General features: G+C 37.8%; 1 protein-coding gene and 2 non-coding genes across 11 annotated transcripts; 2 read left to right on the forward strand and 1 right to left on the reverse strand.

Moving 5' to 3' along the window:
• The first annotated feature begins 3,858 nt into the window (after positions 1–3,858).
• JAK2 (Janus kinase 2) lies at positions 3,859–200,111 on the forward strand. 9 transcript variants are annotated; one of them, XM_037143581.2, is made up of 26 exons: positions 3,859–4,243; positions 66,375–66,428; positions 84,555–84,637; positions 126,575–126,825; positions 140,723–140,846; positions 142,025–142,142; positions 148,767–148,912; positions 165,222–165,543; positions 166,343–166,462; positions 168,783–168,940; positions 169,732–169,843; positions 174,668–174,854; positions 175,514–175,641; positions 177,863–177,997; positions 179,053–179,140; positions 182,399–182,526; positions 183,329–183,467; positions 186,731–186,882; positions 186,995–187,145; positions 187,888–188,024; positions 190,102–190,291; positions 190,899–191,023; positions 191,192–191,364; positions 197,317–197,434; positions 198,889–199,002; positions 199,260–200,111. In XM_037143581.2, exons 4-26 carry the CDS (start codon positions 126,600–126,602, stop codon positions 199,365–199,367), a joined length of 3,399 nt encoding a protein of 1,132 aa, XP_036999476.2. In that variant the 5' UTR covers positions 3,859–4,243; positions 66,375–66,428; positions 84,555–84,637; positions 126,575–126,599; the 3' UTR covers positions 199,368–200,111. The 9 variants fall into 9 exon arrangements, with proteins under 9 accessions (XP_036999476.2, XP_036999474.2, XP_053512138.1 ...); XM_037143577.2 differs by lacking the exons at positions 3,859–4,243; positions 66,375–66,428 and adding exons at positions 83,701–84,183; positions 90,284–90,340; XM_037143579.2 differs by lacking the exon at positions 66,375–66,428.
• Positions 71,354–71,501, forward strand: LOC119048054 (small nucleolar RNA U89). Its single transcript, XR_005082249.1, has one exon. It is a non-coding gene; the product is annotated as a small nucleolar RNA U89 (small nucleolar RNA).
• Positions 110,933–111,038, reverse strand: LOC119048055 (U6 spliceosomal RNA). The gene has a single exon (XR_005082250.2). It is a non-coding gene; the product is annotated as a U6 spliceosomal RNA (small nuclear RNA).
• Positions 200,112–220,123: the final 20,012 nt, after the last annotated feature.

The raw sequence follows: 220,123 nt of genomic DNA on the forward strand, positions 1-220,123 counted from the left end.
ACAGAAAACTTCCCTAGCTTGATCAGAAAAAAAAAAGCCACACAAATCCAGGAGGCACAGAGGGTCCCAAACAAGATGAGTCCAAAGAGGCCCACACCAAGACACTTCATAATAAAAATGGCAAAATTTAAAGACAAAGACAGAATAATAAAGGCAGCAAAGGAGAAGCAGCTAGTAACATACAAGGGAGCCCTGATAAGGCTATCAACTGATTACTCAACAGAAACACTACAAGCCAGAAAGGAATGGTAAGAAACATTCCAAGTAGTGAAAAGCAAAGACCTGCAACCAAGACTACTCTACCCAGCAAGGCTCTCAATTAAAATTGAAAGTGGAATAAGGAGCTTCCCAGACAAAAAAAAGGGGGGGGGCGCTAAAAGAACACATCTCCACCATACCAGCATTCCAAGAGATGTTAAAGAGACTGCTTTAAGAAGATGAAGTGAAAGAAGAGGAGAGGAACACAAGAAAAAAAAGGAAAACTGGCAATGAATAACTACCTATGAATAATAACCTTAAATGTAAATGGATTAGATGCTCCAATCAAATCAAAAGACATAGCATAGTTGAATGGATAAGAAAACATGATCCGCATATAAGCTGCCTACAAGAGAACACCTCAGAACAAATAATTTACACAGACCGAAAGTGAAGGGTTGGGAAAAAAATACTCTAAGCAAACAGACCTGATAAAAAAGCTGTGGTAGCAATACTCTATCAGACAAAATAAATTTCAAAACAAAAGCCATAAAAAGAGACAAAGGAGGACACTATATAATAATCAAAGGAATAATTCATCAAGAAGACATAACCCTTGTAAACATATATGCACCCAAAATAGGAGCACCCAAATATATAAGGGAAATCTTGGAGGGCTTCAAGAAAGATATTGAAGAAAGTCCTCCAAGAAAGATACACTATGAGTGCAGGGGATGTAAAATCCCCTGCACTCATAGTAGGTGATTTTAACACCCCATTGTCAACAATGGATAGATTCTCCAAACAAAGAATCAACAAAAATATTCTGGCAATGAACACACTCTAGATCAAATGGTCTTAATGATACATACAGAATCTTTCATCCCAAAGAAGCAAAATATACATTATTTTCAAATGCACATGGAACATTTTCAAAAATAGACCACATAGTAGGTCACCAAACAAGCCTCAATAAACTCAAGAAAATTGAAGTCATATTAAGCATCTTTTTGGTGACAATGGCTTGAAACCAACCTCAAGGAAAAAAACTCAATAACATCCAAATTCATGGAGACTTAATAACATGCTGTTAAATAATTAATGGATTGACAATGAGATCAAAGAGTAAATAAAAAGGTTTCTGAAAACAAATGAAAATGAACACACCACAGCCCAAAACCTACAGGACACAGTGAAAACAGTCCTGAGAGGGAAGTTCATAAGAATATAGGCCTATCTAAAAAAGAGAAAAAAATTCCAAATAAACAACTTAACCCTACATCTACAGCACCTGGAAGAACAACAACAAACAAAAGTCCAGAGTGAGTAGAAGGAAGAAAACTACAGCCCCAAATCACTGATGACCCTGGATGCAAAAATCCTCAACAAAATATTGGTAAACCAGATACCAACACATTAAAAAGATTATACACCATTATCAAGTGGAATTCATCTATTTTTGTTGAAAATGCTATTTTAATGGAGTAAAAATAGCATTTTGAACAAATGGTGCTGAGAGATCTAAACTGGTCCTTGCGAAAAAATGAAACTAGACTACCAACTTATATCATACACCAGAATACACTCAAAATGAATAAAAGACTTAAACATAAGCCACGGCACCATAAAAGTCCTAGAGGAAAACATAGGCAGTAAAATTTCAGTTATCCTATGCAGCATATGTTCACTGATACACCCTCTAGGGCAAGGGAAATAAATGGAACTACATGAAATTAAAAAGCTTCTATAGAGCTAAGAAAATCATCAAAATGAAAAGTAACCAACTGTACAGGAAAATATATTTGCCAACAATACCTCAGAAAAGGGTTTGATCTCCAAAATATATAAAGAACTCATATGTCTCAGTGCCAGGAAGACAAACAATCTAATTAAAAGATGGTCAAAGGACCTGAACAGACACTTTTTTCCAAGGAGGGCATACAGAGGGCTTAGAGACATATGAAAGGATGTTCAACATCACTAGCCATCAGAGAGATGCAAATTAAAACCACAATGAGATACCACCTCACACTAATCAGAATGGCCATTACTAACAAGTCAACAAACAACAAGTGCTGGCAAGGATGTGGAGAAAGGGAACCCTAGTGCACTGTTGGTGGGAATGCAGACTGGTGCAGCCACTGCACCAGTAGAAAACAGTATGGAATTTCTTCAAAAAACTAAAATGGAACTCCCTTTTGACCGAGCAATTGCACTGCTGGGATTATACCCTAAGTATTCTGAATCACCAATTCAAAAGAACTTATGCACCCCTATATTCATAGCAGCATTTTTACAATAGCTAAGTGTTGGAAACAGCCTAAGTGCCCATCAGTAAATGAGTAGATCAAAAAGCTGTGGTGCATTTACACAATGAAATACTACGCAGCAGAAAGAAAGGACTCCTACCTTTCACGACAGCATGGATGAAACTGCAGAGCGTTATGCTAGGTGTAATAAGCCAGGTGGTGAAAGAAAAATACCATATAATCTCACCTGTAAGTGGAACCTAAATAAATAAGACAAATAAGCAAAATAGAACCAGAGGCATGGAAACAAGGAACAAAGTGACAGGCACCAGAGTAAATTGGGGAAGGGGATAAGGGAGGAAAGAAGGGGAAAGGCCTAGTTAAAGAACAAAGTATAAATGACTCATGGACATGAAAACAGGGTGGGGACTGACTGTGGGAGGGGGGCCTGGGTGGGCCTAGGGAGCAATGAGAAAAAATTGGCACAACTGTAATAAAATATTAATTTTAAAAAAGTACTTGAAATAAAAAAAAGACTTGAAGCCCAAACTCTAAAACCTGAAACCTTAGTGGGAAATGATTTCTTCAACTTAAGGGTGTTGAGAAAGCCAGATGAGGTCTGCATGTACAAAGGCTGGGTGAGCTGTAAAGGACTGCCTCAAGTTGCTTCTGCCCTGCTTACCAAGGTCAACAAGGAAGAGCAGCCAACATCCAGTCCCTGACTGTCCAGCTACCTCCTCCTTTCTCCCTCTGTCTTCTTTCAGCTCCTCTCATTTAACCTGTGCCCATGTGGAACCCCCTCCTAAGATAACCTAGCAGTACAAGATTCCTCCCCAGTGCTGCCTAAAGAGCCTGCTTCTTATTTCCTGGAGACAAAATAGCATAGATTCTACACCTGAAAGATGAAAGAGAATTGAACCCAAACACACATATTAGCTCTCAATTACTTAGCAGTTGGCCATTTCATCTTTCTCTCCCATTCTTTTTTCTGCAGGTAGACAAACATGTTTAGCCTTTATAGCTTGAATAGAGTTAGGTGTAGAGACAGATGTTCAGATAATTGCTAATGTAAGCCAACTTTGGAAATATTTGTAAATACAATATTGCCGTTGCCAAAGAATTTGTGGAACATCACGTTCGGTGGTGTAACACTGGAAGCTGTCACTCTTCTGTCATCATGCACCCATAGGCATTCTTGAGTGTTTGGTTGGACTGACTGCCCTAAAAATGTGAAGGAAAAAGGAAACCCCACCCACTTCTAAAGCACTTGTAAATGTGAACTACTATGATGAAGAAATGGATCCCTGACAAGAATGGAGGTTGGGAATTTCCAAACTTGCTACATTCCAGGGGCTGAACAAATAGAAGTTCTGACTTGTTCCCCAATGGGAATAAAACTGTTGGTTTACTGACCACGAGAAGAACATTTTCAAAATTTCCAGTTATGTTACTTTAGGTTGCTTTCTATCTCTGGGAAATCCATGCTCTGGGAAAACACTAAGGGCAGTTTCTAGGAAAAAAAGGAGGAAAAAAAAAAAAGAAGATACCACTTTGGAAGACGTCATCGCTCCATCTTTCAAATAGCCACATGGGGGATATGAAGCAATTTTCTTGTTAGGAAATTCTGTTCAAAGCATCCTGGATTTCTGTACATGCAGACTGGAACTCCCAAGAGCCAGACTGACAAACCTGACTGTAGTTCACTCTCTCGGGCTCTGGGGAAAAGATGCTGAACTCAGAAGTCAGCAAATTGCATGGGTATTTCTGACTGAGCTTTAAATGCTAAGGCAAAACAGGTATGTATTGGAGTCACAAGCTTTTTGTTTTCTTATTCTTTACATTTCTCTGCAGGTGATTTTATAGCATGATGAAATTATTTAGTTAATGACTATGCTATACCTCTCTTGGGAAAAAGTCTGTTAATATATAGTACATTATTACTGCGTGTTTTGGTTTAAGGCTCATTACTTAATGAAATTTAGTAAATTAAGAAAAAGTGTGCAATTCATACCATAGGCATAATGTAATAGTCATTTGAAAAATCTGTGATTTGAATAATTGTTTGAGAAGATGACTAATTTAAAACTAGATTTATTTTATTACTATAACCTGGAAAATTGGGAGTATGTGTGCCATTTTTCATGACCTAAGAATCTCTGCAATATGATGCATTTTCAATAGCCTATTGTAAGTAAAATGTCATTGTAGATAATTAGGAATCATTAGCTAGTTCTAAAGGTAGATACTTTCTCTGAGTCTATCTAATTTCCAGGTTTTTTATAAGAAAGGTATTGGGTTTCCTTTTATTAAAAAACAATATTTTTCTGGTTCCTAAGTAAAAAGTAATGCACAGGTTGCAAACACAAGGCCCGTGGGCGCCCTCCACATTGTTTTATCCAGCCGGCACCTTGTTTCTACCAGTGGTAGCACCGAGCTCCTTGCCCCTTGTTAAGGAGAAGTTACATTTACACAGTCCTAAAACTACATTCGGCAACCTCAAGGCTGATGCGGCCCCAGTGAAGATGAGTTTGACACCCCTGAAGTAATGCATAGTTATTGAAGAGCATTAGAAGGAAATGTTAAAAAACACAGGGCGGGCTGCAGGGGAAAGGTCATCTATAGTCCTTTACAGATAACTATTGATATTTAGCTGTAAACATTAGTCTTCTAGATGATTTTTTCATATCTTTTTAATTGTTTTCAAAATTAGAAAACAAACATATGATCATTATAAAAATTGAGGCAATATAGACAAAATGTGGAAGTCACCCTATTTTGGCTGAATTGTGCCCCCCCCCCCAAATTCATATGCTGAGTCATAATCTCAGTACCTCAGAATATGACTCTTTGGAGGTAAGACCTTTAAAATGTGATTAAACTAAAAATGAGGCCATTGGGGTGGACCCTGATTTAATCTGACTAGTGTCCTTATAAGAAGATGGCATTTGGATCCTTATAGAGACACCCAGGATATATACACACAGAGAAAAAGCCATGTGAGGACACAGCTAGAAGATGGCTGTCAGAAAGCCAAGGGGCGAAGCCCAGAAGAAATCTGTGGATACCTTGATCTCAGATTCTAGCCTCCAAAACTGAAAAAATAAGTTTCTGTTGCTTGAGCCACTCAGTCTGTGGTGTTTGGTTATGGCAGCCCTAGCAAACTAATACATAGCCTTTACCCTTTCTCCCACTGATATCCCCGGGGTAACCTTGACCAGCACTATTCCAGATTTATTTCCTAAGCATTTGTATAAAGAATCATATATAAGGAAATTGTTTATACTGATGGGATCATTCTGTAAATATTGCTCTGTGACTTGCTTTTTCATTTAACCATATGCCAGAGACTTTCTGTAGCAATACATAGAGAGAACTCCCTACCACATTCTTCTTAAGGTTGCACAGTTTCCCGTTGTATGGCTGATTTATTTTTACTACTCCATTCTTGATGAGCATTTGGGTTGTTTTCATTCTTCTATATTACCGGCAATGCTGCAGTAAACATCTTTTATATTTGCAGTTGGACTCATATGCTAATATGTCTGTAAGAATAATCCCAGAGTTAGAATTACTGTGTAAAGAGCACATTCATTTAAAATTTGAAAGCTATTTGTCAAATTACTTTCCATAAAGTCCTAACCAATTTCCATACTAACCAAATTACTTTCCATACTAACCAATTTCCAGTCTTACTGATATATATAAGACTCTCTGTTTCCCCATTTAAGCTCCTATTCTCTTTTCCCATTTGAGTAGGAGTGTATAGATATACATAGATATCAATAGAATTTTAAAAACTAACACTGAGATTGTAAAAATTGTTTCAAAATCTCCCTTTTCTATTTTAGTTATAAGCATGTTTAGTCTTTAATTTCAGTCTTTCTGTATAGAATCAATCTTTTGGGGGAGCTTTTGCTCCCCAAACATCAACCACCATTATTGCCAGTTCAGGGTAATGGAACTTGTGGATTTGAACTAATTTAAACGTACCTCTGAAGGGTTTGTCTCCTAGATGGAGGCATAAATGAGAATGCTCTTTCCCTGAAAATCAGTGAAAAATGCTTTGAAATAGTTTGCTAAGGTGTCCCTCTGAAAGTTGACTTCCAGTTTTCTTTTGGAAGCTTGTTAAATTATTGAAATGTCATTCAAATTCAGCAGGCTCAATAAATGCTTGTCAAACTGTATTAGAGCGTGTATTAGTCTGCTCGGGCTGCCATAAAATAGTAACACAAACTGGGTGGCTTAAATTACAGAAATTTGTTTTCTCGCAGTTCCAGAGGACAGAAGTCTGAGGTCAGGGTGTCAGCATGGTGGCTGTCTGGTGAGAGTTCCCCCAACCCTCCCAACCACCGGGTTGCAGACCGCCCAGTCTTGCTGACACCTCACAGGATCCCTTTGTGATTGTGAGTGTGTGAGAGGGTGGGGCAGCGAAGAGGGAGCACTTGGTGTCTCTTCTTATAAGGACACAAATCCTATTAGATCAGAGTCCTGCCATCATGACTTCATTTAACCCTAATTATTTCTTCAGAGCAGGGTTCCCCAACCTCCCCCTGCAGACTGGTCTGTTAGGAACCAGGCTGCACAGCGGTAGGTGAGCTTGAGTGTAATGCGCTTGAATCATTCCCAAACCATCCTCCTGCTCTGATCCCCCAACCACACACACACACACACACCCATCCCCGTCCCTATCCAATGGAAAAATTGTCTTCCACAAAACCTGCCCCTGGTGTCAAAAAGGTTTGGGACCGCTGTCTTAGAGTACCTTTCTCCAAAAACAGCCACACAAGGGGTTACAGCTTCAACATATGAAGTTCAGGGGTACACATTCAGTTCATACAGAACATGTCTGTAGTGAAGTCAGTATTAGGCCTAAAGATTTTTTTCTGGATGGATCTGAGAGAGATTGACCAAATGGGGGTGTGGGCTCTGTGAAGTGAGAACAGATGACTAATTCAGTTGGGTTAGGGTTTCCTTTTTTATCATCTCATTAGGAATATTGTTCTATAAAGTTGTCAGAAAAATGATCAAAAAATAAAGTGAAAATAAAATGATCATTGTTCTTCATTTATTAATATTTGTAGAAAACTTAACCCAAATATATTTACTGATGTCTCACCATGCATAAAACACTGTCCAGTACATTGGGAGCAGAGCATAGTGGCTGCCTTCAAATGCTCATGCTTTTTCTTTCACATGGCATCAAATCAACTGGGAAATAGTTTAAAATATTCATATTTGGCACAATCATATTGAAAACCTGTTTGGTAGTATCTGACAAAACTAACTATATGACTGTCCTTTGACCCAGCAGTTTCAGTCCTACATAGGTACCCAACAGGAATGCATGTATATGTGCATCAGAAGACATGTGTAAGAATGTTCATCACAGTGCTACCTGTAAAAGTCCTTAATTTGAAAGAACTTAAATGTACATCAACAGAACAGCAATGAGAAAGAACAAACCACAAATATATGGATGACATCAATTTCAGAAATATGATGCTGAGCAAAGAAAGCCAAACACAGAAAAATATATATTGTATAGTTCCATTTATGTGAAGTTATAAAAGACAAAACCAATCTGTGCTATCCAAAGTCAAGAGATGGGCTAACTTTGGGGGAAAGAGGTGGAGTCTGGAAAGGGACGTGGAAGGGACTCTGGTACTCCACCAGGCTGTATTCTCGATGTGATCAGTCACCTGGGGCATAGAGCATAGTTGGTCACAATGTAAAAGTTCTTCGAGCCATAGACTTATGGTTTTTTACATTTTTCTGTATTTATGCTTCCCATCAGCATAAATTTCTGTTAAAATATACAGATTTCTAAGCCCTATCTCAGACCTACCAAATTAGAATATCCACCTAATTTAACCATCTATATAAGAGGTTCAGGAAGCTATGTTTGAAAATCTCCCCAGGGTTTCTGATGCATTTAGGATTGTGTTTTTGGGAACTGCTTCTCACGTGAAGACAGCATTTTAGTTCTCTTTCCCAAGAATTTAGCTCTTCTTTGTACTGTGCAGGGATCTTTATGGGCCATTAATATCCTAAGGGTTCATTATGGAGATGCTCATGGAAAACCATTGGCAGCCTACTACATTGACTGCCACTGTCTGATCTGGTACCTGCTCAAAAAGAAATGGACTCGCCCTGGCTGGTGTAGCTCAGTGGATTGAGCGCGGGCCTGCGAGCCACACGATCGCGGTTCGATTCCCAGTCAGGGCACATGCCTGGGTTGCGGGCCGGTTCCCTGCAGGCCAGTTCCCAGCGGGGGACGCACGAAGGGCAGCCATACATTGATGTTTCTCTCCCTCTCTCCTTCCCCTACTTCCCCTCTAAAGATAAATAAATAATAAAATATTAAAAAAAAAAAAAAAAAGAAATGGACTCTTTGTTAGAACGAACACAAAGAGAAGGATGGGTGCAGGATGGATGTGGCAGAGCTTAATGAGGGCTGTCATGTCTGTCCTCACAGACTGTCACGTTTTTACACTAATTATCATATTGGAGCAAACAAGAAAAATGCAAATGGGATGAGAGGAATATACCAAGTTTTTCAGGAGGATTTTGCCTAAATACTGGCAAATTATGACATGCAATAGTGATATTGTAAGCTTAGTTGTGTTTATTTGGTTCCTTATCATTAATGGGATCATGTTAAGTGAAGAAAGGAACAGAGGTCACTTTTGTCAAAGAAGAGAAAAAATATGGTAACAGTCATGATAAAGCAGAAAAAGTATTTGACAATCATAGCATGTTTAGCTTCTTAGATATCAGGAAAGAACCTTGGTATTAAGGAAACACTGAACATTATTAGATTCTATTTGACTCTCTCTTTTTCTATTCTTTCTTTATGATGGAGTTTGCCAATAAGATGGTTACTGACAAATTATAGAGACTTATGGTCTGTAAATTTGAGTATGACTGAACTATTTTGAATATCACAACTATTGGATAGAATCCTTCCATTTGAGGTAGAGAGAATCATAGCCAAGTGTTATTCAAATGTTTTTTAGTATGACCCTCCATAGGAAATACATTTTATGTTGTGACCTAATACATGTGACATAATACAGCAATTCCCAATCTTTTGTTTCAGGCCCCACACCTGAAACGAAAGATTGGTAAGAAGTACCTATCTTACTATTCAGTACATGTGAGTAACTCTATTTTTATTCTCTACTATTCTAATATAAATAGCATAGCACTGATACTATAAATATATTTATGCTCTACTGTTCTATTTAATTTCTTGAAGTGAAATGGTTGTTGTTCACTAAATTGATTTCACAACCCACTAACCTGTATCCAGTCCAACTCCAGGACTTGAGGCAAAGAGAAGCAGAGTAACTTGCCCAATAACACATAGAAAAGAATAAGAAAAGGAAAGACCTTTCACACCCACTGCTTTCCCTCAAAGCAGCTCAGTTATTCCTGAAACCGATTAATTTAGACAATCTTGTGGACTCTACACATTCAAGTAGCTGTCATCCACTTTGGATCGATTTCATGTTTTCATAATTTGGCAAATAGTCTGTAACTGGCCCCCAGAGAGAACCATTTTTTGGGCCACAGTTTTAGTGGAATTGGTAGAAACTAGGCTTGTTTCCAGGCTTCAGTCAGGGAGGAGTGCATGTTGTGGGGCTGTCGTGGGCTCAGGACTTAGAGTCATGCAGATGTGTGTGGAGTCCCAGCTCCAACCCCCTCTAGTTCTGTGATCTGTGGTCAAGAAGCTTCTCTTTTACTCAACTTCCTCAACTGGAAAATGCATGATGATAAAATGCAGTTAATAATCATAATGATAGTAACAACAACAACCTTAGAGAGTTGTAAGGATTGGGTGAGGTTGTTCATGGGAAGTATTTGTGTATTAGTTACACAACATGTCAAACATGATAAGTACTCAGCATCTGTTGATACTATGATGACGGCCATCAGGTAAGTCTAGTCCAAGGGAAAATGAGGCAATCCTGAGGATAGAACCCTAAAAACTCAGGAGAGATCTATGGAAACTACCTACGATCAAATCTACAAACAGGAAACTCTACTTGGTTCCCATCAATTTCTAGGTCCATGGGGCATACATAAGATAGTTATAAACTTATGTTGATTTATAATAGAAATGATCATTGCAATCAGTTAATAAATGATAGATTTAAATATGAGTTGGAATACAAGGACTCGGTAAAAATTCAGTACCAGTGCTTATCCTAGAAAGGACCAGATCTGGGGAGAGATTTGGCTTTCTTAAACTGGCAAATTGTAACAGACAGCTGGCTTCTGTCAGTCACCTTTCAGGGCAATTGATACCAGGACATCAGCTGGCTGGAAGGCACAGTCCTCTTGTTAAGTGCTCAACTCCTTCCCCTCTTCTCACTTTATTACATGTCATCATAAGCACAAAGCTCCAGAAGTGGCTACCTATGGTGGGTCTGTGTCCAATTGCCTGTATAGATGGAGAACTTAATAACAAACCTTCTGTAGCTGCAGAATTTCAAACTTAGGATAGAATAGGTACTTCATAACCCAGTGATTCCACTTCTGGGAATATATCTGAAGGAACCCAAAACACGAATTCTAAAAGAATATATGTGCCCCTCTGTTAATTGCAGTTTTATTCACAATAACCAAGATTTGGAGCCCAAGTGCTCATTAGTAGATGAGTGGATAAAAAAGATGTGGAACATTTACACAATGGAATACTACTCAGCTGTAAAAAAGAAGGAAATCTTATCTTTTGTGACGGCATAGATGGACCTGGGGAGTATTATGCTGCATGAAATAAGCCAGTCAGAGAAAGACAAATACCATATGATTTCACTTAAAGTGGAATCTAATGAACAACATAAACTAAAAAAAATAGAAACAGACTCATAGGTATAGAGAACAGACTGACAGCTGTGAGAGAGGAGGGGCTTGAGGGGCTGGGTAAAAAAGGTGAAGGGATTAAGTAACACACACACACACACACACACCCCACCCTCATAGACAGATAACAGTATGGTGATTAGCAGTAGGAGAGAGTGAAGGAGGGATAAATGATGATGGAAGGAGACTTGATTTGGGGTGGTGAACACACAATACAATATATAGCTGATGTATTATAGAATTATACATCAGAAACCTATGTAATTTTATTAACCAATGTCACCTCAATAAATTCAACTTAAAAATAATAGGTGTTTCACAGACTAGCTATATCTTTATCATTTAAAGGAGAATGCAAGCCTTAGAAAAGAGATTCCCATATAGGTCCCAAAGGCTCTGAGCTTTTGTGCTCTGACTTGGTGTGGTAGGAAACATGAGCGCATCTGTAGAACATATTCAGCTTTGGCCATATGGACGAACTTCATGCCAATGAAAGAAACATAATCCCAGTGTGCCCAGTTTTGGACAAAAATTAAGAGTCTGGATAGGAATTAAAATCAGTCCACTATGTATAAACGTCTTTTTTGGAAGTCAGTGGGGATCCAGGTCAGCACTGTGACTGGTGTGCCCACATTCTGATGGTGGATCCTTCAGCAGGAGGGTCCTCTGCTCCCCTCATGCTTCTCAGGAGGGATGGACTCCACCCCCTCTTGTGATGACAACACTCCCTTGGGTCTTTGCAAATGCTACCTCAGAAAATCCTCACCGCTTCCTGGGAAGGAGGCTTCCCTCCCACATTTCACAGACAAGATAGTGAGGTTCAGTGACCATGTAGGAACAAAAATGGGGTTAGAAGCTAAACTTAATAGACTCCAAACCCCATGATAAAACCCAGTAGGAGGTAGTGAGCACAGAGGTGTCAGGGTCAGACGCCCTGTGTTTTTAACTCAGTGCCATCTCTTATTAGCTCAGGATCTTGGGATAGTTTCTTAATTTCAGCTTTCCTATGTGTAGTATGAAGATCATAGCAGCTATCTGAAACATGTGAGTCCATACATGTAAATCACTTAGCACAGTGTTTGACACACAAAAACTGCTCCACGAACTTTACTTATCATTCTCCTCCATCTTTCTGGAGCTTTGCAAACTGAATTATGTCCGAATTGCCATCCTCAGTCTCTAAGAACTCTCAATCAGATCATTTCAGATGTATTGCTGCTTGCTTTATGGTTCTGGGCAACTATTACTTCTGAAATAAAATATTTTAATATGTTTTGATTACAAAAGAAAAGCTGCATGTAAAATATCAATTATTGCAGACATAATATGAATTTCTGTTGGTCACTTTAAATAGCCTTCTAATTACATACAACCTCCACTGCCTCCTTGAACTCGGTAATGGATAGGTGAAAATATCAATTTGCACTGAGAAGGCTTTATACATTTTCAGCATGCTTACCACGACTTTAGGCCATCATTTATCATCACTCACCTGGTAGTGATAATCCCAATGTTGGGGTAACAGAGCATCCTAGCTGGGCCAGAGCTGGGGCTCAGGCAACTCTGATGAGAGATCCAGGCACTGACTTGCAAGTGAGCCTCCTGGAACAGAAAACTTGCATCCTGACACTGTGGGCTTCAGAGAGCATGCCTGATGGACTGGGGTAGCTCCCCTAGAGGCCACACAACAGGGAGAAACACTGCAAGGGAAAAAGGGTGCTGCCGCAGCAAGCCAATCCAGCAGCAAAGCCACAATGTTTTATGGCATGGTTCCTCCTGGTGCGCCATGCAGACTGCTACCAAAATCTGTCCTGGCCTTACTAGCCTTGTGCCCCAAGGGAAATGGCTGTGAGTAAGCTGTCCAGAACCATTTGGGGACTAACTTTGCTACGGAACATTCCTACCTCCCTATCACTTTTCAAGGTCATTTTTAGGTGACTAGATGTCCAGCATCGGCTGGTTGGTGTGACCCCTGTGTGAACTGCTAATGACTTGGCAAATAAAAGAGTATGCTGGCCTAACCACTTACCATTTCGAGACTCAAGCAACTTGGCTACAGTCTGTTTTCCCCTTGTGTTCGCAGCTCAGTGTTTGTGGATGTTTGTAAGTCCTTTTGCAGGCTCCAAGAACTAACTGAAAGATTGGCATTTCTGTGATTAAGCAAGTGAGAGGCTTGATGCTGGTGAAATTTTGGTATTAGTGTTCTTATTCTTGTGAAGGCTGGGATTTTTAGACTGATTTTTTTCAGTCTCAACATCAGAGCACTCATAAAAGGAGTGCTGATTTTCTTAATTGTATTTTATTTTTTATGCTATTACAGTTGTCCTCAATTTTTTTCCCTTTGCCCACCTTCCCCCAGCACCCCCTCCCATTCCTCAGGCAATCCCCATTTCATTGTCCATGTCCACGGGTCGTGCATATATGTTCTGTGGCTAATCCCTTCACCTTCTTACATCTAGTTTTTCTCCTCCCTCCCACAGCTGTCAGTCTGTTGCATGTATCTATGCTCCTGTTTCTATTTTATTTTTTTAAGATTTTATTTATTTTTAGAGAGAAGGGAAGGGCGGGAGAAAGAAAGGGAAAGAAACATAGGTATGTGAGAGAAACATCAATCAGTTGCCTCTCCCACATGCCCCAATAGGGACCAGACCTGCAACCCAGTATTATGCCCTGACCAGGAATTGAACTTGCAACATTTCACCTTGCAGAATGATGCTCAACCAACTGAGCCACACTGCTCAGGGCTTGTTAGTTTAGTTTATTCATTAGATTCCACATATAACTGAGATCATATGGTATTTGTCTATCACTGACTGGCTTATTTCACTTAGCAGTAATAGTTTCCAGGTGAACTCATGCTACTGAAAAAGGTAAGAGTTCTTTCTTTTCTACTGCTGTGGAGTATTCCTTTGTGTAAAAGTACTACAGCTTTTTTTATCCACTTGTCCACTGATGGGCACTTAAGCTGTTTTCATATCTTGGCTATTGTAAATAATTCTGCTATGAATATAGGGATGCATATATTTTTTTGTATCGGTGTTTCAAGATTCTTAGGATATTTTCCCAGAAGTGGAATCATTGGGTCAAAAGGAAGTTCCATTAAATTTTTGTGGAAACTCCATACTACTTTCCACAGTGGCTGCACCAGTCCGTGTTCCCACCAACAGTGCACTAGGATTTCCTTTTCTCCACATCCTCACAGGCACTTGTTGATTTATTGATGATAGCCATTCTGACAGGTTTGAGGCAATACACCATTGTGGTTCTAATTTTCATCTCTCTGATGATTAGTGATGTTGAGCATTTTTTCATGTGTCTATGGGCCATCTGTATGTCCTCTTCAGAGAAGTGTCTATCCGGGTTCTTTGCCCTTTTAAAAAATTGTATTGTTTGTCTTCCTGGTGTTGAGTTTTATGAGTTCTTTATATATTTTGGAAATTAAACCCTTATCAGATGTATCATTGACAATATGTTCTCCCATACAGTGGGTTTCCTTTTCATCTTGCTGATGGTTTCTTCAGCTTTGCAGAACCTTTTAAATTTGATCTAGTCCTATTTGTTTTTTTTTCTTTGTTTCCCTTGCCTTAGGAGTTATATCAGCAAAAGTATTGCTATATTTGATATCTGAGATTTTACTGCCTATGTTTTCTTCGAGGATTTTTATGGTTTTGCAGCTTACATTTAAGTTTTTTACACATTTTTAGTTTATTCTTGTGTGTGGTATAAGTTGGTGGTCTAGTCTCATTTTTTGAGTGCTGATTTCTTATAAAGAAAATTTCAGGTTAAACACTCCTTAATGTCAGAGAGTATATCCTGTATTTTTTTAATGTACTCAGAAATCATGGAACAATGCTTCTACACAGTAGACACTCAAGGGAAAATTTAGAATGAAATTTGTTGCTAATTTTATTATCTTCCTTATTAGTGGACTTATGATTTCTTCTTGTAAATCATCAAATTCTTCTCAGTTATGACTCATACTAAGAGGAAGACTGATGAAATATCTAGTCAGCAGTAACTGAAATGTGTTCTTTTCTTTTTTACTTAAAAGTGCAGTAGATTCACTAACAATGAAATCAGATATAACCATGGCTGAATGATGACAGGGAAATGAAACATTTTCTTTTTCTTTCTTTCTTTCTTTCTTTCTTTCTTTCTTTCTTTCTTTCTTTCTTTCTTTCTTCCTTCCTTCCTTCCTTCCTTCCTTCCTTCCTTCCTTCCTTCCTTCCTTCCTTCCTTCCTTCCTTCCTTCCTTCCTTCCTTCCTTCCTTCCTTCCTTCCTCTCTTTCTTTCCCTTCTTCTCTCCCTTTCTCCCCTCCTTCCTTCTTTCTTCTTTCTTTCTGTATTTATTTTTGTTTTTTGAAAACTATGACTGTCTTTTTAATATCCCCCTTAGGTTCCTTTGTAAAATAATATATTTTATTGATTATGCTATTATGGTTGTCCCAATTTTCCCCCTATGTTCCCCTCTACCCAGTTCCCCCTTCCCTCCAACAATTATGCCCCACTCAGTTAATATCCATGGGTTGTGCGTATAAGTTCTTAGGTTTCTCTATTGCCTATATTGTTCTTAACACACCCCTGTCTATTCTGCACCTGCTGAATTATGCTTCTTATTCCCTGTACCTTTTCCTCCATCCTCCACCTTCCCCCTCCTGGTTGATAACCCTCCAAATGGCCTCCATGTCTATGATTCTATTCCTGTTCTAGTTGTTTGCTTGGTTTGTTTTTGTTTATTAGATTCAGCTGTTGATAGTTGGGAGTTTATTGTCATTTTAATGTTCATAGTTTTTATCTTTTTCTTAAATACATCCCTTTAACATTTTCTATAATAAGGGCTTGGTGATGAACTGCTTTAGCTTACTCTTGTCTGTGAAGCACTTTATCTGTCCTTCGATTCTAAATGATAGCTTTGTTGGATAGAGTAATCTTGGTTGTAGGTCCTTGCTTTTCAGCACTTTGAATATTTCTTGCTATTCCCTTGTAGCCTGCAAAGTTGTTTTTTTTTTTTTTTTTTTGAGAAATTAGCTGATATTCTTATGGGAACTCCTTGGTAAGTAATTCTTTGCTTTTCTCTTGCCACTTTTCTGATTCTCTTTATCTTTAATCTTTTTCCTTTTAATTATGATGTGTCTTGGTGTGGACCTCTTTGGATCCAACTTGTTTGGAACTCTCTGTACTTTCTGGACTTGGATGTCTATTTCCCTTGCCAAATTGGACATGTTTTCTTTCCATTATTTTTTCAAATAAGTTTTCAATTTCTTGCTCTCCCTCTTCTCCTTATGGTACTGATATGATTCAGATGTTGGCTTGTTTGGAGATGTCCTGGAGTCTTCTTAAACTCTCCTCACTTTTTGAATTCTTTCTTCATTTTGTTCTGGTTGAATGTTTATTTCTTCCTTATTTTCCAAATCATTGATTTGAACCCCAGCTTCCTTCCCTTTACTGTTGGTTTCCTGTGGATATTTCTTTATGTCTTAGTAGAACCTTCATGTCTCACCTTATGCTTTTGCTGTATTCAGTGAGATCCTTCAACATTCTGACCACCTGTGTTTTGATAGATAGCTAACCTATCAAATTCTGCACCTGATAGTTTGGCTATCTCTGCATTGTTTAGTTCATTTTCTGGAGTTCTGTGCTCTTCTTTCATTTGGGCCATGTTTCTTTGTCTCCTGATATTGGCAACCTCCCTGTGTTTGTATATTAGGTAGAGCTGCGTTGATTCCATTTTAGTGCACCAGTTGTGTGGGGTGGAGCCTTGGTTGTCTGCCAGGGCAGGGCAACTGTGTGGGGGAGGGGTTGAAGAGGGGACAGTGAAGCTGCTGGCTGACTTCTGGGAGCTTGCCTGGCCCTCACTTCATTTTTAATTACTTCACCCACTTCCTGTATGCTACTTGCACCCCTCTACCTGCTGTCCTGGTTGTGGTTCCCAGGGTGAGTAAGTTTGCCAGCATTCTCAGCTCTCCCGAGAAAATGGCAGTTTCTACCAGACCCTAACTCACAGTAGGTTTTATAGCTGGAAGTTATGAGGCTTTCTCTTCTACTCCCCAAGCCCATGCTGTGCACTCTGGCCTGGAGCTGGGCACACTTGCTCTCAGGTGTCTCCCTGATTTTTATTCACCGTATGTGAACATGGAGCTGCCCCTTCTGCTGGCCCTCACTCCAGCTTTCCCCAGCCACACCAAGTCCTCTCTGCCCCAGCTCTCCATCTCAGCCCCTCTCTTACCTGTCTGGATGAATGTACCTTCTTTAAATCATTGGTGGTTGGACTTCCACACAGTTCTGGGTGTTTTTTGTCTTTAAGTTAGGTGTTCCTTCCTACGGTTGTACAATGTGTTGAGGCATGTCTACCTATGTTCCCATCTTGACCAGCTACTTTGTAAGTGAAGCATTTTCTTAGGGGACTATCCTGAAACTTGCTCCTTCCTTTTGTATTCATCAGAGTAGCAATAATTGTAGGGTGAACTGGTATTTTATCTTCCTGCTTTGAAAACACTTCTCAAGTGAGTTACAATTACTTACCACTAGCCATAAATGACTACAACAGGCATTCATATTTTAATTTTATTTTTTAATATATTTTATTGATTATGCTATTACAGTTGTCCCATTTCTCCCCTTCACTCCCCTCCACCCTGCACACCCCCTCCCACCCACATTCCCCCCCTTTAGTTCATGTCCATGGGTCATACTTATAAGTTCTTTGGCTTCTACATTTCCCATACTATTACTGCCCTCCCCCTGTCTATTTTCTACCTACTATCTACGCTACTTATTCTCTGTTCCTTTTCCCCTCTTTCCTCCTCCCACTCCCCTGTTGCTAACCCTCCATGTGATCTCCATTTCTGTGGTTCTGTGCCTGTTCTAGTTGTTTTCTTAGTTTGTTTTTCTTTTTGTTTTAGGTTTGGTTGTTGATAGTTGTAAGTTTGTTGTCATTTTACTGTTCATAGTTTTGATCTTCTTCTTTTTCCTAGATAAGTCCCTTTAACATTTCATATAAGAAGAGCTTGGTAATGCTGAACTCCTTTAACTTGACCTTATCTGACAAGCACTTTATCTGTTCTTCCATTCTAAATGAAAGCTTTGCTGGAAGAGCAATCTTGAATGTAAGTCTTTGGATTTCATGACTTGAAATATGTCTTTCCAGCCCCTTCTTGCCTGTAAGGTCTCTTTTGAGAAATCAGCTGACAGTCTGATGGGAGCTCTTTTGTAGGTGACTGTCCCCTTATCTCTTGCTGCTTCTAGGATTCTCTCCTTGATTTTAATCTTGGCTAATATAATTATGATGTGCCTTAGTGTGTTCCTTCTTAGGTCCAACCTTCTCTGGGACTCTCTGAGCTTCCTGGATTTCCTGGAAGTTTATTGCCTTTGCCAGATTGGGGAAGTTCTCCTTTATTATTTGTTCAAATAAGTTTTCCACTTGTTGCTCTTCCTCTTCCCCCTCTGGTACCCCTATAATTTGGATGTTGGAACGTTTAAAGATGTCCTGAAGGTTCCTAAGCCTCTCCTCATTTTTTTGAATTCTTATTTCTTCATCCTTTTCTGTTTGGTCGTTTTTTTCTTCCTTCTGGTCCACTTGATTGATTTTAGTCCCAGTTTCTTTTCCATCACTATTGGTTTCCTGTGCATTTCCCTTCATTTCAATTAGTTTCGCCTTTATATGTTCCTCTAATTTGTGACTAAAATCAACCAGTTCTGTGAGGATCCTGATCACCAGTGTTTTGAACTGTGCATCTGATAGGTTGGCTATTTCTTGGTTGCTTAGAGTTATTGGCTCTGGGGCTTTGAGTTCTTCTCGAGCCATAATGTTTTGGTCTGTTCGCACCTGTTACGTATGAGGGGCGGAGCCCTAGGTGTTCACCAGGGCAGGGCAACTCAGTTGCTGGGTTGTGATGCTATATGTGGGGGCGAGATCAAAGAGGGACAATGGCTGCTTCCTGCCGTCGGGGCCAGCGCAGTCTGTCTCACTGCTCGCTCCTTTGCCTGGTTTATCTGCTCGCAAATGTGTGACTGTAGTCAGCCTGCCACCTTGAGTCCTCACTGGGTCTGTCCGTCACAACCACATGCCTGGGATCTGCCACCCGCTGCCTACGCACCTGGATCAGTCTGGCCCAGTTTTTCTGTGCAACCCTGCTCCACCAGTCGCTGGCTCTGCCCCTCTTACCAGTCTGGCTGAAGGGTTTGTTGTTGTCGGACTTCCGTATAGTTCAATTTTCTGTGTTTTGGTTGAGTTTTTATTACTAAAACTCTGTTGTCTTTAAACTTGGTTGTGCAAGGAGGCATGGTGTTTCCACCTATGCCTCCATCTTGGCTGAAAGTCAGCTGAATTCTTGTTTCTTCATTCTTTTCTGATTGTATGTTTCTTTCCTCCTTCTGGTCCACTTCACTAATTCGAGTTCCAGTTTCCTTCCCATCACTGTTGGTTCCCTGTACATTTTCCTTTATTTCACTTGCATAGCCTTAATTTTTTCATCTAATTTGTGACCAAATCCAACCAATTCTGTGAGCATTCTGATCACCAATGTTTTGAACAGTACGTCTGATAGGTTGGCTACTTCTTCATCGCTTAGTTGTATTTTTTCTGGAGCTTTGATCTGTTCTTTCATTGGGCCATTTATTTTTGTCATGATGCACCTGTTACATAGTGAGGGGCGGAGCCTTAGATATTCACCTGGGTGGGGTAATCACGTCACTGCGTTGTGACGCTGTATGTGGGACAGGGGTCCCAGTGGGAACAATGGCAATTGCTCTGCTCCCTGCTGGATTTCAGTCAATTCCCACTACCCACAAGTATAGTGGACCCTTTTGGTGCTGATTCCTGGTGGGTGGGTTTGGTGTATATTCTAGGAGCCTGTGAGTCTCTCCAATGAACTCTCCTGTTAGGCTGGGAGTTTCTCCTGGCACCTCAACTCCCACAGGTGTTTTTAGTTAGTGGTTTGAGGCTTTATTTCCCCTGCACTGGGACCCTGGGTTGCACAGTCTGTCTTGCTCCCCAGTTTTACCTGGTTTATCTGTGTTCAAATGTGGGACCACCCAGTCTGACAGCCGCCTAGCATACAGTGCTTCTTCACAATCTGCCACCTCGCTGGATCCATCAGTTGCCTGCCACCTTGTGCGTCCAGGTCTGCCAGCTGCTGCTTTGCTTTAAGCCCTCTCCGCTCTGGCTGTCTGACTCCACACCTCCCACCAGTCTGGATGAATGTGTCTTCTTCAACTCTTTGGTTGTTGGACTTTCATACAGTTCAATTTCCTGTCAGTTCTGGTTGTTTTTTGTTTTTAAATTGTTGTTGTCCTGCTTTTGGTTGTGTGAGGAAGCACAGTGTGTCTATCTATGCCTCCATCTTGGCCAGAAGTGCATTCATATTTTAATGCAAAACAAATATAAAAATGTCTAGAAAATTCACTAACTAAACTGGCCCCCTCTTTCTCAGCTATGGTAACTTTATGAGTTGGGGGGGGGTACTTTGCTTACTTATTGTGTTAAAAACAATAACTTTTATTACTTTCTGAGAATTTGAAGTGGTATTGATACTGGAATGGGCAAGTTATCTTGGTGTGTTATTTTTGCTGGGGTTTTGATCTAAGAGAATATGTCTCTTTGAGATTTTTATTTCAATTACAAGTTATTGCTTAGATAATTTCTCTGAAATAAACTATAAAATCAGCCCTGGCTGGTGTTGCTCAGTGTGTTGAGTGCCACCCTGTGAACCTAAAAGTCACTGGTTCAATTTTGGTCAGGGCACATGCCTGGGATGTGGGCCAGGTCCCCAGTTGGGGGTGTGTGAGGGGCAACAGATTGAAGTTTCCTCACACATCAACGATGTTCCTTTCCTCTCTTTCTCTTTCCTTTCTTCTCTCTCTAGTAAATAGATAAAATCTCTTTTAAAAACTATAAAATCAGATAAAATAAAACTTGTCATATAAAAAAAGTATTTGATTTTGATCCAGCTGTAAACTGGAAATTAAGATTTAAGATTTAGTATTGCTTTACCTACACGTTCACCTTCTGCCTTCTTTCCTCTCCCCACTCCTATGATTTTAGCCTAGAGCAAAGGAAGGTGGGAGAAAAAATTGGAGTATGGCCTTTCTACTCCCTCCCTTGTTTCTCAACATAGTTCCTAATAGCTGTTATTTGCTGAGTGCCTACTTTGAACTAGGCATTGGGCAAACCATGTGTTATTTAATCCATACAACTCTCCATGGGAGCTGCTATTATTGTCCTTATTTTCCTGATGAGAATGCTGAGGCACAAAATTGTAAGTGTGATTAGAGCCTGATTTCCACTCTGTTCTATTTAATTCTCAAATGTTCACTCTTTCCAAACATACAATGCACTGTGTAAATATTTAATCACTTCTGATTCCTTCATTCCCACACCATGGGAGATATGGCTGAGTTAGACAGAAAACCCAGGGCCCCCTCAACCCCTTCTGAAACCAGGCTTAACAGAGGAGAAGGGAGTACCTAGTTTTAGGAGAGAAGAAAGGTTAGAAGTGTAGAAAACAGAAAAGTACAAAAGTAAAATAAAGATCAGCCCAAGAAATAAAAAAGGGATTTTTGGGAGAATTTCTGGTGAATGGAAAACAGAAATTTAAATTCTAGTCCTGCAAAAAAATCAGCAATGTTCCTCTCACTTGGACTATTTTATATGGAATATTTCCTAATCTTTTCACTGGCAGTTCCCCAAATACTGAACATTTTGCTCTAGAAGTTTTATCATTTTGAAATTTAAGAAATTCAGATAATGATAATTTAGCCATGGAAAGGAGTGACTAAAAGAGCCTCAAGTTATTTATATCCACCAGTCTTTTTTGACTCAATATTATTTTCCTCCTTTTCAATTTTTCTCCATTTTTCTCTTTTATGCATACCCTCTGTATTCAAGTAAATAATCATTGTGTACCTACTATACCCAAGATATTGTGGAGTGCAGTATAAGAAGAAAGTCATTGATCATCTAATAGAGGAAATAAGAAACACACACAAATGATTTTTAAAATTTTTTTAATTTATTTTTTATTGATTATGCTGTTACAGTTGTTCTATTCCCCCCTTCATTCCCCTCCACCCTACCCCCCAGTCCCCACCATTACCCCCCCTTTAGTCTATGACCATGTGTCTCAAGTTCTTTAGATTCTATATTTCCCATACTATTCTTGCCCCCCCCATCTATTTTCTATCTCCTGTCTGTGCTACTTATTTTCTGTACCTTCTCCCCCTTCTCCTTTTCCCACTCCCCTGTTGCTAACCCTTCATGTGATCTTCATTTCTATGGTTCTGCTCCTGATCTAGCTGTCCTCTTAGTTTGCTTTTGTTTTAGGTGTGGTTGTTAATAACTGTGAGTTTGTTGTCCTTTCACTGTTCATTTTTTTAAACTTCCTTTTCTTAGGTAAGTCCCTTTAACATTTCATATAATAAGGGCTTGGTGATGATGAGCTCCTTGAATTTGATCTTATCTGAGAAGCAATTTATCTGTCCTTCCATTCTAAATGAAAGTTTTGCTGGATAGAGCAATCTTGGTTGTAGGTCTTTGGATTTCATGACTTGGAATACCTCTTTCCAGCCCCTTCTTGCCTGTAAGGTCTCTTTGGAGAAATCCGCTGACAGTCTGATGGGGACTCCTTTATAGGTGACTGTCCCCTTAGCTCTTGCTGCTTCTAGGATTCTCTCCTTCATTTTAATCTTGGCTAATGTAATGATGATGTGCCTTGGTGTGTTTCTTCTTGGGTCCAACTTCTTTGGGACTCTCTGAGCTTTCTGGATTTCCTGGAAGTCTATTTCCTTTGTCAGATTGGGGAAATTCTCCTTTATTATTTGTTCAAATAAGTTTTCCACCCATGGCTGTTCCTTTCCCCCTTCTGGTACCCCTATAATTCGGATGTTGGAGCATTTAAAGATGTCCTGGAGGTTCCTAAGACTCTCCTCATTTTTTTGAATTCTTGCTTCTTCACTCTTTTCTGTTTGGCCATTATTTGCTTTTTTCTGGTCCACTCCTTTGATTTGAGTCCCAGTTTCCTTTTCATCACTATTGGTTTCCTGTGCAATTCCATTCATTTCAATTAGTTTTGCCTTCATATGTGTGTCTAATTTGTGGCTATAATCAACCAGGTCTTTGAGGATCCTGATCACCAGTGTTTTAAACTGTGCGTCTGAGAGTTTTGCTATTTCTTCATCACTTAGATCTATAGGCTCTGGGGCTTTGAGATCTTCTTGAGCCATTTTTGGTCTGTTCGCGTGCCCGTTAAGTCAGAGGAGCGGAGCCTTGGACTCCCAGTTCGCTGGGTTGTGACTCTGTATGTGGAGGCGGGGTCACAGCGGGGAAATGGCGGTCCCCTCTGCTGTTTCACACAGCTGGGTGAAGAGCAGAGCCTTAGGTTGTTCACCGGGGCAGGGCCACTTAGGTCGCTGGATTATGACGCTGTATGTGGAGGCGGGGTTAAAGCAGGGAAATGGCAGCGCCCTCCGCCAGCGCTTGCTGCTGGGGCTGCTGGCTCTCATCCAATCGCCCACTCCCTCGCTTGTCTATCCACACACGAATGCGTGACCACAGTCAAACCGCAGCCCTGCTTCCTCGCTGTTTCCCCGCAATTGCTTGCTGAGTTGCCCACCAGGTCCAACCCTGCACCTGGATTCTGTGCGCCTGAGTCTGTCTGACCGAGTTTTCCTGTGCTACCCTGCTCTGCCAGCTGCTGGTTTTGCCCCTCTTACCGGTTAGGCTGAAGAATTTGTTGTTATCAGACTTCTGAAAAGTTCAATTTTCTGTGTTCTGTCTGTGTTTTCTGTTGCTATTATTTAGCTGTCTCTAAACTTGGTTGTGTGAGGAAGCATGGTGTCTCCACCTATGCCTCCATCTTCCACAAATGATTTTGATACAAAGAATAATGGTACAACTGAATAGAGGTAGAACCTATTGAGTATTGTTAGGGGTCCCTCTCTATCAAAGAGGATAAGGACCTGATAACTTAATTCATAATGAATTCCTGGTGACAAGTTAAAGTGGGAAGAGATATTAGTGGTGGTGATGATGTAAGTGAAGGCTTTCATACCTTCATTTTGAATTTTAATTCTCATAAAACATATATTTATGTATTATTTGTTCTGGTGGCCAATTGCAAGTCCTGGAAATTGACTGTATTTTGTATTCTTATTATTGCTAGTGTAGAAAACCTAATCATCTTGAATCCTTCTATATTATTTAATTATTTTATCAGGGCAAATTATTTTTCAGTTCATTCTTTTAGATTTTTAAAGTTATATTTGCAGTTAATGTTCTCTTCCCCAAGATACTTACCTTTTCTTTTCTTGTCTTACTTCATTGACTATGAACTCTAGTACGATGGTCAAAGATAGTGATAAGAGATTATCCTCTTGTTTCTCTAACAGAAATGCTTCTAATGCTTCACCATTAAATATGATGTTTAGTTTTCTGATTATCTTCACCAAATTAAGGAGGCACCATTCTCTTTCCAGCTTGCTAAGAACATTTAAAAAAAATCATGTGAGTGTTGAATTAATAAGAGTGTTTTGGAAACTTGAAATGTTCAAATGGTTTTGCTCCCTTAAGCTGTTAATATAGTAAATTATATTAAAATACACTAATAAGAGAATTATTATGATGAATGTTATGATGTTACTTGGTTTCGTGGTATTATTCTGTATTATTTTTTAATACTTTGCTGAATCAATTTGCTAATACCTTATTAATAATTTTTATGTCTATACAAATAAGTGAAATTTGTCTATAATTTTATCCTCCCCCATGTTATTTCTGTCTGATTTTTGCAATAGGGAAATGCTAATCTTATTGACTAATGTGCTCTTTCTTTTTTTTTCTATTATTTGAAGTGATTTAAATAATTTGGGAGTGATCTATTCTTTGTGAGTTTGATAGAACAGTCTGGGACTGGTGCCTTGTAGGGGTAATAGATAACTGCTAACTTTTTCAATTTAGATTGTAGTTAGTGGACTATTCAGATTTTCTAAGCTCTTCTTGAATCTGTTTTGATCCATTATATTTCTGTTGTAGTAAATCTCAGTAAGTTTTGCTTGTTTAATACATTATTTCCTTTAGAAAACTGCTCTTCCATTTATAGTGGTCCCAGAGGAATTGTCAATCTAGTGATGGGTGCCCTACCCATCACTTCATCACATGGATGGACAGAAGTTTCAAACAGGCCCAATCAGAATCTTCCCCGGAATTGATATATAGGCATCAGAGGAGGCCTATATATTAATTTCTTTTTTTTTTCCACTTTGGTTCTTAAACCAAAGATGAGATTTTGTGTCCGCAGTTGGCCATTTTCTCTGACACACGAATAGAAACTTCCTGACTGGACAGCAGCTGAGCTGAGGGATGTAGTGGGGGTTTTATTTATTTATTTTTCAGATTTTTTAAGTTTTTGTCTTTTACCGTTCCAGTATCCTACCCAGAACATAACATTACACTTAGTCTTTTTGTCTCCATAGGCTCCACTTTGCTGTGACAGAGTCTCAGACTTACCTTGTTTTTGATGACCTTGACTATTTTGAGAAGTACTGGTCAAGTACTTTGTAAAATGTTGCTCTGCTGGGCTTGGTCTAATGTTTTTTGCTTTCTTTTTTCATGATTTACCTAGGGTTATAGGTTTTGGGGAGGAGGACCACGAAGGTAACATGACATCCCCATGACATCATATCAAGGGTACATTATCAACAGGGTACACTAATAAGGATGCTAACCTTGACCACTGGCTGAGGCAATTAGTGTATGTCACATTTCTCAACTATAAAGTTATTTTTCCCCCTTTCCATCCTATACTCTTTGGAAGGAGGTCACTGTGTGCAGGCTGCTTTTAAAGAGAGGGGAGTTATACTTTACCTCCTTGAGGGTAGAAAACTTACACAATTTATTTTGAATTCTTCTGTAAGGGAGATTTTTTTTTATTAATTCAATAATATACTTATTGAATTATGTCATTATGTATAGGCTTATGGATATTTACTTTATACTATAAATTATAATTCAATCCTGCTTTACTTCTTTTGTTACTTAAATTGTTCCAGTTTTGGCCATTCAGAGATCTTTTCCTTGGCTCCAGTGTCCCTTCAACACACACCCGTTTTGTCAGTGTGTGTGTGTCTGTGTGTCTGTGTGTCAGGGGACCAATAGCACTTCCTTATTTTCTGCCACTCTAAGATTCCCCAAGCTCGTCTTGTAGATTTCTTGTTTCAGTTCTAGTTTTCGGTGCTCTGTTAATGGTAAGTCCTAGAATGAGTCACTTCTCTAAGGAGCCCTGCTTCATTTGATTAAAGAATAATGTTAGAAACTGACATCTGAGTGCTACTAAAGTGTCATTGTTTCTAGGCCCTCTTAGCTGACAGAACAAGGACATATTAATATATGTGGATAATCTGTGTATACACATATAGGAATAAATATTTATATTTGTAACCATTTACATTTATATCAAGCTACACATGAGCTCATATTAATCTCTCCACTCTATTACCACATGGATCATTCTAGCTTGCTCCCCTTGCTTATTTGTCTGGACTCCCACCGCTTGCCATCCATTCCCTTGATTGTTCAGTCTCAGTACACAGGTCTAACAGTATCAGAATTGTTAACCTATACCCCTGTGGAATACAATTTTAACAACTACATTCAAGTGCTTATATATAGTTTCTTTTCTTTTTATGTTTACAAACTCCACTTATTTTTTAAATAATTTAGGTCACTACCTTTTCCCCCATCTGCTTCCATGAAGTTGTTTCACAGATTTTTTTAATACAGCAGATGGTTTTGTCACATTCTGCATAGTACCCTGGGACTCCCTTGACCTCCTAAATGATTTTTTTGCAATTTGCATACATTAAGATTCACTCTTTGTGCTATATAATTGAATGGGCTTTGATAAATGCAAAATGTCATAAAACCACAGTTACAATGTCCTAACAGAATCCCCACCAAAGTCCCTTGTGCTTCATCTTTTGAAATATCTGTCTGCTCTTCCGGAACACTTGTGAACCACTTATAATTTTTATTTTGCTTTTTCCAGAATGTCATAAAAGGAGTCAAAAAGCCCTGGCTGGTGTGGCTCAGTGGATTGTTGGCCTACAAACCAAAGGGTCACTGGTTTGATTCCCAGTCAGGGCATGTTGCCTGGGTTGCAGGCCAGGTCCCCAGTAAGGGGGCGCACAAGAGGCAAACACGCATTGATGTTTCCCTCTCTTTCTTCCTCCCTTCCCCTTTTTCTAAAAATAAATACATAAAATCTTTTTTAAAGAAGGAGCCATACAGTATGTAGCCTTTGCACACTGGCTTCTTTACTTAACAATATGTGTTTAAGATTCACCTGTATCTTTTCATGTTTGAGAGCTCACTTCATTTTAGTGCTGAATAATTTTCCATTGTATAGGTGCACCACAATCTGTTTATCTATTCATCTCTTGAAGGACATCTTTACTCTTTCCAGTTTTTTGGCTATAATGAATAAAGCTGCTATAAATATTCATGCTCACATTTTGTGTAGACAAATTTTCACATCAGTTGTGAAAATTTGTGTACATAACTAGGAACATAATTGCTGGGTTTATAATTAGACTATGTTTACCTTTGTAAGACACTGCCCAATTGTCTTCCAAAGTACCACTTTGCGTTCCCACCATTAGTTAATGTATTTCTGTTGCCTTTCAATCTCATCAGCATTTTGTATCATCAGAGTTTTGGGTTTCAACCATTTCAGTAGGTGTGTGATATACGTCATTATTGTTTTAATTTGCAATTCCCCAAGGACAAGTAATGCTAAGTATCTCTTTATATGCAGTGTTTCCATCTGAATATCTTCACTGGTGAGGTGCCCGTGCATATCATTTGCCCATTTTTAAATGGGTTGTTGTTTTCTTACTGTTGACTTTTAAGGGCTCTTTGTATGTTTTGAATAGCTGTCCTTGATCAAATATGTCTTTTGCAAATATTTTCTTCCAGTGCAGTTTGTGTTCTCATTCCTTAGTGACTTTTACACAGCAGAAGTTTTTAATTTAATCAAGTTTAGTTTATAATTATTTCTTTAATGGATCGTAGATTTAGTTCTGTATCTAAACCAAATTCATCTGGACTTTCTTCTATGTTATCTTTTAAGAATTATGTAATTTTGTATTTTATATTTAAATCTGTGAAATATTTTGAATTAATTTTAATGAAGGGTATAAAGTCTAAATTCCTTTTTCGCATGTGGATGTCAAGTTGTTCCAGCACCATTTGTTGAAATGACTGTCTTTTCTTGATTCTATGAGGATAGTGTAAGAAGCCTACAGGACAACTTTAAGCTATCCAGCATTCACTCCATAAGGGTGCCAGAAGAAGAGGAAGTGCAAGAAATTGGAAATCTATCTGAAAAAATAATGAAATTAAACTTGGAGTTGAGCCTTGATTGCTGTTGGCAGGTCAATGGGAGGATTTATACAGGACAGTCAGCTGCAAGGATTGGTTCTGACCACTTACCACCACTTGATTCTATTACCTTTTTTCTATTGTCAAAGATTAATTGACTGTATTTTTATGGGTTTACTCCTTGGCTCTCTATTCTATTCCATTAATATATTTGTTTATTCTTTTGCCCACCACATTGTTTTAATTACTATGGCTTTATACTAAGTCTTGACATCAGATAGGATCAGTCCTCTGACTGTTGTTTTTCTTCAACACTGTGTTGGTTATTCTGGGCCTTTTGCCCCCTCCATATCTTCTAGAATCAGTTTGTTGATAGCTACACAATAACTTGAAGGGATTTTGATTGGGACTGCACTGAATCTATAGATTAAGTTAGGAAGAACTGACATCTTGACAACAACTATCCATTAACATGCAATATCTTTCTCTTATTTAGTTTCTTAATTTTATTAATCAGAGTTTTGTGGTTTTCCTCATACAGACCTTATATATATTTTGTTAGATTTATACTTAAGTATTTTATTTTTGGATGCTACTGTTAATGATATTGTGTTTTTTAATTTCAAATTCTATTTGTTCACTGATAAATATAGAAAGCAATTGAATTTTATGTACTAACTCTGTATCCTACAACCTTGCTGTAACTGCTTATTAGTTACAGACTTTTGTCTTTTATTTTTAAATTATATTTTATTGATTATAGTATTATAGTTGTCCTGATTTTTCTGCCTTTGCTTCCCCTTCACCCAGCCTGCCACGCACTCCCTCAAGCAATTCCCCGCACCCTTGTTCATGTCCACAGGTCATGCATCTAAGGTCTTTGGCTACTCCCTTTCTTATACTGTACTTTACATCCCCATGGCTATTCTGTACTCTTATTTATACTTCTTAATCCCCTCACCTCTCACCCATTAACAGCCCCCTCCCTTCTCTTTATCTTTAATCTTTGGCATTTTAATTATGATGTGTCTTGGGGTGGGCCTCTTCATGTCCATCTTGTATGGGACTCTCTGTGTTTCCTGGACTTGCATGTCTATTTCCTTCACCAAAATTAGGGAAGTTTAATTTCATTATTTTTTCAGATAGATTTCCAATTTCTTGCACTTCCTCTTCTTCTGGCACCCTTATGGAGTGACTGCTAGATAGCTTAAAGTTGTCCTGTAGGCTTCTTACACTATCCTCATTTTTTTGGATTCTCTTTTCTTCTTGTTCTGCTTGGTTGTTTTTTGCTTTCTTATGTTCCAAATCATTGATTTGATTCGTGGCTTCATCCACTCTACTGTTGTTTCTCTGTAAATTGTTCTTTATTTCGATTAGTGTATCCTTCATTTCTGAATGGATCTTTTTTTATGCTGTTAAGGTCCTCTCTAAGTTCCTTGAGCATCCTTATAAACACTGTTTTGAAGTCTGCATCTGATAGATTGCTTATCTCCATTTTGTTCAGTTCTTTTCTGTAGTTTTGATCTGTTCTTTCATTTGGGCCATGTTTCTTTGTCTTCTCATTTTGGCAGCCTCCCTGTGTTTATTTCTAGGTATTAGGTAGAGCTAGTTTGACACCATGTCTTGGTAGTGTTGCCTAATGTAGTAGGTGTCCCATAGGGTCCAGTGGCATAGACTCACCTGTCACCCAAGTTGTGTACTCAAGGTGCCCCCTTAATGTTAGCTGAGTACACTCTCCTCTTGGAGTTGAGCCTTGATTGCTGTTGGCAGGTCAATGGGAGGATTTATTGCAGCTGACAGGCCAGTCAGCTGCAAGGATTGGTTCTGACCACTTACCACCAACCTCTAGAAACAGACTGGAGGTGCTCTAATATGGTCTGTAGCTGTCCACTGGGTGTGCTGGCCCTGGGATTTCCCAGGTGGTACAGGCCAAGATTAGCTTGCTCTTGTGTTTTGCCTTGGGCCACCCTGCCTTAGCTGTAAAGCAATCTGAGATGGCTGCTACTTGTGCTGGGCTTGGAGATTTCCAGGCAAATCCAAGCTGTGAATCTAGGCTGCCAGCCTGGGGCTCACTGAGGCCAGCTGCTGCTTGTTTGAAAGGATATAGGATGTTGTGAAGCAGGAGCCTGAACAGCTATTCATATGAAGAAGCCACTGTTTACAGCTTCGGTGGGCTGGTAAGTTGGGTGGGGCAGAGTCTCTGGGGATCTCCAAGGCAGGTTAAACAGTGTTAGCTAGGTTGATGGAATCTTACTTATGGCACCAGTCTGCTGGCTCTGTGAGGGGAGAGCCCAGAGAAGGGACAGTAGTCTCTGCTGGCCTTGATGCCAGACACCTTAGCCTCTTCCCCCTGCACTGGTGCCCTTCAGGCCACCACCCCAGTGCTGGAGCCCAGGTGAAGTGAGTCTGAGTAGGTGAGTCTGTGTGTGGGTTCTTTAAGAGGAACTGCTTGGGGCTCTAGCAGTTTCTCCCACCAACTCAATCCCTGCTGGTTTTTGCAGCCATAAGTTGTGAGGACTTTCTTCCTTGCACTGGAACCCTGGACTGGGGACCTGGTTGGGGCCTGGGACTCCTCACTACTGGGATATCCCTCCCAAATTTTCATTTATCACACATGGATGTGGAACCAGTTCATTCCATGTCTGTGCCCCTCCTACCAGTTTGGATGGATGTGGTTTCTTTAATTCTATAGTTGTCAGACTTACATTCAACTTGATTTCTGTTGGTTCTGAGTGATGGTTGTTCTATATTTTAGTTGTAATTTTGTTGTGGTTGTGCAAAGAGGTGAGCCATGTCTGTCTATGCTACCGTTTTGAGAAAAAGTTGAAGTTACAGACTTTTTGTTGTTGTTACTTCTGATTTTTTACACAATCATGTTGTCTACAAAGATAGTTTTTCCCCCCTTGCTAGTATGTATACCTTTTTTTCCTTTTCTTGTCTTATTTTGTTTGGTTTTATTTTTTAAAATTATTTTTTTGTATTGTCTTATTTTAGTACCTAGGACTTCTAGTGCTGTGTAAAATAGTACCAATGAGAGAAGATATCATTGCCTTGCTCTAAATCTTTGGGAAAAAGCATCTAGTTCTTCACCATTAAGTATGATGTTAGATGTAGCTTTAAAAAAATATTTTATTTATTTATTTATTTATTTATTTATTTATTTAGTTAGTTAGTTAGTTAGTTAGTTAGTTAGTTAGTTATTTTTAGAGAGAGGAGAAGGGATGGAAAAAGAGAGGAAGAGAAACACCAGTGTGGTTGCCTGTATGTGCCCCCAACTGGGGATCTGGCCTGCAACCCAGGCATGTGCCCTGACTGGGGATTGAACCAGTGTCTTTGTGTAAGAAAGGCACACATATATTTGTTTATATTTTCAAAGTGATGGAAGAAGAACTCAAAATCTAATAAAATTATTGTCTCTGTGGGGGAACAAGATGGGGGGGGAGGGAGAAAGAAGTAAAACTTTTGTCAGGTTACTTTATTATAAAGTTTTTACTTTGGAACCATGTAAATGTTTTCTTATGTAGGAAGTTGAATTAAAAAAGAATAAAAACAAATACCTACAAACTTCAAACGAATGGAAACAAATAACCACAATTTTATATCAAGTTGATGCCAAATTGCATAAAGAAAATTATTACTAGAAGCAACTATGATGGGCAGTATTTTGAGTTTACATCCCTAGTGAGATATATCCTAAGAACAAAAACTCATGAAAATATTAAATTGCATTCAGTAGTCCTGTTGTTTTAAATAATACTGGTATTTTTATTTTTAAAACATTACAGGTCTATCATATTATGTTAATGTTAAAAAACAAGATTTTTAGTTTAAGGAAAAAGGACAATATAAAACCAGAAAAATTAAGTAAACACTCTATATTCTTAACCTTGAAATGCATATACCAGTATAATTTATGGTTTTTTTTCTTTTAAAAACCAGTACATACTTCCTAATTCTGACCTAAACTTTCTAACTCTGAAAGGCCTAAGAGCAATGACAATACAGCAGCAATAGTAGCATTCATAGTATCCAGAATGTGGCTTCACTACTGAAGGTTAGGGGACTCACTTATCTGCAAACTGATGAATGAAAAGAAAAAATGAAGCATCCATCCTGCCTTTCAGGGTAACCAAGCAATTGGTGAAAGTTTTTAAAGAAAGAAGGCCAACTAGTAAGTGCAGAAGGAATGATAGAAATAGAAGGTCACTAGTTTGCAACCCTGGTGGGCCTTAAGCAACATGTTTGTAAGTCTGTCTGGGTTTGAGTCTACCTATCTAAAAGTGTTCAAATTCTGCCTCTGACACTTACGTTAAAGCTGAAAAGTTAATAGGAAATTTTATACTAGAGGAACCAGAATGACAGCACCTAATAAACTTTCTGATCATTTTGGCATCCATAAAAGAAATGACCAGGTATTACATGTCATATGATATGAAATGATATGAGAAGAAATACATGCATTACCTGAAGTATTCTTTTCTATGATAGTAACATTTAATCTAATCAAGCCCTTTTTCCCAGCTTACCCCTCACCCCTACCACTGACATAAATACGTACATGTTAACTGAGACCAAGAGGAAGCAGTCTGCCAAGTCCCAAATGTCAGTCAAATCTAAAGGACAAATCTACAGGAAAATGACTGAGTTTCTTCAAAACCCAATGATATAAAGTGTAATATATCCATACAACCAAATATTACTCAACAATAAAAAGGAATGACTGCTATAGCATCGACAAGCTAATGGGAATGAAGCTAATCCCAAAGGAGTAAATACTGGATGATTCCATTTAGATGAACTGTCTAAAACAGGCAAATTTACAGAGACAAAATAATTAGAGGTTGCTTATAGCTGGGGCACGTGGCAGGATCTGGGAGATGATGATTAAAGGTTGCAAAATCTAGCCCTTCATCATAGAAAGTTTGAAAAGCCTCATCTATACAATGTAAATGTCTTCAGTTTGGTAAGTAACTTGATTTACCCTATTCTTATATACTATAGTTATATTTTTCTCTTTTCTCATCTGTTGTGTAAACTCAGGACATCTAATCCTTTATCCATTAATTATTTTTTTTTCTAAATGTTTTCTAACCCACTTATGGCACTTCAATGAAATGAAATGCCTTCATGTAAAAGTTGTTAGGGCCTTACATCTACCGGAGTTTGGCGCTTTCAATAGCAGTAAGTTGAACTACCTCAGAGGTACAATTTTCCTTCAGAGAACATGTTATAGAACCTTCCCTGAGAGTTCTGAGTTTGACTCCTACCACCTAACATGCTATTATCTTACTATCCACCTTTGGTTCCTGCTTTCAGCTTCCAACATGAAACTCCAACTCTTTAGCTCATATCTTTCTGCAATAACTTTTTCCCTTCTGCCCTCTTATTTCTCTTCCAAGGATACTTGGAACCCACCCAGAATTTTCAACTTGCTTCAACCTCTTCCCTTGGAATCTTCAACTAAGCCCTTTCCCCTCTTGGGAACACTGTTTCGTTGTCCTTTTCTGAACCAAAAGTATAGCACCTTGTCCTTTCACCTTGTTCCAGGAAGCTTTAAAGTAACACTTGTTAATATTTATTGCAAAATTCCTATGTGCATAGCTGTATGCTATTTGCTTGACACATATCTCACTAAGAGATAGATTTGCTATTATCTTCATTGGGTTGCAGGGGGTCATACAGCTGATAAGTGTCAGAGGCAGAATTTGAACATTTGTAGATAGGTAGACTCAAACCCAGACAGACTTACAGTGTAGCTATGAAGTCCTTTCCATTCAGGTTGGCAAATACATCATGTTTTTATGAAAAAGTAAGGTTATACTCTCTGTTTTGTTTTCCATACCTGTGTGAAAACATCTAACAATAGTCTTTTGGGGGCAGGGTAGGGGAATGATTCAGTTTCTTTGGCTTCAGAAGCAAAATGGCTGCAAAGTTTCAGGTGAATTTTTAAGAATTCATTTAGAATATGCCTCTTAAGAATAGAGGCATATTCTATTTCTATGAGGTTATGATTTATACCTTTCAGGCTCTCATCTGAAACATTCTTTAATTCATAGCTTTTGAATTTCTGAACTACAATTTCTGTAGTTTATTCCCATCCAGTTAACACTTCATCAGATGGAAGTTATACATAACTAATATATAAAATGTTAAGTAATCAGTCTTGGGACCAATCCCAAGGATACAGCCAGTATTAACAACTTCGTCATTTTCTACAATAAAATAACCATTTAACTTATTTATTTCATGTTTAATATCATTTTTTATCCTTGATGTAACTTGCTTGAGAATTCTAAGTGCTTTTTTTTAAAAAAAAACAGCTTTTAATAAGGAATCTTATTAAAGATTTATTAAAACATAGATAAACATTCATTTGTTCTCTTTATATATTTTTAATTAGATGACTTGTGTTGATTTGGAAGAAAATTGATGACATCAGATTTCTGTCCCTGTTTAGCATTTATTTCTGTGAATTGTCAGAGGCTTTAAAACTTTAAAATTCTTTCACCTTGGAGAAGTGGATATTGAGTTTTTTATAATTGAGCCACCTTCTCCAACATGACACACAATCCTCTACAAATCTATTGTATAGCAAAAAGGTAGAAATTTGAGGAAGGAAAATAGCAAGAGAAACCCAAAAGATATTCTTGATTAATTTTCCACTAAATTATCAAAGACTCTGTCTATTCCTTGGCATTATGTAACTAACACCATGTGGCTTCCCTGTTGCAGAGGGAAAAGCCAAGGTACTTTTTTATCCAGTTAACCAAATAAATTAGTTCAATCCTAAAACATACATGACCCAGATTGTTGAACTCCTTTCTTATACAATATTAATGTGGTAATTCAAAGAGAAAAGTCTCTTGAATGAAGCTTATAGGGAAAAACAAACCTTGAAGGATTATTGAGGTATTGGGAGATACTTCAATCTGGGGAAAGCATTTAGTTCATAATGAATTTGAATTTGAGAAATTGAACTAGGAGAAATAGAATGATCTTCAAATATGTCATCTTAAAAAGACTAGCCATTTAGATTTTTTTTACTAAAACTCTCCTTTTTTCAAATAAAAATACAAAGGAGGTGGATATCTAACTTAGATTCAGAAAAAAATTGGCATGGAATATATACATTTAAAAGATATATTAAAAAAGTCAAAAGATATTTAATAATTGAGAGGAAATAGGAAAACATCAAACTGTTGACTATCTATAATGGAACCAAACTGACTTGGTTATGGGATGAAGTCAGGGAAAGACTTACAGTCCAATGAAATATCATTGTTGAGCATGGCTCTCAAAGAGCTGGTTCAAAAATTTTAGGCCAGAGGACAGATTTAACAGGTAATCTGAAAACAGTTCTATTCTCTACAATTAATGTGGTCAGCTCATTCTCTGAGTACGTGTAGCAATATTTGTTTTTAAGGAAAAAAATAAAAATACCTAGGACAGTGCGTGGCCCAGAATCAGTACCCACTACCGGCCAAAATGGAGGCACAGGTAGATACACTTTGCTTCCTCACGCAACCAGAAGAAGGACAACAAATTTAAAAACAAAATAACTAGAACTGCCAGAAAAATTGAACGGTATGAAAGTCTGACAACAAAGGAGTTAAAGAAGAAACATTCATCTAAATGGGAAGAAGGGGTGGAGACAGGCAGGTGGGGCAGAGAGGACTAGAAGCAAGGTGATGGACTGGGCAGCTGAGGCAGGAGCTGGTGGACATTGTGGTCCCACATTCACATGGGGATGAACCGAGAGGAACACCCGGGGAGTGAAACAGACAGTGCAAACCAGCGTTCCAGCACAGGGAAATAAAGCCTTAAAACCTCTTGCTATAAGATCCTATGGGGGTTGTGGCAGTGGGAGAAACTCCCAGCCTCACAGGAGAGTTTGTTCGAAAGACCCACAGAGTCCTAGAATGTGCACAAATCTACCCATTGAGGAATCAGCACCAGAAGAGCCCAATTTGTTTGTGGGTAGCAGGAGAAGTGATTGAAAGTGGAATGAGAGCTGCAAGCAGCATTGTTCCCTCTCTGACCCCTCCTTTCACATACAGTGCCACAATACAGTGAAGTGGGTTGCTCCATCCCGGTAAATATCTAAGGCTCTGCCCCTTGCAACATAGCGGGTGCGCCAAGACAAAGGAAATACGACCCAAATGAAAGAACAGATCAAAAATCCAGGAAAAGAACTAAGTGAGGAGATAGCCAACCTATCAGATGCAGACTTCAAAACACTGGTAATCAGGATGCTCAGAGAAATGACTGAGTGTGGCTGCAAAATAGAGGAAGAAGTGAAGGCTATGCAACGTGAAATGAAAAATATACAGGGAAACAACCATGAAGGGAAGGAAACCAGGACTCAAATTAGTGATTTAGAACAGAAGAAAAATAAACATTCATCCAGAACAGAATGAAGAAACGAGAATTCAAAAAAATGAGGAGAGGCCTCAGGGACAACTGAGGCCTCAGGGACAACCTCTGGGACAACTTTAAATGTTCCAACATCCAAATCATAAGGATGCCAGAAGGAGAAGAGAAAAAGCAAGAAATTGAAAACTTATTTGCAAACATAATAAAGGAGCACTTCCTCAACCTGGCAAAAGAAATAGACTTCCAGGAAGTTCAGGGAGCTCAGAGAGTCCCAAAGAACTTGGACCCAAAGAAGCACATCATAATTAAAGATTAAACCCAAGATTAAAGATAAGGAAAGATCTTAAAAGCAGCCAGAGGAAAGGAGACAGTTACCTACAAAGGAGTTCCCATAAGACAGCTGATTTCTCAAAAGAAACCTTGCAGGCAAGAAGGGGCTGAAAAGAAGTATTCCAAGTCATGAAAGGCAAGGACCTATGTCCAAGATTACTCAATCCAGCAAAGTTATCATTTAGAATGGAAGGGTAGATAAAGTACTTTCCAAATAAGGTCAAGTTAAAGGAGTTCATCATCACCAAAGCTGCCTTATATGAAATGATAAAGGGGCTTATCTAAGAAAAAGAAGAAGATCAAAACTATGAGGAATAAAATGATAATAAACTCACATATCAACAACTAAACCTAAAAATTAAAAAAAACTAAGCAAACAACTAGAACAGGAACAGAATCACAGAAATGGAGATCACGTGGAGGGTTATCAGCGGGAAGCAGGTGTGTGGAGAATGGGAAAAAAGGTGCAGGGAATAAGAAGCATAAATGGTATGTACAAAATAGACAAGGGGAGGCTAAGGATAGTATGGGAAATGGAGAAGCCAAAGAACTTATATGTACAACCCATGGACAGGAACTAAGGGAGGAGTTGGGAGAATGCTGGTAGGAGGGGAGGTGCCAGGTAGAAGGGATTAAGGAGAAAAATGGGACAACTGTAATAGCATAATAAATAAAATACACTTAAAAATAAAAAAAACACAGTACCTAAATTCCTTTCTCCTTTCAGTGGCAATGGACAGTTAGACCACTTTTAATCTTATTAAAAGCTATTAAATTGTGATGGAAGGAGACTTGACTTGGGATGGTGAACACATAATACAATGTACAGACAATGTATTATAGAACTGTACCCCTGAAACCTATATAATTTTATTTATCAATGTCACCCCAGTAAATTCAATTAAAAAAAAAGCTATGACCCTAGCTGGGTAGCACAGTTGGTTAGAGCATTGTCCTGACATGCCAAGTTTGCAGGTTTGATCCTCTGGTCAGAGCACATGCAAGAGTCAACCAATGAATACATAAGTAAATGGAATGACAAGTTGATGTTTCTCTCTCTCTTTCCTATCTTCTCTCTCTCTCTCTCAAGTCAATAAATGAAGAAAAAAAGCTATTAAACATATAAAGTTTGGTAAAAGGGGTCTCTCCAGATTATGTCATGTCCCTCTTTTTTGGGGGGGGAATACAAGTGATGACCAGGATATCTAGAAAGAGTCCCTGATAGAGTCTAAATATCAGACCAAGAGGTTATACTTGGTCCTTCATGGATTTTGTGGATGTGTGTGTGTGTTTGTGCTGGAGACCTAATAGTTCTCCACCTCATCTCTTTCCTTTTCAGCAAACCAGTTCAGCATCAGTAGTGCACATACTTTATACCAGGTTATGTGCCCAGCATTGGGATTAGAAAGATAAATAAGACATAATCCAGGTCCTTTAGGAATTTAGAGTCTAGGAAGGACAGTTAGACATAGAAAGACATCACCCAGGTTTTACAGTGTGATAAGTGTGATAAGTGTAAAACCCAGGTTTTACAGTGTGATAATCAAGACAAAAAAGCAACCACAGGAATTCAAAGGTACCACCAAACTCAAATTGGAGATCAAGGATGGCTTCCTAGTAGAAGTAATGCCTTAGAATGCCTGCTTCAAAGGACTTTTGCAAGGATTAATTAAGATACTTATGTATAATACTTAGCAGAATCCTGTTATATACTAAAATTAAACACTTAGAAAAATTTTGTGATAAAGATGATGATGATGATGCTTCATTAAGTTAGAGGCAACAGCTGGAACAAAGAAGTTCTTTTAATACTTTGAACTTCACATTATTTCCAGGTTATTTCTTTTATATGTTTTACTGAAAACATAGCCTTGAAATTGTTAATAGCATCCATAATAAAATGTTGTCCATGACAATGGTATGCTTAAAAGCCAAAACCTACATCCTATTCTAATACATATCTCAAAATAGAATTAAGTCCAGCTCAAAATATCAGAAAAGCTGATGGAAAACACTTGTTATAAAATTGTTCAAACCACCCTGGCTGGCATATCTGGATTGAGTGTGGGCTGCGAACCAAAGGGTCGCCTGTTCAATACCCAGTCAGGGCACATGCCTGGGTTGCATGCCAGGTCCCCAGTAGGGGCCACATAAGAGGCAACTACACATGGATGTTTCTCTCCCTCTCTTTCCCCCTCCCTTCCCCTCTCTCTAAAAGTAAATAAATAAAAAATTTTAAAAATTTTTTTAACATTGTTCAAACCTTTATAGCCTTCAACACACATAACTTTATCACATAAACTATCATAAATAAGTCTTTTCCTGAGAACTGAGAAGTGATAAGAAGGGAAGTTAAAAAATAAGTGACTATATATTTGATTTTATTTTTTAAATATATTTTATTAATTATGCATTGCAGTTGTTCTATTTCCCCCTTCATTCCCCTCCACCCTGCATACCCCTCCTCCACCATTCCCCCCCTTTAGTTCATGAGCACGTGTCTCAAGTTCTTTAGATTCTATATTTCCCATACTGTTCTTGCCCTACCCCCTATTTTCTACCTACCATCTATGCTACTTATTTTCTGTACCTTCTCCCCCTTCTCCTTTTCCCACTCCCCTGTTGCTAACCCTCCATGTGATCTTCATTTCTATGGTTCTGCTCCTGATCTAGCTGTCCTCTTAGTTTGCTTTTGTTTTAGGTGTGGTTGTTAATAACTGTGAGTTTGCTGTCCATTCACTGTTCATCTTTTTTCTCTTCTTTTTCTTAGGTGAGTCCCTTTAACATTTCATATAATAAGGGCTTGGTGATGATGAACTCCTTGAATTTGATCTTATCTGAGAAGCACTTTATCTGCCCTTACATTCTAAATGAAAGCTTTGCCGGGTAGATCAATCTTGGATGTAGGTCTTTGGATTTCATGACTTGGAATACTTCTTTCCAGCCCCTTCTTGCCTGTAAGGTCTCTTTTGAGAAATCCACTGACAGTGTGATGGCAACTCTTTTGTAGGTGACTGTCCCCTTATCTCTTGCTGCTTCTAGGATTCTCTCCTTCATTTTAATCTTGGCTAATGTAATGATGATGTGGCTTGCTGTATTCCTTCTTGGGTCCAACTTCTTTGAGACTCTGAGCTTCCTAGATTTCCTGGAAGTCTATTTCCTTTGCCAGATTGGGGAAGTTCTCCTTTATTATTTGTTCAAATAAGTTTTCCACTCATGGCTGTTCCTCTTCCCCTTCTGGTACCCCTATAATTCGGATGTTGGAATGTTTAAAGATGTCCTGAAGGTTCCTAAGCCTCTCCTCATTTTTTTGAATTCTTGTTTCTTCATCCTTTTCTGTTTGGTCACTTTTTTTCCTCCTTCTGGTCCACTCCTTTGATTTGAGTCCCAGTTTCCTTTCCATTACTATTGGTTTCCTGTGTATTTCCCTTCATTTCAATTAGTTTAGCTTCCGTATGTTCCTCTAATTTGTGACTAAAATCAACCAGTTCTCTGAGCATCCTGATCACCAGTGTTTTGAACTGTGCATCTGAAAGTTTGGCTATTTCTTCATCACTTAGATTTATTGGCTCTGGGGCTCCGAGTTGTTCTTGAGCCATGTTTTGATCTGTTTGTGCCTGTTAGGTATGAGGAGCAGAGCCTTAGTTGTTCACCAGGGTGGGACCACCCAGGTCTCTGGTTTGTGATGCTGTATGTGGGGGCGGGGTCAGAGAGGGACAATGGCGGTTCCCTCTGCTGCTTCCTGCCACTGGGGTCTGCACAGTCTGTCTCACTGCTCGCTCCTTCACTGGTTTATCTGCACGCAAATGTGTTACTGCGATCAGCTCTCAGTGGGTCCACCACCTTGCGTCCTCAGTGGGTCCGCCCGCTTCTCCACACCTGGGATCCACCCATGGCTGCTGGCATACCTGGGTCTCACTCCCCGGTCAGTGCAGTGGATCTTTCCTGCCTGACCCCGCTCTGCTGCTGGCTCTGCCCCTCTTACCGGTTTGGCTGAAGGGTTCATTGTTGTCAAACTTTTGTGTAGTTCAATTTTCTGTGGTTTGGCTGTGTTTTTGTTGCTAAAACTTTGTTGTTTTTAAACTTGGTTGTGCAAGAAGGCGAAGTGTTTCCACCTACACCTCCATCTTGGTGGAAGTCCCTATATATTTGATTTTAGAAAGTTAGAAGTTACTCCAGAATCTTTCTATAAGGAATCTGTATCAGTTATCTATTGCCACAATAATGCTGCATAAAAAACAATCACGAAACTTTAGTAGGTTAACACAACAATAAGTCTTTGCTCAGAAGCCTGTGAGATTCAGCTGACTTGAACTGGGTTCATGTAACCTTTCCTGAACTTGCTTGTATATATCTGTGGTCAACTCTAAGTTGCCTAGGTGGCTCTGATGATCTTAGCTGGGTGTGTTCACATTTCTAGGTGTTGGTTGGCTGTCAGCTGATCTAGGGCGGCCTCAGCTGAGGTTAACAGAATAGTAGGGTGACTCAAGCTAACTAAAGTACAAAGAAGGAGCAAACCTGAACATGTAAATTCTTTTCAAGCCTTTGCTCATATCCTATTTGCTAAATCTCATTGCCAAATCGAGTCACTTGACTGATTTGGGAGCCAGACTGGGAGAGCATCACAAAGTTACAGGACAAATGGTGTGGCCCAGGGAGGGGTTAAGAATTGTGGTCATTTTTTTTTCTTACGAGATTACAGTTTTCCCTTTGGCCAAAATTATTAGAATATTTCCACATGCAGAATATGTACAAGTATATCCTAGGACCCCCAAAAGTCTCATACAATCATGGAAGCAAGCTTGAAATCCAGGTTCTCATGATCTACTCCAGGCCCAGATGTAACTTCTTTTTGAGCAGAGACTTATAAACAAAAAATACAGATTGCCTGCTTCTGCATCCCCCATATACAGTGGAGCATCATATTGTTTGTTGGTTATCCTTTAATAAAAATGCAAAAGAATAAAAGAGCTACACAAATGCTTTTTAAGGTCCTGTGGTATCACTTTTGCTAGCATCCTATTGGCCAAAGCAAGTCATATGATCAAACCCAGGGTAAGAGTGGAGGTCACTAAAACAGACATGGTGGAAAGTGTTGATACAGCAAGGATAAAGAACTGTGGCCAAATTTTTCCACAGTACCACAGAATACATGCCAGAAGGACCAACGGTACACCTATAATTAAAATCTTATAGTTTTCATTACACTCTCTTTGATATTTCTTTTCAGAGTCATTACACTGGAGGCCTCTAGAATAAAACTGAAAAAGCTAATTCACCTTCCATTAAGCTTGATCTCCAAAAGAATTTTTACTTAGTTTGTGATTTTTCTTTGAGGATGCTTTTGGGTTGGGATGACCAGCATCTGTCTTAGACAGGTAGTTGTATCTCTGCATGGTTACTCTTCTTTGTACAATGCAGCTCACAACCTAAATGGGAAGCTAGATGCCTCAAGACCAGGAGAATTCCCACTGCCCTCTCACCTTTAATTTATTTTTAATTACAAAAGTAACATTTACTATTAAAGATCGAAATAATACAAAAGTATACAAAGTTAAAATGGCAAGTCTCCTTTTTTTCCCTTAACTGTCCCAGAGGTAACCACTGTTACAGTGTGCTGTGATTACCTCTATACATTTTTTTAAAGATTTTATTTATTTATCTTTAGAGGGGAAGGGGGAAGGAGAGAGGGAGAGAAACATCAATGTATGGTTGCCTTTTGTGCGTCCCCTGCTAGGAACTGGCCTGCAGGGAACCTGCCTGCAACCCAGGCATGTGCCCTGACTGGGAATCGAACTGCGCTCATGTGGTTCGCAGGCCCGTGCTCAATCCACTGAGCTAACCAGCCAGGACCTACCTCTATACATTTTATTTCTAGCGTATATAAACATATATACACATCACTTATAATTTTGTTTTGTTGTGGTGTTTTGTTTTGTTTCTGCACAAAAGGGAACTACCAGGAATCCAATTATGCAATTTGATTCTCACCCCCTTCCAATGTATATTAATGATCTTAGTTTGGGTTTGCCCCAAAGCAGAGTTTGAGTAAAGGACTTGGGACCAGGTAGTTTTTTTCTATTCTTTCTTTTCCTTCCTTCCTTCTTCTTCCTGCCTTCCTTCCAGGTACTCCTGTTATGCTGTAATGAACTATTAAAGAGAGTAATACAGAGAAGGAGGGAAAACCTATAGAAGCAGGATCTGCTAGTGCAGCGAGTGTCAGGATCAATACTAGGGAGCCATGTCTGAGGACTCTAACCACGTAGAATGTATCTCAGAATTGTCCCATTGAAGGACGGGAGACATCCCCCATTTGCTGAGGGCTGCTTCAAGAGGTTAATTTCCCTACACTTCCAGTCTACTCTGGGATGTTGAGAAAGCTCTGGGGTAGAAAAGCTGAGAGCCTGCAGCTGGCACCAGAGTGGGGAGGCTTTCAGCATGCATGGGAACTCTCCATCAGAGCTGCAGCTCGGGTTAGGGCTGAGTGGGTGGCAGGGGCCCCATTAACATCTATTACTGATGTCTTCCATGTCAGCACACATAGAGCGCTGTTCTTCTTTTTAAGGGCTGCATAGCATTGTCTGGGCGTACCATGAGTAAATTAACCAGAACTCAATGACAGACAGTGAGCATATTTTCTCTTTTTGGTGTGAAAACTGATGATGTCCTCTCCCATTCTAATCAACCAGGTCATCTGAAAGTCTGAACTGAAGTACCACGAAGTGGCTGAAAAGGGTGTGTTGAAATAAATATTTGGTGTTCTTCCCAAAGGAAGAATAAAATATGCTCTTTGGCCAACCCAAGTCTCTGCAAGTCCAGTTGAAAAACATACTGGAACTTAGACTAAATTATCCCAATAATTATACAAATCACTCCACTATGGTAATGTTTACACCAACAAAGTTTCCCATTTGATCTGTCCACACCTTTGTGCTTTCTTGGCTAACTCTGGCCCAGCTCCTGTGACTGCAGCTTCTGGTAAGGCTGCTCCACAATGAGAGGCCTGCCTCCTCAACCTTGCTGGTGCCCCAGTTATACCCACACCCATATCCAATCCAGCCTTGCAGTGTCATGACCCAGCTGTGTCCCTGCTTGGGCGGTCTGGTCCGAGAAGGCCCTAATGCCTTTCTTCTGACAATGAACTGCAAGAACCTGAGCTCACATCTTGCCCAAGTTCCAGGTAAATTAAGCCTATGTGGCCCTGAAGAGGCCTGCAGATCAAAACTTCAGGTGCCAAGTTCCAAAAGCCAAATGAGGTCAGTTTTTCTATTGTTCATATTTCTAAAGGACTAAAATAATCTAAAGATTATTAGTATGGAAAACTAAAACAAACATTTTTAAAAGCCCCCCTTTTCCTGACTTTTATTATAATACATTTTACTATAGAAAATGTAGAAATGTATCAAAAAGAAAAAAATCTCATAATTACACAACCCAGAGTGTTTGTATTTCCTTATATACTTGATAGACTTGAATTTTTTAGACATGGTTTTGAACTTTCTAAGCACTCATTTACTGACCTGATATTTTTAGGAGACATAATTGCTTTGACTTAGCAAGGTTTCCCTAAGCATTGGACTATAATATAGAGTGGAAATAGTATTTCCTGGTTGCCACTTCCATTTCTCAATCAAAGTCCACAATGCCAAGCCACCTTTATCCGTAGAATCACCTGTATTGTTACTAAGTACTGGTGGCAGACTGTGTGTGAAGGTAGGGAGGTGTGTCAGTGATATCCCAGATGAAGGCATGATTAACCCAACTATTGGTTCTTCCTTTGTGGTCTCTATCCTTGAGACACAGTTGACTCTCATTATTCACAGTAGTTGTACTTTGAAATGTTGCTGTGAACACTGAATTAGCAAACACTGAACTATTGCCCCTAGGGGAAATACAAGGTTAGGTTTCTGCAAGCCACCGGTCACATTTTCATCAACTGATCAATACATACCTAGTTTTATGTGTGTTACTGTTTAAAGACACCTTGTTCAATATAAACTGTTGATCCATTAATATGAATTCACAGCCAACAACACTGTAACTTACACATGAATGAAGCTTATCTAACATATGTGATTTCTCCATAAGGCACACCGCAGCCTTCTTGCACTTAGGAACACTAGACAGCACTTCCACACCACATTTGGGGGTCATTTAAACAGGAAAATCATCAAGAACAAGCACAAAAATGCGAAAACATGGCACTAAGACCACGAAAAGGACCCATTTCCAGCAGGAGAACTGAAAGGAGGAGGCAGAGTGTTGCCCTTGGGCCAAGGACTGTGTGCTGTCGGATGATTCAAATCTTTTTGCCACTCTGCACGTGTTAGCAAATGACTCCAAAAGCTCCGTCAGTGTTGATTTTAGGGCTACAAATAAATTTAATAAGTAGATGTGTGGTAAATTCAGAATTGTCTTAAAATGAGGAGGAACTGTATGTTAGACAGAATGGCAAGGCATGACCTTCCCTTTAAGTACAGTCTTACCTGTAAGAGCCAGGATGGGCTCAGGCCATCCTAACACCAAAAAAGTGAACTTAGGTTGGGAAGTTGGGACAAGAGGCAAGGCTTAACTTAACATGAAGGGAGGGACTCTCCAGCTCCATATATATGTGCAGTTGTATTAAATTTGAATTTTCTGAAATGCAGCAGAAATTAGAGTTATTAGTATTCTCAGTGTTAGTCATTCTATTGTTCTCTACTGGTCTCTGCTCAATTTGTGCAATATAAAAACTCTTTACATTTCTGTTCTGGGTAAATTCCAATCTGAATGAATTCCAATCCTGCAGAGATACTTATCTCATTTAGCATAGTTCTCAGAATGTCATACAACCTTGTGATAAATTATAATCTACACCTCTCCTGTTCGGGTGGTTGGTGACATGGGCTGTGAAAGAGTTGACAAAGAGAAGAAAGTGCAGAGAATAAAGTTTTCACTCGCCCTCCAAGAAAGGAGAGGGGCATGGTGTGGAGAGATACACCAGCCTGGAGGGGTGGGGGCTTTGAGCTTTTATTGGATTATAATTGGATTTAAAAGGGTGGGCGGGCGGGGTACAGTTTCTTCCAGTGTTATCTTCTGCCTGTGGCTGTAGGGCGAAGTTAGTGCTGTTCTTGCTTCCAGTAGTTTCTAGTCCTGGGGACAAGCTCAGAAGAGGAAAATGGCGTGTTTAACAAGGTCACAGGCCTGCTAGGCCGATGGTGCCACAGCAGCAAATGGGGCTGGCTTTGTCCTTTCGTCTCCAAATTACAGTCATTCATTTGCACTATTCTTTAATGTCTATCTCCAGCTTTTTTTGTCTCAAAGTACTAATATTTTGTCTCCAGTGCCTTTTAGCTTTTATGCATGCTGTCATAAGAATGTCCAAACCTGTAAAAAAAAATTTTTTTTTTTAATTTATTTGAGCCAATGGCTGGGAAGCATACTCCCAACATACTGAGAAAATGCTTTGAAAAATGACAGTTTTACCACTTATTTTATATATCAAAATCAAAGGGGAAGACCTAAGGGGTTACATGAAATCCACTGGTGGTAGATTAGGGAGGAGGAAGAAATCAAAGCAGGGAAATCTAGGGGATTGGGTAAAACATAAGATGGATAGACATACTTCTTTTCCATTGGTGTGTACAGAATAGTTAACCATTACCATTTATAGCACATAGAGATGGTATGACAAGTAAGTAATAATGAGGGTTTCCTTGGTCTGGAGTTCTGGTGAGAGATGGTGCCCTGAGGGGTCTGCAAAAGGGGAATTATTCCAACATACCAAAGGTATATTATTGAAGATGCAGAAAAAGACAATAGGTTCACTTAAGGTAAAGACTGACCTTTGTTAAGGAAGCTGTGGGCCTAGGTCATGACTATCTTCCATGACTCACCTTCAGTTTGGAAGTTTTAAAAAGGCAAATGATTTATACGATCTGAAGAGAAACCAGAGTATAGTTTGGAAATTTTAATATCAGGCCCTCCTAATGTGGTTACTTCAAGTCTCTGACTTTGCAAGGCCGCCACACAGGCTTCATCTGAGCTTGTCAGGTGTGGTGTGTGCCCCCTTTCTGGTTCACACTAGTATCATACCAGATAATTTCACTGCCCTAAAAAATCTCTGTGCTCCACCTATTCATCCCTCCCTCCCCTCTGAGTGCAGGCGACCACTCATTTTTTATTGCCTTTTCTAGAATGTCATATTGCTGGAATCACACAAGTATGCACTCTTCAGATTGGCTTTTTTTTTCATCTAGCAATGTACATTCGTGTTTCCTCCATGTATGTATTATTTTAAATGGGAAAATATATGATAACTTAAAAAAAAAAACAAAAAAGACTACCTTAGGTGGCTATTCTTCTCCCTGTTACATGGGCACTGCTCTGATTTTGCCAAAGAAGAAGGGTGCTGCTGAGCTAGAACTGTTTGAACCTTCAGGTCAAGCCCCTCTGACATGAATTTTTAGTATGTTGTGGTCAGAAAAAAAGCACTATAAGCCAGAGGAAAAATCAAGCCTGTTGGAAAGTGAGAAGTAGTAATGTGTAACCAAAGCTGACTTTAAAAGACTTATTTTTAGAAGAGTTCACGGCTCTCAAGAAGACTGAGAAAATGGAGATATTTTACTGAGAATAATAGCAAAGGCAGCATGACAGGTGCCTGGAGAGAAGATTTACAGAACTTTTAGACCCTCCAGAAAACTAGACAGAATACCTGAGCAAAACACATTACAGCAGTTTTAAATTGCTGTCCACTGTGGTGGCTGCAACATGTGGTCTTGGGCTTCCTCACAAGGTCACAAGTGGGGAGAGGCTGCTAATGCCCTCCTCAGGGCTCCTTTGGGGGGGCAGTTGAGTTAAGCCAGGCAAAAAGAAGTCTAGGTATTCCTCCATACCCCTGCAGTTCCTTGCAGGAAACTAGAAGTGACCTCAGCTCTCCCCATAAGTGGAATCCTTTTTAGTTTTGGGAACTAATGTCCAGTTCAGTTTTTAGAACTAGTTTCCAGTCCAGTGGCTCACAACTCTGACCACTTGGCCTCCCTGCTAGTTCACTGGCCCTTGCGTGTTATCTTTTCTCTCCTCAGATCTTTCTTCAGCCTACAGTTCTGTCTTCCTCCCTACTCTCCCCTTGACCCACACACGGGTGTTATAGGGCTAAGATGCAAGCGTGTTTCTTATCACCATCCTACAGGAGCTCAGAAGAAATTAGGATTGGTCGATATTTAGATGTGCCCTCTGCTGGTTGTCGACAACACAACATCAAAATTAAAGTCTGTTTAATAAGTATCTGGAGTGCAGACACTAGTAGGTAGGATAAAGCACACAAAAAATACCGTATATTATAAAAGCTTCTAGTAGTTTTAAAATTCTGAGCCGCTGCCTCCCGCAAACCAGCCAGTGCGCTCCGGCCCTGCTCACCTGGCCACACGCCGCCGGCACAGCTCCGTAACAGGTTAAAAGAAGACTGGAAGCGTGCTGGAGTTTTGGTTAATTTCTGCCCCTGGCGATAAGGAAAATTTACAAGCCCTGGAGAGGATGAACATGGTAAACTCCAAGTCCAACCTCTCTTATAAAACCGAATTTGCCATTCCTGACTTCAAGGTGGGGACCTTGGATTCTCTCGTTGGCCTCTCTGATGAGTGGGGGAAACTTGGTACCTTTGCTGGAAGGTAATCCATTCACACACACCAAAGAGAGGAACAATACAACAGGCTGTGTAATGAGAAGTCTCCCTTATACCGGTTCCCCACCCTACCCTCCTGACCACCACTTAGTAAACCACTTTTATGAGTCCCTTAGATACATTTCTGGTGTTCCTTTATGCAAACACAGAAAATTCCAGGATATATTTTCATGTTTCCCCCTTTTTAAACACAAAGTAGTAACTCACATGTACCACTGGGCATCATGCTTCTTTTTCACTTAATGGTGTATCCTGGGAGTTTTTTCCCATAGATACATAGTGAGCTTTCCAGCTGCCTGCCTTTCCACGTGGGGGGAGCACCTAGTGTATTAAGCAGCCCCAGGGATGGACACTGGCTTAGTGACTTTTATGGGGCGGGGTCCCCATACCAACCAGGCTGCAGAGTGTAACCCTGCACTTGCATCAGGTGTATCTGCAGGATGAATTCTCAAAATGAGATTGCTGGGCCCAGGGGTCAAATCCCTTTGTAATTTTGATAGATGATGCCAGATTTCTCTGGGCTGACCATTTTGCTTTTCTGCCAGCAATGAAGGAGAGTCCCCATTTCTCTATAATTTCTCTAATGATGTCTGTTGTTAAATTTGGTGGGTTTTATGAACCTATCAGGTAAGAAATGCTACCTCAGTGTAGTATAGGCTTTTTTAAGCCTGTACTTAAATATAAATATCATGCAATAAATAGCAAATCTTAAAGGGCACACATTTTGATGAGTTTTGACACACATGGTGGGGAAAAGTAGGTTTACAGCTGTTCTTATGGACTATAGTATACCAATTAATGATATAAGAGTAAACTCTTGTACTCACAACTGTAAACCTACTTTTGCCCTACCCTGTATATACATGAAGCTATCAAATATAAGATGAGACAACTATCACAGTCAAGATAATCAACATATCCATTACCCTTAAAAGTTTACTTGTGCCCCTTTGTAATTAGTTTCTTCCTGCACCTTATTCAGCAATGAGTGGCTTTCTGTGACTACAAAATTGTGTGCATTTTTATCCTGGCTAGAGTGGCTCAGTGGATTGAGCATTAGTCTGAGAACTGAAAGGTCACTGGTTCAATTCCTGGTCAGGGTACATGCCTGGGTTGCAGGTTAGGTCCCCAGTTAGGAGCATGTGAAAGGCAACCAGTTTCTCTCAAACATTGATGTTTTTCTCCCTCTCTTTCCCCCTCCTTCCCTTCTCCCTCAAAAATAAATAAATAAATAAAATCTTTTACAAAAAGGATTGTTTACATTTTCAGAACTTTTATATAAATGGATAGAATGACATAGTATGTATGCCTCTTCTTTTTTGGTCTGGTTTTTTTTCTATTCCATATTATTATTTGAGGTTTATCCATATTGTACAGTCATTTTTACTGCTGTATAGTATTCCATTTTATGGGTTAGTCCAAGTTCGTTTATCTATTCACTTTTTAGGTGATATTTAATTGGTTTCTAGTTTTGGGCTATGAAAAATAAAGCCATCATAAACATTTATATAAAATAAAATAAAAGTTTTAGGACTTCCAGCCAAGATGGAGGCATAGGTGGAAATACTGTGCCTCCTCACACAACCAAAATTAAGAACAACAAAGATTTAGAAACTAAAACACAACCAGAACAGACAGAAAATTGAACTGTACAGAAGTCCGACAACCATTTAACCAGACCAGTAAGAGGGGCAGAGTTGGTGGCCGGTGGAGAGGGATCACAGCAGGAAAAGGCAGCGGCTGCCAGACCCGGGAGTGAAAGCGACCTGGGACTGACCGTGGTCACACATTCCTGCATAGATGAACCAGTCAGAAATGGGCAGCAAGACAGACCACACAACCCAGAGTCTCAGAGATGGGAAATAAGGCCTAAAAGCACCAATTGATGGGGTGCCAGCTTGTGGCAGGCAGTGGAGGGGACTGAGATCTGAGAGAGTGAGGATCAGGCACCATTGTTCCCTCTCTGACCTCGCCCCCACATACAGCGTCAAAACCCAGCCACTGGGTTGCCCCGCCCTGGTGAACACCTAAGGCTCTGCTACTCATTCATAATAGGTGCAACCTGACCAAAAATGGCTCAATCAGAAGAGCAAATCAAAGTCCTAGAGCCAATACTTTTAAGTGACCAAGAGATAGTCAACCTATCAGATGCGCAATTCAAAACACTGGTGATCAGGATGCTCACAAAACTGGTTGATTTTGGTTGCAAATTAGGTGAAAAAATGAAGGCTACATTAAGTAAAATGAAGGGAAATGCACAGGGAACCAATAGTGATTGAAAGAAAACTGGGACTCAAATCAATGGATTGTACCAGAAGGAAGAAAGAAACAACCAAACAGAAAAGAAGGAAGAAACAAGAATTCAAAAAAATGAGGAGAGGCTTAGGAACCTCCAAGACATCTTTAAATGTTCCAACATCCGAATTATAGGGGTACCAGAAGGGGAAGTGGAAGAACAATAAGTGGAAAAGTTATCTGAACAAATAATAATGGAGAACTTCCCCAATCTGGCAAAGGAAATAGACTTCCAGGAAATCCAAGAAGCTCAGAGTCCCAAAGAAGGTGGGTCCAAAGGCATATCATAATTACATGATTAAAATGAAGGAGATAATTCTAGAAACAGCAAGAGATAAAGGGACAGTCACCTACAAAGGACTTCCCATCAGACTGTCAGCTGATTTCTCAAAAGAGACCTTATAGGCAAGAAGAGGCTGGACAGAAGTATTCCAAGTCTTGAAATGCAAGGACCTACATCCAAGGTGTAGGATGTAGGGAGTGGCGAGGGGTAAACACAGACAACTGTGTTTATTAATGAAAGCTTATTCAGCAAAGCTTTTATTTAGAATGGAAGGCAGATAAAGTGTTTCTCAGATAAGGTCAAGTTGAAGGAGTTCATCATCACCAAGCCCTTACTATATGAAATGTTAAAGGGTCTTATGTAAGAAAAAGAAGATAAAAAATATGAACAGTGAAAGGACAGCAAACTCACAGTTATTAACAACCACACCTAAAACAAAAGCAAACTAAGTGGACACCTAAAACAGGAGCAGAAACACAGAAATGGAGATCACATGGAAGGTTAGCAACAGGGGAGTGGGAGGAGGAGAGGCAGGGAGAAGGTAAGGAGAATAAATAGAATAGATGGTGGGGAGAAAATAGGGGGAGGGCAAGAATAGTGTGGAAGCTAAATGGAGAAGCTAAAGAACTTATGACACATGGACATGAACTAAAGCGGGGGAAGGTGGGTGGGAGGGGGTGTGCAGGGTGGAGGGGAATGAAGGGGGGAATGGGACAACTGTAATGGCATAATCAATAAAATATATATAAAAAATAAAATGAAAGTTTTAAAATTCTACTGAATTGTTTTCAGTTTACTGTGACTTGCAGTAGTGCAGTGGTCTCAACTGGGGGTCATTTTACCCTCAAGGAAACATTTGGCAATATCTGGAGACATTTTTGGGTGTCACAAGTTGGGGTGAAGGGTGAGTTGCTGGCACAGAGTGGGTAGAATCAAAGGATGCTAGTCAATATCTTACATTGCACAAGAGAGTCCTCTTCCCCAACCACAAAAAAGGATTATCTGGCTGCAGTAGAGTGAACCTAAAAAATAGGCTTGAGAAAGCTGAAATTAGGCTAATTTCCAAAATTTAACAGAACTTTGGAGTTTGAAGCAATTTAGATATGAGTTGAGTAGTTCTCAACTTCGGCTGCCTGTGAAAACACCTGGGAAGCTTTAAAATAGTGACACTTGGGTCTCATCCCTGGAGATTTTGATTTAATTTAATTGTAGCCAAAACCCTCATTTTTGTGGCATGAAGAATAAGGACCTGGGGATAAGTTCTCAATGTTACAAAGTGAAAAAGCTGAGACTAATAATTTCTTGGAAAAAAGAAAAAGAAGATAAGGTAGAACTAGCCACTACACACCACACTTTGGAAAGCAAACTATGAAACTATCTTATTACTTTTTAAAAAACTCAAAATCTGTTTTTGTGTTCTAGTCTTTAAGTAATAGCTTCAAAGGTTTTTAAAATTATTTTATTGTTTTTCAATTACAGTTGTCTGTGTTTACCCCTCACCACTCCCTTCAAACATTTTTTTCCTAAAAAAAGTGACCCCTTTTTTATTTTTCATTAAAGCTTAGGGAATTGAATAAGATACCTACCAATGCACACTTATTAGTATAGCTAATTAAGCAAAATTTTAAATACACTCAAATAAATAACAATATTAAAGGATGATGATGAGAAAACAGCGACTGGAACTCTCATACAATACTAGTGGGAATGCAAAATGGTACAGCCACTTTGGGAAGCGGTTTGGCAGTTTCTTATAAAATTAAACCTGTACTTAACATCCCACTGTCAGGTATTTACTCAAGAGAAATGAAATCATAGTCACACAAAAACCTGTACACAAATGTTAACAGCGTCTTAACTCATAATCACAAAATAGCGACAGCCTAATGTCCTTGAATTGGTGAATGGATTAGCACACTGAGAACATTCACACAATGGAATACTACTAAGCATTAAAAGTGAATAAACTACTATATACAACAACATGGATGAATTTCAAATGCATGACGCTAAGTGAAAGAAGCCAAACTCAAAAGACTACATAATGTGTTATTCCATTTATGTGAAATTCTGGAAAAAGCAAAATTATAGGAAGAGTAAATGGATTAGGAGTTTGAGGCTGGAAGTGAAAAGAGGTATTGACTTCAAAGGAATAAGTAACAGGAGGGAAGTTTGTTGGGGGATGAATTTGTTCCATGACTTGATTTTGGTAATAGTTTTGTGACAATGCATTTGTTTGAACTCAAAGAACTATATACCTAAAAGAATGTTTCAGTGTGTGTAAATTTAAAAGTGACTAAAACAATACATAAAAACTAAAAATATATAGAAAAATAATAAGAAAAAGGCAACAAATTACCCAAAGCCCTGTATCCCAAAATGAGTGTAACATTTGGTCAACATATTTCCAGGTATCTCTCTCTGCATATGGATTGGGGGGAAAAAGATAGAAATAAATAAATATTTTACTATAAGTTTTAACAATACAAAGAATTGTGTTGTAAATAATACTATGTTTAATTTTACTTGTTTTTATATATACAATCACACTATAAATAATACTTAAAATTTAATTTTACCTGAATTTAACAGAAGAAATAGAAACGGAAGGGTTGATGAATTTCAGATAATGGTGCTTTTTTTTTTCACCACAAGAGATGTTTTCTACAATATCCCTCCAGGGTTAAGAAAAGAAATTATGAAACTCATTAAGAGTTGGTAACTTTTAAAAGAAAATATGCTTCACTTTAGGCAAAAAAGCTTGTTTGGAAACAGGAGGTAGTATGAACTCTCGCATTAGCTCCCATCCCTTGGCACTTGCCATTGATTTTTGTTGATCATATATTTTAACTTTGTCAGAAATGATAACTTTTGCATCCTGGATTACAGTGATAATTCTCCTAGCTGTTTAGTCTCAGTTTAACATTTAAAAGACTTTTGTAATCACCATTAGAACTTCTACCGTGACTTTTTCATTCCTAAATTTAATTTGATTCAAGTTTGGTTAGTCAGATTAGATAGTTCAATAGTTTTTCTGCAAAGAATTTTATAGGTTCTATGTGACCTCGGTTTTCTAAAATGTAGAAAAATAATATCTGTTTAAACAACAACTTTGCCATCTGTGATATTTCTGGGTTACTCTTTTCCTCAGAACTTTGTAGATATTGTTCTTTTATTTTGTGGCATCGGATGTTGCTAGAGTTTTTTTGAGACCAACTTCATTATTTTCCTTTGTAGGTGTCCTGCCTTTTCTTCTTGTATGCCTAAAATATTCTTTATTTTTACTTGAATCTTGCTAATCGAATTGAAATATGAATCAAGTGTTGATTTTGTTGAAGTTAAATTTTATTTAAAAAAGCACCGTGGGTACTTTCAATCAAGTCTGCCACCATTTCAGGGAAAATCTTATATGTTATATTTCTGAATACTTATGTCTATATATATCATCATCTTTTGCTGATGGTACCAATTATCCTTATATAAGATTATCTTTATTCTTCTCTTTATCATCTTTCACCTTTTTTAAGTCATTTTCCATCTTAACTTCCTTAATTTCTTTATTTTCTTCTGTATTTATTCAGATTATCTCCTATGTTTTCTCCATGACATCCACTCAAATTGTCATTGTTTCCTCCTTCACTGGGAATAAATTACCTAGTTCATTCTACCCCTTTTTAGAGCAGTGTGCTGCTTGCTATCCACTTTGGTTTTCTTCAAACCAAGATTATGGGAATGGGTACAAGGGAGCAAAGAGATAGTCTGGGCTAAGTGCACTCTTTAGCTGGGTTCTGTGGAATCTCAGAAGGAGGAGATGACAGAGCTCACTCCATCCAGCCGGTGCTATATCCCACTTCTTATTCATTCCTGTGACTCAGCACAAAGCCCTGAAAAAATGACAGGCTCCAGCAGCCCTACCTGTCTCTGTAAATCCCTACTTTGACTTTTCCCAGGGATGTTTACTTATTTCTCACTTCATTTATATTTGAAAATAATTAATGAGAGTTCTTATTATATCGTTAACTTACTTTTCATCAATGCTTTGCTTCTGGCTTTCCTGCTTACTAACTGAGTTTTGTTCATTTTTTTAACATTTTATTTATTTAATTTTTAGAGAGAGGGGAAAGTGGAAAGAAAGAGAGGGAGAGAAACATTAATCAGTTGCCTTTCACATGCCCCCAACCAGAACAATGGACTGCATCCCTGGCATGTGCCCTGACCAGGAATCAAACCTGTAAACTTTCAGTTTGCAGGATGATGCCCAACCCATTGAGGCACATCAGTGAGGGCACCAACTACATTTTGAAGTCTATGGCAGATCATCATCAATAAGATTGAAAGTATGCATAGTGCTTTCTCATGTTTGGTTACATATTTGGTAAACGTTTTTATTTTCTTCTATTTTTTGTTTTATTTAATAATCTTGTTAGTGAATGTTCTACATTCTTGCTTTGTTGTAACATCTTCACCTGGAAGCCTGTTTGCGCCACTGCTCAATATCTTAGGTCTGTTTTCTCATCTATACAAATAGGAAGAAAGCCTACCACTAAACAGTAAAAGATTGCATGAGACTTCCTGAAGAAAATTCTGGCTTTCTCTCAAAATTATTTTGAGCCTAGTAGTTCAACAGTGGTTTCTACTAGAGTATCCCATAATTCACTGGTCCGATTTTAAGAACTTAGAGGTCTGTCATCAATCAGTAGTATACTCCAGCTATTGGCAATTTTCCTCTCTGAAGGACCAAATAGTAAATATTTTAGAGTTTGCAGGCTGTACAGTCTCTGTTGCAACCATTTCACTCTGCTGTTATAGCACAAAAGCATTCATAGACAAAATGTAAATGAATGTGTGGATGTTTCAATATAATTTATTGATAGACACTGAAGTTTGCATTTCATATTTTCTCACATGTCACAAAATATTATTATTTTGTTTTCTCTAACCATTTAAAAAAATGTTAAAAACCATTCTTTGCTCATGGTCCATATTAAAACAGATGGTGGGCCAGATCTGGCCCATAGGCTATCGTTTGCTCATCCCTGTATATACCATCAGCACTCCAAGAACTTGTTAGAATAGTCTGGACATTTATAGCTCCTATTAAAATACCCTTTGAGAGAAATGAATATAAGAAATATAACCCAAAAGGACATCCTATCTGTACACTCTTCTATTAATTTTAGGTTCTATCTTTGAGTCAAGTTCACCTACTGGAAGACTATTAACTTGGACCAGCTTAGGTCAGCTCTAAACAGAATCTTCTTCACTGAATTAAATTTTAACATTATGCTTTTTTGTTTTTATAAGTGGTGACTACAAAATAAAACTATTTTATTTCAGCTCTGTACTTGCAAAAAAACTGTTGTCAAAAACATTCTCCAACAAATCGCTTGGTGTTCCTATGCGTGGTCTCCTGTAAAGACTTTCAGAATTCAGCATTAGGAACTTGTGTCCTTTCAGACATTTTCACAGTTCTTTTCTGTCAGCTAAGTACAATTCTTATGAAACTTCCTTCTTTACACTGGCTTCTGGGAAGCTTACAATCATATTTAAAAATATATATTTTATTGATTATGCTATTTCAGTTGTCCCAATTTTTCCCCCTTTGCCACCCTCCACCAAGCACCAACCTTCCCTCCAGCAATTCCCCCTTTAGTTCATGTCCATGATGCCTGCATATAAGTTCTTTGGCTACTACATTTCCTATACTGTTCTTAATATACCCCCTGTCTATTTTGTACCTATTAATTTGTACTTCTTATTCCCCAATTCCCCCCTTTCCTCTCCCAACTGATAACCCTCCAAATGAACTCCATGTCTATGATTCTGTTTCTGTTCATCTTGATTGCTTAGTTTGTTTTTTAGATTCAGTTGTTGATAGTTGTGAATTTATTGCCATTTTAATGTTTATGGTTTTGATCTTCTTCTTAAATAAGTCCCTTTAACATGTCATATAATAATGGCTTGGTGATGATGAACTCCTTTAGTTTTATCTTGTCTGGGAAGCACTTTATCTGCCCTTTGATTCTAAATTATATCTTTGCTGGGTAGAATAATCTAGGTTGTGGGTCCTTGCTTTTCATTACTTTGAATACTTCTTGCCATTCCCTTCTAGCTTGCAAAGTTTTTGTTGGGCAATCAGCTGATAGTCTTATGGGAACTCCTTTGTAGGTAACTGTTTACATTTCTCTTGCCGTTTCTAAGATTCTCCCTTTATGTTTAACATCTAGCATTTTAATCATGATGTATCTTGGCGTGGACCTGTTTGCATCAATCTTATTTGGGACTCTGCACTTCTAGGACTTGCATGTTTATGTCTTTCACCAAATTAAGGAAGTTTTCTTTCATTATTTTTTTCAAATAAGTTTTCAGTTTCTTGCTCTTCCTCTTCTCCTTCTGGCATTCCTATTATTTGGATGTTGCTAGGTTTGAAGATGTCCCAGAGGCTCTTTAGCCTACCCTAGTTTCTTCGAGTACTTTTTTCTTCTTGCTGTTCTGATTGAATGCTTTTTTCCTCTTTATGTTCCAAATCGTTGATTTGATTCTTGGCTTCATTCCCTGCACTGTTGGTTTCCTATAGATTTTCCTTTACTTTACTTAATGTAACCTTCATTTCTGTCTGGGTCCTTTTTATGCTATTGAAGTACCCAATAAGTTCCTGGAGCATCCTGATAACCAGTGTTTGAACTCTGCATCTGATAGGTTCCTTATCTCCATTTCATTTGGTTCTTTTTTTTTAGTTTTGTTCTGTTCTTTCATTTAGGCCATATTTCTTTGTCTCCTCAGATTGGCAGCCTCCCCATATTTGTGTCTGTGTATTAGGTCCCAGCCTCACACCATGCCCCCAACCAGGGTCCTAGTGCCAGGAAGATGAGCCCCCATAACTTCTGGCTATAAAACCCCAGACGGGATGAAGTTGGTGAAAGGAACTACTGTATTCCCAAGGAGTATCTTTTAAGGGACACTCACATGGACTTACTCAGACTCACTCCTTCTGAGCTCCAGCACTGGGGTAGCAACTTGAAAGTCACCTGTGGCATACAGGGAAGAAATGAAGTGTCTGGCATCAGGGAAAGAGCTGGGGTACAGCTTTCTCACATACAGAAAGGTGGGCAAAGGCCACTGTTCCTTTTCTGAGCCCTCCCTTCAAGAGCCACAGAACTGGCAGGTGGGAACCATATGTAAACTCCATCAACCTAGCTCACATAGTTTGCTCTGCTCTGGGTAATCCCTGAGGCTCCACCCCATCCAATTTATGGCCTGCCCAGGCTGTTAACAGTGGCTTTCTCATATAAATGGCTGGTCTCAGCTCAGGCTTCACATTTTCCTAAATCCTCTCAAGCAGGCAACAGCCAGCCTCACCGAGTCTCCAGCCTCTATACCTATAGCTAAGTGGCCCTAGGCCTACCACTTCCAGTAGCCCACTTTGGATCACAGTTTGGTTTTGCCTGGGAATCTCCAAGCCCAGCACAAGTGGAAGCCATCTGCAGATTACTTTATAGCTCATGCTGGGTGGCCCTGGGTGGAACACAGGTAGTGACTGTTCTGGCCTGTACCACCCAGGAAACCCCAGAGCCTGAGAATCCAGTGGATTGCTACAGACAACATTGGGAACAACTACCCTGGACCTGCGCATATGGTCCTCCACGGAGGATGCGGATAGGTTGTCAGTGTTCACAGCCATCTCTTTTGAAGCTGACTAGCCAGGTTAAATCCCTTCCATTGACCTGCCAACAGCAATCAAGGCTTAACTACAACAGGAGGGTGTACTCAGCCCACAAAAAAGGTGCACCTCGAGTACCCAGCTTGGGTCATAGGGGAATCTGCACCACTGGACCCTATGGGACATCTACTATATCAGGCCACACTACCAACACATGAAGTCAAAGTAACTCTACCTAATACATAGAAGCAAACATAGGGAAGCTATCAAAATGAGAAGAAAAGAAACATGGCCAAAATGAAGGAATAGATCAAAACTCCAGAAAAAGAACTAAACAAAATGGAGATAAGCAACCCATCAGATGCAGAGTTCAAAACACTGATTAGAAGGATGCTCAAGGAACTTAGTGAGTACCTCACTAAGACCTATGTAGAAATGAAGGATACACTAATGGAAATAAAGAACAATTTATAGGGAATCAACAGTAGAATGGTTGAAGTCAAGAATCAAAGAAATGATATGGAATATAAGGAAATAAACAGCAACCAATCACAGCAAGAAAATAAAGGAATCCAAAAAATTGAGGATAGCACCAGCAGTTTCTGGGATAACTTCAAGCATGCAAATATTTGCTTCATTGGGGTTCCAGCAGGAAAAGAGAAAGTGCAAGAAATTGGAACTTTATTTGAAAAAATAATGCAAAAAAACTTCCTTAATTTGTTGACAGAAATAGACATGCAAGCCCTGGAAGCACAGAGAGTCCCAAACAAGATGGACACAAATCGGCCCACTCCAAGATACATAATATATAAAAGCCCCCCCCCCAAAAAAAAAGATGAAGAGAGAATCTTAAAAGCAGCAAGAGAAAAGAAGTTAGTTACCTACAAAGGAATTCCCATAAGAATGTCAGCTGATTTCTCAAAAGAAACTTTGCAGGCAAGAAGGGATTGACGAGAATTATTTGGTCATGAAAAACTGGGACTTGCAGTCAAGATTGTTTTACCGAGCAAAGCTATCATTTAGAATCAAAGGGCAGGTAAGGAGCTTCCCAGACAAGATAAAACTAAAGGAGTTCATCATCACCAAGTCATTATTATATGAAATGTTAAAGGAACTTATTTAAGAAAAAGATCAAAACTATGAACAATAAAATTGCAAACACATATCTATCAACAATTGAATCTAAAAAGCAAACTAAGCAAACAAGAACAGAGACAGAATCATGGATACAGGGTGCATTTTGATGGTTTCCAGATGGGAGGGGGGTGTGGGCAAATAAGTGAAGAGGTGAGGAGATTAAGGAATATAAATAGGTAGTCACAGAATACTGGATATAAAGTACTGTTTAGGAAGTGGAGTAGCCAAAGAACGTATACATATGAACATGGACATGAACAAAGGGATGGGGGTTGCCTGAGAAAATGGGGGGATACTGGATAAGGGGCAGAAAAAGGGAAAAATTGCAACGACTGTAACATCATAATCAATAAAATATAATTTACAAGGAAAAAAGAGAACAGATACACAACTCGCCAGGATGAGCCTTAGGGCTTTCCTATTCAAAATTGGTCCACAGACCTGCAACTTCAGTATCTCCTGGGAACTTGTTAGAACTGCTTGGACTACACCACAGATTTACCCATCAGAATCTGAATTTTAACAAGGTGCACAGGTTATTTGTATGTACATTAAAGTTTCAGAAGCAAAATGGTCTTGGAGCACTGTTCTCAAACTTAGTTACGTATCAGAATATACTGGGGGACCTTAAACATTAATGATGCATATTTCCAGAGATTCTTATTGAGTTAGGTCTGAGATATGGTCCTGCCATCAGACATTTTAAGTTTCTCAGGTACAGTGGTACCTTGGTACTCAGCATTAATTCATTGTGGAATTTGTGATAAGTGCTGAAACTGACAAGTACCGAGCAGGCAACAAGTGACGAAAGCATTTTCTCTTGTGGGGTAGTGTCGTGATTCCTTAAGTTCTAGCAAAAGTGTGATGACTCCCAAGAAAAGTCCAATGCTGAAACACTTTTTTCTCCTCACTGCAATGCGTACAGGGTTTGACGAGTTCTGAAGCTGACGAGTACCCAGGTATAACTGTAATTGTCATGTGCCGCAGTACACACTATCTTAGAACTGGCTCAGTGGCTTATAGAAATCCAATGAAACCCTGACCTCAGACATCCTGATTTTTTTAAATGATAGTAAAAACATAATATAAAATTTACTATTTAACTAATGGTTAAATACACGAGACTTCCGATATTAACTACTTTCACAAAGTAGTTACTTCCATAACTATCACAACTATCCACTTCTAGAACTTTTTTTTATCATTCCAAACAGAAACTCCATAACCATATTCAGTTATTCCCATTTTCCCTCCCATCCCCATTAGTCTGCTTTCTGTCTCTGTGTGTTTACTTATTCTGGAATATTTTTATAATGGGATCATTATTTTTATAATGATTTGAGCTGTGAAAGGCAGAATGAGTATTGGTGGCAATCAGTACTTGATGCCAGTTGTTTTGGCTGTTGTTTTTTATTTTCTATGAACCTTTTTTGAAAATTGGTCTAGAAAAAATTAAGACATTTTACAATAAAACTCCCATTAATTAAGAAAAAACAGGAAAGAAATGAAACAATGAATCAAAGTGTCCAAATCTTCCCATAGCATGTATGGTTGCCAAATAAAACACAGGATGTCCAGTTAAATTTGAATTTTGGATAAACAATGAATAAACTTCTGGTAAGCAGAAGTTATGTTTATAAAGTACTTACGCTAAAAAATTATTCATTTTTTCTGTTTTTTCCTAAATCAGGCAACCCTAATGACAGGAGATCCTTCGAAGGGAAAGCTGTTCCTCGGGTGTGTTGTGAAAAGGTCTGAGAAGTAGGGGATGGTCTGTGTCTGAGCTATTCTAGCTGCCTTCTGAAGGTGGAGGAATTTTTTGTGTTACAGGACATATTTTGCAGTGTCTGTATAATTAATTCGCTTGGTACTTCACCGCACACTCCAAATAGTCACAATCACTAGGGCTGCTGCTGGAATCGCTGCACTGGTTAGTTTATCACGTGGTGCACCAGTTGGGTGATTCAAGGAGAGTGTGACTAAGGGACTAGTTACAATGCTGTGGGAAGTGTGTAGGAAACCATGGGGGGAGTATAATAACACAATGCAGGCTCAGTTACCTCATTTAAACCTAAAAGCTGTGTGGACAGGTCACTTCATAGGCCTTTTGGCCACCTGTCAAGGAACCTCAACAGTGACCCTGTAGAGAGAGAGCTGGAGGATATATTCCTCACCTTCACTGTCCTTCCTCCTTCTGTTCTATAGGAGATCTCAGGTGACCAAATCCAAGCAGAAGTCACACAGGCCAGCCTCCCAGTCACGGGGAGGGCGGAGAAGAGCAGAGAGTCTATGGAGGGGCAAATGGAAGACTCAAGTTCAAATACTCCTCTGTGCCTTTTAGTAATTTTACATAATCACCTCTCTTGATCCTCACAGCAGTTTTACATATAAGGAGAATGCTATCCCTGTTTCCTTTTACTGAGGTAGTAAAGGGTTAGTGATATTGAATAACTTGCTCAGGGTCACACAGCTAATAAGCAGTGCTAGAATCCAAAAGTATCTATGCACCTCCATTTCACTATAAAAGACTTCCTGGTGACATTTTTTCATTGTTTTAAAAAAATTTTATAAGAGTTTATTTGAACTAAATTGATGGCGTATGCTAGGGAGCATGATCTCCAATGCTTTTTATTGTCATTTTTTTAACTTTCACGGAAGGGACCTTCCAGGCCTCCCAACACCTCTATCTGAAGCATGATTCCTCTTTGCCGTTCAGTTCATCTTGTACCTGGGGCTGTCCGAGTCTAGGTAAACACGCCAAGAGTGTGTCCAACCAAGATATTTAGGGCAGGGTCCGCAGCTTCCTTGAGTCCTTCTTTTGACTATCTAAGAATTACATTTCACTGCTGAACTTTGGTGAGCCTTGGTTTGTCCAATGATAACACAGAAGTGGGTAATGTAAAATATATTAATCTCTATAGTCTCCCTTAAAATTTGTAGTATTTTCTGAAGAAGGTACCAAGTTGTCCTGTTAAAATCAGGTAAAGCAAACTTAGACCCCCTAAGTTAAATTAGTTTAATTTCTGATGTATATAAGTCAGGAGATGGAATGTGGGTTTAAAGGTCTCATTATGGTCGGAACACGGAAGATGGTTCAGTTAGTGCAGTAATTTTCAACTGGTACACCGCAAGAACTTTTGAAACATGTAATACCTGACTGTTTTAGTAAGGGGTGCTGACCTCTTTTCCCTTAGATTGTCAAAATAAATAAATAAATAAATAAAAAAGACAACAGCCAACACAATAATAGCTGCCTGGTACAAATGAATCAAACTTATACCTATTTTTTGGTCAGATCAGAAATGAATTTGTGTGTACCGTGAGATGATAAAGGTTGAAAATTGCTGAGTTAGTGTGTAACGAATTTTGGAAAGTGGAAATAATGGAATGGAAACAGTTCCATATTATTGACTGTTTTTGGAAAATAATACAAAGAGATAAAAGCTAAACAACAACAACAAAAATGTCAATCCCATTACCCACAAAAGCTGGGGTCTTTCCTTTAACTTGGGTTTTTGAATCATTATTTTTCCAGTAAAGAAATTTTTAATTGAGTTTATAGTTCTCTTAGAGTTGCATATGTTATTTGCACTATTACATTTACTTATCTTTATATATTTTATTTAGTTATATATATATTTTTGTTCTACTTTTGTGTTTAGGGTTCCTTTTTTAGTAGCAAGGAAAATATTTTGAGTTCAAAACTCAGTTTCAGAGGGAAATTAGTAAAGTGGGGAGAATTTTGTGTTTTGAACTCAGCTTTCTCTCTCAGCCTTTTCTTTTCTTTTTTTTTTTGAGCACCGGTGTTTTGTGGGCCTAAATTCTGTGTTCACCATGCCTGTTCTGTAAGCCCTGATTCCCCTCAGCTAGCCCCATGTAGGTATCTCTCTTCTTGCTTCCATGAGGCGTGCTTCTATGCAGTACTTACCACACACGTCTCTCCGCCACCTGGACCAGAGGGTCCTGTGGGCAGAAAGGACGTCTCAATTCTCTCAGTAGCTCAAATGTACCTTGCACGTAATAAATTCTTTCAACAAGTGTTTGTTAAAAAAATGATGGATTCTCTCACCCCTTTGCTGAAATATTTCTGCTTGTAGGAGCTCCACAGTAGAGGGTGCAGGAGAGAGGCAGCTGGGCACAGAGGGAAAGGTCTCATTAATTTTATGTCACCCTCACCAGAGTCGCCTTTACTGCTTGTCAAAGGGTCCTTTGGGTTGCCATGGAGCTTGGACTAAAAGGGGCTTCCTTTCCAGTTTTGAGCTTTGTAACAAAGGTATTCTAAAGATATTATCTGGGTCTTTGATGTCTAATTCTAGCTCAAAAGAAAAATAACTTAAGGAATGACTCAAGGGTAGAAACTACAAGTCAGGAAAGCAGATAGTGCTGTTAGAGTCTGGGTAATCTGGAACACAGAATGGTCATTCCGGGGGCCCTAAATCATACAAAGTCAATGAATTAGCTTAGTCTGCCTGCTTAGAATATCAGCCCTGGCTAATGCTGTGACTTACTGTTGGGAAGTAGGTAAGGTGACCAACTGTCTTGGTGTGTCCAGGACTATCTCCGATTTAAGCACGGAAATTTCCGTATTTCAGAGAATCCCCAGTCCAGGGCATTTGGTCACCCTATAAGACCCAAATGTAAGGGTGGACTATAGTCTCTTAATTTTAACACTAATACAGCTGTTAACTTGGTCTGCAGTACTTGTGAGAAATAGATAATTTATTAAATAAGTAAACAACTAGCTCAGTTTGGGAGGATGTTAGCTTTGCTATCTCATTGTGATAAGGCAATATTACAACTAGAAAATAGCTCCCAGATATGGCTATAAAAGTAACAACAGTTACATAATTAAACTTTCCTGGCTTGAGTCACTAAGACATTGCTAAATTTTAGCTTCACATGTGAAAATAACGTCTTATATCTGCAAAGATATTGCATTACACCCATTTGAAAAAAGGTTTTTATTTTTCTCACTTAGTTTACTTTTTTTTAATCAGAGGTTCTATCGATATTCACCATATTCACTGAACACAGTTGGTTTGTTTTTCCAGAGTATCATTTGGATGAATACCCATTGCTATTGTTTACTGAAAGCACTATACTGTGTTATTTATTTTTAAAGCATATTTTTAAAACAGTTCTTTCATTTGTAGCTCACCTGCACTTAATAAATTTTGGAGAGTTAGCTTCACCTATAGAGATAAAAATAGAGAGGAGAAATAGAGTGGAGGGTCACCAAACAGCTCTAGTCTTCCGATGCCTACAGTGCTACATTTATTTATCATGAGAACATAGAGAAAGCAGTACTATTTATGAATCACAAATGAATAATAATACCAACCAAAGTCATACAGTTAAAACAATTAAAAGCACATTACTAAATAATGTGGGTTAAGGAGAAAGCAAAAGGAAATTATAAAACATGTAAAGATGAGTGGACACAGAAGCATTACTTAACAAAATGTGTGGTTTGCAGACAACATGCTGCTTAGAAGAGCACCTGAATATGTATTATAAAATAGGCAATGTTAAAAATTAACTAAACAAAGTTTCAAATAAAAATGTAACATCCTAGTCCAAGAATCAAGCAAGAAGAATAAAATGAACACAAAGAAAAGGGAAAAATGTAAAAAATGTAATGACAGAAAATATGCAACAGAAAAGCATAGTAAAGTCAGCTGAACTTGAGGAAGTTCTCCTTTCACATAGAGTTCTCAGGTACTCAGACACTGACTTGGATTCTCACCTCCCAGCCCAAGCAATATGGGTCACGGTCATTGAAATGGAGAAAGGAAGAGAGCAGGAAATCCATGATTGTACCTCTGCATGGAGGACTGTATCTCTGCATGGAGAATAGTAACTAACATTTACTAAGGTCTATGTGTCAAGCATTATGCTAGGCAGGTTATATACATTTTTTGGTTTAATGATATCTTTCTCATTTACAGATAAGAGTACTGAAGCAAAGCATAGCTTAGTAATTTCCTCAAGTTCACCAAACAGTAAGTAATGGAGCTTGGACTTGAACTCTCGAAGGGGAATTGGAGTTTAATTTACCACATGTCGGTTGCCTTTAGTTTTAGAAGCATCTTGTTTTGAAAACTCCTATCTGTCTGGAAAGGTCATGGGGTTATTAGTCATTTACATTTTAGAGTAAAATGATTTAAATAGATTGCTTTCCTCTTATACCTAGCTGAGGTTACCTGTATTAAAAGAATGGGGCATTTGAAATGGTGGGAGAGGGAGAAGTAATGCAGTAGGAGTGTCTGTTTGGAGACGGAAGCCCTCCTCGGAATAGAGACAGCTGCGGCCTGGATGAGATAGTAAACAAAAGTACAAAAAGAGAAGTGGGAAGATGCCAAAGATAAATCTGAAGGTTTCAAAATTCTGGCTAGGGTTAGCTCCACCCCCCAAAACAGAAAGACAAGTTCTTCCTCTTTCTCTGCCCTCACAAATCAGTCTTCTGTTCCCAGGACCAACAGGTCCAGATCCAGGGGCTGTGCTAGGGAAAATAGAGTTGGAAGGGCCTTTAGAGTCCATCCACCCTACTCACCACCAGCGCCGGCCCCCGTACATCACCCCAGACTACCCCTGACCATCTTTGCCGAGCAGAGTGTTAAGAAACTAGCTTTTTTATAGGACAGTCCATGTCCATTCTGAGCTTGAGCTAATTGTTAGAACGTCTTTCCTATCATTAGAAAAAATTCTGTCTCCCTTCAACGTCCCCTCTTTGGTCCTACTTCTGCCCTCTGGAATTTTTAGTCAGTGTGGTGTTTGTTCCAGTGGAATTTGACCCATCATGTATTGTTGTTTTTGGCTGATTTGTTAAAGTTGATTAGGTCCCTCTATAAACTCAGTGCTTTTGGATCAAGGTAAAATGTGGTAAAATGTTCCATCAACTATCAAAATCAAGAAAGATTTTGATACTGCTCTATTTCAAAAAGAAAAAAACAGGCACTGGCTGGGTAGCTCAGTTGGTTAGAGTGTCATCCTACTATACACCAGGTTGTGGGTTTGATCCCTGATCAGGGCACATACAAGAAGCAACGAATGAATGCATAAATACGTGGAACAACAAATCTTGTTCCTCTCTCTCCCCCCACCCTTACCCTCTCTCTCTCTCTGAAGTAAATAAAAAGAAAATGCTCTCAACTTACAGATTCAATTTTTTGAGAATAGCTTTATATAAGAATACATTGAGTAATCTACGTTTTAAAAAACCTCAGTAAGTATGTTTTCTTAATGATAGGCACTGCTTGAAAGCTACTTTTGTTCTTTTGTGGTGTAATAAAGTAAATACACATTCAGAAGAGGAGATAATCTAGTTAACCAACTTGGGCAAATTTCAACTTCATTTTTATTTTTAAATTTTATTTTTTAATTATAGTTTATATTCAATATTATGTTGTATTAGTTTCAGGTGTATAGCATAGTGGTTAGCAAATCATACACTTACAGTGTTCTGATATTTCCAGCGCCCACCTGGCATGATACATTTATGACAAAATTATTGACTATATTCCCTATGGTGAACTTTATATCCCAGTGACTGTTCTGTAACTGTCAATTTGTACTTCTTAATCCCTTCACCTTGTGCACACAGCCTCCCAATCCCTGTCTTCTCTCACCTGTCAGCCGTCACTTTGTTCTCTCTGAGTTTGTTTCAGTTTGGTTTGTTCGTTTATTCTGTTCTTTAGATTTCACACGTAGGTGAAATCACGTGGTATTTGTCTTTCTCTGATTAGCTTATTTTACTTCCACTTCACTTACATTTTTTAAAATTTATTGATTTGAGAGAGAATGACAGAAAGAGGGAAAGAATCATCGATTTGTTATTCTACTTAGTTATGCCTTCATTGGTTGACTCTTGCCCCTACCAGGGATCGAACCCACCGCCGTGGGGTATAGGGATGATGCTCTAACCGAGTGAGCTACCCAGCCACGGCCCCACTTCACTTTTAATTTAAAATGTAACAATTAAAATGATACTGAGGTACCTTTTTATTTCTATCATTTAGTTGTAAAATAAAGCAACACACATAATAATATTTAATATTTGTTAGGAAAGGGTAAAACTACTACTCTCATACATTACTATTGGTATTACAAAAGTCTTTTAGAAGTCATTTTAGCAATATCTATCAAGAGATTTAAAAATATACACATCCTTTGGCCCGGTAGAACCTTCTGGAAATTTGTGCTAAGGAAATAATGAAAACATTAAAAAATATCTGATGAAAATTTGCAATCTGTTATAGGAAAGTTATTTGTAATAGTGAAAATTGCTCACAGCCTAAACATCCAAATATAGGAAGTGGTTAATAAGATTGCATGACACCCACTCAATATGAGATGAGGCTGCCATTACAGATAATCATTATGAAAAAAAACCATTTTGTGTAATCTAGATGGTCCTGGTGGAAAAATCTTAGGTAAGTCATTAGTATGCAAGCACAAAAATGTTGAGAATCACTAGTTTGTAGCCACATGAAAAATATTACAGCATATTAAAAAATCATGTATACAAAAAACACACTGAAATTACTCTTATGATAGAAAGATGGAGAATTTTATAATTAATATAGTAACACAATGCCTCATTTTTAGCCAAAAAGTGCTTCATAATTTTCCCCTGGACTATTGCCAAGAACTGCATCACTAACCTTAACTAGAGAAATATAGAACTTTACTATACTCTTGTTGGGAATGTAACAAGAATGTCCATGTGAAAAAGCCTTCTTTAAAAAATAAACGTTCCAGGGATTTATCCAACCTCTTACTCCTTCCTGTGTGGCTCCTCTAACACAACTGAAGAGACACAGAGAAGAAAGGGGTTTTTCTAGATGCAGATTTTTGAAGTATCGACAAGAATGCTAACAGATAATACTATACTCTGCTCACTGTACCCTGTGCTTTGGGAGGAAAACCTACTTATGTGGCTGGTTGTGAGGAAAAGGGAACAGATGCTGGCAGAGTGGATTCGGAAGCTGGGCTGTATGACCCTTTGGCCAGCGGAGTAGAAGGTAGATGGCTTGGTTAAATACAAACCTCTTCTTCGGTCTTTCTATTTCTACTTATCTCTTAGAGAAACTAAAGACGTTTTACACATTTTGGTTGATTCCTTTACTCCATTTTTTCCCCTACTGCATTATGGAAGATTATCTACTGTTTCCAATTTGTCTGGCCCTGACTGATAATAGCAAGAAACACTAGCTGTTGGAATGTGCTTCATTATTTGAGTCTCCAAACCCCTTGTGCATTGCAGACTGTGAGCTCCAGAGTCGATGTAAGGACATGACACTGACAGTCAGTTTTCACACGTGTATGCCACTGAACACACAAAAATGTGGCCCATATCAGTCAGTTGCTGTTGCCCTGAATCTGAATAACAGCCCCAACGCTCAGTGGCTCATAAAAACAAGTATTTAGTATTTTGTTCATGGGTCTGCTGATGAGCTACAATTGCTGTGCTTCAGTTGCAGGCCAGCTAGGCTGGTCTCAGAGTTTCCGGCTGGGATCATGTCTGCTCCACGTGTTCTCACAACCTCAGTAGCTACACGAGGCACACTTTTTTTCTGGTGGATCCACAGCCCAAGGGACCAAGTCAAACCACTTATTTAAGGCCTGGACTCATGTCTGCTATTATTCAATAGACCAAAGCAGATCACCTACGTGACTGTACCCAACATCAGTGCAATGGGGGAAATACCTCCCATGAGATGTTAACGTGGCAGAGGGAGGTTTGAGGACAATGATCTAAATTGCCAGCGGGGACAATGTGTAAACAGATTAATTTAAATAATTCAAAAGGAATACCTACTGACTTGCAGAATAAGTAGGATTATTTCCATGTATGAAAAAATCCCACTTTTATAAATAGACTAGTGAAAAATTTAAAAAATAGCTCAGTTGTCCTGTCTTTATTTTCAAGAACATATAATATTACTCTGTTATAATGATAGTTACTGGTTATGACTATAATGGGTGTCTAGCCAAGTGGGAATTGTAGGTGAGTTTCTGATTTTGTGTTACATACACACACCCACCCTTGTTTTTAGGAGTTTGTAACCAGCAAGTACAATGTGCCCTTACAGAAAAATGCTTGTTAAGAACCACTGTTTGATAAGAAAAGGTAACTCAAGAAAAGACGTTCCTGCGGTTTTAAACACCATGTCACAGGTCTCTGGGAAAATAACCCATCTATTTAAAAGGAAGCTGATTTAAGGCAAAGTTTTAAACTATAGGTTTATGTTTTAATTTTCCTTCCAGGAAAATTTTGTTTAATATAAGAGCCAAGGGCAAAAAAATAAATAAAATCTTAGTTCAAGCTAGATAGGTTTCTTTATATTGGAACAACAATTTTAAACTCTAGGAAAGAAGAGCTGGTAGCTCAGGAAAAAAGGCTAGGAATGGATTCAAGGAAAACTGGTTTGTTTGTTCCATTTTTAAGTTAGTAGGGGTCTTTCTCCAAAAATCTTCTGTTTTTTAGATTCAGGTTAAAATTTGGATAGATACAAGGTATCAGGGAATTTAGTCAGTAACCGAGAAAGATGGAGTAATTTCAGTTGCCGAAAATTAATCTGGCTTTGCCTAGATGGATAAATGGGGACATTGAAGCCAGAAGAGGTTGTCATTTTGTGTCCCAGCGTAGAAGACTTCTTCCTGAAATGGAACTGTCACTTTGAAGCACAGCATCTTGCTGCCTTTTTTCAAAGAAAAACAAATTGTATATTCTGATTAACCAGCAATTACCTCTAATTAATAGAGAAAGCACAATTTTTTTTTTGTCACTCTCACAACCTACAGTTAACGGCATATACCATTTACCAGAACAAATTACATGCCATCTGGAGCTTGTAAAAAGTGGGGGGGAAGTAGGAACAGTAAGATTGGCAACATGTCAATAGTTCTGAAGTTGAGTGATGAGCTTAGAAGAGAGTAAAGAAATCTATGTGCATTCCTGAGCTTGGCTCCTCATTGTAAGACAGGTCAATGGCACTACTGGCCTTGCAGCTGTTCCTGCTGCTACCTCCAGTTCCTGGCAGCTGCCTGCAGGGGGGGCCCATAGGTGAAGGAGAGGAGAGGAGGAGAGAGGCGGGGAGGGAGAATGAGAGAGAGACATCACTTTGTTGTTCCACTAGTTTATGCATTCATTCGTTGCTCCTTGTATGGGTTCTGGTGGCGGACTGAACCTGCATTGGGACAATGCTCTAACCAACTGAGCTGCCCAGCCAGGCTCTGAATCTCCTTTATTGTAGGACCAAGAATGAAGTAAATGTGGAGATTATAGCTACAGAATAGAACACAAATTTTTAAAGAAATGATGTAAGTTACAAGAGTCCCAATACTACTCCCCCCTTTTCTAAGTAGAAATGACATCTACTTTAAGAGAACATCCTTTGTGGGGAGGCAGAGATAGCTTCAAATAGCAACTTTAATACTTAGTGGTTATATTATTTTGGGCCAGCTAACTTAGCTGAATTTCATTTGTTGTCTGTGAAATAGAGATAATAACACTTACCTAATAGAATGTACAGCCAAATAATGAAAAGTTTGTTCACTCAATAGGTATTTATTAGCTCCTACTACATACTTGACCCTGTCCTAGATGCTAGGTATACAATAGCAAATATAATAGACATGGAGCTCCCCTTCTACTTGAGGGTAGACAGATAAATAAAGCATGAAATACATTATACGTGAAATGGTAATAAGTGCTATGGAGAAAAACAAAACAGGGCACTGGTGTAGAGACTGCTGGGGGCTGGGAGACATGGCAATTTCAATTGCATCACACCTGAAGGAGGTAATGGAGCAAGCCATGTTGGTGTAGGACACTGGGGAAAGGGCCCAGGGAAGGTCACTGCTCTTAATTCCTGTCTGTGACAGTGGTTGCTCTTCTATCTCTTGTAATGACCCATGTTGGCTTCCTGAAGCAGCAACACGGACCTTGACAACTTCAGAATAAGGCCTTCCAGTGGGGAACATTCCTGGTTGCACTCTAATGGAGACACAAATAGCCCTGACTTGGACTCTGTTTCCTACAGAGGCCCTGGACATATAGGTATGTATTGGGTATGCCCTTAATAACAGCCCTTTCTCTCCATTTCCTTCCTGACTGACACAGGTGTTGAATGGCTGGCTGGGCACGAGGGAAATCTTGAACAAAACCATTCTGTCTTGAGCTAAGTTATCACTCATCACACCTCCTGATACTTATTTCCTCTAGGCTAAATTTCTGCAGCTCGAATTCTTCCCTTAAGGTACATTACCTCCATATCCAGGCCTCTCTGCCCAAGGGGTTAAGTGGTAACTTATTTCTTCAGAGGTATTATTAGTATAGAGGATTTGGTCACTACCCTTCATCTTGTTCTGCCATTGCTCTTTTCCATTAATTCACTTGTACAACATTTGTTTTAGCGCTCTGTGTCAAACTCTGATTAGTACTGGTGTGCAGCAGAGAATGAAACAGATATGTTTCTTGCCTTCACTGTCTAAAAGAGTGTCCTGGGGTTCTTGTGCAGTAGACTTTTCCTATACCTACCCTACGAGGCAAGAAGTAAGTATGTTGCTTGAGCTGCATCATCTTTACAAACTCTGTAATGTATAGAAAATGCTATTTAGAGTTGACGGTTTCACCTAATCAATGATCTTCAGCATCATCATTTTGTGATTTCAGAATTTGTTTGATCGGTAATTTAGTGTATTCGGTGCTATTTGATTTAAATTCATTGTATTGTAATACAATGTCTAGGGGCTCCTGTATGATCTAGGCATTATATAGATCTGCATTCAAAGAAACACAAATTTAATAGCTAGGAATATTGAAAAGAAAAGTTGAGGGTTTTTTTTTAAGGTATGAAAGTGGCCCAATTTATAGCATAAAGCAAAATGTTTTAAAAATTCTCATTTGCCATCCACCTCTTATTTCCCTCTATATAACTGCAGCAACTTGAAATAAAGATCTCTTCTGTTTGTTCATCCCTTAGGTCAGGTATTACATCTGGGCCTTATGTACCTTTTACCTTCCCCCACCCCTCATATCACCTTTATTAGGAAAGTCAACCTAGGCCTTTGGGTCTATTTCTTTTCATTTCATGTCCCCTTGACATGGGTTCTGTACAACAGTGGTTCTTCAACTTTAGCATCAGAATCATCTGGAAGTCTCATTTAAAACACAAGTAGTTGGCCCTGGCTGGCGTAGCTCAGTGGATTGAGCGCGGGCCTGCGAACCAGAGTATCACGGTTCGATTCCCAGTCAGGGCACATGCCTGGGTTGCAGGCCAGTTCCCAGCAGGGGACTCACGAGAGGCAACCACACATTGATGTTTCTCTCCCACTCTTTCTCCTTCCCTTCCCCTCTCTCTAAAAGTAAATAAATAAAATATTAAAAAAAATAAAATAAAACACAAGTAGTTGGGCCTCACCTCCAGTTTGATATAAAGGAGGTTTGATTTGGAGCTCAAGAAGTTACATTTCTAACAAGTTCCCAGGTAGAGCTGATACTTCTGGTCCAGCAAGCAAACTTTGAGAACCACTGATCTACCACTTAGGAGCATCTGGGAGTTGTCCCAGTGAACAACACTCATCCTGGGTGGAAGCCTTTGTTCTACATAAATAATGTCATCTAATTTTTTATATGTTAATATAAAGCTGAAGAATTTAATGAGTTGTCTTCTATCACCACTCTTAACACTCTGTAGGTAGGGATATGTACTTGGTAGACTCTACTATAATGCAAGAATAATAAAAAAATATTTATTTCTTGATTACCTATACAGGAGATAGTGGAGTGGGGTTGGTAGCAGAGTTAGCCTGGAAGTCAGGCCCTCTGGGACTTAGTCCTGAGGAGGCAGAATTTCTGGAAAACCCTGGGAGAGTTATTCTCTCATGCCTCAGTTTCTTACTTTTGAAATTAAGATATTGGAAGTAATCATCTCAGAGATGTTATGAGGCTCAAGTGATTTAATACATATAAAAGCCCCTGAAGAATGACTGGCGCGTGGTGCATATTTTGATGTTACCTATCATTATGATTATCAGGAGTTTTTAGAGTGTTTTCTTTGTTACCTCTTTACAACCTAAAATCAGCCCTAAAAGGTAAGCACCTCTGTTATCCTCATTGTGGAGACTAGGAAACAAGATCAGAAAGGTTCCCCATCTAGTAAAAATCTCTGGTCTTTGTTTTTCACCAATGCTTTCCCCCCCAAATTATTTTATCCCGTAATAAAAGTGGTATGGGGAAGCTAGTTTCAAAAGAATATTTGAACATGATTGAATAATTACTTATTTGATGAAGACAATTAGTGAATTTTATATTCTAGTATTTTATGTCTACTTTAAAATGTATTAAAGACAAATAATGGAGGGAAGTATAGGTATAATAATGGTTGTATAACACATTAGTAAGGGTCTAGTATTTACAGAGTACCTGTCACATAAGTTTTTAATAAATAATTGTTGAAATATTAGAATGAATATGATTTGGAACTAAAATTACCTAAAACTAAAAATTCATAATGCCCAGAATTAGTGAGGTTAAATATATAGAAATGGGTATTGATATATATTATGAGATTTTTAAAAGTCGATTTGGCAATGGCCACCAAATTTTAAATATATATTTTCTTTAGGCCAGAGAGTCTAAGTATATACCCCAGGAAATACTGCTGTGTTCCATGAAATGTATGTACAATGATGTTCAAATTTAGTACTGTTTTTAATTGTGAAAACTACAACCTAAATGTTCAGAAATGGGGAAATTATTTAATAAATTATGAGTCATCTGTTTTCCTGGACATTGTCTACAAGTTAAAAAGAATGAGGAACAGTGACACACAGTGAAAGAAAAGATCTCCAACACGTGTTAAGTGAAAAAATGGTAAGAGGAAAAAGTATATAATCACCCATTTTGTTCAGACAGCTCAAAACTGTAATTATAAGAAATGTACAGGAAAATGTTTAGGGAAAAGTTGGAAAACTTACACACCAGACAGTTATCAGTGGTTGCCTTTGGGACATCAGGAGGGCTAGAGGAACTTCCACTTTGTGTACTTTATATTCTATATTATTTGAATTTTCCATAATTAGTATGTATTATTTACTTGTGAGATAAAAAAGAGAATAAAGTAGGTTGCTCAACATACATACTTTAAAAACCGTTAATAAGGCCCTGGCTGGTGTGGCTCAGTGGATGGAGTGCCAGCCTGGGAACCAAAGGGTTGCTGTTGGATTCCCAGTCAGGGCACGTGCACAGGCCTGGGTTGTGGGCCAGGTCCCCAGTTGGGGGCACATGAGAGGTAACCACATATTGATGTTTCTCTCCCTCTCATTTTCCCTCCCTTCCCCTCTGTCAAAAACAAAAAAACAAAGAGGCCCCCCCAAAACCATTAATAAGGATAATAGATGCTAGAATGTACAAGAGTAAGCTTTCACAAGCCTTAAAACATGTCTATTCTAGTAATTTAAAAATTTTCCAAAGTCATAATTCTTATTAACAACTTCATTATTTTTATTGTTATTGATTCCCAGAACATTTGTTGTGGATAGTTAAAGAGTTGAAATGGCACCTGAGTGCAAAGCTGTGGGGCAGGGATCACTGCTCTGCCAAAGCCAAGTGGCAGTTCTCTGCTAAAGCCGCATGGTGATCTCTCTACCCAAGCTGCAGGGGGGGGGGGTGTCCTCACTCTGGCAAAGTCATGTGGTTCTCTTTTTCAGTGCCTGCTGTGTCTGGGTTTAAATCCCCGCACCAATCTTCCTCTGTGCCCCCATTTCCAACTCCTCCTACTATCAGTTACACCTGCCAGCATTACTGTATTATTCCAAGTTTACTGGGCTGCCATAGTGAGTCTGGGCAGGTGTGGCCCCATGTTGTGGAGCCAATTTTGTCCAAGCTCTCATGCAGGTGCTGTCATCTGGGGGACCTGCCCCCAGTTACATCTTGGGGGGAAAGTCCCTTTCCATTCCCCTGACTCAGAGCATGGCCACAGCTATTTAACATATCTATGCAACCAGTTAAAGATTATAGATATGTTAAATGACCATGCCAGAGGTTAGCTGCAAAGCTATTGCTGTACAAAACAGCTCTCAATTGGCCCTGCTCCATTTGTCCCTTCCCCCAACTCACACCTGTTGTGGGGGAGGGGGGGGCTGAGGACATCTTATATGTCTTTCTAATATTTCCTAGATACCCTGAGTTCTGGACCCCATTCCAAATCCCTATTTGGGGTCCCCCCTCTTGGCTGCACCCTGTTACAAGATCACCCTAAAAAAGAGGTCTTTACCAGCTGCCTCTGCTTGGAGGAAAATGCTGGCTTTCCCTCTGCCCAAGTCTCATGATATGGAGATAAAGAGGTACAGCCTCTTAAAACAATTAATTTTAAAAGAAAACTTTATATCATTATTGCAACTGGAAAAGTGGTATCCTTTACCAACATAAGAAGGTTTTGTAGATGGTTATTTTAAAGTTAATATGATGTTAAATTCTAGATAGATAATGTTGACAACCTGAAGGAGTTTATTGAAAAGGGAAGTTACCTAGTGTTAAATGTTACAGACTTATTTTCCCCAATTGAGACTTTCTCCCTTAATATTACTAAGAAGGATTAAAGAAGGATTAAATATAAATAAGAAGGATGTGTACTACCAGGGACACACAGTGCATATTTTGGGAAATACTATATAAGTATTCCCCCAAATAGTCTAAGCTATTAGAGAACAGATTCACTCTTTTGCCTTAACTTTCTTAAATCACAAACCAAATAAATTGAGGTAAGAATACATTTTCTTCTGAAAGTCTATAGCACCTGACACTACTTTCTCCCTTCTCAGAAGTCTCCATTTTTTTAAACTTCTGTGACACTAATTATAAGGCCTCTGACTTACAATGTGTCTAATATTTTACCAGAACACTTTTACATTCACTATCTTGTAAAAAACATCCTTTGAGGTTACATATTCCAGATGAGAAATGTTGAGGGGTAAGCAAGTTGACAAAAATTATTTGAAATGATAGGAATAAAATTAATCTTATAGCTGTAAATAAGTGACCTCTTCTCTTATTCATTGTTTCCTTTTCTACTCACTTGCAAAAAAAAAAAAATACAGCCTCAAAACCTTAGAAAAAAGAAGGCATCATGTGAAAGACAAAGAAGGGGCAGAAAAGGCCTAATTAAGGACATATTACAGACATTGGGGGTATGTACCCAACTAGGAGTAGAAGTTAAAATTGAGAACTCTTTCTTGCAGGAGTTTCTGGTCCAGTTATGTATTTCATAGGTAAAAACAGAAAAACAGAATATTTCAATGATTTATGTTTATGATGCTTTAATATCAAATTAGATTTGGCTTTGATCAGAGTAGCGTAGGTAGAGTGGAATAATTAAGCAATTACTGTAGCTACATCTCAGAAGAGTCACAAAATTTTTACAGAGGAAGTAGAGTGACGTAAGTGAGAAAAGAAAACTGAACAGTGCAGTGAGGGAAGTGATGGTAGGGAAGAACAGGTGAGGAGAACTTCCTTGTAGGAAATATCCATCATCCTCAAAGATCATTTATTTCCTGCTAACCTATGGGTTCCATGTAATGTTTTAGTTGTGACAAATACATAGTTAGGCTTGGCTTTATGATCGAAGGTAGACTTTCAAAATTTGTGGGTCAGTTAGATTTTTAAAATGTGTACATTTCCCATGTTGTAATCTGAGAGAGTATATTTTCTTTTCTTCTCATCAGTGTGCTATCCTAGCTGTCTTTCCCCAGGTACTTTCACTGTAAGTACGCTGACACCACCAGACCCAGCTTAAATAAAAAGAAGAAAATTCTCATAGCAAAGTATTTTTCAGAAACCAAATACAGGAAGTTTCTTTGGGCCTTATAAGAAACAGGAAACTAAAAAACTGCAAGGATTATTGCTGGTGCACGTTTGCACTTTTCCTCTCTTCTGGTCATTCTTTTCTTCCACAGCAAATCAACTTTCTGTCAACATCATGTACTTGAGCAGAGATGGCAGCTTCACAGTGCTTAACTTTACAGCATGGGTAACTTTGTTTTAAGTGAACAAAAGTCTGAGCAACTGTCTTTGAATAGCAGTTCCAACTTCCCTGGGAGGGAGACCCTGACCGGCTTAGTCAGGTGACGATTCACAGTACGTCAAGAGTGTGGGGGCAGAGTCACAAATGATAATATCGGGGCTAGAGGCTGGCTGCTCTGGGTGAAGAGGAAAGACTCCTTAATCTAAATAAGGACTCAGGAACTGGTGTTCTGTAAACTAACACTATGCCAGGGGAATTTCTATATTTAAGAGTGAATCTTGGTATGAATCCTTTTACAAAGAAAAATATTTTTAGTGAACTGCTAACTTTACTTCTATTTTAGTTCAATATTTTTGCAGAGCATAATTATAATCAACATTTTGCATAATGTAATTATCCTCACCTGAAGGAGGCTATTAATTTCTAATTTACAGAGGTGACTATTGTTTGGGCTTTCATGTGTGGAAGTTAAACTTATCTGATTATCTCAAGGAAAGGAGGGACCTGTTTCCAAGAACACATTTTTCTTTGGGACTATACAGAAGAATGAGAGGATTGATACAGAGACAAGGTCTTTAGTGTAGAGGAGGTCTTGGAAAGTTTTTTGCCATATTCAACCAAACTTGGAAATAAATATACCTGAAATATCTGGATGATTCCAAGTAAAAAAAAATCAAACAAACAAAAAACCCCTACATTGCTTGCTCGTCTGTCTGTCTGATTCAGATTCCTGCCTTTGTCTTATATTATTACCAGATCTGGGATAAATTGGCCTCTCTTCATAGCTACTTCCTTTCTTTAAGAAAAGCCTATCTTCCCCATCTTGGAAAGAAACAAACTCACTGCAGGATTTATGGAGATAGATCCCTAGTTCGGGCCTGTTTCCCCTTTCAAGGGCTTTCTATGTCTTTTTTATTTTTTTTTAAAGATTTTATTTGTTTATTTTTAGAGAGAGGAGAAGGGAGAGAGAAGGAGAGAAACATTGACAAGTGAGAGAAACATCAATTCCTTGCCTTTCACACACCCTTAACTGGGGACCTGGCCTGCAACCCAGGCATGTGCCCTGACTGTGAAGTGAACTAGCAACCTTTCATTTTGCAAGCCAGCATTCAATCCACTGAGCCACACCAGCCAGAGCTGCTTTCTGTATCTTTTTTTGCTCCCATATTTATGTTCCCCTTAAGATTTTTTAAAAATTAATTAATTAAAAAAAATTATTTTAGAAAGGAGGGGACAGAGAGAAAGAGAGAGAGAGAGAGAGAGAAGAGCACCTATTTTTTGTTCCACTTACGCATTTTTCAGTTGATTCTTACAGGTGTTCAGACCGGTGATCTAACCTGCAACCTTGGGGATTGAGATGACGCTCTAACCAATTGAATTACTTGGCCAGGGCCTAAGATTGTTTTTATTATTTCATCATTTAATGTCATAGTTTTACTTTTTTTAATCCAAATTCAGGTTTTGTCATCTATCTCTATTACAACTCACCGCTAATCATGCCAGCCCACACAGTTATGTGTAATGCAAGAAACTGACAAATTCTTCAAGATCACAAATTAAATCCAACATATTTCTTATACCTCCAAGCTTGGTGACATTGGTAAATTGTCCCTACAATAACTATAATAGCCATTTAATAACTGTGCTAAGCATTTAAAAATACTTTTTCATCTAATTTTCAAGACAGCTCTTCAAGGAAGATGGTATTATCCCCATTATATTGATGAGCAAATGGAAATTTAGAAAATCTCGAAGACTTCTTTGGTGAAAGCTGTGATTCAAATCTGGGTTGGCCAGACTCTCAGGCTTAAGTTCTCCAACCCCTTGCCTTGGGTCTTCAACCCTGGCTTTGCTTCAGAACCACCTAAGAACTTTCAAAGGAGATAGAAGCCAAGGCCCCATTATACATACTGCTACAGTTTTTTTTTTGCAGGTGTGGGTCTGGGGAGAGTCAGCCAACAGTGACTGCTGCTGCCAGGTTCTACCGCAGTGGAAGCACAGAATATTGCTGCATACCACCACTACATACTGCCCCAGAGTACACAATTACCTGCTAATCTTTACTTTTAAATCGGGGCCATACAATCAGTTCTGAATCTAAATGTGTTATCAACCAATCCACATTTCTTGTTTCTCCATATTGTGTGAAAGAATGTTGTGAAAGACTCGGTCAATTTTTTGTTGTACTTTCTTATGTTATTATCAAAGAACAGGCAGGACAAACTTTCTGAAATGTTTGCCCTGGGATCAAATTTCTAGCTACCAGGGATCACACAAAGAGCTAAACAATTCTCTACAGAGTGAAAAGAGCTAAATATTCCAGGGCAGTATTATCTTAAAATGCTAATATTTTAGTGAGAAGAGAGGCTTTCACTATCTGAACGACAGACCTAAGCAAGTAATTTAATCTCTCTGCATAGGTATATTGACTTCTCAATTGTATAGGCCTCTGAATAACATATTTCCCTTTTCCACCTGTTTCCATATCCAAATCTCTAATATAAAAATTAAAAAGCGAATCCATCTCCCCACAGAAACTCTCAATATTCTCTAGTTCCAAATGGCTTTTTCTGGTGAGTAGGTAGTGGATAGTAACAGACACCATGCCTGGTTGAATAAACACATCATTGCAAAATATAGAAACATCACTTAACTACAATGAATGTATTTGCACTTTCAGAGTTCTAAAAGGCTTTCTTTTTTCCTCAGAAGAATGTTTTTATCTCCACAGTTCAGTGCTTTTTATTTTCACCCTGACATGAAAGCCACATTTAGCACTGATCTTCTTTTTTGTGGGTCTGTGTTCTGGTTTGTACTACAGTAATAGTTTTTGTTTGCAGAAAAGAGAACTTTCATGGCAGTCGCTGCTTGGAATTTTAGTTTTAATATGCTAAGAAGGTTTCAGATTTGCCATTTGAGTCACAGCTTACATTTCTAATTTTTTAAAAGAAATTAATAAAAAGGGATTCTGCAGCGTATTTTGCTTGAAAGTCAGTTGCCATATGAATAGGGTTCCCGGACCCAATTCCATCATGGAAGGGAGGGTTCCCCTCATACCAACCAACAGTTCTTGCTCAGATACTGCCAAAGAATTCAACTCCTTTCTAACAGTATCTACCTGGATCATGAGATTCCACAGGTTAAGGGGTCAGACTTACAAAGATTGCCCGTCACCTCCCTCCTCAGAACACACGCACTTCAGGTGCTAACCCCAAGCCCAAGCTTTTACCTATGCTTCTGACCAACAAACTATAAATTGGAGGTTCCAAAGACTCCTCCAATTTAGAATGCCAATCTCAAGTTCAAGTTGTTACCTGTACTTTTGACCAACAGGCTATAAATCAGAAGTTCCCACAACACCCTTCTTGGGTTTGATTAATTTGCTAGAATGGTTCACAGAACTCAGAAACATTTTACTTACTAGATTATTGGCTTATTATAAAAGGACATTAAAGAACACAACCAGATGAAGAGATATCTAGGGCAAGGTGGAAAAAAGGAGTTTCTGTCCTTGTGAAGCTTGGGGCCCCTACAAGGTGGCAATCATATGGAAGCATTCCAGTTCCCCAATGTGGAAACTCTCCAAAAAAGGAAAAGCTGGCCTCCAGGGTTTTTATGGAGGCTTACTTACACAGTAATGACTGACTGAGTCGTAGACGTTTGTCAATTGAACCTAATTTCCAGCCCCTTTCCCTTATCCCCAGATGGGGTAGGGTGGGGTGGATGGGACTCAAAGTTACAAATCTCTAATCATTTCTCTGGTTCTCCTGCCAACCAGATCCTACCCTTGGGTGAGGTCCAAAAGTCACCTCCTTAACAAAAGACACCTCGATCACACTGTGTATGATGAACACCAATTATCTTACAAATCACAGAGTTGCATCATAAGAATGCAACTCCCCTATAATCTCTTCCTCTTATGAGAAAACAGGGCCTAGTTCATTATTTACTTTAAAGAAGTCAGTATGAATTCAAGTCGTTTCCTATCCTGCTATCATCATTTGCTCCAAGGCCCTTTGTGATGGGTCTTATGTAAGAAGAAACGTGGGAGGTGATTTGGTGAGGATTATTTGAAGAAACCATTAAATACAAGCCAGATCTGAATGGCAGTATCACTTGTGTATGACCATAAATGCATCAGTTCTGTCAGATTGACAGAAAGAAGGCTAGTAAATGAAAAAGGCCCTATGCTGTCAGTGAAAGCCTACGTATTTGACCTCACCTCTTACCACTGCCCCCTCCCTCACTGTCCTTCAGCCACAGTGACCTCTTTCCCGGTCCTTGAACTTGCCAAGCGCATCCCCTTCTGAGGGCCTTTGCCTCTCTGATAGTCCCTCTGCCCGAAACTCTTTTCCAAGATAGTCACAGGACTGACTCATTCCCATCCTTGGGATCTCTGCTGAAACGTCAGTTACTCTGGGAGGTCTTTCCTGGCAATCCTAACTAAAATAGCACACTGTCTGCTCTCTTTCTACTCCTTCACTTTGCATTATTTCTTTTAGTGGCAATTATGCACGCGCACGTTACACATTTAAGGCACTTTTGTCACTTTATTAGAACACTACTCCAGTACTCAAGAAGTAGGCAGTTAGTGATTACATAGCATCCTTGGGGGCCTACAGCCTGGCACCTAGGAGGTGCTCTGTAAATATTTGTTGAATGGATGAATGGAGCTGTTTGGGACGGTGGAAATTGTTTCTACTCATTCGCACAGGCCTTGTCAATTCTCAGGCAGCTGGGAGCCTCACCCCACTCTCACTGCTTTCTAGTTCGGGTACTTGGATCTGCACTGGCGCAAAACGGTACGGAAGAACGCGTTGCCCCAACCCTCGGTCTCGAGGCCGAAAATGGGGAAGTACAGGTTTACTGGACTTGGACCGTGGAAGCAAAGGCAGTGTGCGGGTGGGGAAAGTCTGTGCTGGGCAAGGCTGCACACACGCCTTCCTCGTCGGCTGACTCATTCCCAGCCGCCTCCGCAGCGGGAGGCAGCACACAGACGCCCATCTTGGGGAGGGCTGTCCCGCTAGCCCCCGCGAGCTCAGCTTCTCCATCCGCTCCGGTACAAGAGCCGTCCTGGAAATCTCTGTGCACACCCGCCGCCTTCGTGGGAGGCCAGGGCCGTGCGTACCCCTCCCAGGTCGGCCCGGCGACGCGCGCCGGGATACGCGCAGCGTGGGTGGAGCGGCGCACGCGCAGTCCGGGGGCGCACGCCAATTCCCACTGCCGCCCTCGCCTGGCTCAGATCCGGCCTCGGTAAGCGCTGAATCGGCTGCCCGACTGACGGCCAACCGGTAGGCTAAGTGCAAGTGTCCGCTGCGGCTCTGCGGAAACCGGGTGGCCCGGGCGAAGGTGGAGACGACTGCTGTGACCGGCTTCGCGGGTGCGTGAAGTAAGAGTGGCGGGGGCTGCAGGAAGTAGAGAGGAAGAGGAGCAGGAGGGGGCAGCAGCCACTGTAGCTAACGGCCTCCCAGGGCGCTGACCGGCTGGGCCCGCGACCCGCTGGCTCGGGAGTTCGCGCCGCCGCCTCGACCACTCGGCTCCTGGGCCTGGACTTGCGGCGCACGTCGGGGAGACGAGCCGCTCCCACGGCTCAGGGAAAGGCCAGGTCCTCGCCGCCGAGGGATGTGAGAGGGAGCCGAAATCGCAAGGGAGCGCCCCAGCCCGTAGGTCGCTGGGACCCGTACCAGCTCCCGTGGCTTCGCGGATCTTGGCCGGCCGGAGGCACCTGGTAGGAGCAGCAGCCCCTGTGGGCTTGGGGGAGCGTCCTCGTCGCCCGATCTGTGCAGCTGGCAGTATTATTGCTGTCTGGTCTCTGGGTGGGTGCAGTTGTCTCTCCACCACCTTCCCACATCCTGATCTCCGCTTTCCCCCTGCTCCCGGCAGTAAACTTGACAGCAAGAAAATCTTCCTCTTTATGGGGAAACAACGGAGTGTTTTGGTGTTTTGCTGTTGGTATTTGCATCCATGTGTGCCTGATATCCACCCCCACCCTTTACTACTTATCCCTCTTTAAAATTTTCCAGACATCCAAACAACCTAGAAAAGAACATGCATTTCCCCTGGATTTCTGCGGTAGTAACTGCTTCTTTTCTTCTTTAGGTTTCAGAAACAGGCAAGGGAACAAGATGTGAACTGTTTTTCTTCTGCAGAAAAAAGAGGCCCTTCCTCCCCTTCCCGCGAAGGTGGGTATGCATCCCGGCCTTTATCGCTGCAGTAAAGGTGAGGGTATCACGAGCTTTTGAGTGCGAGCTCAGGAAGGCTGGGAAAGTGTATATAGACAGGCAGGGCTCATGGTTTCTTACTCCGCTGACAAAGGCAGTGTTTAACTTTTAATGTTGATCTGGAAGAGTATCTTGAGGGTGTTTATTGTTGCCCTTGGATCCGTTCAGAAACGTTCATTGTTTCTTTCTCTGCTGATTATACAGTAATAGGACTTTGCAGAAAAAAAAAAAACAAAACGTTGTCAGGTCTGCTTTCTCTTCAAGTAGCCAGAGATTCTTAATCTTTCAAAGAGGAACATTTTCTAGTACTCAGAGGTACGAATTGAGAGAACATGATAGCCGTTCTTGCTGGGGTTTCTGCTACCACACTGAATGCTTCCTGGATGGTTTTATCTGCCTAAGTTTGCTGTGTCAGTTGAATTTACCCAGTTTGCTTTCCGGTGATTATTAATCTGTCAGGAGAAACTCCTTTCTCTGAATGAAAGGATAGAAGCAGCTGAGGTATGTCATACACAGTGGACAGGAGAAATGTGGAGAAGGAAATCAGAATTGGAAATGAGAGATGACAGTTGCTTTTGGTTTCATAATAGGCTTATACAAAGTGAGTTGTTGGGCTAGTGCAAATATTCTGATATAACACGCAGCAGATCTGAAGATGAATAATCAGCCTTTGGCCTCCGGCCTCCCTTTCTCCACCCCCTTCACCTTCTACACTTAAAGTGGGAGAATTCTTTGTTTGTATATGCAATAAGTGTTAATGTGTAACAAACAATTGCAAACTGGATGTGTCCAACACTTGCCTTTATATATATATTTACCTGTATAGGAAAGCTGTCATACTTGGTGACTAGATAAACACATAATGCTTGTTTTTGCTCCCATTGAGTGTCCTGTGTTTGGAGTTCATTATGTTCTAGGGGCCATTTAAGGATCATGTACTTTTTTTTTTCTGGTGATTTGAGACAGGTGTCTCAGGTATGGGAAGGGATATCTTTTCTCTGCTTTTACCTGGTTATTGCTGAAAGGCGGGGTGCTTTTGAGGCAGAATAGGAAACCACACTGGCTTGGGAGTCAGATCTGGGTTGGAATCCTGGTGTTGTATTATTTAAAATCTCTTTGAGCCTCACTTTTCTTATGATTGTTGTGAAGATTGAATAAGATTATGCATGCAAAGTAGTAAATTGCTTGGCTGCTGTAAGTCTTGGCTGCTGTCAGGGCTCTGCAGGCCAAGGAGATTCGGAGAAGGACAGAATGACTCTGAATAAGGTGATCTGCCAGTGACCAGTGTTTCTTCCTCTTTAGTATAAGTAGAAAAAGGACTTTTAGGTCTTTAACTAGTTAAGGGATTTTATAGCTTTTTAATGGAAAGGTTGTACTTACTGCTTTGACACTCCCACCCCTTAAGCTGCCCCACCAAACTGTTGTGCTGCCCTCTTGTGGTTAATTGTGCTAAGAACTTTCTTTTGCTCCTCCCACATCGATTTTTTTTTCTTACTTTTTTTTGGGGGGGTGTCTTGTTTTAGACCCCTTCCTTTTGCTCCCAGCACGTGGTTTCCCAAATTGTGAGCCGTGGTGCCCCAGGGCCCCAGTGAACTCAAGCCTGAACTAGTAATTTGAAATAGTTCACAGTTTCAACATTAGATTGACACATTTCTTTCTTTCTACAATGTCATATCTTTGCAAAGCTGTGTTTTTAGAGGTTGCTCTGATAAAAAGCAAATACTACATGACAGTCGATGATATAGGCAATGAGAGTGTGATGTTGTCTGATTTCATTCCTAGGTTTGAGAAGATACACAGTGCCCAACAGGCACTATCTTGTAGGGACATTAACACTTAAATGGTTTGAACCTGTCTATTTAAGTGTTTCTTTTTGCCTAGGGGTCTGGAAAAAAATCACAAAGACTGAGGAGTCCCCGAATGGAGAAAGTTGGAGAACCTCTGCCTTAGCTTTTGGTTAGCTTTTCTGTTAAAAAAATTATTTTTAGTGGAAAACTACATTTTTTAAAAATGTTGGTCACTAATTGACCCTTCTTTCTACCAAAATTATTGATGCAATTATTGATCAGTTCCATCTGATCATGTTAAGGATAGCAGAAATGTTGACAAGATGTGTTGAATAGGTTAATATAAGTGGTAAATGAAAGAGGTAGTTTTAAAATGGTGCCTAATTTAAATTCTATATAACCAGGAGAGAAGGAAATTACAAAAGGATATGAAATGATTTTGGGGGGGCATGTTGAGTTTGAGGAGATGGTCAAAAATACTAGAAGACCAGTACTGTGACTAGAATGACAAATGAGCAACAGATTAGTTTTAAAATGAAAGAACTGAGCATGCTTTTGTTGTTTGATAGTTACTTTCCAGGTGTTAACTATATGTTTTCAAATTGGTTGTGTATGCTTTGATAAACAATACCTAGATTAAAAGGCACAAATGCACAGAGTGCTAACCACATGGGGAGCATTCATTAAATGCTGTGTATGAAAAATAAACTAGTCAATCACCAAACAAATATTTATTTATTTATTTATTTTTTTTATTAAATAAATTTATTTATTTATTTTGAATTGTTTATGCTGTTACAGTTGTTCTATTCCCCCCTTCATTCCCCTCCACCCTGCCCCCCCAACCCCCCCCATTACCCCCCCTTTAGCTTATGTCCATGTGTCTCAAGTCCTTTAGGTTCTGTATTTCCCATGCTATTCTTGCCCCCCCCATCTATTTTCTATCTACTGTCTATGCTACTTATTTTCTGTACCTTCTCCCCCCCTTCTCCTCCTCCTACACCCCTGTTGCTAACCCTCCTTGAGATCTTCATTTCTATGTTTCCACTCCTGATCTAGCTGTCCTTTTAGTTTGCTTTCGTTTTAGGTGTGGTTGTTAATAACTGTGAGCTTGTTGTCCTTTCACTGTTCATGTTTCTTTAACTTCTTTTTCTTAGATAAGTCCCTTTAACATTTCATATAATAAGGGCTTGGTGATGATGAACTCCTTGAATTTGGTCTTATCTGAGAAGCACCTTATCTGTCCTTCCGTTCTAAATGAAAGTTTTGCTGGGTAGAGCAATCTTGGTTGTAGGTCTTTAGTTTTCATGACTTGGAATATTTCTTTCCAGCCCCTTCTTGCCTGTAAGGTCTCTTTTGAGAAATCTGCTGACAGCCTGATGGGGACTCCTTTGTAGGTGATTGTCCCCTTAGCTCTTGCTGCTTCCAGGATTCTCTCCTTCGTTTTAATTTTGGCTAATGTAATTATTATATGCCTTGGTGTGTTTCTTCTTGAATCCAACTTTTTTGGTACTCTCTGGGCTTCTTGGATTTCTTGGAAGTCTGTTTCCTTTGCCAGATTGGGGAAATTTTCTTTTATTATTTGTTCAAATAGTTTTTCCACTGGTGGTTGTGTCTTTCCCCCTTCTGGTACCCCTATAATTCGGATATTGGAGCGTTTATAGATGTCCTGGAAGTTCCTAAGCTCCTCATTTTTCTGAATTCTTATTTCTTCATTCCTTTCTGATTGATCATTTTTTTCTTCCTTCTGGTTCACTCCATTGAGTTGAGTCCCAGTTTTTTTTTCATCTCTATGGGTTTCCTGTGGAATTCCATTCATTTCCCTTAATTTAGCCTTCATATGTTTCTCTAATTTGTGGCTATAGTCCACCAAATCTGTGAGGAAGCTGACGACCAGTGTTTTAAACTGTGCGTCTGAGAGATTTGCTATTTCTTCGTCACTTAGATTTATCTCCGGGACTTTGAGGTCCCCCTGCGACATTTTTGGTCTGTTCTGGCCCTTTAAGTGAGAGAAGCGGCGCCTTGGAGTCCCAGGTCGCTGGGTTGTGACGCTGTATGTGGGGGCGTGGTCAGAGCGGGGAAAATGCCGCCGCCGGCCGCCAGCGCCGCCGCCGCTCCCACCGCTCACTCCCTCACCCGCGCGTATCCGGGCACCCACAGTCAACTCGCTACCACCGCCTCCCCGCTGACTCCTCCGTAATCGCTCACCCGGTGGGCTGCTCACTAGGTCCAATCCTGGGTTTGGAACCGCGCAAATGTCGCGCGTCTGGATTCCGCGCCCGCGCCCGGGTCGATCGAGTTCTCCTTTGTAACTCCTCACCCGCCGCCGGTTTCGCCCCTTACCGGTCGGGCCGAAGAATTTGTTGTTTGCGGACTTCCGAAAAGTTCAGTTTTCCGTGTTCTGGTTGTGTTTTCTGATGCTAATATTTAGTTGTCCTTAAACTTGGTTGTGAGAGGAGGCAAGGCACATCCACCTTAAACCTCCATCTTGGCGGAAGTCCCAAACAAATATTTATTAATGCCTACAATGTTATAGGTACGTTGCTATGTCCAAAAGAGATGCAGAAAAATATAAAATAGGTTCCTTTCACTTGGGGAGATAAGTAACGAAAGTTACAGATATTTGAGGTCACTTAGAGTTGGAGTGAGCATAAAAAGGTTCCAGAGAGGAGGTAGAATCAAATCTAGGTAGGGTTTGATTTTGCTTCAGAGGAATGAGCTTATCTAGGAGGTAAACAAGGGCAGGACATGCATGATACATTTAAAGAACAGTACATAAAAAATTTGAAATGAAGGTTTGTGTAGGAGAGTAGTAAAAAACCAGGTTGAAAATGTATGTTCGAATTAGATTATGGATACTTTTAAGAGCTGGGATGAGAAGAATGTACTTTACTCCATAGGTAACAGAGAAGCTTTACCTATCTTAATTTTTGTATTAAGAAAAAGATTGCTAAAAAATATTTAGGAAAATCACCAGTGCTAGGCCTGAAGTAATGAAGATTTGCACTTAGCGGAAGTAAGACTGGATTGATGTCACACACAACTTCATTATGGATTGGATAGGAAAGGAGGATAGGGCGGGGGTGGGGTGGGGTAGGGTGGGGTGGAGGAGAGTAATCAAAGATGACTTTGAGGTTTTGATCTTCAGCGACAGAGGAAATGAAGTGTCGAAACTTCAGGGTATCTGAGAACATCTGGGCCACAATGTGTACGTTTTCCACATTACAAATAGGAGACCCAGAGAGATTTAAAAATGTGTCTAAAGTTACTCAGCTAGTTAGTGACAAAGAAAGAACTAGAATTTTTTTAATGGCAGTATTGACAGAGATAGGTATGAAGGTATTAGCTGGTTGAAGAGATACAGATATAAGCTGGACTTATATTTTGGATATGTTGAGTTTGAGGTGACAGTGGGATAGTCGAGTGAAAAATAGATAGCTAGACGGTGGGACATGTCACTAGAACTTGGTAGAGAAATTTAAGGCTTGGATTATGGTGCTCAGAGTAAAGAGCAGTAGACCTGAGATTGAGCCTTGGGAAATGCCTGTAGAGAGTGAGTGAAAGATGAATTGGCAAAGGAGACAAAGAAGGGGCAGTTAACATGAGAAGCAAGTGGATGGGTAGGTTAAGAAGGTGAGAATGATTTACATGTTGCTCATTGTTGATCACTGCCAACAAATGAGAAGAATCAGAACTGAAAAAAGGTCTTAAAAATGTGTACTAGTGTTTTACTTGGAGAATCTAGAGAAGAAGAAAGAAGAAAATTGCTTATAGTGTCCTTATGCAGAAATAACTGCTGTTAACATTTTGTTCTTTCTAGTATGATAGATGATCTTTGGATCTGACAGTTGGCTGAACGGTGGAGACTTCTATCAAGGTGCTTATCATGGAGATTAATGATGAGAATTTTGGGTGTAATAAAGACTGGGAGGTATTTTTGAGAGTATTCATTATTCTTCTGTGTCCTTTACACTACACGGGTACTGCTATTCCCTGTGGACATTAGCCTTGCCTTTGTATTATTTGAATAAGTAGACATTCAGTGATCTAGTGGGTTAGACAAGTGGTTCTGGGTGCTATTCTACTGGTAAAATTTTTTTTTAGATTTATTTTTTAATTATTTTACTGTTGTTCAAGTACAGTTGTCTGCATTTACCCTCCACAACTTCCCCCGACCCCAGCCATTCCCACCTCCTTCCCCTGATTCCACTGCCCCCTCTTGGTTTTCTCCATGTGTTCTTTTTTTTTTTTTTTCTTGGTACCAAAACCTTTATTTATTTATTTTTTTTATATTAAATTTTATTTAGTTACTTTTCAAGTACATTTTTTTTTTAATCTATTTCTCCCATCCCCCCCCCCCCGCCCGGTCTCCCCCCTCCCTCCCATCATTCCCCCCCCCCCAGTCCTCATCTCTGTGTCTTTCATACTTGTTCCTCAAAATCCCTCCCCCTTTTTCCCCTTAAGTTCCCTTCCCTCTCCCCTCTGGTCGCTGCCCACTTGTTCTCTATTTCAGCGTCTTTGTTTTTATTCTGTTTGCTTGTTTGTTTTATTCTTTAGCTTCCTGTCAAAGGTGAGATCATATGGTATTTGTCCTTCAATGCCTGGCCTATTTCACTCAGCATAATGCTTTCCAGTTCCATCCACGTTGTTGCAAAAGGTAGTAGCTCCTTCTTTCTCTCTGCTGCATAGAATTCCATGGTGTATATGTACCACAATTTTTTGATCCATTCATTTACTGATGGGCACCTAGGTTGCTTCCAACTCTTGGCTATTGTAAATTGTGCTGCTATGAACATTGTGGTGCATAGGTTCTTTGAAATTGATGTTTTAGGATTCTTGGGGTATAATCCTAGCAGTGGAATTGCTGGGTCAAAAGGCAGGTCAATTTTTATTTTTCTGAGAAAATTCCATACTGTTTTCCATAATGGTTGTATCTACTGGTAAAATTTGAATAAAGTGATAACATAAGTTTCTAAAAGGAAGGAGAAATCTTGGTAGATAACTTAAAACTGAAGTTAGTGTCATAAAAAGTGTTTAGGATTGGAGAATTGGACAGGGGAAAGGAAAGCATTGTCTGGTTTTTAAGCTTGTACAGTATAGCTACTAGAGATAAACTAGGTGGGGATAGTCCATGGACTATTTTGCTTGAATGCTTGTTTTAATTTTCCCAAGGACATCCTTCAGCCTGCATTTTTGATATCAGTCCTTGGGAATAGAGTATTCATTATTGCTTACTGAATGATTTTGTTTAATAAATTCTGATCATGAAATATAGTGCCACTAGGTAATATTTTTGTAATACAAAAGGTACTGTGATGTGAGGAAGTACACTGCTTTGGAAACAGGATCAGGGACTGACTCTGCTGTCAACGTGGTGTGTGATTTTGAACTAATCACTTAATCATTGAGCCTTATATTTTCCTTATTTAGAAAATGAGGAATGGACTAAATGTGTTTGAAAAACTTTATTTTAAAAGGGTGGACTCATGTGGTAAAAATATGTATAAAGTTCATAACAGTGTCTTCTGACATTACCTCTATATTTCTAAATTACAATCTACCATCAATATCTCTCCACCCCCACTGTGTCTGTACCTGCACTCTGCCCTTTTCCCCTTTGCAATGAATAAACTGTTCAGTGTTGCATCTAAAGCTTCTCCATCTACTTGTGTAGAGGAATCCATCCCTTTTGTACTTAAGGGTTTTGCAATTGTATTTCTCCTTTTTATTTTCTATTTTTTCTCTACTAGATCATTTTCATCCGTATGTAGTCTGGTTGCTATTGCTATGTGACATAACTACCCCAAAACTTGTTGATGTAAAATACTTACTTTATCAGATTCACACATACAAATATTATGGGTCAATAATTCAAATAGGGTGCACCAGTGATGGCTTGTTTTTACTTCATAATGTCTGAGACCTCAGTTGGGAAGACTTGTTGGCTAGGGATAACCTGAAGGTAGGTTATTCCCCAGACTGGAATCATCTGGAGTGTCTTTACTCATGTGACTGGTAGTTAATTCTGGCAGTTGACCAAGATCTTGGCTGGGGCTGTTAACTAGAACATGTACTTGTGGCCTGGATTTCCTTACAATATGGGGACCTCAAGATGGTTGACTTTCTTACATGGTGGGTCAGAGTTTAAAAGCCAGTGTTTTGGTGAACATGGCGGTGGGAGTGATAATGAGGGTTAGATTCCATTTATTAATAGGGGGCTGGCAAGGTCACATTGTAGAAGAAAACATGGGATGGGAGATGATGCTTTTAAAATATTTTATTAATTTGAATGAGCGGGAGAAACATCAGTTTGTTGTTCCACTTATTCATTCATTGGTTCATTCTTTTTCTTAAATTTATTTTTTATTGTATTTTTTCATCATCATTTAGTCCCTTTATACTAGCTCCTCCCACCCCACAGTAATCATCATACATTTGTCCATGTCCATGAGTCTTTTTTCCTTTTTGCTCAATCCCTCCACCCCCTAACCTCCCTCCCCACCCACTTTAGCTGTCATCCTGCTCTCTGTCTATGAGTCTGTCTCTAGTTTGCTTATTAGTTCAGTTTGTTCATTAGATTCCACATATGAGTGAAATCATATGGTATTTGTCTTTCTCTGACTGGTTTATATCACTTAACATAATGTTCTCCAGGTACATCCACACTGTTGCAGATGGTAAATTTTTCTTCTTTTTTTTTACAACCGAGTAGTATTCCCTTGTGTAAATGCCCCATAGTTGTTTCATCCACTCACCTACTGATGGACACTTGGGCTGCTTCCATATCTTGGTGATTATAAATAGCACTGTAATGGACATAGGGGTGCTTATGTTCTTCCAAATTAGTGTTTTGGGTTTCTTTGGATATATTTACAGAAGTGGGATCACTGAGTCAAAAGGCAGATCTATTTTTAATGTTTTGAGGTATGTCCACCCTGCTTTCCACAGTGGCTGCACAAATCTGCATTCCCACCAATAGTGCAAAAGGGTTCCCCTTCCTCCACATCCTCGCCAGCACTTGTTTGTTGATTTATTGATGATAACCATTGTGGCAGGTGTGAGTTGATATGTCATTGTGGTTTTAATTTGTGTTTCTTGATGAGTAGTGATGTTGAGCATCTTTCATATGTCTGTTGGCCATCTGTGTGTCCTCTTTGGAGAAGTGTCTATTCAGGTCATTTGCCAGTTTTTTTAATTGGGTTGTTTGTTTTTTGGTGTTGAGTTTTGTAAGTTCTTTATATGTTTTGGATATTAACCCCTTAATAAATGTATCAGTGAAATGTGTTTTCCCATTCTGTGGGTCATCTTTTTATTTTGTTGATGTTTTCCTTTGCTGTGCAAAAACTTTTTAATTTGATGTGCCATATTTTGCTGTGTATAATACACTTTTTTGCCCAAGTTTTTGAGGGAAAAATAGGGCTGTGCATTATACATGGGTATAATTATTACATACCATGGGTATAATAATCCTGTGTATAATGAATACAAAGATGTGGGTATGCATTATATATGGCAAAATATGGTATATCATTGGAATCATGATAGGAATAGCATTGAATCTATAGATTGTTCTGGGTAGTATGGACATTTTTATGATGTGAATTCTTTCTATCCATGAACACAGTATGTGCTTTCCCTTTCTTGCATCTTCTTCAATTTCTTTATTCAGTGTCTTACAATTTTCCGGGTACAGGTCTTTTACATCACAGGTTTATTCCTAGGTTTTTTATTCTTTTTGAAGCAGTTGTGAATAGGATTGTTTTTTTAGTTTTCCTTTGTTCATTACTGGCATATAAAAATGCATCTGACTCTGGATATTAACTTTGTATCCTGGTTGGTTTTTGTATGTATGTTCCTTGCCAGGGGCTCAAACCCACAACCTTGGTGTATCGAGATAATGGTCTAACCAACTGAGCAACCTGGCCAGGGCCCTAGAATATTGTTATGGCTATCTTTGGACAATACTGTTGCCATAGTTTACTCTTTTGCCACACTTCACCTCCCTCCTACACCTAATTACATGCAAAAGACACCAACCTCCTCCTCAGAGACCTCTAAATTCACAACCCATTGTGACAGCTGAAAATCCAGTACGTTGTCATCTAAGTCAGGTCCAGATACAGATCAGGTTCCTTGGGTATGGTTTCTTGAGAATGATTGCTTTTTTTCTGAAGACCCACGAAGAGACAGGTAATGTTCCCACATAATTAACATACAATATTGGAAAGGCACATGTAAACCACAGTAGTCATTCCTGTACAAACAAGAGGGATTAGGGAGGCACACGGTAGTCTATAGCAATTCTAAAGCCTGCTTAGGTACATGTAAAATACCTGGCTAGGTATTTTCTTGACTGGGGCTCAGTCATGTTATCTAGTTGTTCTGAGTGGGCCCTGGCTGCTTCTTTTGGTCTTTTGTTTCGCCTTCTGAATTACCCCATTTTTTTTCTCCAGAAGAATTTATCTTGTTTGAAACTGAGTAATCTTCTGAGCTTGCTTTCTGTCTATAGTGTGGTTTAAGGTCCAAAGGCCTCCTTTTATTTTATATAGTTACTGTCCTTTTCATTCTAAGCTAATATAACACCTTTAAAAACGTAGGGACTTCCTGTGTGGTAGCTCATAATTGACTTCATGAGACAAAAGCCATACCCACAAATCTCTTATAGCAATTTTTTTCCCACCTTAGGCTCCCTGTGAGGCTGCCGTGGAACAAAACTCTCAAGATCCTAAATTAATCTTGTGTCTGACAGGATCTATAAGGTGCTGACTTAGATCTTGCTAAGCTTTTAAGAATGGATTTCACAGTCCCAGTCTAGATTAATCTTTGCCCTGAGACCCTTTCTTATTTCAAGAACACTTTGCTAAAATAATTAAATTAAAAAATGAGAACACTTTGCTGACAGAAAAGACTGTTTTGAGCCCTTTACATTTCCTTGAAATTCTACTCAAAAAGTGAATAGCTCATTCTTTAGTTCATCTCTCTTTGTTCTCTCAATTAAGGTAGCTAGAAGAAGTTAACTGTTTCTTCAACATTCTACATAGAATCTCCTTAATTCCTTAAGTACAGTTGACCCTCAAAAAGTTGATTTGAACTGCACGGGTCCACTTTTATGTAGATTTTTTATCAATAAATATATTGGAAAAATATTTTGAGATTTGTGATAATTAAAAAAAATTGCAAATGACCTGTGTAGCTTAGAAATACTTATAAAGTTAAGAAAAAGGTATGCCATGAGTGCATAAATATATGTAGATACTAATCTATGTTATCATTTTATGATAGAAACAAAATATACACAAATCTATTATAGAAAGTTAAAATTTGTCAAAACTTAGGCACACAAACACAGACTGTACCTGGCAACATTCACTGTTGAGATAAATGTAAATAAAATAAAGATGCAAAAGTTAACTGTAGTACATACTGTACTCCTGTAATAATTTCATAACTACCTTCTGTTGCTATTGTTGTGAGCTTGAGTGTTGTGAGAATCCGCTTAAAATGCCGTGTGACCTTCATCATCTCCATGTGAGGAATTCGTCTGGAGTCAATTGCATATTACAGTCAAAGTGATCTCTTGTGGTTCTTGTGCATTTTTCATTGTTTTTTTTTTTTTATTTTATTTAGTTATTTTTCAAGTACAGTTTTTTGTCTATTTTTCCCATCCCAGCCTCCCCCGCCCCTTGCTCCCCACCTCCCTCCCATTTCCACCCCCCCCCCTTAGTTCTCGTCCCTGTGTCCTTCCTATTTGTTCCTCCAAATCCATCCCCCTTTCTCCCCTTAACTTCCCTTCCTTCTCCACTCTGGTCACTATCCCCTTGTTCTCTATTTCAGTGTCTTTGTTTTCTGTTTGTTTTTTTTTTCTGCTTGCTTGTTTGTTTTGTTGTTTAGCTTCCTGTTAAAGGTGAGATCATATGGTATTTGTCTTTCAGCACCTGGCCTATTTCACTCAGCATAATGCTTTCCAGTTCCATCCATGTTGTTGCAAATGGTAGTAGCTCCTTCTTTCTCTCTGCAGCATAGAATTCCATTGTGTATATGTACCACAATTTTTGGATCCATTCATTTACTGATGGGCACCTAGGTTGCTTCCAACTCTTGGCTATTGTAAATTGTGCTGCTATGAACATTGTGGTGCATAGGTTCTTTGATATTGATGTTTTAGGATTCTTAGGATATAATCCCAGCAGTGGGATTGCTGGGTCAAAAGGCAGGTCGATTTTTATTTTTCTGAGAAAAATCCATACTGTTTTCCATAATGGTTGTACCAGTCTGCACTCCCACCAACAGTGAACTAAGGACCCCTTTTCCCCACAACCCCCTCCAACATTTGTTGTTTGTTGCTTTGTTTATGATAGCCATCCTGACTGGTGTAAAGTGGTATCTCATTGTGGTTTTAATTTGCATCTCTCTGATAGCTAATGATATTGAGCATCTCTTCATATGTCTCTGAATGTTCTGTATGTCCTCCTTGGAGAAGTGTTTGTTCAAGTCCTTTTCCCATTTTCTAATTGGGTTGGGTGTCTTCTTAGAGTGGAGTCGTGTAAGTTCTTTATATATTTTAGAGATTAAACCTTTGTCTGAGGTATCATTGGCAAATATGTTTTCCCATACAGTTGGTTGTCTTGCTAATTTAATACTGTTTTCTTTAGCCATGCAGAAGCTTTTTATTTTGATGAGATCCCATTTGTTTATTCTTTCCTTTACATTCCTTACTCTAGGGGACATATCAGTAAAGAAGTTGCTGCGTGAAATATCTGAGATTTTCTTGCCAATGTTCTCCTCTAGGACTTTAATGGTGTTATGACTTATATTTAAGTCTTTTATCCACCTTGAATTTATTTTGGTGTATGGTGTAAGTCTGTGCTCAAGTTTCATTTTTTTGCATGTAGCTGTCCAGTTCTCCCAACACCATTTGTTGAAGAGGCTATCTTTACTCCATTTTATGTTACTGCCCCCTTTGTCGAATATTAATTGACTGTAGAGAGTTGGGTTGATTTCTGGGCTCTCTGTTCTGTTCCATTGGTCTATGTGCCTGTTTTTATGCCAGTACCAGGCTGTTTTGATTACAGTGGCCTTGTAATACAGTTTGATATCAGGTATTGTGATCCCCCCTACTTTGTTCTTCTTTCTCAAAAGAGCAGCTGCTATTCGAACTCGTTTATGGTTCCATATAAATTTTCGAACTGTTTGTTCTATGTCTGTGAAATATGCCATTGGTACTTTAATAGGTATTGCATTGAATCTGTATATTGCTTTGGGTAGTATGGACATTTTGATGATGTTAATTCTTCCAATCCATGAACAAGGTATGTTTCCATTTGTTTGTGTCTTCCTTGATTTCGTTCTTCAGGGCTGTGTAGTTTTCTGCATACAGGTTTTTTACCTCCTTGGTTAGGTTTATTCCCAGATATTTTATTTTTCTTTTTGCTATATCAAATGGGATTTTTCTCTTTATTTCTGCTTCTGCTGATTCACTATTGGTATACAAAAATGCCTTTGATTTCTGGATATTGACTTTGTAACCAGCTGTTTTGCCAAACTCATTAATTAGTTTGAGCAGTTTTTGGGTAGAGTCTATAGGATTTTCCATGTACACTATCATGTCATCTGCAAACAGTGACAGTTTTGCTTCCTCCTTTCCTATTTGGATGCCTTTTATTTCCTTTTCTTGCCTGATCGCTGTGGCTTAAACTTCCAATACTATATTGAATAGAAGTGGTGAAAGTGGACAACCTTGTCTTGTTCCTGATCTTAGTGGAAAAGCTTTTAGTTTTTTCCCATTGAGTATGATATTGGCTGTAGGTCTCTCATATATGGCCTTTATTATTTTGAGAAATGCTCCCTGTATTCCCACTTTGCTGAGTGTTTTTATCATAAATGGGTGTTGTACCTTATCGAAAGCTTTTTCCACATCTATTGATATGATCATGTGATTTTTGTCTTTGCTTTTGTTTATGTGATGTATTACATTTACTGATTTGCGAATATTGAACCATCCTTGCATCCCTGGGATGAATCCTACTTGATCATGGTGTATGATCTTTTTGATATATTGTTGGATGCGATTTGCCAATATTTTGTTGAGGATTTTAGCATCTATGTTCATCAGCGATATTGGCCTGAAGTTTTCTTTCTTTGTTGTGTCTCTATCTGGTTTTGGAATTAGGATGATGCTGGCTTCATAAAAAGAATTTGGGAGTTTTCCATCCTTCTGAATTTTTTGAAATAGTCTGTGGAGAATAGGGGTTAGCTCTTCCTTAAATGCTTTGTAGAATTCTCCTGTGAAACCATCTGGTCCGGGGCTTTTGTGCTCTGGGAGTTTTTTGATTACTGCTTCAATTTCTTTTGCTGTTATTGGTGTATTTAGATTTTCTGCTTCTTTTTCACTGAGTTTTGGAAGATTGTATTTTTCTAGAAATGTGTCCATTTCCCCTAGGTTTTCAAATTTCTTGGCATACAGTTCTTCATAGTAATTTCTTACAATCTCTTCTATTTCTGTGGTATCAGTTGTAATCTCTCCTTTTTCATTTCTGATTCTGTTTCTTTGTGTCCTCTCTCTTTTCTTGATGAGACTACTTAAAGGCTTGTCTATTTTGTTTATCTTCTCAAAGAACCAACTCCTGGATTCATTGATCCTTAAAATTGTGCTTTTAGTTTCTATGTCATTTAATTCTGCTCTAATCTTGGTTATTTCCTTCCTTCTGCTTGCTCTGGGCTGTCTTTGTTGTTGTTCCTCAAGTTCTTGCAGGCGTAGGGTTAGGTTGTTTGTTTGAAATGTTTCTATATTCTTTAGGTAGGCCTGTATTGCTATAAACTTCCCTCTCAGGACTGCCTTCGCTGTGTCCCATAAGTTTTGGGTTGTTGTGAGATCATTTTCATTTGTTTCCAGAAATGTTTTGATTTCTTCCCTAATTTCATTCTTGACCCGTTCGTTGTTTAATAGCATACCATTCAGTCTCCATGTTTTGGGGTGCTTTGGGTTTTTTTCTTTGGGGTTGGTTTCTAATTTCAGTCCCTTGTGGTCAGAGAAGATGCTTGGTATGATTTCAATTTTCTTGAATTTGTTGAGGCTCCTCTTGTGTCCTATCATGTGGTCTATCTTTGAAAATGTTCCATGTACATTTGAAAAGAATGTGTATTTAGCTTCTTTGGGATGAAGGGCTCTATATATATCAGTTAAGTCCATTTCATCTAGGGTGTTGTTTAATGCCACAATATCTTTGTTGATAATTTGTTTGGAAGATCTGTCCATTTTTGATAGTGGGGTGTTCAAATCCCCTACTATGATTGTGTTGCTGTCAATATCTTTCTTGAAGTCCTCTAAGATTTTCTTGATATATTTGGGTGCCCCTATGTTTGGTGCATATATGTTTACAATGTTAATGTCTTCTTGGTGGATTCTTCCCTTGAGTATAATGAAATGACCTTCTGGGTCTCTCTTTATAGCCTTTTTTTTTGAAGTCTATTTTGTCTGATATGAGAATTGCTACCCCAGCTTTTTTTTCTTGTCCGTTTGCTTGGAAAACTTGTTTCCAGCCTTTCACTTTTAGTCTGTGATGGTCTTTTGTCCTGAGGTGAGTCTCTTATAGGCAGCATATGTGTGGGTCATGCTTTCTTATCCATTGAGCTATTCTGTGTCTTTTGATTGGAGAATTAAATCCATTTACGTTTAAGGTTATTATTGATAGGTACTTATTCATTGCCATTTTTGTACCTGTGTTCCTCTCTGTCTCCCTCTTATCCTTCCTTCCCTCAAAGCAGTCCTTTTAGTATTTCTTGTAGAGCTGGTTTGGTGGAGGCATATTCTTTTAGACTTCTTTTGTCTTGGAAGCTCTTTATTTGGCCATCTATCTTGATTGAGAGCCTTGCTGGGTAAAGTAGCCTTGGTTATAGGCCTCTGGTTCTCATTACTTGAAATATTTCTTGCCATTCTCTTCTTGCTTGAAGTGTTTCCATTGAGAAGTCAGTAGCTAACCTTATTGGGGCTCCCTTGTATGTTATTTCTTTTTTCTCCCTTGCTGCCTTTAAGATTCTCTCTTTGTCTTGGAATTTTGCCATTTTGATGATGATGTGTCTTGAAGTGGGCCTCCTTGGGTTCCTCTTGGTTGGGACTCTCTGTGATTCCTGGATTTGTGAGACTTTTTCTCTTATCAAATTAAGAAAATTTTCTCTCATTACTCGTTCAAATACGTTTTCTATCCCTTGTTCTTCTTCTTCTCCTTCTGGTATTCCTATTATTCTGATATTATTATGTTCCATATTGTCTTGCATTTCTCTTAATCCTTCTTCATTCTTTCTGAGCCTCTTCTCATTTTCTTGCTCTTTTCTGTGAGATGCTTTCTACCTTGTCCTCCAACTCACTAATCCTATCCTCCGCTTCATCTATCCTACTTTGGAAACTTTCTACCGTGTACTTCAATTCGGAAATTGTATTCTTCATTTCCTCTTGTCTCTTGCTGATGGTTTCCATTTCCTTTTTGATGTTGCTGTAGTTTGCAGAGAGATCATTATAGTTCCCCTGTAGTTTCTGGTAGCTCACTGTGAGCTCTTTGAACTTCGTAATAACCAGTGCTTTGAATTCACTGTCTGATAGTTGATCAGCGTCTATTTCATCTAACATTCTTTCTGAAGTTTCTGCTTTTTCTTTCATTTGGGGATTGTTTCTTTGTCTTCCCATTGTTTGAGACTCTTCTTGTTAGTCTCTGCTTCCAAAATTGATCTGTTCTGAAACACTGGTTTTATGGTGTAAACTTCTGTGGTATGTTCCTTGTGAAGTTCAGTGGTACAGACTCCTTCAAGTTTCTTGATGTTTTCGTCTCCACCTACACTCACGCTGGTCCTCGCGCTGGTCCCTGCGTTGGTCGCCTACCACTGCTGAATGTCCCGGCTCTAGTAGCCGCCTCCTCAAGCACCCAGGCCCGTTACTAGGGCAGTGGCACAGAGGCTGGGAATGTCCTGGCTCCCGTATCTGGCTCTCTCTGCTGCCCAGGGCCGTCAGAGGGGTTTGGAGTGTCCCGGTTTCTGTACCTGACTCCCCGGCGTCTAGTCCTGTCTCTATGGCAGTGGCACAGAGGCTTAGAAAGTCCCAGCTCCCGTACCTGATTCCCCAGTGTCCAATCCCGTCGCTATGGCAGCAGCACAGGGGCTGAGACCCTCCCAGTTCCCATAGAGGGATCCTCTGCCACCCAGGGCTGTCTCAGGGGTTTGGAGTGTCCCGGCTTCCGTACCTGACTCCCCTGCGTCCAGTCCCGTCGCTATGGCAGCGGCACAGGATTTGAGAGCTTCCGGGCTCCCGTAGCTGGCTCTTCAGCTGCGTCACAGGGGTTTGGAGAGTCCCAGCTTCCGTACCTGACTCCCCGGAGTCCAGTCCCGTCGCTATGGCAGCGGCACAGGATTTGAGAGCTTCCCGGCTCCCGTAGCTGGCTCCTCAGCTGAGTCACAGGGGTTTGGAGAGTCCCGGCTTCCGTACCTGACTCCCCAGCGTCCAGTCCCGTGGCTATGGCAGCGGCACAGGATTTGAGAGCTTCCCGGCTCCCGTAGCTGGCTCCTCTGCTGCGTCACAGGGGTTTGGAGAGTCCCGGCTTCCGTACCTGGCTCCCCGGCGTCTAGTCTCTATGGCAGCGGCACAGGATTTGAGAGCTTCCCGGCTCCCGTAGCTGGCTCCTCAGCTGCGTCACAGGGGTTTGGAGAGTCCCAGCTTCCGTACCTGACTCCCCGGCGTCCAGTCCCATCGCTATGGCAGCGGCACAGGATTTGAGAGCTTCCCGGCTCCCGTAGCTGGCTCCTCAGGGTCCAGGCCTGTCTCTATGGCGGCGTCACAGGGGCCTTTGGTGTCCCAGCTCCTGCAACTGACCCTTCCGTTGCCCAGGCCGGTAGCTATGGCATCGGCACAAGGGTGTCCCCACTCCGGTTCCTGACTCCTCTGTCTCCCAGGACCGTCACAGGGGCTTGGAGTGTCCGGCTTCCGTACCTGACTCCCTGGCTCCCAGGCCTGTTGCTCTGGCGGCAGCACAGGGGCCGCGTGAGACCCAGCTCCAGTAGCTGACTCTGCCGCCGTCTGGTGTTTCAGCGTCGGTCACAATCTCTGGTCTTTTAATTTTATAAATGCTGGGTAACCGATGGTTTATTGTGCTGTTTCTCCATAGATCTGCCAGGATTTTCACCCATGAGTACAGGAGCTAGTATCCGCTCCATCTTACTCCGTCGCCATCTTCCCAGCATCCGCCCATTGTTTACTACAATACTGTGAACCTTGAATAACACCATGCCGCCTATACAGAGTGCCATGTTGGAAATGCACTCTGTATAGGGTGCAGAAACGTCAGAAGCAGTTGAATTACTTTATATGTACTGCAAATTGAAGTGTATAGCTGTAGTTGTGCCTGCCATTTCAAGATAAATGAATCTAGCATAAGTACCACTGTAAAAAAAGAAAAATTTTGTGAAGCTGTTGCTTCAGCTATACCAGCAGGTACAAAACTTTGTGCTTTTTGCTAAGTACACTTTTATCTCATATTGAAAATTCACCTTTTATGTGAGTGCAGGATTGCTATAAGAAAGGCGTAACTATGGACTATGATATAATTCCAAAAAAATGAAAAGTGATTATATGACAACTTAAAGCAAAAAGGAAGGAATAGGAGAATTTAAGGCCAGCATAAGGATGGTTTGATAATTTTAGAAAGAAATTTGGCATAAAAAATGTCAAGGTAACAGGAGAAACAGCTTCTGCTGAACAAGAAGTAGCAGACGAGTTCCCAGACATCATTAAGAAAATTATTGAGGAGAAGAAATATTTGCCTGAACTGGTTTTTAATGCACACTAAAGTGCCCTCTTTGGGAAAATGCCACAAAGGACATGTATTAGTGAGGAAATGCGCATCAGGATTTCAGGCAACAACAGGCTAACTCTACTGTGTTGTGCAAATGCAGTTGGGTTCATGATCAGGACTGCTCCTCTCTCTAAAGCTGCTAACCCCAGAGTCTTGAAGAGAAAAGATAAACACCAGCTGCCAGTCTTTTGGTTGTACAAGGAAGCCTGGACAATGAGAACCCTTCTTCTGGATTGGCTTTTTTTGATGCTTTGTTCCTGAAGTCAGGAAGTATTGTACTTTGCCAGTGAGGGACTGGCTTTTAAAGGTCTTTTGCTAGTGGCCACCCAGAACCCCATGAGTTCAACACCAAAGGCATCAAGATGGTCTTGCCCCCAAAACACATTGTTTCTAATTCAGCCTCTTGGTCAGGGAGTCATAAGGACCTGGAAATGCTTGTCGAAACTGTAGAAGAGAACTCTGATAGAACATCATGAAAGTCTGGAAGGATTATATACCATTGAAGATGCCATTGTTGATAAAGAAAAATCTGTGAAAGTCATCAAGCCTGAATAAGTTCCTGCTGGAGAAAACTGTCCAGATGTTGTATGTGAATTCACAGGATTTATGACAAAGCCAGTCAAGGAAATCATGAGATTGTGAATATGACAAAAAAAGGTGGGTGGTGAAAACTTTCAAGATATGAATCCTGGAAAAATTCAAGAGCTGATAGGCACCACACCAGAGAAATTAACAGAAGATGACTTGATGGAGAGCAGTGCTTCAGAACCTGTGTCAGATGTGAGGAAAAAGATGTAGAAGAAGCAGAGCCAGAAAACAGACATTAGACAGTCTGACAGGAGGGTTCTGATTATTCAGGCTTGCTTTTGGCTTCTTTTATGACATGAACCTTCCTATGCTACTGACACTGGAAGTAAAGTGGATGGTGGAAGTGCCTGAAGGGTTGGTACTATGTAGAAACATTTTTAGAGAAATGAAAAAGTGAAAAAGGCAAATTACGATGTATTTCTATAAGGTTACATCAGTGGAGCCTCTCTCCTGTTTGCCTTTCCATGTAGTCTGCTCTGCCACCCCTGAGGTCACAAGACCAGTGCCCCCTCTTTTTCCTTCCCTCCAGGCTGCTCAGTGTGAAGACAAGGATGAAGACCTTGATGATGATGCACTGCCACTTACGGTGATTCAGTGCTACTTAGTGAATAGTAAATAATCACATGACATAAACTTACTGTATTGATAAATGTATTTTATCAATACATTTGATAAAATGTATAAAAATGTATTGTATGAAAATACATTTTATCAAATGTATTGATAAAAACATAAAATACATTTATCAATACAGTACTGTAAATGTATTTTCCTTATAATTTCCTTAACATTTTCTTAAGAATGAAGTATATAAAACTTATGCAAAGTATGTGTTAATTGATGATGTTATTGGTGAAGCTTCTGGTCAACAGTAGTCTATTAATAGTTAAGTTTTGGGGGCGTCCAAAGTGATGCGCAGATTTTCGACTGCATAGGAATCAGCACCCTTAACTCCTGTGTTGTTCAAGAGTCTACTATATATATTTTATTTGCTATAATACTGTAGGTAATAGTTTTGCCAAACTTTCCATTACTATATAACAAGGATCTCTAATTCAGCCTTCAGTAGTATTTTCCTCACTTTCCTTTAAGCCGTTTCTGACACCCTCCTTGAGGCTTATTAGTCTTCAATTAAATCTCCTTAATGCCTTTTATATTTGTGAACTCAAACCTCAGGTGGGTCCTCATCTGTTCCTGGCTATACTGGAACTGTCCCCTAACCCAGAGGTTCTTCCCAAAATTGCCTGGAGGGTTGGTTGTAACATAAATTGCTGGGCCCCATCCCCAGAATTTCTGTTTCAGTTGATCCTGAGTGGGACCTGAGAATGTGCATTACTAACAAGTTCCCAGGTGATGGCTGATGATGTTGATTGGAGGATCAGACTGTGAAAATCACTGATGTGAACCAGGGTTAGCAAAGTTTTTCTAGTAAAGACCAGATTGCAAATATTTTAGGCTTCGTTGGCAAGATTATCTCTATTGCAACGTCTCAACTCTGCCTTTGTGATGCAGAAGCAACCAAGGACAATACAAAAATAAAAGAATTTACAAAGGTTTATTTACACACTGGAAACTGGCTGAATTTGACCTGTGAGCATTACTGTATTTTGTCATGTATAATGCTCACATTTTTGCCCAATTTTTTAAGGGAAAAATAAGGATGAGCATTATACATTGGTATAATGATTACATGCCATGGGTATAATAATGGGTATAATAATCCCATGTATAATGTACACAGAATGTGGGTGCACACTATACACAGGAGTGTATTATAAGTGGCAAAATACAGTAGTTTGTAAATTCCCAATTTAATACCATTAATTGGCACATACTCTTCTAGCTACTGATACATTTTCCACTTCTCTTTAAAGCAAAGCTCTTTGAAAGGGTTGTCTGTATTTTTATGTTTTTATTTTCTCAAAAATTTTATCTACTCTGAACAGGTGACATTTCAAATATTTTAGAATTCAAAATGTATTAAAGCCCAGATCAGTGTGATTCAGCTGGTCGAGCGTCAGCCTGCAAAGCAAGAGGTCACCAGTTTGATTCCCGGATCAGGGAACATGCCTCAGTTGTGGGACAGTCTGCAGTTGGATCAATGTTTTTCTCCCCCTCTTTCTCCCTCCCTCTACCTTCCCTAAAGATAAATAAATAACCTTTAAAAAATATTAAATACCTCTGTACATAGGTCAGTTTGCATGTGTAGGACCATAACTCTACATTATATAGATGAGTTGCTGATTCAAAAGTGGTATGCGTTACTAATTTCAGTAAATATTGCCAAATCGGTCTCCAGAGAAATGCCAGCTTATACTTTTCAACACTTATTTTCAGGTGGTTTGGTATTCATCAATTTGAGATGTGAAAAATGGAATCTCATAATTTTAATTTGCTTTGAATTTTTCTTTTCTGGGAACTGTTCACTCATATCTTGGCCCATTTTCTGTCTGATTGTTGACCTTTTACTATGATTTGTGGGAGTGAAACTGGAAAAGTTGGTGTTCATGCTGCTGGTCACTACGAGAACCAATAAGTAGAGACAAGGATTGAATCCTTATGGGCACTTGATTCAGATGCTGTGGGTTAGAGAAGATGGCCTATGATGTACCCTCACAAACTGTCTTAACATCTCGTCTCAAGCTGACCATTTTTTAGGGAGAATGAAAGGGTAGGTAAGGGGTTTTGGAAAAAGTTGACAAAGAGTCTCGCAGTCCAGCAGCATTTTTCCTAGTATTTCTCTATCTGCTGATCAACAGTTCTTTTTCTCCATCTCCCACATTCCCTCCCTGGAACACAATGGCTCATATACCATCTCCATCTCTTGCAGACCCTCTGGGGCACAAAAGTTGAATGCTTGTTGATGTCCTGGAGTAGTGTAGGTCAAGGGTCCCCAACCTTTTAGGCACCAGGGACTGGTTTACGTTTTGTGGAAGACGACAGACATTTTTTTCCACGGATGGAAGTGGGAAGGAGACAGGAGGTAGAGTTCAGGTGGTAATGGGAGCAAAGTTTTGCTCACTGGCATGAAGCTCACCTCTTGCTGTTTGCTCCAGTTCCTAGTAGGCCATGGGCAGGTACCCCTCTGGTCTGTGGCCCAGAGGTTGGGGATCCTTGATGTAGGTCATGCATTCTGACATTTTCAACATGTATTAATCATTTAAGCATATCATCTGAAGATAAAATCTTTCACTTTTGAGTTCCCCTCTCAGGAGCTCTTTCTAGACTAAAAGAAATAGTTCTGTGTGAAATGAATTGTAAATATTTTACCCAAGGTTGTCTTGTTATTTTTTGACTCTGCTTATAGTGCAGTTTTTTTTGTCATGCATATATTTTTAGTTTTTATGCTGTTCTCTTTGTTAGTCATTCCTTTACAACTAAAAAAAGGTCCTCCTTAGTTTCCTACTTAACTGAAATTATCTTGAAACTCTCCTATGTTTTCTTGATTTATCTGGAATTCATATTGATGCAAGGTATAAGAAGGGACCCAACTTTTTACCCTCTGTGGTTTTTCTGTTGTTCCAACACTGTGTGTTGAATAACCCATCTTTTCTCTACTTCTGTGAACTTGTAGTGTTTTAAATTATATATGTAGATGGGTCTATTTCCAGACTCTGTTTTATTCCAACATTGGCTGCTGTGAACCACACTGTGATTTCTAAGTCAGAGATTATTTCTGTATTGGTCATTTAAAAATTACATTCATCACCCTGGCTGATGTGACTTTATTGGTCAAAATGTCATCCCGTAGGCTGAAAAAGTTTGCAGGTTCTATTCCCAGTCAAGGCACGTGCCTGGGTTGCAGGCTAGGTCCCCAGTTAGGGGTGTGTGAAAGGCAACCAGTTGATGTTTCCCTCTTATATTGCTGTTTCTCTCCCTCTTTCTCTCTCTGTCTTCCCCTGTCTAAGCATGTCTATGGGTAAGGATTAAAAAAAAGATAAAAATTACATTCATCAACAAAAGGGGCAAAAAGAGTTGCAAGTGCGTCTTCTGATTGACCAACTTTCTTAACAAGTTTAAATACCTTTCTGGATGTTTGTGTACAGTGACAAATTCAAATACAGCTTGAAATGACTAGGGCCATCATTTAGTTAGTGATTCATTACTGTATTTTGCCATGTGTAATGCACACTTTTTGCCCACATGTTTGAGGGAAAACTAAGGATATGCATTATGCATGGGTATAATAATCCCATGTATAATGCACACAGAAAAGAGGGTGTGCATTACATACAGCAAAATACAGCATTTAGCTCATCATTCAGTAACTCAAGCCACCCAGTGGGTCACTCAGTTGGTCAATTAGTCACTTAACCCACCTATACATTCAAGCAATCAATCACTGATTAAAAATAATAAATCACTGATGTAATCAATTAATTATTCAGTCAACACTCAGTGTCCATTTTGTGCTATGCACAGGATATAATGCTAAGATTATAATGTAAACCATGGATATAATTTTCAATGTCTTCATACTATTCTATTGGCTACGAATACCATAGTGTATTTATCAGATCCCTTTAATGTTATTGAAAATTTTTTCATTATTATTAACAGTGTTCCATAGAATTCTTAGATATACATCCTACTATTGTGCCTCAGGTCTTTTAAAAGGAAAAAGTCTTAGGTATTCTTTTTTCCATATCCTTGCCAAAGTTGAGTATTGCCAATCTTAATTTTTGCCAGTCTGATAAGGAAGAAACAATACTTCATTTTTATTTACTTTTCTCTCATTTAATGATGTTGACCATGTCTTCATTTTAGGGAATGTTTGCATTTCTTTTGTAGAATGCCTACTCATGTTCTTTGATCACTTTTCTCATTGATTTGTAAGGATTACTCGTATAACTATATTAAACCTTTGTAGCGTGTTTCTTTCTCAATTTTTAAAAAAACTTGATTTTGATGTTTATAGTTTTATGTAGTCAAGTTTATGCATCTTTATTTTATTTATTTATTTATTTTGTCTAGATGTTTGGTTTGGAAAGGATGCAAATATGTGAAAGATTTTTTTTTTAGTGTTTTTTTTTAAAGATTTTATTTATTTATTTTTAGAGAGAAGGAAGGGAGGGAGAAAGAGAGGAAGAGAAACACCAATGTGTGGTTGCCTCTCGCGTGGCCCGCACTGGGGACCTGGCCTGCAACCCAGGCATGTGCCCTGACTGGGAATTGAACCGGCGACCTCTTGATTCACAGCCCGCACTCAATCCACTGAGCTACACCAGCCGGGGCTGAAAGATTTTCTTTTTGAGTATAGAAATAATTAAAGTGGATGGATTTAAAACACACCAAAGAAATTGCTGGAAATGTCCAACTTCAAATATGTAAGGAGACAAGTCAGCAGAGCATTAAGAAGCACTAACAAAAATGATTTTTAAAGAAAATATTTACAAACACTTGAAAATGTGTTTTAAGTCATTTTGAAAGAATGAACTACAAATATAAAAAGAAATGAAATAAAGGCATATAAACTCATTGCAGAAATAATTTCCTTGTAGCAGTTACTGTAATTTGAAGTAGTTTTTTAGATTTCATTATGCTTAATTTTAAATTTTTTCTTTAATTTTTGAGGATATGTTTCCTTATGGTCAATTTTTGTAAATATTTCATATGTGTTCAAAATGTATTTTTGGTGGAAAGTTGTAATTTGTCTTTTTTTTTTTAGTGGATTGTCTTTTATCAGTGTGTGGAGCTCTCTGGATATTGGAGATACTCCTTGTTTGACAAATGAATTGCAGATATTTTCTCTCAGTCTGTCTTGTGCTTTTGTTTATGATTCCTTTTCTCTAGAAAAGTTTAAAATTTAATATAATACATCTTTTTCTTTACTGTACAGGTAAACTACTTAAATGACTTCAGTGTCATTAATGTGTATAAAGAGGCTTAGTATGTAAGATAGTAGGGGGAAAGGCAGACCATGGGGAACTGGACAGTGAATGTCCTAAGGCACTGAAATTAAAGTGAGAATAAAAAACATTTTATTGATCAAGGAAAATGAGAACTCAGGCAATTTGTGTGAATTTTGTTATATGGATTTTGGGTTTTTCATTATAAATTTTTTCTTTTCCAGGTAAAAGTTATCTCAAAGGTTCTTTCAATATTTTCATTCTTTTATATTTTACATTAAATATTTAATTTATATATACCTTATTTTTATATAAAGTATAGACTTAGCATATTTTCTCTAGTTGTACTGTCAGTTATGCCAGTGCCTTTTGTAGACAAACTTTTTGTAACTGTATCAAAATATTGTTATATTAACTTCCCAGGTATACCTGGGAAGTTAATATAACATTTATTTCTGGGTGCTTTTTGGTCTACTGATCTGTCTGTATGCATACCAGTACTGTTTTGGTTTTAAAATGCCTGTCAAATAAATTTAAGCAGAATTTAACAGGATCTCTATTTTTTTTTAAAAGAAAACTTCATTATATGCCTTTAATCTTGTTTATAGGAAGTATACAGTTTTTATGTAATAAATGAGATTTTTATATTATCTTAGACACTATTCCTCTTCATTAACCCCAAAAGGAACTCTTTTGTACTGTTATAGCTTTGTAAGTGTATTTTTGATGAACAGAGAGGTCTGTATATGTATGCACAAGTAAAAGATTGGCAACTAACAACTGCTTTTTTGTGTACCATCTTTGGTTTAATGTATCAGATTCACAGGGGACCTTTTACTTTAGCAAACACTTTTAAGCTTTGCTTAATGAATGTATGTAACACTTCTCCTTCTACAACCAAATTACTTTGGTTTTAAACCATTCATAATATCTGTACAAAATTTATCCCATGGCCTTATACTGAATATGCTTAAAGTCTCTACCATTTCTGACTTTATAAAATGTTTATTTTTTAATTACAGGTGACATAGATTATGTTAGTTTTAGGTATATGACCCAGTGATTTGACACTATATAATTTACTGAGTGATAATCCCTATAAATCTTGTACCTGTATGACATCATACATAGTTATTAGAATAGTACTGAGTATATTCCTTATGGTATAACTTTACATCACCATGACTATTATTTTTTTTAAATAGGGGACACTTTATGAATTTGCATGTCATCCTTGTGCAGGGCCATGCTAATCTTCTCTGTATCGTTCCAATTTTAGTATATGTGCTGTGGAAGAGAGCACCCCATGACTATTCTGTAACAACTAATTTGTACTTCTTAATCCCTTCACCTTTTTCAACCATCTCCCAACTCTCCTCCCATGTTGTAACTGTCAAAAAGTTGTCTATGAGTCTGTTTCTGTTCTGCTTGTTCAGAATTGTTCATTTATTTTGTTTTTTGATTCAATTGTTGATAGTTATGTATTTATTGCCATTTTCTTTTTCATATTTTTTATCCTTCTTCTTAAAGAAGATCCTTAACAATTCCATATAATACTGGTTTTGTGGGGATGAACTCCAGCTTTTTCTTGTCTGGAGTGTTCTTTATCTGTTCTTTGACTCTCTCTAAATGATAGCTTTTCTTGGTTGTAGATTATTCTACAACCAAGAGTAATCTTGGTTGTAGGTTCTTCCCTTTCATCAGTTTGAATACTTCTTGCCATTCCCTTCTGTTTTGGCCAGCAAGGTTTCTGCTTAGGAATCAACTGACAGTCTTATGGGAGCTTCCTGTTGGTAACTAACTGCTTTTCTCTTGCTGCTTTTAAGACTGTCTCTTTGTCTTTAACCTTTGGAGTTTTTATTGTGATGTGTCTTTGTGTGGCCTCTCTGGATGCATCTTGTTTGGGACTCTCTGTGCTTCCTGGACTTGTATGTCTGTTTCGTTCACCAGGTTAGGGAAGTTTTCTGTCATCATTTTTTTTCAAATAGCTTTTCAGTGTCTGTCTTCTCCTTCTGCTCCCGGTGCCCTGTGATGTGAATGTTGGTGTGCTTAAGGTTGTGCCAGAGGCTCCTCCCATACGGCTGATTTGATTCTTGACTTCATCTTCTCTGCCGTTGATTCCTTGTAAATTATTCTTCATCTCAGTTAAGGTAGCCTTCATTTCTTTTTTTCACTCTTTTTATCCTTACTGGGGGACTTGCTTATTGATTTTAGAGAGAGGGTAAGGGAGGTGGCAAGAGAAAGAGAAACGATGATGTGAGAGAGAAACCAATTGGTTGCTCCTCACTGGGGACTGAACCCACAACCCGAGCATGTGCCCTGGGCAGGAGTTGAACCTGCAACCTCTTGTCTATGGGATGGCACTCCGACCAACTGAGCCACACTGGCCAGGGCTATCTTTCATTTCTGACTGGTCTTTTTTCATGCTGTTGAGATTCTCACTAAGTTCACTGAGTACCCTTTATAATCAGTGTCTGGAACTCTGCATCTTAGTAAATTGCTTGTCTCCATTTTGTTCTTCTGGAGTTTTGTTCTGTTCTTTCATTTGGGACATGTTTCTTTGTCTCCTCGTTTTTGTAGCCTCCCTGTGTTTGTTTCTGTGTAGTAATTAGGTAGAGCTGTTACATCTCCTAGGCTTGGTAGAGTGGCCTGACACAGTAGGTGTTCTCTAGGGTCCAGTGGCACAGCCTCCCTTATCACTGTAGCTGGGCACTCCAGGTACACCTTCCATGTGAGCTATGTACACCCTCCTCTTGCAGTTGAGCATTTATTGCTGTTGGCCCATCAGTGGGAGGGATTTACGCCCAGGGTGATCAGCTGCAAGGACTGGCTGCGACCACCAAACTCCAATCAGCTGTGCAGAGGCCCTCCCCATGGAGCAGGATTTACTTCAGTGGGGCTCTGTTGCTCTCTGACCCACTCCTTGAATGTGTTGCTTGTGTAAGTAGTTGGGTGGTGATACTTCCATGTGGTCTTAAGCTGCCCACTGGGATCTCTTGGGAGTAGCCCATGGCCACCTGGCATGAGCTACAAAGCAGTTTTTAGATGGCTACTGCTTGTGCCAGGCTTGGAGGTCCCCGGGTGAGGCCAAGCTGAGTGAGAACCAAGGCCAAGCTGTGAAACAGCTGCTGCTAGTTTTGGGGCTGGAGTCACTTGATGAGAGAGGTATGGGGGTAAGGGACATGCTGAAGCCAGGTGCTGCTTATTTGAGAGATTTCAGGAAACTCTTACGTCTGAAGCAAGACAGGCCATTCATATGGAAGAGCTTCTAGAAACAGCTTCCGCGGAGACTCAAGCAATCAAATCACTCTCCCCTCACCCTCTGCAGTGCAAACAGTGTGAGCCTGATTGATGGAGTCTCAGATATGGTACCCACCTGCTGGCTCTGTGAGTGAGGGTTGGTCAAAGGAGTAGTGGCTTCTGCTAGCACTTCTTTCTGGGGGGAGAAATATGGCCCCTGCAGCTCTTGCCCTGATGCCAGACAATTCAGTTTTTCCTGGTATGTCTCTGGTGTCTCAAGCTGTTGCCAGTGCTAGACCTCAGAGGGAGTAAATCCGAATAAGTCTGTGCTGGCCCTTTAAGAGAAACTGCCTGTGAGTCCAGCAGCCTGTGTTTTCCTCAGCCTCAATCCCCACTGGTGTTCACAGCCAGAAGTTATGGGGATATCTCTTCCTGGCACTGGAACCCTGGGATGGGGACCTTGGTGTGGGGCTGGGACCCTTGTTTTTCAGGGGGAACCTCAGTAGCAAAGTTATACCTCTTGATTTTTTTCTGCCACACATGGGTGGGGGACTAGCCCATTTGAGTTTTCACCCCTCCTACCAGTCTTGGTGTGGCTTCTTTAATTCCCTAGTTGTAGGACTTCATTCAGCAAGAAGAACTAAGGTGGTTCTCAATGATGATTGTTCTGTAATTTTGATGTGTCTAGTTTAATTTTTTTTAAACCAGCTTCCAAATAAGGTCTACACCCTTACTGCAAGCTTATGGTCTCTATCTAGTTCCTGCATTGCTGCTCTTCTTCCTTTTTAAACAGGTTGGTAATAGTTTCCCACAATCTAGATTTGCTGACCACATTCTTATAGTGAAGTTTAATGTGTTTGTCTGTTCTCTGCATTTCCTGTTAATTGCTATTTTACTGGCTTGTCTTTAAGATTTTCATATACTGCTGGAAAATATTTTCTTATATATTCTTGTTTTACTATTTATACTTCTTCAGCTGATTGTTTTTCAAGTGTTTCAGGTTCCTTCGGATATATTCACAGAAGCGGGATCACTGGCAGATGTTTTAGTGTTTTGAGGTATCTCCATACTGCTTCCCATAGTGGCTGCACCAGTCTGCATTCCCACCAACAGTGCAAAAGGGTTCTTCTTTCTCCACATCATCATCAGCACTTGTTTGTTGATTTATTGATGAGAGCCATTCTGACAGGTGTGAGATGGTATCTCATTATGGTTTTAATTTGTGTTTCTCTGATGAATAGTGATGTTGAGCATCTTTTCTTATGTCTGTTGTCCATTTGTATATCTTCTTTGGAGAAGTGTCTATTCAGGTCCTTTGTCCTTTTTTAATTGGGTTGTTTGTTTATTTGGTGTTGAGTTTTGTAAGAACTTTGTACATTTTGGATATTAATGTATATCCAAATATCAGCATATATGTTCTCCCATTCTGTGGGTTGTCTTTTATTTTGTTGATTTTCTTTGCTGAGCAAAATTTTTTTAGTTTGTTATGGTCCCATTTGTTTATTTTTTTATTTTGTTCCCTTGCCTGGGGAGATATGTCATATAAAAAATTTCTACAAGCAATTTTGCTGCCTATGTTTTCCTCAAGGATTTTTATGGTTTGGGGGCTAACATTTAAGTGTTTGATCTGTGTTGATTTTATTTTTGTGAGCGGTGTAAGAAAGTGGTCTAGTTTCATTTTTCTGCGTGTATCTGTCCAATTTTCCCACTACCATTTATTGAATAAACTATCTTTAGCCCATTGGATATGCTTGCTTCTTCCGCTGAATACTAATTGACTATAAAGGTGTGGGTTATTTCTGGGCTTTTTATTCTGTTCCATTGATCTGTCTGTCTGTTTTTATGTTAGTACCAGGCTGTTTTGACTACTGTGGGCTTGTAGTGTAGCTTGATGTTAGGTAGCATAACTTCTCCAACTTAGTTCTCCTTTCTCAGGATTGTTGTTGCTATGCAGGGCCTATTGTGGTTTTATATAAATTTTTGAAATATTTGTTCTAGTTCTGTGAAATACGTCATTGGAATCTTGATAGGAATTGTGTTGAGTCTGTAGATTGCTTTGGGTAGTTTTTATGATATTAATTCTTCCTACCCATGAACACTGTGTGTGCTTCCACTTGTGTCTTCTCCAGTTTTCTTCTTCAGTACCTTGTAATTTTCCGCATACAGTTCTTTTACATCCTTGGTTAGGTTTATTCCTAGGTATTTTATTATTCTTTTTAAAAGATTTTATTTACTAATTTTTAGAGAGAGGGGAAGGGAGAAAGAAAGGGAGAGAAACATCAATGTGTGGTTGCCTCTTGTGCACATCCCCCCCCCCCCCGCACTGGGGACCTGGCCGGAAACCTAGGCATGTTCCCTGACAGGGAATTGAACTGGCAACCTCTTGGTTTGCAGGCTGGCACTCAATCCGTTAAGCCACACCAGCCATGGCTATATAATTCTTTTTTTTTTAAATTTTATTTAGTTATTTTTCAAGTACAGTTTTCTGTTTCTCTTTATAATTCTTTTTGAAGCAATTGTGAATGAGATTGTTTTCTTAATTTCCCTTTCTGTTAGTCTGTTACTGGCATATAAGAATGCAGCTGATTTCTGGACATTAATTTTGTATCCTGCTACTTTGCTGAATTCATGTATCATTTTTAGTAGTTTCTTGGTGTAATTTCTGGCGTTCTCTATGTACAGTATCTTGTCATCTGCAAATAAAGACAGTTTTACTTCTCCTTTCCAATTTGGATGCCTTTTATTTCTTCTTATATGATTGCTGTGGCTAGGACTTCTGGTACTATGGTGAATAAGAGAGGTGAAAGCAGTCCCTGTACATTGTCCTTTATTTTAATTAGTGTAACCTTCTTTTCTGAATGGATCTTTTTTTATGCTGTTGAGGTCTTCACTAAGTTCCTTGAGCATCCTTATAACCAGTGTTTTGAACTTTGCAAATCTTATCTCCATTTCATTTAGCTTTTTAGAAAAAAGTATTTTATTTATTTAGATTGCTTATCTCCATTTCATTTAGCTTTTTAGAAAAAATATTTTATTTATTTAGTTTCAGAGAGACACGAAGGGAGAAAGAGAGGGAGAGAAACATCAATGTGTGAGAGATACATAGATTGGTTGCCTCTTGCATGCCCCCAGCGGGGACCTGGCCTGCAACCTAGGAATGTGCCCTGACTGAGAATCAAACTGGCAACCCTTTGGTTCACAGGCCGGCACTCAATCCACTGAGCCATACCAGCCAGGACTCATTTAGTTCTTTTTCTGGAGTTTTGAAATTGTGGAGTTCTTTCTGTTATTTTATTTGGGACATGTTTTTTTCTCATCTTGATTTGGCAGCCTCCCTATGTTTGTTTTTATGTTTTAAGTAGAACTGCTTGGACTTTGTATCCTAGGTAGCATTGCCTAACGTAGTAGGTGTCCTTTATGGTCCAGTGGTACAGCCTCCCCTATCACCCAAGCTGCATACTTGAGGTGCGCCCTTTGTGTGGGCTGAGTACAGCCTCGTATGGTTGAGCCTTGGTTTCTGTTCGCAGGTCAATGGGAAGTATTTACCCAGGCCAGTCAGCTGCAGGGATTGGCTTTGACTACTTACCTTCTGTGGAGGATCAGCCGTGCAGTGGCACGGTCTTGGTGCTCTGAGGTGATCGGTAGCTGTCCACTGGGTGTGCTGGCCCTGGGGATTCCTGGGTGGTGCCAGCCAGAGTCAGCCCCATCCTGTGTTTTGCCCAGGGCCACCCTCCCTGAGCCTATAGCATTCTGAGATGGCTGCTACTTGTGCTGGACTTGGCGATTCCCACTTGATGGGATTTAGGAATTTGCAAAGCTATTCATATGGAAAAGCAGCTTGGTTGGGCTTGTAAATTGAGTGGGGCAGAGTGTCTGGTAATCTTCAAAGGGGAGGTCAAACATGGTAGCTATGTTGATGGAGTCTCAGATATGTCACCAGCCTGATGGCTCAATCTGGATGGATGTGGTTTCTTTAATTCCGTAGTTGTCAGACTTCTATTCAACTCAATTTTTGGCAGTTCTGAGTGATGGTTGTTCTATATTTTAGTTGTAATTTTGATGTGGTTGTTGTACAAAGAGGTGAGCCATGTCTGCCTGTGCTGCCATCTTGACTGGATATCCCAAACAATTCTTAAAGAGCCTTATAGGTTTATTATATAAGGGTGAGTAATTATGGATATAATAACTCTGCCTTCTGTAACAATATTATGGACAAAGAAACAAAATGAAAAGGTTCTCCATTATTTACAAGTATGTTAATTTAGCAATATAGGGAGATTTTTCTAGATATCATTTTAATACTAATTTTTAGTTTAATTTCATCGAGGTCCAAGAACATAATTTTTATACATCAGTCTTTTCACATTCACTGAAACTTAGTTTATAGACCAGATCAGCACATGGTACAACTTACTCTGTTTGCACTTGAAGAGGTGTTTTGACATACGAAATGTGCAAACCTGTAGAGAATTTTTAATAAGATTTTATTTGAGCCAAACAGACTGCTTATACTGGGAGCAAGATCTCAAATGCTTTGCAGGCTAACAGTTTTGCAGTCTCATTTATGCATTTGAAATTAAGGAAGGAGCTAAGGAAAATTACCTAGAAGTGGGAAAAATGCAATATAGGAGAGTTAACATTATTATGGGCCCTCTTGAGAGTTAACACCCCATTATAGGGGTATTACTTCTGGTATTTCAAAGATGTGTTAACCTAGAGGCACAAAAATGAAAACCTTTCACTAAAGAAGTGATAGGCTTGGGGCATGATTACCTACCAATGACCTGCCCAGTTAGGAATTTATAATCAGATAAATTCCTTTACATAAGACCCCCTTTTATCGTGCACATCATGAAGATATTCTTCTTTTAAACCTCATGCCAGAATATGCTTATTGATTTTAGAGAGGAAGGGAGAGAGAGACAGAAATATCAGTGTGAGAAAGAAACATCAATCAGTTGCCTCCTGCACGTGTCCTGACCAGGGATTGCACGTGCAACCTAGATAGGTGTCCTGACCAGCTCCTACACATTAGACAAATGAGAGAACGTCTGCATTGAAACCAGCAGGAAAGGCTGAGACACACTCTCATCATAAACCCCACCTCTGGCACAGGACCATAGAGTCAGAAGGGAACTCCTAGCTTCTCCCTGAGGAGCAAAAAGGGTTGGACTACATGTTTAGTGCCCCAACTCTTAAGACTACCACTTGAGTGACAGGCACCCAAAACACATAGTTCTAAAAGCCAACAAGGCTTTTGTCATGAATACCACAAGACTATAGTACACAAAGAAGCAGTTGTCAGCAGGTGTTCAGGCATTCAAAGCAACTATCTCCCTTAGCACAGCAGGAGCAGACAATAATACCCATCTCCATCTTGTCCTAAGAGAGGTCTATCTGCATACTTTAAAAGCTCCTGTTTGATGGCAGGCTTCTAGTTCAGTAGGCATCTAGGCCCAGGGTTTGATCCTTGATGTAGGGGAAGCAGTCACCTCCCCTACCTTCTTCTTTTAGCTTACTTTAGCTTATAAGTAGCTTCCTAGAAAGAGCTTGTGTGAAGTCTTGCACCTTAGCTTTTGCAGCTGCTTCCTGAGTGATGTGCTCCTGGATTTGGCTTAGATAGCCATTGGGTCTTGCATTCATGGATCCCATAATGCTCTAGCAAACAAAAATGTGGTTCTTAACAGGCACAGGAGCAACTCTCCCGCCCTGCAGCTTTAGACCTGAGCCTAGCACAGAGGGAGCAGGCAAAAATTATCTATCTCCCTTCCTCCCTAGAGAAGGAGCATATCTACATACTTTCCTACCTGATGCCAGAGGGTCTGGCTTCCAATCAGCTTGCACCTAAGTTTTGAATGTGATCGTTCCCTTCAGGACACTGGTGGTTTTTGGCATACCTTGAAGTATTGGGAGCCACCAAGAACAAAGAAGGCTGCTTGGACAATCAAAATGGTGTGAAAGACAGTCAGGAGCTTAGGCCAGGTTGACAAGGTATATCCCCTACCAAAGACCAAACTATTTATACTAAAAGAAGTTGCTGCTTTATTCAATGCCCAGAAACCAATCCAGGGTCAAGGAAAATTAAGAAACAAAGGAATGTGTTTCAAACAAAAGAACAAGATAAATCTCCAGAAGCAGATCTTATTGAAATAGAGATAACTTATTTACCTGATACAGTTTAACATAAGTCATAACAATGCTCACTGAGGTCAGGAGAGCAATGTATGAACAAAGTGAGAAACTCAACAAAGAGATATAAAAACATTAAAAAATACTAACAGAAATCATAGAGCTGCCCTGACTGGTGTGGCTCAGTTGATTGGGTATCATTCTGTGAAGTGAAAGGTCACCAGTCAGGGTATACGCCTGGGTTGCAGGTTCAGTCCCTGGTCAAGGCATTCATTGTATGAGAGGCAACTGATGAAAGTTTCCATTTCACAAAGATGTTTCTCTTTCTTTCTCCCTCCCTTCTCTCTCTCTCTAAAAATAAATAAAGAAAATCTTAAAAAAAGAAAAGAAATCAGAGAACTGAAAATAGAGTAATTGAACTGAAAAGTTCAGTTGAGGAATTCAACATCAGCCTACATAAAACAGGAGAAAGAACCAGTGAACTAGAAGACAGGGCAGTGGAATTCATTTAATCAGAAGAGCAAAAGAAAAAAAAATGAAAAAGAGTGAAGCTAGCTTAAGAGACTTACAGGAAACCATCAAGTAGACCAATATATGTGTTATAGGGGGTCCAGAGGAGAAGAAAGAGAGAAAGGGAAATAAAGGTTATTTAGGGAAATAAAGGATAAAAACTTGGCTAATCTAGAAAAGAAAAGACATCCAGATCCAGGAAGCCCAAAGGATACCAAATATAATGAATTTAAAGAGACCCACAATGAAACACATTATAATTAATTGTCAAAAGTTAAACATTAGGAAAGAATCTTAAAAGCAGAAAGGGAAAAGCAACTTATTACCTACAAGGAAACTCTCATAAGACTATGAGATTTTTTTTTTGAGCAAAGATTTTGTTGGCCACAAGGAGTGGCAAGATATAAGATTCTCCATCATATGGAAGTAAAAAAAAAAAGCTGCTGCAGTGACACATATATCAGACAAAACAGTCTTTAAACCACAGAGTATAACAACAGAAAAAAAGGTCATTACACAGTGATGAAGGTGTCAATACATGAAGAGGATATAACGTTACTAACTATTCATGCACCCAACAGAGGTGAATATATAAAGCAAATGTTAACTGATCTGAATGGAGAAATAGAGCAATACAAAAAACAGTATGGGACTTTAGTATCCTACTTTGAACAATGGATAGATCATCCAGACAGAAATTCAATATGAAAACATTAGAATTAAACTACAGTTGTTAGATCAAAAGAGATCACACAATTATCTCAATAGATTCAGAGAAAGCATTTGACAAAATTCAGCATCTTTTCATGATTAAAAACTCAACAAATTGTTGATGGAAGGGATGTACCTCAAATAAAAAAGGCTCTATTAGACAAAACTATAACATCATCCTCAACAATGAAAAGCTGAACGCTTTTTCTTCTAAGGCCAGATACAGTACAAGGATGCCTACTCTCACCACTTTTATTCAACATAGTACTGGAAGTCTTAGCCAGAGCAATTAGGCAAGGAAAACAAAAGGCATCTAAATCAGAAAGGAAGAAGTAAAAATGTCTCTATTTGCAGATGACAAGATATTATATATAGAAAATTCTAAAACCTCTATCAAAAAAACTGTTAGAACTAATACATACATTCTGTAAAGTTGCAGTAATACAAAATCAATATGCAAACATCTGTTGCACTTCTATACACTAACAATGAACAATCAGAAAGAGAAATTAAGAGAAATTACAATTTCTTTTACAATTGCATCAAAAGAAATAAAATACTTCAGAATAAATTTAGCCCAGGACATGAAAGATCAGTACAGTAAAAACTATATGACAGTAATATTAGAAATTGAAGAATACATATAAATAGAAAGCTATCCCATGCTCATGGACTGGAGGAATTAATACTGTTACAGTGTCCCTAATACCCAAAGCAACCTACAGATTAAATGCAATCCCTATCAAAATTATGATGGTATTTTCACAAAAATAAAACAAACCTATAGCTCCACGGAATCAAAAAAGACTCCTAATAGCCAAAGCAAGAGTAAGTAGAACAAAGCTGGAGGTATCACAGTTTCTGATTTTAAAATATGACAAAGCTATGGTAATCAAAACAGTATTGTATTTGCATAAAATCACACATTGATCAATGAGACAGAATAGAGAGCCCCTACATAAGCACATACATAAATGGTCAATTAATATGACAAAGAAGTCAATTATATACATACATACATACAATGGAGAAAGAATAGTCTCTTCAATTAAATGTGTTGGGAAAACTGGACAGCCAGATGCAAAAGAATGAAGCTGAGTCCCTATCATGCACAAAATCAACTCAGTATGGACTAAAGACTTGAGTGTAATGCTTAAAACCATAAAATTCCTAGAAAAAAACAAGGAGTTCTGCTCCTTTACAGTGGTCTTGACAATGATTTAAAAAAAAATTTTTTATATGACAGCAAAAGGAAAGGCAACCAAAGTAAGAATAAATGACAGGGACACATGGAATGAAAAAAACTTCTGCTTAGTGAGGGAAACCATCAATAAAATGAAAATGCAACCTATGGAATGGGGGAATATATTTACAAAGTATCTACCTGATAAAGGGGTAATACTCAAAATATATAAGGGATTAATGCAACTCAATAGCCAAAAGACAATCAAAATCCTAATTAAGACTTCCAGCCGAGATGGAGATGTAGGTGGAAACATTATGCCTCCTCACACAGCCAAGTTTAAAGACAACAAAGTTTACTAACAAAAACGCAATGAAAACAGACAGAAAATTGAACTGTACGGAAGTCTGACAACAATGAACCATTCAGCCAGACTGGTAAGAGGAGCAGAGTCAGCGGCTGGAGGAGAGGGGTCATAGCAGGAAAAAGCAGCGGGACCAACCTGGGCATGCAGGCAGTGGTTGGCAGATCCCAGGCACGAGGTGGCAACAGGGAGACCCAATGAGGGCACAGGGTGGCTGGCTGACTGTGGTCACACATTCACACGCAGATAAACCAGGCAAAAGAGCGAACAGTGAGATAGACCATGCAAACCAGGACCCCAGCAACAGGAATTAAAGCCTAAAACCACTGATTGGAAAAACTTTCAAGGGTTGTGGTGCCGGGAGAGGCTCCCAGACCCACAGGGTCCTGGAGGGTGCACAAGCCCACACACCCGAGAACCAGCACCAGAAGGGCCCAATTTGCTTGTGGGAAGCAGCAGAGAAGAAAGACCAAAATCTGAGAGAGCAGAACAAACGCCACTGCCCCTCTCTGACCCCGCCCCCACATATATAGCATCACAACCCAGTGACTAGGGTTGTCTTGCCTTGGTGAACACCCATGGCTCCACCTCTCATACACAACAGGTGCAACCAGACCAAAACATTATGGCTCAAGAAGAACAGCTTAAAGCCCCAGAGCCAATACTTCTACGCAACAAAGAGATAGCCAACCTATCAGATGCACAATTCAAAACACTGGTGATCAGGATGCTCATAGAACGGGTTGGTTTTAGTCACAAATTAGATGAACAAATGAAGGCTAAACTAAAGTGAAATGAAGGGAAATTCACAGGGAACCAATAGTGATAGGAAGGAAACTGGGTCTCCAATCAATGGAGTGGACCACAAGGAAGAAAGAAAAAACCAAACAGAAAAGAATGAAGAAACAAGAATTCAAAAAAATGAGGAGAGGCTTAGGAACCTTCAGGACATCTTTAAACGTTCCAACATCCAAATTATAGGGTACCAGAAGGGGAAGAGAAAGAGCAACAAGTGGAAAACTTATTTGAACAAATAATGAAGGAGAATTCCCCCAATCTGGCAAAGGAAATAGACTTCCAGGAAGTCCAAGAAGCTCAGAGAGTCCCAAAGAAGTTGGACCTGAGGAAGGACACACCAAGGCACATCATAATTATATTAGTCAAGATTAAGATGAAGGAGAGAATCCTAGAAGCAGCAAGAGATAAGGGGACAGTCACCTACAAAGGAGTTCCCATCAGACTGTCAGCAGATTTCTCAAAAGAGACCTAAAGGCAAGAAGGGGCTGGAAAGAAGTATTCCAAGTCATGAAATGCAAGGACCTACATCCAGGATTGCTCTATCCAGCAAAGCTTTCATTTAGAATGGAAGGGCAGCTAAAGTGCTTCTCAAATGAGGTCAGGTTCAAGGAGTTCATCATCACCAAGCCCTTATTGTATGAAATATTAAAGGGAATTATCTAAGAAAAATATGAACAGTAAAAGGACAGCAAACTCACAGTTATTAACAACTACACCTAAAACAAAAGCAAACTAAGAGGACAGCTAGATCAGGAATGGAACCAATAGAAATGGAGATCACATGGAGGGTTAGCAACAGGGGAGTGGGAGGAGGAGAAGGGTGGAGTAGAGAATAAGTAGCATAGATGGTAGGTAAAAAATACACGGGGGGAGGGCAAGAATAGTATGGGAAATATAGAATCTAAAGAACTTGTGACACATGGACAAAAACTAAAGGGGGAAATGGTGGAGGAGGGGGTGTGCAGGGTAGAGGGGAATGAAGGGGGGGAATGAAGGGGGGAATGGGACAACTGTAATGGCATAATCAATAAAATATATTTTAAAAAATAGTGGAAGAAAAAATCCTAATTAAAAAATGGTCAAAGTACCTGAAAAGACACTTTTCGAAAGAAGACATGTAAATAACCAACAGATATATGAAAAGGTGCTCAGTATCAGTATCAGGCAAATACAGAGCAAGACCACAGTGAGATATCACCTCACACCTGTTAGGGTGGCTATCCAAAGGACAAGAGATAACATGCTGGTGGGGATGCAGAGAAAAGTGAATGCTTTATACTGTTGGTGGGAATGTGAATTGGTACAGCCAGTATGGAAACAGTATGGAGGTTCCTTAGGAAATTAAAAATAGAACTACAATATGATCCAGCATTCCCACTTTTGGGTCTGTATCCAATGGAAACTTAGCTGTTATCTTGAACAGATATTTTTATTCCAATGTTCATTGCAGCATTATTTAAACAGGCAAGGTACAGAAATAACCTGACACTGGGTGAATGGGTCAAGAAAATGTGGTGTGTGCATATGTGCATGGGTGTGTACACTGGAACATTTATTATTCAGCCTTTATGAAGGAATACATGCTATTTGTGACGGCATAAATGGGCTTGTGGGGCAAATAAAATAATCCAGACAAAAGAATAAATACTAAGCCCTGGCTGGTGTAGCTCAGTGGATTGAGCGTGGGCCTGCGAACCAGACAATCGTGGTTCGATTCCCAGTCAGGGCATATTCGTGGGTTGCAGGCCAGTTCCCAGCAGAGGGTGCACCAGAAGCAACCATACATTGATATTTCTCTCCTTCTCTCCTTCCCTTCCCCTCTAAAGATAAATAAATAAAATCTTTTTTAAAAAAGAATAAATACTATATAGTAACACATCTGGAATCTTAAAAAGAAAAAGAAAAGTGTAACTCTAAGAAACAGAACAGTGATCCCCAGGGGAAAACAGGGAGAAATAGGTAAAGGCTATAAGTTCTCAGTTATGAGGTAGATAAGGTCTGAAGATCTAAAGTATAACATGGCGACTATAGTTGAGAATACTGTATTGTATAATTGAAATTTTCTAAGAGAGGAGAACTTAGCCTTTCTCTCTCCCAAAGAGGTATGCAATGAGGTGATGGATGTGTTAGTCAGCTCAGCAGGAGGAGGGAATCTTTTTACAGTGTGTAAAATGAAAATCATTGTGTCCTATGCTTTAAGTATCTTGCAATTTTATCTGTCAATTATGCTTGAATATAATTTTGCTGAAAAGTTTTGCTTTGTTTTCTTTTTATGCACTGAAAGTATTTTCTCATACAGTTGGGTCCTTATAGTTGATATAGAAATATCACATTGCAATTCACTTACTCAATAATCATTTTTCCTTCATCTGTATTTAGTGAAGTGCTTGATCCCATAGTATATGTCATGTAAGCGTGCTTGCTATTATCCCATCTTCCTCTGCTCATGATTTACATCTATGGGGAAGGTTGCCAGATTTTCACCTTTTCCAAATGTCAGCATCATGTTTTAGCTGGCAGTTAGATTCTGGTGTAATTGCCCTACTTATATTTCTAAATTAAAATTTGTAAAACCGTAGTCCTTATTCTCACCTTCCAGTGTCGAAGGGCAAAGTCCTTCTAATTTACTTATTTCCATTAATGGTATTATAGATCTCACAGATTTGAAATCCTCACGCCCTCTTCCACTCCTGGCTTCTATATTCAGTTAGTCTCCAGGCTGTATCAGGTCTTGCTTTTATTTTACCTCTCGTCATGCCATTTTAGTTCAGGATCTTACTGCCACCTACATCATTGCAGTAGCTTTCTGACTCTTCATCATTTTACCTTTCTAATTCATTATTGACTCTGGGATAAAGTTTAACTTCTCTTATGTGACATTTGGACTTTCCTTAGTTTCGTACTATGTCAGTTAGGATTGCATTCATTTACAAGTAACAAAATGGGGATAGATTGGAGCCGATTCTTGACATTGATTCAGCTGCTCAAGGTTGCCAGGTCTTTTGTTCTCTTGGGCTTTTCTTCATGGTTGCCTACTGGTTTTAAGGTGACTACACTATCCTATATTTATGTTCAGATTCACGTAGGAGGAGAGTAAAGAAGAAAGAGCAAAAATGAAGCTAAGCCAGCCTCCATTTAAGGAGGAGTGGTCCTGGAAGTACCACTCAACTTTCATTTAAATCTCATTTTCTAAAACTGGTTCACATTGCTACCTATCTGTGGGGAAGTACAGTGTTTTGTTTTGTTTTTTGATACATTACTCTCTTCAATAAAATTGGGCTTCTGTATCAAGGAAGAAGGTAAAATGCAGATTTGGTATATAGCTACAGTTTTACCATGAGTACCTGTCTATCCTAAATGGTGTAACTTCTCAAATTCTACACTTCAGTCCGATAAATTACTGAACATATTTTATATCTTACCTAACAGTGAAACTATTCAGTAGTTTCACTCTCTTGGAATGTTCTTCCTTTTCCACCATCTAAATTCAAATATTGTTCAAGATTAGTTTTAAATATGACCTCCTCTAATAAAACTCATTAATTAATCCCAGCTTGAAATCTTGTTTTTCCCCTCCAGACACTAATAAGCAATTGTCAGAGTAATTCATTTGTTGAGAAATATGCCTCATGGGAACTCTTCTGTGGTCTGTTACTGCTTTTCTTTGTTTTGTATTACATATTTATATTACGTTTCCTCAGTTAGGTTGTAAACTGGACAGTTTTATGGTGCTTGTCTGCAATAAGTTTATAATCTTGATGTCTTTCACAGTGCTTTTTATATGGTAATACACAATATTCAAATTATGGACTTGATAGAGTTTGTGGGTGAAAATTTCTTTCTTTATGAAGGATGCCTTATCAATACCATTTTCATTTGTTAACAATGTTGTTTTCTCCTACAGGCAAATGTTCTGAAAAAGACTCTGCATGGAAATGGCTTGCCTTACAATGACAGAAATGGAAGGAACATCCACATTTCCTATACATCATAATGGTGATATTCCTGGAATTGCTGATTCTGTGAAGCAAACAGATTCAGTCCTACAGGTGTATCTTTACCATTCCCTTGGGAAAACTGAGGGAGATTACCTGAAATTTTCAACTGGGGAGTATGTTGCAGAAGAAATTTGTGTTGCTGCTGCTAAAGCCTGTGGTAACTATTAAAACACTTCTTATTATTATTAATAGATGATTAATTATCTTACTCTAATACAATGTACATATATATTGTGTTAATATTACTTTTTTGATGCTTGTGTGGTTGACAGGTGTGCTTTCACATGCACAAAAAATGACAATGTCACTATAGTAGAATTTAAGGCAAATCTGCCTTGAGCTAGTTCTATAGACTGAATGGTTGTGTATCCCCCTCCCAGCCCCACCCCCACCCCCACCCAATTTATATTGAAATTTATTTCCCCAGTGTGACGTTATGTGGAGGTATGGCCTTTGGAAGGTGATTAGGTCATCTGTCAGATCCCTCATCAGTGGGATTAGTGCCCTTATAAAAGAGACCCCAGAGAACTTCTTTGCTACTTCTGCCATGTGAAGACATAGTAAGAAGATGAATCAGAAAATGAATCATCTACGAAGCAGGAGCAAATCCTCATTAGACACTGAAACTGCCAGCACCTTAATTTTGTTCTTTCTAACCTCCAGAACTGTGAGAAACTTCTGTTGTTAGCAGCTACTTAGTCTATGGTATTTTTGTTACAGCATGCCAAATGGACTAAGACAATGATTGGTACTGAGATGTGGGGGGATGCTGTAACAAATACCTAAAAATGTGAATGTGGCTTTGTAATTGGGTAATGGGTAATGAAAGAGTTTTGAGGTACATGCTAGAAAAAGCCTACCTTGTGAACAGACCATGAAAGGCAGTTCTGGCAGTTTTGGAAGTAGAGTTTTCAGGGCCCTAATCTTCAACATTGAAAATTGTGACCAGTCATGAGATGGTTCAGCCAAGCCAGCACCTAGTTGAGCCATTTAACCCAGAATCATTTGACAAGTGAATAAATGGGTTACCTCTGTTGTGGAAAGAGAGTAAAGAAAGGTTATACCTTTCCAATGATATTGGGAACCATTGGCAACTCTACTTTGATGTGAGAAAAACAACCAAGGTCTCATCAGGGTATGATTTTTTTTTTTAATTTAATTGTTGTTCAAGTACAGTTTTCTGTCTTTTACTCCTATCCCAGCCCACCCCCACAGCCCTCTCCATCTCCTTCCCTTTTCCACCCCCCCTAGTTTTTGTCCGTGTGTCCTTTATATTTGTTCCTATAAACCCTTCTTCCCCTTTTCCCCTAAATTCTCTCCCCTTTCCCCTCTGGTCACTGTCAGCCTGTTCTCAATTTCAGTGTCTTTGGTTATATTTTGCTTGTTTGTTTGTTTTGTTGATTAGGTTCCTGTTAAAGGTGAGATCATATGGTATTTGTCTTTCGCCACCTGGCTTATTTCACTTAGCATAATGCTTTTCCATTCTATCCATGCTGTTACAAAGGATAGGAAATCCTTTCTTTCTGCTGCATAGAATTCCATTCTGTGAATGTACCATAGAGGGTAGGATTGTTTTTTTAAACCTGCCTATTTAGAGTAAGAACTAGCATTTTTAATGTTTTGAATAATTTTAAAATTTTTATTTAGTTATTTTTCAAGTACGGTTTTTTGTCTATTTCTCCCATCCGAGCACACCCCACCCTGTGCTCCCCACCTCCCTCCCATTTCCACCCCCCTTAGTTATTGTCCCTGTGTCCTTTATATTTGTTCCTCTAAATCCCTCCCATTTTTTCCCCTTAAATTCCCTCCCCTCTCCCCTCTGGTCGCTGTCCCCTTGTTCTCTAGTTCTCTGTCTTTGTTTTTATTTTGCTTGCTTGTTTTGTTGTTTAGTTTCCTGTTAAAGGTGAGATCATATGGTATTTGTTTTTCAACACCTGGCTTATTTCACTCAGCATAATGCTTTCCAGTTCCATCCATGTTGTTGCAAAGGGTAGTAGTTCCTTCTTTCTCTCTGCTGCACAGAATTCCATTGTATATATGTACCACAATTTTTTGATCCATTCATTTACTGACAGGCACCTTGGTTGCTTCCAACTCTTGGCTATTGTAAATTGTGCTTCTGTGAACATTGTGGTGCACAGGTTCTTTGAAATTGATGTTTTAGGATACTTAGGATATAGTCCTAGCAGTGGAATTGCTGGGTCAAAAGGCAGGTCCATTTTTATTCATTTCTTAAATGCTTTTTAGAATTCTCCTGTGAAACCATCTGGTCCAGGGCTTTTGTGTGACGGGAGTTTTTTGATTACTGCTTCAATTTCATTTGCTGTTATTGGTCTGTTCAGGTTTTCTGCTTCTTTTTCACTGAGTTTTGGAAGATTATATTTTTCTAGAAATTTGTCCATTACCCCTAGGTTTTCAAATTTCTCGGCATACAGTTCTTAATAGTAATTTCTTACAATCCCTTCTATTTCTGTGGTATCAGTTGTAATCTCTCCTCTTTCATTTCTGATTCTGTTTCTTTGTGTCCTCTCTCTTCTTTTCTTGATGAGACTACTTAAGGGCTTGTCTATTTTGTTCATCTTTTCAAAGAACCAACTCTTGGATTCATTGATCCTTAGAATTGTACTTTTAGTCTCTATGCCATTTAGTTCTGCTCTGATCTTGGTTATTTCCTTCCTTCTACTTGCTCTGGGCTGTCTTTGTTGTTGTTCCTCGAATTCTTGCAGGCATAGGGTTAGGTGGTTTGTTTGAAATGTTTCTATCTTTGTTAGGTAGGCCTGTATTGCTATAAACTTCTCTCTCAGGACTGTCTTCGCTGTGTCCCATAAGTTTTGGGTTGTTGTGAGTTTTGATTTGTTTCCAGAAACTTTCTGATTTCTTCCTTGATCTCATTCTTAACCCATTCATTGTCTAATAGCATGCTATTCAATCTCCATGAGCTTGAGTGTTTCTGAGTTTTTTCCTTGAGGCTATTTTCTAGTTTTAGTCCCTTTGTGGTCAGAGAAAATGCTTGGTATGATTTCAGTTTTCTTGAATTTGTTAAGGCTCGTTTTGTGTCCTATCATGTGGTCTATCTTTGAGAATGTTCCATGTGCATTTGAAAAGAATGTGTATTTAGCTTCTTTGGAATGAAGGGCTCTATATATATCAGTTAAGTCCATTTCATCTAGGGCACTGTTCAATGCCACAATATCTTTGTTGATATTTTGTTTGGAAGATGTGTCCATTTTTGACAGTGGGGTGTTAAAATCCCCAACCATAATTGTGTTGCTGTCAATATCGTTCTTGAAGTCTTCTAAGATTTTCTTTATATATTCGGGTGCTCCTATGTTGGGTGCATATATATTTAAAATGATTTTGTCTTCTTGGTGGATTCTTCCCTCAAGTATTATGAAGTGACTTTCTGGAACTCTCTTTATGGCCCTTTTTTTTAAGTCTATTTTGTCTGATATGAGAATTGCTACCCTAGCTTTCTTTTCCTTTCCATTTGCTTGGAAAATTTGTTTTCAGCCCTTCACTTTTAGTCTGTGTAGGTCTTTTATCCTGAGGTGGGTCTCTTGTAGGCAGCATATGTGTGGGTCATGCTTTCTAATCCATTCAGCTATTCTATGTCTTTTGATTGGAGCATTTAATCCATTTACGTTTAAGGTTATTATTGATAGGTACTTATTCATTGCCATTTTTGTATCTGTGTTCCTGTTTCTCTTTTTTCCTTCCTTTCCTTAAAGCAGTCCTTTTCCTATTTTTTGTAGGACTGGTTTGGTGGAGGCATATTCTTTTAGACTTCTTTTGTCTTGGAAGCTCTTTATTTGGCCATCTATCTTGATTGAGAGCCTTGGTTGTAGGCCTCTGGTTCTCATTACTTGGAATATTTCTTGCCCTTCTCTTCTTGCTTGGAGTGTTTCCATTGAGAAGTCAGTAGCTAACCTTATTGGGGTTCCCTTGTATGTTACTTCTTTTTTCTCCCTTGCTGCCTTTAAGATTCTCTCTTTGTCTTGGAATTTTGCCATTTTAATGAGGATGTGTCTTGAAGTGGGCCTCTTTGGGTTCCTCTTGATTGGGACTCTCTGTGATTCCTGGATTTGTGTGACTTTCTCTTATTAAATTAGGGAAATTTTCTCTCATTACTCTTTCAAATAAGTTTTCTGTCCCTTGTTCTTCTTCTTCTCTTTCTGGTATTCCTATTCGGATATTATTACATTTCATATTGTCTTGCAGTTCTCTTAATCCCTCTTCATTCTTTCTGAGCCTCTTTTCATTTTCTTGCTCTTTCTGTGAGATGTTTTCTACTTTGTCCTCCAACTCGCTAATCCAATCCTCCGCCTCATCAATCTACTTTTGAAACTTTCTACTGTGTTCTTCAATTCAGAAATCGTATTCTACATTTCCTCTTGTCCCTTGCTGATAGTGTCTATTTCCTTTTTCATGTTGATAATAGTTTGCGGTGAGATCACTATAGCTCCCCTGTAGTTTCTGGTAGCTCATTGTGAGCTCTTTGAACTTCCTGATAACCAGTGCTTTGGATTCAGTATCTGATAGTTGATTAGCCTCTATTTCATCTAACATTGTTTCTGAAGCTTCTGCTTTTTCTTTCATTTGGGGGTTGTTTCTTTGTCTTCCCATTGTTTGTGAGACTCTTCTTGTTAGCCTCAGCTTCTAAAATTGATCTGTTCTGACTCCCTGGGTTTATGGTGTGGTATAATACCTGTGAATTTCAGTGGTGCAGACTCCTGCAGGTATCTTGATGTTCTCCGTTTCCACCTACTCCTTTTTTCGTGTGTGTGATCGGTTGGAGGGGGAGACAAAATGGTTTATGACAGCAGAAGAGTATTTTATGATATTTACAGTCACAGCCGGTAGAGAGGAGCTAGATGATCTTAAGGCTATATATAGTGTTAACCGTAATCTTCAACTCAACTTGCCACTTTTACGAAAGGATGGACAAAAGATAAGCCTTTCGTTGGGGAGGGAAGGCTTGAGAGTTGGAACGAGAAAGCAGTGAGGTTGCAGACGGTCAGATTTTGAGGTAAGGTGAGAGTAAGGAATAGTAAATAGGTGTAGGGTGTAATCAAGTAGTTATTTACTCCAGTAATAGAATTCAGGAACTTGTAAAGTGGGCTAAATTCTGGTAGATTTGTTGTGAAGTATTTACAGTTATATAGAACAGCTCTTATCTACAGTAGTATTAGAGCAGCAATTGTATGACCAACCCTATAAGATCTGTTTGAATAGGGGGTGTAGCACTTCGGGTAGTATGCTAAAGGAAAACAAGAGGTGTGAGGTATAGAAAATTAGAAATATATTGTGGAGGAAAGAATAGAGGAAACCTGTCTAATAATACAATAAAACCAGCCAAGACTAAGAAGCCTATACAGAAGGAGGAGGAATACAAAAATACTATTAGAATATAAAAGAAGCGAGAGTGATGAAAAAATAAATACAAGTATGCAGCAACTTGTGGCTTCTCTGCTACAGCAAAGTGAACTTTGTCTCTCTGTCTCTATTGTTGCTATGCCCTCTCCTTGGGTTCCACTGTGGTCTTTTCGCAGTTCCCAGTTTGTGTCTCTTGTGGGTAAAAGAAAACGAAGCAACAAACAAACAAAACAACACCAAAAAAAGGCAGGAGAAGGGAGGAGAAAGTGATAAGTTTGGGAAGAAGAGAAGGAGGACTAAAACGAAAAAAAGAAAGAAGAGGATCGAACTATTAAAAGATAAAGCAATAGTAAAATTAAAAATCTATAAGATTACTAAAAAAAAAACCCCAAAAACCCCAAAAACAAAACCCCAAACAAACCCCCCCCCAAAACAAAACAAACAAAAAAAAAAACTTCCCTTGTTGGTTTTAAACTGTCCAAACCGGTTTTTCTGGTTGAAGCAGGACCTCTCTGTGGGCTGGGTTGTCAGAGCAAGCCAGCTAGGCTACCAGACTGGGATGCGGGCGCCAGCGCACCCACCAGGCTCCCTGGGCCCCTTGGTCTCTGGCTCGGTATTTCCTCTCTGCCAGGCTGGGTGGGACGCAAGCCAAGCCGTCCCAGGAGAGCACCTCAGTCCACTTTAAAAAAAAAAACCCTCTCCCAACAGCCTGCCTCTCAGCCCAGCCCAGTCCCCAGCCAGACGGGTGACAACAACGCACCTCTCGATTCTTCTGGGCTGATGACCACAGAGTCCGAAGACGGACTCGGCCCTTTGTTCTTGTTTCTGTCTGTAAACTCAAGCAAACAGGCCTCTGCCTGGCGCTGCCCAGATGGGGAGAGAGAAAGCTGCTCACCCATGCTGGTCACCTACCTCCGCTGAGTGTCTGGGCTCCCGTAGATGACTCCTCCGGCACTGGTCCCAGGCCCGCTGAGGTGGCCGCAGCACTGGGCCACCAAGTCCGGGCTTCCGTGGATGACTCCTCCAGTGCCAGCCCCAGCCCCAGGTCCGCCGCGAGAGCAGCAACACTAGGGCCGCTGAGTCCAGGCTCCTGTAGATGACTCCTGGGGCGCCAGTCCCGGGCCCGCCACGGCGGCGGCAAAGGCAGCACCGGAGGCAGCACCGGGGCCACGAGAGTCCCGGCTCCTGTAGATGACGCCTCCAGCGCCAGCCTCAGGTCCGCTGAGTTCCAGCTCCCGTGGACGGCTCTTCTGGCGCCGGTCCCAGGCCCGCCGCAAGGCGGCAGCACTGGAGTGCCCACCGCCAGGCGCTGGCTGGGTCGCGACTCACGTCTCCACTCAACTCCCCGCTAGTCACTGACCTGCCGCTGACTGGACCCTAAGTGTCCGTTACAATCGCTGCTTCCCCAATTTCATAAATGCTGTGGATCTGTTAGTTGATTGTGTTGTTTCTCAAGTAGTTCTGCCAGGATTTTCACCCACGTGTATGGGAGCTGGAATACGCTCTGTCCTACTTGGTCGCCATCTTCCTTCCTCACCCCCAGTTTTTCATGTTATTCTGTTAGTGGTTGCCTGCGGAGCCAACCTAACAGGATTCTTGCTTAAGGCAGGCCAAAGTGATCAGATTATCACCTGGGAGATAGTAGGGAAAAGGAGTTTGATGATATATCAAAGGTGGGGAATTCTTGCTAAAAGGACTTAGCAGGATTCTTGCTAAAACTGAATTCTGCAAGGAAGTACTCATGAGACTTGTTGGGATAGTGTTTAGGGGAATTTGACTAAAATTTGATCCAGGCAAGAATCTTGTCACCACTCCCCTGTACTTCTTTGTGTTTTCTTGTGGTCTTCACTATCATTATACTGATCCTGTTGAATTACAATTCTCCAAAGACTTCTCTGCGCCATCTACTACACTGTGAGATCTTTAAAGTTAGGCACTATTTTTCATTCCCATACCCAACTTGTGCTTATTATAGCATAGGTACTCTGTTAATATTAGTGGAGTGATGATCTCGCTCTAGAATGACATGAAACTACACCACAAATCTGGTAACAACTTGGAAGAGAAGAAACACATCTATGTGATTTTAATAAATAAAAATAAAAATAATTTGCACTTGGTGTATAGGGGGAGAAAAGGGAGTTAAAATGGCAGAAATTTCTTTTAAGATCCTATTTTTTTAATACAATGTGTATCTCAAATACAGGGTCACTGCCTTTGCTTCCTTTCTAGATCAACCCAATCAAAATGAAAAAAGAAAAAGTATTAATATACAATTTCCATTTTGAAATAAAGTACCAGTATGACTAAACATGACTATAAACATTGTCTTCTGTTATTGCAGGACCAACCTAACAATTTTCTTTTGCTGTGTACCCCCTTTTCCTGACCCCTCTCTGCCAATTTATATGGATACATTCATATGTTGATACTTATAACTAATAGAGTCTTTGTTATTATGTTAAGAAATCATTATTCTTCATTTTTAAAAAATCCTGATGATCCATATTATAAGTTCACTTTTCCTGTTTTGTGTAGTTACGCTGTTGTTTGAAAATCATGACACTGTCTTGTTCTAAAAATATCCCTATCAACACATGCTAAGAATAATGGTTACATATACAGGGTCTGGCGGAAGTAAGGTCTGGTTGAGTGTGGTTGGTAGGGTAATACTATGGGTATAATAATTTATAGTTTTAATTTGAACATTTCTCTTAAAATGTCATATGGTGTGCTTGAATGTGGTATTATTATGTTACAGAATTACATGCTTATGATTTTGTGGTAAAATAGGGGCATTATTTGTGTGAGACCCTGTGTAATTTGATTTGTATGATTACATTTAAACTGAATGTTATCTCTTTGTTAATTAAGGTTCTCTTCCTAGTATTTTTCTCTTTTCAAGATAATCTCAAAAGGTCTTTTACAGCCCCTTTCTGGGCAGTTTCACCACCTTCTGTGTCTCTTATGTACCTAGAACACTGGATTATGTGAAATATTTTGCACAGAGAAGAGAGGTAGTACCTTCTAGGTTAAAAAAAAAAAGTAGTATGTGCAAGACACAGGTATGGATTGTGATGCTAGCTAGTTGACTAGATGATGTTATTTAAAATTTTAAATTCTTTTTCAGTGCAGAATTCATGTAGCTCAATATAGTATTCCAGTAAAATAACTGTTTTTCAAAATATTTGAATGACATTTGCTGTTGACTTTGTTCCTTTATTTTATTTTTTATCCTCATCCAAGGGCATGCTTATTGATTTTAGAGAGAAGGGGAAAGGGAGGGAGAGAGTGTGAGAAGCATTATGTGAGAAACATCCATTGGCTGCCTCTCATACACTCCCAGTAGGGTGCTTGAACCCTTAACCTAGAATGGGCTCTGACCTGGAATTGAACCCTTCATCTTTTGGTTTATAGGACAATGCTCCAACCAACTGAGCCACACCTGCCAAGGCATCTTACTGTTATTTTAAAGTTTAGAGAATGACAAACCATAATTTTCTATAGTTTTAAGATGATTTACATGGTAAACCCTTATTTTGGAATTGATTAGTCTCTTTTTTTCCTCTTTAACTTTTCTTTCTTTTTGACATGAGGGCTTACTGTTTTTATTTAGTAAATTTTTTGAAAAAACTTTTTCTCCACTGTAGTTGGACCTTCATTTTTCTTAGTTCCAACCTCTTAATTAGGGTGGTAATCTCTTGTGAATACTTTTATAGTTTTCTCCATGATCAAATAATCACATATAAATACACTGTCTCATTCCCTCCCATACCCACAGTCATTAGGATGTTGAGGCTATTGTTTTATAAAATGGAATCATATTATATACCCTTGTGTGCTTCTTACTTTTCCTGTGAATACATATATTGTGAAAAATCTATTTAAGCCAACTACATTTGCACTAACTCATTCTTTCATTTAATTTTATAACAGTCCATGGCATGGATTATACTACCACAATTTTTTATCTTCTGTTGTTGGATTTACATTTTCTTTTGATTTTCTTATTAATGTACTCTGCTTTTAGGAGTACATAGGAGAGAATGCTAGGTTTAAAGGTTTTCAAAATTTTTTAGTGACATTGATCCCTCAAAATTATATCAATCTTGCCTTCACAGAAGCTCTACCAGTTTATATTTCTAGCAGTTATGTAATAGTACCATTTTACCACAATTAAATCAGTACTAAATGTTATCCCTCTTACATTTTTGCTAGGTGAATGGGTATACAGTGATGTCACATAATTTTAATTTGCATTTCCTTCAATACTAGGTCTCAACATTCCTTTACTTTTTATTAGTCAGTAGATTTGCTCCACTGTGAATAACTTATTTCCATTTTTACTTTATTATTTTACCTTTCTGACTTTGATTTCTTATTATCAAATACTTTAAGTAATACTTTGTTTAGAAAAATATGATACATATCAGTGTACTCTCCACCCAACTTTTCAAGTCTGTGATTTTGCCATTTTACCATTTTACTCCAGATTTTTCTCATGTAATTATGTTACACTACATTAATAGATTTTTCTAATTTAGCTGTCTTGGAATCTTAGGATGAATGAACTTTGTTAACTTTTAAAAAAGAAACATTGCAGAATTTGGTTTGCTAATATTTAGTTTAGGATTTCTAGTATCTATTTTGGTTAAGCGACATTATCATTTTATGATGTCTTTGTCTGGTTTTGGTGTCATGATCACCCTAAACTAGCAATATGTGTCAATTTCTCTGTTCTCTCCTTTTTATTCTCTGTAATAAGATAGGATTGGTTGAACTCATATAAATTTCTTCTGGACCTGATGGTGGTATTCCTTCCTTTCTGATTCTTATTTCTCTTTTCCTTCTTCCCTCTCCTTTCTTCTCCTTCATTAAAAAAAATGGATAGATTATTTCTTTAATGATTGTAGTTCTTTTGAAATATTTTATTAAATCCATTTTAAAGTTATATATTTTAATTTAGTTATATATTATTTATTCGACTGCATTTTCAGATTTATTGGCATAATTTATTCTAGCATTCTCTTTGTCTTCATAATTTATACTTTAAAAAGTTCTTAGTGTTTATCTGTGCCTTCTTTTTTATCATAGTTGACAAAGGCTGGTTTACTTAGTCATTGCAAATAATCAGCTTTTATCTTGTTAATTCTCTTTATTAAATTTTTATTTCTTGTGTTGTAAGTTCTGTTGTATCATATCGTGTCAGCTGTCTTTGGGATTACTCAGTTGTTTGCTAACATCTTGATTTAGATAACTTACATCAATCTGTTATTTTCTAATGTAATCAGATCAGAACTATTTTCCTCTTGAGTATCAGTTTAGTTATATTTATAGTTTTTAACACATGGTATTAATGATCACTTTATGATCATGAAGCATAAAAATGCTTTTTAATTTTAGCAATAATTTCTCCTGTGACCTGTGAGATATTTAGCAGTATTTATAAATACAAAAATGAACACAGAGATAGTTTGAAAGTTTTTACTGAGTAAGCTTTTTGTATGTAACTTACCAAAATTATTACATTTCTACAACTAGGCAATTTTAATAACTTATCATCTACAAATTAAGAATTTTTGTCTATATGTGAAGTTGGTGTCATTTTACCTATAGTGAAAAAGAATGAAAATAAAAATACTTCCAGTAGATAAATGGATAAAATAGCTATGATACATTTACACAATGAAATACTACTCAGCTATAAAAAAAGAAGAAAATTTTACCCTTTGTGACAGCATGAGTGGGCCTAGAGAGTATTATGCTAAGTGAAATAAGCTAGTCAGATAAAGATGACTACCGTACTATTTCATTGATATGTGCAAACTGAACTCAGAAGCAAAACAGAAACAGACTCAGAGAGAGAGCAGGCTGACAGCTTTGTGGGGCGGGGGGAGGGGTGAGTGGAAGGATTGAGCAAAAAAAGAAATAAAAAGAGAAAGAACTCCCCTTGGTTGGTGTGACTCAGTGGATTGAGTAATGGTCTGTAAACCAAAAGGTCAGGAGTCCGATTCTAGTCAGGGCACATGCCCGGTTGCAGCCTAGGTTCCTGGTTGGGAGAGTGCAAGAGGCCACTAATCCATGTATCTCTCGCACATTGCTGTTTTTCTCCCTCTCTTTCTTCCTCCCTTCCCCTCTTTCTAAAAGTAAATAAATAAAATCTTTAAAAAGAAAGAACTCATGGACACCCAAAACACTGTAGTCATAGGGAGGGGGAGGGGAGTGGGTGGAGGTCAAAGAAGACATGCGGGTATAAATAGTGATGGAAAAGTATAAAATAAAATAAAAAAGCTATTCCTGAGGGAAAAATACCACTATTACTAGTAAAGAATTGATAATAATTTCTTTAAATAATAATTTATCAGTGAATATCAAAATTTTTTCTATTCTCTTTTAAAATAGTTTTTGAACAAGTAAAATTGATATGCCTTAAAATATTCTTTTTTGAGGCTTATATCTTCAAATATATGGGATTAAAAATTGTTTTAAAATTAAGAATAAATTATTTTAATTTCATGTACTTGTTATTTCATTCAAATTGAGGACTTAGCATTTCTATTTTTATTTTTTTAATTTTAAGTATATTTTATTGAGTATGCTATTACAGTTGTCCCTTTTTTTCTTCCCTTTCTCCCCCTGGTCCCTGCACTCCTCTTCCCTCCAGTATTCCTCCCCCCAACTCCTACCTTAGTTCATGTCCATGTACATATACATATAAGTTCTGTGGCTTTTCCATTTCCTGTACCATTCTTAACCTCCTTCTATTTTGTACCTTCCAATTATGCTTCTTATTCCCTGTACCTTTTTCTCCCATTCTTCCCTCTCCCCGTCCCCACTGATAACCCTCCATGTGATTTCTATATGTAATTATTTTCCTGTTCTATTGTTTGCTTAGTTTGTTTTTGTTTTTGTTTTCTATTAGGTTCAGTTGTTGATAGTTGTGAGTTGTTTGATCTTTTTTTTAGATAAGTCACTTTAACATTTTATATAATAAGGGCTTGGTGTGATGAACTCCTTTAACTTGACCTTATCTGGGAAGCATTTTATCTGCCCTTCCATTCTAAATGACAGCTTTGCTGGATAGAGTAATTTTGGATGTAGGTCCTCCTTGCTTTTCATGACTTTAAATATGAATACTTCTTTTCAGCCCCTTCTTGCCTGTAAGGTTTCTTTTGAGAAGTCAACCGATAGTCTTATGGGAACTCCTTTGTAGGTAACTCTCTACTCTTGCTGCTTTTAAGACTCTCTCCTCCTTAATCTTAGGTAATTTAATTATGATGTGTCTTGGTGTGTTCCTCCTTGGGTCCAACTGGACTTTCCTGTCTATTTCCTTTGCCAGATTGGGGAAATTATCCTTAATAATTTTTCAAATAAGTTTTCAATTTCTTGCTCTTCCTGTTCTCCTTCTAGCACCCCTATCATTCAGATGTTGGAACGTTTAAAGTTGTCCCAGAGGCTCCTAATCCTCTCTTCAATTTTTTTTTTTTAATTCCTGTTTCTTCATTCTGTTCTGGTTGAAAGTTTATTTCTCCTTTTTGTTCCAAATTATTGATTCAAGTCCTGGTTTCCTTCCCTTCACTACTGGTTATATATATATATATATTTGTTTTTTTAATTTCACTTTGTATAGCCTTTACTTCTCCCTTTATTTTGTGACCATACTCAACCATTTTTGTGAGCATCCTGGTTATCAGTGTTTTGAACTTTGCCTCTGATAGGTTGGCCATCTCTTCATTACTTCTTTACCTGGAGTTTTGATCTATTCTTCCATTTGGGCTATATTTCTTTGTCTCAGTGCACCAGTCTAGATGAATGTTTCTTTTTTAACTCCTTGGTTTTCAGACTTCCATACGGTTTGATTTTCTGGCAGTTCTGGTTTTTTTGTTTGTTTGTTTATTTTAAATTGGTTGTTATCCTTCTTTTGGTTGTGTAAGGAAGCAAAGCATTAACTACCTGCACCTCCATGTTGGCCAGATAACCCAGGCTTTAAAATTTTAAAGTATTCATTCCTGAGCTAAATGAACATGACTAGAGGACCTGCTAGGTATGATTATTCTCTGGCATTTTTAGAGACATGTTTTTAATCTCCACATGATTGATGTGTAAATGTTTGTGTATGTGTGAATATTCTATTCACAAATATGCTGAAATAAAAAATATTAATTGTGTGGCTTAGAGGCTTTATATGCATTTTTAAAAGTTCAGTGGCCTTCAACTTTTTGCTCATGTTCATCCAAAAATATCTTTGAAAAAAATCATATATCCTTGTATTTTAAGTTCACAATTAAAATTTTTCATTAAGTGCAAATAGAGCTGAGAATATAACTACTAATGAATTGTGTAAAACTTGATATTTAAAAATAAACCTCTTTCACTGTTCTCTTAAAAATATCCAGTGACTTCTAAATATTTTAGTTGTTTGATGTCCTCATTATCAATTAAAACACATAAAGGTTTTAATCAATTTTTCTGTAGAGACAACTAAAAGAATTGAATAATTTAAAAAAAAATCTGCTTAGAAGAGTACCAGCAATCATGTTTTAAAATGCAGAGAAAAAAAGATTTTGACTGCTGTTGCATTCATGCTTATTTTGAGTTTTCAGACCCCCTACAAATTATAGATAGTATATAAGTGTACTTTCAATTATCTGTACTCATTTCTTTCTCTGCTTCTTTCCTAGGAGTCACACCAGTGTATCATAGTATGTTTGCCTTAATGAGTGAGACAGAAAGGATCTGGTATCCGCCCAATCACGTCTTTCATATTGACGAGTCTACGAGGCACAGTGTTCTCTACAGAATAAGGTACTTTCTTCCATAACATGACTCACTTAATAGTAAAGGGCAAAATGGGAGAAGTTATCGAAAAGAATTTTAATTGCAAGATACATAATACCAGAACTAATTAATAATTAATTTTCTTCATTTAAGACTGTGTTTCTCCTTTAAAGGAAGTATCCATACATGTTCTTTGATTAGAATGCTCTGAAAATAAAGCTGTTCTGGTGAGATGCTACACAACCACTTATAGTTACAGTTAAATTTTAAAAGGATGGGTATGGCTTTACTAACAAAATCCTAAATGTTTGGAATATTGCTCATTTCCCAGGAAATTAAATGTTTGTGCAATAAAATGTAATGTCACATGTCTTCTTTTTAATAACTTATTTTAAAGTTGAAGAGAAGATTTTTCCAGTGTTTATTACAGTCTCAAATTATAAAGTTAGTTTACTTAATAATTTATGGTAACATGTAATACTAATTTAGAGAAATACAGGAGTATTTTTCTATTCAATGAAACAAAGAAGTTTGATCTGTGGCTCTTATGAAATAGATGCATTCACTTCAGAGAGTCAGTGTTACAGTGGAAAAGAACATGGGCTCATTCATAATTTTAAAAAGAAAGGTAAAGGGAGCCTTAATTAACTAAGACATAAGAGAGATGTTCTTACCATGATAAAGGGTATCTATAAAAAACATGTATAAAATAATATTGTTAAGAGATAAAATGTTTGAAGTGGTCTCTTTAAAATGAGGAACAAAGATAGCCACAGTCCCTGCTTTTGTTTAGGATTAGTCAAGTTCCTAACCAGTGCAGTAAGACAGGAGAAAAAAGTTTAATAATTGAGAACAAAGAAACAAAAAGTCATTATTTGGAGATGACATAATTGTTAGCAGTATACAGGTATGAATAATAATCATATTTCTACCTTTCTGTTTCCTGTTTTGTCTCTACAATCTGTGCATGGAGGGAGGGAGTGTATTGATTTTACAGCTATGTTTCTTGTATTTTCTACCTATACTTTTATTATGGTTTTATCCAGATTTCCTTTTATTCTCAACTTGTATTTAACACTGTTAGCTGTGTTTTCTGATTATGGGATAATACCTTTTAGTATGCTGGAAGTGGTTAGATGTACACAGTATGTTTATATTTGAAGTATGTATTTGAAGGCTGATGGAATGTATTACCTGTCTTGTAGATTTTACTTTCCTTACTGGTATTGTAACGGCAGCAACAGAACCTATCGGCATGGAATATCTCGAGGTGCTGAAGCTCCTCTTCTTGACGACTTTGTCATGTCTTACCTTTTTGCTCAGGTATGATTATATTATCTACTTGTACTTGTGTTAAATGATAAATACCTTGCTTTATAGTGTATCTCTTGAAACAGGAAAATCTTCACATATGAAAAAATTGATGCCCCATTTTGCATAAAAGGTGCAGATAATAAAATTAAGTCTTTTTCACTAATTTTTAATCTCATGGTTTATGGACAATAGAATCTATTTTATAAACTTTCCTTGAATTAGCCATTTGATTTTTCTTCTCCTTCTGCTCTTCCCTCTTTTTCTTCCTCCTCCTCCTTCTTGCTTTTTCTTTCTTCTTCTTGTACTTTAGATTATTTTAAGGATTTCACAAAAGTTTAGACTGAGTTGTATAACATAATTCATATAAACATGAGTAGTTGAAACATAAGACAGTAAAATATCTTTAGAAAAGGTTTTATTTTTTAATTTCTGAACAATTTCAGACTTAAATAGTTGGAGTAAAATGTAAAGAAACCAGGTAACTGCATAAAAAAAAATTGAGCTATAATAGTTTGTGTAGTTCCTCATGGGAGGGTGACTGATATTTAGTTTGACAGCTGGGTTCCAGTTATTTGTTATCAATACTGTTATGTTAAATTTTGTAGTGTATTTGAACATTTTGTAATACTTTTTAAATATGTATCTTGATTTAAACAGTAATTGAAATATTTTATCATTAAATAACTTTTGTTTTTATGTGCTAGAAGACTGAGGAGTAGAAACTAAAGAAAAAATATTAGTACTTTTGGGTAAAGATATGGTCTTGGTATTCCCCAAGGTGTCAGTTTAAGGGGTTCTAAATCAAATTTGGTAATCTAATAGGAAGTAATCCTACAGATCCTGATGGCTCAGATTTCTCAACTATCTAGTAGGGCTAGTTCAGTTTGTGAGCAACAAATTGAAACAGTTCTTTTTTAGGCTATGGGAGCAACCTACATTTTTTTATTGTGGTAAAATGTACATAGTAAAATTAACTATTTTGAGTCTTTAACTGGATAGATCAGTGGCATTAATTAAATACATTCACATTGTCGTGCAACCATCACTACCGTTCATCAGAATGTTTTTCATCTTCCTAAACCGAAACTTCATTCTCATGAAACAATTCCCCATTCCCCTCTCCTTTGGCCCCTGACAGCCACCTGTGTGCTTTATGTTTATGAATTTGCCTATTCCAGGTATCTCATACAAGTGGGATTTTTGTGACTGACTTATTTCTGTTAATATAAGGTCTTCAAGGTTCATTCATGTTTAAGCATGTGTTAGCATTTCCTTCCTTTTTAAGACTGAATATTGTATTGTACATAGGACCACATTTTGTTTATCCATTCATCTGTTCATGTATATTTGAGTTGCATCCACCTTTGGCTCTTATGAATGAATAGCGATGCGGTAAACATGGGTTTACAAATATCTGAGACTCTGCTTTTAATTTGTTTGGATATATATCCAGAAGTGGAATTAATTGAATCAAGTGGTAATTCCTTTTTTGACCTTGTTTTGAGAAACTGCTATACTGGTTTCCATAGCAGTTGCACCATTTTTACATTCCTACGAGCAGTACACAGCATTTCCATTTCCCCACATCCTGGCCAACATTTACTTTCTATTTTTTATAATAGCCTCTCTGATAGGTGTAAACCAGCATTTGTAGTTTTGATTCACATTTCCCTAATAATAAGTGATGTTAACCATTTTTTCATAAGCTTGCTGGACATTTGTATTCTTTGGGGAAACTTTTATTCAAATCTTTTGCCCATTTTTAAATCAGGTTGTTTTTGTCTTTGTTTTTTTGTCAAGCTCTAAGTGTTCTTTATAAATTCTGTATGTTAATTCATGTATCATCAGATACATGATTTGCAATTTTTTTCTCTCATTCCATAGGTTTACTTTTCACTCTGTTGATTGTACCCTGTGATGTGCAATAGTTTTTAATTTTTATGTAGTCCAGTTTTTTCTTTTGTTACCTGTGCTTTTGGTGTCATATTCAAGAAATCATCACCAGATCCAATATCATGCACCTTTCTCACTACAGTTTCTTGTAAGTGTTTTATGTTTTATTGTTTTAGTTCTTACATGAAAGTCTCTTGTTCATTTTGGGTACATTTTTGTTTATGCTTCAGATAAGGGTCTAGCTTCATTTTTGCATGTGGACATCCAGTGTTTTCAGCACCATTTGTTCAAGAGACTGTCCTTTCTTCATTAAATGGTCTTGTCACTCTTGTCAAAGATTATTTGCCCACCAACCAACTTTTGTTCAGCTTCCTTTGTTTCAGTAACCATTAAGAAAGACAGAGACAAGCTTTTGACAGTAGTCTAGTATGAGATTATGACTTTCTATCACTTTTATGATTTTATTTCGTCCGTATTGCAGAGCTGATCTATTTTGGGGGCATACTAGTGAAGTTGTGTTAATAAGGCAAGTTTTCCTGAACTATTCATTTAGTTGCTTTACCCTAATAATTAATACTGTGATATCTCAAACTTTTGATCTAGAAAAATTACAAATGATTTTCAGTTTTGTTTTTCTAGGAAGAATTTTTATATTTAGGACAGGAAAATAATTTCACGGTGCAATCCTAAATAATGCCTAGACAATATACCATATGCTTTTTATATTTATTTTTTATAAACTTAAAAAAATTTTAAATTCTAGTTAACACTTAATATTATTTTTTATGTTTCTTAATACTTTATTTCTATAAGTCTCTGCCCAGAAAATAAATGAGGTAGTAATTATCTTATTCCTTGAGTGTATTTTATCAGGTTAGGCATATGCATGTTAGAGACTAAAGCAAATTTTACCAATGATATTGCCAGAGGGTAAGAATATGTTGAGATTTAAGAAATCATGATCCACACATATGCTGCCTACAAGAGACTCATTTCAGGAAAAAAGACTTACACAGACTGAAAGTGCAGGGTTGGAAAAAATATTACAAGCAAATGGATAGGAAAAAAGTGGGGGTAGCAAAATACTCATATCAGACAAAATAGACTTCAAAACAGGGGCCATGAGAAGAGACCCAGAAGATGACTTCATAACACTCAAAGGAAGAATCCATCAAGAAGACATAAACATTATAAGTATATGTGCACTCAACATAGGAGCACCCAAATATATAAGGAAATTCTTAGAGGATTTCAAGAAAGTTATTGACAGTAACACAATCATAGTAGGGGATTTTAACACCCCACTGTCAAAATTGACTGATCTTCCAAACAAAATATCAACAAAGATATTGTGGCATTGAACAATGCCCTAGATGAAATGGACTTAACTGATATATATATAGAGCCTGCCATCCCAAAGAAGCAAAATACACATTCTTTTCAAATGCACATGGAAGATTTTAAGACGAGATTGGGTGTGTTCAGGGTGGTATGGTGGTAGGGAACATTTTCAAAAATAGACCACACAGCAGGACTCAAAACAAGTCTCAGCAAATTTAAGAAAGCTGAAATCATATCACACATTTTCTCTGACCACAAAGGGACTAAAAGTAGAAACCAGCCTCGAGGAAAAAACTCAGAAACACTCAAACTCATGGAGATTGAATAGCATGCTATTAAACAATGAATGGGTTAAGAATGAGATCAAGGAAGAAATCAAAAAGTTTCTGGAAACAAATGGAAATGAATTCACAACAATCCAGAACTTATGGGACACAGTGAAGGCAGTCCTGAGAGGGAAGTTCATAGCAATACAGGCCTACCTAAAAAAGATAGAAACATTTCAAACAAACAACCTAACCCTACACTTGCAAGAACTCGAGGAACAACAACAAAGACAGCCCAGAGCAAGTAGAAGGAAGGAAATAAGCAAGATCAGAGCAGAATTAAATGACTTAGAGACTAAAAGAACAATTCTAAGGAACAATGAATCCAGGAGCTGGTTTTTTAAAAAGATAAACAAAATAGACAAGCCTTGAAGCAGACTCATCAAGAAAAAGAGAGAGGACACATAAACACAATCAGAAATGAAGGAGGAGAGATTACAACTGACACCACAGAAATACAAAGTATTGTAAGAAATTACTATGAAGAACTGTATGCCAAGAAATTTGAAAGCCTAGGTGAAATGGACAAATTCTAGAAAAATATGATCTAAAACTGAATGAAGAAGCAGCAGAAAGCCTGAACAGACCAATAACAACGGACGAAATTGAAGCAGTAATAAAAAAACTTCCAGCACAAAAAATCCCTGGACTGGAACATTTCAAGGAGAATTCTACAAAACATTTAAGGAAGAGCTAACCCCTATCTGTCACAGAGTATTCTAAAAAATTCAAGAAAAGGGAAGAGTCCCAAACTTTTTTTATGAAGCCAGTGTCATCCTAATCCTAAAACCGGACAAAGAAACAACAGCGAAAGAAAACTACAGGCTAAACCCCTCCCCTCCAAGAGTAGTTTTAAAAGAGTAGTTTAGACATTAAACCATTTTTAGAGTATGTAAGACAGTATTATAGAAAGGCAAACTTGGAGCCCGTAAGCAATTAAAAAGACAAAATTAAGCTGCCAGCCTTTTAAATTTATTTTTTCCTGAGGATTTTCTTTGTGTCATCAAATATGGCCACTAAGAAAAAAGTAAGCTGCTGCCATGTGAACAGCCATTAATTAATTCACCATATATTCAACCAGAAAAAAAAAAGGATATTTATAACTCCATGTTCTTTCTTTGATTCATTTGTGAGTTTGTGATTATAACTGTTTTCTTACTTTTTCTGGCTGAATGCAGACAAAAATTCTTTGTTCAGATGTTGTCAGCCATGCATATAAAAAACTACTTTTCTACAGTCTTAATGAAATGAAAATTCATTGGTACATTCTGTGATATCGAAGGCTAGTTTAAAATAACATGCCTTGGCATTTGGGACTCTTATTTGTAGCTTTTCTCTAATGGGTATTTGGTTGATTATGTTCTTAGTGCTATTCTCACAGATTTTTCATGTTTGTTTTCTTTTGGGCATGAGTTCCATGGACTATCTTCATGAATAGAATTTATTATCTACTGGTCCTATATTATATATGGGGAACCCACAAGCTACTAAAAAGTAATCTACCTAGCCATCAGTTTTTAGTAGCTTTTTTTAATCAGAATGACTTACTTGCTCATTTTCAAAAATGTTGTGAAATAAGTGTTTGAAATTGTGCAAAAAAATTCAGCTCCCTTACTGAATTAATTTTTTATTGCCAACATATAGGCCTTTGTTTTTGGTTAATGTTGGTTATTTCATTGTTTGTGCCTTTTAAGTGATGTAGTTTATTTTCTTATACAAAAATATTTTCTCATTAGTTAATAGGAAGTTAACAAATCTACTTTTACGTTCATTTTGTTTCTTTTAGTAAACTTATTTTTTAAAGAATGCATGTAAAACTTTACATGATAACTAATCAAATAAGTTATCACATCAAAAGAAGGTAAATACAAAAAAATAGAAGAAGGCCCTATTTTTCTTATATCCAATTAAAAACCTTGGTTAAATATTGGCATTCCAGCTCTTAAAATTCTTATAGATAAAATTGCTATTATTTCTAGAATATTGGTACTTTTCATGTTTGTTCTACTCTTTCCTTTCTCCCAATATATTTTCAATCTGATTTTATTCATATCCCTTAAAGTATCCAGGTAAAAATCTTGGAATTTCTCTTTTCCCCTTTTCTTAATTCTTTTTAAAGTTATCAATTTTTAGACTATTTTAATGTCTTCTGTTCCCTACATCAGATGTTTATTGCTTCATATATGAACCATTATAGCAGTCTCTTAAAGAGTTTTCCTGAATACAGTTTATTTTCTTAAAGCATGTCTAGCATTGCTACTTCTACCAATGAAAAAGTCACAATGCTTTAAGAAAATAGACTTAAAGAAACTGATTCCCTATTGCTTTTAGGACCAAGTCGTTAATGGATCTCTGCAGTCTAACCCCAACTTTTCCAGCTTTTAATCTATGCCATTCCCTCCCATGAACTGTCTACCCCAACCCAACTAGTTTGAATCTGATCGCACTTTGTGCTTTGTTCTTATATTATTTCTTTTTTCTCACTGTGTTTTGTGTCCATCAAAAATTACTTCATCTTCAAAGAATACATGAAATACTGTATTTTCCATGAATACCTCCCTGATTACCCCAACTGGAAATAATCCTGAACTATCTGTTTTCTGGCACTTACTATACAGTACCTGGCATCGTAGTTTTCTATTTACATTTTTAGCTTCTCTGCTAGATGTTAGTCTCCTTGAGGGTTGAGACCCCCTCTAATACTGTTTCAATACAGTCCCTATATACTTTCAACGTATTTGGAACTCAGTACATATTTAATTAATATCTATTTTAATTTAGGTAGTTTTGATGTAGAAGATGTAATTTGAAGCTGTAAGCAGTGAAATAGATTGAGATATGTACTCTCTACGTATTGCTCCCAATTCTAAAACTAGGAACCTAAATTTCAACCGGTTTCCATTTGTGAAAGAACTTTTACCAAAATTTTATGGCAAAACGCTTGAAAATCTAAGGAGTTGGCATTCTTTTTAAATGTATACATCTAGAAGTTATAGGTTAAAATATGGTAGCAGATTTAAATGTGATAGCGAAACTGACAAGATATTTCCTTTCAAATATATTTTTCCTTTAGTGGCGTCATGATTTTTTGCATGGATGGATAAAAGTACCGGTGACTCATGAAACACAGGAAGAATGTCTTGGGATGGCAGTGTTAGATATGATGAGAATAGCCAAAGAAAAGGATCAAACCCCACTGGACATCTATAGCTCTATCAGGTAATTTCCTTGTATGAATCCATATACATAAATGGGAACTATTGGAGTTTTTATGGAGTTTATTTGTATTTAATATGTTTGCCCATACTTTTTATTTTATAATGATTAATAGTGTTATGGGTAACATTTTCTTCTTGTGCACAACACATAGTTTGTGAGATAAAAGAAACTATTATTTTTTCTTCTAGTTTTATTGAAATATTGACATAATACACTGTATAAGTTTAAGGTATACAAGATAACAACTTGACTTACATGTTTACAAAACGATTACCACAATGAATTCAGTAAATACTAATCATTTCATATAGGTAGAAAGAAAAAAAAAATTTTTTTTTCCTTGTGGTAAACACTCTTAGGGTCTGCTATCTTAACAGTTTTCATGTATACCATACAGCAGCATAAACTGTAGTCATCATATTGTACATTGCATCTGACAAGTACTTATTTATCTTATAACTGAAAGAAATGATTGAAAGAGTTGGTGTACTACAGAAATTATCATAGGCATTCATGTCTATTTATTATTTGATTTGTTTATTGTGAAAAGGGTAGGTAAAATCAGAGGACTGAAGAGACCACCTGAAGACATAATTTGTGCTACCAGATCCGCACATTGTATAAATAATTCTGAATCAGAGTGCCTCTAATAATGTATATATTTTACTCAAATTAGTATCATCTGAAGTTCCTGCTAAAGTGAAGATTCTTGGGTGCAGACTCAAGATTTTGGATTCAGTAAATCCAAAGTGAAGTCTACAAATATGAATTTTTATAAGTGCTCCAGGAAATTTAGAAAAAGTTCAGCTTTATTGAAGTATAATAAACATGTAAAGTTGTAAGATATTTAAAGTGTACATCATGATGATTTGATATACATATGTACATTGCGAAGGGATCCCCTACGAAGTTTATTAATACACCCATCATATCACATATTTATCTTTTTTTTGTGGGTTATTTTTTGGTGATAATACTTAAGTTATATTCTATTTAGCAAATTTTAATTATACAATACATTTTTGTCAATTATAGTTACCACATTGTACATTAGATTCTCAGACCCTGTTTATCTCATAACTGATTTCAATAGATTCTTATACAAGTAAACCACACTCCACCTGCTCCAAATTATTTTTCTGCACATTGGATATTGACAATCATGCCAAATACAATTTCATTTCCATTTAAAAATAATTTTGATTTTTTATATTTATTTTTTAAAGATTTACATTTATTTTTTAGAGAGGGGAAGGGAGGTAGAAAGAGAGGGAGAAAAACATCAATGTATGGTTGCCTCTTGTGCACCACCTACTGGGGACCTGACCAGCAACCCAGGCACTTTTTTGATTTGCTGGCCAGCAATCAATCCACTGAGTACCCCAGCCAGGGCTCATTTTTACTTATTTTTTATTTTATTTATTTATTTTTAGGCAATGAGCTTTTTTTATATAAAGATTTTTTAAGTTTATTTTTTAGAGGGAGGGGAAGGGAGGGAGAAAGAGAGGGAGAGAAACATCAATGTGTGGTTGCCTCTCATATGCCCCCTACTGGATACCTGGCCTGCAACCCAGGCATGTGCCCTAGACTGAGAATTGAACTGGTGACCCTTTGGTTTGCAGGCTGGTACTCAATCCACTGAGCCACCGTAGCCAGGGCTCATTTTTATTTTTTGATTACAGTTGACATACTATATTAGTCACAGGTGTACCCCTAGTGATTAGATACTATATAACTTACTGAGTGATCATTCCAATAAATCTTGCACCCATCTGACAACATCTGAAGTTATGGGAATATTGTTGTCTGTATTCCCCATGCTGTACTGTACTCTACATCCTCATGATTATTCTAAATCCTTTGCTTTTATCACCCATCCCCCCAACTCTCCTCTCATCTGGCAACCATCAAAATGTTCACTGTATCTATGAGTATTTCTCTTCTGTTTGTATATTTTGCTTTTTTATATTCAGTTGTTAATAGATTTTTATTTATTACCATTACTTATTCACATTTTTTTATCATTTTATTCTCCTTTTCCTTCTTAAAGAAGATTGTTTAACATTTCAAATAATGCTGTTTTGGGGGTGATGGACTCCTTTAACTGTTTCTTGTCTGGGAGGCTCTTTATCTGTATTTCAATTCTAATGATAGCTTTCTGGATAGAGTAATCTTGGTTGTAGGTCCTTGCTTTTCCTCATTTTGAATGTTCCTTGCTGATTCCTTCTGGCCTATAAAGTTTCTGTTGAGAAATCAGCTGACAGTCTTATGGGAGCTGCCTTGTGGGTAACTAACTGCTTTTCTCTTGCTGATTTTAAGATTTTATCTCTGTCTTTAACCTTTGGCATTTTAATTATGATGAGTCTTGGTGTGGGCCTTTCTGTGTTCATCTTGTTTGGGACTCTGCACTTCCTGGACTTGTATCTGTTTCCTTCACCAAATTAGGAAAGTTTTAGTCATAATTTTTTAAAACAGGTTTTTAATTTGTATCTTCTTCTTCTGTTCTCCACCTCATGATGCAAATGTTGGTATGATTGAAGTTGTCCCAGGGGTTCCTTCTACTGTCCTCATTTTTTAAAATTCTTTTTTCTTTTTTCCTTTCTGATTGGTTGGTTCTTTCTTCCTTATATTCCAAATTGCTGATTAGCTTCTTGGCCTCGTCTACTCTACTGTTGATTCCCTGTAAATTATTTTTTATTTCATTAGTGTATTTCTCATTTCTGACTGGTCCTTATTTATACTGAGGAGGTGTCATTAAGTTCCTTGAACATCCTATAACCAGTATTTGAACTCTGCATCTGGTAGATTGCTTGTCTCCATTTTGTTTATTTTTATTTATTTTTGGGGGGCAGGGGGAGTTTCATTCTGATTGTTCATTTGGGTCATGTTTCTTTGTGTCCTCTTTTCGGCAGCTTCCCTGTGTTTGTTTCTATTTATTAGGTAGAACTGTTATGTCTCCCAGGCTTAGTAGAGTGGCCTAATATAGGGTCCAGTGGCACAGTCCTCCCAGATCACCCAAGTGGGGTACTCCAGGTATGCCACCCAGGTAGGCTGTGTACACCCTCTTGTTGCATTTGAGCCTGGTTGCTGTTGGCATGTCAATGGGAGGGATTTGCCCCTATACCAATCAGCAGCAAGGACTGGTTGTGACCACTCACTACTGACCTCCTACCACTTTGCAGGATCAGCTGTGCAGGGGCCCACCCCACAGAGTAGGAGTTGTTTCAGTGTGGCTCTGATGCCCACTGCCCTGGAATGTGTTGCTTATGGAGGTGGTTGGGTGGTGATGCTTTGATGTGGTGTGAGGCTCTCTGCTGGGTGTGCTGGCTCTGGGACCTCTAGGGAGTAGCAGGCCAAGATCAGCCAGCACCAGTATTTTGCCCGAAACCACCTGGCATGAGCTACAAAGCAGTCTGCAAATGACTGCTACTTGTGCTGGCCTTGGAGGTGCCCAGGTGAGGTCTAGGTGTGAACCAAGGCCAAACACTGCTACTTTAGGTGACTGGGACCACTTAGTGAAAGGTATGGGGCACATTAAAGCCAGATGCTGCTTGTCTGAGAGATTTTAAGAAACTCTGAAGCATGTGCTTATATAGGCCATTTTGTATGGAAAAGCCACTAGAAACAGCTTGGGTAGGCCTGGCAGTTGGGTGGGGAGGCCCTCAGGGAATTACAGAGTGGGGCAAACAGTGTGAACAGAGGTTGATCGTGCCCACCCCCTGGCTCTGTGCAGGGAAGGTTTATCAAAGGAACAGTGGCCTCTGCCAGCATTTCTGTCTGGGAGAAAGCTGCTTCCCAACTCTCACCGTGGTGCTAGACAGTTCAGTTTCTCTCTGTATGTCTCTGGTGCTTTTCAAGCTGCTGCCCCTAGTGCTGAAGCTCAGAGGGAGTAACCTGAGTAAGGTCATGCATGGGCCCTTTAAGATGAGCTGCCTAGGACTTCATGATCCCTCTCTCTCCCTCAGCCTCAATCCCTAGTGGATGTTAACAGGCAGGAGTTATGGGGATTTCTCTTTCTGGCACTGGAACCCTGGGGTGGTGGGCCTGGTTTAGGGCTATGATACCTCACTTCTTGGGGCGACCTCCACCCCTGAGACATACCTTCCAATGGGTGTAGATCCAGGCTGTTCTGTGTTTCCACCCCTCCCAGCAGTCTCAATGTGACTTCTTCTTTATATCCAAGTTATAGAACTTCCATTCAGCCAGATTTCAGGTGGTTCTGAATGATGGTTGTTCTTTAGCTGTAACTTTGATGTGTTGTGTTGAGTAGGCAAGTACTGTGTTTACCTACCCGCCATCTTGTCCGCAGGTCCCTAATACGATTTTTAGGGAAACTGTACTCCTGTAAGCCCAGCTTTACTGGCTGTTAAACTTCTACTTTTTAAAAGGTATATATGAATGCATTGATTTGTTTTTTTTAAGTTTGGAGACAATATATATATCTTAGATACTACATAACCAGATTTAAAGTTTGAAGATGTCATGAAGCTGAGTAAAATGCCCTTTACTTCTTGAAATTCTTTCCTCAATAATTGGCTTCAGTGACTTTTTCCTTGAGTGTCTTCAAAACAGTTGATGTATAATTTGCAGGATATCAATTTCTTTTTTCCTTTTTGGTTTTAAGTATTCTTCTTTTGCTTTTTAAAAAAAATTTATTTATCTTTAGAGGGGAAGGGAAGGAGAGAGGGAGAGAAATATCAATGTATGGTTGCTTTTCATGCGTCCCCTGCTGGGAACTGGCCCCTGCTGGGAACTAGCCTGCAACCCAGGCATGTGCCCTGACTGGGAATCGAGCTGGGATCTTTTGGTTCACAGGCCCATGTTCAACCCACTGAGCTACACCAGCCAGGGTCTTCTTTTGCTTTCAGGTTTTCATTAGGCCTTACCCTAAGGCTGTAAGCTGTAGGATATAATTATAGGAACTTACTGAAGAATCTAGAAGATTTTAAATGCCAAAGGAAAAACAAACATTTATTTTCACTAAGGCCTTGTTCTTGATTAAAAGGCAGATAGGCACCCCTTAGGGTATTAATTTATTTATTCATTTATTCATTCATTCACTCATTTAACAGTGTTTATTGAATACCTGCTATATGCCAGATCATAGGAGAATAGAGTCCAGGGATAAATATCTTACATACCATTAATAGAAACTGAAGGAATTGAGAAGAACACAGAGAAGATTTGAGCCACTGAAAATGAATTTTCTAAAAATGAAGCCATCGTTGGGCCTGTGCTTTGTTGGGACACTTCTGCTTTAGAGACAGTGATGTTGTCCAAAGTCTTGATACAATCTTGTTTCTTTGAGGTCACTTGTCAGGCCCTCTCTTCTTCTCCCTTTGTTATTTAGTCTAGTGTCCTAAACTCACTGAATGTTTAGTAATTGTATCTCTCTGGTTTTTCTTAATCAAGATATAAGTACATCTGCAAAATTCTGCATCTGTTTTTCTATGCTTCACTTTCAAAATTGTTAAATATTAAACATTCAATATAAAATTCCAATATATTTAAAACACCATTATTGAGATATAATTCACATAAAGTTTACATATTGAAAATGTACAATTAAATTTTTAAAAAATATATTTTATCAATTATGTCATTACAGTTCTATTTCCCCCCTTCATTCCCCTCCACCCTACACACCCCTTCCCCACCATTCCCCCCTTTAGTTTATGACCACGTGTCTCAAGTTCTTTAGATTCTGTATTTCCCATACTGTTCTTGCCCTACCCCCTATTTTCTACCTACCATCTATGCTACTTATTTTCTGTACCTTCTCCCCCCTTCTCCTTCTCCCACTCCCCTGTTGCTAACCCTCCATGTTATCTTCATTTCTATGGTTTTGCTCCTGATCTAGCTGTCCTCTTAGTTTGTTTTTGTTTTAGGTGTGGTTCTTAGTAACTGTGAGTTTGCTGTCCCTTCACTGTTCATCTTTTTTATCTTCTTTTTCTTAGGTAAGTCCCTTTAACGTTTCCTACAATAAGGGCTTGGTGATGATGAACTTGAATTTGATCTTATCTGAGAAGCACTTTATCTGTCCTTCCATTCTAAATGAAAGCTTTGCTGGATAGAGCAATCTTGGATGTAGGTCTTTGGATTTTATGAGTTGGAATACTTCTTTCCAGCCCCTTCTTGCTTGGAAGGTCTCTTTTGAGAAATCCACTGAAGGTCCGATGGGAACTCCTTTGTAGGTGACTGTCCCCTTATCTCTTGCTGCTTCTAGGATTCTCTCCTTCATTTTAATCTTGGCTAATGTAATTATGATGTGCCTTGGTGTGTTCCTTCTTGGGTCCAACTTCTTTGGGATTTTCTGAGCTTCCTGGATTTCCTGGAAGTCTATTTCCTTTGCCAGATTGGGGAAGTTCTCCTTTATTATTTGCTCAAATAAGTTTTCCACTTGTGGCTGTTCCTCTTCCCCTTCTGGTACCTCTATAATTTGGATGTTGGAGCATTTAAAGATGTCCTGGAGATTCCTAAGCCTCTCCTCATTTTTTTGAATTCTTGTTTCTTCATATTTTTCTGTTTGGTCATTTTTTTTCTCTTTCTGGTCCACTCCTTTGATTTGAGTCCCAGTTTCCTTTCCATTACTATTGGTTTCCTGTGCATTTCCATTCATTTCAATTAGTTTAGCCTTTATATGTTCTTCTAATTTGTGACTATAATCAACCAGTTCTGTGAGCATCCTGATCACCAGTGTTTTGAACTGTGCATCTGAAAGTTTGGCTATTTCTTCATCACTTAGATTTATTGGCTCTGGGGCTCTGAGTTGTTCTTGAGCCATGTTTTGATCTTTTTGTGCCTGTTACATACGAGGAGGTGTTCACCAGGGCGGGGCCACCCAGGTCGGCGGTTTGCGCCGCTGTATGTGGGGGTGGGGTCAGAGAGGGACAATGGTGGTCCCCTCTGCCACTTTCCGCCACTGGGACCTGCATGGTCTGTCTCACCGCTTCGCTCCTTCACCAGTTTATCTGTGCTCGACTGTGTGACTTTGGTCAGCCCTCAGTGAGTCCCCCCCTGCTACTCTATACCTGGGATCCGCCCATGGCTGATGGCATGCCTGGGTTGCGCGCCCCGGTTGGTCCGGTCCGGTGGATCTCTGCTGCTCGACTCCGCTCCGCTGCTGGCTCTGCTCCTCTTACCGGTTTGGCTGAAGGGTTCGTTGTTGTCACACTTCTGTGTAGTTCAATTTTCTGTGGTTTGGCTGCGTTTTTATTGCTAAAACTTTGTTGTTTTTAAACTTGGTTCTGTGAGAAGATGCAGTGTTTCCATCTATGCCTCCATCTTGGCTGGATCAAATATTTTTTATTATAGAGTTGTAAGGGCTCTATATATTCTGGATACAAGTCATCATATATATACATATGTATATATATATTTTTTGCAAATATTTTTCCCATTTTGTGGATTGTTTTTTCACTTCCTTGAAAGTATCATTTTCAGCACAAGAATTTAAATTTTGAAGTACTCTAATTTAATTGTTTTTTAATTTCTCTTGTACCATGATATTTTAATATTAGATGAATAATTTATGCCTGTCCTGAAGCAAAACCATCCCTGTCTTGCTTCCCTTATTACTATAATTTAACTCACCGGTGGTTTCTGAATTCTCCTATAGTGCTTATTTCTGAGAAATAATCAAAGAACTCTACTCAATGTTAAAATATTCAGGATTGATGGAAGAACAGATGAATGGTTAGTTTTAGGTAGAATTAAATTAAGCGCTGTGTTCCCAGAAATAACCAGTAGAGTGTGGATCTAGGGTTAGTGTAAGAAAATACATATCCTTTCCCAGACTTAAAAAAAAGTACATTTCAGGTGCATCTCTTTGTGTCTGTGTCTGTGAGTCATGCCTCTGTGTGCATATGCACCTGCATATATGTGTCTGTGCGTGTGTATGTATTAGATACTTAATCTTTTGTGTGTCATTCCCTAATTGGATATTTTGGCTTAGGTGTTGGAGTATATGAAAGTAAAGGAAACAAATAAGATTTTTCTGTTTTCATTCTTCATCTGCTCTTTACAGTCTTATATTTGCTAAAGGGTAGAAAGAGAGAACTAGAGAATGGAAAGAGTTTAAAGGAGACTCTGATGGATGAGTTTGCAAATACTGTGCCAGGGCCAAGGAAACTTATTTATACAGCAACCGAACTACATACCTCATATCAATAAGCCTGCCTTTCTAAACAACTAAGCAAGTACTAGAATTTTCAGTGGCTTACTTCAATCGTAATAAGATGAAAGTTTCATTTTACAGCACAAAATATAGTACAGCTTTTAAGGCAAACTCAATTTTAAGCCTTTTATTGCCTTATTTTTAGGATTCTTTATAAAGCTCAATGTAAGAGAAGCATCAGAAGAAATGTTTTTTATGTTTCAAAAGTTCACAACATGTGTCTCTTGAACTATTTTAGTGTTTCTAACAAGGCTGGTTCTGATAGCATGGCACTGAAGGGTATTCATCATATTTACGAACCACACACTCCTCTGGTAGTCCCAAAAGGTGTCTGGGCCTTTATTCAAGGAATGAAAGAGGAAAGCTTGGTTGTATGACGTTATCTTAAACTCCTCTTTTTATTCTTAAAATTAGTTTTCTAAAGGTTTATTAAGTCAAATAATCACTGCTGTTTATGCAAATTACATTCCAAATTTAGTAAGGCCCTTGGTAACTAATGTTTTTGACATAAGTAGGTAAAATAGGCATTTTCATTTGCATTCTGATTATATGTATAATCTTCTTTTCAGTGTTTATTCTAAATTTACTGAGACTCTTATGTGCTATCTAGACTTTATTAAATTTCATATATTTGTTTATTTATAAGTATATAATTGTTATGAAAAGGAATAGAATGTGATTTGAGGTCTGAAAAATGGGTAGAATTTATTGGGTAGAGAGAGGTGAGTGGTAGAAAATGCTTTGTAGCAGAAGGAAGTATAGGAAGACTCAAGGGAGAGTTAGTCAGGACTCAGAGTTAGTAGGAAATGAGGCAGCAGTTTGACCGTGTAGAATCTTAAGAGTCATGTTGTCAAGGTTAAGAATACTAATAAACTATGCAAGGGTATTAATTTAAGCAGGGGTGAAATGATTATGTTTTTAAAAGAGCCCCATGACTCCAGTGTAGAAAACAAATTAGAGGGGGTTAAAAGTAAATGGAAATGAGAGTCAATCAGAGAGTAAGGCCATGGAGTAGTAGTAGTAGTCCCTCCAGGAGATACAGTTGAACAGGTTAGTCTGAGAAAAATGGGCAAATACAAGAAATATATGGAAGGTAAAAACAAGGGGATGTGGTGATGGATTGACTAATGGGGGTTGAGGGGAAGGTAGTACAAAGGGTGATCCCTGGGTTTCTGGTACTGCAGGAATAGGTACATTTTAGTGCTGTTTACTCAGACAGGGAATTCTCTAAGTGGATCTTGGGAGGATGTTATGGAGGCTCATGAGTTTGGTTTGACACATTGTTTGAGGAGCTTTTGGGACATCCAAATTAAATGGGTAGATTGACTTGACTGTGGAAGATGAGGGTCTAGAGCTTAGAGGTCAGGGCTAGAGATAGAAATATCAAGTGATTTGCATATAGAGTATGCAGAAGAAAGAGAATGTGTGTAAATAAGAAGGCCCACAATTAAGTTTTGAGGAACTTCAACATCTAATCACTAGGTAAAGGGGAGCAAACCTGTAAAGAAGATTGAAAAGCAGCAGCCAAAGAAATGACAGTATAATTAGGAAAGCTAAGAGGAGTGAGATTCAAGGAAAGAATGATTAATAGTATTGGATACTGCCGAAAAATTACAAGAAAAATAAACACAAGGATTTGGGTTATTAGCAACATGGAAATTTTTATAGATTTTAGCAGGAGCAGTTTCAATGAGATGATGGAGCAGAAGTCAAATTGTACTGAGTTCAGCAGTAAGTGGAAGGCAGGAAGATGGAAATGGCTGTGTAAACTCTTTCAAAAAAGAGGCCAGATAGGCTGTAGCTGGAGAAGACATGGGATAAAGAGAATTACATGTAGGATGGGAAGAAGATTAATATTTTTAAAACATGTGGGTAGAAGAGAAATAATAAGTAGAGTAAAAGTCCCTAGAAGGTAAATGTGTATTAGAGGAAGACAGGGTCTAGGAAGTACTGGCACTGTATGGCTTTAACTAGTGGGTTTATACTTCATTTATTCTAACAGGTGTGGAAGAGGAGAAAATGAGTGCAGATGTGTATAGGTTTGCCAGCAGGATATTGAGGGAACTCTACTTAGAGAAACTTTTTCTTTTTTTTTTTTTTTTAAGAAAGAGATGAAGCCATCAGCTGAAAATGAGGAGGAATGTAGCTGAGGTTTGAGGAAATTAGAGAAGGTTTAGCATGGTTGTGGGACTTGGGAAAATTAATTGAACAGAGAAATGTCATAAAAGTGATAGAAGTGATGAAAGGCTATTTAAAATTGTTGATTATGAATTTACAGTGCAACACAAATACTGTCAAATGACTTTCTGGAGCATCACTGGCTACTTGAGTACAAAAGTGAGAGTTCCTCCAGGGACTTACAGTAGACTGGTGGGGAAGGGAGTAAGAGGCGGTGTGCTGGTCAATGTTTAACGACCAGTTCACAGGAGATGTGGGGCGAAGGTCTAGTTGGTTCATGGCCAGTCCTATGGTATCAATCTGACATAACCGAATGCAGAATTGGCAAGAGATGAGCAGTAGCAAAATCTTTCCGCCACTCATATATGATAGACATTCATAACCTCACAAGCATAGATAGTACTAAAATATAAAATAAAATTTTAGCCTGGCTTATGTAGTTCAGTGGATTGAGCACGGGCCTCTGAACCAGAGGATCGCAGTTCAATTCCCAGTCCGGGCACATGCCTGGGTTGCAGGCCAGTTCCCAGCAGGGGACACACAAGAGGCAACCATACATTGATGTTTCTCTCCCCCTCTCCTTCCCTTCCCCTCTAAAATAAGTAAATAAATAAATCTTTTAAAAAATAAAAAATAGTTCCGCCAAGATGGAGGCATAGGTGGATGGGCCGTGCCTTCTCCCACAACCAAGATTAGAGAAAACTAAATATTAGCAACAGAAAACACAGCCAGAACATGGAAAATTGAACTTTTCGGAAGTCTGTTAACAACAAATTCTTCAGCCTGACCGGTAAGGGGCGAAACCAGCGGCTGGCGGAGCAGGGTTGCACAGGAGGACTCGGCCAGACACACTCAGGCCCGCGGAATCCAGGCACAGGGTCAGACCTAGTGAGCGACCCAGCGAGCAACCAGGCGAGCGACCTCGGGGGAGACAGCCGGGCCCGGGGCAGCGTGTTGACTGAGGTCGCGCATTTGTGCACGGGTGGACAGGCGAGGGAGTGGGCGGTTGGACCGGCCGGCAGGTCCCCACGGCAAGCAGCAGTGGAGGGCGCCGCCATTTCCCTGCTCTGACCCCACCTCCACATACAGCGTCATAACCCAGCGACTCTGAGTGGCCCGGCCCAGGTGAACCACCTAAGGCACTGCTCCTCCGTACCCAGCTGTGAGAAGCAGCAGAGGGGGTCGCCATTTCCCCGCTCTGACCACGCCCCCCACATACAGCGTCACAACCCAGCGACCTGGGAATCCAAGGCGCCGCTTCTCACACTTAAAGGGCCCTAACAGACCAAGAATGGCGCAGGAGGATCTCAGAGCCCCAGAGCCAATAAATCTAAGCGATGAAGAAATAGCAAAACTCACAGACGCACAGTTTAAAACATTGGTGATCAGGATCCTCACAGAACTGGTTGATTATACCCACAAATTAGACAAATATATGAAGGCAAAACTAATTGAAATGAATGGAATTGCATAGGACACCAATAGCAATGAAAAGGAAACTGGGACTCAAATCAATGGAGTGGACCAGAAGAAAGCAAATAATGGCCAAACAGAAAAGAGTCAAGAAGCAAGAATTCAAAGAAATGAGGAGAGTCTTAGGAACCTCCAGGACATCTTTAAACGCTCCAACATCCGAATTATAGGGGTACCAGAAGGGGGAAAGGCACAGCCACCAGTGGAAAACTTATTTGAACAAATAATAAAGGAGAATTTCCCCAATCTGGCAAAGGAAATAGACTTCCAGGAAATCCAGGAAGCTCAGAGAGTCCCAAAGAAGTTGGACCCAAGAAGGAACACACCAAGGCACATCGTAATTACATTAGCCAAGATTAAAATGAAGGAGAGAATCCTAGAAGCAGCAAGAGCTAAGGGGACAGTCACCTACAAAGGAGTCCCCATCAGACTGTCAGCGGATTTCTCAAAAGAGACCTTACAGGCAAGAAGGGGCTGGAAAGAGGTATTCCAAGTCATGAAATCTAAAGACCTACAACCAAGATTGCTCTATCCAGCAAAACTTTCATTTAAAATGGAAGGACAGATAAGGTGCTTCTCAGATAAGATCAAATTCAAGGAGTTCATCATCACCAAGCCCTTATTATATGAAACGTTAAAGGGACTTATCTAAGAAAAAGAAGTTAAAGAAACATGAACAGGGAAAGGACAACAAACTCACAGTTATTAACAACCACACCTAAAACAAAAGCAAACTAAAAGGACAGCTAGATCAGGAGTGGAAACATAGAAATGAAGATCTCAAGGAGGGTTAGCAACAGGGGAGTGGGAGGAGGAGAAGGGGGGAGAAGGTACAGAAAATAAGTAGCATAGACAGTAGATAGAAAATAGATGGGGGGGGGCAAGAATAGCATGGGAAATATAAAATCTAAAGGACTTGAGACACATGGTCATAAACTAAAGGGGGGGTGATGGTGGGGATGGGGGGTAGGGTGGAGGGGAATAAAGGGGGAATAGAACAACTGTAACAGCATAATCAATAAAAAAAATTAATTAAAAAAATAAAAATAAAAAATAAAAAAATAAAAATTTAAATGTAAAATAATTAGGAAATGATATGTTTTGAGTACTTTTTATCTATATTTTTAATATGATTTATGAGTAAGTTTATATATAATTTAAATTTAAATTTTAATGATGGCTGTTTAACGATCGGCTCAAAATAATCTTTAAAATAAGCTGTCAGTGATACTGCTGACTTCTGGCCAAGATGGAGGGATAGGTAGACATGCATCTCCTCCTACCACAATAAGAAGGATAACAACCAATCTAAAAACAAAAAAGCATGCCCTGGCTGGTGTAGCTCAGTGGATTGAGCATGGGCCTGTGAACCAGAGGATTGTGGTTTGATTCCTAGTAAGGGCACATGCCTGGGTTGCAGGCCAGTTCCCAGCAGGGGATGCAGGAAAGGCAACCATACATTGATATTTCTCTCCCTCTCTCCTTCCCTTCCCCTCTAAAGATAAATAAATATTAAAATAAAAGCAAAAAAAGCAACCAGAACTGCCAGAAAATTGAACTGTGTGGAAGTCCGGCAACCAAGGAGTTAAAGAAGAAACATCCATCCAGATGGGTAGGAGGAGTGGAGACAGGCAGCTGGGGTGGAGAGGACATGTGGTGATGCAGCACCTGTGGCAGCTGGTGGAATGGGGGTTCCACATTCATGTGCGGCAGATAAAAACTGGGAGGGACAACTCGTCAGCAAGCAATCCCAGTCCCAGGCCCGACCATGCAGCCCAGGGTTACAGCTGGGAAACAAAGCCTCATAACCTCTGACTATAAAAACCACTGGAGGTCGAGGTAAGGGAAGAAACCACCAGTCTCTCAGGAGAGTCTGTTTGAAGGGCCAACAGGGTTCTAGAATGTACATAAACTCACCCACTCAGGGAATCAGCACAAGGGCAGTAGCTAGAAGGGTACCAGTCACGTCCGGGAAGTAAGGGAAGTGACTGAAAATGGGGTGAGAGCCAAAGCAACCAGCCTTGTTCCCTCTCTGATGCCCCCCCCCCCCACATACAGCACCACAAGGCTGCAAAGCAGGTTGCTTTGCCCCTTACAGTGTAGTAGGTGCACTGAAGTGGGAAGTCAGAGCAGCTCTACCTAGTACACAGAAACACAGAGGGCTGACAAATAGAGTAGAGAAAGAAATATGGCCCAAATGAAAGAACAGATCAAATCTCCCGAAAAAGAACTAATGACACAGAGATAGCCAACCTGTGAGATGGAGAGTTTAAAGCACTGGTGATCAGGTTGCTCAGAGAAATGATTGATTATCACCACAAAATGAAGGCTATACAAAGTAAAATAAGAAAAAATATACAGAGAACCAAGAGTGAAGGGAACAAAGCTGGGATTCAAATCAATGATTTGGAACAAAAGGAAGAAATTAGTATTCAACCGGAACAGAAAAAAGAAAGAAAAATTTAAAAAATGTGAGGAGAGGCATAGAAACCTATAGGACAACTTTAAATATACCCATATCCTAATCATAGGGGTACCAGAAGGTAAAGAAGAAGAGCAAGAAATTGAAAACTTATTGAAAAAATAATGAGAGAAAACTTCTCTAATTTGGCAAAGGAAATAGACTTACAAGTTCAGGAAGCTCAGAGAGTCCCAAACAAGTTGGACCCAAAGAGGGCCACACCAAGACATCATAATTAAAATGCTAAAGGTTAAAGGTAAAGAGAGAATCTTAAAAGCAGCAAGAGAAAATCAGAGAGTTACCTACAAAGGAGTTCCCATAACACTGTCAGCTGATTTCTCAAAAGAAACCTTGCTGGCAAGAAGGGGCTGGAAAGAAGTATTCCAAGTCATGAAAAACAAGGACCTACAATCTGGATTACTCTACCCAGCAAAGCTATGATTTAGAATGGAAGGACAGATAAAGTGCTTCCCAGTTAAGGTCAAGTTCAAGGAGTTCATCATTGCCAAGTCCTTCATGTTATGTGAAATATTAAAGGGACTTATCTAAGAAAAAGAAGATAAAAACTATGAACAGTAAAATGACAACAAACTGCGAACTATCAAAAACTGAACCTACAAAGACACAAACTGAGCAAACAGCTAGAACAGGAACAGAATCATAGAAATGGAGATTCCATGGAGGATTATCAGAGGGGAGGTTGGAGGGGGAGAATGGGGGAAAAGGTATAGGGAATAAGAAGCATAATTGGCACATACAAAATAGACAGGGGGAGGTTAGGAATAGTGTAGGAAATGGAAAGCCAAAGAACTTATGTGTATGACCCATGAACGTGAACTAAGGGGAGTGGGGTATTGCTGGAGGGAAGGAGGTTGCAGGGCAGAGGAGGGCAAAGGGGAAAAATAGACAACAGCATAATCAATAAAATATAATTAATTTTTTAAAAAAGAGATACTGATGATGAATTTAACTTTTTATGAATAATCATTTAAAAAAATAAGCCATCAGCATCAGCCACTTCAACCCTTGCTGTAAATTCTCAAGTACAGAGTAGTGTAATTAATGATATTATGATATTATGTCTGATAGCACAGATGCTATCAGACAAAGCAGGGGGCAGCTAATGTAAACACAGGTCCAGAGAGGTCTCCTGGATTTGATGATGCTGGAGCTGAGACTTGTAGAATGGGTGATGGGAAGCATGATTAACATGTGTGAAAGGCATGGAAATTTAATATTGTTGTACCTGCAGAAATAAAATGTTATTTATTTGTTAGATATCTGAGCAGGAGAGAAGTGTTATCTACCTTCTATAGGGTGTTTTACATAGAGATGAAAGTACAAAAGGGTCAGAGCATTTCCAACTGAAAATGTTTTGATTGTAAAAGAATTATCAGGAGTTATTGAAGCTGGCCTAAGAAAATAATGGATACAAAAGAAGTATATTTCAGTAACAACAGCAGCATTCAACAAAATGTAATAATTTTCAGAATTCAGATTAAATGTTTGTGTACAGCATGATAGGAAATATTTGTAGCAGTGCCAAAAAATGGTATATGACATAATCAGAGAAAACAAAATTTTATTATTAATTTTATAAACAGGGGAGGGAAGGGTGAAACGGAGGGAGAAAAGCATCAATGTGTGAGAAGAACATCAATTGGTTGCCTCTCAGAGGTGTCTGAACTGGGGACCATTCACTTTGTGGGATGACACTCAACCAACAGCCACGCTGGTCAGGGCAGTGATTCCATTGTTAACTAGACTAGCTTCATTTCATTAGGGGAAGAAAATTAGCATCTCATAAACATTTATAATTCAGAGTGACTTTGTATGTGTATTCACATCATTAAACAAAGCCTGAAAGTTTTTATAGTATGTGGTTGGTGACAGTGTCACCTTTTGCCACTTGTGTGCTTACAGCACTTATTATCATGGGAAGGTGGTGACTTTTCTCTTAATTTTGTTTTAGATTTATATTCCAACTTGTTTTGTTTTGCTGTGTGTGCTTTTTATCCTAGCTACAAAACATTCTTACCAAAATGTGTGCGAGCAAAGATCCAAGACTATCATATTTTGACAAGAAAGCGAATAAGGTACAGATTTCGCAGATTTATTGAGCAATTCAGCCATTGCAAAGCCACTGCCAGAAACTTGAAACTTAAGTATCTTATAAATCTGGAAACTCTTCAGTCTGCATTCTACACAGAACAATTTGAAGTAAAAGAACCTGGAAGAGGTCCTTCAGGTGAGGAGATTTTTGCAACCATTATAATAACTGGAAACGGTGGAATTCAGTGGTCAAGAGGGAAACATAAAGAAAGTGAGACACTGACAGAACAGGTAATCTTTAATGATATGTTCTCATTCTTTGTTAATTTAAGTAGAATGGTGATAGAAGCAAAGTAATTTTAGTCTTCTGAAACATGCGCTTGTACTTTTCTCCTCCCGTTTATAGAAGTATACATTTTTAATGGAGTGAAGCCATCAAGGTCATATCTATAGTTCTTTTCTGATTGTTCTTAAATTTTTAAAAATTTAATTATTATGGCAAAATAATTAGTCATAGTATTCATGTAGTTTAAGAGAAGTGATGTTTAAAGTTAACTAACAATCCTTACTGTATTACCTCCTTATTTTATTATTTATTATTGATTTAGGAGTCAATGATAAAATTTAATATCCCAAACAATGCTGATTTTAATTGATTTTTATGATAATGTATACCTGTTAAATAATTTAGTTTGTTTTAGGATTGCATTTAAGTTTTAAGTTGTTTCATATCTGTGTGTTGTTCTTAGATTCTTAGAGATTTAAAAGATTTTTAGTTTTGACTTTGTGGTAAACTTTCAGTTTTCTCACTGTAGTCCTTATTAACGTTGACTGGATTGAAGGATTCTAGCTAGACCACATCTCAGGATCCTGGCATCATTTAATGCTCATTTTTAAATCAAAGCAAGATACAGTATAGTCTAGGGTTCAATTATTGAGGAAGAGAATCCCATTTAATATTTATCTATTGCTATCAATACTTTCTTATTTTAAAGAATTTGTTATGAATGTTAATCTCCTTTGTAAGTCTTGTTTTAAAATGCCTCCATAGATTCTACCTGTTTTTAATTTCAAATACTTTTAATTATAGGATTTACAGTTATATTGTGATTTTCCTGATATTATTGATGTCAGTATTAAGCAGGCAAACCAAGAAGTCTCAAATGAAAGCAGAATTGTAACTATTCATAAGCAAGATGGTAAAAATCTGGTAAGTTTGCTTTATAACCAAGTAATGGTTATGTTATACAGTTTTAAAAAGTATTCTTAATAACCAAGTTGTTATCTTACAGAAATTTTTGTTATTGTTTTAAACATAGCTCTAAACATAAATATCAGTTTAGTCAGCTTTTTATTATATCTAGATTTTTGTATCACTACTAAAACTATCTTCCCAGAGTTTCTTACACATTAATGTATTTTTCACTTATTTTTATGAATAGCAATGCACCAGTTCCTTTTTCTTCCCACTCTGGGTTGTGCTAGTTCCTGTTACAGCTCGCATTCCTGACTATAATCTTTTTTACCAACAAAGATGTGCATAATGCCAGTCATACTACCTAATTAAAGGAGAGGAAGAAATCAAAACAATACCACTGGGAATTTATATAACAAAATGTAAACCAGTCCCTGATCTGATCTACTCAACTGTAAGACATGATGGATTCTAAAATATTTAACCCTTTTGCCCTGGCCTGGTTGACTCAGTTGGTTAAAGCATCATCCTGATACTCCAAGGTTGCAGGTTTGATTCTGGTCAGGGCATATACAAGAAATAATTAATGAGTGCATAAGTAAGTGGAATAACAAATTCATGTCTCTCTCTTTCTCCCTTTTCCTCTCTCTCTGAAATCAATTTTAAAAAGATTTAACCCTTTCTCTTTGTATAGCTTCAGAAATCCTACTTATTTTAATTGAATGGAAAGAAACTAATTCCTTTATATTCTGCTCTAAAGTTTCTTATTTATCTGGCTCTGTTTTCTTTTTAACTCGGATATTTCTTAACTTCCTGGTTTAAATGTCACATAAATGTTACTTGGTCATTTAACTTGAGTATCTGTATGTACCTTTCTGGCCATCTCAAGTTTATATTACCAAAATTATAACTAACTTGCAACTCATTTTAGTCAGCATGCTTTCCTGTTCTTAGATAAAAATATGATTAATACTGTGCAGCTACTCCCTATTAGACTATGAGCTTCTTGAAGGTAAGGATCAGTGTGTGTGTGTGTGTGTGTGTGTGTGTGTGTGTGTGTGTGTGTGTGTTACTCCCTGCAGGCTGCTCAGTGCTCTAGGGCCTAGTTTAGAAAGATCTTGGTAAGTGTTTCATGAAAATTATCTTGTCTCTCCAAGTCGGATCCCTGGTTTTCTGAATCTGATATTTGCCTTGTTTTTCTGGGTACATCCTCCAGTACCTATTGATATTTTTATATTAGGGATTGTGACAAACTAGAGAATTAATTTAGGGAGGATTTTTACATCTTTATGATGTTGAATTTTCCCAATCAAGAACATGATAAATCTTCTATATAGTCCAGTAAAAAGTTATATCTCACAAGAGTGGTTTTGAAGTTCTCCTAAAAATTATTTGTACATTTTTTGGTTACATTTAATCCTACATACTACTTTTTGGTTGCTATTATACATGGGGCAGTACTTTTTATTATATAATTTAACTGACTTTTTTATGTGTGAAAGATACTGATTTCTGTATCCTGCAATCTTAGTAAATGATCTTATTCTTCTAATAATCTTATAGTTTTCTTTTGGGTCCCCTGAGTACACAATTATATAATCTCCAAAGAGATAGTTTATCTCCTTGTTTCCAATTTTCTACTATATTTGCTGTCTGTTGCTTCATTATGTTAGTATAGTAAAATAGGATGTGTTATTAAATAGTAGGCTTTCTTATTGCTGATTTTAGGATAAGTTGGTGCAGTATTTTCCCTTTAAATAAAATGCTGTATTTTAGAGTAATTCACGTATGTATGTATGATATAATCATCATAACTATATATGATTTTAGTTTATACTGTATACATTTTAGTATATAACATGAGTACTTTAATTTAGCAGTGAAAAAAATAACTTGTTTTTTGTAATGAAAGTCTGTTTGTAGTCAGATTAAATAATAATTAGAATTATTTAGGATATAATTTATCACCTGTATATTTGGTATATAAAAATAAATGCCCATTATTTGTAATCCATATCAATTTTTATATCAGATTAGAGACATTTCTAATTGAGATAACTGGCACATTTTTCTAATGGGAATACTGGACTATATAGTAAAATTATGGATGTTCATTGAACTGTAAATGGCATGATAAGCCCATATTCAAGATGGTCTTAAATATTAAACAGAAGAATTTATAATTCAGACTGGACCACAAAAGACATTTGAGCAATTTAGGAGAAAATTAATTTAGGAGAAGTACTCTAACAACATGGAGTGAAGAGAATTTGCAATATGTAGCCTGCAGTTGATTTTTTTAAATAATATTATTTCTTTTTCTCTTCTCACTTAGGAAATTGAACTTAGCTCATTAAGGGAAGCTTTGTCCTTTGTGTCATTAATTGATGGATATTATAGATTAACTGCAGATGCACATCATTACCTCTGTAAAGAAGTGGCACCTCCAGTGGTGCTTGAAAATATACAAAGCAACTGTCATGGTCCAATTTCGTGAGTAATAATACAGACTTTGGAAGTAAAGTTTTAGAAAAGTAAATGAGATATTTACAAAGAAGTTTTCACACAACAAAGTAACATACATAGGTTTAGGAGTTTAGAAAAAATATCTTAACTGAAGTTTTTTGTAATAAAACTCTTATTTACAATCACATTAAATAATAATTAGAATTATTTAGGATATAATTTATCAACTGTACCCAAATCTACAATACTTCTAACTTGTGTAAGTTTGATGTTTAGTTGTCTAGGTGTGTTATATGATAGTGATAAATGAGACAGAGATGATTCTTGCTTTCATGTAGATTATATTTTTACCTTTCTTTCAAGATGTACACCTTCAATAAAACATGTAGCAAATTTTTAAGTCAATAGTCTTTGTTACTTGGCATGCATCTTCTGCTAGACTTTGACATTACATTAAATGTTAAACTAAATTGTTATATTAGAAATTGCTATGGTAGAATAGACATAAGCGTTTTATGATATGTTATTTGCATAGTTAAATTTGAGATTGAGTATGACTTTTAAAATACTAAGTTTGTAATCAGAAGGCACAAAAGTCAAATGAATGACTTGTTCTTTGTGATTTTGTGTGTCCTTTTATTTATTTTTAAGGCAGTATAATTGCCCCTTGAATTGGTTTGAATTTTCATTATTTTTCATTATAAGATTTCTTATTAACTTACAAAGTAGAGGAGACTTCTAAAACTTCTGAGTTTTAGATTTGACTTTTGCATTGGCACCTTGCTATGTCATCATTCACATTACTTCTTTACCTTTAGGATGGATTTTGCCATAGGTAAACTGAAGAAAGCAGGTAATCAGACTGGACTCTATGTACTTCGATGCAGTCCTAAGGAGTTTAATAAATATTTTTTGACTTTTGCTGTCGAGGTTAGTATGTCAAATTAATTGATGGTAACATCTTTATTCAGTCCATATAATTTCCCCTTCATGTTTATCTACCATATTTCCTTTTTAGTACTCTGAATTGTGGCTTTGGATATAACTAGCATAATAATATTTCATTTACCTCGGGGATTCTGCATATATAAGAAACAAGATATAATTCCTAGGATTTATATAAAGATATAAGATGATTTATAATGTCTTTCTGTCTTTTATGTAGAATTTATTTAACTTTTTGATGTTTGGGTATGACAAGTGTGTAAAATTTCATCAAGTCTCTTAAAGTCTCTCTTTTCAGAAAAATGGAAATCTTTACCAAAACTTGTGGTACAAAATAAATAAATTTTCCTTTTACTAATAATGGTTACAAGACTAGAGAGAAGTAGGGCAATAATAAAGAAACAAAGGTTTTTTGCCTGTAACTAGTGGTTTTTCGTTATTAAGAGAAATGATCTACAATGTATATTTGTTTGTTTGTTTTAATCCTCACCGGAGGACATACTCATTGATTTTAGAGAGAAGGGAAAGGAAAGAGAGAGAGAAGGAGAGAAACATCAACTAGTCACCAACTGGGAACTGAACCTTCAACCTAGGTTTCTGCCCTGACCAGAAATTGAACCCATGGATACTTCAGTTTACAGGACAATGCTCCAACCAACTGAGCCACACTGGTCAGGGCTACGATGTATGTTTTAAGCATAAAACTACAATGAAACCTCACTGTTAATTCAGATTATTTAGGATGTCATCTGAGATTGTTCACTGTCCAAAATTATCTGAAAAGATATTATCACTTAAAGGCAGTTTCATGGTATAAATCTTGAGAACCTTTATATCAGCTTTCCAACATTTATCTTGCTTCTTAAACATAAAGTAATGATTTTACTATTCAGTTATTTTAAGTTTGATAAAATACAGCCACCTTATTTTAGCATATGTAGTGTGGATTAATTTTCCATAAAAAACAGATGGTAGGTTACCCCATAGCTTCAGCACTGGAAAATACTCTGTATAGTATTTTCTTACTATAATTATAGCAGTTCATTATATTCAGTTATCAAATGAAAATGACCATATTGTTATATATTAGGGAGTGTATGATACAAAGCCCTGTTTCAAGAAATTTATCTTTTGGAAAAAATAAGAAAGTATACCAAAAAATACTAAAAAGAGCATTGTAATTATTCGGTATAGGCAAATAGAGATGATAATAGGAAAGGTTACAGTTGTTAACAAAGATCTTTTGATATAGGAAGGACTTGAGGTTGACTTTGAGGAAGTATTGGGTTAGCCAAAAGTCTGTTTAGTTTTTTCCATAAAGTAAAAGACATATTTTTTTATTTTCACCAATAACTTTGTTGATTTGGATATTTTGAGTATGTAGGCTATCTCCTGCTATTGGCTTCTAGCCAGGGGTGCTGCTAAACATCTTCCAGTGTATTAGACAGTCCTACAGCAAAGAATTATTTGTCTAAAATGTCATTAGTAACAGGAAACTTCACAAATCACTTTTGATACAATTTGATCAGTCACAGTACCTTCTCCATACACTACATAATTCTTTTTTTTTGAATTTCAGTTTTGTTTTTACCGTTCTCAAAATAATAAAGCATAATATGCTGAAAATGTTGCATATTTTCTTCCATCTTTAATATTAAAATGGCTGTACAAAGATTCGCCAATTTTGATACTTTTTTTAAATTATATTTTATTGATTATGCTATTACAGTTGTCCTAGTTTTTCCTCTTTTTCTCTGCTCTACTCAGCAACCCCTTCTCCCTCAGGTAATTTCCATGCTATTGTTCATTCCAGTGGGCCACACAGTATAAATTCTTCAGCTACTCCATTTCCTATACTTTGCTTAACCTCCCCATGGCTATTCAATTGTAACTACTCTACTGGTACTTCTTAATCTCCTCATCTCTTCAAACATTCCCCAACAACTCCTTCCCATCTGGCAACCATCAAAACGCTGTGTGTATCCATGATTCTGTCTCTGTTCTTCTTGTTTGCTTAGTTTGTTTTTTAGATTCAATTGTGGATAGTATGTATTTTTTAAAAGATTTTATTTATTTATCTTTAGAGGGGAAGGGAAAAAGGAGAGAAGTATCAAAGTGTGGTTGCCTTTCATGAGTTCCCTGCTGGGAACTGGCCTGCAACCCAGGCATGTGCCCTGACTGGGAATCGAACCGTGATCCTCTGGTTCGCCGGCCCGAGCTCAATTCATTGAGCTATACCAGCCAGGTGGATAGTATGTATTTATTGTCATTTTATTGTTCATAGTTTTGATCTTCTTTGTCTTAAATAAGTCCCTTTAACATTTCCTATAGTAATGGTTTGGTGATGATGAACTCCTTTAGATTTTTCTTGTCTGGGAAGCACTATATCTGCCCTTCAATTCTAGGTGATAGCTTTGCCGGGTAGAGCAACTTGGCTGAGGTCCCTGCTCATGACTGAATATTTTTTGCCAATCCCCTCTAGCCTGAAAAGTTTCTTTTGAGAAATCAGCTGATAGTCATATAGGAACTGCTCTGTAGGTAACTAACTGCTTTTCTCTTGCTGCTCTTAAGATTCTCTGTTTTTCTTTAACCTTGGGCATTTTATTTATTACGTGTCTTGGAGTGAGCCTCTGTGTATCCATCTCGTTTGGGACTCTGTGTGCTTCCTGGACTTGCATATCTGTTTCCTTCACCAAATTAGGGAAGTTTTCCTTCATTATTTTTTTCAAATAGATTTCCAATTTCTTTTTTTTTCCCCCTCTTTTTCTTATGGTAACCCTATGATGTAAAAGTTGGAATGCTTGAATTTGTCTCAGAGGCTCCCTATACCATCCTCATTTTGGGGGATTCCTTTTTGTTGCATTGTTCTCATTGGTTATTTTTTTTGCTTCCTTATGTTCCAAAAAATTGATTTCATTCTTGGCTTCATCCATTTCTACTGTTGTTACCTTGTAAATTATTCTTTATTTCAATTAGTATATCCTTCATTTTTTTTAATGCTGTTGAGGTCCTCACTAAGTTCCTCGAACATCCTTATAGCAGTGTTTTGAAATTCTGCACCTGATAGATTACTTATCTCCATTTTGTTTAGTTCTTTTCCTGGAGTTTTTATCTGTTCTTCCATTTGTGCCACGTTTCTTTTTCTCTTTTTGTTGGCTTCCCTGTGTTTGTTTCTCTGTATTAGGTAGAGCTGCTTTGACTCTGTTTTGGTAGCATGGTCTAATGTAGTAGGTGTCCTATAGGGTCCAGTGGTACAGCCTCCTCTATTACCCAAGCTGAGTCTCTAGGTGTGCCCTCTATGTGGGCTGAGTACACTCCTCTCATGTAGTAGATCCTTGATCGTAGTTGGCAGGTCAATGGGAGGGATTTACCCAGGCCAGTCAGTTTCAAAGATTGGCTGTGACCACTTAACACCAATCTCCACCCTCAGTGGAGGGTCAGCTGTGCAGGGGGCAGGGTTGTGGTACTGCAACATGATCTGTGGCTGTCCACTGCGTGCACAGACCCTGGGGTTTCCTGGGTGGTGGCAGGCCAGGGTCAGCCACCACCTGTGTTCTGCCCAGGCCACTCTGTGTGAGCTATAATGCAATCTGAGGTGGCTGCTACTTGTGCTGGGCTTAGAAATTCCCAGGCAAGGCCAACCTGTGAATCTAAGCTGGTTGCTGTTAGTGCTGTGCCTGGAGCCACTTAATAAGAGGTATGGAGGAGGCTGGGTGCTCACTGAGGCCAGCTGTTGCTTGTTTGAAAGAATTTAGGAAGTTGTGAGGCTGGAGCTAAGACAGCCATTCATATGGGAAAGCTACTCTTAATACCTTTAAGTTGGGTGGGACAGACATCTCCAGGGTAGTTTAGTGCAAACCCTTTAGCCAGGTTAATGGAGTCTCATATATGATATCCACCTGCCTGCTCTGTGGCTCTGCCAACTTTTCTGTTTGGGAGAAAGCTGTCCCCCCGCTCTAGCCTTGATGCCAGCCACTTCCAATTCCTCCCTTGTGCCTTTCAAGCTGCTACCTTAGTGCTGGAGCTCTGAAGGAGTGAGTCTGAGTTGGTTTGTATGTGGGTTTTTAAAGAGGAACTGCCTGGGGCTCCAGAAATTTCTTCCACTCCCTCCATCCCTGGTAGCTTTTGCAGCCCGAAGTTATGAGGACTTTCTTCCTGGCACTGATAGCCTGGGCTGGGGGATCTGGTGTGAAGCTGTGACTCTTTGCTCCAGAGATGTCCCTCCCAAATTTTTATCTCCCACAGGAAGGTGTTTGACCAGCACGTTCTATGTCTTCACCCCTCCTACCAGTCTGGGTGGATGTGGTTTCTTTAATTCTGTAGTTGTCAGTCCTCCATTCTACTTGATTTCTGATGGTTCTGAGTGATGGTTGTTCTATAATTTAGTCGTTATTTTGATGTGATTGTACCAGGAGGTGAGACATGTTTACCTATGCCATCATCTTGACCAGAACTTCGGTAAGTTTTAAAAATGTGCATGCTAATATAATAGCTGTCACAATGCAATCTAACAAAATCATTTTGAATGAAGTTAAAGACGACTAAGCACTACTATAGCCAACGTATGGAAAAAACAACATTTTTGGCCAACCCAATATTTAGTTGTGTTTTTAATAAGCTATGCAATGTATTCCTTTTTGAGGAATCTAGTACCTGTATCATCCTACACTGGTCCTACACAAGGATTCATGATTCAAATGTCTAAATAGTTTGTTAGTTTATTTTTGTGCAGTCTGTTTTTTCACAGTAATCACATCACAATGATGTCCATTGTGATTTTCTCTCTCTTTTGTAATTAAACTTACATAGCGAGAAAATGTCATTGAATATAAGCACTGTTTGATTACAAAAAATGACAATGGAGAATACAACCTCAGTGGGACTAAGAAGAACTTCAGTAATCTTAAAGATCTTTTGAATTGCTACCAGATGGAAACTGTTCGCTCAGACAATATAATTTTCCAGTTTACGAAATGCTGTCCCCCAAAGCCAAAAGGTAAAATAATATTCTTGTTATTTTTTAAATATAGGTTATGGCTTGTATGTATAGTGAGTGATAACTTCAGTATATTGATTTAAAAAGAAATATTGAAGAAGCAGCTCCAAATAACAGACTAATTCTGTCTCATTCTTTTATACATACATCCTCAAATAGGATTGTTCAGTTTGGTTTGGGTAGCCTAGAGTGATGGGAAGTGCCATAATTCTAAAATGCTATTTAAAAATAATAATTGCTTGCTATAAACCAGTCACTATTTACTGAAGTGAAAGAAAGACCTCCCTACCAAATTCTCACATTTGGTTTTAAGTAAAAACTTTCATACTCTTAGAATTTTAATTTCTAAACTTTTAAAATTAAAATGGTAAGGTTGGAAATGTCTTTTAAAAATAGGATTTTTAAAAATTGTCAGAATTCCTGAAAATTTATATTAGTTAAGAAAGTGATTATAGTTTTGAATATTCGAATTAACTAGTTAGAGGACATTAAAATTTAATGAATAAAACACTAAAATAATTTTTCTATGAAAAAATGAATAGTAAGTAGTTAAGCATTTCTTATATTGAGGACACATTTTATTTTACCACTTGGGTGCAGTTATTTCCTTAGTGTGTTTTGACTATATATGTTTTTTATTATTATTTTTTCTTTTACAGATAAATCAAACCTTCTAGTCTTCAGAACCAATGGTGTTTCTGATGTACCAACCTCACCAACACTACAGAGGCATAATAATGTGAACCAAATGGTGTTTCACAAAATCAGAAATGAAGATTTGATATTTGTAAGTTTTTAGATGCTGATTATTATCTTTTTTTTTCCTTTTAAAATAAAAAACTTTCCCAATATTCATGTGACATTTGGAACTATTTTATTATAGTCTATATTGTTAAAATGTATTGCCAATTAATATTTTTATTTCTTGTGAAAATATGATACCAAACTTGAATTAGAAATTAGTAAAATTAATTATTTTCAGAAGGGAATTGTATTCCCTTTTCAGGATTTTAGAAATTTCTTTTTAAATCTTAAATGAAAAATTTTAAATGGTCTCAAACAAAAGACCTGTATCTTAAGTTATAGATATGATTACGTTGTAGAGAAAATAAGGGAAATTGAAGGAGCCAAAAATAAAGAAGAAACTGAAAACAGCAGTATATAAGAGCCAATGTTTTGGATATAGAATGATGGGGTTTGGGATTAAGATCTAAAAGTAGGGCCAAGTCGTAGGGTACACACAAGACCAGGAGTTAAGAGTGAAGCTGTCTCTGAAAGCCAAGACCTTCAGGTAATATATTCTCAGTAAAACAGTATGTGGAGTGTGAAAAATTCACCCACTAGCAACAAGAGGAATATTTTCTATTTTAATTGGGCTCTTAGGAAAAAAATCTCTCCTGAGAATTTGTAATCATAAGCTTTTGAGTTTGGGCTTCTTTATTCATCTTGAATGACCTGAGAAACTCTAAGCTAATAAATAAAATAAGAAGTGATACTCCCCTAGTAATGCCTTGTGGTGAGTGGCAGAAGCAGAAACAAAATCTTTTTGAAAGAACATACTCTTCACCTAGGTCACTCAGGAGTCCTCAGACAAAACGAATCCAAATAATTGAAAAAATTAAAACATACAGGTAAATAATCCAAGAGTAAAGGAGTCAACAGACCAACAAACAGCAAAAGTACTTCATATAACATAGTTTTTAGAAAGAGATTATAAAATACATAAATATGTTAAAGATATAACAGGAGTTGAAAACATGGTGGGAGTTGGTGGAACCAGACATTATTTAAATTTAAAAAGACCAAAAAGATTTAGAGGAGAAAGATATAGAAATGAAAAATATACTAGCCCTGGCTGGTATGACTCAGTAAATTGAATGCTGGCCCACAAACCAAAGGGTCTCCAGTTTGATTCCCAGTCAGCACACATGCTTGGGTTGCAGGCCAGGTCCCCAGTGGGTAGTGCATGAGGGGCAACCACACATTGATGTTTCTTTCCCTCTCTTCCTTCCTCCCTTCCCCTCTAAGAATAAATAAAATCTTTTCAAAAACAGAAAAAATATACTCATTGACCTTAAAACAAAATGGACAGGTTAAAAGACAGATTATTTATAGTTGAAGAGAGAGTTAATAAATTGGAAGATAGATCTGGAAGTTATTCAGATATAGCAGATAGGGAGAAAGAAATGGAAATTACAAAGAGAAATTAGGAACATGGAGAGCAGAATGAGAAAGATTGACTGATGTCTGAATTCCATAAAGAGACAGAATTAACAAGATTTGTAAAGACATAAATTCTCATGTAAATAATGGGTAGCCTAATATTACAAAACTAACAGTAGAACAGTTTCAATTTGAACATAGGCAGCCCTGTTTTAGAGTTAAGGGTGTCAGTTACTCTGTTAAGGATATGTAGGAAATACTAAGTAATAGTAGTAATAGCATTTACTATGTGTTATGGACTAGACTAAGTGCTTTCATGTATTTATTCATTTATCGTTCATAAAAGTCTGTGGAAAAATAGTTATTTTTCTCATTCCTATAACAAGGAAACCAAGACAACTGCAGCGCAGAGATTACATTGCCTGTACAAGGTCACACAACTAGAAGGTAGTGGGTAATAAGGACTAAGTTAGATATTCTGCCTCCACAGACCACACTGCACTGCCTTTCTACTGCACTATTAGGAAAGGAAGTACAAAAAATATTCACCTCTAAATAAATGTGGCTAAACATTGATGCTATAAATAAGCGATAATTACAGCTAGTTCAGGGAATTAAGAACCAGGTGAAACCAAAATATACTTTATTCATTAATCCTTATTTTCTTGTCTTCTATTAGAGTGTAAGGAAGCAAAATATACTTAATTTGGAGTCTTAAATCTAGGTTTAGTTTGTTAGATAAATATTTGCTAATGGATTTTTTAACTCTTTGTCATTGAACATACTTCCTAATTCTCACATCTTTATCTATGTTTACTCATTCTTTTCCTTCCTTTATTTTAAAGAATGAAAGCCTTGGACAAGGCACTTTTACAAAAATTTTTAAAGGTATAAGAAGAGAAATAGGAGACTACGGTCAACTGCATGAAACAGAAGTTCTTTTAAAAGTTTTGGATAAAGCACATCGGAACTATTCAGAGGTGTGTATGTTTTCTGTCTTGTTCATGTAGCTTATGATTTTTAAAGATGTGGTCTCATATGTACATAACATATTCATGCTTGTAGTTTTTCAAAATTGCAACTTTAAAAAGTATGTATATCATGGACTTTCAGAGGATGCCTTCTGGTGTGGCTATTGAAAATTACAGAATCTTTTTTTAAATAACATTTCCAAACTAATTACATTTCACATTGTGTTATGGATATTATTACATCTTTCATATACTAAGGCAGTGGTTTTCAAACTTGGTTGTCAGAGCTTTATGAGTTTCACAGATTTCCTCTAGAATTTTATCTACTTTTTTTAGAAAAGAGTTTGTACTAAGGAACATTCTGGGCGAAATATGGATTCCAGAGATATTAGCCCACAGAAACCCAGCCGCCATTTGCTAGAGTCCTTAGCATAGCAAGGCATCACCAAAGAGTTGTGATACTTAAATTGTCTTAAAGGATATTAGTGGAAGATGATATGAAACTTCTAAGTCAAAGAGTTGCTCTAATCCAGAACACCAAAGTTTTGGTGAATATGATCCTTAACAGCCATAGCCAGAAGTTCTAGTCAAAGTTTAGTTGAGTTAGAGTGATGTAAATACTTGTGCAAATCTCCCAGCATAGTTGTCATGATATTTTATCTGCATAGAGATCATTTTTAATTTCTCAGGAAGTATAATTTGAAGCTCCCATCCATTTATTTCAGTCCCAACAGAAGTCTCTGTTGTCTCCTTCTGTTCCTGTCTTCTACTGTGGGTACCATGGGTTTAAACTCTTTAATCTGCCATTATTCATGCTGCCCTGTACCACTATTGTTCCCTCTCTGTCATTGCTGTCTGCTTATTCCAGCCTTATTTAGGGGTTTCCTCAGAAAGAACTTGAGCATTAAAGGTGATGGCCATTGCAAGACAATATAAGGGGAACAAAGTACATTGTAGCTTTATTTATATAGTTCTGAGAATAGGAAGGTGCATTTCTCTTATCTTTGTGAACTGTCAACATAGGCTCAAACAATAATTCTTTTGCATGGTTTTCTTTTCCTAAGTCTTTCTTTGAAGCAGCAAGCATGATGAGCCAGCTTTCTCACAAGCATCTGGTTTTAAATTATGGAGTATGTGTCTGTGGAGAGGAGAGTAAGTAAATCTCTGGCTTTCTTATGTTAATATTATGACTTTTCTCAGTATGTCTATTTCTGTTTATATTGAAAATTCAATTTCAGGATTATAGTTAGGTATCAGTATAAACCATAATTTAGCAGGAACTAAATATTACTGAAACCCAAAACATTGTAGAACTGTTCAGTAAGGTCTTCTAAAAAAGAAAACCAATGAATGAAATTAAAATGCATATAATAGGTAGCATGGCTCGTGTTGAAATGCTAAAACAGTACAGCATTATAGTAAACAATGTTTACTAATCTTTTACCATAACAATATACAGGGTGGGGAAAAAGTAGGTTTGCATTTGTGAGTATGCAAAACATAGTTTATTTCTGTATTATTGTTTATTAGTTATTGTATTATTTTCTATATGAACAACTGCAAACCTACTTTTGCCCAACCCTGTAGATTATAGCTTGTTTAACTTAACATTGGAATAACTGACTGTTCCAGTATAATACCAGTTTATTTGGATTTATAAAAACAAAATATATAAATTGTGGAATGATTCTTAATGAAGCCAACCAAAATGGTTGGATGTTGATACTTGATATATTCTATGTCTAAATTTAGACTGTTTATAAAAATAGTGAAGTTTACATTCAGAAAATTTCTGTGTAATTCCCCATTTTCCATTATTAATGTAGATTAGATATGCATCCATACTTATATAACATTGCCTCATATATTTGAAAATGGATGGTCTTTTCAAAGGCAGATGATTTTCAAGTCTGTTTTCTGGAAGTTCCTCAGGTATTTTGGGGGTTTAGTAACCCCTAAATAAAAGAAGAGTAAATCTAAATGCAGTAGTGGGGAGTTCTACCCACTAATCACCCACTAGAGTGGTTTTGTATTTATCTGTTATTTATTTATTCTTGTAATTTTTTGTTTTGGGGAAAAAGAAGAATACACTCAGAGCATATAATTCCAATCCTTACAGTTGCTTTTATATTTATTTCATTGATTTTGTGGTGCACTTTTTTCACATTTAAGAATATCTGAAATTGAGTTATGATATAATTGATGGCATGTCAGTTTAATTGGTAATTTTTTTCTTTTATGACATAAAATAAGGGGACATGTGACAATCTGTAGTATCTATGAAACATAGTAGGTCTTAAATGCCAAATAAAGAGGTTTGATGAAGTGCCTGTTCATTGTAACTCCTACACTATTTGTTTTTTTGTTTTGAAACTTTTCCTGACAAATTTATCTGCAGGCTATCTTTTTTCAAATTAAAATGTATTGGGCTAACATTGGTCAATACTTAATTATTAGCATGCGAATTGTTCTCCAAATTAACTATGGACAGCAAAACTTTAATTTGTTTTTGTTGCCCAGCAAGGTCCAAGGCAACTTGTGTTACTAACATTTGTTTAAATGAAATTAAAAGCAAGTAATTTTAATATTAAATCAAGCAGAATCACAATTCAAGATTAGTTCTATAGTACACATTTTAAAGCAAATATATAAAAATATAGGCATATATGAAATATAGGCACTTAAAAAGTTACTGCACCAAGAACAAACATGGATTACAGTGTGAAGTCTGTCAGAACTTTTTTTTTAAGATTTTACTTATTTATTTTTAGAGAGAGGGGAAGGGAGGGAGAAAGAGAGGGAGAGAAACATCAATCTGTGGTTGCTTCTTGCATGCCCTTGACTGGGGACCTGGCCCGCAACCCAGACATGTGCCCTAACTGGGAATCAAACCAGTGACCTGCAGGCTGGCACTTTTATCCCTGAGCCACACCAGCCAGGGATGTCAGAATTTCTTTAAAAATATATATCATGATACCATATTTACAATATTAACTTCAATTTTTGTGGTTTTTATTTTGTATCTTAATTTCCTATTTTTTAATTTTGAAAACAACACTATGGTTTAGAAACAAAATGACCTCAAAAACTCAAATTTGAAATTGAGAACTCGAGCTTATTACTCTATTACAAATTATTACTAGATGAATATCAGTAAACCCTAAACCCAGTTGATTATTTTATTAAATAACCTGCTTTTGGTAGGAAAGTCTTGGCTTTCAGGAACTTGTTCAATACTAACAGGGTTGAGAATTTTTATTGTGCCTTAAAGGCAGTCAGTACTGTTTCTAAGAGCTAATATTTTTTTTTCTGGCAAAATACATGGTCTGGCACAAATAATGCCCCGTTTGATTACAAAATCTTTTACTAAAAAATCATAAACATGTAATTCTATAACATAACAGTAGCACACTCAAACACACCATATGACATTTAAGATGAAATGTTCCAATTTAAACTATAAATTACACCCATATTACAACCCTACCACCCACACTCAAGCAGGCATTACTTTTGCCAGACCCTATGTCTTAATAATATTTTTTTAAATTTTAAATATAAAGCAATGCAAAACTAATTTTTTACAAGCATAAAATAAAGGAATGGATGCAATTTGAACTCATATTATGCTTTATGTCTCATAGAATAGATATTGCTATTTTTGTGTGTGGAAGAAGAATTTCAGGAAGTTGTGAATGTCTAAGTAGTTTCATGGAAGAAAAAATTAACTATGTGAGAAATTTTTATTTGTTTTGAAAAAGCAGCTATAAGTACTAACACATAGAGGTGTACTGAAATAATATTTTGTGTGTGTGTATAAAATGTATATAATAGTGTTATATATACATCATATAATATTTATGTGCATAATAATATACAATCTTATATGATATAATATGTATTGTGTTACTATATGTAATATATAATTATGTATAATATTGTAGATACAGTGGTTTAGGTTTCTACCTTTTACATTTGTGAATAAACTAAACTCCTCTCAAATGGTATATAGCCGTTAAGCTTTCTCTGAATTAGTGAATTTTGCCCTGACTTGTGTGGCTTAGTGAGTTGGACATTGCCCTGCAACCTGAAAGGTCACTGGTTTGATTCCTGGTCAGGGAACATGCCTTGGTTGTGGGCCAAGTCCCCAGCTGGGGGCATGCAAGAGGCAACCAATTGATGCTTCTCTTACACACTGATGTTTTTCTCCCTCTCTTTCTCCCTTTTTTCCCATCTCTCAAAATACACAAATAAATGAAATCTTTTTAAAAATTAGTGAATTTTATATAGTTAAATCTCTTTTTATAATACCCACATATAACTATAAATATATTTATAAAAGTTTAAAATTACATATTTGTATTGTGTATGTAATTTAATTGAGCCTTATTATCATATATTTTTATGCAGATATTCTGGTTCAGGAGTTTGTGAAATTTGGATCACTAGATACATATTTGAAAAAGAATAAAACTTCTATAAATATATTATGGAAACTTGAAGTGGCTAAACAGCTGGCATGGGCCATGCATTTTCTAGTAAGTAATTAGTATATTCTTCTATCAAAAATTTGTTTCATCTTATGAAGCAGTGTAAAAAGGGTCTTGACCTGGGAGCAAGAAATAAATTTATAAATGGATGCTGAATAATTTAATCTGTGTTCATTTACGAAAGGTATTAATTTAGGCACATAGTTTTAAATTGTTTAGAAATAGTTTTGTCATCCCACCAATCTCAGAGAACTGAAGAACAAACGGTCTGTAGTTTGTGTCAGTTAGGTTGAGAGAATTTAACCAAAAATTATGCAGAACTTGTGCTTACTATGGATGGTAGAAAACACCTTAGAATATAACTTGTTGTGGTGTTTGTGGGCAATTAGAAATTATGCCCAATAAGAAAGCAATATTGCTAAAGAAGGAGATTACCAGAGGTTCAGCCAGTGATCAGACCCCTCGGAGTGCACCTATATTGTGCTGCTGAACAAAATAGTATTTCTGTCAGGTATCACCTAGAAAAAAAATGCTACTTAAAATCTCAGCTTTAGAGATTTTAACTAAAGTCTAATTTTAACTAGAGATTAGAAACTAAAGTGGCATTGAGTAGTGTTAATGTATTTGTCTTATTATGGGTATGGGTTATTTTATCATTTAAGATGTAAAACAGGAAGCACAGTTAGCCATAAAATTTTTTTGTCATCTCAAAGCATACCTTCAAATTAATATTTATTAATTAAGACTATCTTAGTTTTCCTCTTTAAATCCATTTTGGGGTCTAAGTTATATTGAGTGCTTGTATATTTATGGATTGATATTTGAACGTGTGTACATTTTACTTTAATAGGAAGAAAAAACCCTTATTCATGGGAATGTGTGTGCCAAAAATATTCTACTTATCAGAGAAGAAGACAGGAAGACAGGAAATCCTCCTTTCATTAAACTTAGTGATCCTGGCATTAGTATTACAGTTTTGCCAAAGGACAGTAAGTTCTACAAGGATTGTATTTAACTTCATTAAGTTTTACTTGGAGGGTTGAATAAAAAAATGTTAATTTTCCTTTAACCATTTTGACATGTTCTTGACTAATTTATCTACCATTTTTGGCAATCTAAATTAAATAATAATTACATTCAAGTCTCTGTCCATTTGTCCTTATAAGCTTGTTACTATGGACTGTCAACTGATAGTCATTGGTGCTAATTCAGTGCCAACAGGAATCCCCAAATTTGGGGTGTGGTAGAAAGGGAAACTTTGTTCAGTGTATAACAGGGCAATTGTGATACAGCATGACTGTGAGAACAGGTGGCCCTGGGGTCAGACCCCTTTCTGGCTAGACACCTCTGCTTTGCTCTGCTCCTTGCTGGTTTGCTCTGCTTCATGCCAGTCTGCTCTGCACTGTGCTGGTCTGCTCTGTTCTATGCTCATCTGCTTTGGTGAGAAGCCAAGGAAACACTGTTTTCAGTCTTTGCTGGAAAGTAAAGTACACTTTCAGAGCAAGAGGCCAGCTGGCTTATATAGGCAGAAATCTCCACTCTCTGGTCCCTAATTGGTCTATCTTTATGCAAATGAGGTCTCCAAATTCTTACAGTTTGATTGGTCCAAAAGTCACTGTCTCCATTGATCAGAACAGACCCAATCTGGTTGGTTGGAGTTATGCTACTCCAGTTGGGTGGGAAAAGCCTTGATTGAAGTAGGATTTCAGAGCTCCTTTATAAGGGCTGGCTCAGATGGTAGAAACACAGTGCAGGCAGGCAGTTCAGTGCAGAGGCAAGTAGTTCAGTGCAGGCTACTCCTTAAAGTACAGTTTGTATAAGAGGCTATCCCAGTGTAGAAATGTCTGCTAGTCTCTGTGTTTTGTTGGTGGGTTTTTTTGTTTGTTTTTCAAATTCAAGCCCAGTTAGCCACCAGGAGCCCTTCTTGGTAGGCATCTTCTTTCTCAGGGTCCACAGGACTATAAGATAATTTTTAAAACAGTTTTAATCCCCAATTCTGTATAGAAGGGCAGATTTAATCTTTATTTTTATTTCCTATTTTACTTATTTTTTTGAGACTATGATAATATGCAAAAATCTTGGCTACTGAATATTTCCTTAGATACCTATAGTACTGTTACTGGGTCAAGGGATGGGAACATTTTTAAGGCTCTTGATATGAGTCATCAGGGAGCTCTCTGGAAAAGGGATATTCAGCTGTCCTCAGAAGGCTTTCTAGCATTGTGGAGACCTCCTCATTCAGTAGATGGAAATGACATCTCATTGGTTTGCTCTCCTATTCTGTGATTATTCATGACACTAAAGAGCTTTTCATAAACTTATTGTATATTTGTATTTCCCCTTCACTGTCTCTTCACATCTTTGGTCTAGTTTTCTCTGCTGATCTTAGTGAACTTTTTATTCATCCTCCTATATTCTTCATGAAATAATATTAACCTTTCTCATTTTTTGTCAAATTCTTTACAATTCTCATTTACTTAAAAAAAATTTTAACATTGAGATTGTTTAAATATGAAAATTTGTTTATAATTTTCTTTATAATTTCTTTCATTGCTTTTATGCTTTGATCTTTCCTACCCACAGACAGAATGTTCAACTAAATGTTTTTCTGTTTATTTGATGTTCTTTGTTTACTTGTTATGCTTATTGAACTGGAGTTTGTTTTGATGTCTGTACATTGTAGCTTAACTGACTTTTTTGTGAGGAGTTAGCCAGTTTTACCCTCTGTCTCTGTAATATTTTCATGGGTCCTTTCTTTGTCATCTACTGCATTCTTCCAAATACTGGGACTTGCTTTGGATATGTTCTCATACATTTGTCAAATGACTTATTTTATTTATCATTTCATCTATACTTTTTAAGAATAGTTTTGATTCCTGATTGTATATGGAGGGTCAGACTATCCATTTTTAAAGTGAAATTTTCTAATATTCTTTGAGCCACAAGGAAACTTGCTAAATTTTTCTTTCCTTAGTCACTACATAAAAATTTGAGGAGATGTGTTTACCTAGTGTGAGACTTCAGTTTAATTACTCAGCTAATTCTGACTTTTCAAAGCTTTTTAAGAGAAAAAACAAGCAAACCTTTCTTTTGTGTTTCTTAACCCTTCTGTTTAACACATTTAGTTAAAATGAAGAATTTCAGTCAAATAGTTGAGAAGGGTTATTTTGGTCCAAATAATGTAATTATATTTCATTATCTTAGCTAATTTCTCTAATTGAATATTCTACTTTAGAAATTGACCAATTTTTGTGCATTGATGCATATTTGAGCATGCAGCATATTTAAGCATGTTTGATTTATGTACTTAAACTTGATGGTTTATCTGACAGTGAAGACAGATTATAAGGCAGAAAATGTTACAGAATCTTAGATCTGGTTCTCAATGAAATTTTACCTGTTGGAATGAGAGATAAAGAAAGAGAAAAACATATCTATCTATGCCTGAATGCAAGAAGGTGGAATTAAAGTGCTCTCTCTTTTCTTGAATACTATTTTTCGATGAGGTCAAAGACCACAGAAACTTTACTAGAGAAATTCAGTGATTTGAGCAGAACCTACATGTATTGATTCTGTACCCAGAATATCTTGGTATAATTTACTCACCCATCTGCCTGTTGGTTCTTACTTTTTCATCCATAGATTAGAACTACCACTGCTATCGAATCATAAAAATATATTAGAATGTACCTTTGCTGCTTACACATTACAAAGAAATACAAAAAAAATCAAGAGACAACTTTAGGACAAATTTTATGGGGAAAATCTTTTTAAAGTTTTATTTATTTATTTTTAGAGAAGGGAAGGGAGGGAGAGAAACATCAATGTGTACTTGCCTTTCACACACCCCCTACTGGGGACCTGGCCTGCAACCCAGGGATGTGCCCTGACTGGGAATCGAACCAGTGACCCTTTGGTTCAGAGGCTGACACTCAATCCACTGAGCCACACTAGCCAGGGTGAAAAACAATATTTTTGAGTGCAGTATTAATAGGAAGGGATAAAGAGGCACTATGATTTAATGGAAAGAGCGTAGTTGATCCAGGATTTACTGTACAGGATTCTAATTCTTTTAGTGCTATTAACAAATTGTGTGACTTTGGGCAAATTACCATCTTTATGAATTTCATTTTTGTCATTGTTAAAGCAGATATTGAAAGAAAATTATTCAAATCCCTTTTAAAAGTATTTGCATATTAAAGAATTACCTGTGAGCTCTACTTAACCATACAATGTTCTGATCATTTAAAAGTTCTTCAGGAGAGAATACCATGGGTACCACCTGAATGCATTGAAAATCCCAAAAATTTAAACTTGGCAACAGACAAGTGGAGTTTTGGTACTACTTTGTGGGAAATCTGCAGTGGAGGAGATAAGCCTCTGAATGCTTTGGATTCTCAGAGAGTAAGTTTTTATAGACTGTGAAATTGGATTAATTCTGTGATCCTTGATGTTAAAAAGAAAGTTGATAAGGCATTATGCAATTTATTCTCAATGTGTGGTTCTTTAATTTTAGAAGCTACAGTTTTATGAAGATAGACACCAGCTTCCTGCACCAAAGTGGACAGAGTTAGCAAATCTTATTAATAATTGTATGGATTATGAACCAGATTTTAGACCTTCTTTCAGAGCCATCATACGAGATCTAAACAGTTTGTTTACTCCTGGTATGTATTGATGGAGCAATACTGCTGATTCTCCAGGTATCTTTCTATTTTTGTTGTATTTAACAGGTCTTTAGTAATTTTATAATCCCTTCCAGTAAGTTCTTAATGTCTTTACCACTTGTTAACTTCTATGGTTGTATGACTTTTCCTACTTTACACATTTTTTAGTCTCTGTGATTGATCAGTTTTTCCATTTTTAAAAGCTTTTTCTTCTTTAATTACCCAGTTTTAGTCTTCCACTTGATGAGTAGTGTACTAGAGAAGTCTTATTTGAGTTTTGTCTTATTTGAGGTTTTAAAAACAATTCCTTTTTTTAAAACCAGTACTTATATGTTTTACAATATATTTTCTAAACATGAAATAGATTTGTTTTTGTTTGCCTTCTCCTTTAAAATATGTAGCTAAATATGCATATGTCTGACCCACAGCTTTTCCTGGTTCATTACCAGTCACCATTTTCACAGGAAATGTCAGAATGTATTCTTACTTTATAAATATTAAAACTACCTGTCTTGTAATCATTTATCCTTTGTAAAAATCTTTCTTGAAAGCCTATCAGATTATAGATAATAATTAAAGGCTCCCCTTAATATATAATCTAAACTATTAGAGTTACCCTGTATTAGTTTGTGTTTAGTATTTCTAACTCATTCTAATTATTTTGGTCAGCCTGAATGCACATCATTTCAACCCAGAGAATGTATTTTCCAGCTTATAGTGCTAATATACTTTATTTCTACAGATTATGAACTGTTAACAGAGAATGACATGTTACCAAATATGAGGATTGGTGCCCTAGGGTTTTCTGGTGCTTTTGAAGACCGAGACCCTACTCAGTTTGAAGAGAGACACTTGAAATTTCTGCAGCAACTTGGCAAGGTAAGGTGACAGAAGTTTTAAAATAAAGTATAATCATAGAACATTTTATTTAGAAAAAATCTTCTTCAGAGATTCTCTGAAGTTTGTATTTCACAAATTTTTAAGGAGTGTTTGTAGAAAAAAGATTTAGTTGTCAGGAGTTCTGAGGACTCCTCAGAACCTTTAATGTGTAAAGTGCATTCAATATCTTCAAGAGGTTGATAAATTAGGCAGTATTTCCCTGGTTGATTTGACCATGGGACTCTTTCTCAGTAGAGGGTACTTTATTTACAAAATAATGAAAGAAATAATTGAATTAAGCCTTTCTACTCACCTTCTTTTGTAGTCATCTCAGGGGAAAGGAATGCCATCAGTTTACTTGTTGACTGGACTGTGTTCACTAGCAGACAGTTTCTTTCTGCTAAAAGGTGACATAGTCATTCTTAGTCTACATCTTATAAGACAAGAAAAAGCTCAATTTTTAGCAGGTTCTGTCATAGTGGTAAGCTCTCTTTCTTCCCCTAAGTTTGCTAGTATAGGATTCTGTACCATGTGACCTTATGAACTGCATTTTGGTACAAACCTATTATGAAGGCCTCTCTTAGGTCTTGTTTCTAAGCTAAATGTTCTGATCCCTCTTTACCAGAGTTAAACACTGGGAATTACATTGGGTGTTGACTTAGCTATTTAATACTTTGCTACTGTTCTGTGTTTGTAAATATTCTCAAGAATGTTTCAAGTGATGTAGCAATGGCAAAAAGAAGAAGAAGTCTATTATTGTGTAACAAGTTACCCTAAAACTTAACAGCTGAAAACAGCTTTTATTATCACCTAGTTTAGGTGAGTCACGATTCTGGTGGCAACTTAGTGGGTGTCAGCCACACCTGGCAATCTCATCTGAAGGCTTGACAAGGGGAAGATCCACTGTTAAGCTCACTCATGTGGCTTTTGCGAGGCTTCAAAATACCTGCTTTAAGCTCAGTACACGGGCCTCACCGTAGGACTGCCTCACAGCATGGCAGCTGAGAACAAACACCTGTAGTGGAAGCCATGGCCGATTTAGAACCTAATCTCAGAAGGGATGTCTTGTCTCTTGCTATGTGGCCTCTGTAATTAGAAATTTAACTTTGAGGTTATATATGGTCTAAGTTTTTTTAATTAACTTCAAATATATAACTGAAAATATAGTCACTTAAAATCTTATAGTGCAAGGACTGTGTTGTTTTACTCTTTAGGAATGCAATAGTATCCAAAATATACTAATTTGATTAATGCCCAAAAGTTAGTTTTTAATGTTATATATCAACTTATCTTTAACAACTTGCCTAAAAAAAATCCCCATAGGCTAAAAATTTACTTTCTTGAGCAAATAAATCAGAGATGGTGTATTAGTCTGCTCAGGCTGCCATAGCAAAATGCCATAGCTTTGGTGGCTTAAGTATCAGATATGTATTTCTGATAGTTCTGGACGCTAGAAAGTCCAGCATCAAGGTTCTGGCAGGATTTGGTTGTTGGTAATATCTCTCTTCTTGTGCCCTCATATGACACAGAGCTCTGGTGTCTCTTCCTCCTCTTATGAAGGCACCAGCCCGGTGAGATTAAGTTCTCTCCCTTATGACCTCATTCACCTGCGGTCATTTCTTCACCGGCCATGCACTCATATTGGGGGTTAAAGCTTTATGAAGAACTTTTGGGGGGACATACAGATTCAGTCATGATAGACACTCCATCCAGCTCATTGCAGCAAATATCAAAGGATATATTGGGAAGGAGCAAAGTTCTTTCTGGAAGTTAGTAATAGAAATTTAGGAATTCCCTGGCGTGTCCCTTGGGTTGTCTTAATAACTAATATTCATAATTTATGTCTAAATGCTTTCTTGAAGTTGTTTATAATTCTTTTTTAAGAAATTTAATATGTAGGTTTATTACCCACCTGTTGAAATACTATTTCCTTTTTTTATTCCGAACCTTGCCTGGTGTAAGCTTAGAGATGCCTGTTAATCCTAGCTGTTGGAATTGCTTATGTAGTTATCATAGAATTTGTTAGTATATGTGTAAAAAACTTGAGATTTCTATCTTTACGTGCTGTGTTGTTTAGGGTAATTTTGGGAGTGTGGAGATGTGCCGGTATGACCCTCTACAGGACAACACTGGGGAGGTGGTGGCTGTGAAGAAGCTTCAGCACAGCACTGAAGAGCACCTCAGGGACTTTGAAAGGGAGATCGAAATCCTTAAATCCCTGCAACATGACAACATTGTAAAGTACAAGGGAGTGTGCTACAGCGCTGGTATGTTGCCCATTGAAACCTATTTTGAACTCCAGGTGTGACGTTGGCATCCTGAGTAATTGAAACATATACTGTCTTAAGATCTGGTCTTTTAATATACCAGTGACCAGAGAGAGAAGACTGGAGATGCTGCTTGGAGATGGTGCATTGTAACTACAGGAGGTCTTTGACTAGTTGGTTAATCATCCTCTTCACTGAGGGTAGTGGTTATCACTTTTTCTTAAGCTTATCAAGTGAATATCATTTTTAAAGAATATCATTTTTAAAGAAAGAAATTGCCTTCGCTCACATTTTCTTTAAAAATATTTTTAAAATTAGATGCTTTTTGTTTACTACAAGATGAGGAGAAGAGTTTTCTCATCAGCTTATTTTGGTTTGCATGAAGGGTTACCAAAGATTAAAATATAATATTTTTGAAGCTTTTTAAAACTTTTTGATTCAAAAGCTTGTGTTCTTTATTAGATAACCTTTAATTTGTAATAAAATTTTGTTATCTTAGACTCAGGTTTTATATATATGTTTAAGTCATTTATGTATGGCTGTTTTTAAATATTCTATCAGTAAAATGTGACAAAGTTAAATTATGTTCCCATTTGTATTTTAAAAGGCCGGCGTAATCTAAGATTAATTATGGAATATTTACCATATGGAAGTTTACGTGACTATCTCCAAAAGCATAAAGAACGGATAGATCATAAAAAACTTCTGCAGTATACATTTCAAATATGCAAGGTACCTAATATTCTGGCTATTTGTTGTGGATGAGAAGAGCATGTTGAAGTAATCATTAAGAAATTCTCCAGTTTTTCTTAGATAATTAAGGGTATGTATATAGGCAAGATTGTTTAAATTATTTATGTTTACAAAACCAGCTAAAGAAGAATGATATTTTATCCACAGGGTATGGAGTATCTTGGTACAAAAAGGTATATCCACAGGGATCTGGCAACAAGGAATATATTGGTGGAGAATGAAAACAGAGTTAAAATTGGAGACTTTGGATTAACCAAAGTCTTACCACAAGACAAAGAATACTACAAAGTGAAAGAACCTGGTGAAAGTCCCATATTCTGGTGAGTATATTTTAGTACAATAAAATGAAATTTTAGAGCACTTTATTTTTACTATTATTAATAGTCTATCAGTAATAGCAAAAATTTATCATATGCTTACATTAGGCTTAAATGCATTTAATGGTTTATCTTACTTAGTCCTTACAACCACCTTTGGAGAATATGTATTATTATCTCATTTTAACCATAAGGGACCTGAATTGTAGACAGGGTAAATAGCTTTATCAAGGTCAAGGTTTTTTACATTACATATACCAAGTGAAATTATAGGGTCCTTCTCTGTCTGATTTACTTCACTTAGCATGATACCCTAGAAGTGTTGGGCATCTCTAGGAAGATGGGTGAAAAAGGTGGAAGAGAATAAGCCGTACAAACTTCCAGTTATAAATCAGTCAGTCACAGGGATGTAATGTGCAGCATAAGAAATATAGTCAGAAGTATTACAGTGACTTTGTATAGTGACAGATAGTTAACTAGATTTATCACAGTGATCTCCTCGTAAGGTATGTAAATGTTGAATAACTATGTTGTACACTTGAAACTCATGTTTTATGTCAACTATATTTAAGTAAAAAGAAAAGGAATAAAGTAGTAGTTAATTTTTTTAAATTTTACTGATAGATCAGAGGAAAGGCATTCCATGAGGAGAACAACAAGAACAAGAGGATCAGGGGCTTGCAAGTGAGGGCATAATTACAGAACAAACAAGGAGTAATTGGGGCTAGAATGGTATTGAGCTCCGTATATCGTGTTAATTAGTTCAGACTTTATTTAGTAGGAAGTGTGTAAGTGAGATATTAGAGGCCTTCTCCAGGAGCATAGTGTTGTGGGACTCAGAATTTAGGAATATAAATTTACTTCTTTTTTTTTGTTCTCCTCCTCTACTTTCGGTGGAGAACAGCAGTTCTCAACGTGTGGGGACCTCTGATATTCTCTCTAGGGAGTCTGTGTTATCAGAAGTTATTTTCATAATAATACTAAGATGTTATTTGCCGTTTTCATTTATATTTTTTCATGAGTAGATAGTGGAATTTTTCATAGGCTATAATTGTATGGTCTCCTATTAAACCAAACATTGAAGAAAATTAAATGTAAAACAGTGCTACTCTTCTCACAAAACTATTCTAGTTTGCAAAATAGTTATTTTTCATAAAACTTATTTGTTAGTATGTACTGGGCTTATTGTTATTTTCAGTGAATTAATAAATACTTTAACATTTCCTTAGTTTTACTATCTAACATGGTAAATATTGGTAGAAATAGCCCACACAAACAGAAGCTTTTTGGGAACTTTAGTAATTTTTAAGAGCATTTAGGGGCCTTTAACTAATGTTTGAGAACTGGTGCAGAGGGGTGTTCATTAGGGAGGGGCTAACAGCGTGAGGGGCTAGTGAGGCCACTTTTGCAGGAATGTGGGCCATTGGTTTTTAAACCCTTTTATATATACCCACTGAAAATTATCAAAACTGTATCTTGTCTCACATATTTAAAAATTGATAGCTGAAGTTTTTCTTTATCAATTTAAATAGTTGTAAATAATATATTTTCTAAAGTATTGTATCTAATGAAATCTAAATATAGCAATTTGATACCTATTGTCACCCACTTAAATTTAGTACAAGAACAGACATTTTATTTTTGATAAAAATTTTATATTATTCTTTTTTCTCTTTTCCTTTAAAAGATTTTATTTATTTATTTTTCGACAGAGGAGGGAGGAAGCGAGGAAGAGAAATGTCAATGTGTGGTTGCCTCTTGGGCAGCTACCACTGGGGACCTGGCCCGCAACCCAGGCATGTGCCTCAGCTGGGAATTGAACCAGTGACCCTTTAGTTTGCAGGCCGGTACTCAATCCACTGAGCTACACCAGCCTGGACAATGTGCTTTTTAATAACACTTTGTATCATGTTTTAAATATATTATTTAAATATGGCAAGCCTTTGTGCTGCCTTAAAGGTTGAGTCAGTTTATGAAGAATATTTTTTATATTACCCATTTGGCAATGCCTGACCTCATAAACAAATTACATTTAACTTCCAACAGAAACACCTGACTTCAATTTCCAATTTAAGCTTTTATAGTAATATTATGAGATATTATTTCTTTAAAAAACTGAATAAATTACAGAATACATATGCAGAGGCATATGTTTATAATGAAGCTAACAAATCATATTTCCCAGAGCTCCTTCCTTCCTTCCAAGATTTCTTCTTTTTTATTATTAAATATTTACTTCTATATCTAATTTTATATCCTTTGTCATAATGAAAACCACCCAAATTATGTATACTTTGGGTCCTGTATTTCTCTTTGCATAGCTGAAAAGCTAAATCACAAAGGCAGTCAGGTAAGCTTAAAATGATATACTATATCTAGTATCATTAAGTTCAATATCAAGTGATAAAAATAAGACATAATGTCTCATTACTTAATTTACAATAAATAATACAGAATAAAATGTAGTTAAGATTGTAATTTATGAAGTAAGGTATATTCCTTCAGTAAATGCATTGGGGAGATATGTATCAAATGCTGCTTTTGATTTGGGGGAATCATTAAATAAGCTTGAATAAAAATCATAAATAACATCATTTTCCTCATGACCAAATTTTCCTGTGTGTTTTATGAAAAAGATGGCTGCCATAAGCTGCTAAAAACTAATCAAATTGGCAGTTGACATACAGTTTTATATTAACAAGTAAAAAATTAAGTGTTTTATATAATGAAGCTCACTCCATTTTATATAAATATTTCAGAATATGAATTAATAAAATAGGTTTTAGCCAACTTACTGAATAGTGAACACTAACTCTGGTCTGAAAGAAATCAGTTGTAATTTTTATCCATGGGATTTAGGCATCATATCTTTATAAAAATTATAGTTTTATTTAAAAGAACCTGTCATCTATCTGTATTGCTTTTGTTGTTCAAAAGTGTTTTTAAGATAGTAGCATGATCCATCATGTCCTAGGGGTTGGTAGTAAGAAGAAATGAGGGAAAAATGCTTCTGCTGAAATATTTTTTAAAATTGTTGAAGCAGCGTTTTGTAGTCATGAAGGACTATTACACTGTTCTTGCTTAAGAATAGGGTCCCTCGAGGTCCCCTTGGAAAATCCTCTGTCCCTGGGGTTGCTCTTCATCAGGTTTGAAGACCTCTGTACTAGTTGGGTACAGGATCTCACCTAATATCCTTCCAGTGATATTGACATAGGAGACTGATTTGAGCATTTCTAAGACATGCTTTAGAGAGACTTGGTGGCTCATTAGACTGTGGAATGAAAAACAAGTCAAAATAATTCACAAGATTGCAAGCTGGGGCAGTTACACAGATTGTGATGCAATTCATTGTGTCACGAAAGTAAAATAGTCAGTAGGTTTTGGAAAGGTGGGGATGGAATTCTGTTTGCTTATAGAACTTTAATATGTAAATATTCAGTAAGTCTGAAGTACAAAAGAAAGGTCAAAGATGTTATAAATTTAGGAGACTTCAGGGTTTAGGTGGATGATACTACCTAAGCGAAAGATTCTGACTGAGAGGAAGAGATTCTGTTGCCAATGCTGGGGAAAGCTAGGTTTAGAGGATGGAGGATAAAAGGGAAAGTGTTGGGGAAGGGTAATTTACAACTAAATCTCCTCTCAACCCATAACCTCATCACAAAGATAGAAGGGAAGGACAACTGTTTTATTACTGAATCAGCATTAATCCAGAAATTAATGTGCATTAAAAAGCAATCTACTTATACATCACAAAGAGAGAAAGAAGGCTTACTCTTTTTTATGGCCAAGCAGATTCAACCCATTACATACATGTTCACAAGATAAACAATAAGTAGTCTTCAAGCAAGAGGACTTGACATCACCATTTGTCATACATAGTTTGCCCTAAATTCACTTCACTGGGTAGTTAATGTCATCATCTGTGTTAGCTAATTGGCTTTGCCAAAGGGAAAATAAACTCACGTCTTTATGACAAGAGCTAATTTTTTAACTAGGAAGGGGCATCTGCTGAAGTTAGGTCCTACACTCCCACAGAAACTGGGAGATAGGGATGCTAACTTCCTTGATGATTACCTTCCAAAGAGATGGTTTCCAGGTTCTTGAGAAAGACATTTATTTAGGTAATATAACACTAGCGAGAGACTTTTAAGCAAAAGCTTTTAAAAATGTACATACATATGAAAGAGACAATTTACAATGGTTAAGTTTTTTAAAGTAAATAAATGCTTTCAGAAAAGAGGAGGAAGAGTCATTTTCCTCATTTTCAACAGGGAGGATTATATATTTTTCTTTTTTGATTTATATTTATGTAAGTAATGGGAGAGAGAAAAGCAACCTTGGAGATGAGCAGGAGAAACTACAGAATACTTTCATGAAAACCAAAAGATGAGAATATTTTGCAGTGGTTAGGAGAGTAGCATTGTCTTCAGGAAGATTGTTCCACTTGTGGGAGAAAGCTAGCATTCATTTAAAATATCATAACTAAATATGCAAAGTGCTTTTAAAAAATAAATATAAGATTAACATAGCACTACATGGTTAATTGTGTAGTATGGACTACAGGTATTACAGAAATTCAGGAGCATTTGATCATTAAGACCTTGAGTAGTCAGAGAAGGATTCATGGGAGTAAATTTTAAAGAAGAGATTACATTTTTATAATTCATTTTTTCCAGGTTGTAATTCATATTTTAATCTTATCAGTCTTAAATGGGTCCTTGTCATCATCTTCCATAATAAGGATAAACTTAGCAATGTAACCAAGATATTCACAGTCCATTAGCCCCAAATGTTCCCTTGGTTAGAGTTGATACTTGAGGAGTCAGTGGCACCATCCCTCCCTGTGATTTCTAGTATTTTCTGGACTCCCTCACATAATCATTCTCCTGGGATAAACAGGCTCTTTCTTTTCTATGTTAATAGCTTCAAGTCTTGCTCCAGTTTAGAAGCCATTTCTTTCCCTTCTGGGATACTTATCTGTATTCATTTAACTTGCAAAGAGCAGCTTACTTTTCAGGGTTTTTGTTTTTAAAGATTTTGTTTAGTTTTAGAGAGAAGGGAAGGGAGGGGCAAAGAGAAGGAGAGAAACATCAGTGTATGTTAACCTCTTGCACACCCCCTACTGTGGACGTGGTCCGCAACCCTGGTGTGTGCCCTGACTGGGAATCGAACCGGTGACCCTTTGGTTTGGAGCCCAGCACACAATCCATTGAGCCACACCAACCAGGGCATTATTTTTCAGTTTTTAGAACATACTTGGCAGTTAACTCTGGTGTTTCCTGTAGAGACAGAAATGACTTTTTTTGGATTTTAGTTATTTTTGTGTGTTGGAGGTTCCCAAGGCCACCCTCAGGTTTGAATCTCACTAGGAGGATTCAGAGTACTCAGTATTAAGTCATATTCATAGCTATGATTCCTTACAGGGAAAGGATACAAAGCAAAATCAGCAAAGGGAAAAGGAGTCTGGGGCATAGCTGGAGGAAACCAAGCACAATCTTCCAAGGGTCCTTTCCCAGTAAAGTCATCTGGGACATACTTCATTTTCCCAGCAGTAAATTGTAACAACACATATCAAATGTCCACCAAGGAAGCTCATTAGAAACTCAGTGCCGTGCCCAAGGCTTTTGTTGGGATTGGACACGTATGTACTAAAATTCCAGACACCTAGAAGGAAAGCAGGCATTCAGCACAAGCCATATTGTTTGCAGAAACATTTTAGACACAGTAAGCCACTGTTACCATTTAGAGAATTGTGGAAACCCTCCTGAAATCTAAGCTCCATGTACGTCAGGTGTCAACACTGCAAGCAGGACTTTTTGAGGATGGCAGCCTCAAGCCTGCTGTGTTCACTTTTCCTGTACACCTTGCTTTTCTTTAATCTAGTGGTTTGCAGGTAGAATCAAGAGTTGGCACATCAAGAAACCATCTTTTAAATGCTTTTCCTATATATCACAGGTATGCTCCAGAATCACTGACAGAGAGCAAGTTTTCTGTGGCCTCAGATGTTTGGAGCTTTGGAGTGGTTCTGTATGAACTTTTCACATACATTGAGAAGAGTAAAAGTCCACCAGCGGTCAGTGTGTTTTTTATTTACTTTCACCTTTTTTTTTGACATAAGCCTTTTCCAAAATATAATATTAAGGTTAAGGCACATTTTAGAGCCTTTTACTGCTTACTTGTAAGACAGCATTCAATAAAACAACCCCAAACTTATTTATGAAATAAACTTGAATTTTTAAAAAGGGCGGGTAGAGTACTGTCTACTACTATATTCTCTCAATATTATCCTTAGTGAATTCAATAAACTCATTCATTATAGGAGTGATTGCAAAAGTTAAACTTTTTGCAGTAATTTTTTTTCTGATCATTGTGGAATTTTTTAAATATAGAAAAGCATGAAAAAATCATCTCTAATTCAACTACTCAGTGATAACTACTTTAATATTGTGGTATGTTTTCTTCCAGGCTTCTTTTAATTTTATATATAAAAGTTAAATTTTATTAAAATATTTCTTTTATAAAATAAAGGTTATAACACTATACAGCTTGCTATCCTGCCTTTTCATTAAGTATTAGAGCATGGATATTTTCCTGTGTTGATAAACATTTTCTGCAAATATGGTTTCTATCTTCTTGATAGCATTTCATAGTAAGGATATACTACCTAAACAATTATTTTCCATTTTTCAGTCTTTTAAGTAACACCTCAAGGAGCATGGTGAATAAGTATATATAAATATTTATTTGTCTCTGATTGTCACCTTAAAATAAAAGTGTAATGATAGATGAAAGGTAATAAACTCTTTTAAAGGTTTTTGATTATTTCCAAATGTGTTCTGGAAAAGCTGTATGAGATTATACTCTTGATAGCAGTGCACAGGGTATATACATTTCATCATTTGGCAGTATTGACCATTATGTTCTTATGCAGTTTTGCCAAATTGATAGGAGAGAAGTTGCATCTATTTGATTTTAATTTCATATTTGTGGTTTTTCTTATCAGTTTATAAGAGCCCTTTATATTTGAATTAATGATGTGTTTTGAATATATTTCTAGTTTTACAGTTCATACTTTTATGAATTCTTAGCATATGAACATTTTTCTTTGTATGCATTTATGCTTAAACTTAAACATTCATTCTGCACTTTCTTTTTATTATGTCCTCTTTTACTTTCAAGTTTTTATTTTAGCTGAAATGTAATGCGACATGTTAAAACAATATATAACCAAAAAATGTGAATGTTTTTAGTTCATTTGTTTTGGGTCCTTCTTAGGGAATTTGTGTTGAATATATTACAGTTATGGAAATGGCATTATAGAAGTTCCACATTTAACAGTCTTTTCTGAACTATTACTTGAAAGGAAGTTTTTAATCATTAAAATTTGTCTATTTTTAAAAGGTTTCAAATGTATAAGATAACATACATATACAGAATTTTTCCAGTTCACTGGAAGAAGTTGAGAAAATTCTGCTTCAAATTAAGCGTACCCAAAAAATCTCATTAAAAAGTGGGTTTGTGTTTCAGGAATTCATGCGTATGATTGGCAATGACAAACAAGGACAGATGATTGTGTTTCATTTGATAGAGCTCTTGAAGAATAATGGAAGATTACCTAGACCGGATGGATGCCCGGATGAGGTAACAAAAAAGCTTTTTTATCCATAGGAGTCATGCAGTTGTCTTTCCTTTTAAAACAAGGAGTTCAGGTCACTTTATGAAATTTAACTGATAGATTCTTGGATAAATAGCATAAATCACATGACTGTGGATCTAGGCATAGCCATGAAGTCCACCTGTATGGGAGAATAAAATAGGAGTTCTGAATTATATCTTCTGCCAATTAAAAGGGAGCTCTTTGTGCTCATTGTAATTTTGGTTTATTTTCTCTTCTACAGATTTATGTGATCATGACAGAATGCTGGAACAATAATGTAAATCAACGCCCCTCTTTCAGACACCTTGCTCTTCGAGTTGATCAAATAAGGGACAATATGGCTGGATGAAAGCAATGAACTTCAGACTGAGACCAAAATAAAGTTAGGAACAAAGTTTTGTATTTCACATTGCTGTGGACTATTATTACATACGTCATTGTTATGTGTATCATGATGCTAGCCACAAAGATGTGGAAATATCTGCTCAAAACTTTCAAAGTTCAGTGAATATTTCTTTATGAAGATACCAGTAAAAGAGATTGATGAAAAGTCCTTAGCAAAGAATTTTATTAAAAGTTTCATGAACCTAATCAGTAAATTAATATCACCTTTTTTGGCAAAAGATAAAACAGACATTTTTTAACTTAGAATTTTGAGAGATGATAAAGTTGTAATATAAATTTTGCAATGTTAAAGATGCACAGAATATGTATGTACAGTTTTTACCACAGAGAATGTATAAATACCTTGGCATCTTGTGTGATGTTTTACAAAAGGACTGGTATTCATTAATCGTGTTTTCTAATTTTTTCATAGTTGACCAGTAATAACTTTACAAGCAAATCAAGATGCTCAGATAATTGAATAAGCACCTTTGTGTTCCTGTTCATCTGTATCACTGGCCAGAAATATAAGCAGTTGTATACTTTTTGCTTGTAGTCCTATGTGCTGTAAATACTTTTTTGAAGAAAAGGGAACAAGTGTTTAGTTTTATTTGTATAGGAAATCTCCCTGGCTCTAAAAAATACATTTTTAAATGAAACAAGTTTACAAAGCTGTAATACAATCTATTTTCTTATTTGTCTCCCTGTATCTATTTGTGTATTTTTTTTTTAAGTAGAACTATCTTTGAGCTCTTCCAAGACTATGGTGAATAGTTTTCATTTAAAATTTTGAGGTTACAAGTGTAGGAATATTATCATCCTTTGAGCTGTTGGCTGCCAATAACATTCTTCAATTCCTGGGACCCATGGCCATGCATTAAATTTGAGTGTAAGCCACAAGAGACTTTGTTTTTAAATATATGTCTATTAAGATGCATGGTATGGGTTAGGAATTTTTTTCTAAAGACTATTTTAGAAGTCTCTATTATAGTCACAGAAGAAATTTTCTTTTGTTAGAGATTCTTATATGCAAGGGAGAAATGAGAATAAATTGGTGGGAAAGTATGCTTGTTATTTTATTTAAGAATGCCAGTAGAAAATTTATAATATGCCATTAAGAAAAATGAAACTGTACATATTTTCAGTGCAACATAAAGGGTTGTTTATTGTGTTTGTCATTGCGTTAGTGCTACTCCATTTTAGACACCATACCTAAATTGTGGTGGGTTTGTCGTGTTATTTATAGAGTTTAAAATACTTAGTATTTTGGTTAAAAAGGAAATAGTTTTTTATTCTAGTTTTGATTGTATATGCTATTGTTTAACTTGTATTTAAGACTTTTGATTATTTTTCTAACTTTTTTTTAGCTAACTTTAAAGTGCAAATTATATAAGCAAAAATGCTGTACATGTAAAGTTTGAGATTTTTTTGGCTGGAAGGAAAGAGAAGAAATACTTTTTACACTTTAACACATTTTTTTAGTTTTCGACTACCAAAATCATCTAAAATGATAGTATATCAGATTTTAAAAGATTTCTAGTAAATATTTTGATGAAAGTTGAATATAATTTTTATTTAACTTGTAAAAATGCTGCAAGGATCTATAAATAGAGTGTAATTAAAGATCTTCTGTTTTGCCGCTTTTCAAGTCATATCGTATGACGTGCTTGGTTTCAGACTTTTGTACTAAAACGTAAGTACTGAGAGTAGAATTTTAAAGGTCTAAAACATTTGTTCTTAAAAACAAGAATATTAACTAGATTTCTTTTAAAAATGTTTTTAATGTTTCAGGGAAAAATACTATATTAACAATTTTAAGTATTTAGAGTGGTGTGACTACCTTATTGTAAGATTCTAAGTTTTCAAGAGAATTATTATTCATTAAGGGTTAGTGCTGTTTTAAATTGTGATCCTGACTGTACATAAAAGAAATTAAACCTGCAGCTGTCTAGTTGGTTTTGCACAAGAAACAGGTTATTATTTGTACCTATTAGTACCAAAAGTTTCCTCAAATTGAAAGTGAGGGTAAAGATTTTCTTAAAAAACTTAGAATTCTATAGTGCTGTAAATATTCTGGTGTATTAAGTTACACAGTTTTTCTATAAGTAATTTCTTATATCCATGGCTATCCATTTGGGAAATAGTTTTCTATGTTTATAAGTATGTGTGTGTGTGTGTGTGTGTGTGTGTGTGTGCTGTCAGTAGCACTATAATTCACTATGGAGGATTTACTTTTTTACAACCCAAGACTTCTGCTACAAGTCAAATGGATTTTTTATCATAACTATAACTTCTGATATTTCTATTTTATTTAAACAGTTTTATTGTGGAGTAAAAATTAGAAACTACCTACAGTTCTATACCTGCAGAGCCATTCTCCATGGGGTGGCATTATGGGGTCAGTTTATTAAAATTGTGTTATTTTCTTCATTGTGCCTTTAGCATGTTCCCACAAAATTGAAATACATGTTGTTATAGGAAAACGAAGCAACCAGACACCGAGGGATTCTGGAGTGCGAGGTTTATTAACATGCACGGGTCCAGAGCAGTCAGTCTCCAAATTCTGAGCCCCGAACAAAGGATTCTTGGGGTTTATATAGCCTACGGTCTTCCTGTCTATGTAGCAAAGCGGGATACAGAAGCCGAATGCGGTAATTAGTTCTATCTATGGGGCAGAAGCAGAGTACAAAGGCTAAATGTGAAAATTAGTTCTATCAGCGGGGGTGCTGGCCCCAGTCCTTGTGACTATCCTGCTGTTTGCTTTTCCCAGACGGCCTTATCGCTCTCCCAGGGCGCCTGGGGTTTTGGGTGAACAAAGGTTTTCCAAAGCTTCCCACATCAATGTAATAAATATTCAGAAGTTATATTCCTTTGTATTGTCACCTAACCAAGGAAGTAGGGGCACACACACTGGTTTAGGGATGTGCAGAGAAAGCCTTTTATAATTGAAAACTTACCTTTAGATTTTTTTAAAGAAATACTTCCTAAGATTGCTGCCAACTCCTGTGTGCTCTTCATGAACATGGCTGTATCTACTCAAGTTCTGGAATCTAAATTACATCTCATGCAAGTTTCTCTAGTTTTCCAGTATAAGTTGCTAAAGATCTTTCACTTTGGTATATTAGAATAAATTATAAGAGTAAGTATAAGTCAGGAGGATTACCCAAACAAAAGACTAGATTATGAGGTAAACTCCATTTTATTTAAGAAAAAAATATCAGAGTATGAGTATCAGAAAATTTAAATCTAAATGTGCATATACTCCACGATTTGGGTTGATTGTACTTAATTTCAAGGTAACTAGCTGCTAAGTGTTTGTTAATGCTGGCAGTAACATTGAGACATTTCAGAATGACATTGAGAGAATTAAAAATTTTTCACATTAATCAGATTATATAATATGCATATCATATGGCCTTTACCTTTTCATATGAATCAAATTCTTAGTAAAATGCACATTATATACTTAAATATTAAAATATTTAATTTTTTAAATCTTACAAATGTATAAAGAAAAGACTTATCTCCAATTGAAATATCAGTCTTTATTAATATGGCTTTAATATTAATGATTATTGTTAATCATTAATCACTTGTTAATGATTCATTTTGTATATTGGTCTCACTCTGTCAGTAACTAATGTTGTGATTGGACTGGTCTTTGTGGTTCTTATTATGGTCACAAGATGCCATTTAACAATAACTGTCAGGAAACTTTGGGGAAAAAATGGTTTATTTTAGTGTTATCGGTGGAAGTGGAATTTTTGTAGTGTTATGAGGAAGATCATTTCTGAGACCCACACAGGAGGATGGAGTGCTTGTGGTAAACCTTTCTGATTAGGTAAAATTAAGGGGGTTCCCCTCCTGATATCCCCATGTCCCATTTCCATCCATCTTGCTATGGGGAAGGTCCAGTTGATACAGGGTGCAGCCAAGGGGGCGCCCCCCAAAATGATTTGGAATGGTGTCCAGAATCCGAAGTTTATAGGAATATTAGAGAGACATATAAGATGTCCTCATTCCTCCCGCCCTCCCCTCACCCCAGGGGCAAGAGACAAATAGAGTCAGGGCCATTGAGAGTTGTTTTGCATAGCAACAGTTTTGCAGCTAACCTCTGGAATGATTATTTAACATATCTGTAACCTTTAACTGGTTTCATAGATATGTTAAATAGCTGTGGCCAAGTTTTGAGCCAGGGAGAAGGGAGTGACTTCACCCAAGATGTAACCAGGGGCTGCGCTCCTGAGTGGGAATACCTGTGGGAGATCTTGGAAAAGATTGGCTCCAGGACATGAGAGGATAACTGCCCAGGTGAGGAGAGGGCCACGTGGTTTGGGGCAGAGGGAGGACCGCTGCAGTCATGTAAGAAGGAGCCACGTGGTTTCAGGAGAGTGAGGACCCCCTCTTGTCCAGGTAAAAGGGAAAACCATGCAGCTTTGCCAGAATGGAGATCCCTGCAGCCAGGTGAAGAAGAAAGCCACATGCTTTGGCACAACCCCTGCAGCTTTGGTAGAAGAGGCCCACGCGGCTTTGAGGTGCCCCCTTTGGCCGGGTGGCCTGGAAAGCAGGAGAGATTTTGACTGGAACTGGGTACAAAGAACTCTTGCCAATGGACCATCAGAGGGTACCACAGTACTTTGGATTAACTAGAGATCCTGCCTGACACAGCTGACGATTCCAGCGGCCTGAAAAACATATGTGTGCTCTTTTCCTGATTTACGGTACCCGGAGTTGGGACAGTGGGAGAAGGGAGCGCTGTGTGGGTGTAGTTGTATACCCTAAAGGACTTTGCTATTTTAGTGGATGCATTAGGCCTGAATAGCATTAAATAAACATTTTGTTTCCTTTTCACAAAACTCTGGCATTGAGAGATGTCTTTCCAATTGGCAGCGGACGGAAGAGCCCAGTAAATATTAGTATTCTGTCCTTGGGAGGGGCCCCTGTTCTTTAGCAGTTTTTGGCATCCCTAGGTAGGCCAAATATTGCCACCCCCCCGGACCTCTTGTTCAATAACAGTTTTTTGCCAAAGCAAAAGCTAGTGTCTAGAGTTTCCTCATATCACAACACAGCCCAGTCCAGTCTGTGGCTAGCTTAGCTTGTGTTTCCAGCTGCGGTTTATTGCTGTGCCCCCTCCTGGAGCCTGTGTGTGGAGTCCACATGGCAGTGGGCCATATGGCTACTAGGGCCACACAGCTATGGAGACAGGACGCAGGAACGCTTGGGCAGCTGCATACAGGTCACCAGCAAAAGAGCACAAAAGAGTTTCTTTGTTCCTCTAGGATTATATTAGCTTGGGTTTGGGATGGATCAGGTGTGTTTTCAAAAGCACCAATGAACTTTCCAAGCTTTCATGAGCTTTTGATAGGTCCACACTCCCTAGCCAGACTGATGGGCCTCTTTGGTCAAGCAACTCCCCTTGTCACCCCCTCAGCAATCCTGTACTGGAGTAGGGAAGGGAGGGGTGTTAAACTGGTTGGTGGAGCAATGCTGTAATCCTCTGGGGTGTGAAGGTAGCTTCCTGGGTAAGCAAACAGGCTTATGCTCCCCAGTTTATTAAACTCAATGCCTAATTCCCTTTGTTTCCTCTTTCTAGCTAAATATCCATGCTAACAATAGGACCTGGAAATCACGTAGCACGCCTGGAGCCACACAGTGAGGTCTGGGTGGAGGGGAGAGGAGGACTGGAAGAAAAGGGTGAAGGGGGAGGGGGAGAAGAGAGAAGAAGAGCACAGGCACACTGGCCTCGGGTTCTGTCAAGGTGGGGGGCTAGGGTTTCATGGGCTCAATCTTTATTGGGGAATTTAAAATATAAGAGCAATAATTTAAAGCATGGGAAGAGGGAAAACAAGTGGCCCAAATGGCCAATTATTGAAATTAACTAAGATCACTGAAACAAAGGAGTCTTAGTGGAGAGGGGAGGCCTGGTTCTTCCAGTCCTGTGGCTGACAAGGTGTTTATTGGAGGTAGCCTACTTTGCAGTGGATGCCCCAGCAATCAGAGCTGAAGCCATACATTTGCATGACAAAAAAAGGAGAAGACAACTGTCAGGGCTTACACTACATAATCATCCCATTATAAGGCTTTGCGGAGCAATTGCTTAGCATCTTATTTTTTAATGTAACTGATGATTTATAAAATGAAAGGGGTAAAAGACCTCTCGGAATCCCTATTCCAGTTATCCATATTCTTAGATTTTATGAATGTATTTTATCTTAATAACTAGTAGGAAACACTCCTATAAATAATACTTACTGGGGTCAAGCTTTAGCTTTAGTGCGAACAGACAGAAACATACATTTTAGATCTAACTGTTGGTAAATAATATTAAAAAGTAGTACAGGGTGGTAAGGAAAAAGTGGTGTTAAACAAACAGAAAAAAAATTTTTGCAGCCGAAAGCTTGCAGGATTTATTGAGCCATGTGCTAGCCAGAAAAGGACCAAGTGCTGGGACTTGAAGTGTAAACCACCATCAGCAGAGCCGGGTGGAAAAGACAGACGTGTTTGCTGTGCTGAAGTTGGGTGCTTTTATACATTACATTTGGGGGAAGAGAGATGGAAGTTGTTTTGAAAGATTACAGATTACAGGGTTACAGATTACAGGGTTGGGAAAAGGTAAAGCAGGGGCAATTCTATGATAGGTGTACAATCTGTAAAGAAGACATATTTGCTACTTTTGATTGGTTACAGGTGACAGTCCTGAAAGTTCGTGTGGATGCGGGAGGCAGTGGTGTCTAGTGGTTGGTTAATACACGCCTGGAGGTTGAGTCAAAGCTGCAACATACATTCAGGAATGTGAGTAGTCTTTTGTTAGCTGGCCCACAACTATGTTCACTTAAAAACCAAAAGGTCTATCGATGAGAATCAGCAAGTGTTCCTTTGAGATCAGTAAGAATAGTTATTCTAGAAGTATGGATTCAGACAGAAGCCCACATAGCGTTTCAGTTAGGAGACAAAGCAATAGGTATTCTACAATTTCATCAGTAGAAGACAAGCATTTCTGCCGGTGAAGATACTATAGCATAACGGTATGTTAATTTTAAACAAAGTTTTTAATTTGGATTTTGGTAGTCCGGCAATGGTAATAACTGCCTTTTTGTTTTGTATGCAGAGGGTTCTTTAGGACAGTGTTGGCCAAACCCCAGTCCAAAGGTTGTTTTGTCCAGTTCAAAGACTCCAAAGATTTGAGGCATAAGATGTCCAAGGCAGTTCCTCTGGCCTGGCAGCTCCAGCTCCATTTTTTTAAAGTAGCCCTGTTTACATTTTTATATTTTCCCCTTTTTGATCCAGATCTTTCCTTGAAACCGTCCCTGATCGATCATTTGAAAGCAGCACTGATCAGTGATTAAAACATCGTTGGTCTCCCTTGCCAGGTGTCTCATTTTGGATATGTCATTGCATTGTCAGTTCCTCATTGGCTCATTCCTGGTGTGTTACGTTCCACGTAGAAGGGAAAGTGGTTTATTGGGAGCCTTAGGCCTCATTTGAACAAAAAGAGTGCCAGATCAGAAAAGGCTTTTACTGTCATGTTTCTTTAAAGACAGTTATCTTCTGCAGTTTCTTGAGATTTATCTTATTGTCTCACTGGTCTTAGTGATCATCTTAAAAAGTTGAGCAATCATTATCAGAGTGGTATCTTTATAACATCAAGCTATGCAGGATGAAGATTTGTAGCAGCAAAAGTTATTATAATAGCGAACAAAATGCTAAGTTCAATTTGAAGAAGAGATCTGATGCAGAAGGCACTGAGGGCAGTCGCCGAAGATATTTAGAAGAATTGCAAGGCATTCACAGGCACCGTGCAGTGCTTACTTGAGTGTTTTGTTGTTTAGAGCTATTAACTGGCTAGCTATTTTTGTGTCTTTCACTCTCCAGTTGCTGTAATTTAATTGAGAACATCTCAGAATTTTTCTCTTGTTAATAGTATGGCAGGATATATCACAGGATATTATAAAGACAGCAAGCAGCTGAAAAGGCAAATTATCAGTTGTGGATGATTAAGACATCAGAACAAGTTCTATAAACATAAATGAAAGAGTGTGATAGTAAGGTTTATTGATAAATTATCCTTTCAAGCACATTTGCATACATAGATGAAAATGTTTCGGTATGTGTTTCACACAAAATAAAAGATAATTAAGTGGATAATATATTTAATGAAAATACTTAGGACTTTTCTAATATTTGGAATATAAAAATCTCAGCATGGGTTTTCTGTTAGCATATATTATAAGATTATGAGTCAGAATTTATTTACTGAAATTAATATTATAAATTAAGAAAATCATAGATATGAAAGAAAGTGGTAAAAATAAGAAAGGTAAGCCTAACACTTAAGACACTGAGTTATGAAAATACCTACTTGAGATTTTCATCTTCAACTACTTGAAATACACATACACTTCCTTTCTCTGCATAAAGGTTTTTTGAAGTTTGCTTTGACAATAAATCTTTATAGCTATTTCAAATTTTAAGTTTATTAGAACAAGATTTATTATTTTATGTCCTTAGTAATATTTAAGACCCCTCACATTTTGGTTGAAGAGAAGTAAAAAGAAAGTTATTTGCAGAATCAAAGACTTCATTTTGAATCTTAAGAATAACTAAATTCTCTAACAACACTTTTAATCTGCATCATCCAAGTGACTAACTCAAAGGCTTCAGGGGGCCCAGAGTAAAATGACCAATCAGAAGTGGTTTGTGTTAAATGATAGCATCTATTGACTACTGTTCAGAAAGCATTTTAAAAACAAAGTTGTAGTCACTGTTTTCCACAAATCCTGCCAGAATGGTTTTTTCTTTCCTTCCTTTAAAAAGTATTTTAATGATCTCACCTTTAACAGGAAGTTAAACAACAAAACAAATAAGCAAGCAAAATAAAAGCAAAGACACTAAAATAGAGAACGGAGACAGTGAGCACAGGGGATAGGAGAGGGAATTTCAGGGGAAAAGGGGAAGGATTTACAGGAACAAGTATAAAGGACACGTGGACAACAACTAAGGGGAGTGGAAAGGGAGGGAGGTGGGGAGCACGGGGTGTGGTGGTGGGCTGGGATGGGAGTAAAAGAAAACTGTACTTGAACAATAATTAAATAAAAAATATTTTAAATTTTTCAGTGATTTTTGAGGATAGGGTGGATCTCCTAGTACCATTTTTTCCCATTTTCTGTTAATGTTTTATAACACTGCTTTGCTGCATGTTGAATACAAATTCTTGATAATATGGGTAAAGGCATTGTTGGCAAAATTGAAAGGTTTTTTTTAATGTTGAGCTCGAATTTTAAAATTCTTATAAAAGGTTGAACTTGAATTTTAGAACCCTGAGTATATTACAGTTCCTTCAGGAGGCCCATTTATTGCCAAAACTACTATTACAGAGGAAGACATTTCAAAAAAAATTGATAGCGCTGTAAAGAACAATCTATTTTCTAAAAATGATTTGGAAATCTGAGACCTAAGGAACAATGAGTATGGTTCTGAGAAAAGGAAATTCCTAATTTTTTTTGTCAGATCTGATATTAAATTCACATTTAATGGGAATTTTTCTCCAACATTTAAAATTTTCTCTTATTTTTAGTATTTAATAAATGTAGAAGGTTAGAGTATTGAACTAGAGCATGACTCAATCAAATGCCAAAAATCCTTTGGCTGTAGTATTTTTTTTATAGTCATTTTTTACAGCACCCACTTGACTATTTAATGACCATATTTTTAGTAGAGCCCTTCTTTCTGAATTAAAAAAATAAAACAATGACTATCTACATTTATAACACTTTGGACCTTTCTATTATTTGCACTCATTTATCAATACTGACCATGTAGGCTGCCTACAACCTTTAAGTTGCATCAGGTAATTCATGTTGTTTGGTTATAGTAATGAAGCCATCACATCTTAGGGTGACAAAATCCTAAATTTCATTCACATAGTGATGGATATAGGCAGAGGGATCCTGGATAATGCTATACAAGGGGTCATCCCCAAACTGGAATTTATTTTTAAAGTGTGTATTTATTCTTACCTGTTGAAGCTTCAGTCACCTTCAAAGTACTTTCCATTTGATGCAATACATCTGTCCAGACTTTTTTCCCACTGCTCAAAACAGTTTTTGAACTCATCCATTTTGATGCTTTTAATGCTTCTGCTGTTTTATTTATTTGTTTGCTTGTTTGTTTGTTTCAACTCTTCCACATGGGCAAAACATTACCCTTTGAGGACTTTTTTCATCCAGGGAAACAAAAAACGTCACTTGGGGCATACAGTCATGCCATTTTTGGTCAAAAACTGCTGAACACTCAGTGCGGGGTAGGCAGCTGTGCTGCAAGTCATCCATCATGAAATGGGCATGTTGAAAGAGTCTTCCAAAAGAAATTCATTGAAGCCAAACATAGCCCCTCACAACAACAACACCAGCTAGTTTGCTGATACAGATGGATTCCTACCTAGAACACTCACCTAGCAGGAAAAGCCTGTACTACAAGGGACCCACCCTCCAGAAGGTAATTCCAGGTTTTTCTAGGTCCCTTTTGTATGTAAGGGTGAATCCTGAAGGCATATCAATTTAGAATTTTCTGTTAAAGAAGTATTCAGACAAGAACATTTAAATACTCCATTCTGCTGCAGCTCTGAGGATATGAACCTCAACTGTGGTGTTTTCAGAGAACCTAGTTTGGTATTGCCCCAAGTAATCTCATATGAAGGACCCTCAGGAAAGAAAGCATCTGGAGCCTGGGCCTAGTGTGAGAATTGGAGTCTCACTCTCCAGAGCACGATTTGTCAACGGATGTGATATTAGCTCTTAAAGGGTGAATATTGATGCTGGAGGGTAAAAAAATCTATTTTCATGTATAAAACAAATGCATAAAGTTCATAAACATACAATGGTATTAAAATTTCATGGTGGACATAATTAGGGGAAAATATCTAAAAATCTTGGGTTGGGCAGTGGGGCATAAGAGAAGGGGGATAATGTGGAGAAAGTTGAGAAACTGTGCTCTAGAATATACTTACAGGGACATGAGCCAGAATAGCACTACCTCAAGAATGGCCTCAATAAAAAGGGTGAATATGCCAGTGTCAGAACAGTTGAGAGTGTAAGATCTTTAAGGAAACATTCTAAATAGTGTGTCTGAACTGAGAAAAATTAGTTGACATTGTTTTAAAAAGTCATGTAGTCCTGGACAGTGTGGCTCAGTTGGTTGGATTGTCATCCCTGTAACTAAAAGGTTGCAGGTTTGATTCCCAGGCAGAGCACATACTTAGGTTGTGGGTTTGATCCTCATTTTGGATGCATGCGGGAGGCAACCAGTTGATGTTTTTCTCTCACACTGATGTTTCTCTCACTTCTTCCCTTGCTCTCTTTCTTAAAGCAGTGGGAAAAAAAATGTCGTCGGGTAAGGATATTCTTTCTAGGACTTAAAGATTTTCCTTAACAGATGTAACAATTGGGTCTTTTTCAGTGTAGCTATATCCCCAAGTGCCATTTTGTTGGCATGGTTTTACATTTCACAATAAATGTATAAGAGTCTCTTAAAAAACTTAACATGGGGTATAATAACATGCAGGTATTAACAATTTTTCTTCTTGGTCATAAGGAAATAAGAGTGTACCTTTTGATTTAAAAAAGTATATTTCATTGGTTATGCTATTACAGTTGTTCCAGTTTCCTCCTTCATTCCCCTCCACCCTGCACACCCTCTCCTACCCACATTCCCCCCCTTTAGTTTATGTCCATGTGTCGTAAGTTCTTTAGCTTCTGCATTCCCCACACTATTCTTGCCCTCCCCCTGTCTATTTTTACCTACCATCTATGCTACTTATTCTCTGTACCTAGAAAGTACCTTTTGATTTTAAAATCAAATCATATTACTGTATATTAAAGTCAAAATAAAATTTCTACGGAGAAAAACAAAAGAAACAATTAATGCCATAAAAGGTCTAGATACCTATGCTAAAAAATTTACCCAGAGCACAAAGTATTTATTTTTGACTGAAAAATGTGGCAGTTTAATTGCACACTGCATCGTGCACCCATCACCCCAAGCAAAGTCTCTTTCCATCCCCATTCACCCCTCCTTTGCCCACCTCCACCTACCCTCTTCTGGCTATCATCACATGGTTGTCAGTGTCTGTATGTGACTTATATTTATATTTATAATTCCTTATATATATATTATCCCTTTACCTTATTTCATAACACCCCCTCTGCTCCATGTATTTATACCTCTGTTTCTATTTTGTTCACCAGCTTATTGTCTTCATTAGATTCCACATTTATTTTAATTATAGCCTCCCTAATGAGTGTGAAGTGATGTAGCATTGTGGTTTTGATTTGCATTTTACTAATGATTAATGAGGTTTACTATCTCTTAATGTATAATTTATTGGCTATTTGTTTTATCTTTGGAAAATGTCAATTTAAGTCTTGTCCATTTTTAAATCAAGTTGTTTTTTTATTGTTGTTATAGGAGTTCTTTATATAGTCTGGATTTTTAAATTATATATTGTTAGATATATAATTTACAGATATCTTTTTCCATTCTGTGTATTGCCATTTTACTTTGCTGATTGTGTCCTGTGTTGCACAAGTTTTTAATTTTGATGTATTCCTGTTTATTTTTACTTATGGTATTTTTTGAAGAATTCATTGTCAAAACCAATGTCATGAAGCTTTCTCCCCTGTGTTATCTTCTAAGTATTGTATAGCTCTTACATGTAGGCCTTTGGTTCATTTTGAGTTAACTTTTGTGTAAGGCAAGGGTGTCAAACTTATTTTCACCAAGGGCCACATCAGCCTCATTTGTGTGGTTGCCTTTGAAGGGCCCAATGTAATTTCAACTCCTTAACAGTTAAGGAGTAGTTACATGTATACAGTCCTAAAATTATTTCAGCCCTTTGAAATAATAGAATATTTCAGTCCAACTCTTTTTTTTGCATGTAGGTTTCTAGTGTTTCTAGTACCATTTGTGGAACAGAGTGTTCTTTTCCCATTGAATGATATTGGGGCAATCTTGTCAAAAATCATTTGACCGTGTGTGTAAGAGTTTATTTCTGAGCTCTCAATTTTTTTCTATTGGTCTATATTTTGTCTTTATGCCAGTACCATACTGTTTTGATTATTGTAACTTTTGTAGTAAGTTTTGTAATCAAAGTGTGAGACCTCCAACTTTATTGTACTTTTTCAAAATTGTTTTGTTAGTTGGTGTCTCTTGAGATTATATATGAGTTTTAAGATAGATTTTTCCATTTGTGCAAAAAATATCATTGGGATTTTGATAGGGATTGCATTAAATTTGTAGTATGCTTTGGGTAGGGATAATATCCCTCTTGTGTGAATTATCTCAGTTTATCCATACAGCTATAAGGTAGGTACTCCTTTTTTTCTCATTTTAAGTGTGTTGAAACTGAAGTTTAGCAAGATACAATTCCCAAATCCCACATGTTGAAAGAATGGATGTTAGAATTTGAACTTAGGCAGTCTGATTCCAATGCCAGAGTTCATAACCACTTCACCATGCTGCCTTTAACAGCTTTGGCAGCATACATATAAAGCAGCGATAAAATAGATAAGCTTTCTGCAGTGATCCATGGTTATATTTCCCAGGTAGCAAGATGACAAAATCATTTTAGTTCCCAGTGGAAATTATTCAAGTATAATTTTCATTGGATTTCCACATCTTGTTCTCCAAACAAAAGAATTTAAGTGCACAACAGTTTAATAAGATGTAGAAAGCCTTCGTAGAAGGAGCAATGTAAGGATAACGAAAGTTAAAAGTAAATGAAATTTTAAAAAGCTTGTGTTGGATAACTTTGAGAGTACTCTGCCAGAAGGATTACTTGAATTCAACACTTTCAAATCTAGACAGATATGTGATTGCTTAAGGAACTGAAACATGTTTTCCAAAGTCACCATAATACTTGCTACAGGAAGGAGGCTTACTAGGGTAAGAGAAGAGGATCAGAGATATAGTTAAAACCTTATTATAGCTGAGGAAGCTCAGTCCAAAGAGGTTAACTTTTCTGTATCGCAGAGCTGATCAAGACCAAAGCCAGGCTAGAGCCCTGCTCTTCTGACTGATGGATGCTCTCAATACTAACACATGCTGAACTACCTTATTTTTGAGGAAATGAGCCCATGTTGTAAACAAACCACAAACTTTACTTATTTAATTTTCTAACAGATCTTTTTTTTGAGAGCCTAGAGTGAACAAGGCACTATGCTAAACACTTAGTAAACAAAAATGTTCAGATTCTCAAGGGATTTCAGTTGAGAGGAGAGTAGGAGGTACCTTTAGAAAGTATTACAAAGATGACTTATAAATATCAAGGGGAAAAAACAGAACATTACATAGATGCTCATCTCTAAAAGGACATTACTTCCGATGAATTTTAGTAGTAGAAATAAGTGGTAGGTAGAACTGAAGCAGTATCGGTTATAATATTAGCAAACAGATATTTAATAAATTTGAATCAAGTAAATAATCTAGGAAATGTTAACTTAGAACCAATGTTGCATAACTATTTTGTATGATGATGTGTGACCCAAAGAATTACACGAAGTGCAGCCATATATAACTAGTATTCACACCTGTCATTCAGAACTCTTAGTCAGAACTTCACTGTATTTTCTCCACAAAACAGCCTCTCTTCCTAATGTACTTAGTCATGATCATTACACCACAATTCCCTTGTCATCAGAACTAAGATTCCCTGCCCCTGAGTAAAAACCTTTGGTTCCTGTTTTTATTTCTTGTACTCTTTCCATTCTTCCGCCTCACTGTTTTTCATCAATCTCTTCTTTTGCACTCCCTTATAATTTCATGTTTGTAATGCTATAATAATTTAATTACTCTTCCTACTTTTTCTCATTAGTCCTGTACATCATTGTCAACTCGTTCTTCCCATAACAATTTTAGTCAGTCTTCTGCTCAAAACTTCCCAACTCTCCCCAACACCCCAAACTGTAACCAGAGGCAGAGCCAGATTTTTATCTTCGAAAGAAAGAGAGTCTGGGGTAGGGCCTGCCTTGTTGACTGAACAATAGAAAGAAAATATTTTTAAAGACACCATCATTTGATGACCTTTTCCACCTGTCTCCTTGTATTGCTTTCATACTGCTTTAACTAGCATCCTTTTATTATAATATTAATCACTGTTATATCAATATATTTTAAGCTGTTGAATAAGTATCAGTTTCCAGGAGAATTATGCTCAAGAAGGATAACTCTATCTGCTCCCCTTTGTAAAATAGGATTCTGTCTGTCATTCCAAGACCTGCAAAACATCTCCCTAGACCTGTGCCTTACCTAGATTTATCACCCACTATTTATCAATAATAATTTTTCAATACAGCTAAAGTAGTTTATTCACCATTCATTTTTTGAAAGTATCTTGCTGCTACTGACATTGTATGGGAAGACTGAGAAGAGGGAACAAGTCATGTGTGTCTCTTAGGTTTTGGTTTGAGCAACTAAGTGGATGGTTGAATGGTTTACTTATATGGGGGAGAAGGAAGTTTAGAAAAATTCCACTTTGGACGTGTTAAACTTGCGGTGCCTATTAGATATCCAAGTAGAGAGGTCACATAGGTATTCATTTAAAATAATGGATACAGTTAAGGTAATACAAGGGAGTGCTGTAAGAAAAAGGAAGCGAGTAAAGGATCAGGACCTGAGACAATCTAACATTTAGAGATTCAGTTGAGGGAGAGGACTCGGTAAGAAAAGACAACTGTCAGCGAAGAGAGAGAGTAGGGTTTTATGAAAGCAAGAGAAAAATGTGCTTTAAGTAAGAGAAAGTGATCAATTGTGTTGAATATATTTACTGAAAAAATCAAGTAACAGGAGTACCATGAACTGACTTGTAATTGACCACAGTAAACTGATGGGTAAGTTCAAAGGGCAAGCTTCCAAACTTTATCAGGTTGAAGAGGTTATGAGGTTGGTAAAGAAGTGGAGACAGTAAGTGTAGATGACTGTTTTGAGAAGTTTTGCCATGGAAGAGAGGAAAATAAGGTGAAAATTTTATGTGGGTGTGAAAAGAGGATTCTTGGGTTTTAATTGGGAGACCTTAAACCACCTTTATATGCTGATGGCTTGAGCCATTGCGAAAAAGGTTGATGATATGGGGGAGAGAATCATGAAAGGAGTGAAATTTTGAATTTGACCCAGAGCACAAGAGAGAAATTACTCTTTAATAGATCATGGACACTACTAAATTTTAACTAGAGGGAAGATGGTAAAATAGAGTAAGTACCAGTAAGTTTATAGATTTGGTAATGAAAACATGAAAGCTTTTCCCCTCTGACTAACTCTACTTTCTCACCAGAGTATAAAGTCAGATGACCATCTAAGACTGGTAATTTGATGATATGTCCATGTCTGGTTTGATTATTCTTTCCTAAAAAATGAAGCTGAGGCTTCTGCTTTGGGCCCTATGGAGTATCTTGGACCAGATCTGCCATTCCTCTATAAGCAACTGGAGAATTATTTGGACAAAAACACCTAAATTCAGATATTGGATAATAGTCACAGCTGTGATCCCTAAGAGGAGGGGAACAAATGAAGTGAGCTATCCAAACTGAAGCACAAAGAGATAAACAAAAACAAAAAAAGCTGAGCCTCACCAACCTGGAGAGTACTACCAGGCAGTATAATCTGTGTATTGGACTCCCAGAATAAAAGGAAGAATTTAAGATTTTGAAAAGTGAGTGAACTTTTTCTAAATTCTAAACAACGCATGAGTTCAAGATGATCAGGAGCCCTAACAGGGGAACACAATGAAGCCGCACAAGGTGCGTTAAAATCTGTTCACCTGGAATTATACAAACTGTCCTTAAAATTAAAATATCCTTCAAAGTAAAGTCTTTACATAAAATATCATCCAAAATAAACTTTTTTTTCAGAAAATCAAAAGCCAAGGAAACACCATTAGCTCACTTGTAGTACAAAGAATAATAAAGGAAGTTCTTCAGACAGAAAATTATACCACATGGAAACTTGATTCTACAACAAAGGAATAAAAAGAGTAGGATGATAAATATGAGAGCAAATATTTCTTCTTTTTGATTGTCTTAAAATTGCATTGGGCCTCTTCCTCTTTCAGTCTGCTCTCCTCCCTCCTTCCCTTCTTCTACTTCTTCCCCCACTCCAGGGGCCATGGCCAATCTTTTTTTTTTTTTCTTTCAGTTTTATTTTGTATTAGTAGCAGGTGTACAGCTTACTGGTTGGTCAATCATATAGTTTACATAGTGATCCCCTCAATATTTTCAGTATTCCATCTGGTACGATACATAGTTAGCACATCATTATTGACCACATTCCCTTTGCTTTACTCACATCCCCATGTCTCTCTTGCAGCTACCAATTTTTACTTCCTAATCCTGTCGCCTCTTTCACCCAGTCCTCCAACTGCCCTCCCCTCTGGCCACCACCAGTTTCCTCTCTGTGTCTATGAGTCTGTTTCTCTGAGTGAGTTTTCTTTATTCTTTAGATTCTACATATAAGTGAAATCATATAGTATTTGTCTTTCCCTGACTGACTTATTTCACTGAGCATACTACCCTCTAACTCCATCCATGCCATCACAAATGGTAAGATTTCATTATTTTTATGACCGAGTAATATTCCATTGTGTAAATGTACCAGGGCTTTTTTAAGCACTTGGATTGCTTCCTTGTCTTAGCTATTGTAAATTACACTGTAATGCACATGGGGATACATGTATTTTTTAAATTTGTGTATCAGGTTTCTTTGAATAATCCCTAGAAGTGGAATCTCTGGGTAATAAGGCAGTTTCTTTTTAATTTTTAAAATAGTATTAGCTTTTAAAAAAAAGTTTGTTTATTTATTTTTAGAGATAGAGGGAGGGAGGAAGAAAGAGAGGGAGAGAAACATCCTGTGAAAGAAAAACACGAGTGGTTGCCTCTCATCTGAGCCCCATCTGGGGACCAAACCCACAACCCAGGCATGTGCCTTGACTGGGAATCAAACTGGCAGCCCTTCACTTTGCAGGAAAAAAAGCCCTACCAGCTGAGCCATACTAGTCAGGGCCATTTTTAATTTTTTGAGGAAACTCCATATTATTTTCTATAGTGGCTGCCCCAATCTGCATTCCCACCAACAGTGAGTTTATGAGGGTTCCCTTTTCTCTACATCTTGGCCAACATTTGTCATTCATGGATTTGTTGATGATAGCCATTCTCACAGGTGGGAGGTGATATGTCATTGTAGTTTTTATTTACATTTCTCTGACAGTTAGTGATATTGAGCAACTTTTCCTATGTCTATTGGCCAGCTGTATGTCTTCCTTGGAGAAGTGTCTCTTCAGGTCTTCTGCCCACTTTGTAACAGGGCTGTTGTTTTTTGGGGGGGGCATTTGGAGTTAATTGTCTGAATTCTTATAATTTTGGATATTAACTCCTTATCAGATATATGATTGGTGGATATCTTCTCCCATTCAGTAGGCTATCTCTTCATCTTGTCAATGGTTTCCTTTGCTGTGCAAAAAACTTTTAGTTTTTTCCCTTTTATTTATTTATTTTTCTTTTGTTTCTCTTGTCTGAGAAGATACACCAGGAAAAAAAATGTTGCTAAGAGAAATGTCCAAGATTTTACTGCCTTTGTTTTCTCATAGAATTTTTATGGTTTTGAGTCTTACATTTAAGTCTTTAATCCATTTTGAATTTATATGATAAAAGAAGTTGATATAGTTTCACTTTTTTGCAAGTTTCTGTCTAGTTTTCCCAGCACCATTAATGAAATAGACTATCTTACTTTCTTTGTCAAATCTCAGTTGACCATATAGACATGAGTTTATTTCTGAACTCTCTATTCTGTTCATATTCTGTTCACTTGATTTACATACCTGTTTTTTATTCCAGCACCATGCTGTTTTGATTACTATGGCCTAGTAATATAGTTTGGTATCAGGTAGCATGATACCTCCAACTTCGTTCTTCTTTCTCAATATTGCTGATTATATCTGGATTTTGTGGTTTCATATAAATTTTTGAATTATTTGTTCTAATTCTGTGAAATGTGCCATTGGTATTTTAATAGCAATTGTATTGAATCTATAGATTGTTTTGGGCAGTACAGATGTTTTAATGATGTTCATTCTTCCTATCATAAACATAGTATATATTCCTACTTATTTGAATCTTCTTTAATTTCTTTCTTTAGTGACTTAATTTTTTGAGTACAGGTCTTTTACCTCCTTGGTTAAATTTATTCCTCAGTATTTTATATTTTTGGTTCATTTTTAAATGGGATTTTGTTTTTTAGTTTCCCTTTCTGATAATTATTGGTGTATAAAAATGCAACTAATATCTGGATATTTATTTTGTATCCATATTTTGTATCCATTTATTTTGAACTTTCCATCTATTTAATTGCTTATCTCCATTTTATTTAGTTGTTTTTTCTAAATTTTTGTTCAGTTTTTTAATTTTATCCATATTTCTTTGTCTCCTCACTTTGGCAGCCTCCTGGTGTTTGTTTCTATAGATTAGGTACAGCTGCAATGTGTCCCAGGCTTGGTAGAGTGGCCCAATGTAATAGATATCCTGTAAAGTCTAGTGGTACAGCCTCCCCTATTACCCAAGCTGGGTACTCAAGGTATGCCTACCATGGAGGATGTATACAGCCACCTGTCGTAGTCTAGCCTTGATTACTGTTGCATATCCAAGGTCAGGTACTGACTAAGTTCTGTTTGGGGTCACACAGCATAAGCCACAAAGTAATCTGCAGATGGCTGCTACTTGTGCTGGGATTGGAGGTGCCCAGGCAAGGCCAAGCTGTGAACTAAGACAAGCTGCTACTGATGCTGAGCCTGGGCAACTTAGTAAGAGGTATGGTGCTTGGTGAAGCCAGATGCTTCTTTTTTTTTTTTTTTTTTAAGAGAATTTGGGAAAATCTGAAGCACAGGCTAAGACAAGCCATTTGTATAGAAAAGCCACTGGAAACAGCTTAGATCAGCCCAAAAGTTGTGTGGGCAGGGCCTCAGTGAGTCACCAGGGCAGGACAAACAAGGTGTATAAATTCTCAGATACGGTATCTGCCTGCTGACTATGTGGATCTGTGGATATGGAATAATAGCCTCTGTTAGCAGCTCTATCTGGGAGAAAGCTGCCCACCCAGCTCTTGCCCTGATGCCATGGACATCAGTTCCTCCCCATATGTCTCTGATGCCTTTCATCTGCTGCCCTGGTCGGGGAGCTCAGAGGGAGTGAGTTCAAGTTTTCTGAATGTGGGCACTTTAAAGAGGAACTGACTGAGACTCCAGCAGTTGTCTTCCACAGCTTCAATCTCAGCTGGTTTTTACAGCAAGAAGTTATGGGAAATTATCCTCCTGGCACTGGAATCCTGGGCTGTGGAGCCTAGTGTGGGGTTAGCACCCCCTGCTCCTGAGATATCCCTCCTGATCGTTATCTGCCACAAATGGGTATGTGCTATTCTGTGTCTCTGTCCCTTACCAGTCTTGATGGGGTTTCTTCTTCAGTTCCGTAGTTGGTTTCTTCTTATTCCATGGTTGTAGGAGTTCCATTCAGCTCAGTTTCTGATGGTTCTGATTGATGGTTGTGCTATAGTTTACTTGTAACTTTGATGTGGTTGTGTGAGGAGGTGAGCTGTGTTTACCTATGCTGCCATCTTGACTAGAAATCCAGAGGACTTTAATGGAATTACTTAATTAAATGGATGATATAATACTGTGCATAGAGTCAAACT

The sequence above is a fragment of the Artibeus jamaicensis genome, unplaced genomic scaffold (genome assembly GCF_021234435.1).
Source record: "Artibeus jamaicensis isolate MK-2021 breed Jamaican fruit bat unplaced genomic scaffold, CSHL_Jam_final scaffold_1964, whole genome shotgun sequence".
Taxonomy (NCBI): domain Eukaryota; kingdom Metazoa; phylum Chordata; class Mammalia; order Chiroptera; family Phyllostomidae; genus Artibeus; species Artibeus jamaicensis.

Coding starts and splice junctions, on each gene's coding strand:
- JAK2 (XM_037143581.2), top strand. CDS start 126,600: ATGGAAATGGCTTGCCTTACAATGACAGAAATGGAAGGAACATCCACA. Junction 165,544..166,342: donor GTGAGACACTGACAGAACAG/GTAATCTTTAAT, acceptor TTTTAATTATAG/GATTTACAGTTATATTGTGA. Junction 187,146..187,887: donor AAACAGTTTGTTTACTCCTG/GTATGTATTGAT, acceptor TTATTTCTACAG/ATTATGAACTGTTAACAGAG.